The following is a 259349-nucleotide window of genomic DNA, read 5'->3' as shown; positions in this document are numbered from 1 at the left end:
TTGCAAAATAATCCCGCGATTTTTTCGGGATTATGATATCCCGAATCCGGGGATTTTTCAATGAATCCCGGGATTTGTTACTAATTATTTTTTTTTATTCTTTTTTGAGCCATAATTTCATTCAATTCGCTTGAAAATTACAATTAGTTTATTTTTGATTTATGCAGAACAACATTCAGCACAGCTAATTTTGTACATTTTGAACCTTTCATTTTTTAAAGTGGTATGATTACATATATAGTACATACAAATTTATTTTTTCATTTCGTCGTAGACCTAAAAAAGTATTCATTCTATTTAGGCCGCAAATTTGGACCAAAATTAACACAAGAAATTCTAATAGGACCTCCTCTGAAAATCAATTTGATGCCCATATTAATATCAATACAATACAATCAGCTATTTGATGAAATTAATTTTTATATCGAATCGATTTGAATCTAAAAAAATAATACAAAATTGTGTAATATTCAATTTCTGCGGCTTTTCATACAAATTATATTTTTTTAAATTGATTCTCTTAAATGGAAAGTATTTTGTTGTCTGCGTAGTTTTTTGCAAGAAAATAATAAACCATTTCTCGATCGAAATTCATCATACCTTTTCAAATCGATTGATTTCAAATCGTTCGAATTCCATCACATACCGGAATATCTATTTTTATTTCGGCCACAGTCAATATAAAATTTTATTTTTAAATGACATTAGAAGGTTTTGCATTTCAAGCGGTTCTACAAATCTGAGTGGATAAAGGCAAAGGTAAATTAAATTGATCTGAATGTAGATAACACTTTCCAAAGAAATGGTTCATTTATGTTCTACATTGATATTCGAAGGATTGAACGTGATATTTATTTTTATTTCTGAAGTATGTATGTAGTTACCAAATATCTGAAATTATGATATTATAAAAGTTTTTATTTAAGAATTTGAATTAATTGGATTGCTTTAATTTAAATGTATCTTCTTTCGATTAATTTCCGCAAGTTTAAACAATTTTCTTCACAAACATGAAGATTTAAGATTTTCATGTATAAAATAATTAAATTGTATGTAATCTCGAAAAATCCCGGGATTGCAATTTTCAAAATCGCGAATCCCGGGATTTGTAAAGCCAGTCCCGTTTGGCATCCCTACTGAACTCCTTAGGGCAATTTTTGCTAGGACCAATGGCTGAAAATATCTTGGAAACTATTAGTTAGAATTTTAAAATTTAGCACGATGAACTTATCATCCATGTAAACATTTGGGTAATAAATGAGGGGAGCGGTACATCTAGGGTTGCCAGCCTGGCTGGACTTGCTTGATTGTCCAGCTTTTTTTGATGCTTGTCCAGTTTCAAGCTAAGATTTAATTTGTCCAGCTAAATAAAATTTTTTTAGTACATTGCAATAATTTTTTATGTTATCTTTGTCAAATCATGATATTATAAAAGTTTTTATTTAAGAATTGAATTAATTGGATTGCTTTAATTTAAATGTATCTTCTTTCGATTAATTTCCGCAAGTTTAAACAATTTTCTTCACAAACATGAAGATTAAGATTTTCATGTATAAAATAATTAAATTGTATGTAATCCCGAAAAATCCCGGGATTGCACTTTTCAAAATCGCGAATCCCGGGATTTGTAAAAGCCAGTCCCGTTTGGCATCCCTACTGAACTCCTTAGGGCAATTTTTGCTAGGACAATGGCTGAAAATATCTTGGAAACTATTAGTTAGAATTTTAAAATTTAGCACGATGAACTTTATCATCCATGTAAACATTTGGGTAATAAATGAGGGGAGCGGTACATCTAGGGTTGCCAGCCTGGCTGGACTTGGCTTGATTGTCCAGCTTTTTTGATGCTTGTCCAGTTTCAAGCTAAGATTTAATTTGTCCAGCTAAATAAAATTTTTTTAGTACATTGCAATAATTTTATGTTATCTTTGTCAAATCATGTTAGCCAACACTGGTTGTTATACAACTAAGTTATGATTTCCCCTCTTCTATCATCAATGACAACATGTCTCAACACTTGACAGCTGATGTCGTATTAAATATTAGGTCTGTTCGCGTACTCGATAATTTGTAACAATTTGCAAACAATTGTTATTGGATTCCGTTCGCGTACTTTTGAAAACTTGCAAAGTGAGAGCAAGAGAGCGATAAAAATGACAGATCGTTGATAGAGAATTTTTTGATTTACTGGATATTTTTCCCCAGTTAAAAATATCCAACATGTATTCACAACATATGTTTGATTTTTGAATATGTAAACAAACCAAAGAAATCGAAAATTTGGTAAATTTTACATTTTTTGAAAGAAATATATAAATTAATAACACACGAATATTAAAAATTATTGTAATTAGATTTATTTTAATTTTATTTATCATAAATTAGTTTTTTAAAAGAGTTTATTTGTTGTGAAAAATCATAACAAATATTGTCAATCTAGCGTTTTTAAAACAATTTTGTTTGTCTTTCTCTTAGCGATTTTGTGTAAATTTTTATATTAATAATATGTTAGTATCATGAAGTTTTAAAACAATAATATATTTTTAATGATACTACATATTTTGTTAACTTTAAATATCCATTTATTTATAGGAAAAAAATCAAAGTTTCAATTATTTGTTTTTTAGTGTTATGTTAGCGATTGAGATTTCAGCAAAATCTTTGTTTTAAAAACAAAAACTGGCAAATTTTTTTTTTAAAAATTGGCTTTCGCGTACTTTTTTAGATATTTTTTTGATTGAGAATAAATTAAAAATTACTCTCTATCATTAAGTTACTGGATATTTCTTACAGGAAAGGACAGGACCTATTATTGCGAGCGATAGTCAATTTCTTTACGAACATCTTACGTACTTATGATTTTTTAAATTTAAAACTTCAAAAATTGCGCTTTTCACATCTTTTGCTCTTAAAAACTAAGTTAACGAAGTGATCGGGAAAAACTAAAAATATATTCTTACTCTATGGACTATAACAAAACGGAATTGGTATATGAGAACCCCTGAATTTTTTGGTGTATCACTGTGAAATTATTTACACAAACCAAAATTAACATTTTCTCAGTATTTTTTTATGTCCAGCTTTTTTGTTTTGTCCAGCTTTTTTTGTTTTGTCCAGCTTTTTAAAACCCAATGTCCAGCTTTTTGCGAATCGGAATCTGGCAACCCTAGGTACATCCCATATGAAATAATACAAAAATTCGTTTATCTGGGAAACTAATAGAACTAGATTCTTCAAATTTGCACGAAGAACTTAATACTCATCCGAACAGGAGAAAAAAGGGCGGACTTTAACCTGAGGGGCTTGGTGCCGCCATATAAATTAAGTAGAAAAATTCGTATATCTGAGAATTCGTATCTCCCATATGTAAAAAAATGTATATTTGGAAAACTGTTATAGTTAGAATCTTCAAAATTATTAAGTGGGTTCTTTTATTTATATCGCTTTTGGGGTAGCAAAGCACCAAAAAATTAATTAAAAAATTTACATAGAATTGAACTCAAAAATTTTGTTTGTTTAGAAAGAAAAATATTGTAAAAAGCAATACAATTAATAATAAGCATCCAATCCCTTTATCCGATTAACCGAATAATTTTTAATTATCCGATTATTAGCCGGATAATATAAAACCTCAAACAATTATTTGACGAATAAACCGAATAAGATTAAAACCCGAATAATTGAATACCCTAGTAGATATACTGCTTGTATGTAAACTGTCAATTTATCGTTAAGATAAAACATAGTCAGGCATTGAGAAAATGGGGGTTAATGTATTAAAAACACGAAAAGAATTTATTTTTGTGTGTCTGTGTAAAAACACTCCCACGTTGAAACGAACCAATGTCAGAATTTTTGTCAGACACATATATTTTTTTCGAACATAGATCCACTGTGTTCATAATTGGAAAATCAATCCACAATTACATATACAACCATACAAATAGGATGTGAAAAAAAAAATAAAAATTGTCAAACAACAGACATTTAAGAGTAAATTAACGTAATATAAAGTAAGTTTATACGATTTTATATTTTTTGATCATTCGATTTCGTAATACACTTTTATGCAATTTAATATCCAAAATGGCTCCTAAAAAGTTGTTCATGCTATTAAAACAAAAAAATTATGGATGATTTTAATAAATGTAAATCAGAGACACAAATTCCTTAAAAAAGTATATCCATTTATCTACAATTTTGCAAATTATAAGCCGTTTATAATCGTTTTCCTGATGATCTCTCCATTTTAGAGGCAAGACATTTTCATACATAAAACGATCCTTTATTCCATTTATTTACTTATATTGATAAAATTCTCCGATCACATTACGTGGAAACATACCAAGACCATACCGATAATTACACTACTGGCCTAGATTCTAACAAGTGATAGTATTTCCTTACTTAATAGTAAATGTTTTTAACAGTTTCCTTAAATTCTCTAAAACTTAAAATATCAAGGTTGTGTGCTATAGTTTTGTCGCTGCAATTTTTGGGTAATTTATGTAATTTATTCCAACATAATGTATTTAAGTTTTAAAGAAATCTTTTATAGTTTCTAGACTATATTCTTTCTAAACTAATAACTTTAGTTACAAAATAACCATTTATTTAATTTTACTAAGTATTTTTTTTTTTCTAATAAATAAAAGTTCGTACTTTAGTTTTGTCCGACACTGTATGTGTATTTAAATGAAGAAGATATAAAAGTAAATTTTTATAAATTCTTGAAATTTTATAATTTATACCACCAGTTAAAGGAGAGGTTAATTATATGATTTAAGATAAAATATGTTATTAAAATGAAACTGGTCTGTATTGAAATCCTCCTTTAAGAAAATATTTTATACCTGCTTGCTTTCGCCTGGGAAGAAATCGAAAGCAGGCGTATACATGGTATAAAAAATATTAGAATGTAGTTTCAATTTATATTGATGTCAGCCTGATTAACCATCTGACAATTAAGACGATTTGTAGTTTATGTTTAAAGTAATGCTACCATATTAATAATATTTAATTAATTTTTTCATACATTTCAAAAAATATATCAAATAAAAATATTTCTTTAAAACAACCACAATTATAACAACAAAATAATTTTCAAATCAAAAATAATTTTTAAAATGATGAGCGAACCATGTGGAATACATAATTGAGGTTACTGCGGCAATTGAATACATTTTTGGGAGAGCAGTGCTCCATATAATGAGAAATTAATTGGCGTATTTTAATCACACTAAAATGGTAGAAGGGTAGCTGAAATGTGCTGTCTAGATCTCCAGGCATTTAATATTGTAGAAAGAAAGGGATTTTTAAAGTACATGGGTCTTGTAAAACCCGGTTTGGAATTTCCTACAAGACGCACAATTGCTACAACAGCATTGCAAAACGTATATGATGTATATTTTAAAAAGTTCACCTTCAAATATTGCTCTAGTTTTGGACTTTTGGACGGACAATTTTAAAAAATTATCCTATGTGAACATAAAAGTTCATTTCTGCGTTAATTTTAAAAACACATCCACACACAGGAAGTCGAATGGCCGATTTTATAACATCAACAATTAAATCGTTTAACTTAGAAAGTCGCGAAATACATGCATTTAGCGATGGCGGAGCAAATGTCGTGGCTGGTTTAAGATTATCAAAGATCCTGCGGTATGAATGCATGGCACCCTAATTGCACAGGTTTTTAATGCATGATGTTTTGGACAATCTAGAATTCTATGAAATAAAAGTAGTGAAAAAATTGAAGGCTACTTATAGAAAATTATCATATTGTTCTGAAGATTTATTTAGTTAGTTAGTTTGAAAGGAGGAAGAAATACACCTAGGCCTCTATCGGGCCTGTTGTGCGCTCCTTAACCAGTGCCTCAGGTGGGAATCGAACCCACCACCTCCGGTCTACCAGGCTAGAACACTAACCACTAACCTACCGGAGGGCACGTTCTGAAGATTTAATGTTTATAAAAAAGGCCCATCTTCAAGAAGGAATTATAGACATATTACTGCAAAGTAATTCGGAGTTTCAATAATTGAGGAAACAGATTTGATGGAAGCACTTCAACACGAAACTCCAAGTACAATTAAAGCTGCTAATGAAACTAGGTGGAAAAAAATAATAAAAGTATTTTCTGATTTTTTATCTATTTTCGAAAACGCAACGAGATATCTTCAAGGACGGAATTATCCAACTGTATGTTCAGTTATTTTTTTTCTATGAAAACATAACGGATAAACTCAATAAAAATGAAGAACTGTCAGAGTTTGGAATATCAATTGCACTTTAAAATTTTGCAAAAAAAATAATTTAAAACAGCGTTTCAAAATTAAAAAACTTCATTGATAACTGCTTTAATGGATCCATGCCAGAGGAACTGACCACTTTGCATAATTGGCAAAAAAAAAAGTTCCATCAACAAATAATATCGATTTAAATTCTGTTTTAGATGGCGATTATGATGATCACATTAATAAAGAAAACATATTTATTCGGAACTTTTAAAATTAATAAATAGTTCAAAGAAACGTTGCAGAACAGAACAGAAATGAACCGGGACCTTCTAAAAGGAAAGTGGTATGTACTTTAATTTCCTTAAATTTGTAAGCATTTTATAATTTCATTATTTTTTCAATTTCAAGAAACTTTCAAGAAACTCATTATGAAATAAAGGCCTGCGGCCTTGCGCAAGGGCTTTCTACTATATGGTATATCCAACAACGGCTTCGCCTAATAAATATTTCCTAAATAGCCGGCCTAAGGCCGAACACTTTTAATAGAAGGAGAATGTATTCTTAGCGAAGCCGGTGACCAATGTAACCCAGAGGATAAAATCCTTGCGCCCTGCCGAAGGCCGGCTATGAGATATATATTATTTATTTCTTGTGACAAATGTAATATAATGAAAATAACTCCCCAAAAATATTTTTAGGGATTTATTTCATTTTTGAATTTTGAGGAATTATTTCATAATGAAATAACTCCCCATTTTAAATGTGAAATAATGCCCAAAAACGAATTAAATCCCCAAATTTCGTTGTTTTTTGCTTTCTGAACAAATTTTTAGAAAGTTATTTCGTTTTTTGTTTTGGGGAGTTATTTCAAGACGCCATAATGAAGACGTACCAGATTCTGATCTTCGAAAGGAGATAAATCGTACATTGATGTCCCAAACGAAGACATAGAATGTTTGGAATGGTGGCAGAAAAAACGAACAGGTATTTACAACTAAGTGTACGCATGACATATATTGTTAGTGTTAATACCATTTTTTGTTAGATGTTTCCAAATATTACATTATTACCAAATTTTTGCTTTGGGATACCTGCAACTTCCGCCACTTCAGAGGAAGCATTCTCAGTTGCGGTTAGCCGCAGCCGTCGAAAAATTGTATTCGGCTTGCTTCTCTGGTCCAAAGAATATAAAGAAGTTGGACTGCGACATTATTTTACAACAATAAAATTTCCCTCTCTTCACAGACGAGTGTAAATTCAACACACTTGTGAGAACTCAATTATCTCACAATGCTTCAAAACTTTTTCGCGAAAATACCGGGATAATAGGAGTTGAAAGACATTTTTCACAAACACATAATGTTTTTTTATTTTTATACCCTTCATCTTCGTGAGAAGGGTATATATAAGTTTGTCATTCCGTTTGTAATTTCTATAATATAATTTTCCGACCCTATATAGTGTATATATTCTGGATCCTTATAGATAGCGGAGTCGATTTAGTCATGTTCGTTTGTCTGTCTGTCTGTGTGTATGTTGAAAATCAGTTTTCAGAAGAACCCAGATATCTGAGATCCGAATTTTCAATAATTCTATCGGAAATACGATCGAATAGAACGCTATTTAAAATCAGCCCAATCGGCCCATAAATAACGAAAATATGAGTAAAAATCCGAGACCACTTCTGAAAATTTCATGAAAAATTCAAATTTTTCGTGCATGCTTATAAAAAACAATAAACAAACAAAAACAAATACAGTATCAAACGGTAAATTTCTTTGTTATTGTGATTTCTTGTTTATAAACAACACAAAACAAATAATGAACATTACGTTACGTTGTTATTGGCTAGAAACATGAAATTAAGTATGTAGAGCCCGGATTAGGGGAGAACACATAAAGGGGATTTTTTGGTACTTTTTCGTTCTACAAAAGGTCCTTTTTGAATTTTCTATACTATTGAACCTAGAAACATGAAATTAAGCATGTAGAGCCGGATTAGACCAGAACACATAAAAGGGGACTTTTTTGTACTTTTTCGTTCTACAAAATGTACTTTTTGGATTTTCTATAATATTGAACCTAGAAACATGAAATTAAGTATGTAGGGCCCGGATTAGGCCAGAACGCATAAAGGGGACTTTTTGGTACTTTTTCATTCTACAAAAGGTACTTTTTGAATTTTCTATACTATTGAACCTAGAAACATGAAATTAAGCATGTGGAGCCCGGATTAGACCAGAACACATAAAAGGGGACTTTTTGTACTTTTTCGTTCTACAAAATGTACTTTTGGATTTTCTATAATATTGAACCTAGAAACATGAAATTAAGTATGTAGGGCCCGGATTAGGCCAGAACTCATAAAAGGGGACTTTTTGGTACTTTTTCATTCTACAAAAGGTACTTTTTGGATTTTCTATAATATTGGACCTAGAAAGTGAGAAACCATAAAGGGGACTTTTTGGTACATTTTCGTTCTTCAACTCTATGGTATGTCCAACAACGGCTTCGCTTAATAAATATTTCCTAAATAGCCGGCCTACGGCCGGACGCAAGGATTTACCACTCTATAATATGACCAACACCGGCTTCGCTTAGTAAAGATTTCCTAAATAGCCGGCCTAAAGCCGAACACTCTTGATACAGGGAGAGTGTATTCTTAGCGAAGCTGATGTCCAATTAGGCTTGCCAGACGTACTGTTTTCAGCAGTACGCGTTTTTATTTTTAGTAATTGTACTTTTAACTGCATAACCCCTAAAGAAGTACGCAAATGTACTTCTTTTTAGTATTTGTACTTCTTTTTGTACTTCTTTTTTGAATTTAACCATAATTTTATAGATGTAATCATGACCATATACAAATATTCTATAGAATCGCTATTTAAGGACTTCAGATATACATAGTTTGAAAGTGGATTTACTAAGCTCAGAAAGGCAAATTCAACTATAAGAGGTTTCGATGCATTTGTCATGCATAAAATAGTGCGTTTATTCAAAATGCTTTAAAGTTGTTAAATTTTGATTAAGATATCACTGTAATGAAAGTTTTTAATGAATTTTCGGCATAAAAAAAACTGCAAATGTGAAGGACATGTTTGAATGTTAAAATGTAATGCATAATGCTCCGTCGTGTACGTACCTATTCGATAGCTTTATCCAGTCCCGCTGTGGGACGATTTTTAAAAAAACTATACTGCCATTCTTATTTTTCGTAGCAGGGTGGCTAATTTTTCGGAAATTAGGTATCTGAGGATGTTTGAAGAATGACAAATTTGAATAACAGAGTAAAAGTTGTAACGTTTTTGTAACAGTTAGAGATAGAGAATTTTTATATTTTACTGGACATTTTTTCTCCATAAAAAGATATCAAACATATTTTCACAACAAATGGTTAATATTTGAAAATGTAAACAAACCAAACGAAACTAAAATTTAGGGAATTTTACACTTTTTAAAGAAAATATATAAATTAATAGCACACTAATATTAAAAAAATGATTTGTAATTGGATTAATTTTATTGTCATAAAATAGTTTTATATAAGTTTTTTTGTGAAAAATCATAGCAACCAATGTCAATATAGCGTTTTTAGAACAATTTAATTGAATTTTTTTAAATAAACAATTGTACTTCTTTTATTCAATTGTACTGCTTTTTTAACAACGATGTACGCTTTTCGTTGATTTCAAATCTGGCAAGCCTATGTCCAATGTACCCAGCGGATAAAACCCTTGCACCCGGCCGAAGACCGTCTATCAGACATATATTTTTTATTTCGTGTGACAAAAGTAATATAATGAAATAACTCCCCAAAAATATTTTTAGGGATTTATTTCATTTTTGAATTTTGAGGAATTATTTCATAATGAAATAACTCCCCATTTAAAATGTGAAATAATGCCCCAAAAAACGAATTAAATATCCAAATTTCGTGGTTTTTGCTTTCTGAACAAATTTTTAGGGAGTTATTTCATTTTTGTTTTGGGGAGTTATTTCATGACGCCGTAAGATAAGAAGATCCCGGATTATGTGAATACCTATAAATGGGCACTTTTTGGTACTTTTTCCGTTCTTCAAAAGGTACTTTTTGAACTTTCTATAATATTGAACTCAGAAACATAAAATTGCATGTGGATCCTGGATTATGTGAGAACCTATAAGAGGATACTTTTTGGTACTTTGTCGTTCTTCAAAGGATACTTTTTGAATTTTCTATAATATTGAACCTAGAAATATTAAATTATGCATGTAGAGCCCGGATTAAGTGAGAACCCATAAAAGGGGACTTTTTGGTACCTTACCGTTTTACAATTGGTATTTTTTGACTTTTTGTAATAAAATTCGTACTGACTGTTTTTAAACACATCATGGTGAAGGATATTTAAGATTCGGCACAGCCGAATATCCCAGCAGTTCGACGGGACAGTCCCGAACTGACCACTTAACCTACCACTTGTGGTGGCCCCTAGCCACCTGACTACCCAGGTGACCAACCATTTTAACATGGGCTTTTCCTACGAGGAAGTCAATCGTCACTCTACACCCTACAAAGATACAGTAAAGAGACGATTGCCTCCGCTCTCGCTTACAAAGGGGACACTAAAGTGACGACTGTCTTCATTCTCGTTTACAAAGAGTTTATTTGTGACGAAAGACCAAAAACATACGAATTGGAGGTGGTAAGATATTAATGGAACTAAAATTTAAAAATTTCAAGTGTCTACTCTCTAGAATACTATGGGACAATAATGTGACGATTGACCCGAAAGATATAAATTTGAGTCAACCAGATGGTGGCACATTAGTAGAAAGTAACAATCATTTCTCCAAAAGATGGGTAAAATAGCTACTTTCGGAAGTACAACAAAAAAAAAAAACAACTTTTAAGAGTATAATCTCTAGGTTACTTGAGGACAGTAAAGAGACGACTGTCTCCGCTCCCGCTTACAAAGAGGACACTAAAGTGACGACTGTCTTCATTCTCGATTACACTCGATTACAGGGTACATTCGTGACGAATGACCCAAAACATACGAATTACGATCATCCAGGTGGTTAACTATTAGTGGAAATTACTGTCTTTTTCGTATGCATTGACTCTGTCGAACTGCTGGGATAGAACTCTTACTTGTTTTACACAATTTTATTGCATTTAAAAACCCAAAATGTTTTCATTTTTCACAAACTAAAAAATATTTTTTTTTGTTTTTTTTTGATAATTAAATTTTGTGTGTTGAAATTAAAATTGATAAAACAAGGTCGTAAATTTTGGTATTGAAAATGAAAAAATTATTTAAAATAAACTTATTTTTTTCCAAAAAAGAGATAAAAAGTCCGTAAAAAATATTTATTAAATGTTTACTGATCAGATGTGGGCAAAATAAATTGAAAAATCTGCGAATGTAGAAATTTAAATGTTATTTATTTTTCCTAAAAATTTTATGTACGATTTTATGCAAGTATGTATTTTTGGAACGAGTGGTGAAAGTGGTTGGAGCTCCAATAAAATTCTACCAATACATTCTTAGAGTTAGGTACTGAATGACAACTCGTTTAGGTACCAACTGACAAGCCCCAATTTCTTTATATTCTTTGTGTCTGTCCATTAATTAAATCATGATAGAGAGAGTGATAGGTCCATTATATGACCGAAATTCCCAATATACATACCTCCAAACATAGAATATTACCATAGAAGGTCAACTCTCTCCGAAAAAACCTATCTTAGCTGTCAAAAAAAACCTAACTCTAAATATGTATTAGTAAGATTTTCTTTAGAAGTGTTAGTGTATAAAAGCTTTTTACCACACTTAAAATGCTCACATAGTTGCATAAAGTCGGTCGAAATAATAATACAATGTTTTTATTGCATTATTCTTCTTAAATTAATACGTTTTAAATTATAGATTGTATTTATAATAGCATGATAATATTTTTCATGCATTCTATATTTGTTAAAATGTAAAATTCTTTATTTTTTTCGATTTTCATAAATTTGTTTACTACTTAAAAATGCTACTCTGCACCTTGAATTTGAAATTAGAAAAACAAAAAATTAAATGTCAAATAATTAAAAAAATAATTTTTTGGTTTGTGAAAATTAAAAAGAATTTTGTGAAGAAATTATCTATATAAATAAAAATCAATTGTCGTTCGTTGGTAATTGCATCAGTTGAGAACGGCTAGACCGATTTGGACAATTTTTTTAGTGAAATGTTCGTCATAGTCCAACTTAGGTTTTTACGGAAAGAAAAATTGACAACGTCCACTTTTACGCACACTTTTTTCGATTTATCTAAAATCGGAAAACGGCTGCACCGATTTGGCAAAATTTTTTAAAACATGTTCGTAGTAATCAAATTTAAAGTTTTACTGAAAGAATAATTGACCACGCCCACTTTTTTTAAAGCATTACAGTTGCACTTTATTTTGGTGTATAATTTGTGGCATAATGAATTTTTACAAAAATTGGATAGATCGGTATATTTATTGGTACAGGTTCAAAAATGCGGTAATTTAAGGCTCCGATATGGTTGCAAATAACTTTTATAGTTTTCATGTTATAACAGTCGTTTATATATCTTTTTATTGCATTATAGTTGCCATTTGCTTTGGTATATAATTTATTCCATAATATATTTTTAGAAAATGGCCAATTGGATAGATCGATAGAATTATTTTCACAGCTTTAAAAACGCGGTAGTTTGAGGTTCCGATATGGTTGCAAATAACATTGACAGTTTTCATGCTATGACAGTAATTTATGCATCATTTTAAAGCATTATGATTGCACTTTAATATGGTATATAATTTGTTGCATAATGTGTGTTTTTACAAATTGGTCAATTTGATAGATCGGTAGAATTATTGTTCTATGTTTAATAAACGCTGTAATCTGAGGTTCCGATATGGTTGCAGTTAACTTTGGCAGTTTTCGTGCCAGGACAGTCATTTATGCACCATTTTAAAGCATTAAAATTGCTATTTGTTTTGGTACATAATTTATTGCATAATGTATTTTTAGAAAATGGTAGAATTATTTTCCCAGGTTTAAAAAGGCGGTAATTTGAGGTTCCGATATGGTTGCGAATAACTTTGACAGTTTTCATGCTATGACAATCATTTATGCATCATTTTAATGCATTACGATTGTACTTTAACTTGGTATATCATTTGTGGCAAAATGTGTTCTTCTAAAAAATTTTAAATTTCATGGATCGGTAGAATTGTTGTTCTATGTTTAAAAACGCTGTGATTTGAGGTTCCGATATGGTTGCAAATAACTTTGACAGTTTTCATGCCAGGACAATCGTTTATGCATCATTTCAAAGCATTACAGTTGCACTTTGTTTTGGTGTATAATTTGTGGCATAATGAATTTTTACAAAAATTGGATAGATCGGTATATTTATTGGTACAGGTTTAGAAATGCGGTAATTTAAGGCTCCGATATGGTTGCAAATATCTTTTATAGTTTTCATGTCGTTTATATATCTTTTTATTGCATTATAGTTGCCGTTTGTTTTGGTATATAATTTATTCTTCTTATTCTTATCTTCTATATAAATAAAAATCAATTGTCGTTCGTTGGTAATTGCATCAGTTGAGAACGGCTAGACCGATTTGGACAATTTTTTTACTGAAATGTTCGTCATAGTTTAACTTAGGTTTTTACGGAAAGAAAAATTGACAACGCACACTTTTTTCGATTTATCTAAAATCGGAAAACGGCTGCACCGATTTGGCTAAATTTTTTATTTAAATGGTCGTAGTAATCTAATTTAAGTTTTTACTGAAAGAAAAATTTACCACGCCTACTTTTTTCGATTTATCTAAAATCGGAAAACGGCTGCACCGATTTGGCTAAATTTTTTAAAACATGTTCGTAGTAATCAAATTTAAAGTTTTACTGAAAGAATAATTGACCACGCCCACTTTTACGCTCACTTTTTTCGATTTATCTAAAATCACAAATCGAACATAAGCATTTTTTCTAATTTGGACAGGACAACGTCTGTCGGGCCAGCTAGTATTTAAATAATTGTAAAAAAATATAAAATTTTGTGTTTGTGTTATAAAAAATGTGCCCGAACCGTTTTTATGTGCGAATTTTGGACTTCAAATATTCAATATTTGTTGTTGTAGCTTTGTGTTGAACTCACACAGAACATGTAAGTGTGAAGAGAGAAAGTTCTCTTTTTCGTGGTAAAGCTTGAGTTGGCAATCTATGTGTATTATCCAGTGATTAAAATTACTAATATATTAGTAACCAAAATGCATATTTTCTCCTATGCATACGTATGTAATATTAAAATATAAATATATTTTATGAATATAATATATTTAATTGCTCCCATTCGAAATATTTCTAGTATTTTTGCTAAAAATATTTACCCATACAAACTATTGCATATTACAGCTTACAGACAAATATAAAATGTTTTCACTTACAATATATTACGCAGCAACTCGCTAACATATTTATAATACCCACATATATTTCATATGGCTTGCCTATAATATTAAAATATTTTCCTACACAAATTATTCGCAGTCAACAATATTGAAGCCATGCGAGCAGTAATATACGAACATGAAATGTACGCAAGCAGAGCATATATGTGCCGACGAAAACACGAAACAAAACGATAGTCGCGACTATCAGGTTACAATATTTTTACTATCAAACTTAAATATTATTTACTATAGGAAATGACTTATGGTCTAAAATTTAACATTTCATGTTGAACTTGAAAAATTATAAAATGTGAAAAATGTATGCAAGATATAACCAAATTTTATTTAGAAAATAATTGAAAACGTTTATATCTATGTATGTTTTATGTATATTATGGGAAAAATGTATGCATAAAATAACCAAATTTTAATTAGAAAATTTTTGAATTGAATTATTGAATGTATGTATTTATTAAATTTATGTTTAATTTTTATGTGGAGTATTAAAATGTATGTATTTGTATTGATTGTAATATAATTAGAAAAAAATTATATAAATACTTAGAGGATCATATGAATGTAAAAATATATTCAAATATGCAACACCATTTATATCTGGTTTTGTATATACATATGTATGTATGTAAGTATGTGTGAAACAATAACAAAAAACACATTCGTCATAAAAATGACCTGTAACAGCACTTTTCTTTCCTACTTTTCACGCACATTCCATAACGGTGGATTACGATAGGTCATTATACCCTACACCACTTTAGTGGGGAGGGTATATTGGATTTGTGCTGATGTTTGTAACATACAAAAATATTCGTCCTAGACCCACCTTAAAGTATACCAATCGGCTTAGAATCGTTTTCTGAGTCGATTAAGCCATGTCCGTCCGTCCGTCCGTTCGTCCGTCTGGCTGGCTGGCTGGCTGGCTGTCCATGTAAACCTTGTGCGCAAGGTACAGGTCGCAATTTTCAAGATAATTGGATGAAATTTGGCACGCACGTTTTATTTGACCTAAGGACGAAGCCTATTGAAAATGGTTAAGATCAGTCCATTATTTCACCTAGCCCCCATAGAACAGAACTTCCCGAAAAGGGCTTCTGAGCTCATAATTATGTTAAATATACATATATATCGATAAAATACGGCACAACTAAGTTTTATAGAAGTCTTGATGACCCTGCCAAATTTCATAAAGATCGGGCCTCATTTGACCCTAGCTCCCATACAAAGTCCCCTTCAGAAAATTACTTGAATGTCCCAAATTAGCTTATAAACACAAATATCGCGATGAAATTCAGCACAATAAAATATTATGTCAATATAAATATATTCACAAAATTTTATCGGGCTTGGTCCTTATTTGCCCCTAGCCCCCATATAAAGCCTCTTTCAGAAAATTAGTTTTTCATCCATAAATTGCTTAAATGTATCGGAACAAGGGAATATTGAAGATAAATGCTTTATTATGAAAAATAAATCACATTTAATATTCATAACTGGTGTAGGGTATCATATGGTCGGCCACGCCCGACTATAATTTCTTACTTGTTTTTTCCCTGAATTGGTGGAGGGAAGAAGATATGTACGTGTGATGCAAAAATACATTCGTCATAAAAATGACCTGTAGTAGAAATTCTCTTTCCTACTTTATCATTTTACGCACATTCCTTAACGATGGTTTACGCAAGATCCTTTTTTTTGCTTTACTTGAATTTGTGGTGGGGAGAAGAGGAAAGAAATATCATTATTATTTAGTCTCTCTCATGCAAATTCAAAAGGTTGGCAATGGCATATGCAAATTTATTAACACCTATATATTTTTTTCTTCGCGCCTGTTCATTCATTATTGTAAGATAATTGAGTGTATGTAATAATAATTTATAGAAATGTGACACATGCATATGAAAAACATACTTGTATATGTATGTAATACACTCATACATTTTTGTTGTTTTAACCTTTCACAATGTAAAATTACAAAAACAACTTTTTATGTTTTTATGTCCCCTCTTAATTTTTTGCCATCCTGTTACAAATTTCTAAAATACCTATAATTTCCTTCATTATTGATCATTTCATAGACACTACTAATGCATTACTACCTGTTTACAAACTTATTGTCATCCTGTTACAAACAATATGTTTAAATATAGCCTGTAAAAACAATTTTTTACATATATACATATTTGAATATATTTTTACATTCATATGATCCTCTAAGTATTTATATAATTTTTTTCTAATTATATTACAATCAATACAAATACATACATTTTAATACTCCACATAAAAATTAAACATAAATTTAATAAATACATACATTCAATAATTCAATTCAGAAATTTTCTAATTAAAATTTGGTTATTTCATGCATACATTTTTCCCATAATATACATAAAACATACATAGATATAAACGTTTTCAATTATTTTCTAAATAAAATTTGGTTATATCTTGCATACATTTTTCACATTTTATAATTTTTCAAGTTCAACATGAAATGTTAAATTTTAGACCATAAGTCATTTCCTATAGTAAATAATATTTAAGTTTGATAGTAAAAATATTGTAACCTGATAGTCGCGACTATCGTTTTGTTTCGTGTTTTCGTCGGCACATATATGCTCTGCTTGCGTACATTTCATGTTCGTATATTACTGCTCGCATGGCTTCAATATTGTTGACTGCGAATAATTTGTGTAGGAAAATATTTTAATATTATAGGCAAGCCATATGAAATATATGTGGGTATTATAAATATGTTAGCGAGTTGCTGCGTAATATATTGTAAGTGAAAACATTTTATATTTGTCTGTAAGCTGTAATATGCAATAGTTTGTATGGGTAAATATTTTTAGCAAAAATACTAGAAATATTTTGAACAGAACCATTTTTTAAATATGCATATTTTTAAATATGAGGTAAATGCATATTTATTGCAAAGTCAAAAATAAAAATATAAAAGCATCTACTAATATTTAAACTCTGGTATTATCTATGCCTCCAAACTTGTTTTAAGTGTGACACACTTAAAACTTCCGTTCCGTTTGCCGTTCCTCTTATTAGTACAAAAAAGAACGATTTTTAAATTTAGCAACCCAATTCTTGTGAAAAAAAATATAATTTGTATATTTTCTAAATCTCATAAATTACATTAAATTTGTTATTATTAATAAACTACACATTTTTGTTTAAAAACTCCTCAAAATCATTTTCTAGATGTGGCTTCAAAAATCTCCATTCTTGTCAAACAAATAAAATTTAAACAAAGATCTATTTTTTAAATAATATAGCTTTCGATTTCTTCCCATCACGTTACAATTCTTGGAAATTCACTATTTATATTAACTCTTATGGGTCCAAATTTAAATCTCAAAAATTTTTTTAAGTAATAAATTTTTAATAAACTTTTAATCGTACTCAAAGTATAAGAGTGCATATTTTCAAGACCAGAGGTAGCTCCATCTCGTCACCTAAAACGCAAACGGCCCTATCTAATTTTACAGAAAAGGCAAAAAACTATTTAAATTGAAAAAATTTTTTCTATCAACGCGATTCATTTGTAGTAAGTAAACAAATCGTTTAATAGTGAAACCTATCAATTGTTGTTATGATATAAAGATGGATAAATTGTGATAGGGCCTTTTGTTTTTCATCAATAAAATCGCTCCTTTTGGTCGGAGCAGTCCAATTTTTTGTGTAGACATTTGTTTAGATGCAATACATTAGAGTTAACAATAAAATCGATTTTGAATTTTTGGTTAGTTTCAGGTAAGGATCTGTTAGTTATAAGCGTTTAAATTTCAAAAACATGAAAAAATTATGAACATTTCAAACTCAAAAAAATGTCCGTACATCACAATGCTTTGAACTTAAACGTGTCCTAAATTAGATAAGCATAGTTTTAATAGTGAGTTAAAAGAAATACGCCTTGGGGTAACATCTTAAAAGCTATTTTTCACAGATTGTGACCGAAGATGCAAACTAAAATGGTGAGAAGTAATACTTGTTGGTCCAACTGACTTTTGTTGATTTAATTGTCGTGAAACATCAATGAATAGAAAAACAATTAGAAAGTAATAAGTTATAAAAATCCCGACGTCTTTATAGTCAATTTTACATGTTTTAATTGTTAGTAATTTATATTATTCATATGTAAATTTCAGTGTAATAAATAAATAAAATATACTTACCACAACATTAAATTGGAAATATGTTTTAGATTCATAATCTAATTTCTGCAAAAGCTTTATCGTCCCAGTTGTTGAATCAATTTCAAAATATTGACGTGATATTTCATCCAATATAGTGAATTCTAAAATGCTATTTTGACCAGCATCAGCATCCAAAGTTTTTAAGAAAATTAAACTAAAAAATTAAATTTAAAATAAATAAAAATTAGTTTTATGTGCATAACAGAAACAGTATTTTATTTTTTATTATTAATATGTACATTTTTCATTGTTAAGCTAGGTACCTACTCTGTTCAAAATTTCACGTGGAATTTAAAAAAATGCATAAAAAAATTAATAAAAATTGTTTGGAATAATGTTTCTGAATTAGTAATCTGTTTTTCATCACCTAAAACGCAAACGGCCCTATCTATCATTTTTTAAATTTTACAGGAGAAGCAAAAACTATTTAAATTAAAAAGTTTGTATCTATCAACGCGATTTATTTGTAGTAAATAAACAAATTGTTTAAGAGTGAAACATATCATTTGTTATGACGCTTGACAACTGCGTATATAACAAGTTAAGAGTGTTATATTCGGCTGTGCCGAATCTTAAATACCCTCCACCATAAACAGGTTATATAAATCATCAAATTTTAACGATGGATTTCAATTCACCATAATACATCCTTCATTTTCATTACGCTTTAAAATATACCATGTAAAACGGAACTAACACTTAACAGCCTGTTACATAATGGACTAAATTTAACAAATGTTAAACTGTGATAAATGTTGTGTATCTGTGTGAAAATGGAAATAATGTATTACAAAACTGTTTATATAATTTTATTTGTAAAAACATGTGATCCGACTTTTATAACTTTCTCCATTATTTATCCTAGTATCAAAATCTATGATCTGCATTACTTTTTGTAAAATATTAACAAGAAGTAGTGAAAACCGATGATTAACCTCAGCCTTATGTAAATGCACTTACTAAGCAGAAAAGAACTTCCAAAGATGCGAAAAAGAAGTACTTCAATGGAAGTACTAAAAAAGACCTACAGAAGTGATGATTTTAACACAGACTTGTTTGTCATAGGATTCCAATTTCACTACTTTTGTCATTCTCAAAAATTAATTTTTATGTTATTTTTCGGAAGTTAAATGGAATTGAAACGGTAGTATTATAGAATATTACTAATTTGATATAAATAATATTAACATTAATAAGAAAAAGTAATATTTTTTAACTCACAAAAATGTAAGTTCAAAAAATATTATTATTTTCGCTTTTTCGAAAGTTATTTAACATCACTTCGACAGAAAAATGTAATTCATTTGGAACTTCGTTTTATTATTACTGGGTAGTCACTATTTTCCAAATTGAAGGAAGTGCGATTTCTGATTTGGCCCATGCATGGAAAAAATACTTTAAAGAATTAATTTAATTTTCTAAATTTAAACACTATTTATTCAAACGTACATATGTAGCCCACAATATTCATATGTCTATACCTTGTTGGATATGAGATTAATATTTCTCACTGTTACACTCAGAATAACAAACCTGCTCCAGTGATGATGGTGGAGGTTTTAATAATCGAATTTTGAAAAGATATAAAAGATTTCCTTTCAGAAATCTAACTTTTTGAAGAGGAATTACCAAAGTACTTATAAATTTTGCGACAATTAATTTTGTTTCTTAAAAAATTTTAATATTTTTAATAAAATGACCCAGTTGACCTAGATTCGAACCACTTATGCTCCACTTCTCATTCCACTGTTCTACCCACAACACCACTGCTTTACATTTCCCTTCAATAATAATGTTTGTCATATAAAAATACTATATTCTTTTCTGTGTGTACAAAAAACAGTTGCTGAATACCTTTTATCAACACTGATCTTGCTGAATTGCATAAAAAATTAAACAGTTAAGTTGTATACGAAATTTTGTAATTAATTCATTGAAAGTCCGCCCATTTTTCTCTAAATGTTCACATGAATGTCAAAATTCTACATAAAAAATTTGAAGATTCTGTCTCTTATAGTTTCTTAGATATATGAATTTTTCTATGTAATTCATATGGGGATTCCAAACCCCCTGTTGAAAGTCCGTCCTATTTTCCACATAATGTTGAGATGAATATTAAAGCTGCTAGTCCGCCCACTTTTTGTTATAAGTAATCATATTGACACTATAGCTATTCCGCCCATTTTTCCACAAATATTCTTATGGATGTCCGTTAAAAATGTTAGGACTCTAGCTGTTGCAGTTTCTAAGATATGCGACTTTTAATTTGTATGTGGGCGTGGCTTCTCGCCCACGTAAATTTTGACTGGGACAAAATAAACGAAAATGGAAATACTTGGAAGTGACACTATTTTTCTGAAAGGTAAAAGGAGGTGTTTGGCAAATTTCAAAAACAGATTCTTGTTCTACTCGGATCCACCTTTTAGAAAATATGTAGTATCACTTCATAGGCATTTGTTTGTTGCAATCTGCTTAGTTCTTGCAAGGCGGTCAGCAATATTTAATTAAACTTTAAATTGTGTTTGATTTATTCGATTTCCCAATATTTTTTATTGATGGGAATAATGAAACTTCAATTTAAAAAAAAAATAAAGAAAACAACATAAATTTGACAGTGAATTTATTTAAAAATTAGTTCTGAAAGCACGTTAAATACTCTTGAACTTATTTGAAAAAATACTAAAAATCCCGTGATAAATTTTTAAGTTAAATTTGCAAGTGCCCGTCTATTAAAAAAAAAAACATTCTCTTCTCTTGTTTTTATAAACAACAAAATAGAAGTTGTTTAATTTGTACCTCCACCATAAACAGGTTATATAAATCATAAAATTTTAACTATGGATTTAAATTTACCATAACATATCCTACATTTTCATTACTTCTTAAAATATACCATGTAAAACGGAACTAACACTTAACAGACTGTTACATAATATACTAAATTTAACAAATGTTAAACTGTGAAATTGGACATAAAGATGTATTACAAAACTTTTTATATCATTTTGTTTGTAAAAACTTGTGATCCGATTTTTACGATTTTCAACATTGTTTATCCTAGTATCAAAATCTATATGTCTGACAAATTCATTGATCTGCATTACACGTTGTAAAAAATGATCAGGAAATAGTGAGAAACGATGATTAGCCCTAGCCTTATTTAAATGCACTTACGCAGCAAAAAATAACTTCCAAAGGAGCGAAAAAGAAGTAGAATTTACTCTATGGAAGTACTAAAAAAGACCTGCAGAAGTGATGATTTTAGGAGGGAAGTTCAATTGAAAACATTTTGATAAATTAAAGTTAGTTCCTAGGTCAGTAGGTGCATTTACGGTATGCCGTTGTAAAAATGAAACACGAAAGGGGTAATGTTGTTGACGTAATGTGATCAGACAAATTTATAAATATAAAGTTAATAAATGGTATAAAGGATCGTTTTATGTATGAAAATGTCCTTCAAAATATTATACTGTACTATGCAGCTGAGATAATGTCACTAAAGAGGAAATATCAACAGGACAGCGATTATTGACGGCTTCTACTTAATCTACGAAATTATGGAGTGATGGATATTATTTTTTAAAGAATTTTTGTAACTGATACATTTTTATTGAAATCATAAATTTTTTTCTTTTAATGGCACAAAACACTTTAATAGAAATTCTCTATTTTAAATTGCAAAAAAGTGAACTGCCACGCGAAGGATCAAATATTGCCATTAACCACCTTCAATTTTATTTTAATTTACTCTTAAAATGTCTTCAAGAGAAAACAAATCACTTAATTTATTGTCATTTTTGTTAAAAAGTTTCATAAATTTAACAAAAATTTTAAATATCCAAAGTTATGTGCTTCAGCTTTGTCGCTGCAGTTTTATTCATATTTTTTGTTAAAAATATATATTTTATAATTTGTTTAAAAATATATATTTTATTTTTAAAAAACATTAGCTTACCCAGTGTTCTTCGCTACACTAAAAACCATATTCTCTATATAATTTTTTCTAGCTGTTTCATATTCTCAGATTTACGACTTTTAGAATGTATTTAACTTATATAAATACTTTTACAACAGTTGAGGTCTTCTACCTGATGTAATTTACATGGATGTCAAAGTTGCTCTTGAAAAATTTAAGGAATCAAGCTTTAATAGATTCTTAAATATAGGAATTTTTGTACTTAATTTATATGGAGGTGACACACACCCTATTTTTAATCCACCATGACCCTACCGGTCATTAAAAACCACATATCCGATACTCAGTTTAAGACAGCTGGCCACAAGAGTACACTTGCTTAACTGCAAGGTGCTGTAGCCTCGTATGGATAATCATAAAACATAATGCCTAAATAGTAGGTTTCAACTAATTGTAAATTTGGAAACCATGCAAGACGCATGGGTGTTCCCTATAACGACTTTTGTAGAAGTTGTTAAAACTACTTTGAAGAGAAACTAGTAGGTACTCATATCGTCACCTGAAATGCAAAAGTGCGTAACACTTTTAAAAATTTTACAGGAGAGACTAAAAACTAAATAATATGAAAGCTATTTTTGTTATAAAAACGACATTTTCTTACAAGTATTGTATTCCAACATCGATAAGCACGTTTCAATATAACTTTATCGTCAGACATTGTCTATTATGTTGCCTTTTAGGACTTTCTTACTTGTGTAAATGACTTAATTTGTTGTTACGCCCTTTTGAATTTCTCTTCTATAAAGTCGGTATTTTTGACAATAGGATTCTAAAAATTTGCAGCTATATGTATTTTGATGCAGTGGATCATTTAAAATCAAAAAGTCGATTTTAAAATTTTTGGTTGTTACGCCATTTTGCATTTCAGGTGACTATATTATACTTTCCTGAAACTATATTATACTTTCCTGAAACTGTTTGATCTAACTGATCTATCAAATGTTTAATTAAAAGATTAATCCGTTTCTAAATTTGTCGAAATGGATGTTCATATTTTTTTGTGTTTATTTATTTAATTAATAACAAAATTCAACTACAAATAAACAAATAGATCAGTAATATATTTTTTACACACAGGTCCATAATCGAACACTCTAGCATATTTTGTATTATATTTACAATTCTTTTCCGAATTTATTATATTAGTTGTAATAGAAATATACATGTCTAAATTTTAGTTGCAATGAAAAACAAATCCAAAAACATTGCTTATATATTATTGCTTATTATATATAAAATAAAAGAAAGTCAGGCAAGAGTAAAAAGGGAAAATTTTAGTTTGAAATCCACCAATATCTTACATTGTTTTGTTCTGCGCTGTCTACTCCAGCAATACTTGTATCAAATCTTAGATTATTGTTGTTAGTAATATTAGTATTAAATGATTTATCGTTGGCCCTTCTATAGAAGTGAGAATTCCTTGATTATTTTGTATGTACCCATTTTTATCTAAATATATGAACGCTTCCGGTGGTACATGTCCGGATATTAGTGTATTTAATATATATTGATCATCAGTATAATAAGGAGCAAATATTAAATTGTTAGTGGTACACTCTGTACATTTTAAGATGTGATTTCTTATAAGTTTAATAATAAAGTTATCTATTCTACTAATATTTGAACAGTTATATAATTTTTCATTTGAAATAAATTTAGTGTAATTGCTATGAGATGATTTGTAAAGTGAAGTACATGCTCTTAAACATCTTCTTTCGAATTTTCTAATCTTTTCCATATACGATGATGAGATGTTGAACCAAATAGCACATCCGTATGTTAAGATAGGGCGAACCATTGTTTTATATAGTAAGATTTTGACATCTCTTTGAATATATTTTGAATAAAATATATATTTATGGATTAGAAAAGATTTTCTTGCTTTCTCTATTTGTGTATTGACATGAAAGTTGAAATATAAACATTTATCAATATAGATACCTAAGTATTTAACAACGTCTTTTGTTGGAATGTTTTTGTTATTAAGTAATGACTTAATTTCAAATTTTCTCCAATTTGTTCTCACATTATAATTACATTTGCCGACTGGTGGGCGAAAAAGTATGGATTCGCATTTATCAACATTGATTCTCATGTTCCAATCAGAAGCATATTTTTCTATTAAGTTATATGTATTCTGTAGATTTTTATTAATTTCTTCTATATTGTTGAAGGAGTGATATATTATAATATCATCGGCAAAGCCAATTACATATATTTTCGATGAGAAGGTCGTGTATATATAAAATAAATAGAATTGGGGCATTTACGGTTCCTTGTTGAAGACCATTTTCCATTTTAAATATCCTAGAACTAATTTGATTTTTATTATAAATAACAAATTTCTTATCAGTCAACATTTCATATAGCAGAAATACTAAATGGGTGGGAAAGTTGTAATTCGACAACTTATATATTAGGCCGGGCAACCATATATTATCAAATGCCTTTTCGAAATCGATAAGGCAAGCACCAGTGCAATATTTTTTGTTTAAGTTCCAAGTTACGTTTGAGACCAGTAAATTGATAGCATGTACAGTAGAGTGCCTGAATTTGAATCCAAATTGTTTTTCACATAATAGGCCTAACTTTTCACAATTCCTCATTATAATATCGGGTCGGAGTTATCCTTTCCCTTTTTTGGAATTATGACTATCTTAGCATGTTTCCAAGATTCTGGAAAGTATGCATTATTAATCATATTATTAAACAATGTCAAATATTCATAAATTAAAATATTTGGAATGTTCTTTAGAATTATATTCGGTATATTATCAATCCCAGATGATAGTTTTGGCTTTAGTTTTGAAAAGATATATAAAAGATCATCCCTTGCACAGTGACCAATTTGGTACTATTAGAACGACAAAAATAAAAAATTAAACGCTTTCCAATTATCTTGCTTGTTATTATAGTTAACAGTAAACATTCCATATACTATAGAAAAATAACTAAAAATATTGCAGAGTTCCTTTAACCCGAAATATAGGTGCTCAAAGTTGCTACTTTTAAAAATAAAATAATTTTCTTGTAATATTCCTGAAGCGGCATATTAATTTTGAATGCGTATATCTTGGTAAATATTTCAGATATTTATATAATTTCTTCAGTGTATTATAATTTAGTACTTCAAGATTATTCTGCAATGATTTTTTAGACAAAAGCTCAATTTTAAAGGTTTTATTTTTAACTCTAAGAAAAAATAATAATAATAAAAAGATATTTAAAAATTATATTTTTAATGGAATAGATCTAATGACTGCAGCCAATTGCAGTTATCTAATTATAAACCTTGCATAGGAAATTTTCTATAGAAACATATATATGAAAATTGACTGCGATATTTTGCGATCTTCAGAGATATTAAAAAAAAAAATAGAGTGTCCTATAGAATTTAATATGTTTTTTTTTTTTTAAATTAAGTGTAAACTCACGTTAGGGGTATACATAAATTTTGGCCTTGGCACCATATATTAGCCCACAATTAGTGCTTTTAAAAAACAATTACTTAAGCCAATCAGGTGTCATAGCTTTATTTAAAAAGTAAAATTTTTTATTTCCAGTTTTAAATTCATAGATTATAAATTTATTTTGTTTTTTGTAAAAACCGCGAAATTTATATTTTATTTTAAATTTTAATTAGAGTATAAATTGTTTGTTAATGTTGCATTCAATTATTTGCAAATATTTGTACAATTTGATAAAAATTTCTAAGAGTGACTACCCTAATATTCATTAGGGTGGTTATATAAAGCATGTTTTTAAAAATTATAGAAGAGCATGCACTAAAACTGCAATGCAGAGCATTTAAGACAAATCGGATAATACTAACCCGTTTAAAACAGTATCTAAACGTTGAAAATGTGTTTAAATAGGAAAATGGGTTTTATTAACTTTTTGCAGAGACTGTGCTACAAATATTTATATTTTGCATTTTCTTATAAATAAATAGCAATCTGTATAAAATTGTCTTTCTAAAAATATATAAAAATTCAAAACCGATTGCAAAAGTTTTGAGACATATGCGACCAAAAATTTAATTTTTATTCAATATATACTTGTAAAAAATGGGCGTGGCAGCAGTCTTATCATGCTGATTATTATGTGCAGCGTTTGGCCAATTGTTTGCTAACTGTAACTAAAATTAGAACTCAATATCACTAAGATTTGATTAATGTCGTTCTAAAAGTGCCAAATGTCTCACTGTGCCTTGTGGCGAAGTACGCTTTCGCAACGGAATGACTTAATCCATTCGCAGTCTTATCGTGCTGATTATTATGTGCAGCGTTTGGCCAATTGTTTGCTAACTGTAACTAAAATTAGAACTCAATATCACTAAGATTTGATTAATGTCGTTCTAAAAGTGCCAAATGTCTCACTGTGCCTTGTGGCGAAGTACGCTTTCGCAACGGAATGACTTAATCCATTCGCCTTTATGTATTCATTATTAATGTATTAATGTTCTGTGTCTATTTACGTATCTGTTTTTAAGTTCTAAAAACGAGAAGAAATAGTCATTGGCTTGTGCTTGAGAGTTGTTATTTGGGTCGATAACTTTTGATGCATACACAGATTCTAAATATGAGCCAGTAACATTAAGTATATTTTCGTTATTTCGTATTATAAAGTTGTTCTCTTGATCTGTTTGTAATGTTTGAGGATCAATATTTGCATTTAGAAGCAAGTTTACATCACTGGGTGAAATTTTTAGAAGTTCTACAAATGTCTGTTTCCGGAATTGCTTTCTTAATGTAGAAAACATGTGTGAAGGGTCCTTAGTACTAAATTTTTAAAGTTTTTGCCTAAAATTATCATTAATTGAATTGATAGAGTTATCCTGTAACAATTTTCGAATAAGTTTTAGCCTATTTTTTGCATAAGAAAGTTCCTCCGGTAAAAGTAAATACTCCAATCTATTATGTTTTTTAATTGCTGTTAGCATTTTGCTTTTCTCCGACTGTAATTTTTTAATAATTGGGGTAACAATATGATTAAGCCTATCTTTGTTACCATATTTTGGTATAGTCATATTAATTGCATCCATTAATACTTTGTTGATTCTCTCTAAATAAAAATGTATCTCTGTATTTGTTAAATTTCTGTCATTTGGTATTAATGAATCTCCTTGTATTGAATCACTTATAACTTTAGCAAATTTATTCCATTTAGTTTTTTTGTAGTTGAATATTGGATCAAAATCTGCTGTCAGAAAAACAAAAGGATCCATTTGTGAATTTTTATATATTTGAATTTGAGGAGCACAGTGGTCGCTATCATAATCTAGTGTTTTTAGACAATTTGTGGTTTTATTTTCTTTTAAAACGAAGATTCTACTATCCACAATACATAAATCTAAATATGATGAACTTCTAGGATATGATGGAGAAACTGTAGCATATAAAGTACTCCTAAAACGTAATTCATTATCAGTCATCCAGTCGACCAATGCCACACCTTTAGAATTATTTGTTGCATTTCCCCAATTAGTATGTTTACTATTTAAATCTCCTGCCATTAGATAAAAGTTATTCTCATTATCTAGATCAGACGTCGGCGCTAGTATTGTTCTGACAACGAAGATTTTCGGCAAATTACATGTACACAACACGATCGCATACGAACCTCTAAACAAGAGCATCAAAAATACAAATATTTTATTTAGTTGCTTGACAGCATTCAACAAAGCGGGTTGATGTCGCTTTGTTAAAGAAATTGCAAACACAACTTGAAAAAACAAAAACAACTTGCAAAAGCAAGAGCATAATTTACAAAAACAATGTACACTCTAAATAATTTTCTAGAATGCATAACAATGAAAGTAAATAAGTTAATCTTGTTTCATACTTTTTTTGTACATTTTAATTAGAAATGTTGTTTCTATGTGAAGAAATTATCATTCTTAAGTACATTGATTACACTTTGTTTATAAATATTCGCATTTTACAGTAATGCAATTTAATCTTCAAAATTAAAAATAAACAAATATTTTTTTCAGTGCAATTTCAATGAAAAAATGCCAATAGTGTGTGTGTAGTGGTGATTTTTTTATCTGCCTCTCTATCCGCCGGTATATGATCTAGATGTAAGGCCTCGAAAAGTGCTTGTAGTTCGATTTTGAGGTATTCATTATTGTTGCCAGATGGATAATAGGCAGATATAACAAACATACTTTTATTTGAGGATAAAGGAATTTTAATAAGATCTTAAAGGAACTATTTCATTGTTATATTCTTTAAATTTTAATTCTTCTTTAATTAGGATACCAGTCCCATCTCCTCTCAAAGCTCCACACCTATCTTTTCTAATAAATTTATATTTATCAAATTTTATTTTATGTTTTGCATTCAATTTTGTTTCATTTAAAAGAATCAAATCAGGGTTAGTTTTATTAATAAAGTTTTGTAAATCATATCTTCTATTTAATCTTATTATTGAATTTACATTAATATGAATAATATTTAATTTTCTTGAAGTTATATTTACATTGTTAAGACTATTGCACAGTGGGGCAGAATGGAAATTTTTTGGAAATAAATCTGGCATTTCTAAACGGCTGATCCGATCGGGATAAAATTTGGCGTGAGCGTAGCCAAGGAGTATTCGAGTTTAAGTTTTGAAGATGAACCCTGCAGATGCCCCAGGGACGGCGCTGTGGCGGCTCAAAGTAGGGTACCTACGACATGTAAAATTTTTAAACTCGTTCCATTTTTTTGTTTTTCACCCAAATACAAAGATTTTTATATTTTGTGAAAGCGCTCGACGAGATCTTGAAAAAACATGCTTGGACATACTACTTATCTCTTATAATATCCGAGTTATAGGCATTTAAAAATTTAGTGATACAAAATTTACCATACCTTGGTCCGCCTTTTTTTGAATACCGGGCGTAATTTTGGACCAAATGGACTCAATTTTTTCTTGTTAGTTAGACAACAAAATTTCCAATAATATACAAAAAATTTCAGATCAATATCGTTTACAGATCCAAAAATATACGTTTTTTAATTTAAAAATTCAAAAATTTTTAGATTTTTGGCGTTTTTTTGCCAAAAATGTGTCTTAACTCTTTTATTAATAAAATAAAATTTTTATTAAGAACATATAACAATTTTATAGTTTTCTAAAAGGTATCTTTACGCAGAACGCTTTGGCGTAAAAAACTAGTCCTATTTTTTGAAAATGTTGCCACTGCGTCCTTCCGAATATGACCTATTTTTTATCAAAACTTCAACTTTGGGCGACATGTTCTAAATTCCCAAAGCTGGGATCAGAAAACTGAAAGCAGTTTTGGAAACCTCAATATGTTTTCTATTTACTCCAAAAGTATTTTCCCAGCCCTGAAAGAAATGTGGACCCTATGGGCAAAAAAATAAAAAATCCCATTTTTGGGATTTTCATTCCTATTTTTGGGAATTGCGGATGCCCTTTGACCTTTTCAATTTTTTTTTGTATATTCTTATTTGAAATGACAAATTTAACAAGCGTTGAAAATTTCATTGAGTTTTGTTCATAAATAAAGATTTTGTCATGTATTACATATTTGTTTAATTTCTAAAACTATGATTTATATCAAAATTTTAATAGGATCGCAGATAGCTACAACAATTTAGTCCATATTTATCCCTTAATATAATTTTTTAGTTAGATATGGAAATTCTCGACCCTTTACAAAAAATTTCAAGCCAATATCTCAATTACATTCAAAAATATGTTCATTTAAACCTGTGTCCTTTAATTTCATCTTTTTCATATTTTAGTATTAAGTATGACAGAACATACATTTGGTGTTGAATAAAATATTTGGACAATTTTTAAAAATTATTTAGTTAATTATTTTATTATAATATTGTATATTAAATAAAAAAAATTATAATTTTATTATGAGCCACGCACAACAACACCTAAATCACCCCACACAAATTACCTTTCCCGCCCACCGAAATATAAAACACAATTTAATACAATATCATCAGTTAGTATAATAGCTTTTTTTATTTGAACTGTTTATCTTAAACATAATACAATTAATTCTTACAACCTACTTATATAGTTAATTCCTAACACTACTTATTTTCTATAAAATAATCTGTCATATCGGTATACATATCCAGAAGGTAATATAAGTCCTTTAAATCTTCCTTGTTTTGAGATGATAGAGTTTCATAACAAATCGATCTTTTTCGCATAGTTGAAAGAACAGGATCAGAAGATAGAAGTAAACTATTAAAAATATCTTCATTCTGTGATTGCCTGGAGCATTTTCTTGAGCTGAATAGTTGAACATGCTTAAAATCTCGATTCCTCGCTTCCTGGGCTTCTTCTGTTAACTCTCCAAGTGGAAGAATATTCGATTCAATTATTATTTGACCATGACACAATACTTTGTGTACTGTTGGTGTTAGTTCCCTCCATGGATACAGAGATACAAGTAATTTAGAAATTTCAGATGTGTATTCCCCAAATTGATTTTCATTAATTTTATGTTTACTATTCAGTGCCATTAAAATAGTTTTAACTCTTCGAAGCAACTCCTTGTCGATTCCAGTTATTTTTGAAGTAATTTCAAAATCACGAAAAAACCTTCTCGACGTATTACCGTCTTTTGTACTACCGCAACTTGAAAGTGGTTGTCGATGTTTAATCCCATCTGAACTTTAAATTCTTCTTGGATTCTGCTTTTTTCCGCAGCTCTCAGTTCTTTCAATTCTTCATTATTTTTTGTTGATTTAGTAGGATAGTTTGTTTTTTTTTTCCTGGATCGCCTTGTATGATGGTAATATATTGTGTCCTTTTTCATGCAGAGCTTTTCTTAATATTTGGTACTTATTTCGACTGAGACCCAGTTCCAACATAAGCGCTATTGCTTCCTCTTCAGTAAAATTTGATTATGATGTTGGAGTTGGTATACTTTCCACAATTCGCTTAAGTCGTTTTGGTGATGCATTAGGAAGAATAGTTGCAATATGTACGACATCCATATGTTGGTTTTCCTTTTTCAGCATTTCGTTAAATGTATCAGCAATTTCCTCATTTGAGATTGAAAAAAGTTTTTGTGTGACCCTCTTTTTTTTTACCTTGAACATAAGTCTTCGTATGACTTGCAAGGCGCTCCTATTGATGTGTTGTAAGTTGAGATTTCCGTAGTAGTTTCCATCCAACTACAAAATTTTAATCGAAATTTCTTTTGATTTCCATCCACAGACTTACTTTTTACATCAAAAAGTTTTAAAAAGTTTTCAATTTTTGATATGCCTGTTTTGTCTACTTTTCTACTATATGTAGTTTTTATATAATTTGAAATGTCTTCAATTCTTTCTGGCCCTTTTGAAGATATACTCCATAAAACGGAACACAACTCTTCGTACTTTAATTTAATCTTCATTGTAGATTTATTAAATATGGTACTTAAAATCTGAGAAGTTTACTTATATACCAATTCTTGTCATTTCCGATACAGGTATTCCAAAGTAAAAAATTACGAATTGTCTACCTATTAACATTTAGGACTATATTACTATAACCTGTAATTCAGTCATTGATATTTCTTATTAGTGAATGAATCGAAATTATCATTACCTGTACATTTTTACCTACATGATCATAAACGAAACAGAACGAAATGATCTGCCGAAAAAATTTAGGTAAGAAATAGTTATAAATTTTTGAAAATTTAAGCATAATAGGACCTTTCAATTATAAGGATAAGCAAACAAATAGAAAATAGGTAAATATAAGATTTAAATATGTTCTGTCATACTTAATACTAAAATATGAAAAAGATGAAATTAAAGGACACAGGTTTAAATGAACATATTTTTGAATGTAATTGAGATATTGGCTTGAAATTTTTTGTAAAGGGTCGAGAATTTCCATATCTAACTAAAAAATGATATTAAGGGATAAATATGGACTAAATTGTTGTAGCTATCTGCGATCCTATTAAAATGTTGATATAAATCATAGTTTTAGAAATTAAACAAATATGTAATATATGACAAAATCTTTATTTATGAACAAAACTCAATGAAATTTTCAACGCTTGTTAAATTTGTCATTTCAAATAAGAATATGCAAAAAAAAAATTGAAAAGGTCAAAGGGCATCCCGCAATTCCCAAAAATAGGAATGAAAATCCCAAAAATGGAATTTTTTACTTTTTTGCCCATAGGGTCCACATTTCTTTCAGGGCTGGGAAAATACTTTTGGAGTAAATAGAAAACATATTGAGGTTTCCAAAACTGCTTTCAGTTTTCTGAACCCAGCTTTGGGATTTTAGAACATGTCGCCCAAAGTTGAAGTTTTGATAAAAAATAGGTCATATTCGGAAGGACGCAGTGGCAACATTTTCAAAAAATAGGACAAGTTTTTTACGCCAAAGCGTTCTGCGTAAAGATACCTTTTAGAAAACTATAAAATTGTTATATGTTCTTAATAAAAAATTTATTTTATTAATAAAAGAGTTAAGACACATTTTTGGCAAAAAAACGCCAAAAATCTAAAATTTTTTGAATTTTTAAATTAAAAAACGTATATTTTTGGATCTGTAAACGATATTGATCTGAAATTTTTTGTATATTATTGGAAATTTTGTTGTCTAACTAACAAGAAAAAATTGAGTCCATTTGGTCCAAAATTACGCCCGGTATTCAAAAAAAGGCGGACCAAGGTATGGTAAATTTTGTATCACTAAATTTTTAAATGCCTATAACTCGGATATTATAAGAGATAAGTAGTATGTCCAAGCATGTTTTTTCAAGATCTCGTCGAGCGCTTTCACAAAATATAAAAATCTTTGTATTTGGGTGAAAAACAAAAAAATGGCACGAGTTTAAAAATTTAACATGTCGTAGGTACCCTACTTTGAGCCGCCACAGCGCCGTCCCTGGGGCATCTGCAGGGTTCATCTTCAAAACTTAAACTCGAATACTCCTTGGCTACGCTCACGCCAAATTTTATCCCGATCGGATCAGCCGTTTAGAAATGCCAGATTTATTTCCAAAAAATTTCCATTCTGCCCCACTGTGATATTGTTCATTATGCCTGTAGAAGTGAATATAGAACATCAATTCTTGATGCCTGAATTTGCAACTGTTTTTGGAAATTAAGTATTTGGTTGGATAAATTTTGAATTGAGTTTTGTAGATCAGCAAAGAAATTGTTGTTAAGGTTATTGTTAGTATTATTGATACTTATATTATTATTAGTTTTAACAGCATTAGCATAACTTAAATTACTATTTATGTTCATAAAGTTTTGTGGACTTTTCTGCGTAATGTCCAGTCTTTTCGCTTTAATTCTTCTTTGCAGTTCTTTATATTTCTCGCATCCTTTATAAGATGCTGGATGGCCGTACTTGTTGCAGAGAACACAGAATATATTTTCCCGTTCCTTAATGTCGTCCTTAGGGATCTCGCATTTGCCGATTTCATGTTGTTTATCACATTTAACACATTTTGGTTCCATGTAGTCTTCAATTGTATTTAGAATTAAAGTGTTTTTGTTTTTATTTTTGAGCTCTTTTATTTTAAAGTCACTGATTTTTAAACAATTTTTTATAAATTTTATTAGTTCTGATGAATCTATATCGAAAATATGAATTGGTGGAATTTTTAGTTTTTTGTTTTGATTATTTTGATTTGTTTTTTGACTCGTGCCATCCTGAGTTAAGTTTTTACTTGTTGATGGTGCAGTGAGAGCATCATTTGGAGACATATTTTCTCTTGATGGTGCAGGGACAGCATTATTTGGAGACTTATTTTCTCTTACGATATTACCACTTTCTTTTATTTTATTGTTGTACACTTGCACGTGTTGTTTAAATTTTTGTAATTCCACTTCATCAAATTGAAAATCATCTTCAAGGTCAAGAAGTGAGTAGTAATTACTCTTTGATTGTTTATTTACATTTTCCATTGTGTCACTACTTTTTCTTTTTCTATCATTGTTCAATTTAGTTGTTTTTATTTTTAATAAATCTGAGCTTAGAGCAGAGCTCACACTCATTTTATTAAAAGACTAAATTATTTTATAGTTTCTATTCGACTTATTAATTTTATATTTCACTAAGTTATTGTAGAAAATTATAGAATTATTTACAATTTTGTAAATCTGAACTATTGAATATACTTCAAAATTGCTGCCGCCGAATTCGGTACGTCTGTACTTCATGACAGTATAAGCGCAACTCTCGGATGTTCATAATTATTCTCAGTTTCTTATAACTGTTAATAATGCAACTATGTATGTACATATTAATAGTATATCCTAATATTTTCTCTCCTATTATCACTGTTCTTCCCCTTTCCATTATGATCTTGCAGGCAATTCTTGCGTCCTGGAGGTCCCAGGACCCAAGTGTGGCTGTATTCTTCGTAGTATGCAGTTTGTGAAACCTATTCTAATATAAACAAGAGTCGGACTACTTGTTATACTTTGTTTTAATCCATGAGCGTAAGAGTAATTTCTGAAGGAGACCTTATACACAGAAAAAATTATCAGTAGTTTATTTTCAATTAACATGTTTCTCTCTTTTTTTAGTTTTAATTTAAGCAATTTTTTATTTGTCTTAATTATCTCGTTGTTTAAAACCTAAGTTTACAAGTTTGATTAAATTTTTAATTGATTCAATTAGTTTTTTAATTGATTGAAAAAAATTTTCTGGCCAACTTTTCTATTTTAGTTTTTTTTTAATATTTTATTTTGATTTCTTATGCTAGCAATGTTTATAATTCTTAAATAGTCAATACGATTTTAGGCATATAATATTCAAGTTTCCCGATAATTTATAAAACACTTTATATGTTCAAATTTGATAATAAAGTGATATTTTTTGTAAATGCTCAACGCATTGTTAAAGGCCAAGCATTCCTTTAACATTGTGAGTAATCAGTTAATAATTTGATTGTTTTAATCATCAACTTAATTGATTTTTAATACATTTTCTACCAAACAAACTAATTCATTTGATTAATAAATTAATAAAAATTAGATTTTATTTTTATTAAATATTTAATTTATACAATTAATGAATTAATCAATTTTAAATTTTGTCTCAATTACTGATATTAATTGTTCTGATTAATTCGTTATTTGGAAAAAAAAGTATTTTTTTAATTTTTTTACAAATTTGATAATTGATATCATCATTTTGGTGATAGGTGCAAAACTTGCTTGATACAATTATTTTGATAATTGAAACATATTTTTAGTTTTTTCTGTGTATGCGTCAATTTTATACATAGATTTTGTTTTGTATGTTATATTTTATTGTTATGCTTGTATTTTCAAATAAGGAAAGCTCGCATTTTAATAATCAAAACACATTCCTGAAGGAGCTAGGGTCAGTTATAGATCAATCCTAATTGGACCGATATTGCCCATTTTCAATACCAAATAAACCTTATCAATAGAGAATATTTATGTATAGCTCCTCTCGTGTGGTCTCTATCGTGATTTCAATAGGCAGACGGACGGACATGGCTTGATCGTCTTTAAATTTAATAAGGATATACTTTTGAAGATCTATGACCAATATTTCGATGTATTACAAATGGAATTACAAAATCAATATACCCCATATTTTTTGATGGTGGGTATAAAAATGTTGAGCAAGCATATTGCCTTACGAATAATATTATTTTATACTTCTAAGATAGAAGAAGCTTTTGCTTAGAGGCAGGTTTTTATTATACTATTTAGTACCTGGGATGGAAATTTGATTTTAAAATTTTATATGAATTTGCCCTTGTACCGGTGTATCTAGAAAGTACTGTATTTAAATTTCCATTTTATTATTTTTTTACTTTGAATTGATTTGTTTTCCTAAAGTTCACAAAATGCTTATTAGAAAGCTTCTCCATTAGTTAATACTTACTAAGTGTATCCTTATTGTAATATGAAATAGAAAATGTAATTTTTTCGGAAAATTACTAAGATTTTTTGAAAATTTATTTATATTTTAAGGGATTTAAAAACCCGAAAAGTTCGGGATCCTGATATTGGGATCAGCTCAGCTCAATTTTTTCAGAAAAGGGATAACATTTTTTACAAATACTGAAACATAAAAAAGACATAAAGGATTTTTTCCACAGTTAACGACAACAGAATACACTAACTAGCCCAATTCAAGATCATGATAGAGACCGAACGGAAAGAGCTAGAGGGTTGCAATTTTATACAAATATTTCCTAAGTTTGTTTAGTATTGGAAATGGGCAATATTAGTCAACGTTTTGCATAGCCCCCATACAAATGCCCTCCGAAAAACAACTTTAACAGACATACCCCCATTTTCTCAATGTCTGGTTATATTTTATTGAAACGGTAGATTGACAGTTTTCATACAAATACCTGTTTATATATATCATTCTTTAAAAATGTATGTATATCACCCAGAAAAACAGTACAGCAATGAATTCGACAAAAACTCATTTTAATTAACCGAAACTTTTTTGCTTAGTTTTTATGTGAATCGGTCCATAATTGGCCTTTCTCCATGAAGATGTTCCCCTTCAAAATGTAAGTTTAACGCTCTTTAACTTTTATGGAATCCGAAAACTGCATACCAAATTTTATGAGGATTGATATATAATAAACCCATAAAAAATAAACAAATTATGTAGAAACCAAAATCTTTTTACCAAATTTTATGAAGATCTTTTTATAATTGACACTACACACATAGGACCTTCACCTCCTACAGAAAATGACTTTAACAATCAGTACTGTTGTTATACCTATGAAATTCGACATAAATAAATTTTAAAGAAACCAAAATATTCCTACCAATATTTATGTGGATCGGTCTATAAATGTTCTTACCCCAATGAATGCACTATTCCGAAAATAGTATTGATGTACATGTGACTATTGATATACGATAATGAAATTCAGTATTAATGATTAAACAAATGAAATGATTTTACCTATGTTGACACTTTTTACGTTAAAAATCCCCTTTCAGTGCGACTTTTCGAAATTTTCCAACGGTAACGCTGGCCTTTGGTCCATTTTTTCTTCAATTTCTTATTTTTTACTTTTTTCGTTTGTTTTTTAAAATTGTTATACCCTACACCACTTCAGTGGAGAGGGTATATTGGTTTTGTGCTGATGTTTGTAACGCACAATAATATTGGTCCTATACCCAAGTATACCAATCGGCTCAGAATCATTTTCTGAGTCGATTTAGCTATGTCCGTCCGTCTGTCCGTCCGTCCATGTAAACCTTGTAATCAAACTACAGGTCGCAATTTTGTAGATAATTCAATGAAATTTGGTACATGATCTTCTATTGTCCCAGGGACGAAGCCTATTGAAAATGGTTAAGATCGTTCCATTATTTCACCTAGCCCCCATACAACTGAACCCCCCAATAGGGCTTGTAAACTTTGTAATCAAACTACAAGTCGCAATTTTGGAGATAATTGAATGAAATTTGGCACATGATCTTTTATGGTACCGTAGACGAAGCCTATTGAAAATGGTTAACATCGGTCCATTATTTCACCTAGCCCCCATACAACTGAACCCCCGAATAGGACTTTTAAACTTTGTGATCAAACTACAGGTCGCAATTTTGGAGATAATTCAATGAAATTTGGCACATGATCTTTTATGGTACCGTAAACGAAGCCTGTTGACAATGGTTTACATCGGTCCATTATTTCACCTAGCCCCCATACAACTGATGTCCACAATTTTATTCTACAATAAACGGCTTAAGTATGTATATCTGAGGCAAGGTACAATTCAATTTAAATGCTTTATTATGGCAAATAAATCACATTATATTTTTGTCAAAGGTGTAGGGTATTATATGGTCGGCCTCGCCCGACTATAATTTCTTACTTGTTTTTATATACATTTTTTTGAGCTGTCAGTTTGTATTGCAAAATGTAGAGTAAATAAAAACTACGTATTCATGTGTAGTATATTTTATAAACCGTAGCATGAGTATTTCTGTATTTTTTGTAAATATAAATATACTAAACCATTTGCAAATGCAATGATACAAGACCATTTACACTAGATTGTGAATTGGGCTACTGATAAACTAGTACATATTGCATAGTTTAATGCTAAAACTTAAAGCTTTAAGGATATAAAGGGAGGGAGTCCCTTTTAAACTGTGTGTACGATATGGACTGTTTACAGTTAACTATAATAACAAGCAAATCAATTGGAAAGCGTTTATTTTTTGTTTTAGTCGTCAATTGCGCCAATGAATCAATTAACGGAGTTCGGGTACATGAATTGACTGATATTTCTAACAAAAACAGAAACATTTAAAAGATAAATTGAGCGAAAACTACTGTATATACATACATACATTTAACTTTTGAAACACAGTGGACTTTTCGGTGGAAATACATATCTTTAATATTCACGACTTCAATGCTATAAGGGTTTACTTTGAATATGAAACAAGTTTAGCAAAATTTTCTGAACGAATGATAAAAATATAATAGGAACAAGTCAGTGTGCTATATTCGGCTATGTCGAATCTTAAATACCCTCCACCTGTAAGCTACTTTTTATGAAAACCCTTATAAATATTACTAGATACGTATTTAATAAATTGTGAAAGTTTAAATTGTGCTTTCGTGATGAGGGTGCTATCATTTAGAAATCATATACACCTTTTATGGAAATATGGCCAATTATTGGCCAATCCGTATATATTTATAATTGAATGAAATATATTGGAAAAAGTAACTTATGGAAATGGGCCTCATATGAGAACTAAGACCAATTATGCATTGATCCTAATTAAAAAAAAGATTTCTTATATACACAAAATATCCTTATTACGATATTTTTATTTATCAATGAAATGTGCGATTTTCTAAAGTAGATCTTATATGACAGATATGAACAATTATGGACCGATCCGTAAAAAACTTATTTTTATAGCCTATTTATACACTACACCACTTTAAAGTATACCAATCTACTTAGAATCATTTTCTGAGTAGATTAGGGCTTGTAAAGCTTGTTATCAAACTTCAGGTCTCAATTTTGAAGATAATTCAATGAAATTTGGCACATCATCTTCTATGGTACCGGAGACGAAGCCTATTGAAAATGATTAACATTGGTTCTTTATTTCACCTTGCCCCCTTACAACTGAACCCGACGAAAAGGGCTTTTATGTTCATAATTATGTTCAATATACTCGTATCTCGACAAAAAGCTGCAAAACCAAGTTCTATACTATCCTCGATGACTCTCATGAATTTTATAATTATAGGGTCTCATTTGACCATAGCCCCTATACAAAACCCATTTCAAAATTTGACTTAAATGTCCACAATTTTATTCAACAATAAACGGCTTAAGTATATCTGAGGCAAAGTACAATTCAACTAAATGCTCTATTATGAAAACTAAATCACATTTTAATTTTGTAACAGGTGTAGGGTATTATATGGTCGGCCTCGCCCGACTATAATTTCTTACTTGTTTTAAAATATCTTTATTTCTTAATTGGTCCTTATTTGGGAGCTGTGACTAAATATGGACCGAACCTGAAAACATTTCGCAGGGTGTTTCATATCTACTATAAACACATTCATGTCTAATATTATACCGATATCTTCATTCAGTTATGAAATATGTGCGTTTACGTGGTTATCGGAAATGGGCCTTATATGGGATCTATGCCCAATTGTGGACCGATCCAAAATACATTTTGCAGAGTGATATATGTATACACAATACATATTTATGTTGAATATTATTTCAATATCTTTATTTCTAAATTAGTTATGTGCATTTAAGTAATTTTCTGAAGTTGACCTTACATGGGAGCTGTGACCAATTATGGGCCGAGCCGGAAAAAAATTCACAGGGTGTTTTATATCTACTTTAAACACATTCATGATGAATTTTATACCGATAATTTCATTCAGTTATGTAATATGTGCGATTACGTGGTTATCGGATATGGGCCTTATATGGGAGTTATGCCCAATTATGGACCAATCCGAAAAATATTTTGCAAAGTGATATATGTATACACAAAACATATTTATGTTGAATATTATTCCAATATCTTTATTTCTTAATTAGTTATTTGTATTTAAGTATTTTTCGAAAGTGGACCATATATGGGAGCTGTGACCAATAATCGACCTATACAGATCTACGTTGGTAATATGATTTCTGTTCTTATTATATACATATGTGCAAAATTTCGTGGTGATACCGATATTTTTGCCGAAGTTATTAACGATATATCTATTTCCGAGAATATGTACCTTTGTATGGGGGCTATGAGAAATTTTGAATCGATTATTTTGAGTTTGAACATTTTTGATCCCTGGGTAAAGAAAATAAGGTGTGACAAAATTCATTGCATTATCTTTTGTAGTTTCTGAGGAAACTACCCAAGAATTAGGAAAAAACTTAATTTTTTTCGAGGTAGTCTAAAATGTTTACTCATAACTTTTTACGTTGTGGACCGATTTGGTTGATTTTCATTACCAAACTGCTTAGGACAATAGTGAATATTTTCAGTAAATTTGGCTGATTTATTTTGCTTAGTTTTAACGTGAGAGTATTTGAGGTTTTTAATTTAAACGATTTTGCCATTTGTGCAAGTGGGTAACTTTATTCGAGTTGTTTCATGAAACCCCTGTTTAAATTCTGTTCAATTACAATATTTATAAACATTTTAAAACAATGTCAAACGAAATTAAAAAATAAAAACGAAATATATAAACAACAAAATATAAAATAAAATTAAACGCTTTCATATTTTCAAAAACCTAGCTCTTGCAATAATCTTAAATTCACTGCTTCTTTTGATGTATTAGATATCGAAATGCATTCGGCTTCTGTATTGCTCTGGATGTGGATCTGAATTTCATTGAGTGAATAATATCTGGTCTTGTTGTTAATGCTAAATAAGTATAGCAAGCACCAATCATATATTTTTTACTTGTTGTGTCTACTTTTTCACAGTCATTGTCGCAACTTATTTGAAAATCTAGATTTAGTGGTATAGATGAGGGTTTGCAATTCTCCTGTCATATTCTTTTAATTATTCAACTTCTTGACTTAACTTTGCCCAAAAAATGTTCTAACTGCCCTTTGTCTGTTATTCCAAATTCACATAAAATTTTCGATTTAATTTTTAAATTTTTTTTTTTTGCATTCAATAATGATGACATCAACATAAACGGCTATTATAAATAAATTATTGTTGCGTACCATTTTATAAAACACCTTTCAAATCTAATTTTAACAAGTTATAGTGCTATATTCGGCTATGCCGAATCTTTAATACCCTCCACCAGCAAGCTACTTTTTATTAAACCCCATTTAACTATCTAACTTTTAGATAACTTGACAAAATTTTAGTTGTTTCCGTAGTGAGGGTACTAACATTTATGAATATGTGGAACTAATTTTGATTAGGTTCATAAAATTTTATATTAATAGGCCAGTTGCAAACGTTTTAATATAATGATTTATCTATACACAAACATACTCATGTCGAATTTTATCTGGATATAATCATTTAATAATGAATTAAGTGGTATTAAGTGATTTTCAGAAGTAAAATTCCGTATAACCATTTATATATACAAAAACAAATCGAATATTGCTCCAATTAATTTACTAATTAATAAAATATGTACGTTTAAGTGTTTTTCGGAAGTGGACTTTATATAGGAGCTATGACCAATTACGGGCCTCTCCCGGAAAATTTCGTAGAATGATTCATATACATGTACACAAAACATATTTGTGTAGAATTTTATCAAGATAGCTTTATTTGACAATGAAATATGTGAGTTTAAATGATTTTCGGAAGAGTGCCGTATATGGGAGCTATGACCAATAATGAACCGATCCGGGGAAAAATTGGTAGAATGATTTATATGTACACAAAACATATTCAAGTTGAATTTTATATCGATAGCTATATTTATCAATGAAACATATGCGTTTAAGTGATTTTCGGAAGTGGACCTCATATGGGAGCTATGACCAATTTTGGTACTATCCGAAAAAAATTTCGTAGAGTGATTCACATATAGAAACATATTTGTGTCGAATTTTATCAAGATACCTTTATTTGACAATTACATATGTGCGTTTAAGTGATTTTCGGAAGTGGGCCTTATATGGGAGCTATGACTAATAATGAACCCACCCGAAAAGAAATTTGGTAGAATGATTTGTATGTACACAAAACATATTCAGCACAAAAGCATTATTTATCAATGAAATATGTGCGTTTAGGTGATTTTTGGAAGTGGACCTTATATGGGAGCTATGACCAATTGTGTACCGACTGCGATCTACGTTGATAGTATGAATTCTATTCTATCATATTATATATGTATGTACAAAATTTTGTGTTGATACCGATATATTTGAGGGAGTTATTAACGATAAACAAATTTCCGGGAATATACACCTTTGTATGGGGGCTATGGAAATTTTGGATCAATTGTTATGAGTTTGAACATACTTGATCCCTGGCACAAATAAATAATGTGTGACAAAATTCATCAAAATATCTTTGGCAGTTTCTGAAAAAACTACTTAAGAATTGGGAAAAACCATATTTTTTTCGAAGTAGTCTGAAATTTTACTCATAACTTCTTACGTCGTGAACCGATTTTTTCAATACCAAACAGTACCGGATAATAAAGAATGTTTTGGGTGAATTTCGTGAATTTCTATTGCTTCGTTTTAACGTGAGCGTGTTTTACACAGACAGACAGTCGGACGCACAGACGGACATAGCTAAATCGACTAAGAATTTCATAAAGATGAAGAATATATATTGGGTCTCAGATGAATATTTTTTGGTGTTACACACGGAATGGCAATGTTATATACAAATACCCTCTATCACTACTGATGGTGGTGGAGGATACAAGAAAGTATATCATTCAATTTCTTATTCCATTCTCTTCCAGTTTGTTTTAGACCATAGAGAGATTTGTGAAGACGTAGATCTTTTTTCGCATGTGTTTCATCTATAAATTCTTCAGGTCGTTTCATGTAGAATTCATTTTGAAGATCACCATTTAAATATGCTATTACAGTATACGTATCGCATAGCGAATTACTGGAGAAAACGTTTCTCGGTATGTATTAAATGTCATACCTTTGGCTACAACCTTTAGCAACTTGTCGGGTTTGTAACATTCAACTTCCTCCGCTTATTATATTAATTGCTTTTGTTTAAATTTTTACATAGAACTGAAACTGAGTATGACAAAACCTAAGTCTGCTGTCAAAAACCTAAGTCGCGAGAATGTATTAGTTGAAAAATATATAACTCAACAAACACAAACTCTATCGTTTAAAAAGTTTTTATATATTTTTTTGATATTATATTTCGATATTTTATGAAATAATAGTTTGAATTAACCATTTTATTCAATATCGGATGACCAACCCAGCAAAATATTTGCTTACAAATTCACTAGAAAAATCACCAGAACTCATCGAGTAAAGTGCTTGCAATTCTACTAGAAAAAGTACTTATTTTTGTTTGAGATGTTCCAAAAGTAAGTTAATATTATTTGGTTGGAAATAAGTTGTTTTTTAGTTATTTATAGAATATTTATGAAAAAATAAAAATAAAAAGTCGACACAGACTGGGGTTGAACTCAGTACCTTCCGTCTACCAGTTGAATGCTACTCTTACTACACCACTGCTTTGTTGTTTTATTGTGCGTTCTGTTTGTCTAAAAATAGACATTTGATATCGTGTGCACAAAAAAAGGAAAAAACAGAAAAACTAACTGTTTTATGTTTGTTTGTTTCTTTATTTTGATTTATTTTAGACTTTGCCTACAAAGTAAGTCATTAATGAAGTACTTAATGGTAATCATTGTAAGCAAAGATTTTGCTGGGAATGTAAGAAAGATCTTCATTAATTATTATTCTTAATTTTAAATAAACTCTTTGTGTTTGCTGGGTTGAACCAATATTGACACTTGAAAATAATATTTAAAAAACTATATTCGGCTGTGCCGAATCTTATATACCCTGCACAATGATGTGTTAAATAGAATAGCCAGTACAAAAAAAAGTTACCAAAAAACTAAAAATACCAGTTGTTAAACGGAAAAGTATCAGAAAGTCCCCTTTTATAGATTTTCGATTAATCAGAGTGTTTTGTATGTGCTAAAAACCAAAGAATGTATCATTCATAGATGAAAAATGTTGAAAAAATCGTTTCCTCCAGTACCCTTTTATTGGTTTTCATCTAATCTGGGTCGTACATGCAAAATTTCATGTTTCTAGATTCAATATTAAAGAAAATTCAAAAAGTACCTTTTGTAGAACAAAAAAGTACCAAAAAGTCCTCTTTTATAGGTTCTCACCTAATCCAGGCCCTACATACCTAATTTCACGTTTGTATGGCCAATATTATAGTAAAGTCAAAAAATACCTTTCGAAGAACGCAAAAGTACCAAAAAATCCCCTTTTATAGGTCATCACTTACTCCGGGCCCTCATACTTAATTTTATGTCTATAGGATCAATACTATAGAAAATGGAAAAAGTACCTTTTGAAAAAGTGGAAAAAATCCACTTTTATAGGTTTTCATACTCTCGGGCCCTACATGCTTAATTTAATGTTTTTAGGTTCAATATTGTAGAAATTTCAAATAGTACCTTTTGAAGATCGAAAAAGTACCAAAATATCCCCTTTTGTAGGTTCTCACCTAATCCAGGCTCTACACACTTAATTTCACGTTTCTAGGGTCAATATTATAGGAAATTCAAAAACTGCTTTTTGTAAAACGAAAAAGTACCAAAAAGTCCCCTTTTATGCATTCTCACCTAATCCGGGCTCTACATACTTAATTGCATGTTCCTAGGTTCAATATTATAGAAAATTCAAAAAGTACCTTTTGCAGAACGAAAACCTAATCCGGGCTTTACATACTAAATTTCATGTTTCTAGCCAACAACAATAAAAATTTTACCATATGATTATGTGTTTTCTTGTTGTAGATTACAGTTTCTGTCTGAGCATGAATAAAAAATCTAAATTTTTTATGAAATTTTCAGAGGTTGTCTCGGATTTTTGCTCATATCTACGGTATTTAAGGACCGATTTTGATGATTTTAAATAGCGATCTTCTCGAAAGCATGTCTAACAGAATTATTGAAGTTTCGGGTTTCGCCGATATCTGGAGTCCCCTATAAACTGGTTCAACAAACATACAGACGGACATAGCTTAATCAACTCCGCTACCTATAAGGATCCATAATGTATATATTTTATGGAATGTCAAACTTACATATGAAGGGTATAATAAAAACAATTGAAAAATTATTTTTTTTTCTGAAAATGTTTTCAATATTTTATGGCAAAAACATAACTTTTAGCAATGTTTATTGCAACAGCAGGGTCTATTTTGTTATTTTGTGCTAATGCTTAAATTAACGCTTGATATAAACGATTATTGTTAATTTCAAAGCAGTCAAATGCAGTTTAAATACACCCTACACCACACTAATGGGAACGGTATTTTCTTTATGTCTTAAAGTTAGTAACACCTGCGTCGATGTAAAGATGTAATCCGTCCATAAATTATCCTATTGATTTTTTTTTTGTAAGCGGTACATGCTATACAAGAATAGGCTCTTTATAAAATTCGACTCAACAAATTTTATATATACGAAAATATGACTATATATTGTTATATTGAGCAGTACATTCATCAATTAAGCAAACATCAATCTCTTGAATATAACTTCTACATTAAAAACTACTATATAACATTGCAAATTTCTCGCAATGTGGTAGAGTATTATATAGTCGGATACATTTTGTACTTTCATATTTTTGTTATTTTATGTAAACAAAAATAAAAATACTCGTACAATGTATTAAATTCACACAGAACCTGTATATGTGAGAGAGTAATATTTCTTACTCTCAGTAACAGTTCTATTTATTTTTCTATGATTTGAACCACACCAAATACGAATTATGAAGAGCAAAAAAACCAATTGGTATACTTAAGAACAAACATTTTTAAGTGTTACAAATATCATTGTGCCAATTTTTTGATAGATAGTAGTAAATTAGACGTAGTTACGAGATAAAAGTCCCAAATAGGAAGGCCCGGTTTTATGGCTAATCCTTATAAAATTTATTGTCGAGAGTTATGTATATATAAAACTTATTTGTGCCAAATTTCCTCGTCTCTGTAATAATAGAGGTTTATAATTACTTAAGGTCCACAAAAACAATATTTTCATCTAATACATACCATAGAGAAACATAGAGAGGAAACCTGTCAAAATTTTTTTGAAAACATAAAGTAGGCTGTTCACACATATGGGTACTGTGTATTCAACATACCACCTGTTAGATTTCCCCACAGTCATTTGTCAAATTAAATGTAAATAAAATAAATATTTTTAGTTTTATATAAAAAAAATCAAAATTATGTATGTATGTTCCCGTACTCGTCTGGATTTCCATTTTTTGACTTGTCCCGGTTATTGCAGTGGTCCCTTCGGGATGGCTGTGGTTTAAACAAAAAATTACGGGTTAAATCTATATTTCTGGATAAGTTCGGTGCTGTTACCGAAAAGATAACAGATACATAAGTGAATATGCTTTACGTGAACACCTGTCGTGTTGTCCTTATACGACCACTGGGTAAGCTTGTAAGACGACTCACCACCACCACTTTGTGCACCTTAAACTTTGCTTATGTACTCGAGCTACCTAATCTCTGACCATTGCTTAACTACCGAGATGCAAAAACATCACTTAAGTTTTCAACCACGAATGTGTGATTCGGCAATAGCACCTAAAGACGTAATCAGTGCATACACTGTGGTCTGGTATGGACAGAGTAAACCCTAAATATACCCTGACATGGAAGGCAAATTCATTGGTATCACATTTATAAGATACTTTACATACATCACCATTCAACTCTGCACACCGACACACTCATTGAGACCAACATCTGAGTGAGTAAGGTCCGTATAACCCTACATCCATCCCGTATGATATACATTTGACACCAACTCATTTCCAACGCTCTGCGTGGTATCTGTTATCTCAGCTACAGCACCGAACTTATCCCGAATTATAGACTTTACAGTGCACCAGTCTTCTAACCAATATTCTCTTCCCGCGAGTATGGGTTTAAACCGCAGCCACCACGTACATACCGAATGGAACACTCCAATAACCGGGACAAGACAAAGGTGGAAACTCAGCCCCGTGGTATCTAATTATAAGGCTGCCTGGTTCGGCTCCTGTTCAAATAATTACAAGGAATGTTCGATTATACATTTAGCATCACCAGTTTATAATCCCGGCAAACCAGATTGCAATAACATCAAGATAGGGAAGAGTTAGTGTCAAAGAAATAAGTTACTGAATGAATAAAGGGTATATGGACCTCGCCACACCCATATACTCGTAAGAATGTCGATTGTTTTCTCTTGAATTTGGGTCTCCTAAATCTGTTTATTTTGCCGAAGCACAGTGGGGCAGAATGGAAATTTTTTGGAAATAAATCTGGCATTTCTAAACGGCTGATCCGATCGGGATACGGGCGTGAGCGTAGCCAAGGAGTATTCGAGTTTAAGTTTTGAAGATGAACCCTGCAGATGCCCCAGGGACGGCGCTATGGCGGCTCAAAGTGGGGTACCTACGACATGTAAAATTTTTAAACTCGTGCCATTTTTTTGTTTTTCACCCAAATACAAAGATTTTTATATTTTGTGAAAGCGCTCGACGATCTTGAAAAAACATGCTTGGACATACTACTTATCTCTTATAATATCCGAGTTATAGGCATTTAAAAATTTAGTGATACAAAATTTACCATACCTTGGTCCGCCTTTTTTTGAATACCGGGCGTAATTTTGGACCAAATGGACTCAATTTTTTCTTGTTAGTTAGACAACAAAATTTCTAATAATATACAAAAAATTTCAGATCGATATCATTTACAGATCCAAAAATATACGTTTTTTAATTTAAAAATTCAAAAAATTTTAGATTTTTGGCGTTTTTTTGCCAAAAATGTGTCTTAACTCTTTTATTAATAAAATAAAATTTTCTTTAAGAACATATAACAATTTTATAGTTTTATAAAAAACTTGTCCTATTTTTTGAAAATGTTGCCACTGCGTCCTTCCGAATATGACCTATTTTTTATCAAAACTTCAACTTTGGGCGATATGTTCTAAAATCCCAAAGCTGGGATCAGAAAACTGAAAGCAGTTTTGGAAACCTCAATATGTTTTCTATTTACTCCAAAAGTATTTTCCCAGCCCTGAAAGAAATGTGGACCCTATGGGCAAAAAAGTAAAAAATCCCATTTTTGCGATTTTCATTCCTATTTTTGGGAATTGCGGAATGCCCTTTGACCTTTTTAATTTTTTTTTGCATTTTCTTATTTGAAATGACAAATTTAACAAGCGTTGAAAATTTCATTGAGTTTTGTTCATAAATAAAGATTTTGTCATATATTACATATTTGTTTAATTTCTAAAACTATGATTTATATCAAAATTTTAATAGGATCGCAGATAGCTACAACAATTTAGTCCATATTTATCCCTTAATATAATTTTTTAGTTAGATATGGAAATTCTCGACCCTTTACAAAAAATTTCAAGCCAATATCTCAATTACATTCAAAAATATGTTCATTTAAACCTGTGTCCTTTAATTTCATCTTTTTCATATTTTAGTATTAAGTATGACAGAACATACATTTGGTGTTGAATAAAATATTTGGACAATTTTTAAAAAATATTTAGTTAATTATTTTATTATAATATTGTATATACAATAAAAAAAATATAATTTTATTATGAGCCACGCACAACAACACCTAAATCACCCCACACAAGTTACCTTTCCCGCCCACCGAAATATAAAACACAATTTAATACAATATCATCAGTTAGTATAATAGCTTTTTTTATTTGAACTGTTTATCTTAAACATAATACAATTAATTCTTACAACCTACTTATATAGTTAATTCCTAACACTACTTATTTTCTATAAAATAATCTGTCATATCGGTATACATATCCAGAAGGTAATATAAGTCCTTTAAATCTTCCTTGTTTTGAGATGATAGAGTTTCATAACAAATCCATCTTTTTCGCATAGTTGAAAGAACAGGATCAGAAGATAGAAGTAAACTATTAAAAATATCTTCATTCTGTGATTGCGTGGAGCATTTTCTTGAGCTGAATAGTTGAACATGCTTAAAATCTCGATTCCTCGCTTCCTGGGCTTCTTCTGTTAACTCTCCAAGTGGAAGAATATTCGATTCAATTATTATTTGACCATGACACAATACTTTGTGTACTGTTGGTGTTAGTTCCCTCCATGGATACAGAGATACAAGTAATTTAGAAATTTTAGATGTGTATTCCCCAAATCGATTTCCATTAATTTTATGTTTACTATTCAGTGCCATTAAAATAGTGTTAACTCTTCGAAGCAACTCCTTGTCGATTCCAGTTATTTTTGAAGTAATTTCAAAATCACGAAAAAACCTTCTCGCCGTATTACCGTCATTTGTACTACCGCAACTTTAAAGTGGTTTGTCGATGTTTAATCCCATCTGAACTTTAAATTCTTCTTGGATTCTGCTTTTTTCCGCAGCTCTCAGTTCTTTCAATTCTTCATTATTTTTTGTTGATTTAGTAGGATAGTTTGTTTTTTTCCTGGATCGCCTTGTATGATGGTAATATATTGTGTCCTTTTTCATGCAGAGCTTTCCTTAATATTTGGTACTTATTTCGACTGGGACCCAGTTCCAACATAAGCGCTATTGCTTCCTCTTCAGTAAAATTTGATTATGATGTTGGAGTTGGTATACTTTCCACAATTCGCTTAAGTCGTTTTGGTGATGCATTAGGAAGAATATTTGCAATATGTACGACATCCATATGTTGGTTTTCCTTTTTCAGCATTTCGTTAAATGTATCAGCAATTTCCTCATTTGAGATTGAAAAAAGTTTTTGTGTGACCCTCTTTTTTTTTACCTTGAACATAAGTCTTCGTATGACTTGCAAGGCGCTCCTGTTGATGTGTTGTAAGTTGAGATTTCCGTAGTAGTTTCCATCCAACTACAAAATTTTAATCGAAATTTCTTTTGATTTCCATCCACAGACTTACATTTTACATCAAAAAGTTTTCAATTTTTGATATGCCTGTTTTGTCTACTTTTCTACTATATGTAGTTTTTATATAATTTGAAATGTCTTCAATTCTTTCTGGCCCTTTTGAAGATATACTCCATAAAACGGAACACAACTCTTCGTACTTTAATGTAATCTTCGTTGTAGATTTATTAAATATGGTACTTAAAATCTGAGAAGTTTACTTATATACCAATTCTTGTCATTTCCGATACAGGTATTCCAAAGTAAAAAATTACGAATTGTCTACCTATTAACATTTAGGACTATATTACTATAACCTGTAATTCAGTCATTGATATTTCTTATTAGTGAATGAATCGAAATTATCATTACCCGTATATTTTTACCTACATGATCATAAACGAAACAGAACGAAATGATCTGTCGAAAAAATTTAGGTAAAAAATAGTTATAAATTTTTGAAAATTTAAGCATAATAGGACCTTTCAATTATAAGGATAAGCAAACAAATAGAAAATAGGTAAATATAAGATTTAAATATGTTCTGTCATACTTAATACTAAAATATGAAAAAGATGAAATTAAAGGACACAGGTTTAAATGAACATATTTTTGAATGTAATTGAGATATTGGCTTGAAATTTTTTGTAAAGGGTCGAGAATTTCCATATCTAACTAAAAAATGATATTAAAGGATAAATATGGACTAAATTGTTGTAGCTATCTGCGATCCTATTAAAATTTTGATATAAATCATAGTTTTAGAAATTAAACAAATATGTAATATATGACAAAATCTTTATTTATGAACAAAACTCAATGAAATTTTCAACGCTTATTAAATTTGTCATTTCAAATAAGAATATGCAAAAAAAAATTGAAAAGGTCAAAGGGCATCCCGCAATTCCCAAAAATAGGAATGAAAATCCCAAAAATGGGATTTTTTACTTTTTTGCCCATAGGGTCCACATTTCTTTCAGGGCTGGGAAAATACTTTTGGAGTAAATAGAAAACATATTGAGGTTTCCAAAACTGCTTTCAGTTTTCTGATCCCAGCTTTGGGATTTTAGAACATGTCGCCCGAAGTTGAAGTTTTGATAAAAAATAGGTCATATTCGGAAGGACGCAGTGGCAACATTTTCAAAAAATAGGACAAGTTTTTTACGCCAAAGCGTTCTGCGTAAAGATACCTTTTAGAAAACTATAAAATTGTTATATGTTCTTAATAAAAATTTTATTTTATTAATAAAAGAGTTAAGACACATTTTTGGCAAAAAAACGCCAAAAATCTAAAATTTTTTGAATTTTTAAATTAAAAAACGTATATTTTTGGATCTGTAAATGATATCGATCTGAAATTTTTTGTATATTATTGGAAATTTTGTTGTCTAACTAACAAGAAAAAATTGAGTCCATTTGGTCCAAAATTACGCCCGGTATTCAAAAAAAGGCGGACCAAGGTATGGTAAATTTTGTATCACTAAATTTTTAAATGCCTATAACTCGGATATTATAAGAGATAAGTAGTATGTCCAAGCATCTTTGTATTTGGGTGAAAAACAAAAAAATGGCACGAGTTTAAAAATTTTACATGTCGTAGGTACCCCAATTTGAGCCGCCACAGCGCCGTCCCTGGGGCATCTGCAGGGTTCATCTTCAAAACTTAAACTCGAATACTCCTTGGCTACGCTCCCGATCGGATCAGCCGTTTAGAAATGCCAGATTTATTTTCAAAAAATTTCCATTCTGCCCCACTGTGCGAAGTTATGTAAAATTTTAAAAATAAATAAAAAATTATTGTGGTGAAAATCTCAAAATAATAAATTGAAATGTCGTTACCCAGGGTTCATGTAAAGTCGAGAAAGGTTGTAAATCAAACTATTTTTAAATTTTAAAACTCTAAGGGCCAATATCTCAACCTCCGATTATCGTTTAACAGGTGGATATATTGCCGGTTAAAATAATTTTTGTATGTAAAATGTCAATTTCTCGTTATGATAAAACATAATCAGACAATGAGAAAATGGGGGCAAATCGAATTTAAACTTTAAATCAATTTCTCTTTTTAAAGAACCGTAAATGTTTAATATTAAATAAAATTAATAACATTTTTCAAACGTTTGATTTTGTGTTTGTTGGGTTATTTCAAATATGGGGAATATACTAGGGTGATCGACTCGATTTTTCAACCGGTTTTAAAACCGGTTTTTTCTGCTTTACCAGTGACAGTTTTTTCTTAATGTTGATTTTTCGAATATGGAATAACCCGGTTTTTTCACTTTTTAAAAACCGGTTTCGAATACTTTTATTTGCTTTGTATTCAAAGATTATTTAAATGAAATTTTTAAGTAAATAATAATACAGCCCGTCTAAATTTTAAAAATATTCGAGTCGAGGAACTAGCGTATATTCTTCTACAGCTCCTTTGTTAAACTTTTTTGATTTTCCTAATTAATTAAAAAAAATTATTTGTAAAATTGATAACTGTTTGATAAAATTTTATCAATCTTTAGATTATATTCCAATTACAATAATTAATTTACGGCTGAAAATTTAAACATAAACATTAAGTTTTTCAAATTAAAATATATTTTTTTTATTTATAATGAAAAACCGGTTAACCGGTTTTTTCTGTATTTGAAAAATATCAAACGGTTTTTTTAAATGTCAACTATTCGAAAACCGGTTTTGGAAAATGTCGAATAATCGATCACCCTAGAATATACTAATACTACCATAAGTATTTCTACTACTACATTCAATCGACAACAGACTTAGGTCCTTGACAGCAGAGTTTACGCTCTATATACTCTATGATTTGAACCATAAAAAACTTATTTTATTTGAGTAAAATATTTTGAAAATAGTCATTTATATTTTTCATTTCAAAAGTATTTGATTATTTTCTATTTTTATTTCAAATATCCATTTTTCACAACTCTGTTCCTTTATCATTGATTTTTGGCACTTCTCACAATTTTATTAGATAAAAAAAATAACCAACCATTATCAACAATGAACTTATTTAATTAAACAGCAGTTGTACCAAATATTTTCAGATCTTTTACATTAGGTTTGCGACCAGAGATACAAGCCGATGGGATATGATCGGCGGCGGCGGCGAAATTGTCGGCTCAATTTAACTTTTTCTTTAGAAATTGACCTTATAAGGTTTATTATATTGAAAAATCTTTGTATAATAGTCTGTTACATAGAAACCTGTCTCTATATAAGTTTTTTTCTGCAGAAAATGGACATTTATAGTAGTTTTCACTATTTTAATATTAGCACAATATTGTGTGGCAACTCTTTTCAATTTCCCATAAGAATTTAAAATAGTGGCAACTCCGTTCAGTTTGGTGAAATTATGTTCTGAAATACATGTGTGATTCTAATCTTTATCAGCGGCTACGTTTAAGCCGGCTTAGCTTTTGAGCCGAAAGAAGTCGGCGGCGGCGCGGCTTGCAAAATATTACCGGCGGCCAGCCGGCGCCGATTAAGCCGTCTCGGCTTGTATCTCTGTTTGCGACCCGTCCAGACTTCTTCATGAGTTTTGTTGAATAAATATCGCATATAATTTATGGTGAAGTTCGGAATCTTTCAATAGACATTGTGCCATTTCTACCAGTGTTCGGATATATAAATTTCTAAAGATTTATTAATTTTGTTGCTCCACCATTATCACTTCTTATTGCCTTTATTTGACGACTAGTTTGAGTTTCAACCATACTTTTAAAATTTTAAATTTATCAAACACTTCACTTTTTCGCTTGAAAAGTATGGCCTGATTTCTCTTGATTTATTATCTATGAAAGATAAAAATATTTGGATCCGAAAAGAGATTCCACATTCATTGACCATACACGTCTGAATTAAATCAATGACTTCTTCAGATTTCTTTTTAGATTGGTTTGGAAAAACCGATGTATGATTTTTTCCCACCATACACGTTTTACACTGATCTTGAGTTTCTTTATTCAAATCTAGTCCAGTTGCCATTTGTTTACTATATAATTCTTTTAAACTTTGATAATTCAGGTGACCAAGTCTTCTATAATAAATCGTTTTCTATATTAGCATATACTATATATGTAATCGCAGTTCATAAGAAGAGCTCCTTTTATATTGAACATCATTGTTCCGCCATTTTCTACAAACTTGCTTACTGACAAGAAATTTCCTTATAAATCTGTGGAATATTTAAACTTTAATAACATTGTCATTCATTTTTTATTTTTAGTGTAACCCTCTACGAAAAGATACTTATTTTAACCCTTTCCTGTTGCAATTATGGACTTTTTCTCAGCCAACATAATAATATCACATTATCATCAGATCTTGTAAATAACTTACAAATCATGGCTTGTAGCACCGCTATCTATGTATGTACCATGCTGACGTATCCAAACTTTTATTTTGTGCCGATGCAATTAATGAATACAAGTTTTCTTCACTTTTTGTTCTGCATTTGTTAATAATAATTGCCTTTCTTTTCTTTGAATATTATGCATTTTTATACCCACCATCAAAAAATATGGGGGTATATTGTTTTTGTCATTCCGTTTCTAACACATCGAAATATTGGTCATAGACCCACAAAATTATGTATATTCTGGGTCCTTATTAAATTCTAAGACAATCTAGACATGTCCATCCATCTGTCTGTCTGTTGAAAGCACAATAGGGTCCGAACACAAAGAGCTAGATGGTTGTAAATTTACACAAGTATTTTCTATAGGTAAGGTTTGTTTAGTATTGAAAATGGGCAATATCGGTTTACGTTTTCGCATAGCCCCCATACAAGTGTCCCCCCAAAAAGCTTGTTTTATCAAAAAAAATTATTTTTAACATTAATTAATATTAAACCTTTAACCTTATAATTCAAAATTTATCTCGATATGTTCATAATTCTGAGAGTTTACCACATTTATGGTTAGAAATAGTAGCGGTTTTCAATCTTGGTAGTATATTTAAAACCCTATTATATTTACTCCACCTTTTTTATAGAAAGCGTGAGCACCTTTTTGTTGTTTATTGTAAACTAGTTACAACAGCTGATTATTGTTATTACGCAAAAATGAAATTCAAGAAATAGAAGAAGAAATTCAATGTGCAGTTTTAAAGTTAATCACAAAATCAATGAAAGAGTATCTAAATATCTTCACACAACGAGATGTCAGCAGTTATTAAGAGTTTTTACAATATTATTTATGTTACCACTTGCTGGAGACATTCTTGCCATTTCCTAAAATCTAATTGCCGGGAGACATCTTAATTGTTTTCTTTGGTTTTGTTGAGGAAATGGGTGTATTAAGCAAAAAAGATATTTGCGTTCTGTCTCCAAATTTGTAATTTCCATGAACAAAAAACTTCATTAGACCATCCCACGGCAATTGCATCTCCGCTGCGTGACGACTCGAAATATACACGGCCAAAGATTGTCAACTCAACAGCAGTATCAACCAAAAAATATTTCTCCAAAATTTTTTTGATATTTCTTGTTCCTGAGATATTCCAAGAAGATCTATTTTTACCACATCTTATTTTTTTCACTTTTTATATTTTTGTAAAATTATGTTTTTTAATTTTCAATTTATGTTATTGGAGGTAAGCCGAGCAGCTGTTTATTTTGTTGGTAAATCTACCACGCCTTTAGTAAAGTCTAATGAAAAAATAATAAAAGTCGTATGATTTATGTGTATGGTATAAAACAATAACAAAGTAAGATGGAAACAGCTGTTTCACTTTTTTTGTATTTTCTCTCAATGTGTGAAGATTTACATATTGTGCTTAGATGATCCCATCTGTATCCTTCTACACAAAATTTTGACATATGATATTACCTGTATGCTCGTGTGAAGGGGCTTTAGAATAAATAATATTCATTGACTTAGAGAAAAAGTAGTGGCCTCCGGTAGGTTAGTGGTAAGTGTTCTAGTCTGGTAGACCGGAGGTGGTGGGTTCGATTCCCACCTGAGGCACTGGTTAAGGAGCGCACAACAGGCCCATTAGAGGCCTAGGTGTATTTCTTCGGATTTGATGTATATACATCCTTCTTTCAAACTAACTAACTAACTAGAGAAAAAGTATGTACTAATTTTTCACCTTTCTGATTCATGTTTCGAAAAATGCCTATTTAAGCTTCCCAAAAAAGTCTTGAAGTGTGTGGTTGAAATAAAATATAAATATTTATAAATTTAAAATATTAATTTTTAAATATTTATAATTTAAAAATTTTAAATATTTTCGAATGTGTAAAAACACATTCGGAAAACTTCATATCATTTTAAAATTACAAAACAAAATTCGTTCCTTTTAACAACATGCACAAATTAACCAAAAGCTTGATATCTGTAAATTTTAAGTTTATTAAAATATTAATATCTAAAATTTTAACCCCCTTATTCACAAACAAAATTTTTATTTTATAAACAGTTTATAAATTAGATTTTGTATGGAAATTTTGTTTTATAAACCTTTTATAAAATAAAAATGTTGTTTGTGAATAAGGGGTTAGGTATATAAGTAGAAATTACTTTTATTTCTACATTTAAAAAAAATAATAATTTTACCGCGTTTCGTATTTCGTCCCTTTCTGATTTTTTGGAATAAAGATATAACCAATTGAAACTTCTAAGTAAAGATATATGTAAATCTGTTTTATGCCATTATAAAGAAATTTATTCACAAATGTATTTCTTGTTATTTTATAAAGCTACAATTGAGATATCATTGAGTTATGCAACATTTAAAAAATGTATGAAAGAAGTACCAAAAATGCAAAACATTCCCCTCTTTATTAAATACAGACTTCCCAAATTTATGTTGTTTAATAAATGTCGCATCATCGGTATAATAATTATAAAAAAACACAAAACTCTCCTTTTTACCCAATTTGATTTGATTTTTCTAAAATACACCTTTTGACTGATTACAGCAAAATACTTCTAAAGTATTTGCATATTTCCGAAAAAGTACCAACACTACACATAATTACCCGTTTTACCCGTTAAGTTTGAATTACCCACATGACTATTTCCCCCTTCTGTTCCAACTTTCGCATCGAATCTTTCCCAATACACATTTCTGACACTTTAAAAACTAAATCGAAAGTATTAAGCTTTAGAAGAGACAAAAATCACTTTTTAAGGACAAAAACTGTAATTTTCATCATTTTCCTCATTTTTTACCCGTTTTGGTCAAACTTTCACAACGGAACTTTGCTAATAAAAATATCTTACACTTTAGATAGCTAAATCGAAAATAATTTCGGGTTAGAACATACAAACATCAGTTTTCAAACACAAAAGTATCGATTTGCCCAGTTTTTCGCCCTTTTCCCAATTTTGATACCCGTTTTGTTCCAACTTTAGCAAAGCAACTTTGCTAATATATATTTCTGACACTTTAGAATGCTAAATCAAAAATATTTTCGCATTAGAATAGACAAAAATAAGTTTTATGCACAAAAGTACCAATTTTGCCGTTTTTCGCCGTTTTCACCCATTTTTTAACCCCTTCTAGTCCAATTTTCGAAAAGTAATATATATAGCCTATTGACGCTTCCAGACATCTTTCAATGCTTCAAATTTGAAGAAAATCGGTTCATCCGTTTAGGCGAAAGAAATTTATAATATATACCTATTTGGATATTAGGATATTAAAAATAACTAAAACTCGAAATATTAAATTGTTTCTTCCAAATTTAAAATTTTTTTGCATTTTCTTTCTAATAAAAATGTAAAAAATTTGACGTCCTAGATTTATTCCAAAATTTTTTTTTGGACTTAGACGGCCTAAACAAAGAAATCCACATCGGTTTTATATCATGAGCAAAATCATTGTAAACTAGTGTAGTTAAATGCTGACAATTGCAAACTTTTTCATATAATGTTATCTATTTTCAAAAATTTCCCCGATGTGAAAGTTATTTTTTCATTTATACGTACAATGTGTAAATCATATGCAAAAAATTACCTGTTTTGACTATCGTTGCAATAGACGTAAGTTCCTGGTTCGGAGGATTCTGATATTTTGCCATAATAGTCTGTTTGAATAAAAATTGGAATATTGTCGTTAACATCTAAAATGTGAACAATAACATTATGAATCGATGATGCCGACGCCATATTCGTTCCCTTTATTGTTAGATTGAACTGCCTTAAAAAACACATTTATATATTATTTTTATACATATAAATATTTATATTTATAATTTACCTATTATTTTCGTAATCAATTTTTGAATTCACCAATATAACGCCAGTGGAGGGGTTTATGTAAAAAAAGCCTTCATCGTTTCCTTCAACTATATTATAAAAAACGGATGACGATGATCTGGTCTCCAATTTAGTTACGAAATATCCTACCGGAAGATTTTCATATAACTCAATTGATGATGTAGGTGAATTAAATTTTGGAGGATCATTATCTGCCATTGTTACAATTATATGAACTGGTATTTGAGATGATAATGGAGGATTTCCACAATCTACTGCTTTCACTTGTAGCATATATTCTTGCATCTGTAGTATGTCAAGGTTTTGTGAAAGATATATTGTTCCAAGAATGTTATCAATCTCGAAAATATTTCCTACATTACCACTCACAATATGATATCTAATTTCGCCATTCTTACCGCTGTCTCGATCTATTGCATTTAGTTGTGCAACTTTGGATTTAATTGCTGAGCTTTCCGGAATTTTACTTTGGAGTATTTTGCTCGTAAATTCTGGGTAATGATCATTGTGATCATATACATTGATAATTATTTTTGCATAATTTCTTTTAGCTGGTGTTCCTTGATCTTTTGCAATAACAGTTAACACATGACGTTTTATCCTTTCATAGTCTAATCTCTGCGTCACTATGACATTTCCTGTCACCGAGTCAATCCGAAAAAAATGTAAAGATGATGGATCTTTAGAACCATGTAAAGTATAAAATATTTTCTTTTCTTCATCGTCATCAGTTGCGTGTAACTGCATTATTATTGATTCTTCTTTGACACTCTCCGAGATATTAACAATATATAATTCTTTTGTGAACTGTGGTCTGTTGTCATTCGTATCAACCACATGGACATATAATTTAGTTTCAACAACATTTGTTCCATCAGCGACGCTTATAGTTAAATTGTAAAATTTTTGAAACTCCCAGTTTAAGGATTTGGATAATAAAACATTTCCGTTATCATGTCCAATATAAAATTCATTATTTTCATTTCCACCTAAAATACACATAAAAAAGTTATACATATATTAATACTGAGCAGCAGGCATGTTCACTCATGAAGAAATCGATATACATAAGTACATTAGAGGAGCCCAAAAATAATTATATGAAATTATTTGTTGAGCTCGAGTCATTGGGGAGAAAATCTTTTTTCTGTTCGGAATTTTTGATGATGATCGTAACATCGTTAAAACATTAATGTAGTAGTAATTTAACAATATATAATTTATATTTTAACAATTTAACAATTTTTATTTTAAGAAAATCTCCATTTATAAAGAAGGGTATAAAGTAGCAATGAAATTAGGTCGATATCCTTCAAATATTAGTGGTACCTGCGATTTGAATTTTGGGGATTTCGGAGAAAAGAATTTTTTGTAAAATAGGTTATATTATTTACTGTTATGCATTTTATATACAGTGGTTGTCAGCTTATTTGATGCAAGTAAAATCATTGTATTAAAATTCATGTAACTCTATAACTATTTCGGTTTTTTAAAAAAATTAAAAGCCCAGTTTATTAAGAACTATTCCAATTTCGATTAATTAATTCATTTATTTCATATTTTATACTATCTTAAAGAAAAATTAGAAAAAACAAAAAAAACTCCATTTTTAACTTAAGCAGCTTATTTGATGCAAAACGTTGTTAATAAAAAATAACAGTGGTTTTTGTCTATATTGCTTTAATTAATATTTAGTATGGTAGCCTTTTTGGTCTAAAACCGCTTTCAGTCGATTTGGCACTGAGTTAACCAGTTTTTGTGTGGTTTCTGCAGTTATTTTGTTCCACTCTTCTAGTAACGCTTTTTTTAACAATTCCTTGCTTGAAATGTTATGATTTCTTATATTAGTTTCTAATAACGCCCATAAATTTTCGATTACGTTCAAGTCCGGAGACTGTGCAGGTGGTTCCATCAAATGGGGACAGTTCCATATGAGCCAGGTTTGAACCATATTAGATTTATGCTTTGGGTCGTTATCTTGATAGAATCGGAAGTTGTCCCTCAGACCCAATTTTTCTGCACTTTGAATCAAATTTTCTTTAAGAATATTCAAGTACATTGTTTTATCCATATTTCCTTCTATGAAAACTAAATTTCCAACACCCGTTGCGGCCATACAAGCCCACACCATAACGCTTCCTCCGCCATGTTTAACGGTCGCGGAAAGATTTTTTGATTGAAGCTGAGTATTTGGTTTCCGCCAAACATAAGATCTTTGGGCTAATAAATGGCTTCTTCAGTGGTACTCTGCCATGAAAGTCATGTGAACGTAAAACACGCCGAATTGTTGATGCACTACACATCTTCCCAATACCTTTGGCCACTTCATCAGCTATTTTTTGTGCCGATAACTTTGGGTTTTCCTTAATTTTTCTTATTATCCAACGTTCATCACTTGCGGAGAAAATTTTGTTAGGAGCAGATCTGCCCTTATTTTCAATTCTGTTCTCCTTTGTATAGCGCTCTATTATGTGTTGGACTGTAGATGAAGACAAATTCACTATTTCTGCTATTTTACGCTGAGTTTTTCCAGTTTTATAATGATGGATAACCAATTCTCTTTGTTCTATTGTTGTACGCCGACCCATGATCAATAAAATCTGTTTATTACTTTCAAACTCCAAAAAAATACTAAAATTATGCAAACCTTAGTAGATAATGTCAGCATAATGTAAACCAAGTTGTTTTTTTAATATAACTGTATTACTACAGTTAAAGTTTTTTTTGCATCAAATAAGCTGAGCGATGAAAAAAAGCGCATTTTTTGTTTTTGTTTTTTTTTTTTCATATTTTACAACAAAAAAAATTTAAAAAAAAATTGTTTTTTTTAAGGGACCATGTTAGCAATTAAAGTGCGTTTTGTTTCTTTTTAATAGTTCTATTAATTTATGAGTTATACTGATTTAAGTATTTTAGATTAGCTTGCATCAAATAAGCTGACAACCACTGTATACATACATACATACATACATACATACATACATACATACATACATACATACATACATACATACATACATACATACATACATACATACATACACATACATACATACATACATACATACATACATACATACATACATACATACATACATACATACATACATACATACATACATACATACATACATACATACATACATACATACATACATACATACATACATACATACATACATACATACATACATACATACATACATACATACATACATACATACATACATACATACATACATACATACATACATACAGTGATGTTCGATGAAATAGAGCCACCATCACGTTCAAAGTTTCTCTCCACTTAAAATCTCTCCTACAAAGAATAGAGTTGGAAAAAACTAACTGAAATGTTGTATTGATCTGTTATGAATATAATACCATTATTTTTGCAATAATTTACGCGTCGCTATTCGTAATTTTGATGAAATTTTAAATTAAGCTTTATAAAATGGTGTGACAAAAAATAGAGCCAGTTTGCAAAAATATAAAAATTTAACAATTTTTAGACAATTTTCAAATTGAAATCGATCCAAATAGTAAGTTTAATGCTTTTTATTATTATTTTAAAAGAATCTCATAATTTTGAGTACAAAAAGGGGCAGAGGCAAACATTGCAGGCGATACAGCAGAAATACGATAAAAACACTCCATGATCTGGATAAGGGCTATAGACAAAATGTTGAAATAATTAGGTGCTCCAAGAAAGTTATAGAAGATGCTGTAAAATATAAGTTTAAGCCAAAAAATATCGAAAAAAAAAATAAAAAATTACATCTTTTTTAAAGCGAAAAAATCAGATTCATGCAGAGGATGACACTTTCGTGTGCTCCGTGTAACCTTAAAAGGGAATATAACTTAGATGTTGCCAGCTTAATAGTAAGATCTCTAATGTATAAAAATAATTTAAAGGACAAAATTAGTAGAAAAGTATTATATGGTACTTTAAAGATCCTGAAGAAAAAATAAAATTTTTCAAAAACCTTTGAAATCTCCCCTTGAGCAGGAATCGAAATATTTTGTGGTCAGATGTAAAAAAGTATATTTATTTTATTCTGATATGATCCGTATAGCTATACGTAGACGTTCCAACACTGGATTTTGTCCCCAATGTGCTATGAAGATCATTGAACATGGTGGCGGATACGTAATGGTATGGGGTTATTTTTTCTTGTTTGGAACATGGTCCCTATTTCGGTTTGAGGGAAGATAGGACCGTAAATATTCCATAATTATAATTAATGATGCTATGCTGAATGAGAAATAGCACTTTTTAAGAAGATTCCTACTATTGTGTCCTCAAAAGCGCAATTTTTTTACATGACTCCATATTTCTTGCTCCAAAAAGAGGTGTTATTTCTTATTCCTTCTTGATATTTCTGTTTTAAACTTATGTATTTCTACAGTTTATACTATTTTTTGGACCATAGAATTATTTCAACAATTTGCCTATAGCCCTTACCTTGAACATGGCGTATTTTTATAATTTTTCTGCGGTCTCGCCTGCAAAGTTTGCTTCTGCTTCTTTTTGGACTCAAAATTATTGCTTTTAAATGAGATTATATTAGGATTGTAATAATAAGCCTTAAACTTACAATTTGTATCGATTTCAATTTGAAAATTGTCTACAAATTGTTAAATTTTTAATTAATTTAAAATTTCATTATAATAACGAATAGCGACGCGTAATTATTGCAAAAATAATGGTATAATATTCATAACTGATTCAATACAAATTTCAGTTAGTTTTTCCAACTCAATTCTTCATTGGATGAATTTTAAGTAAAAAGTAAACTTCCCGAAAGATGAGGTGGCTCTATTTTCGGAACACACTCAACATACATACACAACACATAAGACATCGCCTACAAGACATACACCACATCAGACAGACATACATACATAACATACATACATACATACATCCACAGAGACATACCACATGACACACACCATACACACAGACATACATACAACATACATACCATACATCACATACAACAACATACCAACATACAGACATACATCAGACATACATACATACATACCAACCATACATACATACATACATACATACATACATACATACATACATACATACATACATACATACATACATACATACATACATACATACATACATACATACATACATACATACATACATACATACATACATACATACATACATACATACATACATACATACATACATACATACATACATACATACATACATACATACATACATACATACATACATACATACATACATACATACATACATACATACATACATACATACATACATACATACATACATACATACATACATACATACATACATACATACATACATACATACATACATACATACATACATACATACATACACACATCTGCAGTTTTAGTAAAATCGAATAATGTTAATCCGTAAACTGTGAAGTTCAAACTTAAGCTGCGCAATATGGAAAACTTTCCTAAAACCAGAGTGAAATATCATTTTGTTTTCAAATGATTTAAATGAAACTTATACCCCATTTACACGTATACGAAATCTAGTAGATTTCATTTAAAATCTTTTTGCAAATCTAGACCGTTTACACGTATGTTTCAACTGAGGCGATTTGAGCAAATCTAGTGGATTTTGACAAAACTAGTTGAAATCATGTCACACAGTTTTGACAAATCCAAATCTACTTAATCTACTACATTTGATTTAAAACATGTCGAAAATATAACTATAGGCTATCCAATCAAGTTGACTGTTTTCATCGATAAAGTGACTTTTCATTTCGAAATAAAAACAAAACAAATTATAATTTTAAAATTAGTGGCCACTGAACACTAAGAAGCAGTGTGACCAGGTCTCAAAAAATGTTGCGGCTAGATCCCATCCAAAATAATGCTAGAAAAAATGCTAAATTGATTTTAAAATGCCAAAAAAATGCTAAAATTTTTTAAGTGTTTTTATGAACAATTCATATTAATTTGTAACTGAAATTCATTGTAATTTATAACAAGTAAGAAAGTATATTCTGCCGTGGTTGACCATATGAGTATAAAATTTGATTTAATTTTCGTAATAAAGCATTTATGTTGAATTGAACCTTGGTTCCGATATATTTAAACTAATTTTCTGAGAAAGGCTTTATACATTTGTATATGTATGGGGGCTAGGTAAAATAAAGGACGAAAAAGCATACGTGCTTATTGTTTTGAAAATTTCAACCTCTACCAGACGGTCAGACTTACATGGCTTAATCGATTCAGAAAATGATTCTTAACCGATTAGTATACTCAAATGTAGTATAGTGGAGTAGGGTAAAAAATTAAGTTCCGTGGTATTAAGATAAACAGAAATGCTAATGTAATGTCTCTAACTTTAAAATATTTCTGAATGCAAAAATTACATAAAAACTCTATTAATTACACTAGTTGCTCATGGTATAAAACCTATATGTGTTTTCGGAAGGAAAAGTATAATATTTCTAGTTTTACTTTTTTTATATAAACAATTTTATTTGTCTTCCTCAAAACACTTTAAAAATGGTTTTCATGACACAAAAATACTGAAAATTCCGTTGAAATAATTTTAAATCTCGGTGAATAGATGTCAGGTTTATAACTCATATTTCCAAGATTTTTTCGGAAAAATATATGAGAATGTATGAAATGAATTGAGAGATATATTCAAATCCGTAAGTTTGTAATTCTGGAATAAATTGTCAATAATATTTTCGAAATTTATGTATTTTTTTAATTAAAAAAAAAAAACGTGACAAAAAAATTACTAAAAATTTGGTAAAAATAAAAGGACAGAAGGTAGGATGAGAAAGTCTTAATTATATATTATTAATTTTTTTCAATAAATTAACAAGAACTCCTGAAGGATGATAAAAATTAAAACCTCTTTATTTCGTATAGGAAAAAATAAAATTTGTTAATTAACCGTCATATATAGCCTTTTCCAAAATTATATGTTTTATTCCATGAGCAAACAAAAAGTATTACGGCTGTATTTATAAAAACTTATTTTAGGTTTATTAAACAATTTTAGGCAAAATTCAGGAAAATCGTATTTATAAACGTGAAATAGCTTAAAACACCTTCAAAAAAACATTGACAATTAGAAGAATTTTATTGTAGGCCCGACCCTTCTTTAAGCCAACAATAAGTTGATTTTTAACAATTTTTTTCTCAGATAAAGATTTTTCCGGTAATTTTAGGTTGATTGCGAAAACTAATTATGGTTTCTTTTAAAATAAAATCTAAAAAATTCTAATTTTAACGTTTACAAATTTGTAAATAAAATCCCAGAAAATTTTTAAACGATTATATTTTGAGGAAAAAACTCAAATCTAGGCATTATTGGATTAATGCATGAATATTTGACAATATTCCAATTGTCCAGCACTATTTTTAGGCAATTTGGAAATGCCCGTCTGTCAACCAAATGATGGACAAAATCATTTGATTTGGCTTTTTCAAAGTTTGTTGGTTAAATATAATGCCATAAAGTAATTAACCATGTAAATTATATTGATTAGTGTTATACTAATGCAAAATATATTCGCCGGCATTAAAATTAGTCAAATATCAAAGAAATTTATCAATATTTGCAAAAATTTATCAAAAATTACAAGGAAAATAAGTAAAAATAAGAAAATGTGTCATAGTGATGTATATTTTGTCGCAAAATATCCGTTATTCGGATACTTTTAATAATAATTAGAAATTATATGTTATATTTATACATCTGAACTAAATAGACATTTATTAAAGCCATATATATATTTATTTTTCTTAAAGGTTTCTTTTTATTGTCAAAAATCTGTTATAAACAAAAATATGAAATTAAGAAAACCGAATCAACGAATATTTTATCCTAATTGTACGCAACACTAACACATAAAATGACAGCCATATTGTACAGTGCTGCCAACTTAAACATAAATCAGCACAATAGTTAATATACGTTTATTATTTGTTTATGAATATCACAATTTTATTAATGGTTTTTAAGGCTAAAGTGTGCTTTAACTATTGAGTGCATTAAAAGCAAAATAAGATTTTTTTATAAATACAAGCGTTAGTTTGTAAAATAGCGTACTGAACGTATTTGTAAAAATATATGAAATCTCTTGAATTATTTCTATCACCTCGAATTTAAAAAAGCATTGGGTTCCAGAAAAATATTTGAGAATACAACATTTTAAAGTATTCACTTGTATTGGCGTAATTTTAAGTTATTTATCTTTATGAATCTTTTTACATTATTTTGAATTACAGTGTAAATTATTACATTTCTCATATTTCTTGTTGCTTGTGTTTGGGTAGGCATTTAATTCTGATTTTTTCCGGTTAAACCAATTTCCAATATAAATCTTTTTTGCAAAAATTTTTCTTTTTTTTCTATCTATATTTTAAAAGATTTCTTTAAATATTTTGCAACATAATTTATCTATAAACATTATATATTAATGTATCTTTGCTTTTTAATCTGCAATATTGAAATAATAAATAGTTTATTTGAAATATTTTTTTCTTATACCATACGAAAATTTACAACATTGTTTTTTTCAGTTTTAATTTCAACAACAAAAATTGAATGTCAAAAAATAAAAAAATATTTTTTTCGTTTGTAAAAAATTAAATCTTTTCGGGCTGTTAAATATACTTAAAGTGTGCAAAAAAATAATAAAATATAACGTTAAGTGATAAAAAATATTTTCAAGTGCTATAAGTCACGAATTTTCGCGACAAAGTTTTGAAGTTTGGAGAGAGAGTAAGATTCTTACATATCCCAGCGGTAAATGAAACAAAGTACTTAGATAATATTCGATGACATCAGTATGACGTTCTAAGCGAGCAATCTAACTACTTACAGTGCAATGTATGCGTAATCCAACATATCATGCACTTTAATTATAACATAGATTACGATTTAAGCAGAGAGTTAGCTGCCTTTTTCATGTTGTTTTTTGTTTTTATATCTTAAAAAAAAAAACAGAACTAAAATACCGTTTTATTTTTCTTGTGTATGTATACTACATGAAAAGAATAATATTTTTGTTTCAGTTTAAAGTTGATCTTTTGTAAGTGAAGTTGTGTTTTGTTAAAAAAGTTATTTTATTGTAAAAATCTAAAATAATAGTGGTGATCCAAATGGCAGAAACGGACTTAAAAATTAGGGTAAATTTACTTCATATATTCTAGTTTTAATACACAATTTCCTCTTGATTATTTACAGGATCTCTAAAGGAAGATGACCGAAAGTTTCAAAAGAAAATTAAGATTCATTTCATTTATCTTCGTTAAAATTGTTTAATTATATTTTTATTGAATTAACTATAATACATGTTTTTTATTTGATGATAATTTTTAAATAAAATAAAATAAAATAAATATAAAAAGTATATATTTTTTCTATAACAAAATCGGAAAACATGGTACTTTAACTTACAGATGCAAATAGGATTGTAATCTACATACATTACATTCTTATTTGCAAGCGTTTATAGGCGTCTCATTAACTTCGCTTAGAACTCCACACATTATGTAAGTGAAATTTTAATTTGTCTTAATGATATTGTGGCTTACATTCTAAGCGAGAGCACATCGATGAGGTAGCCTAGGACACTTTTATGTTAAATCTAAGTGAAAGAATAAGTGAAAGCATCACCACTGACTGCCACGAAATATCACTTAGATAAGCGAGTACATAATGTATATTTTTACCGCTGGGTATGTGTTGGAGTTACACAGAACTCGTCTGTGAGAAGAGCGTAACGTTATTGTTGTAAAAAAATGACAGCGTTTCACTTCTTAGTGTTCAGTGTTAGTGGCATTTAATAAACAAAATGACGGGATTTGTTCGAAAATTCGAATATCAAAAACGAGTAAGCTCAGTGGAAACACCTTGAAGAGGTTTAAGCAAATCTAGTAGATTTCAAGCTAGTGGAAACATAGTATTATTACTCTTCTTGGCATTTAGGAAGATTTTATTTTTTCTAATATTTCTCGAAAAAGTCTGTGATATGAAAAACTAGAAGGAAAAATGGGATATTTATTAAAATTTTATTTATAATAAAAAAATAGATATTTAAATAACTTTTCATTCATGTTTTTCAATTTATAAAAATGTTGTCGACATTTTAATTTTTTTGTTTGTTTTCTTTTTCTCTTTTTTCTTTTGTAGCGTCGTATTTTTTAGTATCATTTATGGAAAAACAGTTGCATCACTAAAAACTATTGGAGTTTGAGTAGATTTTAATGAAATCTAGTTACGAAGTAGATTTCGTTTTGGCGTCATGAAATAACTCCCCACGAAATAACTATCCAAAACAAAAATTAAATAAGTCTTGAAATTAGGGGACTTATTTCATTATGAAATAATTCCCCAATTTAATAATGAAAAAAAGCCCCAACGAAATAACTTCCTAAATTAAAATGAAATAACACCCCATTTTTGAGGATTTATTTCATATGAAACAAATCCCTAATTTTAAAATGAAATAAGTTCCCATTTAAAAATAACAAATTATGGAACAAGTCTGTTTTAGTGAAAAAAAAAATTATGTCGCTCATACTTTCGAGTGGGCTTCAAAGTTTAATACATTTCATTTTAATCGCTTTATAAAGATTCACGTAATAGCCGGCCTACGGCCTGGCGCAAGGACTTTCAAATCTATGGTATGTCCAACAACGGCTTCGCTTAATAAATATTTCCTAAATAGCCGGCCAACGGCCAAACGCAAGGGTTTACTATTCTATAATATGACCAACACCGCCTTCGCTTAGTAAAGATTTCCTAAATAGCCGGCCTAAGGCCGAACACTTTTGATGCAGGGAGAGTGTATTCTTAGCGAAGCTGAAAACATTGGAAAGCATAATCGAATTTTATATAAGGACCTCGATCAATAAATCCTTTCTCTCTTCTTCTCAACATGCATACACAAAGGGTAAATCTGTTGATTTACAATTTTGGCTTTGACAATTCCTTCAATTACAATTACAAGTAATTGGATTTTGAAACACATCAATTACAATTACTAATAACACTGTGCAACAGGAAAATTTTTCCCGAATGAGACCAACGGGATAAAAAAGTAGACCAAAATCCCCAAAGGGTTTAAAAAGTTAAAGAGGCATTTAAAGTTTTGCAATTTTGTGAAAAAGTTTCCAATTTTATATGTATGCAATCTAATAAAATATTTCAATATATAAATTACTCAATTATAATTGACTACTAAATTATCTACGTTTATACTTTGTGGTCTTTTAGTAGATACTAGGGTGATCGAATCGGTTTTTCAACCGGTTTTTTCTACTTTATCAGTGTCGGTTTTTTCTAAATGTTGATTTTTCGAATATTGTATAACCCGGTTTTTTCACTTTTTAAAACCCGGCTTCGAATACTTTTATTTGCTTTGTATTCAAAATTTTAAAAATATTCGAGTCGAGTGACTAGTATATTTTTTTAAAGCACCTTTGGTTAAACTTTTTTTATTTTCCTAATTAATTAAAAAAATTTATTTGTAAAATTGATTGGAATAACTCTTTGATAAAATTTTATCAATCTTAGGATTATATTCCAATTCCAATAATTAATTTGGGGCTGAAATATTATGGAAGTGTTGGAATGCCTATGAAAATTGCCTAAACAGGGACTTTAGAATAAGCTAGGATTACATAGTATGTTATGTTCAACGAATGTGTCCCACTTTTTTCCTAATTTTTTTACATTAAAGAAATAATGTAAATCAGCTCGAGCCATGTTTTATTAATCAAATTTAAACATAAACATTATTTTTTCAAATTAAAATAGATTTTTTTAGTTATAATTAAAAACCGGTTAACCGGTTTTTCTGAATTTGAAAAATATCAACCGGTTTTTTTTTCAAATGTCAACTATTCAAACTATTCGAAAACCGGTTTTTGGAAAATGTCGAATAATCGATCACCCTAGTAGATACTCTACAAGAAATTTTATATGATTTATATAAAAATAAAATTAAAATTTTTAAAATTCGAACGGAAGTAAGATGGACTCAGGAAATTTTTTTATATCATTATTCTTATTTTAGAACCAAAATGTTTCAAATAAAATATTGTCAAACTGTAACATATAGGCGTTAATTACAGTCTAAAATGATTAAAATCGGATAAATATGTTAAAATATGTTTATACAATATAATATTTAATCCTTTTTAGAAATACTCTTAAAAATATGAACTTTGAACCTCGATAAAATCAAAACCTTAACGAATTTTGAAATTTTGGAGAACTTTAAATTTTGTATGTATGAAAAGAATATATGTGCCGAATTTCAGCAAAGTCAGAGAGGGTCCTGCTCAAAATTTTTTGGTATTACATATCGTCACCTGAAATGTAAAAAGGCGTAACAGCACTTTTAAAAACTTTATTGGAGAGATAAAAAACTTAAAAAAATTAAAGCTATTTTTGTTATAAAAACTACATTTTCTTACAAATATTGTATCCTGTTCCTGTTCCTCCAGACATTGTCTATTATTTTGCTTTTTAGGACTTTCTTACTTGTGGAAATGACTAATTTGTTGTTACGCCGTTTTGAATTTAATTTCAATAAAGTCGGTATTTTTGACAATAGTGTTCTAAAAATTTGCAACAACATGTATTTTGATGCAGTGGACCATTTTCAATCAAAAAGACGATTTTAAATTTCAGGTGACGATATGAGAAAATTTTCATGAAAATAGCTAAGTTTAATATTACTATAAATTAACAATACGAGCTAACTTTTTAAAACCCTTTGGGGAATTGGGTCTATTAATTGTCTACTTTCATTTCCCGTTGGTATTGTTCGAGAATGATTCAAAGACCCAAAATTTATTGCACAGTATAATTGTAATTAGCAAAACATAAATTACAATTAAGAGTAATTGGCAAAGCTTCAATTACAATTACTTCAAATGTAATGGTAATCATTACACCCAAGCCTGATGGAAACTATACGTTGCACTATACATTCCGACCAAAACCCATATAACTTCTTTATTTCTTTATATAAATAGCTGAAATTTTCCACAAATATTTCTCTTAGGTAAGGTTTGGTACTGAAAAAAGGCAATATCGGTTGAATATTTCGAATAGCCCCATACAAATGATCGCCAGTAAATTCTTTAAATACAAACGTTAAATATGAAGCAATTTAAATTAAATTTAACACAAGTCAGTTTTATGCACCCTAAAATTTACGGTATAGGTTGGCGGACATCAGGTCATATTTAACCCTTGTCCCCATATAAGGTTCTTAAATGCTGATAATTGGGTTAAAAATACTAGTAAAGCAAATTTTCTGACAATCGGCCCATAATTGGGCCAGATAATTACTTTAATGCTCATGTCTGGCTTAAAAATATCTGTACCCCGTTTTTGTAACTTTTAGTGAGAAGTTCTCACATCGAGAAGTGTGAAACAAAAAATTCCATCGTTTCTCGATTTGTGAGTAAAAAGTGTTTCTGTAACTTAAAGTGAGAAGAGGCTACACGAATTACGTTTTTATTGGAAATTTCCAATAAAACAGCTGTCAAAAATATAAAAATTAAAAGAAGAAAACGAACAAATTTATAAACGAAGAATAAATAAACAAAAAATATAGAATAAAATGAAAATTGTTCGAAAAATTATCCCACTAAATTCGCCCTTGCCAAATTCCAAATTTACGCCCACGTACTTTTTTAGCATTTGCTTCTGTACATACGAAATTCCTCGTATTTTCTAAAAATTAGTGAACAATATTTATTTTAATCTTAATTAATTATAAATATAACATTACTTTTTCATTATTTCATAGAATTCATGTTTAAATTAATTTTTTTTAACTAAAATTTTACTTTCCACACCGTTTTAAAATGTGAGTTTTTTTGACAGTTCATGTGAGAAACTTCTCACAAAATTTTCTTACAGAAACACTTTTACTCACAAATTTCCAATAACTTACTTCAAAAAACATAAATGACAGATAGTTCTCACAAAATTTTCTTACAGAAACACTTGCATGTGAGAAATGATATTTTGTTTCAATTCACATTGTTTTTTCTTCAATTTCACTGTTTCATGCGAGAAACTTCTCGATGCGAGAGTTACAGAAACGAGGCACTGCATAGCAATGAAATTCGAAGCAAACAAGTTGTATAGAAACCTAAATATCACTACAAAATATTATGAGAATTAGCCCATAATTGACCCTACATACCTCCCATATTAGGTTCCCTAAAATAAAATTACTTTTACGCTCAATATTGGCATAAAAATATCTGTGTAATAATGAAGTTTGACACAAACATGTTTTGTAGGAACCTAAATATCAAAGTTTATGATAATTGGTCCATAATATCAATAATAATATGTATGTACAATTAACATAAACAAGTTTTATAGGCGGTAAAATCCTTCTGTCAAATTTTATGTAGTTCGGTCCAGTGTTAGTGTTTATAAAAAACCGACTTTGGAAAAACCGGTTTTCTGTTAACCGAAAATTGACCATTTCCAGAAAACCGGTTTGTCGATTAACCGAGTATAAAAAACCGCTTAACCGAAATGTTTGGAAATCTTAAAAATATTATAATATTTAGTTGAAAAATGTCATTTGAAATGAAATATTATGAATTACTTAATAAGACGTACATAATAAAACATAAGAAAACAAACTTTTTCAGATCTGAAGATATTATTGATTCGTTAGGTATGTGGAAGTTGTCATAGGAGGGATAAATTGAAATTGAAAGCTGCAGCGTGTACACAAGGTTTATATGGCCACAAAGACGGACATAGCTTCATCGAACCAGGATTTATGTTTATACAAAAGTCATTTGTACCGAATTTCATTGTGATACTAGTATTTATCAGTAAATTGTGAACATTAAAGTCATTTTCTGAAGAAGACTTTGTATGGGGGCTAGGGTCACATGAGGCCCGATCATTATGAAAATCGCAGTATCATTTAGACTTATGTAAAACTAAGTTTTGTCAATTTTCGGGTGGTTCGGTTGTATGGGGGCTAGGTGAAATAATGGACCGATTTCAACCATTAATAGACTCAGGAAGTTATTCTGAGCCGATTGGTATACTTTAAGGTGGGTGTAGGATCAATATTTTTGAGTGTTACAAACATCAGCACAAATGCAGAATACCCTCTCCACTATAGTGGTGTAGGGTATAAAAATGGTATGTCCAGGACTATCAAGTATAAATAGTTAATTTTTTATTGGTTTAAATGGCAACTTTTTACTAATTTCCTGATTGTCTGAAATTGTCAATCTCCATTTTATATACATATATATAATATACATTCATATGTTTAACTTTCCTAACTTTTGTTTAAAAACCTTAGGTCTGTTTTCATATACACAAACGGAAAATAATTTTTAGAATTATCTATCCAAAATTTTTTAAAATGCGAATCACAATAAAAAATCAAAGAAAACATACAATTTTGTACTTAAAATTAAATTTTTTTAAACCGGTTAACCGCGACTTAATAACCTGATAACCCGGTTAACCGAAAACCAATACTTTAAAAAAATCGGTTTGCGAAAAGCCAAAATATGCAATAAAAACCGGTTTTTCGGTTTACCGGCAACCAAACTTCAGTTGAGTTGCCAGCTGTCAACGCAACTGACATAAAACTTGGTAGCCAAAAAGTTATCGATATTGTTTCATCTGTGGTTATTTTAATACACTAGCAACTTAAAAATGTAAACAAACAATAAAAAATATGGATACAATTTTAAATAAAAGTTAAATTTGTGAAAAAATTATAAAATAAATTAAAAATTGAAGTTCTAAGGAATTTGTTTTTAAAAAGAGTTTTGAAAATCATGGCCATTGAATTTGAAAAGTTTACGGAAACATAAAAAAAAATTATACATACCCATTAAAAATGACACGGGCCCAATAAAAATGACACGGATCCATTGAATCAACATTATTTAAGAATAAAATATATATATATTTTTTTTTAAATTCCACACAATTGATTTAAAAACGTCTCAGCAACCACAAATTTCTAGTTGCCAATTTGACAACTAAAATTTGCAGCTTACCACAAAAACTACTTTTTTCTTGCAATTTAAAGAAATTGTCATTTCATTATACAATACACTTTAATGTTATTAATTGAGAAAATCATGTTAAGATTAGGATAAATGTAATGAAAATAGAGGACTTTGCAATCCGGGAAGCATGGAAATATTTAGCTAATTAAGAAATTTAAAGGTCTTCAACGCACGTTAGTTTCGTGTTAACAATTCAAGCTAAAATTTTCCATTAAAAAGTAAATACTAAAAATCGTAAGGGGTTTTTAATTTATATTATTTTTAGGGATATACCTACTGGGTATAGTTAATATATAATTAAGTTATGACCAATGTCTTTTAATTGAAACAAAGACAATTTTCGATTCACCGATGTCACGACGACATTTGTACTACTGGCGGAATAAAAATAATACATCGAATAGTTTCTAAAAGATTGACATGTTTTGTGACATTTTAATATTTTTAAATAACTTTCAAACAGATCGTCGGATATTGAAAAATAAAACCTGAATTATAAAGTATGTATTAATATGTTTCTCATCTGAACTTAGACTATATTTTTACTTATCAAATATACGTGAACTCTTGGGTTTTAGTTTTTACGTTTAGAACGAAAAATTTCTCGCTCACCGAAAATAATATAAATTTTTGAAAATAGACAAAACTATATGGAAGACATTATTATGACACATACATAAAAAAAAGAATTTTGAATTATCCCAATCATGTAGTAAATGAACGATATGATTGTGAAATATACATTACCACTTATGTTGTACCACAAATGATCACTGTCTTCATCTGTAGCCTGTATTAGTGTCACAAGAAATCCTGGTTTGTCACTTTCAGTTACTTCAACAACATTATTCTCAGTCTTAATTTTCGGTGGGAAGGATGATTCTTCTAATATCGGTATAACTACGACATTTAATCTTGCTGTTTGACTTTTTCTTGGTAATCCATAATCTTCCGCCTTAATAACCAACTCATATTCACCATCAGGATCCAATGGTTTGATGACATAAATTAAGCCGGTTTCAGGATTTATGCGGAATTTATTTTTTCCTTTGCCCGATTTTATGGAATAAGATATTTTTCCATTATCACCGATATCATTATCTGTTGCTTGAATCTTAAAATAAAAGAAAAATAATACAGTAATTTGAGCAATACGATTTTCTAAAGGTGTCTTAATATTTAAAATTGAACTCTAGGATATAAGTATTTTTTACATTTATTTTAAATTACCATTCATTATGCTCTCATCACAAAATTTTTCGTAATTCTTTATGTTCTTCTTCTACGGGAATGACATTCACACAGAACGTCGTGTAGGATTAAAAAACCGCAGTGACCGCAAAGTTTTTAATGCGGAAATTTGTACAATCCAAAAATTTTTCGTAATTCACTCTCTTATTCGTAATCAACCCCCCAATTACGAAACGAATTACATGATTCGCTTAGTACACGCAAAGAAAAAACATGGTTGCAGATTTTCATTGCGATCAAATTATTTTCGTAAATATCTCATATGACAATAAAGTCATTGCAATTTTAAACAAGTTATAAACAAACCTTAATTCATATTCCTTTCATTTGAGTAGTTAATTAAATGTACTTAAAAATTCATGTTTTCTTATTTGAATAAAAAAATTAAATGTGATTTTGAGTTAAATATACACTTTTACTGTGACGTCATTGTTAAAAAATAACCAATAAGTTCAAATATGTATTGTTATTTTCATATTTATACGAATCATTTAATTTTTGAAGGTACAACATCGTAGTTGAATGTGCCATTTATTCTCCCTAAAACGTCACAGAGCGTCATTTGATAATAAGAATTTGAAGCTTAAAGACGTATAAGAAACAAGCCAATGAAATTAAAATAAACAAGTGCTATATTCGGCTGAGCCGAATCTTAAATACCCTCCACCAGCTACTTTAATATTAATACTTTTCTAATTGATCAAATATTTGTAGAAATAAGTTTTCTCATGTCTTAAATAGAAAAAATCCCTTATTTAATTTTGTAATAAGTTACGAGTATTTATGTGATTTTCTGAAGGGAAACATGTATGGGACCGACCACACCCATGTTATGAGCCGAAATCTGAAAATAGAATCTGGAAATAGAATTTTTGTATACAAAACTAATATTTGTGCCAAATGTTGTATCAATAGCTTTATTTGGTAATGAGTAATGTGCGTTTAAGAGATTTTCTTAAAAGGACCTTGTATGTGAGCTATGACCAATTATGTATATAAAGACAAAATATCAAAATATCAAATATATATCAATATTTTGTTATGAGTTATGTGCGTTTAAGTGATTTTCGGGAGAGGACCTTGTATGGGAGCTATGACCAATTATGGACCGATCGGAAAAAAACTTCCATAATAATATTTCTGTATATGTGAGCAATACTTGTATCAAATTTTATATGGATATCTTAATTTAGTAATGAGTTATGTGCGTTTAAGTGATTTTCGGAAAGGGACCTTGTACGGGAGCTATGACCAATTATGGACCGATCGGAAAAAAAATTCCATAGTAATATTTCTATATGTGAGAGCAATGCTTGTACCAAACTTTATATGGATATTTTAATTTAGTTTAATTTTATTATTTGTGTGTTTAAGTCATTTTCGGGATTGGACCTTGTACGGAGCTATGACCAATTATGGACCGATCGGAAAAAAATTTCATAGTAATATTTATATATGTGAGAGCAAAACATTTGACAAACTTTATATGGATATTTTAATTTAGTAATGAGTTATGTGTGTTTAAGTGATTTTCGGGAGGGGACCTCATATGGGAGCTATGACCACTTATGGACCGATCGGAAAAAAATTTCATAGTAATATTTCTGTATGTGAGAGCAATACTTGTACCAAATTTTATATGGATATCTTGATTTTGTAATCAGTTATGTGCGTTTAAGTGATTTTCGGGAGGGGACCTTATATGGGAGCTATGACCAATTATGGACCGATCGGAAAAACATTTCATAGTAATATTTCTGTGCATATGAGTAATACTTATTCCAAACTTTATATGGATATCTTAATTTAGTAATGAGTTATGCGCGTTTAAGTGATTTTCGGGAAGGGTCCTTGTATGGGAGCTATGACCAATTATGGACCGATCGGAAAAAACTTTCACAGTAATATTTCTGTGCATATGTGCAATACTTATTCCAAATTTTATATGGATATCTTAATTTAGTAATGAGTTATGCGCGTTTAAGTGATTTTCGGGAGGGGACCTTGTATGGGAGCTATGTCCAATTATGGACCGATCCAGAAAATTTTTTCTCTCAATGAATTCTATTAACATAAGATTTTAATTTGTAAAATTTTGTGAAGATATCAACATTCTGACGGAAGTTATTAACAAAAAACTCATTTTCCGGTAATATGCACTTTTGTATGGGAGGTATATGAAATTATGGACCGATATTGGCAATTTTCAGCAGAAATAAATATCTTGTGAAGAAACGAATGTATGATGACTTTCATGAAATTATCTTGCATAGTTTTCGAGAAAATTACATCAGAATGTGTAAAAAATGCTTATTTTTTTCGAGGTTGTTTTAAATTTTGATTCATAACTTTTCCCAATGTGAACCGATTTTGCTCATTTTCAATGCCAAACTGTACCGGATAATAATGAATGTTTTGGGTGAATTTGGTTAATTTCATAAGGACACAGAATATATATACTTTGTTGGGTCTCAGATGAATATTTCTTGGTGTTACACACGGAATGACAAAGTTATATATACCGTCTACCACCACTGATGGTGGTGGAGGGTATAAAAACTCAAATTGAAACAAAAAATACATTTTCGATATTTTTTCAGTTTTACATAAAAACGCATAGAAAACACATAAGAAACACATAAATAATAAAAAATTTTGACACAAATGTAGGTAATACAGTTTTTTTAACTATTAACATTTAGTACACAGAAAAAAGTTTCAGCATAAATATTATGAACTGCTTTCATTGATAAAAATTAATAATATTTAAGAATAAGTTCCCAAATTGTATGCATTTTTTAATTTTTATTTTTTCAAACATAATCTAGAAGCCTTGACTTAAAATATTTCAAATATATTTTTATCTTCTATTTGTTAAAAATGATCAAAATTTTCCTAAGAAAATTTCTTTATGATTTTTAGATTAAAATCAATGAAGTCTGCGCGGGCGGGATTTTATGAAGAGTAGATATTTAACTATGTTTGCTGATGTTTTCTTGTTTAAGATTTTGTTTTTTAGCATTTCAATTTCTATTTTTTATTTACAAAATTAGCTAATAATGGATTACTATCTATTAAATATGGAAACAGATTAGATCATAGACTTTGTTAGCAATTTTTTCATGAATATTTCAGAAAAAAGTAAAAATTAAAAAAAAAAAAAAAAAATCGTCATGTACAAATTAATACATTCTTTAATATTTAGAATGAATGGTTTGGGAAAAAAAGTCATGATCGATTCATACAACTTATTACAAAATTCATTCCAGATATGTATGTATTATTATCTGTGTATTTGCTTTCTTTTGTACTTTATCAATTAATAAATTTTTATTTTTCTAACCCCCATTATCTCAATGTCTGGTTATATTTTATCGTAAGGTTAAATTGACAGTTTTCAGAATATCTGCCGGTTAAACGATAACCGGAGTTGGTGTTAACGGGGGTAACAGAAAAAATTAATACATAAATGGAATGAATTTTGTAATAAATTGTATGAATCGAACATGACATTTTACCAAAACATTTTCATTCAGAATATTAAAAGTTCGTAAAATATATGAACTTGTACATGACGGTAATTTTTTTAATTTATACTTTTTACAACGATATTCATGAAATAATTACATAAAAGTCCATTTTTTACTAATCTGTTTACATAGTAACAGAATAGTAATCCTATATTAGCGAATTTTGTATAATAAAAATAATAAAAAATAAAAAAAATTTCCAAAGAAAATTTCAAAAATTTTTTAACAAATAGAAAAATAAATTTGAAATATTTTAAGTCAAGGCTTCTAGATTATGTTTAAAAAAATAAAAATTAAAAAAATCATACCATTTAGGAACTTATTCTTAAATATTATTAACTTTTATCAATGAAAGCTTTTCTGTGAATAATCTATATATTCACTCATATTTCTTTTTATTTTTCGTTGCCTATTTACGTGTTTTTGTTTATAAAGTGTATGAAAATATTTTGAAAGTATAGTAACGCAGAATGAGTACCTAAAAATGTGAGCATAAAAATAAACGCTCTCAAAATAAAATAAAATCTATTTTTACAAGCGCATTCTACGACTTCAAAAAATGTCAATTTGTATGGAAAAAAAAACTATGCCCCAAATCTGTTTCATTATTAAATTATAAAAAGTGTTTATCTACATATGTATGTATATAAGGCTTCGTCTCAAAAAACAAAATGCTTCTCGATTTTGTGTTAATGCTTAATAATTTGTAACAATTGTTACTGGATTCCGTTCGCGCACTTTTGAAAACTTGCAACTCTATTTATCATAAATTTTTAAAAGTTTGTTGTGAAAAGTCATTACAAATATTGTCAATCTAGCGTTTTTAAAACAATTTAGCTTTTCTTTCTCTTGGCAATTTTATGTAAATTTTTATTTTAATAATATGTATGTTTGTAACATGAAGTTTTAAAACAATAATATATTTTTATACCCACCATCAAAAAAGATGGGGGTATATTGTTTTTGTCATTCCGTTTGTAACACATTGAAATATTCGTCTAAGACCCATAAAAGTATATATGTATTCTGGGTCCTTATTAGATTCTAAGACGATCTAGCCATGTCCGTCCGTCTGTCTGTCTGTTGAAAACACGATAGAGTCCAAACGGAAGTAGCTGGAGAGCTGAAATTTTGCATAGATACTTTTAGTTGATGCAGTTCGTTTGGTATTGAAACTGGGCTATATCGGTCCACGTTTTCGCCTAGCCCCCATATAAGGTCCCCTTTAGAAAATTACTTTAACGCTCATAACTGACTAAAAGAAGCACTTATAGCGATGAAATTCGACATAAACATATTTTATAGGAACCTTAAAATCTTTGTAGAATTTTATAAGGATCGGTCCATAATTGACCCTACCCCCATATAAAGTCCCCTTCAGAAAATGACTTTAACGCTCATAACTGTCTAAAAGAAGCATCTATAGCGATGAAATTCGACATGAACATATTCTATAGAAACCTAAATCGCTTTGTAAAATTTTATAAGGGTCGGTCCATAATTGACCCTAGCCGCCCTATAAGGTCCCCTTCAGAAAATGACTTTAACGCTCATAACTGTCCAAAAGAAGCAACCATAGCGATGAAATTCGACATGAACATATTTTATAGCAACCTTAATATCATTGTAAAATTTTATAAGGATCGGTCCACAATTGACCCTATCCCCATATAAGCTCTCCTTCAGAAAATGACTTTAACGCTTATAACTGACTAAAAGAAGCATCTATAGCGATGAAATTAGACATGAACCTATTTTATAGAAACGTAAATCGCTTTGTAAAATTTTATAAGGATCGGTCCAGAATTGACCCTACCCCCCATATAAGATCCCCTTCAGAAAATGACTTTAACGCTCATAACTGTCCAAAAGAAGCATCTATAGCGATGAAATTCGATATGAACATATTTTATAGGAACCTTAATATCATTGTAAAATTTTATAAGGATCGGTCCATAACTGACCCTATCCCCCATATAAGGTCCCCTTCAGAAAATTACTTAAACGCTCGTAACTGTCCAAAAGAAGCATCTATAGCGATGAAATTCGACATAAATATATTTTCTAGGAACCTAAATCGCTTTGTAAAATTTTATAAGGATCGGTTCATAATTGACCCTACCCCCCATATAAGATCTCCCTCAGAAAATGACTTTAACGCTCATAACTGTCTAAGAGAAGCATCTATAGCGATGAAAATCGACATGAACCTATTTTATAGAAACCTAAATAGCTTTGTAAAATTTTACGAAGATCGGTCCATAATTCACCCTATCCCCCATATAAGGTCCCCTTCAGAAAATTACTTTAACGCTCATAACTGTCCAAAAAAAGCTTCTATAGCGATGAAATTCAACATGAACATATTTTATAGGAACCTAAATCGCTTTGTAAAATTTTATAAGGATCGGTTCATAATTGGCCTTATCCCCATATAAGGTCCCCTTCAGAAAATGACTTTAACGCTCATAAGCATCTATAGCGATGAAAGTCGTCATGAACCTATTTTATAGAAACCTAAATAGGTTCGTAAAATTTTACGAAGATTGGTCCATAATTGACCCTACCCCCCATATAAGATCCCCTGCGGAAAATGACTTTAAAGCTCATAACAGCCTTAAAGAAGCATCCATAGCGATGAAAGTTGACATGAACATATTTTATAGGAACCTTAATATCATTGTAAAATTTTATAAGGATCGGTTCATAATTGACCCTACCCCCCCTACAAGGTCCCCTTCACAAATGGCTTTAAGGCTCATTACTAGCCTAAACTAAAATCGTTCTAGAAAATTTGACGAGGATAGGTCCATAATTAAGATATCAGCAAAAGGACATTACTAATCTTTGTTTATAAACAAACACATGCAATTTTTACAAATTGTCGTTCGAGTACTTTTTTGGATATTTTTGTACTCTACACCACTTTAGTGGGGAGGAAGCCTATTGAAAATGGTTAAAATCGGTCCATTATTTCTCCTAGCCCCCATACAAAAGAACACCCCGAAAAGGACCTTTGAGCTCATAATTATGTTAAATATACCTGTATCTCGATAAAAAGCACACAAATAATTTTTATATAAGCCTTATGACGTTGCCAAATTTCATAAAGATCGGTCCTCATTTGACCCTAGCTCCCATACAAAGTCTCCTTCAGAAGATGACTTGAATGTTCAAAAGTCACGTATAAACACTAATATCGCTATGAAATTCAGCACAAATAAATATTATAAAAATGTCTTCACAATATTTTATCGGGATCGGTCCATATTTGCCCCTAGCCGCCATATAAAGCCTGTTTCAGAAAATTTGTTTTTCGTCCATAAATTGATTAAAATAAGATAATATTGAAAATAAATGCTTTATTACGAAAAATAAATACATGACAGGGCAATTTTCATACAGAATATTTTTTATTTCCCCTAGATCTGCTTTTGAATTTGATTGATTGCAACTCATTTTTAATTTCATTAATTTTAATTGCAATTAATTTTTCTAATTGGAAATCAATTGCAATTAATTTTAATTAGAAGCGAATTGCAATTCATTTTTACCAAATTCATTTGAATTGATTCAAATATCATTCTACCTTTTTTGTGAAAGAAAAAAAATTGAAATTTAGCCAATTCGCAACGAATTAAAATCAAAAATTAATGAGACCAATTCGACAAAAACAAGATCTGCAAAACAAAAATCACTCTACTTAATTTCATGTGAATCGATCCAAAGTTGACCCGAGTTTCCCCATAAAAAGTCCCTTTCTGAAATCACTTTAACGCTAATAACTAAATAATAGCTTAAATAACTCATATAAAGACGAAATAACGACATAAAAACGACTGATAGCAACCAAAATCTATATACTAAGTTTTATTGGGGTCGGTCTATAATTGACCTATCCCCCACATAAAGCCCCCTTCAGAAATGACTTTAACTCTTAATTAGACTAGAAATACCCGTATAGTTATAAAATTCGACAAACACTAGGATCCAACATCTCTCTACTAAATTTTAGGGGGTCGGTCCATAATGAAATGATGGAAAATTGTCTAGGTAGGTAGATAGGTAGGTTGATAGGAGGATGTATACTACATCAAATCCGAAGAAATACACCTAGGCTGCTATCGGGCCTGTTGTGCGCTCCTTATCATGAAAAAAGGGAACCGAATGAATTATTTTTCAGTGTTCATAAACTCAGTTTCCTGAACGTAATTCCTAAGAATCTCCCAATTGGTGTTAGTCAGGAATGTTATTTCCCGAATAACATCACTTCCAAGACACTTGGATCTAACTTCGACGAATGCCTGGCAGTGGCAAAGAAAGTGCTCCAGAGTTTTACTGTCCTCTCCACATGCTCTACATTCATCTGAATCCGCACTTCCAATTTTGCATAGATGTGCTCGCAATCCTGTCCACTCAGAATACGTACCATTATACTAACTTCAGACCTGCTCATTTTGAGGAGATAGGATCTTCGTGGTTCTACCCACTGTTTCATTATTCCAAGAACCCTTATGGGATTCTCACCCATATTAGATTTAGTTCTATCGCCTAATATCGCCCTAACTGCCTTCTGGCTATCGGTAAATATATTAAGCGCTTTAGGCGCCTTATTTATTCTAATCCTATTTACGCATTCCGTTATTGCTCGTACTTCTGCCTGGAAGCTTGTGTGATGATTTGGTAAACGGTGGTATATTTCTGTTTCTGGGTCTTCAATATAGAACCCCAGCCCCACTTTGTCCCCCAATTTAGAGCCATCCGTGTAACAACGGATTCCTACTGGTATTTGCTCTAATGTTTCGCTTGACCAAGACATTCTATCTTAGATCAGCGTTTCAAAGTTTCTGACATATTCTGTGTCTGGTATATGATCAGGCACGACCGATGATTGTGTATAACCTTCTAATGTGTCCAGTATACATTGATGACGTGTCCTATAACCGATTTTGGCCAGTTCGCCTAAAGTAAAGAGCCGTTCGCCTGTAAGCGCCGCCTCATATCTTAAATATGTTTCAATGGGTGGAATATCTAGCAACGTTTCCAGAGCCTTGGTTGAAGTAGTACACATGGCACCACTTATACCCAAGCAGCATGTACGCTGAACTCCCTGTAGTAGTTTGGTATTGCACTTGTCGAAAGCAGTCCACAAGATTATTGAAGCTTAAGCTAGAATTGGTCTAATTAAACTTTTATAAAGCCAATTTGTCATAGTAGGACTAAGACCCCATTTCATGCCTATAGTTCTCCTACATATCGCCCAGCACCGATGTGCCTTGTTGACCCTATCCTCTATGTGGTGTCTCCATTTTAATTTCAGGTCGAGGATTACACCTAAGTTCTTAACTTTGTCTGTCACTGGTATCTTCTTGCCCAGGAAGCAAGGTTCAGTATACGTAGAAATTTTTGTCTTTCTTGTGAAAAGACAGATTTCCGTTTTTGCCGGGTTGACATTGAGGCCTCTCGGTTGAGCCCATCTCAAGGCCGTATTCAGAGCCTCCTGAGCTCTTCTACACAAGTAATTTGGATCCTTTCCCTTTAAAAGTATTACGACATCGTCTGCATAGCAGACAGGTCTAAGTCCTTTCTCGGTTAGGGTCCTTAGGAGGCTATTAATCGTGGTAACCCAGAGTAAAGGTGACAAAATGCCACCCTGTGGTATACCGCGAAATACCTTTTTCCTGATAGTCATATCGTACATCTCGCAGCTTATCCATCTGTTCCTTAGCATGTGGTTGATCCAGTTACGTTGCACCCGGTCAACATAAAACTGGTCTAGGGATTGGATAAGAGTATCAGAGTGCACGTTATTGAAGGCGCCTTCGATGTCAATGCATACCGCCAGTGTATAGGGTTTGCTATCAAAGGATGCAGCTATGTAGTGGACAACTTCGTTTAAAGCGGTTTCCACCGATCGTCCCTTTACATAAGCATGCTGCTTAAATTTTAGGTCTTTGTCGGGTATGCTGCTTTTAACCATACTATCGACTATCCGTTCCAAGGTTTTAAGTAGGAAGGACGTAAGACTTATCGGTCGATAAGACATAGGTGTCGAATAGCTAGGTTTCCCTGGTTTATGTATAAATATTACCCTTGCCATTTAATGGGGGTATACGTGAATTTCAAGCATGTAGTAAATATCTGAGACAGATGTACGAAAACCAGTCCCGCCTCCATCCGTAAGAGTGCCGGGAAAATGCCATCCGGCCCTGCAGCTTTTTAGGGAGCGAAGCACTTGATTGCCCCTTTAACCATATCAGATGTAATTACAATTTCCGTGTTAGCCTCCCCTTCCTCCAATATCGGTTCATCTATGTTATTCGATATATCGGGTGGGAAATGAGTGTCCATTAGGAGTTTCATTGTCTCCTCCATATCCTCCAGCCTCCTGCCCTCCTTTCCGGTTGGACATGAGTTTTGGATAGAAATTTCTTTATCTTCGATACGTCATTTACGCTGTCTACCTGATCACAGAAAGTTTCCAGGAGTCTCGTTTGTCTAAGATTTGGATTAAATGCTGCTAAAATTATTCGACGACGGTCATAAAGTGTTCAAAAGTGTTATTTTATTTAAAATTATTTTTTGTTGGTAATAAAATGATTTCTTTAAATATTGCGTGTTATTAATTGGGATAATATAATGGTAATTTAAAAACCAAATTACGGTTAAATTAGAACTATATTATGAACATCTTATAGTAAATTTGTTAAAAAAAAGTTTCATCATATATATTTTATAAATTCATCTAAAAGCGATTTTAAATAAACCAACCGTTTCGAAATAAGCGACTTATTTCTAAAAAATAATCAGTTTTACTTTTTATTGCGTTTTAAAAATAAAGAATAATTTAATTAAATTTTACCAAAATTTAAAAACTTAAATGTTGTTTTCGTAAAGCCAATCGGTGTAAATATTTTAAATTAAATTAAGTTTGAATAAAAATCATATTTTACCTGTGTAATTGACACATTCGTTATAATAGACGAAGGGACTTGTACTTTATAAAAACGTTGATCAAATTGTGGGACATTATCATTGATATCGTCAACTAATACGACAACTCTAGTTGTAGAATATAAGGCCGGTTGGCCGTTGTCCGAAATGTAAATCTGCAAATAAGAAACGTACATACATGATCGATTATTATTCGGATTATAATCAAATTTTGAAGACAATTTAAAACTATTGTAATTGAAGTTCTAACAATTACAATTACTTGTAATGGTAATTGATGTTTTGCCAATTACAATTACTTGTAATTGTAAATTTTGTTCTTTATAATTACATTTAATTTGTAAATAGCAATACCTTAATTACAATTACAAGTAATTGTAATTGGTTATTGCTCAATTACACATTAAAAGTAATTGTAATTGCCCATGTAATGAATTACTTTGTGTAATCATTACCACCCATGCCTGTCTGTCAGACATGCTTTCGACAAGCTTCCTATTGAAAATGAGCAAAATTGGTACATAAATAACTGAGATAGGAGCAAGAATCTGAGAGTACCTCTTAAAATTACTCCAACAAATTATAAAAACAACAACAACGTGATAAAGCAGTTAAATTTAGGTAATACAGCTTATATTTGTTTGAGGGTGGTAATACAGTTATACAACAAACTGTTAAACAAACATTAGCTGTATTACTAATACAGCTAATGTTTGTGTAAATGTTATGTGTGCAGAGATACAAGAAATTATGTATTTATTTCTTATTGTTGCTTTTTTCTTTGATATAGGTATAAAATGTAAAATTATATGAACTATACCAAAAAAAATCTTAAAAAATTAAAAAAAAAAAAACATACTTGGTGAAGGGTGTGTATATAAGACTCGGCACAGTCGAATAGAGAACTCTGATTTCTTTTAATTCAAATTAAAAATGAAACAAAATCAAATTTCGAAAAAATAGAAAATCAACTTTCAAGAAATTTAAAAATCTACTTTCTTTCACAGTATGCACAACATGTTGTCATTAATTTCACTGTTTCAAATACTAAAAGAAAAAATTAATTCTGAAAATTTAGTCGAATTATATTATATTATATTTAGTTTAATTAATTACAAGGTTAACATGAACAGACACTCGTTAAAATAAAATATAATTTCACTTTTAGAAGTTGATCTGAGCGAAAAAGCAATTTTCGACCCAACCTAATACACATATTATGTCAAATATAACATTTCAGTATGTTGTGTACTACTCGCTTTCCGGATGCCATTATTAGTCAATTGTTGGAATCAAATAAAATATAAATAAATACAACAAAAATTTCATAGCATACTTAATGCATTATTTAAATGTATTGAATATAAAGGAAATGTAAAATTTTAATTAATCTACAATTTTTAATTTGATAATAATAATTAAGGTTAATATTCGGCAACTCTGATGAAGAGTGTATAAGATTCAGCACTGTTTAAGCACTAATATTCCAATAACAAATACTTTAAAGTTTAATATTTAAAGTTTAAAATAACTTACCTCCAATATATGTTCTGCTTGATTTTCTCTGTCCAATTTCCTCTCTGTTGTTAAAAGTTCACCTAAAAAAATAAATTTAATTACATTATGTTGGTTTTTACTTGTACTTTTTTCAATGTAAATTCTCTACCGAATAAGTTATTAATAAATTTTAAAATATTATTTAAAAATATTTTTCAGTTTATCCATAATTTTCAACTAACAAATATTTTTTTAAAATTAATATTACTATAAAATTACACTAGACAACACCTTTTAAATAATTCCTAATGATGATTCCTATGTATTGTTTTATCCTTATAACTATAATTTAAAGTAAACAAGTTTGATTTCTTTTTACAATATGGTACCAACACATAACAATAACAAAATTTTTATATAACAATTGGAAATTCGTTAAAAATTTAGTGAAATTTTTTTAAATAAATTCGTGAATTTTGGTTAATATATATATACAAATATGAAACTTTGGAAGCAATATGATCCTCACAAACATCATGACAAGCACTTACAAAGATCAACAACGACATTTTTTAAAAGAAAGGACATCGCATTTATCCATTTCACTATCGGTATCGAATTGTTGTATCATCATATGTCAAGGATTTTCATGCACTAAAAAAATTAAAAATATGCGCTTATAATATGCAATATAAAATGGGAAAACATGTACTAAAAATGTGAAAACTATGCACCAAAAAATATTTCCTTGTGAAGGTATATATTAATAGATATTCAGATCTTAAGTTTTTGACAACTACTGCTTTATGTACTATAATATCATTTTAATGGATTCACGATCTCGAGAATGACAAATATAAAGACTAACAAACAACTTTAAATAGTATCCCCCTTATTCACAAACAACATTTTTATTTTATAAAAGGTTTATAAAACAAAATTTCCATACAAAGTCTAATTTATAAACTGTTTATAAAATAAAAATTTTGTTTGTGAATAAGGGGGTATACATTAAATTTCTGAAAGTGGAAAGCTTGATAACAATTCTAATAAAATTTGGTGAATGAATATATTTTTGTATTAATTATATTTCTTCCGAATTTTATCGTTTGGTAATGTTTTTAAGTGAATTATGGACGTTAAGCCATTTTCTGAAAGATATTTTGAATGGGGGCTAGGGTGAGAGAGATGTAAAAACAAAATTTCATCAAGTTATCTTTTTATATGGACACACAGATAGACCAATATTTTTGGACGTTACAATTAGCAGCACAAACTCAAAATACCTCCCGCACTATTGTGGTTTTAAAAATTATATAAAACTATGTAAAATTGTATTTCATGGAACCTAGTATTTTGTTGTTAAATCGATTTGTTGATATTTATTAAAAAAAATTCTAAATATGTAAATACCAAGTTTGTTGTAAAAACATAAAATACAGAGAAAACAAAACAATTTGTTTTAGAAAATTTAAAAAATATGCTATAAAAATGTTGGAAATATGCAAAATATATGCAATTTAAAGCAAAATATGCAATTTATGCATTTATAACAAAATATGCAACAACAAATCGATGCCATTTTGTAGCAAATTCATTGATTCGAAAAGAAGACTAGTTAAAAGTTATTTGGGTCACTGACTACAAACATGCATTTGCATCCTTGTCCTGATCTTTAATATTTCGCAGACAACATTCTTTGGCACAAAAAGAAAAGCGAAAACTTACGACATACAACATTACGGCACCAATTGTGAATTCTGTAATATTTTGAATTCATAAGTATGTAAAAATAACAAACAAAAGTTGAATTCAATCCGAAATATTTCACTGCGTTTTTAACGAATTTCCAATTTTAACCCAAAAATGGTATTATTGGTTTGTGTTGGTAGTACATTATGGAAAAACTCAAATCAATTTAGCCCAAATTATTGTTATAAGGATAAAACAAAAAAAGGTTCAATTTTCAACTTCCTTGCAAGGCAATCTAATAATACTCTTTAGAAAGATAATTTTGTGTAGATTTCCATGTTGTTAAAAAAACTTTAGAATTTTGTTCCAGTTCTGCAAAATTATGTAAAAACTTCCAAAAAGTGGCGTAAATAATGTCCGTACAAAAATCGCAATATCTCAAAAACTGGAGCTAACCGAAAATTTCAGCGGGTGGAAATAGGAATTAGCTATTTTGATTTAAAAGGCACGCAAAAAGTTCGATTTTGTTGACTTGTGTTATTTGTGGGAAAAACCCAAATTTAGCGGAATCTAATTCATATCTTCTTTATTTGTGATTTGATCCATTAGAGATGTATAGTGATATTTTAGACAAAGATGTGGTCTATCGAATAAGTGTACTTTAGGATATCCTGTTCTAATACAGGGTGTGCTATATATATAAAAATTAATGTGTGTTTAGTTGTGGGTTTGTTTGTTTGTTTATTTGTTTGAAGTCTGTAGACTGCTAAACTGCTGGACCGATTTTCTTGAAATTTTCAAAGTATCTTTGTGTATTCCTGGAAGGAACTATAGGCTACTTTTAATTTTGATATTTCTAGTAAAAATGGTATATCTGGGAATATATAACAACTAGAAAAAATTGAACATTGGAATATGGTTTTTAGTGTAGCAAAGCACACTGGGTAAGCAAATATAATATAATTAGTGGTAATATGTTTATAATTGTGTATTATTTTCGTATTGATAACTTTTTTGAAAACTACAGTATATTTCGAACCATGTGAGGTATATTTATGTCATTTTGGACATACACCCTACAGTCAGCATAGACCGACTTTTTTTTAAATATTTATATATATTTGTCTGTAATGAGAAGTAAAATAAGATTAAAATAAATACTATAATCATCATAAAATGGTTAATATTTAATCAGTAGAATAAATATTTTTCATTCAATAATTTGTGGTTATAATTTAGTAATATTAATAATTGCTGGAGTATCTATTATTGAAAAACTACATAAATATTACATATAAAACTAATAATTCTTTTCGTTACCCTTTTAATTAATACATATTTTGTTTACATTTTCTTTACAAAAATATTTCTTTGTTAGAATACAAATAGGAACTTTTATATGACATAAAAGTCCAAAAGTTGTTATAATCCTAGGTATAATATTAAATATATCGAGGGACTGTATTCAATAGTCTTTATCTAAAATAACACAAGTTTTGAGGAGAGCAAAAAAACTGTTTTTTTTTTGCAACATCATATTATGACCCAATAAGATCATAACATTATCATTATATTGTTTAAAATAATATGGTTTCAAGTAATCATTTTAAACAAACACAAAACTTCCAAGCACTGGTATTCCCATAAATAAAAACTAATATGTATATCAAAACTTTCATGTCAATATAAAGATAATTTATAATTTTTTTAATTATTAATTTTTTATGTACAATATTTTATGTATTTTATATTTCTTTTTCTTGTTTTTTTTTCTGCGTGTATACAACTGAACACTAGGAATAGAACTTTTGTTAAATATATCTTTTTTAAAAGCACTGATGACAATCGTCGGACCTCACTTGACTCTAGCACTTATACAAATCTCCTTCCCAAAATTACTCCAATATCCACTTACTAGTAAACACAAATATCGCGATGAAATTCAGCATAAATAAATTTAATGTACACTATGTCACTAAAGTCTACAAACGATTTTAATTTTAGATATTTTTCTGTGTATTAAAGGACAATTAAAAAATCTTCTACATTATTGTAAATGGAAAAATTTACATTGAAAAGTAAAGAGTTAAAAAGCTAATAAAACCTATTTTCACTACTTCTTCATTAGCATTTTAAGTCATTATTTTAACACGGTGATGTCATTGGAGGTACTTGGAAGTACTTCTACGCTCGCTTACAAATAGGAAGTTAAAGAATACTTGCAATTTCTCTTACAAAGAAAATGTTTAGTAAGTTGTTTTATTTTTTAATAATATAAAGAGCCAGCAAGAATACGAACCAGGGACTTCGGTTTGTTAGTCAAATGTTCTACTCACTGCACCACTGCTTAGCTACTTTATTGGTTTGTATAATGGTTTTCACATACAAATCTAATTTTGTTTTATTTTTTGTAAAACACAATTCTTAACACGCAATTAAACAAAATGTGCAAACAAAATGACAAAGCCGAAAAGTACTTCTACATATATCAGATTATAAGAAAGTCATAACTACAGTACTTCTATGTAATGCAGACGGTAAGTAGTAGTCAATGAAAAGTAAGTGGTTATGGAAGTATAAATCATTACCGAGTTTTTGCTGGGTATATCTTAAGAAATCATTTTTCAATTCCAACAAATAAAATATTTTTAAAAGAAAAATCAAATTTTTTCATGTTTTGAATTTCACAAAAGTTTACAAACGATGGATTTAATTCAGAGTATGAAAACAAACGAAACATTTCGCAAACGTTTCCATAATGTACTAAACTTTTCAAAATTTTTAAATCGTTCTTTACATGAGCAAAACTAAAACAAATACTTTTTAAGTGAGAAAGAGCGAAAACAAAACAATTGACTTTTCGCTCATCAACTTGCTTTTTTTGCCTTTACCATCTTACATCATTCTTCATTCTTCTCTCTCGCCTTACGGAGTTTCTCGTACTCGCAAACTTGTTTTGTTTTGTTATTCTTCTCATTCGTACAACAATAAATCAATGCAATTAATACGTAGTTTCTGAAACAAAAGTTTCTATGTGTGGACATTAAGGAAACTTCAAAAGAGAATTAAGAAAAAGTTTCTCAACAAAAGTTTCCTAGTGTGGACCAAGTCTAATGAGCAAAACAATCAGGAAAAGCGAAAATATTTTGCTCGAAACTTTTCAGTTTTGCTCCCACTGTTTTCTTTTCTAGCTGCGTACATTTGAGTTAATGTACACGATGTGCTCAAAAGCAAAAACAATACAAAACCAAATGAGAAAATCGTTTTTGTTGTTTATACCCTACACCACTTCAGTGGGGAGGGTATATTGTCCCAGGGACGAAGCCTATTGAAAATGGTTAAGATCGTTCTATTATTTCACCTAGCCCCCATACAACTGAACCCCCCAAGAGGGCTTGTACACCTTGTAATCAAACTACAAGTCGCAATTTTGGAGATAATTCGCTGAAATTTGGCACATGATCTTTTATGGTATCGTAGACGAAGCCTTTTGAAAATGGTTAACATCGGTCCATTATTTCACCTAGTCCCCATACAACTGAACCCCCGAATAGGGCTTTTAAACTTTGTAACCAAACTACAGGTCGCAAATTTGAAGATAATTCAATGAAATTTGGCACATGATCTTTTATGGTACCGTAGACAAAGTCTATTGAAAATGGTTAACATCGGTCCATTATTTCACCTAGCCCCCATACGACTGAACCCCCCGAATAGGGCTTTTAAACTTTGTAATCAAACTATAGGTCGCAATTTTGGAAATAATTCAATGAAATTTGGCACATGATCTTTTATGGTACCGTAAACGAAGCCTGTTGAAAATGGTTTACATCGGTCCATTATTTCACCTAGCCCCCATACAACTGAACCCGCCGAATAGGGCTTTTAAGTTCATAATTATGTTTAATATACTCATATCTCGACAAAAAGCTGCAAAAACCAAGTTCTATACAAGATTTGATGACCCTCACGAATTCCATAATAATAGGTCCTCATATTATATGACCCTAGCCCCTATGAAAAGCCCCCATCAAAATTTCACTTAAATGTCCACAATTTTATTCAACAATAAACGGCTTAAGTATGTATATCTGAGGCAAGGTACAATTCAATTTAAATACTTTGTTACGGCAAATAAATTACATTATATTTTTGTCAAAGGTGTAGGGTATTATATGGTCGGCCTCGTCCGACTATAATTTCTTACTTATTTGGTTTTGTGTCTGTTTTACTTACTGCAAAGATCAAAACAAAACAAAACAATTGCAAACGTTTCGTTTTGGTTCTTTTCAGACTCTGATTTAAATGTTTAATAAAGCAATCAACTACTTTCTGAAAAGGTATTTTTTTTTCGTTATATATTCTGTGTTAGTCTATTCCATATTAAATATGAACTTTTTTATGGATAACTATTTCGATATGTTTGCCCATTAATCTCCTAAAAGTGATAACTGACCGCGGGTGCATACTGTGGACTTGTAGCTTCAAATAGGATGCAGTTTTCAGATGATTTCAACTACATATATTGTTTTTCAAAACATAGAAATTCATGTTCTGATATAGGATTTTCCAAACCACAATTCACACATCCATTCTTAGACCATATGTTTTGGTGGACCAAATCTTAATTTTCCAACATTACTACAGGGTTTGAAATAGCCTGTTTCGGTTTCTAAAATTTAGTATTTCCATAGGCTACTTTTTATTTTGAAATTTCAAGTGGGCGAGTAGCCACGCCCATATTAAGAAAATATTAAATCCGTATATTTGAGATAATATAACAGTTAGAATCCTCAAACTTTGTCGGAGCCACTTTAGTGTCAATATGGGTGTGGCACCTGCCATATAAATAAATTACAAAAAATCGTTTGTAATTTATTTACAGCTAGAATCTTATAATTTTGCACTAATAACTTTAACGTCCATGTAAATGTTTTGGGTAATAAATTGGCGGAATATCCATGAGGGGAGCAGCACCTCCCATATTAATTAAATAAAAAACTGCGTTTATCTGGGAAACTAATAGAACTAGATTCTACAAATTTTGCAGAAATTACTTTAATATTCAACATAATATTGAACATTTTGGAGGAAAAGAGCGGACTTTCATCTTTGGACTTGGAGCCCCCATATGAATAAAATAGAAAAATTCGTATATCTGAGAAACTATTAGAGCTAGAATCTTCAAATTTTACTTGAAGAACTTTGACATTCATCTGAACATTTAAAGAATAATGGGCGGACTTTCAATTTTGTATATCTTGAAAACTGTTAGATTATTCAAATTTTTCATAGATAGAAATTGGCTATAGATAGAAATTGGCGAACTTGCAATAATTTGCTTGGCATCTCTCATATGTAACATATTGTAAATCTGGAAGACTATTGTAGTTAGAATCTTCAAAATCGTTAAGTGGGTTTTTTCTTTATATTGATTTTAGGGTAGCAAAGCACACTGAGCTGGTATTGAATATATTACGTTTTCAGAATGATAAAACAACATTATCACGGGATTTTTCGGGATTAGAAAATCCCGAATACCGGAATTCGCAAAATAAATCCCGGGATTTTTTCGGGATTAGGATATCCCGAATCCCGGGATTTTTCAAAATGAATCCCGCGATTTGTTATTAAAATTTTTTTTAATTCTTTTTTGAGCCATAATTCGCTTGAAAATTACGATCTAAGTTTTTTTTGACTTATGCAGAACAAAATTCAGCACAGCTTATCTTGTACATTTTGAACCTTTTATTTTTGAAAGTGGTATGATATCATATATAGTACATACAAATTTATTTTTTCATTTCGTCGTAGACCCAAAAAGTATACACATTCTTTGTCTATAGTAGACTCATTTTATTTAGGCCGCAAATTTGGACCATAATTAACACAAGAAATCCTAAAAGGACCTCCTCTAAAAATCAATTTGATGCCAATATTAATATCAATACATTACAATCAGCTATTTGATGAAATTCATTTTTAAAAGTAGAATCGATTTGATACGTACAATTTCTGCGGCTTTTCATGTAAATTATAATATTTTTACACCCTTCACCTTCGTGAGAAGGGTATATGTAAGTTTGTCATTCCGTTTGTAATTTCCAAAATATATTTTTTTTAAACTGATTCTCTTAAATGAAAAGTATTTGGTTGTCTGCGTAGTTTTTTGCAAGAAAATAATAAACCATTCCTCGATCGAAATTCATCATACCTTTTCAAATCGATTGATTTCAAATCGTTCGAATTCCATCACATACCGGAATATTTATTTTATTTCGGCACAGTCAAATATAAAATTTATTTTTTAAATGATATCTAGAAGGTTTTGCATTTCAAGCTTTCTACGAATCTGAGTGATAACGGTAAAGGAAAATTAAATTGTTCTGAATTTTCCAAAGAAAAGGTTAATTTATGATCTAAATTGATATTCGAAGGATTGCACGTTATATTTATTATACCCTACACCACTACAGTGGGGAGGGTATTATACATTTGTGCTGACGTTTGTAACGCATAAAAATATTTGTCCTACACCCACCTTAAATTATACCGATCGACTCAGAATCACTTACCGGGTCGGCCGTCGTTTGACCCTAGCCCCCATACGAACCCCCTTTTAAAAAATATCTTAAACGTCCAAAAATTTACTTATAACCATTAGTATCGCGATGAGATTCAGCATAACTAACTTTTATATAAAATTACATCCCTCTTCCAATTCTTAAATACGGATTTTTCACGTTTTTGTGGACTTTCAAAGATACAGATCTCAATTTTTCTTAGAAATGTAAATTTTTTGAAAAATTTGTTATTAACGAATATAAACCATACAAATCGTTTGACAAAAATTCAATATGTTTGTGTAAAAATCTAAATTTTTTAATTTTTGTACAAACAAGCAGCAACCATTTGTATAAACACGAAACACCCTCATACACTACACAACAGGCTTGCACAAACGTAAAATATTGGTATGTTTGTCAAGCCGTTTGTGTAGTCTATTTGGGCCTTTACATTGTTTAATTTAAATTTATCTTCTGTCGATTAATTTCTACAAGATTAAAAAATTTTCTTCACAAACATCAAGATTTAAGATTTTCATGTATAAAATAATTAAATTTATGTAATCCCGAAATCCCGAAAAATCCCGGGATCCCGAAATATCCCGGTATCCCGGGATTACAATTTTCAAAATCCCGAATCCCGGGATTAGTAAAAGCCAGTTCCGTTTGGCATCCCTAGTATAGACATATGAATATTATGGGTCCTTATGAAATTTTGAGTCGATTTAGCTATGTACGTTTGAATAAATAGTGTTTAAAGTTAGAGAATCAAATTGTGTAATTCTTGAAAGTATTTTTTCAAAACATGGGATAAATCAAAATTCGCGCTTCCTTCAATTTGAAAAATAGTTACTACCCAGCAAATATAAACCAAAGTTCTTCCAAAGGAATAACATTTTTCTGTGGAAGTGATGTTAAATGACTTTCGAAGAAGCGAAAATAATTATATTTTTAGATCTTACATTTGTATGAGTTAAAAAATATTATTTTTGGGCTTTTGTGTTAAATATGTCTATTTCTCTCATTAATGTTAATGTTATTTATATCAAATTTGTAATATTCTCTAATACTACAATTTCAATTGCATATAACTTCCGAATAATTACTTATAAATTACTCCTTGAGAATGACTTCCAAAGTAGTGAAATTGTAATCAAAATTGGAATCCTATGACAAGTCTGTGTTAAGGTCATCACTTCTTCAGGTCTTTTTTAGTACTTTCGTAGAGTAAATAATACTTCTTTTTCGCTTCTTTGGAAGTTCTTTTTTGCTGGGTAAGTGTATTTACATAAGGCTGAGGTTAATCATCGTTTTTCAATATTTCTTGTTAATTTTTTACAAGAAGTAACACAGATAAAAGATTTTGTCCTACTTATACATAGATTTTGATACTAAGATAAACAATGGAGAAAGTCGTAAAAATCGGATCACATGTTTTTACATAGTTTAACATTTGTTAAATTTAGTACATTATGTAACAGTCTGTTAGGTGTTAGTTCCGTTTTCAATGGTATAGTTTAGTATGAAAATGAAGATATATTATCGTGAATTGAAATCCATGGTTAGAATTTGATTATTCACATAACCTGCTTATGGTGGAGGGTATTTAAGATTCGGCACAGCCGAATATAGCTTTTAACTTGTTTTTCTTTTAAAAATATGGAATTGAAAAACGATGTCTTATGTTTTATATTTCTCAAAACATAACATTTACGAAAATGTGAAAGAATTTTTTATTTTTCTTTAATACATCGGAATATACCGAACAAAAACATCGTTTTTAGATTATGTAGCATAGTGTACATACATATGTAAGCAAATCCACAAAATTATGAGGATCATTCCATATTAGTCCTTAGACCCCACATAAAGCCTCTTTCTGAAAATTTGTTGTTATCAATGGATGATCATTAGTACGGCGACGCATGAGTACGGTGACCATATTTTTTTCAGCAAAATACAGAACAAGAGATAAAATACACTAAACACCATTTTCTAAATCAGGTTATTTTTAACCGTCAAAATTTCAATTGTCAATAAAGTTTTTTTCTATTAAATATTTGAAATTTTCTTTGGAAAATTATTTATTTCTTTACGATTTTTAGATTAAAATCGATAAAATTTTCCCGTAATTTGCGGACCTTTTTAAAGAAAGTATGTTTGCTGATGATTTTCTGTTTTAGATTTTGTTTTTCAACATTTAAATTCCTATTTTTTATTATATAAAATTCGCTAATATAGGATTACTATTCTGTTAATATGTAAACAGAACAGTAAATAATGACTTTTATGCAATTATTTCATGAATACCGTTGAAAAGAAGTAAAAATTCAAAAATTTAGCATCATATACAAGTTCATACATTTTATGAACTTTTAATATTCTGAATGAAAATGGTTTGGGAAAAAAGTCATGTTCGATTCATACAATTTATTACAAAATTCATTCCAGTTATGTATTAATTTTTTAATTGATGAAGTAATTTATTAAAATGTTTATAGTTGAAAAAAATGTTGTGTCAGAACTTTTTAATATTTTTGTATTTCTTATGCGTTTTTATGTAAAACTGAAAAAATAACGAAATACTGAACAAATACAGAACTCTAAGAGCGTGTTTTTGAGATGGTAATCAAATGCCAATTAATAACCAGATTTTTTTGAGTACAAGATTAAACTTCGCAGTGTTGCCATACAAAACAACAGAAAATGTCACTGTTTATTATCAAAACAATGCATATTTTATAAAAAAGAAGAAGACAATTGTAAATTTAATATGAAAATTAATGAAAACTTAAATTAAAAACAAAAAAATTTATTTTGAAAATTAACTAATTGAGTACTCAAAAACATCTTTCGAGGATTAATTTTAATTTAATCGCTAATCTTTCACCTAAATAAAATACAGAACATTTTCACGTTTTTTAGCAAATAATAATTGATACAGAACAGGGCTCTAAAATACAGTATTGTTCTGTATAATACAGAACGTCTGGTCACCGTACGCATGAGTGTAAATTTTATCTTGTTTTATTAATTTCTGCTAAAAATCAGTATATGTACCGAACTTATTTATTTTTTTTTTTTTCATTTTAGTTATTATTTATTGAATCTTTCTTACATAGAAATTTACAATAAGTATTGAAATCTTAACCTAAACTATAACTAACGTCGTTATTGCCACTGCAATTTCAACAAAAGTTCTCGATAATTTGATTATCTGGCAAAATCCAATGTTTCTGTTCTTCTCAGTCGTCTGTGACCCTCAAATAACAGCAACTCCCTGGCAAGGGGATTTGGGTGATCCATTAGTTTCGACAGGTAGGTTAAACAAGAGAGTTTGATCTCCTCGCGTATTATGGGGACATTGAGATCCCTATGAATATTACTATTGCGAATGTACCACGGGGCACCTGTTATTGACCTTAACAGTGCTGACTGCTTTCTTTGTAATTTTTCAACATTAGATGAGGAGGCTGTTCCCCACAGTTGAATGCCGTATAGCCATATCGGTTTTATAACTGTTTTGTACAAAAGCACTTTGTACTCCAAGTCTAGAGCAGACCGTGGTCCAATTAGCCAGTACAATTGAGCTGACTTTAATTTTATTTGTGTAACCTTGGCTTCAATGTGTTGAGTCCATGTTAAGCGGCGATCAAGGTGGATACCAAGATATCTCACATGGCTTTGTTCAGGAATTTTTATATTGTTTATCTGCACGGGAGGACAATTTTCCCTTCTTAAAGTAAATGTAACGTGAGTACATTTTGTAGCATTGACTTTTATTTTCCATTTGTCCAGCCATTTTTCCAATTCGCCGATGTGAAACTGGAGTTGTTCAGAAGCTATTGAAGGGTTTGCATGCATGCTTACAAAAGCGGTATCATCCGCAAATGTAGATGTGTGAGTCAGTGCGCTCGTTGGCATATCTGCAGTATATAAAATATATAGGAGCGGACCTAGAATACTCCCCTGGGGTACTCCAGCAGATATTTTTCGACGTGAAGAGATCACATCTTTAGATCTGATTTGAAAAGATCTTTCATATATGTAATTTTTAAGCAGTTTGTGAACATTCGCAGGTAGTAATGTGATAATTTTGTGTATTAGTCCATCGTGCCAGACTTTATCAAAAGCTTGAGAAATATCTATGAATAATGCAGAGCAATATTGCTTGCTCTCGAAGGCCTTCCGAATAAGAGTTGTTATTCGATGTACCTGTTCGATAGTGCTGTGCTTTCTTCTGAAACCAAACTGATGGCCAGGAATAATGCAATTATCGTTAAAGTGTACTAAAAGGCTTTCAAGCAATAACTTTTCAAAAAGTTTTGAGAATAAAGACAACAGGCTAATGGGACGGTATGATGTCACTTGAGTGACATCTTTCCCCGGTTTTGGTATCATAACAATCTCGGATACTTTCCATGAGTTAGGGAAGTATCCAATACGTAGCATCGAGTTAAAGATGAACAAAATAATTCTCAGTGCTGAATTGGGCAGGTTACTTATCATCGTGGTAGGAATTTTATCTATACCAGGTGATTTTCCTGCCTTTAGACCTTTGATTGTCATCTTCACGGTAGAGAACCGGAATTTTATTGGGTGTGGAACCACATTATTTATAATGTTAGCACTAATAGAAGAATCTGTATCATTTTGAGTAAACATATTCTCCAAGTGATTGGCGAATGCTTCAATTTTTTCTGACGTATTTCTTGCCCATTGACCATTCTGGAGGCGTATAGGTGACTCATATGCAATAGGGCACTGCATATTTTTAACAGCTTTCCAGAGACTATATTCTGTTTTCTTAGTAGGGTCTAAGTTTTTGAGATAATTTCTCAGATTAGATTCCTTATTATCCTTTAAAGCGATATGAAGTCTTCTTTGGCACTGATTAAGTTTAACCTTTATGTTTGGAGATCGTGATTGTTGCCATTGACGTCTGAGTGTTCTCTTTTCTTTAATAAGAGACTCAATGTTCCTAGGACATTTCGATTTTTTGAAGTCTCCCAAGGTGACTGGGGGTGTAGACACTTTGACAGCATCTTGTAAGATATCCGTAAATATATCGACAGCGAATTGTATTTCATGGTCATTCTTCAATGAAATGTTTTGTGGCAGGTGTGAGCTAACATACATTTTATACTTTAACCAGTTCGTTTTCTTGTTAGGGAAACAAGAACAATAGTTTTCCAATTTATTTGGGGTTTCTAATAACGTTAAAATTGTAGGCGAGTGGTCTGACGAGAGGTCCAATGAAGGGATCACTGAAATAAATTCTCGTTTTATATTTTTGATTACAGCAAAGTCAATTAGATCGGGAATCTTATTGAGGTCTGTAGGCCAATAGGTAGGTTGGCCACTAGATATGGCATCTAGCCTGTTGTACGATATTGCTTCTAGCAATTGTCTGCCTTTGGGAGTAATGAGGCGAGAGCCCCAAAATGTATGTTTTGCATTATAATCACCAGCTGCTATGAATCTTGGGCCAAGAGTTTTAAAGTATTCGAGAAACTGCTCTCGATTAACATTATACCTAGGAGGACAATATATTGAAGATATTGTAACTCGACTATCAGGTATATTTATAGAGGTGGCCTGGATATGGTCCTTTTTGTATTCTGGCATTGGGAAATGTCTAATATTTTTTCTCACTAAAATGGCTGTTCCACCACAGGCTCTGCCACTTGGATGTTTTGTATCGTAAGTGTAGTATCCATTAATTCTGAAACTTATTTATGATATTTTCAAAATTACGTTATATAGTACAATTGCAAAAAACTATAGATGGGTCTTATTTTGTTCATAAGAATCTAAAATAAGACTTTCTAAAATTGTAGCTCAACTGATCAGTTATAGTACACGGAATTCAGTTAAAAGTTGTAAAATTTATTTCTTTCATTTACTATGCTATAATCAAAATATCTTCCTGTTTGCTTTAGACAGTTTTTATTTTTTGGCGAAAAGCAAAACAACTTTTTAACTTCCTATGGTGGTATAAGAAATTGTTGACTGATTACACCGTACAACAAATTGGGAAAAATGGTTGCACACATGAGCAAGACCATATACCTTGGAAACTACATAATTTATATAGTTATATTACATTTTCGGTTTTTATACCCTTCACCTTCGTGAGAAGGGTATATATAAGTTTGTCATTCCGTTTGTAATTTCTATAATATAATTTTCCGACCCCATAAAGTATATATATTCTGGATCCTTATAGGTAGCGAAGTATTTCGTTTCATATGTTTGGATGGCTGTGTGTTTCATTGCCTTGTGTATATTGTTTTTGTTTTTTGGTGTATTCAGTTTCGTATGTTTGGATGTCTTTTGGTTTCATTGCATTGCGTATTTTGTTTTTGTTTTTTTTTTTTTTTTGAGTATTTCGTTTCGTATGTTTGGATGGCTGTGTGTTTCATTGCCTCGTGAGTGTTGTTTTTGATTCTTGGTGTATTCAGTTTCGTATGTTTGGATGGATGTGTGTTTCATTGCCTCGTGTATATTGGTTTTGTTTTTTGGTGTATTCAGTTTCGTATGTTTGGATGTCTGTTGGTTGCATTGCGTATTTTGTTTTTTTTTGTGTAATTCGTTTGGTATGTTTGGATGCTGTTGGTTTTATTGCCTTGTGTATTTTGTTTTTTGTGTGGTTATTTCGTTTAGCGTTGTTGTTGTTCATTTTGTTTTGCTATTGCTATAATAATGATATAGTCGGGAAAATGAAACAAAATTAAATTTTATGAAATTGATATTTATTAAATACACTATGGTGAAGGGTATATAAGATTCGGCACAGTCGAATATTGCACTCTTACTTGTTTATTTTCTGATCGTGTCTTCCTTTAAAAGGACATTAAAGTTTGAAAGCAAGAGTAAGTATTTTTAAATAAAATTGGATTTGGTCTAGTAGGGTATCGACTGAAAATGTCAGAATAAAAAACAGAAAAAAATTTCATCTAAAATTTTAATCCTTTAATATCCTTATTTTGTTATAGTCAATTTTTGTTAAAAAAATATATGTTAAATTTAATAATCTGACTCCAAAATTTCATGTTTATATCTTTATTACTCCTCATTTTATGAAACGAAACTTTCGTTAACGTAAAAAATTTGTATGAAGAATACTGGGAAATTTTTGAAAACTTAAATTTTTTCCATACAAATTTTTTTGAACGTTTGTCGTTTCGTTTTATAAAATGAGACACTTAGTTTCTTGTAAAAAATATTGGGCCTCATTTTATAAGACGAAACGACAAACGTTCAAAAAAATTTGTATGGAAAAAATTCTAATTTTCAAACATTTCTCAGTATTCTTCATACAAATTTGTTACGTTAACGTAAGTTTCGTTTTATAAAATGATGGGGTAAAGCAACTGATGTTGTATTTATGTGGAATCGTTAATAAAATTTCCCATGCTGAAGATATTTAAAAAATTTTTTTTTTGTTTTAAGTGGAATTGGTTGAGTGACTTGCCACAGACGGACGTTGTAGATAGTTAGTTTTAAGTAGTTTTAGTTTTATATAGTAGTTCAGTACGAGTTGCATAAGAACCTTACAAGTTTTAAGTTTAGTCCTAAAGCGTGAAGTTAAACAACGGACAGTTTTAATTTAGTATATAAGTTTTCTTTGAATAAATAAATGTTACATTAAATAAACAAGTGTGTGTATATTTAATTGAAAGTGGGATCGTTGAAGATCCAAGGAAAAGTGGTTAATCAAACCTACATATATGTAGGGTGATATAGTATTCGGACAGTACAAACGGACGGACAATGTAGAAAGATGAGTATGAGAGGAGATTGAGTGAGATCAATTGAGTGGCAAGCAGACAGAGGCTGTTGCAGGCAAACAGAAAGAAGAACAAGAGAGTTGTCATTAAACAATCAGCAAAGACGGACATATACGCGGACTGATTAAACAAAAGTAAACTAATAAACATTTGAATTATATTTTATTGAAGAAATAATAAAGTGTTTGATTTACTGAAAAGCGTATGTGCCTGATTTGCCACAGAAATAGCTAAGTCTATTTCCTACATGGGGGCTCAACCGAAATTTAATTCAACCAGAATTATATGTGAAAGTGTTGTGTGAAGGTGTTAAGAGTGTTAAAGTGTTTTGTGTTGAAGTTTTATGTGTTCAAAAGATTTTTTCTTAAAGAAGTTGAGAGAACAAAAGAAGTTTAAAGATGTTTAAAGAAGTTTAAAGATGTTTAAAGAAGTTTAAAGAAGTTAAGAGAACAAAAGAGGTTTAAAGATGTTTAAAGAAGTTTAAAGATGTTTAAGGAAGTTTAAAGATGTTTAAAGAAGTTTAAAGAAGTTAAGAGAACGAAAGAAGTTAAGAGAAAAGAAGTAAAAGAGGAAGACGAACACATAAAACCAAACGTTGAGACTGATCAAGAACACACAAACAAACATAAGCAGAGAAGAGTCGATAGACCAAAAATAAGAGATTTTGAGTGTTGATGTGTATGTGACTAAAAGGTGGTTGATTAAGCTCCACCCAATTGTTCTTCAAAATAAATGAGTGAAACTTTATCTGATACTCAAGAGAGTAATTAGAAGAGTGGGAGAGAATAACTCCACTAAGATTTTTGTTGATGTTGATATAGACAATATTACGTGTGTGCGTGGGAAAAAACAGAACAAAATACGTTACAGTTTTTGTGAACTTTTTTTTTGTGTGTGGCAAATGAACGGAGCAAAATACGTTACAGTTTTGTGAACGTTTTTTTTTATATGATGTGTTATATGCAGGTGTTCATAGAGTGCAGCTGCTGATGGAAAGGAAAGAAAAGAAATAAAGACTAAAACAACAACAACACAGCATAGTACGAGGGAGCGAAAACTATTCAAAGTGTAACCGACTGATTTTATTCGACGTAGTTGATGTGTGTATACTTTTGGTGTGTGTCTACAACAACAACAGTACAAGGTACATTGGTGTATAGCGGTTGCTGATTAATAGAAGAAACTACAACAACAACGCAAATAGTAAGACAACAACAACACATATTGGTCGCCAAGCTGATGAAATCAATGCTCTGTACTATACAGTGAATGAAGAAGGAAGATTTTTGTTGCTGCAAGTAAGATCTTGATTCAACATAATTATATGGTGCGCTACAGAGGACAAGTGAAGCTGTATGGATGAGTGGACGGTTTGATTTATTTTATATTATTTGATTTAATACTGGATAATTTTAGACTGTTAATAATTGATTTTGCTGATTAAATATTAACGTAATTTAAATTAATTTTGAATTAATACTGGATGGTTTTGATGATTTGTTTTGATAAACTTTAATTTAAAGTAATTTTGATTTGATACTGGATAATTTTGAACTTTTGCTGAACTTTTGATAATTAATTTTGATGATTAAAGATTAACGTAATTTAAATTAATTTTGATTTAATGGTAAATAATATTGAACTTTTTCTAGACTTTTGATGATTATTACATTTTTGATTTAAATTAACTTTATTTTGATTTAATATTATAAATCTTGGATTTTATAATATTTTACTCTATAATATTTTATTTTATAATATTTTATTATATAATATTTTAATATTTTTGTAAAAGACATGGACGTTGTAACTATTATGAGTTTAGGTGTTAGTGACCTAAGGGAAAAATTGCAAGAGTTAGGACTGGACACAAAGGGAAGGAAGAACGACTTAAGGGACAGGTTATTGGAACACTTTGAATTGGACTTTGTAGATGCAGGTGATGATGGAGATGGTAGATTATTGACGGAAGATGAGTCACGTCAGGTAGCACCACGTGAGAATTTTTATACTTTAAGGGATTTAGAGGATAGTTTGGTGAATTTTGAAGGCACAGGTTCACCGGATGTTTTTCAATGGGTTTCGGAATTTGAGGAGACGGCAACCATCGTCAAGTGGACGCCACTTCAAATGTTCGTGTACGCTAAGCAGCTTTTGAAAGGAGCTGCTCGACTATTCATAAGAAGTCAAGTGGGTATTCGTGATTGGGTGACATTAAAGGAAGCATTAGAGGAAGAATTCGGAACTACGATGTCGGCTGCAGAGGTGCATCGTGCTCTTCGTAATCGGAAATTAAAGGGAGGAGAATCGCTGTTAGAGTATCTGTACGCTATTATGGAACTCGGTAAGCAGATTCGTCTGGATGAAGTTAGTGTCATCGAGTATTTTATAAATGGGATAAACGATTCCAATTTAAATAAGGCGGTGCTGTACCAAGCTAAGGATATACGATCACTAAAGGAACAGATGAAGGTGTACGACAGAATACGCACTAAACCAAGATCATTAAATCGCGGTGTTGAAAGACCTGTAGGAGGAGATAAAGCATCAAGCCTGGTGAAGAAGGAGAAACCGAGGAAATGTTTTAAATGTGGCGATGAAAGTCACATGGCCAACAATTGTCCCCACCGGCAATACAAATGCTTTAAATGCAATCAGTTGGGTCATAGATCCTTTGAATGTGGAAACGGTAGGACTAAAGCGTCGTCGGGGAACAATAATGAGCAGGCTAATATGGTGAATGCGGGTTCATCCCTCATTTTTAAGGAGGTCAAATTTGGAGGTAGAACAATTGAGGCGTTAATAGACACCGGATGTGATATCTGTATAATGAGGTGGGATATGGTGATAACACTAGGTGGTTTCGACATGACTGATGAGAAGATTAAATTACGGGGCATAGGCCAGAGCGAAATAGAAACTATGGGAAGTTTTTGTACGGGAATTGAAATAGATGGTATCCCATTTGAAGTTACCTTTTATGTCGTGCCCGAAAGAGATATTATCCATTCCGTCATGATTGGAAATAGCTTACTGAATAAGGCAGAGGTCATTGTGAAGAATGGTGAGGCACATTTTAGAATCCCAGGTGAGTTTAAAGATGAAAAGATGACGGGTACTAAACCCAAAGATGTAAAGATGTTTAAAGATGAAAAGATGACGGGTACTGAACCCAAAGATGTAAAGATGTTTAAAGATGAAAAGATGACGGGTACTAAACCCAAAGATGTAAAGATGTTTAAAGATGAAAAGATGACGGGTACTAAACCCAAAGATGTAAAGATGTTTAAAGATGAAAGGATGACGGGTACTAAACCCAAAGATGTAAAGATGTTTAAAGATGAAAAGATGACGGGTACTAAACCCAAAGATGTAAAGATGTTTAAAGATGATAAGATGACGGGTACTAAACCCAAAGATGTAAAGATGTTTAAGGATGAAAGGATATTGAAAGATGCAAAGATGATGGAAGATGTGAAGGAGATGGAATTTGATTTGTGTACGGAATTCGCTGAAATCTGTATAGCTGCGGAAACATTCCAGGACGATGGTGAAGTGGATTTATCGCATTTGAAACCTGCGATCCAAGGGGAAATAAGAAGATTAATGGGGACTTATAAGCCCGGAAAGGTATGTAAGACTCCTTTGGAAATGAAGATTGTGCTGAAGGACGATATTCCGGTATCGCAACGACCAAGACGCATGGCACACACAGATCAAGTGTTCGTGGAAAAGCAAATCGAGGATTGGTTAAAGGAGGGAATCATCAGACCTAGCTTTTCAGAATACTCGTCGCCGATCGTGTTAGTTTCAAAGAAGGATGGTGGTAAAAGACTGTGTTGCGACTACAGGCGGTTGAATGCAAAAATAGTTCGGGACAATTTTCCAATGCCACTGATGGACGAAGTAATGGATAAACTTCAAGGAGCAAGGGTGTATACGACGTTGGATTTAGTTAATGGATTTTTCCATGTGCCGATAGAAGAAGAATCTAGGAAATATACCTCATTCGTCACCAATAGAGGGCAGTATGAATTTATCTACGTTCCTTTTGGAATAAGTAATTCACCGGCGGTATTTACTAGGTATATTGCGGCAGTTCTACGTGATCTAATATACGACGGGACTATAGTTGTCTATATGGATGACATTATAATTCCAGCCAAAGATGAGGAGGAGGGATTAGAAAAACTGAAGTTGGTGTTGAAGAAGGCAGCGGAAAACGGACTACAGATTAAGTGGCGAAAATGTCAGTTCCTGCGGAGAAAGGTGAAGTTCTTGGGTTATGAAGTTGAGAATGGTTCAATAAAACCTTCTGAGGAGAAAACGGAAGCAGTTAGAAAATATCCTGTACCCAAAGATCGTCAAGGAGTTCAGAAGTATTTAGGACTTACTTCCTATTTCCGAAAGTTTATTAAGGACTATGCGGTGATGGCTAAGCCGTTATCCGACCTTTTAAGGAAGGATGTACCTTTTAAGTTGAATGATGAAGTAGTGTTGGCTTTTCAACAACTAAAGAACGAGCTCATCAAAGCACCCACTTTACGTTTGTTTTCACCGGATGCGACTACAGAGATCCACACAGATGCCAGCAAGTACGGTTATGGTGCCGTGTTAATGCAAAAGGACTCCGAAGACCAGGAAATGCACCCAGTACAATACATGAGCAGAAAGACGAAACCCTACGAGGAAAGATATCATTCATACGAACTTGAGATATTAGCAGTGATTGAGGCACTAAAGAAATGGCGGATTTATTTATTGGGCATACCTATTAAGATCGTTACCGACTGCAATGCCTTCAGAATGACGATGGAAAGGAACGATGTTCCGCCAAGAGTAGCAAGATGGGCTATGTTTTTACAGGAGTTCTCATACGAGATTGAACATCGACCCGCTAATAAGATGAAACATGTAGATGCTCTGAGCAGAGTAAGTTGTTTGTTGACAGAAGGAGATTTATCTCATAGATTGCGAGAAGCCCAGACGGCAGATGAGAGGATAAGAGCTATAAAGTCAGTTCTGAAGAGGGATAGTTACGATGACTATTATTTGAAGGCCGATTTACTCTATAAGGATCCCAATAAGGAGCTTATTGTTGTACCTGAACAGATGGAAGAAGAGATCATAAAGATCGCTCATCGACAAGGTCATTTCAGCGCGAAGAAAACACAGGACTTGATTGAAAGGCAATATTATATTTTGAAGATAGCACCAAAGGTGGAAAAGGTGACGAAGAGTTGTGTAGAGTGTATAATTGCTGACGCCAAGGCCGGAAAGAAGGAAGGTTTATTGAATCCTATCGATAAAGATGGAGGGCCTATGACGACATATCATATAGACCACGTTGGTCCTATGGAGACTACACATAAGGCGTATAACCACATCTTGGTGGTGGTCGACGCATTCACGAAGTTTGTTTGGCTTTATCCAACAAAATCGACTGACGCGAAATCCGTGATTGAGTGTTTGGAGAAACAGGCATCAATTTTCGGAAATCCTTCGAGGATTATAACTGACAGAGGAACCGCATTTACTGCAAAGCTGTTTGAAGATTACTGTAAAGAGGAGAATATCCAACATCTCACCATAGCGACAGGTGTTCCTAGAGGAAACGGGCAAGTGGAGAGGATTCACAGGATCGTAGTGCCCATGTTGACGAAGTTATGTCGGGAGGGGGCAGTAAATTGGTACAAACATGTACGAAAGGTGCAAATGGTGATTAATTCAACCCCAACACGAAGTACTCATTACTCACCGTTTAGACTGATGACAGGAGTGGAAATGAAGTTGGCGGAGTACCCAGACATCCGTCAGATGATAGAAGAGGAAAACTTTGGAGTTTTCGATAGGGAAAGAGAAGCGGCAAGAATAGAGGCTAGGGGTAACATGGCGAAAATACAGGACGAGAACCGCAAGTCTTTTAACAAATTCAGGAAGCCGGAAGAGGAATATACGGTGAACGATATGGTTGCCATTAAGCGTACCCAGTTTGGTACTGGTTTGAAATTGAGGGGTAAATTTCTAGGTCCCTATAAGGTTACAAGTAAGTTACAGCACGGCAGGTATGAGGTGGAGAAGGTTGGAGACCAAGAGGGTCCGAATAAAACCGTGTCTGTGGCCGAGAATATGAAAAGGTGGTGTTACCGATTCGGGGCGAATCGGATGTCAGGATCGCCGATTGTAGGGTGATATAGTATTCGGACAGTACAAACGGACGGACAATGTAGAAAGATGAGTATGAGAGGAGATTGAGTGAGATCAATTGAGTGGCAAGCAGACAGAGGCTGTTGCAGGCAAACAGAAAGAAGAACAATAGAGTTGTCATTAAACAATCAGCAAAGACGGACATATACGCGGACTGATTAAACAAAAGTAAACTAATAAACATTTAAATTATATTTTATTGAAGAAATAATAAAGTGTTTGATTTATTAAAAAGCGTATGTGCCTGATTTGCCACAGAAATAGCTAAGTCTATTTCCTACATATATATATATATAGATATATATATATATATGTATATATATATATATATATATATATATATATATATATATATATATATATATATTATATATATATATATATATATATATATATATATATATCTATATATATATATATATATATCTATATCTATATATCTAGATTAAAATAAAAATATATATATATTATATATATAATTATATATATATATATATATATATATATATATATATATATCTATATATATATATATATATATATATTAGGCTTCACGCAATATTTTTGAAATTGTGATATCATACCTTTTATAGTTTTTGGAACAGATCTAATATTGGCATAATTATTTTGTTAAAATTTCAACTCCTTCATCTGCATATCTGCGGCCAAAATACCGATTTTGGGCGACATTTTTTTATAGTCCGAAAACTGCTGTACATATTTCAAATCTGACTTTAGTATACTATTCTACAGGAAAATTTAAGATATATAAACTTAATTTGACCTGGTTTTATCATTCGTAAATATAATATTCAATGCCCTTAAAAAAATAGTGTTAAAATTTTTAATTTATTGTAATATATGTTATGATGGTTATAATGTTGGCTTGTGGTTTAATAATTTCCCATCAAACAATGGTGTTTTTCATCATCATCTCCGAATTTAATAAAACTCCATCCAATTAATGTTCCATATATAACTTGTATAATGACAAATTTTGGGTCTTATAACTTTCGTGGTTTTCGAAATATAGCGTTGTAAAGTTTAAAATCTGAAAATTTAAAGTCTCATCACATCTAAAGGGTTAATGATAAAATTTTTGTTTCTGCACCATTTGTCTCAGCAAAAAGCATACTTTGGTTATGCACAAAGAACAAAATTTTTTGAAAAAAGTGCATCTTTGGATAATACTAAATGCACTTTTGAAGCATTATAAAAGTGTGAAATTAAGCTCATTCTTATTGATTTTTCCTATAAAATCAATTATTAAAGCATGATTTCCTACAAATTCTACAGTTTCTGCTCTGTAAAAAATGTCGCTCAAAATCAGTGGCTTCCGCCTCAGATATGAAGGAGTAGGAATTTTGAAAAAAATATTACACCATACTAATTACTGATACAAAAACCTTCTAAAAAGTTGTGATATCACAAAAACGGGAAACATTTTATTTTTTGAAACGAAGCCTAATAAATATACTAGCTATACCCAGTGTGCTTTGCTACCCTAAAATCAATGTATATAAAAAACACTTTACGATTTTGAAGATTCTAAATTTAATAGTTTTCCAGATATACATTTTTTACATTTTGGGGATGTCACGCAAATTATTGCAAGTTCGCCAATTTTTCCAAACGTTAATTTAGATTTTATTGTAATCTATGAAAAAACTAAATAATATAATAGTTTCCCACATGTACGAAATTTTGTATTTAATTCATATGGGAGATCCCAATATCCCATTGATAATCCGCCCATTCCGTCGAAGTTTTTCATGTAAAATTTTCTAGTTCTTATATTTTTTCAGATATATGAATTTTCTTTTTAATTCATATGGGAGGATCCAAAAAAAATTTTAAATTTCATCGTGCAAAATTTAAAGATTTTAGATCTATTAGACAAACGACAACGCCCATTTATTTACATGGATGTTAAAGTTGTTCTTGCAAAATTTGAGGATTTTAGCTCTAATAGTTTTTCAAATATACGAACCTTTCTATTTACTTCATATGGGGAGTTCCAAGTCCCCCTGATAAAAGTCCGCCCTTTTTCCCCAAAATGTTTAGATGAATATTAAAGTTCTTCTTGCAAAATTTTAAGAAGCTACCTCTATTAGTATCCCAGATTAACGAATTTTTATATATTTTATTCATATGGGAGGAGGAAATATACTTATTTTGTATGTGCAAAGTAAAGTAAAAAGTAGCCTATAGTTCATTTGAGACATACAGGAAGAGACTGTGAAAATTTCAGAAAAATCGGTTCAGCCGTTTAGCTGAAATGTAATGGCGCTATGGTGGTATATGTTGATGTCCCCATACTTAGAGGGGATAGGATGATACTTAGTGTTAGCTTTATTCAATAAGAACCATTATAGAAATAATATCCACATATTACCCCCAATTAGAAGGGGTTTCATAATGTAATTTTTGTTTAACAATACAAAATGACCCAAAACCCAGGTTATTTTGTTATACTATATATATAGTTTTATACCCCTCTAAAAATTTTTTTCTAGGTCCAAGTCCATTATTTTTCAAGTATATCATGTATCCAAATAAAAATTACTTATTATTTTCGAAATAAAATCCAAAAAACGACGGATTTCCTGTTAAGTCAAATATTGATAAATTCTTATAGGAATGTACATAGGATATTAAGTCGGTTAAGAAATATCCAAATTTAGTCGTACCAATACGAAAATATTATAGATTTTTATTTTAATCTACTGGAGAAATATAATCATTTTCATTTAAACAACTAAGATCCCCATTTGTGCAATTGAGGACGTTTATTCGACTTTTTTATGAAATCCCTGTTCAAATTCTGTTCAATTATAAATTATAATTGAACAAATATTATAATTTATAATATTTGTAAACATTTTAAAACATTGTTAAACGAAATGTTCACAATGCTGGAGTACTCCACTCTGCACTCCAGTAAAAAAATGTTAACTGTTCAAAATACAGTGTGGAAAAATTTCCAAATAATTTGTCAAAAAATGTACATTTGTCAAAACAACAAAAGTAAACAAAATATTGAAAATAATAAATGTTTAAAAATGTATATTTTGGGAGAAAATTTGGTTTTTGGAAGCTTTTTAAACAATATTTCGATCCAACAAGGACCTGCAAGTTTTCGTTTTAATGTACGTTTTTCAACTACCCAACCTGATGGAACAAACCGTGTAATATACCATGAACTTTTTAAAAGTTGCAACCTATTTTTCTTTGTTTTGTTTGAGTTTGATTTTTCCTCCCTTTCCCTCAAGTTATTTTTTTAATGATGCTTTGTTTTTATTTATGCCCTGTGTTTAACAATCTTCCAATTCCTCTGCAATCACCCATGCCCCTTTATGAACAGTTTGCCGTTACCAATGTCGATGCTGTCCAACACTTATCCTTTGTAACCTGCCTCTTGTAAATAGTGATCAACCTGGCCTGTCCTCTGTATGTATGAATATAAGTCCCTTCGGCTTAACCAAACCTCTATCCTGCAAAAAAACATCATTCATTTTCCAAGAAGACATTCAAAATGTGCTTATTTATTTAAAATATTGAAAAAAAAAATATTTTTTTTATTTATTTTTTACAATATTTTTGTTTTTTTAATTAACATTTGTCATGTTAGCATTAACATTTTTATGTTAACTCCAGAGTGAAAATAATCTACACTCTGGAGTAGAAATTGTTTGACTATGGAAATAAAGTCAAATTTGGAATTAGTATGAAAAAGAATGAAATACAATTTGCTGGAGTGTGGAGTACTCCAGCATTATGAACGTAGCTTAAAAAACAAAAATTAAATTATTTAAACAAAAAATTATAAAAAAATGTCAATACTTCGTATATTAAAAAGTGATCAATACAAAGCGTATTTATTTAATGCACAATGAGACTGTTCAAGTTTGCCAGTCTAAATTGTCGCACAAACTTATAAGTGTTGTGCAAATCAATTCCCATACAATTCAATTGCGAGAATGGAAAGCACACGTTGCACAGTTTACGAGGGTTTTGAACGTTTAAATGAGAACCCTTATTAAATTTTATTAAATAATATAGCAACATTAGAAAAATTAACAAAAAAATCTAAAAGAAAAATACTTCTAAGAAAGGATCGAAATTACTTGTGTAGAGGATATGATTAACAAGATGGTGGGCCTTAGTTCTGCTATGACACATTGGCTCTATAAAAGTGTAATTAGACCAATCCTAATTTATGCTTCTATAATCTGTTGGACTTCTTTGTAAAAAAGTGAAATATCATACTACTACAGTGGAGCCATTGGAGCATTGAAACATATATAAGATATGAGGCGGCACTTACAGCCGAACGGCTCATAACTTTAGGCGAACTGGCCAAAAGCGGTTATAGGACACTCATCAATGTATACATTACACATTGGAAGGCACAATCATCGGATGTGCCCGATCGCATGTCAGAGACAAAATATGTCGGAAACTTTGCAACGCTGATCCCAGATAGAATGTCTTGGTTAAGCGGGCCTTTAGAGCAAATACCAGTAGGAATCCGTTGCTACACGGATGGCTCTAAATTGGGAGACAAAGTGGGCCAGGGTTTTTATATTGAAGACCCAGAAACAGAAATATACCACCGTTCACCTAACACAACACTAGCTTTCAGACAGAAGTCCGAGCAATAACGGAATGCGTAAATTGGATTAGAATAAATATGGCTCCTACAGGGCTTAACATATTTACCGACAGCCAGAAGGCAATTTATCAGATGATAAAGTTAAATCTAAAACAGTATTGGATTGTAAAAAAGCTCTAACCGAATACACTCCCAGAGGTAAGGTTCACATCATAAGGCCTCTTGGAATAATGAAACCGTGGGTAGAACCACAAAGATCCTATAAGGTGACCCTAACGAGAGTAGGACGAGAAGCCTCCTCAAAATGAACAAGTCTGAGATTAGTATGATGGTACGTATTCTTAGTGGATACACAGGATTACGGCACACCTATTCAAAATTTGACGTGCGGATTCAGACGAATGTAGAGAGGACAGCGAAACTCTGGAGCACTTTCTTTGCCATTGCCAGGCTTTCGCTGAAATTAGATCCAAATATCTTGGAAGTGATATTATTCCGGATATAATATCCCTCACGAACACTGATTGGAAAATTCTTAGGAATTACGTCCAAGAAATTGAGTTTCTGAACATCGGACGATAATACATACTATATAAGGTTTTTGTTTTTACCAACAAACAATTTCCATGAAAAGGTGCGCATAACAGGCCCGATAGTGGCCTAGGTGTTGATGTAGATACATCCTCCAATCAACCTAACCTAACCCTAACCTTATTAACCTAAATAAAACACATTTTTCTGATTCTGATGAAAGCAAAAATGACTTTTTTTTCTTATTTTTAATTTTACTTACCTGTTGTTTTATTTATCTCAAAAAATCCCTCCGGATTTCCAGATATTATTTTATAAGTTATAAGTGTGGCAGGATCTTCATCATCATCAGTAGCGTTTAATAAAATAACTCTTGTTTTTGGAGGACTTCCTTCTTTTATTATTGGATAGTATACGGGTTTATTCGTCAGTGGCACATTGTCATTTACATTTTCGACTTCTATGTAGACCTAAAAACATTTATATAGTAAACCAAGAAGTAATCCACTATATAGATAAAAATATACATACCTGCACACAGCTAACCAAGGGAACAATTGCACCATCTTGAGCACATAATGTTAGCCAGTAAAATTTTTTCGATTCAACATCAAGATGCGACAACGTTCGAATAGAACCTATTGTAAATATTTTTAATTTAAGTATTTAAAAAATACAAAATAATATAAATGTATGTATATATGTCTATCTACAGGTCTATCTACAAATCTAAAAACTGAAGCTATGTATACACGATTGTTAGATCTTACAACGTTGGCAGTAAAATGTGCAGAAAATGTCAAACAACAGTGTCAACTTACACATTTTATCTTGCAACAACGTTGTTAATTTTTATAAAAAAATGATTATTTTTTTGGATTCAGCTGTTTACACTTAAGTATTTCTAGTTCATGCACATAGGTCTGGCTTATCATGTTTTTTAGCCAAAACTATAAAAATATTTTTTTTAAATCGAAAATATATTAATTTGTGATGGATTTATATAAATTTTCGCGTTTTTAACCCCTAATTAAAATATTGGAAGTATTTTTGAAATTTTTTATTTTTTAAGCAAAAATAAGCTTTAAAAAATTTGTTATGTTAAAATTAGTTATGTTAAATTTATGTTAAAATTAATTAATGGCAAATATTTCCCAACAAATTGGTCTAATTTAGATTTATTATATTTTTCTCAACAGTTTTAACCATGTTGTTTTATTTATAATTAAAGACCCTATAAAAATCTTTCAAGTCTTTACTTCAACACTGCAGCACCAAAAAAGTAATTGCACGATTTGAGTTTTGGCCATAAATTGCGTATTTCTGTATGTGCTATGTTTAAACTACATGCGTTGGGTACTTAAACTATTAAACAAAATTAACTAATTGAGTACTTAAAACACATTAGAAAAAAATAAAATTTTAAATTTATGAAAAATATTTTACTTTCGTTTTATCACGGTCTAATGTGTAGTAGATTTTCCAAAAAGCAAAAGTCCTTTTTAGAATCTTTCAAGTCTTTACTTCAACGCTGCAGCACCAAAAAAGTAATTGCGCGATTTGAGTTTTGGCTATAAATTGCGTATTTCTAGACCTATGTGACATGTTTAAACTACATCCATTGGGTACTTAAACTAATAAACAAAATTAACTAATTGAGTACTTAAAAACTGCTTTCGAAGATCAATTTTAATTAAATCACTAATCGTTCACCTAAAGATTGGCTCTAGGAAGAATAAAAGTCCAATTTTGTTTTATTGTTGTACTTTTTTTATCGAATCAAACATTCATACGAATCAGATTATATTATATAGTAGATTTAAAATTTACATATTCTTACCTTTATCATTAACAGAAAATATCCCAAGTCCATCACCACTGCGTATGAAGTATTCAATTTCAGAATTAGGGCCTTTTTCATCTAGATCCTTGGCCGATATATTCATAACCACAGTTCCCTTAGGACTATTCTCCTTAATTTTACTTACAAATACGTAATCGTCGAATTCAGGAGCATAGCGATTTTCGTTGACGTCTATTACTTCAACCACAACTGGCATATTTGATGTAAGAGCAGGTGTTCCCCGATCTATTGCGCAAACCATAAGATTGTGTACTTGCTGATTTTCATAATCTAAATAACCCTGAGTCCGAATAACACCACTATGTTTATCAATTTTAAATAACGAATTATTAAGAGTCTCTTCTTTTAGAAAAAATAAAATTTCCCCATTTATACCGGAGTCAAAGTCACTTGCTTCAATTTGTGCTATCATTGTTCCTTTGGGGAGATCTTCACGAACTTTAAAAAGTATTTCTTGAACTCCGAAAATGGGAGGATTATCATTTACATCATCCACAATAATAGTAATTACAGCTTCTGCCGAAAGTGAAGGATAACCTTTGTCTTTAGCAACAATTTTGAGTTTATGTTCTTCAGTTTGTTCTCTATCAAGTTTTCCATTTACAAATAAACATCCAGTGGTAAAATTTAATGCAAAGTTGGTTGTTTCTGTTTTCATTTTAAATTCAATTAAAGCATTTACTCCAAAATCAGCATCAGTTGCTTTCAGGCAAAATATTTGTGTTTTATTGTCTACATCTTCCCTTAAATGGAATCTGGCAAGCGATTTCTGAATCACTGGTGGATTATCATTAACATCTAAAATTGTCACGGTTAACATTTTTGAAGCACATTTACAGGGCTGTCCTAAATCACAAACAGTTATATTTAAAACGTATTCATCCTGGCGTTCTCTATCTAGGTATCCTATTAAAAGTAACTCTCCGCTGTCAGGATCAACACGAAATACTGAATCAAAGTCACCTTCTGATATTCCAAAAATTAGTTTGCCGTTATAACCCAAATCTCTGTCCTTTGCTTTAAACCATATAATAGTTTCCCCTAAGGTAAGACTTTCGTTAATTTTTAATTCCATAGGAAAATTAATGAATTCTGGGTTGTGTAAGTTTTGGCCATATCTACTTGGCATTAAAATGTATTCATCGCTATTTATCTCCTTATCACCCATATTATTTCGTTCCGAAGCTGCTAAAGTATCTGCTAACTTTTTAGCAATTCCCGTTTCGTGACATTCAAAACTGGTGTAGCCATTTTCATCAATATTTGTAAGAATTTCATACATTTGATTTCCTAAAAGCCTAATTTCAATAGTCATTTCATCCGAAAAATGTGTTCCATCAGTAGAAGATACATTCAAGAAGCGATGAGATGACCGCACATCCTTTAGATCACAGCCAATTGTTATAATGCCTGTCGTTGGATCTAGGTTAAAACAGCCATCGTCGTTTCCAGATAGTAAACGATATGTTATGTAATCACCAACATCAAAGTCGATGGCGGATAATGTAAAGATGTCGGTTCCAACTGGAGCATTTCGAGATATTTTACCAACACAATTAACTCGTTCAAATTGAGGTCTGTTATCATTTATATTATTTATTTTTATTAAAATTTCCTTTTCGGTTTGCCTTCGAAAAGGTAATCCCCAATCGGACGCTCTGATTCTTAATTTATACGAGCGACGCATAACTTCATAGTCTATTAGGGAACTTGTTCTTATTACTCCACTAAAATGATCTATATCAAATGGAACATCATTAAGATTCGCTATACTATAAGAAATATACGAATTCTCCCCAGAATCATTATCTCTAGCTGATACTTTTGTAACAAATGTTCCGGCAAGTTCATTTTCATTTAAAGAGACTGTTGATACGTTATCATCAAATATAGGATCATTGTCATTTATATCTAAAATATTAATTTTTACTTTAGCAGAGGATTGCTTTCGAACTCCTAAGTTTGCCTGGTCAATGGCGGTTACAGTAAGGGTATAAAATGAAGTTTTCTCTGCGTCTAAAGCTTTTTGTGTATATAACATTCCAGAATCAGGATTAATTCTGAATTCCCCTCCTTCGTTACCTCCTACTATTTCTAATGTTACTAATGCGTTTCTGCCAAAATCGGGGTCAGTTACTTTTAATCGTATCACCGGCATATTTGGTGGAGAAGTTTCTGGTATAGAGACTTCGTAAAACTGTTTTGTAAAAACAGGACCATTATTTTTTTCCACGTTAATAATAATTGGAACAACTTTATAGCTAAATTTCATAGGAATTCCATTATCTTCTACTCTAATAGTTAAGTTAAAAACATTTCTGGAATTATTAAATGTAGATAACTTATTCAAGTTTATATAATATTCCCCTTTTGTTTCAGTTTCGGTTAGACGGAAGTTGCCGTTGGGATCACCGGATGTTATTTTCACTACATTTATCTCTCCATTGCGGCCACTGTCCTTATCAAATACCTGTATAATGCCATATACTTTATTTTCAGCAATTATACTTTCGTTAACAACTGTATTTGAGAGTGTGGTAATATGTATTTCAGGAGCAAATAAATTTGTCTGGAAATAAACAAATATTTCTTTTAATAGAAATTACAATTTTGACCGTAATTATAATTCTAAGCATAAATGTTAAGTAATGATAAGTTTTCATAATCATTACTAGTTAGATTATTATACCGTAAACCTTCGCGAGGTTATATAATATACATATATGTACATTAGAGGCGTCCAAAAAATATGAATTTTGCTCGGATGGGTCCCATTTTGTTCATTGTTCATTAGCGTCTAAAACTTACTGGTGTAAAATTTTAGCCAAATCAGGAAATCAATTAAAAAGTGTAAAATTGGGTAAATAATAGGATTTTTTGATTTCTTCAAAAATTGTACCATTAAAATTATCGTTTTTCAACATTTCGACCAAATCTTATATTCTAGAGAAAAGTATTCATCAAGCGAGGTATAAAACATTAATATCAAAGGACAAACAACAATGTAATTGACAATTTCACAAGCCATATATTAACAAGTTAGAGTGCTATATTCGGCTATGCCGAATCTTAAATACCCTCCACCAGGAAGCTACTCTTTATTAAAACCCTTTTAACAATTATGAAATAACTGTCTCCGTTCTTGGAACTGAAGAAAATCAAGATAAGCAAACACAAGCAAAGGCGGAATTAATTCTGTTGGTGGATAAAACTATTTATCCACACATTCGTAATTGCAATAGCGCGAATGAAATATGGGGTATAATATTCCCAACTTATATGTCAATTTGCTATCAGTTTCGAAAATTGTGGAATCTGGTTATGAAGTCGCATTTAATAAAAAAGGGTGCAAGGTATCGAAAATCTTCGGTAAGGTTATTGCAACAGGTGATCTGGTGAATGGTATGTTTAAATTAAACATTGCTAGCAATAGTGTGCTTATTTCTGAATTGTAAAATGAAGAATACAACTTGTGGCATAAACGTGTTGGCCATGCAAATGATGAAATCTTAAAAAGTATGAAGTCTGGTGTAGTCAATGGTGTCAATTGTGAAATTATCAAGCAAAACTACATAACTTGTATAAAAGGTAAGCTATCCAGATCTTCATTTAGGGATCCTGGAACGTGAGCAACAGAGGTATAAAGTCTAATACACTCAGACGTTTGTGGACCTATGGAAATACTGTCAATTAATGGTTCAAAATATATGCTAATATTCGTTGATGATTTTAGCAGGAAAGTAACGGCCTATTTTATAAAAACCAAAGATGAAGTAACAGATAAATTTGTGGAGTTTGTTGGAGAAAATGAAAACCTTTTGTCGCAAGAAAATTTCCAACAATATTTTTTTTACCGCAACAACATGAAAGTATTTGAAGTTTTTTGACAGCAAAATTATTTGTTGCGAATAGAATGGCTTTTGTAGTTATAGGTTTTTCTCTGAAATAACGGCACATTGAAAATTGCTGTTGTTAAATGATTTGCATTTGCAGAAAATAAAAATGTTTGTTGCCACAAAATATTTATTTTATGAATCAAATAATATTACTGTTGTCGTAAAAAAATTGTGCATTTGTCAATGACATGTTTGGTAGAGTTGTGCCGCTCTCAACTAAAACGCTCTTTTTAATGATTGAGTTAAAAGGTTATACTATGACTACAAAACAATTACAAAAACAACAGGTAATTTCTTATTTTGTGATACACTAAAACAATGTTTTTGTAATTGAATTGTAGACGTAGTATAACATTTTTAATAAATCACAAGCATTTAACATTATTCTATTTTACTATTCATTTTGTGGTGACCGCAGAGCAATTAACATCGTGTGTGCGTACTCACAAAAAAAGGACTGTAATGTAAAGAAAGTTTGAGTTTGGTTCCAATAGAATTTACATTCGGATTGTGCCCAACAACTTTTAATTTTGATTCAAATATAATTTACATTCTGAATGAAAATGGAACATGGGAACTTGTAAAACTACCAAAAGGAAAGAAACCTATTGACAGCAAATGGTGTTTCAAAATCAAAAGAAACTCTAAAGGTGATATAGAGCGATATAAAGCGAGGTTGGTCATAAAAGGTTATTCCCAGTGCTACGGAATTGACTATGAAGAAACATTCTCTCCAGTAGTTCGATATTCCTCAATTCGACTATTCCTAAGTTTGGTTGTTCAGCACGACTTGGATATAGACCAAATGGATGTATGCTTATGGATGGTGGCTTTCCTCCAAAGTGAACTAAATGATGAAAAATATATGACGATTCCTGAAGGTTTCAATGAAAAGATAGACTTAAGAAATCTTTGAGTGGTCTTAAGCAAGCAAGTATATTGTGGAATCAAAAACTGGATAAAACATTGAAGAAAATTGGATTAACTCAATTAAAAACGGAACCTTGCGTATATTACAAGTTAGCCAAGGATGAAATAACTTATGTAGCAATTTACGTTGACGACATTAAAAAAATAAATTGGATATAAAGAAACGTTTTACAGAAAATTTTAAAATGAAAGACATTGGTGAAGCGAACTACATATTGGGGATGAAAATCACAAGAGATAGAAAGAATGGAAAACTGTGGCTTGATCAGGAACAAAATATATTAACAATATTTAAAAGAAATTTAAGATGGATGACTGCAAGCCAATTTCAACTCCATTGGATATTAACCAAAAAATTTCCAAAGATATGTGCCCGCAAACAAAGGAAGAGAGTGATGACATGAAATCCATACCGTACCAAGAAGAAATAGGAAGTATTATGTATGCAGCTCAAGTAAGCCGCCCTGATGTATCGTTTGCAGTGGGGGCTTTGGCTAGATACAACAATAATCCTGGAAAGGCACACTGGCAAGCAGTAAAGCGCATAATGAGATGCCTTAAAGGAACAACAAATTACAAGTTGCAGTTCTCAAAAGATGAAAATGTACATATTGAAGGATTCTCAGATGCGGATTAGGCTGGCAACTTAAATGATAGAAAATCAACTTCTGGTTATGTTTTCAAATTTTAAGGAGCTTGCATTTCATGGAACTCCAAGTAGCAACAAATAACAGCTTTATCAACAACAGAAGCTGAATATATAGCTTTGGCAGCAGCTGGGCAAGAGGCGTTGTGGCTGCGATCTCTGTTTAATGAACTTGTACGATCATCGCCTATTGTGATACAGTGCGCTAATGCAAGCGCTATAAATTTGTTGCATAACCGTACTTATCATGCTCGACATACGACATCATTTTATAAGAGATCTCGTAAATGACAAAAAGGTTGTTATTGAATATCTGAATACCGAGGATATGGCAGCAGATGTTTTAACGAAATCCTTTACAAGTTTAAAGCATTTACATTGTTGTGATATTATGAATCTTGGCGTTCATCCTAGTGGGGGTGTTGGAGAATGCAATGAACTTTCTTTATACTTATATATACTTGTTTTGTTTACTTTGAATTTAATAAATTTAGTCTGTAAATTTTAATTAGAAAATTTATTAGTAAAAAAATAAATCTTTCACTCCTTGTTTTCTCGTAAATCAAATATAACCTATTAACACATATGAACTTATTTTGATTAGGTCGAAAAAATAATTTTAAGTGATTTTCGGATATGGACTTTTTAAACGACCTATAACCTATAACGAATCAATTGGAAAACATTTTAGCTGAATGATTTATCTAACACAGATTTTAGATTATGACGAATTTTATCCGGATATAATCATTTAATAACGAATATGTGGTATTTAGTGATTTTCAGAAGTGAACCTTATATAGGGCTATGACTGTTTATGGACCGATCCGGAAAACATTCCGTATACTGATTTATATCTACACCAAACATATTCAAGTTGAATTTTATCCCGATAACTTTTATTGTCAGTGAAATGGGATTTGTGACCAATTATTTCGGGAGCTATGACCAATTATGGACCGATTCGGAAATATTTCGTCGAGTGATTTATACATACACAAAACATATTCATGTCGAATTTTAACTCGATAGCTTTATTTATCAGTGAAATATGGAGTTCGAGTAATTTTCGAAAGGGGGACTTATATGAGGGCTATGACCAATTGTGGGCCGATACAAATCTGCGTTAGTAGCATGATTTCTGTTCATATTATATATATATGTGCAAAATTTTGAGTTGATACCGATATATTTTAGGAAGTTATTAAAGATAAATCCATTTCCGGAAATATATAATATACCTTTGTATAGGGGCTATGGGAAATTTTGGATCGATTGTTTTGATTTTCAACATAATTGATCCCTGAAAAAAAATAACGTGTGACAAAATTCATCGAATTATTTTTCGTAATTTCTGAGAAAACGCCTTAAGAATTTCGAAAAAAACTTAATTTTTTTCGAGGTAGTCTTAATTATTTACTCATAACTTTTAACGATATGAACAGATTTACTGGACAACAATGAATATTTTTGGTGAATTTGGTTGATATCTTTTGCTTAGTTTTAACGTGAGCATGTTTTAGGCAGACAGACAGACAGACATAGCTAAATCGACTCAGAATTTCATAAGGATCAAGAATATATATGATTTTTCTCAGATAAATATTTCTTGGTGTTACACACGGAATGACAAAGTTATATATACGCTCTATCACCACTGATGATGGTGTAGGGTATAATAACAATCCTGCTCCAGAGATGGTGGTGGAGGTTTTAATAATCGAATTTTGAAAAGATACAGAAGTTTTCCTTTCGGAAATCATTTTTTTTTTTTTTTTTTTTGAAGAGAAATTAAAAAAAATACTTATAAATATAAAAAAATACTTATATATATAACTAAACGTGTTTTACAATTGGCAAAATATTTTTTTTATATTAAATACTGTGAAGACAATTTATTAAAATAAAGAAATTGAAGTAAAAAGTTCTATACTGTGAACAAACAAATATATTTTGAAGTTTTACTAAATTTAACAATAAAACATGATATTTTAAATATTTCTTCAATGTCCTGCATATAACCTCAATACTTATACCGGCTTATTATTTATTCAAGTGGGATTATACATATATACATACATATATTAAATATCAAAATGTCGTTGACCAATTATGTATTTGCACTGGGTGTAATATTAATATATCTAAGAAAAGTGGTGCTATCCAATGTACAATGTGTGATAGTTGGTGCCATCTAAAATGTGCAAATGTCAATAAAGACGAAATGAAACTAATTAAGAACAACAGTAAACTTGGATTCTTTTGTGGAAATTGCCAAGATGATGACGATGTATCTTCTTCCATAAACAATAAAAATGAAATAAAAGCTCTTCGTAAGGAAGTTAAGTCTGGGTTTGAGGAAATAAATAAAAATTTTAAAAACATGCTTGAACAAATGAATGCTACATTTTCACTAAAGATATCTGAACTCAGAAGTGACATAGACTTTTGTCACAAAAACAATAAAGCTACAGAATCTAAAGTCGCATAACTTGAAATTGATAATAATGTACTCCACAAAAGATTAAATAGATGTGACATTATTGCCACAGGTATGTCTCATTCAAATAATATTATGGAGACAATAAAAAGCCTTGGAGAGTTCCTAGACGTAACTATATCTGATTATGATATCCAACAATGTTGCTTTATTAATAAAAAGAAAAAATCTTAATAAAGTTTAATTCAGTAAAAAAAAGGGTTTGCTTATGGAAAAATATTTTAAATATGGAAAACTGAAATTATCTGATTTTGTTAAAGACGATGACAACAATGAATTATGCAACGAGATTGATAAAAGTATGGACATGCAAAAAGAGAATACTGAAAATGATAGCAATGGTCAAAATGAAAATCGAAAACAAAAGCCGAATATTTGTGATATAAATTCTAGGGTCTATCATAATGACAACCTTACACCCATGGAACGAAAATTATCGTACTTTTGTCGTAAATTGAAGAGGACTAATAAAATATCAAAATTCCAACTACTACATAATAACATTCTTAAAGTAAAAATTGCAATGTCTGATGGATCAAATAAATACTTTTCATTTTGGGAGTGCTATGAGGAATTTAGGGAAGATGCTCAACAAAATTAATTATAAATTGCCAATTAGATCTTATCTTTTTTATTTATTATTTTTTTTTTTCACTTAATTTAAATTTGTATCTTTTATTGCCTCTTATATTTTTTACCATTGAATTGGCCATTATATGTCATTAGTTTAATTTCAAATATACATAACCTTATTTTTAAAATTATATTTATAAACACTAACAAAAATTAGTAAACAAATAACTTTCAACAGCTATAGCTAGTTGTATATGTATATTTTTTTTAAACTAATGACATATTATATTATACACTTAAAAAAATAATATTAAAAACATTATGTCAATTGTTATTTTGATGAATATATACTTATTTTTTATAATTTATATATTTTCAAATTATACTCTTGAATAATATATTTGCATGCTAACATTATAACTACGTTTATATACATTTTAATTTATTAAATTTATTATTATACATACATTTTTTCCTTTTAAATGAATTCTGGAAATAACTTAGGTTATATCACAATTTTCTAATCCAAACTGTGTTGAATGTTTATTTTTGGAAGTAATGGGTGAAGACTTGAACATTTTATTAGGTATTGTATATTTGCCAAAGGGTAATATAGCTGGTATCAGACAGTTAGATAATATTTTGGGTGATATTACTTGCCAATATGAACATAATGGGCGATTTTAATTATAATCTTTTTCATCCTGAGAAATCGACGATAATGAGGAAACTATGTAACCGGAATAATTTAAAATATATTCACAATATTTTGCCTACACATTACAATTTGAGGGACAACACTGTTTCATTAATTGATTATTTTATTATGAGTGATAAATTATCCCTAAGTTTTTCTGGTCAATTTCATTCGCCATGTTTATCATTACACGCATTTATTTGCATGAGTTTAGAATTTCCAAAGAAAATTAATGCTAATAACGAGGAATATAAGGACTACAATGGTATTAATTATAACCTACTTGAACATATGATTCTTTACTCTGATTTTAGTCCTATATATAGAACTTCGGATGTTAATATTCAAATTCATCATTTAAATTCTATTTTACTCAATATTTTCGCTTGTGTCCTTGTGCGCACTAAAAAACATAGTGTAGTTAACAGTATTTCCAATATACGCAATAATGAGCAGGTTAGAGATGCCCGTTATTTACGCGATCTTGCTTATAAATCCTACTGCGAAAATAAAAGTGTATCGAATTGGATTATATATTGTAAATTTAGAAATCGTGTTAAAAAAGTTCTTAGGAAGTTAAAATCAAAAAATTGTGATGTATTTTTCAGAGATAACACAACATGGAAGGTACTGAACAATATTGGGTGTAGTATGAATAATGAAATTCCTATCTCTGAAAGTCCTGATACTTTGAACAATATATTTGTGTCTAGTCAGTGTGACGATTTATGTCCATTAGTTCCTATGAATGATTCAGGCATATTTTCCATAATGAGATTTAATGAGACTGATCTCCAAGAAGCGTTTTTTAAGACTAAGTCAAATTCTGTAGGATTCGATGAATTACCCATAAAATTTTTAAAAATAATATATCCTTCTATTGAGAAGAATATCTTACATATTTTCAATACAGTTATAATGACATCAACATTTCCTTTATTATGGAAAAACGCTAGAGTTGTGCCCAAAAACAGGGGGAAATGGTGCTGATGCTTTTCGACCAATTAGTATTCTTTCCTGCCGGCTTGTTGCCAAAGAAATAAATTGTTATCTAACCGAGAATAAATTACTTAGTGTTTGTCACTCTGGCTATCGTAAAATTAGCACCACAACTCTTCTTCTATCTTTAACAGACAGAATAAGATATAATCTCAATAATCAAGCAGTTTGTGTTCTTCTTGCCTTGGATAAATCCATTTGATACTATAAATCATAACAATTTAATTAACAAATTAAACTCAAAATTTCATTTTAGAAGGAATACGTGTAGTTTAATACAATCATATCTTAATGGTAAAAGCCAATTTGTTTCCTGCGACAACATATATTCTAGTATTTTGCCTTGCAAAAGTGGAGTCCCACAAGGATCAATTTTGGGTCCACTATTATTCATGATTTATATGGATGATTTCATTAGCACTATTAATTTACCTGTTTCGGATATTTATCTATATGCTGATGATATTCATATGTTTTTTTTTTGGCGATAGACATTTTATTCATATTTTAAATGCACATATAAATTCTAAAACGCAAGTTGTTGCCTCATGGATGAAAGAAAATTTTTTACGGATCAATACCGATAAAACCAAGGCAATGTGCTTTGGTATTAAGGATACTACGCTTGTTAATATTACAATTGAAAATATTCAAATTGATATTGTAGACGATATGCGTTGTCTAGGTATTATCCTAGATAACAAGTTTTCTTTCAATAAACATATTAATTTTTGTTTAAATTACAATTTCCCCACAAGAATTAAAATTACAATAGCACATGCATTTCTTTTATCGCTATTAAATTATGGTATTGAGATATATTCGGCTGCTAATAGGACAAATTTTGGGAATGTACGCAGAATTGTAAATAGGATAATTAGATATGTATATAGCTTAAGAGTACATGATCACATTTCTTCACACATTAGATTGTTTTTTGGATTCTCTTTTTCAACATATGTTCGTTTTAGATTACTTTATTTATTTTATAAAATAATTTCAACAAAAACACCACCAAATTTATATGACATGTTTACGTTTTCAAGATCTACTCGTTCACCTATAATTATTATACCTAGAATCTGTCGGTATTTGAGCACTCCTTCCTAGTCAGAATTTCTAGGATATGGAATACACTTCCTGCACATCTAAAAACATTTACTTATGCTATAAATAAAGCTAAAAATATTTTTATTGAACACTTGTCATAACATTTTAAATATTGTTCCTTATTAATATTAATAATGTTAATACTAAATTATAATAATATTTATAAAAACATAAGCTGTACATATGTATATAATCTATTAGTTGTAATACTTTTGCACATTGTATTGTACTTTTAACCATATATGGCCCATTAGTGCTCGGTTAAATAAATGAATATATGAATAAAATAAAAATAAAAATTTGCGACAATTAATTTTACTTCTTAAAAAATAAGATGACTTGATCAAGACTTGAACCACTGATGTTCCAATTTTCATTCCACTGTTTTAAACAAAAACCACTGCCTTACTTCGTTCTTTAATAACTAATGTTTTTCATATAAAAATACTATATTCCTTTCTGTGGGTAGAAAAAAAAAGGTTGCTGAATACCTTTTGTCAACACTGATCTTACTGAATTGCATAAAAAATTTAACAGTTACGTTTTTTCAATGTGAGCATTTTTTTTGATTGTGCAAGAGTAATTAATGAGCAGTGCTCAGGACAGTTTCTATTTATGGGCGGATTTTACTGATTTGTATGGACTGATTTTGCTAACTTTAAATAAGATAATTCTCGAAAACATGCCTGACAGAATTATTGAAGATATCTGAGGTCTTCAGAAAATTGATTTTAACAAACATAAGACAGACTGACAGATACCCTTCTCACGAAGAAAAGATTATTTTATCTTTCTACATAAGAATAAAAAGCCTTCAAGGCCAAAACGTATTGTTTTTGTATCTAAAGGGTATTTTACATTAAAGACCTGCACAAGACAACAACAATGCGACAAATTGCTAAAAAATTTCGTGTGCTTATGATGACACAATATTTTTTTAACAATTGTCGCATTTAACGTATAAATTAAAACCAAGAATGAAAAACTATAGATAGAGTACGAAAATAAACTAAACGAAACGTTTGCAATTGTTTTGTTTTTATCTTTGCAGTGGGTAAAACAGAAACAAAACCAAAACAACAAAATCGATTTTATCATTTGGTTTTGTATTGTTTTTGCTTTTGAAATTGACCTTATAAGGTTTATTATATTGAAAAATCTTTGTATAATAGTCTGTTACATAGAAACCTGTCTCTATATAAGTCTTTTTCTGCAGAAAATGGACATTTATAGTAGTTTTCACTATTTTAATATTAGCACAATATTGTGTTGCAACTCTTTTCAATTTGCCATAAGAATTTAAAATAGTGGCAACTCCGTTCAGTTTGGTGAAATTATGTTCTGAAATACATGTGTGATTCTAATCTTTATCAGCGGCTACGTTTAAGCCGACTTAGCTTTTGAGCCGAAAGAAGTCGGCGGCGGCGCGGCTTGCAAAATATTACCGGCGGCCAGCCGCCGCCTATTTGAGCCGTCTCGGCTTGTATCTCTGTGCCTATGTGGAATGCAGTAGTAATAAAAACAAAAACAAAATAAAAACCGTACAAATTAAATGAAGTGTGTGTGTGTGTGGATACACACACTTTATGATTCTTTCATAAAATACGTTTCTGCATTTGTTTTGTTCTCAAATGTACGATTGTAAAGGCAAACAAAAGCAAGTAGATGAGCGAAAATCCAATTGTTTTGTTTTCGCTCTCTCTCACTTGAAAAGTATTTGTTTTAGTTTTGCTCATGTACAAAATTATTTAAAAATTTTGAAAAGTTTTGTACATTATGGAAATGTTTACGAAATGTTTCGTTTGTTTTCATACTCTGCTATAGATTACGTCGTCAGGCGAACACAATTAAAACTTTCTGCGCATATAGGAGCTCTGACGTCACACAATCTTTGTTCCTATTGGTTAATAATTTTCTGCTATAAATATAACAGTGGGACAATTTATTATTTTTATCTAAAAATTAATGGATAGTAACCATTATTTTAAAAAAAATATTTATTTATTGCAATTTCTTTTAAGAAAAATATTTAACAATATTTTAAATACTAAAAATTAAAAACAAAAAATAAAAATAATGTAAATTTTTTTCACAATTTCTCACTCGTTTTTTTGAATATTAATTTTGATTACATTTGTCCACTTTTCATTACATGTTTATGTTTTGCCTCCAAATTTTGGTTTCGTTTTTCTATGTCCTGGATCCTTTTTAGCGCACTTCACTACACTTCCTTATCGTTTTATATTTTTTAATATTATATTTGAGTAAATTTAAGCCGAAATTCGTTATATTTTTTCTAAACTGCCAAAGTAAATTAAATTGCAGGGTTACCAACCATTATAATACGCATTAGATTTTTTCAAGAAATTGTAATTTCTATACATGAAACATATTTGGAAACCTTCTAAAGGGAACAACTACGTCATCTAACGGTAAGTTATTAGCAAGGCGTAATCTTTAGTTTATCATTCTTAAATTATAACAATCTAAGAATTACTTTAATAAAATCAATGAATAAAGTTAAATTTATTCGAAATGAAATGTATTTATAAGATTGGTTGAAGACTATATTGCGAGAAATTATCGAGGAGACGCATTTTTACATAATTTGCACGAAAAATAGAACACTTTTAAATCACTTGGTAAAACATTCCAGTCTCATGATCTCACATTTAATTACCGTCCAAAGACAGAACACGTTATAAGTGGTATAATAACTTGTGGATTTGTTGTAGATCTTGAAAATATTTGATAATTTTGTAGTTTTATACATATTAAATTACGTAGCTATAGTTACTGTTTGAAAGAACAATATAGAAAATTGTTAATAGCAAGATTTATGTGCTCATGATATCTGATACAATAAACAGCGAATTGACACCAGAGTATACCTCTGTGTCGTATTTTACATGAGACAATTACAAAGTGTAGGCTAGTGTAATCCTAATTCTCATAGGTATATATAAACTAGAGAGGTAGAGCCTTTTAAGACCAAAAGTTAACTGAGATAAAACAATATCGAACTGTTCATTAAAGTTTATGAACTGATCCGTTACCACACCAAGAAACTTAATAGAGTGAACATAGGTAATGGGTTTGTTACATAATTAAATTTTTGGACACGTGCAATCTTTACGAGCTGTGCGAAACATAATGGCCTTGGCCATGTCTGCATTTATAAAAAAAATAGTTGTGCATCATGCAATCTAGCAGATTATCAAGTATATATTTTATAACAACCTCCAAAACATCAGGCGGTTTCTTGTAGCCTCCAAAAAATTGGATATTATCCGCAAAAAAAGACCGGCCTTTATAAATCTAAAATCAAATACACCAATCTACATGCCATTCCAGCTAAATTTAATTTGTCTCTTAAGAAGAAGAAAAGTGATGAATACATTATTTAAAACATTAATAAGTTTAATTTTACGCAAAAGAAGTTTTAATTTTGTATCACCCTTTAGATGTATGTTTTTTTATATCTCGGAAATTGGAGTTATAATGTTCAAATTTTGCTTAATAAATTGGCGGATTACAGGGGCATGGTCCCTCCAATATGAATTAAATAAAAAATCGTATATCGGGGATGCTATTGGAGCTAGAATAATTTCGTGTAAACATTTGTCTAATTAGTTGGCGAATTACGGGAGCGTGGTTCCTCACATATGAATTAAATAAAATTTGTGTATCTGCAGAAACAATTTTTTTTTTCATGAAAAGGAGCGCACAACAGGTCCGGTAGTGCCCTAGGTGTATTTCTTCGGTTTTTATGTAGTATACATCCTCCTATCAACCTAACATAATCATATCTAGGAAACCATTAAAGCTAGAAAACTCAAATTTTCCACTGCCAACACTAAAATACATGTGAACAATTTAGGTGAAAATAATCGGACTAGAAATATGGACATGGTACCTCCCATATGAATTAAATACGGAAATTTTTACATCTAGGAAAATATATGAACTAGAACCCCTCAAATGATGTTCAAAAACTCGACATCCATGCAATTCGTTTCCAATTCAAATGAATTTGTCAAATTTCCAATTCATTTGAATTGATTTTGAATTAAGTCAAATGAATTAGAACAATGAATTGCAATTCAAATGAATGAAATCAAAAGTGAGCAATCAATAAAATTCAAATGCAGATCTAGGGGAATTAAAAAATGGAATTTTCTCAAACCAAAATGAAATAATTCTGTACGAAAATTGAAAAGCTCTGTCATGGATCCGCACCTAATCAAAGAAAACATGGTGATCGGAGAATATTCCTTCGAGAAGAACTAATTTTTATTTTGAACACACATGTAATATTCAAGAGGCAATTAATAATTCCTGAAATTTTGTGACCCACCACTACCCAATGACAAACCTTTTGGTAATATTTATTTAAAAAAAAATAAAATAAATAAATAAATGAAATTTGGCAGGGTCATCAAGACTTCTATAAAACTTAGTTGTGCCGTATTTTATCGATATATCTGTATATTTAACATAATTATGAGCTCAGAAGCCCTTTTCGGGGGGTTCTGTTCTATGGGGGCTAGGTGAAATAATGGACCGATTTTAACCATTTTCAATAGGCTTCGTCCTTGGGTCAAATAAAACGTGCGTGCCAAATTTCATCCACCACTAAAGTGGTGTAGGGTATAATCAAGTATATTTAATTAGAATTCATCATTCACCTTCAATAATAACTTTCTGTAGATTTGTAAGTAAATCTACAGTGTAGATTTACTAACAAAACCAATTCATATCTCAATCAATTCAAATGAGTTGAAAATGAATTGCCAATTCCTTTTTCTAATTCATTTGAATTAATTCAAAATCAATTCAATTCATTTGACAAATTCATTTGAATTAGAAACAAATTGCAATTCATTTGACAAATTGATTTGAATTTTAAACGAATTGCAATTCATTTACCAAATTCTTTTGGTTGGAAATGACTTGCAATTTATTTTTAACAATTTCATATGAATTGACTGAAATTTCATTCAATTCATTTTTTATGTAAAAAGAATTAATTCAAAATTTGCTAATTCAATTCACAAATAATTCACGAAATTAATTCATTTACAGCTCTGCTTGATTCTAAGTTCTGATGTACCTAGAAGCATGCCAATGATGAGATTCAAAAGTAGTTATGTAGATGCTGATTTTAGTGAAACTAACATATTTTTTATTTAAATTATTATTCAGAACAGAGATAAACTTATTTCTGAAAATCATGCAGTGTAAATATTAATATTTATAATTATCAGTATATTTACCTTTTGTATACTAATATGAACTTTAGCTTTACTAGACTGATGATTGTAATGGTTAAGAGCTGATCCTCGGTCAACAGCTAGAACAACAATTTCGAGTTGTTGATCTCCTAAATGTTCCAAGAGTCTTACATTTGATATAACACCAGTGGAAGGGTGAATAACAAAGTAAGGGCTATCATCCAAGAAACTATAATAAATTTCTCCATTTAATCCAAGGTCTGCGTCTTCGGCAGTTACAGTTAAAATACTGCTATGTATTGGAAGATCCTCTGATATAGTAGCAGAGTATTCAGTGGGATAAAATAGAGGACTTAAATCATTACGATCAAGTACTTGAAGATACATTGTGCATTCATCCTCATAAGTCAATTTAGGTTTAATTTCTGGACATGATATAAATGCTTTAATATTCAAAACGTATTCTTCATTTTTTTCTCTGTTTAATACCACGTTGCTGGTTCTAGTTCTAATAGCCAAAAATGCAAAATTTCCGATTATTCTCTCCTCAGTTTTAAAGAGTTTATCTTTATCTCCAGAAACAATTCGAAAATTGACTGCACATCTTTTTTGGATTTCTATGCCAATTCTATAGTCGTATACTTTTGGTTTCGCATAGGTTTTACCAATGCTATTTTCTGGAATGGTTACGTTGTATGCATTTCTAGTAAATTTAAATATGTTTTCTTTAACTTTTTCCACACTATTTGAGTTCCAGTCATTATGAGCACTGCAAGAAGTCTGGACGATGGACCATGACAGCACAAGTAACTTCAATACTATTGAAATGCATTGGAATGTATAAGCATAATTTTGAGTCCTCATATTAAGATATTCTTGAGGTTAAACATTATTAACTGAAAATAAACATAAAAAATATATTTGTATAGTATATCGTAAAATTCCTAAAGTTTTTATATCGATAAAAAATGATCTATATATGTATATCAATCAGCAAGTATTTGCTTTTTTGTGGTCATTTTATAGTTTGGAAAAAGTCATCAAAGCAATATTTGTTTAATTTTTATGTTTTTGCAAAGTATTATTAACCATTTTTAAGTTAAACTCCACTAAAATCGCATTAAAGTACCTTCAATAAACAAATGACAAATATAAATATTTTATAGTACTTTAAAACAACAATAATGTGATTTTTTTTATAAAATTTACTTTACGGCGTTTGGCTTTTTAACAAACGGACATTTGACAACATTATTTTTGTATTCTTCACAGACACAACTATCATGAAATTTCAATTTCAATTCAATTCTTGATGATCCCCCATCAATTCCTTTCCATATATTTTGGCAATATTTGGAAAAATAATGAAAAATATTTTACCAGAAACCACTGAAACATCCTTAAGAAATGACTGGCAAATGGAACACTTGTTTAAGGGATCTTATATCGCAATACTTCCATGTCGTTGATTCCGACATACTGTCTTCATTGAAGAGTTTGGGACGAAAATCTCATTTAGACTCAATGACGACTGCAGTATCCTCCAAGCTGAAATAGCAGCGATCAAGGGGGCGTCAAATTGACTGAGGTACAATCGGATATCAGAATTTATACTGATAGTCAAGCTGCTATGAAGTCACTGATTGGAGTTATCTCAACATCACAACTTGTCCATGAATGCTGTACGTCTCCTTATATGTGTCAAAGACGCGGGACTATATATGGCAATAATATTGCTGATACCTTGGCAAAAGCTGGAGCCATGCTAGGAGATATGGACGTGGACCAGTTCTGTGGGGTTCCACTGTCTGTCATAAAAAAGCATATTATTGAATATTGCATTTACCATGGCTCAAATTCTCTGGTCGGGGAAGCATACTTGCTCGATCTCTCGAACGTCGTGGCTCAACATGGATCCACATAGAACCGCCTATCTTCTTAGTCTTCAAAGACCTCAGTTAGGTAATATGGTATCGGTCATAACTGGCCACTGCAAATTTGGCAACCATGCAAGGCGCATTGGTTTACCGTACAACGACTTCTGTAAAAGTTGTCAAAATGAAGATGAAGAGGAGACGGTAGTCCATCTTCTCTGTCACTGTCCACCTTTGGAAACGTTCCGTTTTTGAACATTAGGGTTAACTGTTTTTAATGATCTATCAGATCTATCGAATGTTCAACTTGAACGACTTACTGCATTACTGAACTTGTCAAAATGGTGGTGAACTACAATTTCACACTAAGCTCGGCGTAATGTTTTCTCACCTTATGCCTCCATATCATTATTTCTAGGGATGTTTTAAAATTTTCTTATCCCCTACCCATTCACTGTCTCTCTTCCGTCTATCCCAATTCTTCTTTTCTTCTTACAGGTCAAATTACAAAGAGATCATTATTTGACCCAAGTAAAGCTGTAATTTCGGATGTTCGATGCAGCCACCTGTCAAACCTAACCTATCCTGAAAGAAAAATTAAGATGTATATATTTTTCATTTTATCTATTCTTTATTGAATCTTGCTTCTATAAAAATTTACAATAAGTATTAAGGTATTAAATTACTGCCACTGCAATTTCAACACAAGTTCTCGATAATTTGATTATCTGGCAAAATTCAATGTTTCCATTCTTCTCAGTCGTCTGTGACCCTCAAATAACACCAACTGCCATGCAAGGCGATTTGAGTAATTAGTTTCGACAGGTAGGTTAAACTGAGAGTTTGATCCCCAATGAATTATGGGGACGTTGAGATCCATGTGAATATTACTATTACGAATGTACCACGGGGTACATGTTATTGTTCTTAATAGTACTGACTGCTCCCTTTGCAATAATAGCCGTATAGCCATATCAGTTTTATAACTGTTTTGTTCAAAAGCACTTTGTACTCCAAGTCTAGAGCAGACCGTGGTCCAATTAGCCAGTTCTTTTTGTAACTATGTTTTGGTGGATCTATGTTATGGATCTACCAAAAAATGGTGGATACCAAGATATTTCTCACTTTGTTCTGCAATTTTTATATTATTTTTCTATATGGAGGCGTATGGATGACTCATATGCAATGTCGTATAGCATTTTTGTGGCAGCTTTCCAAAGATTATATTCTGTTTTCTTAGTTGGGTCTAAGCTTTTAAGATATTTTTCAGATTAGACTCCTTATTACTTTTTAAGACTATGTGAGTTCCTGTTTGGCAGTGATTAAGATCAACCTTTATGTTTCGAGATCGCGATTGTTGCCAATAGCTGTTCCGCCACAAGCTTCTTAGATGTTTTATATCATAAGTGTAACAGGAAAAACTTAAATTGAAAAGTAATGATTAAAAAAGCTAATAAAAACTCTTTTCACTACTTCTTCTTTAACATTTTAAGTCATTATTTTAACACGGTGATGTCATGGGAGGCAAGTACTTCTACGCTCGCTTACAAATAGGGAGTTATAGAAGTACTTGCAATTTCTCTTACAAAGAAGTTGTTTAGTAATTTGTTTTATTTTTTAATAATTCGGTTTGTTACCACTGCTTAGCTATTTTATTGCGCGTGAAATAATGGTTTTCACATACAAATCTAATTTTGTTTTCTTTTTTGTAAAACACTATTCTTAACACGCCATTAAATAATATGTGCAAACAAAATGACAAAGCCGAAAGAAAGTCATTACTAGAGTACGTCTAAGTAATGCAGACGGTAAGTAGTAGTCATTGAAAAGTAAGTGGTTATGGAAGTACAACCCATTACCGAGTTTTTGCTGGGGTAGTATCCGTTAATTCTAAAACATTTCTTTACAGTAAAGTGTGTTTCAAAGACGAGTAGTACATCAATTTACTGAAATAGCAGGAATTGTATTATTTATGCTTATGTTAGCGAATTCTTAGAGAATTTATTATACCCTACACCACTAATAAGCTGATCTGTTTAAAAAATCTGTAAAAAATTTGTATGAAGAATATTGGGAAATTTTCAAAAATTTGAATTTTATAAAATGAGACCCTTATTTTTCAATAAAATTCTAATCCATTCAACTTAAAATTAAAAATTTTGGCATCAAATTACAATGAAAGATGCGAAAAAATTAAAAATTCAATTCATTTTAGTACATTCCAAAACTTGTTTTATTGTAGACATAAAAATAAAACTCAAAAAAAACATTTATTGAATCAGTAAAAATGTTTATTGATAATTAAATTTATTTCAATAAAGAGTTCGTGAAAATAATTTCCTTCTGTGTAAAAATCAAACCAATTTGTTATAAACTCAAACAAAAATATTTATAAAAATCGAAATTAAATTAAAACAATAGTTTGTTAAGAAAATATTGTTTTTATAATGTTATAATTCTTAGGATTCTAAAGTAATATTATAAAAATCAAATTTTACAAAAAAAAAACTCGGCAATATATCATTATAAAATCGGTTGTTTTTCTTTCCAAGCGAGTAAAATGGGAACGAATGGGTTTAATACTTACCCCCTTATTCACAAAAAAAAAATATTTTATAAACTGTTTATAAATTAGATATTGTATGGAAATTTTGTTTTATAAACCTTTTATAAAATAAAAATGTTGTTTGTGAATAAGGTGGTTAAACTTTATTTTTCAAAATGGAGCTCCATTATTCGGATTGTTCCACATACGAACATTGCGGTTAAAAAATGTAATGTGTTGTGCGGTCCACTGGCCAATCGGCAATAAATGGGTGTGTTCTTGATTGGAACGAGTTCTCTAATTTGCGAGGTACACAATCCGTTATAGTATCGATAGAACATTTAAATACACCCAACGTGCTCCAGTGAATCAATAAAGTTGGATACCCAACTGTCACCGATATGTACCTTCGCCTTCTTCTGTACGCGGTCGAGTAACTCCAAAATAGACTTAGAAGCTCGGGACCAAATATGGAAGTTGTATTCCATTTTCGGTCGGTTATAGGTGTTGTAAATAGTAAGGAGATCAGATGGAGTAAAGTGTGTCTTACAACGTTTCAAAAACGGAGACCCTAGAATTATTTTTTTTTAGTCCAGCGGACATCGGACTATATTTTCATGCCCGATACAGTAACATTTACACCACCCATCTCTGTTAACACGACCCCATTGAAAGATTATTATCATGTCGTCATTGAGCGATTCATTCATATTGCCCCTCTTCTCTAGAGGTCTTATATATAATTAAATTAATAAGAAATTTCAATTCAGACCGAGGATACGCCTACCTCAAAAATGTCCTCTTTCAAATACATAATCGAAAAAAGCAAAAAAAAAAAAAATAAATTTTTTTATCAAATCACTTATAAAGAGATAGATAAGTTATTATGCACATTAAATTTTTTGTTCGCCACCTCCTATATATCCTTATTGAGGATTCCTTTTCAACCTTCAAGGATATCCTTTTCGTTTGATCTAATCTGATGCTCATAATAAATAAAAAGTATTTATTTGTACTTGTAATGGCTTCCTAATAGAACTTTATATATTTTGTTTAAAAAATTATCATCTAAAAAAATTTCAACATAATTGTTAACTATTACGAAGTTCCATGTATCCACCCAGTATCATCTAAAAGTGTAAATTTTAATTTTTCCTACTATGTATCCACTAGTATTATTCATATCAAATGTATTACTTTTTCTTAAACTGCAGCCGCTTATGAAAAATATCCCAAAAATTTAATGATGTTGATAGAAAAAAAATGTATATAAAACCCGTAAAAGCACTCAGAAGCAGTTAAAGTTTATATATGTATGTTAAAATACATACTTATAGCAATAAAATATCAAAAAATTTCGAAAGTGATATCGGGTGTTTTTTATTTTTTAATTCACTACAGAAGAAGACATTTGTATCGAAAACATCGTTATACTTAAGAAGTATCCTTTAGCTAACGGTAATTTGAGAAGGATCAGTATTTTTAAATCAAAACAGTGTTACAATTATCGTTATATATGTATATACACTTCAATTGTATTACAAATATATCAGCCATTACTAAAACACATTACTCGGGGGAGTTTTATAGTTTTTTCCTACCGAGCGCGTCCCCGGGTGGCGGATAGGGGGTAGTGATGGACCATCTGTTCTCTCCCAGCTTTAATTTCACTTAAGCTGAGGGAGGGCAGATTGTCCACCACCTGGGAATATTATATTCCCCGCGGACCAAAAAACTGGAAAAAACAAATATGGAAAATAGAAATGAACAGATAAAAGTTACGGTGCAGGGCCTAAATAACCCAGTACCGGCGGCAAGTGTTGATCTACTCGCGAGTCACGTGTCGTCGTCATCCTGCAATCGTGAGCAAAATACTACTACGGAGGTGGGTACCTTGGCCTCCGTGGCGGACAATGCGTCAAGTGCACAGCATGCCGCTGGCAAAAATATAGGGGTGAAAGAGAAGGATGTACTCGGAGAGAGCTCTAAGCTACCTCAGCCTTTAAATATAGGTGAGGGTTCCGACTCTGAATCATCAGATGATAATAATACCATTATAGCAAATCCCAAAAAGGATGAAGTCGAGCAAATGGTGAAAGAGGTGAGTGATAGCATAGCTAAACTACCAATTACTAAGAAAATACTTTCTGGAGCACAGAGGAGGAAGTTGAAAAAGATGCTTCAGGAAATCATAGTTAGTCAATCCCACGACACTCCAAAGGAAAAATCGGACTCTCTCACAAGATCTGAGGCAAAAAGGATCAGGTCTCCCGAGGAGTTGACAACTGAGAACAAACCTAAGAAGAAAAAGAGCTCCCCGTCTTCTAATACACAGTCGAAGCAAAGCCATACTTCACTCAAAGGAATCTCAAGTGAGAATCCTGCGAGTAAGGGTGACAACGCCAAGCCAGATATTCCGAAGACGAACACGTCGGCGAAATCAATCTCGAAGGTAAGGGAATCTCAAAAGAAGCTCCGAAGAACGAGGAAGGAGAAGCTAGACGGAGGAAAAGGAAAAGAACCGCCATCTTACGCCAAAGTTGCCAGAAGTAGGCACCGGAACGATCTCTGCTATGCAGTTTACGATGCCGGTAATTCGACAGGCAAAATTCCAAAAGACCAACAGAGTAAAATAGAAGACCTGGTCAACAATAAGATAGTGGACCATGCAATCGCTTCAAAGGGCAAACAACCAATAGAGAGCGAGAGCTGCGAGTTCAGCATGGGCGTGATGTTGATGAGGTTGGCATCTCACCAATGTATTAGCACCCTAAAGAACTTGGTGGAAAGTATCCCTCCTCCCTGGGACGGCGCTAGGCTGGGACTGGCAAAGAAGAGCGAGCTTCCGGTGCTTCTAAAGTCCACTGTCTACATAAAAGGATGGGGCAGTAAACTGGCTAATGAAGGTATAATGGAAATTCTTGGAGGTCAAAATGCTGAGCTGGCCGTGGAAAAATGGGATGTCTTTTACAGGAAAGAAGAACCTGAGGGAACTTTATTTGTAATAGGTATCGACCAGAAATCCATGGCTAGTCTTGATGAGAATAAAGGAAGGGCTTACTTCGCCTCTAAATCTGTCATATTCAAAATTGGGAAGGTGCCGATTGGAAGGGCTGTTACAACAAGCCTCGAAAAGGACACTAAAAAACCTAAGACCACAGCATCAGTATCCACTACTGATAACGTTGAGGAGTCAAAACCTAAAATCGAGGAATTTACGATTAACTCGCCAGAAGAAAGTGTAGTTGCCCTTTCCAAAATTGGGAAGGCGCCGATTGAAAGGGCTGTCAAAACCGGCCCCGACAAGGACACTAAAACACCTAAGACAGTACCCAAAGCATCATTAGCAAGTACTAGCAATGTTGAGGAGTCAAATCCTAAAAGCGAGGAGGAAATCACTCACCCGCCAGAAGACAGAACAGCAGTGCTCTCCAGAATTGGGAATGTGTCTATTAAAAATACTGCTATTCCTATTCCTGATAAGGACACCGCAGTGCCATCAACAGTACCCACTGCATTAATAGCCACTTCAGGCTATCCGGAGGAGTCAAATCCAAAGAGCGAGGAGGTGACCACCAACTCGCTGGAAGACAGTTTAATGGATGACCATGATTGAGGTTATCCAAATAAACCTCCATCGGAGCGAGACAGCTACCAACGCTCTGATGGCTAAAATCAACACAGGTAAAATACATATAGCTTTAATCCAGGAACCTTGGACGATTCGCAACAAGGTTTCTGGATTAAATCACGTAAATTTCCAACTTTTCTACGCTGATACAGGATCTCGCCCGAGAACATGTATCTTATGTCACAAGAACTTATGTTTTCTCCTCTCAACAGGATTATCAACATCGGATGAAGCAAGGTCGTGGCAACATATTCCTTGCATCTATTTACCTGCCTACTCGCACCATGTAGCTTGGGGTAGTACAAACACCAATCGCAGGGGACAAGCCCTCATGGATTTCCTTAATACTAAAGACTTGATAACATTGAACTTAGGTATTAGATATAACTATATGTTCAGAAGAGCTTATAAACGAAATTCAGGATTGGAGAGTTTCGGACGAGCACTCCTTTTCTGATCATCGGTACATAAGATTCAAAATAATAAGGCCACCACCAAAGCCGATAAAGTTTCGGAATAAGTCTAAAACTAATTGGACAATGTTCGGGACCTTACTAAAGAACCGTTTAGGTCAGGACACTTTTCAATGTCGAAATAAAAAGGATATATATGCCAAAGTGGAAACGTTCACAAGTGCCCTGGTTGAATCGTTCGAGGACAGCTGCCCTCTGCGAGAGCGGAGATCTGCCCAGGAAAAACCCTGGGTAACTGGGGAGATCCGGAACCTTGGGAAGACTCTTCGCAAACTATTTAACCGGGCACGGCGTAAAAAGACCGCAGTATACTGGGATGAGTATCGTAATAAACTTGGTGAATATAATAAAATCGTTCGAAAAGCCAAACGAGACTCCTGGAAACTTTTCTGTGAACAGGTAGATAGCGTAAATGACGTATCGAAGATAAAAAAATTCCTATCCAAAACTCATGACCAACCGGAATCTATGATCGATGACACGGGCAGGAGGCTTGAGGATATGGAGGAGACAATGAAACTCCTAATGGATTCTCATTTCCCACCCGGTATATCGAATAACATAGATGAACCGATATTGGAGGAAGGGGAGGGTAACACGGAAATAGTTATTACAACTGACATGGTTAAAGGGGCAATCAAGAGCTTTGCTCCCTATAAAGCTGCAGGGCCGGATGGAATTTTCCCGGCACTTTTGCAGATGGAGGCGGGACTGGTTTCCGTACATCTGTCACAGATATTCACTGCATGCTTAAAATTGGCATATACCCCAGTTAAATGGCAGGATGCAAGGGTAATATTTATACCCAAACCAGGGAAACCTAGCTATGCGACACCTATGTCCTATCGACCGATAAGTCTTACGTCCTTCCTACTTAAAACCTTGGAACGGATAGTCGATAGCATGGTTAAAAGCAGCATACCATACAATCCCTTAAATATAAGCAGCATGCTTATGTAAAGGGACGATCGGTGGAAACCGCTTTAAATGAAGTTGTCCACTACATAGGTGAATCTTTCGATAGCAAACTGTATACACTGGCAGTATGCATTGACATCGAAGGCGCTTTCAATAACGTGCACACTGATACCCTTATCCAATCCCTAGACCAGTTTTATGTTGACCGGGTGCTCCGTAACTGGATCAACTACATGCTAAGGAACAGATGGATAAGCTGCGAGATGATAACTATCAGGAAAAAGGTATTTCGCGGTATACCACAGGGTGGCATTTTGTCACCTTTACTCTGGGTCACCACGATTAATAGCCTCCTAAGGACCCTAACCGAGAAAGGACTTAGACCTGTCTGCTATGCAGACGATGTCGTAATACTTTTAAAGGGAAAGGATCCAAATTACTTGTGTAGAAGAGCTGAGGAGGCTCTGAATACGGCCAAGACGGAAATCTGTCTTTTCACAAGAAAGACAAAAATTTCTACATATACTGAACCTTGCTTCTTGGGCAAGAAGATACCGGTGACAGACAAAGTTAAGTACTTAGGTGTAATACTTGACCGGAAATTAAAATGGAGACACCACATAGAGGATAGGATCAACAAGGCACATCGGTGCTGGGCGATATGTAGGAGAACCATAGGCATGAAATGGGGTCTTAGTCCTACTATGACAAATTGGCTTTATAAAAGTGTAATTAGACCAATTCTAGCTTATGCTTCAATAATCTGGTGGACTGCTTTGGACAAAAAGTGTAATATCAAACTACTACAGGGAGTTCAGCGTACATGCTGCTTGGGTATAAGTGGTGCCATGTGTACTACTTCAACCAAGGCTCTGGAAACGTTGCTAGATATTCCACCCATTGAAACATATATAAGATATGAGGCGGCGCTTACAGCCGAACGGCTCTTTACTTTAGGCGAACTGGCCAAAAACTGTTATAGGACACGTCATCAATGTATACTGGTCACATTGGAAGGTTATACACATTCATCGGACGTGCCTGATCGCATACCAGACACTGAATATGTCGGAAACTTTGAAACGCTAATCCCAGATAGAATGTCTTGGTCAAGCGGAACATTAGAGCAAATACCAGTAGGAATCCGTTGCTACACGGATGGCTCTAAATTAGGGGACAAAGTGGGCCTGGGGTTCTATATTGAAGACCCAGAAACAGAAATATACCACCATTTACCTAATCATAACACAAGCTTCCAGGCAAAAGTACGAGCAATAACGGAATGTGTAAATTGGATTAGAATAAATATGGCGCCCACAGGGCTTAATATATTTACCGACAGCCAGAAGGCAATTTGTGCGATATCAGGTGATAGAGTTAAATCTAAGACCGTATTGGATTGTAAGAAAGCTTTAACTGAATGCTCTCCCAGAGGTAAGGTTCACATCATATGGGTACCAGGCCACTCGGGAGTAGTCGGCAACGAAAGGGCGAATGTAATAGCTTTAAAGGGAAGGGAGCTCGATGTAGTTAACCTGACAAACGCAAAACCATTCGACGCAACAAAAGCTGAATTAAAAATATGGATGAGAGAATCCCATAAGGCCTCTTGGAATAATGAAACGGTGGGTAGAACCACAAAGATTCTATGGGGTGACCCTGATGAGAGCAAGACGAGAAATCTTCTCAAAATGAGCAAGTCTGAGGTTAGTATGATGGTACGTATTCTGAGTGGACACACAGGATTACGAGCACATCTATACAAAATTGGACGTGCGGATTCAGACGAATGTAGAGCATGTGGAGAGGACAGTGAAAGTCTGGAGCACTTTCTTTGCCATTGTCAGGCATTCGTCGAAGTTAGATCCAAGTATCTTGGAAGTGATGTTATTCCGGAAATAACATTCTTAACCAACACCGATTGGAAGATTCTTAGGAATTACGCCCAGGAAACTGAGTTTCTGAACATGGAAAAATAATACATTCAGTGAACAATTTTTTTTTTCTTGAATTGGAGCGCACAACAGGCCCGACAGTGGCCTAGGTGTATTTCTTCGGATTTGATGTAGTATACATTATTATAGTAGTTTTCACCAGGGACCTAAAATAATTGTTATTTTTTCTTTCGAAAGAAATGGTTATGCAAAAAGTCCCTTTATTTTATTTAGGGACTTTTTAACCATTATTATAAGATTTATATTATTTAGGTCTCCGTAACCAATTAACATGAGAAATATATTTTTTGGTTATGAATAACTGTTATTTAGCAACCAATATTTTTTTGGTAATAGATAACCAAAATTTATTTATTTGGTCCATATAAATATTAACGAAATTAAAAGGCTAATTAATTTAAATTATATTTTACTTATAAAATGAATACACATTTGTTGCAAAACTGGCCGGTTCATTTACTTTGCCAAAGATATTTGAAAAAAATATAACCAATGAAAATTTTTTGGTTACGATAATTGTTATTCTGACCAAAAAAGTATATTTCTCTCTGGTATTGTTTACGATGACCAAAATCAAATATATCTTATAATAATGGTTAATTATAACACCTATTTTAAATCCGTTACTATTAATTGTTAAATAAGACCTTTTCGTCATATTTCTTATAACCGTTACGTCCCTGGTTTTCACTGTTTTAATATTAGCACAATATTGTATGGCAACTCTTTTCAATTTGCCATAAGAATTTAAAATAGTGGCTACTCTGTTCAAATTGGTGAAATTATTTTCTGAAATGTGCGATTCCAACCTTTAAAAGCGGCTACGTTTATGCCGGCTTAGCTTTTGAGCCGAAAGAATTCGGCGGCGGCGCAGCTTGCAAAATATTACCGGCGGCCAGCCGCCGCCGATTTCAGCCGTCTCTGCTCATTACTAGTTGGATTGCAAACAATGTCAAACAATTATTAAAATTCAAACATGATTGGGTTTGCACTTATTTTTTATATCGGCTCTCCCTATAAAATTTATTTTGCTCTTTTTTATAAACCGCTACCTGAAAACAGAAGAATGTATTTTTTTCATTCCAAATAAAATTTAGTCATTAGTGGTAAGAATTTATCAAACTTTGATAAATTCTTATGAATAAGTCACTAAAACTGTTATTATAATTTCCTATACTGACTTTCTACAAAGCCTACGACTGAATATTTTCTAATATGACTTTAACGGAAGACCATCTTATATACATTACATTATAGGTCGTCTTATAAGCCTTCAGAGCAAGATATTCTAATAGGCCTTTTTAAGTAAGCTGTCTATCAGCCCTCTAACAGAAGCGAGAATACAAGCACTCGATGAAATTGGTACAATAAAATCTCAGTCGTAATTCAGTTCTGGTGGAGGAAGACCGTCGTGCGTCGCACAGTACGTTGTCCAATAGACAATAGTCCAAAAAATTATTTGTAAAGAATATTAATAAAATATATATCGTTGGAAAGGTAATAAAGCAGCTAAGATATGTGTGCAAAAATATTAATGATATGACACAATTTGTCATCAAAAAAGGACTTTAAAGTCAATAAATTTTTGTAAGATGTAAAATGGTGATTACAGATAGGTTTAGTAAAAAAAATATTAAAAATCAGAATTTTGGAAAAATGTATTTTTGTTTTGTGTTTCTGATCTGTACCAAGTTCTGAACCAAGTATATGTTTTAATATGAAAAAAAATAATTTTGTAAAATACTCTTGCCTAAGATTTTTACATAGCTATAAAAATTCCTTTACAAAATTTTAAAATTTTCTAATTTTGATGGATGATATAACAAAAGTATGTCAAATGTAGTATTTTTTTTGCTTTTGTTTTTAAAGTTAATACAGTTATTTATTGAAATTAAAAAAGAAACTTACCAATTTTTTGCCACAACATTGAAAAAAAATTATTTTTTGGAAATAAAATTTTTTCATAATTTTATTAGAAAAGTAATGTTTTCAGAAGTTAAAAATTTAATTTAAATTGAATAGATAGTAAAATATAAATGAAATATTTTTAATTATATATTTAATTATCTTGTATAGACAGATATTATAAATGGATTGTTTATCCCACATTAGAAAAACATCACGGTCACATACAAATAAATAAAGACTTAATGAATTTTTTATTACTGTCCTCGGATCCGGTAGTCACATGAGAGATACTAAACAAAAAATACCATAACAACGCTTAAAGACATAGAGAAGTATATTGTAACAAATGAATCTATGAACAATTTTTTAGCTTTAAATAATTCATTGAGTGATTTTTAATTTTGTTTTTAATTTTAAAAAGTTTAAATGAATATGTAAATATCTCGAAATAATCCAAATAAAAAATTCATAAAAAAAATTCCTTTTAATAAACAAATAATATTTTAACCCATTAAATGTTCGAATTTTCAAAAGGTAACAAATTTGTATTCTTAAATTTTTAATAGGTAAAAAATATAATTTAAATTTTATGTCTATGTTTAATAGTTTAAAAGATACAGTTAGTACCAAATTGTACTAATATACCATTTTACCCATTTTTCCCCCAAAAAGGGTTAAATTTCAAAAAAGTACCAGACACCTACCTGTCCCCTAACTTTTCAAACATATGACGACACAAATATTCTTTTTTCGATATCTACATTAGAAGATATGATATTACCAAATTTACCCATTTTTACCCCCTTCATATTTCTGAAAAATTGAATTTATATTAACTTGGTAAAGGCGTACTTGTGTACCAAATTTTATTTTTCTACGATTACTCCTTCTATTTTTGTCCATTAATTGTATGGGGACAACGTACTGTGCGTCGTTGCCATTATCGCTTAAGGGGAATCAGGTCGTCCTTTTTGCTTTGCCTTCGAGAGTTGTACGTTTCAAACCGCACTGGCCAAATGTGTGATGTCTAGTAACTGTACTGAGTTACGGTTTTTTGAAGTGCATGTTGACCATATGCAATCGTGTTAATGTAACCTAAGTACTTAATTTTGATTATGGGGAACCAAATAAAACTCAAATTTGTATTCTGGACATTCATACAGGAAAAATTAATATTTTAAACTCTTCAAAATTTGTTTTTCTACTTACTTGCTAGTTTACCTTCGTAAGAAGGGTATATATAAGTTTGTCATTACGTTTGTAGTATATATATTCTCGATTAAGCCATGTCCGTCTGTCTGTCTGTTGAAATAAATTTTCTGAAGACCCCAGATATCATCGGGATCCAAATCTTCAATAATTCTGTCAATCATGCTTTCGAGAAGTTTCCTATTTAAAATCATCAAAATCCGTCCATAAATAACGGAGATATAAGCAAAAATCCGAGACAACCTCTGAAAATTTCATCAAAGATTTTGTTTCGCATGTTTGGATGTCTGTTGGTTTCGTTCTGTTGTGTATTTTGTTTTTTGTGTATTTTGTTTCGTATGTTTGGATGTCTGTTGGTTTCATTGAGTTGTGTATTTTATTTCGTTTAGCGCTTTGTTGTTTCTTTTTTTTTCTATTGCTTAAGTAATGATAAATCGGGGAAATGAAATAAATTGAAAGTTAATAAAAATAATATTTTTTATACACACTATGGTGAAGGGTATATAAGATGCGGCAAAGTCGAATATAGACATCTTACTTGTTTTTAACAACATGGTCCGTTGCCTGCATTAGATAGGACCATATTGCGGATCATGTACTCATATAATTTTAGCAAGAGAGTAGTTTTGGGATTACTCTGATGTAATGCATAGATGGATTACATGGTCCTCACATAGGACATCACAATGTTAAATGGAGTATGCTATTCCATATATTTGGATTAGTTTTGGACCAGTCCTAGTCTTTTGGTGAGTACTCTTTACTCGCGTGTAAACATTTTAGCAGAATGACTTATCTATACACGGAACATACTCATGTCGAATTTTATCCGGATTAATCATTTAACTGGGCAAGTAAAAAGTAAACAACACACCACTGCCCCTTTGTGTATCTTACACGCAGGTCGCAATTTTTGTACATGGATATGCCGGTCCATGTACAAGCACTTTGCTCAAGTACTCGAGCTATCTAATCTCTTGACAAAGTAGTGACGTTGGAGAAAGACAGGTGTCATGAGAAGCTCAATCTACCCCGACTTAATGTCGCCCAACCACACTACTATGGCTCTGTTGATTGGCAACAGCACCTAGGGGATGTAAGTGGTAGTCCGAAACACAGATCATATTAATTGACATGACTTTATTTTAGTGGCCACAAAGACCCACTGTGAAGTTGAGCATGCACTCAACCATGTTGGAAAATCGCTAATAAATTAAAGAAAGGGCAGTGACGACCTTGCACCATATACTCCTCCCCACTTTTTGCTAGACCGTAGTCTAACACATCGTTCATCGTTACACCATCACTCCATTCTCTATATAGAATCAAAGTAGACATCAGAAACAGTTCATCTTCGTTTACACAATCTTTGCATTATCAGCTCAATTCTAACATTTTATTAATACACAGTCATGCTCTGTAATTTGTACCGCTCCTTGCATCTAGGGACGATAACAGAAATGTATCTTGAAAATTTATATTTCACCGTGTATCAGTCTTTTAACCAAGCACCCCCTTCCTGCGATTTAGGTTTCAACCACAGCCACTACGTGCATCCCGAAGGAACCTCAACCAACTGACCAGCCAGGATAAGTCCTGTGGGCAACTGGCCACCCGTAGTACCAGATTATGTGGTGCTCTTGTTAGACCTCTTTCCAATTTATGCAAGGACTAGGCCAGGCAGTAAATTGTCAACACCTACAGAAGAGACTACAGGTATTGGTAGCACCTATCTGAAACACAAAATGTTGCTTTTAATTCCTTCCAGACTATAGGAAGATATGTATGTACTGTGAAAATTTCAGGAAAATCAGTCCATCATTTGCACAAAATAACCGACTTTTGGTCTGAAAAAATGATCTGGTGCTCACGGGCGGATATATAATATTCGCTGTGAAAAAGAGTTGTAATATTTTGTCTCCCGAGGTTTACTAGTGTTTATTTTCAAATAGGTAACACAATTTTTAAATCGATGAACATAAAAAAATTATGGCCGCCTTTTAAAAAAATGGTTCATAGTAAGATGGCCACCGATTTTCTGAAGGAGGTCCATATAAATTTAGGTTTATATTGATCCTCATAAAATTTAGTTTATGACATAAGTTCATTTATTGCTTATTTATGACTATTTTCTGAAATGGGCCTTATATGGGCATTGAATCAAATGTGGTCCGATTAAAAAAATAACTATACAGAATTATTTGTAGATGCTTAAAACATAATTTTATAATGATTGCTGTATAATCGAGGCGCTTACGAGTATTTAAGCGGGGCTATGTTGCTAAAAGCAACCAATCACCATCTTGTATGGACCATAATAATGATATCTGCTAAATTTTCCCCAAATATCTTTAAACTTGTGATCTGTAATATAACAGATTAATCAACCCGGGAAGTTGTTTGAGACTATTGGAGTCCTTTAAGCTTAGTTAAGTACTACTATTTTAGGTGTTTACTAATATTAACTAACTCACAAAATATAAATTGTAATGACATCTATATATATAAAAATGAATGTGTGTTTATTCGTTTGTGGGTTTGTTTGTGGATTTGTTTGTGGGTTTGTTTGTTTGTTTGTTTGAAGTCTATAGACGGCTAAACTGCTGGACCGATTTTCTTGAAATTTTCACAGTGCCTTCCTGTACGTCTGGAAGGAACTATAGGCTACTTTTTATTTAGAAATTTTAAGTGGGCGAGGTGCCACGCCTACATCCAAAATAATAATTAAAAGTTGCATATCTCAGAAACTGCAACAGCTAGAGTCCTCAGATTTTGTATGGACAACTTTGACATCCATATGAACATATGTGGAAAAAATGGGCGGCCTATCTATAGTGGGCGTGACACCTCCCATATAATAAAATCTTAAATTAGTATATCTGAGAAAATATAACAGAGTTCTCAAATTTTTCGGAGCTACTTTATTAACAACATAAATATTTAGGACAAAAATAGGCGGACTAGCAATAGGGGCGAGGCACCTCCCATATGAATTAAATAAAAAAATAGTTTATCTGAGAAACAATTAGAGCTAGAATTTTAAAATTTTGCAGGGGGAAAAACGGGCGGACATTCTTTAGGGGGCTTGGTACCTCCCATATGAATTAAATGCAAAAATTTGTATATCTCAGAAACTATTAGAGCTGAAATACTCAAATTTTGCAGGAATAACTTTGGCATAAATGTTTGTGCTTTATAGACTGCTAAACGGCTGGACCGATTTTCCTGAAATTTTCACAGTTTCTTCCTGTATGTCTGGAAGGAACTATAGGCTACTTTTTATGTTGAAATTTCATGTGGGCGACGTGCCACGCCCATATTAAGAAAATATTAAATTAGTATATCTGAGATAATATAATAGTTAGAGTCTTCAAATTTTGTCGGAGCAACTTTAGTATCAATATAATTATTTAAGACAAAAAGTGGGCGGATTAGCATTAGGGGGCGTGGCACCTCCCATATAAATTAAATACAAAAATTCGTTTATCTTGGAAACTATTATAGTTAGAATATTAAAAATTTGCACGAGTAACTTTAACATCCATGTAAACATTTTGGGAAATAAATTGTCGGACTACCCTTGAGGGGAGCAGCACCTCCCATATTAATAAAATACAAAAATTGGTTTATCTGGGAAACTAATAGAACTAAATTCTTAAAATTTTACACTAAGAACTTAAATATTCATCTGAACATTTTGGAGAAAAAAGAGCGGACGTTCGTCATGGGGTGCTTGGAGCCCCTATATAAATTAAATAGGAAAATTATTATATCTGAGAAACTATTAGAGCTAGAATCTTCAAATTTAATTGAAGAACTTTGACATTCATGTGAACATTCAGAGAATAGCGGGCGGACTTTCAATGGGGGGCTTGGCACCTCACATATGAAGTAAATACAAAATTTCGCTTATCTGCGAAACTAATAGAACAAGATTCTTCAAATTTTGCAAGAAGAACTTTATTATACATATGAACATTTTGAAGAAAAAAAGGGCGGACTTTCATCTGGGGGCTGTGAGTTCCCATATGAATTAAATAGAAAAATTCGTATATCTGAGAAACTATTAGAGCTAGAATCTTCAAATTCTACATGAAGATCTTTGACATTAATGTGAACATTTAGAGAATAACGGGCGGACTTTCAATGGGGTCTTGGCACCCCCTATATGAATTAAATACAAAATTTTGTATATCTGGGAAAATATTATATTTTTTTTTTAACTTGTCATCGATTACATTAAAATCTTAATTAACGTTCGGAAAAAATGTATCTCTGGAAAACATTACAGTTAGAATCTTAAAAATTATTAAGAAGATTTTTTATTTATACAGTGCACTCGCGGTAACGTGAACTAATTAAAACCAAGGGAGTTCATGAAAAAAATATGAAATTTTAATTTATAAATCTGTATTTTACACACTTGAGCGTGATATTCTTTTATTGTTATTTATATTATTATAATATAAAACTTAAACTTTATTAAAATCCATTTTCTTTTAACATTAGACCACTTACAGGCCAATTCCTATCACGCATTCGGAGGAACCAACGGTAAAGAGTTTTTTCATTAACTGGAAGTTCTGATGATTTTAAAGTTTGTCTTTTTCCCGGTCCTTGGTATGTGTTGTTTGCACAACTCAAAATTGCTTCTTTTTATACCCTACACCACTTTAGTGGGGAGGGTATATTGTGTTTGTGCTGATGTTTGTAACGCACAATAATATTGGTCCTATACCCACCTTAAAGTATACCAATCGGCTTAGAATCATTTTCTGAGTCGGTTTAGCTATGTCAGTCTGTCCGTCCGTCCATGTAAACCTTGTAATCAAACTACAGGCCGCAATTTTGAAGATAATTGAATAAAATTTGGTACATGATCTTCTATTGTCCCAGGGACAAACCCTATTGAAAATGGTTAAGATCGGTCCATTATTTCACCTAGCCCCCATACAACTGTACCCCCCAAAAAGGGTTGTAAACATTGTAATCAAACTACAGGTCGAAATTTTGGAGATAATTCAATGAAATTTGGCACATGATCTTTTATGGTACTGTAGACAAAGCCTATTGAAAATGGTTAACATCGATCCATTATTTCACCTAGGCCCCATAGAATTGAACCCGCCAAATAGGGCTTTTAAGTTCATAATTATGCTTAATATACTCGTATCTCGACAAAAAGCTGCAAAACCAAGTTCTATACTAGTCTTGATGACCCTGCTAAAATTTTTAATTATAGGGCCTCATTTGACCCTTAGCCCCTCTAAAAAGCCCCATCAAAATTTTACTTAAATATCCACAGTTTTATTAAACTGTAAATGGCTTTAGTATATCTGAGGCAAGGTACAATTCAACTTAAATGCTTTATTATGAAAACCACATCACATTTTATTCGTATACAGGTGTAGGGTAATATATGGTCGGCGTCGCCCGACTATAACTTCTTACTTGTTTCTTTTTAATACTGCATATTGTTGACTTAGCGACATTATACTTTTTTGATAAACTAGTCACACTTGTTCCTCTTTGCAAACTATCTAAAATGTCTGCCTTTTCTTTTAACTGCAAACATTTAGATTTTTTTACACTCATAACTTCAAATTTCTTTGCCATATAAACAAAATAATTTAGGGGATATACATTCATTTATATAAGGAGATTCCCAAAATTTTAAAATTCGAATTTAATGAATGTATTTCAATGTTGTCTACATGCTTAGAAAACATATATTGTGAAAAAAATTGTTCACGTTATAGAGCTTTCTGTGTTTGTTCACGTTACAGAGTAGTCAATGTAAAAAATATCTTGTTCACGTTAGGCGGTGTTCACGTTAGACGGTGTTCACGTTACCGCGAGTGCACTGTATTGCTTTTAGGGTAGCAAAGCACACTGGGTATAGCTAGTAGGGTATAAAATTCAATATAATTCCTGATGTAAAAGTGAAAAATAATGAATTTTAATACATGTACTTATTTGATAGATTTACTATATTTCAGCTTTCTTTAAAACCGGTAAAACTAACTAATTTATTACATTACTTTTCATTATGCACATTCAAATTATATTTTTTCTAAAAAAATAAAGAATAATACTAAATCAGAGAAAGAAAATTATTTATAATAACTACTATTTTTAGTACTGCAAATACCAAAAACGATAGTACCAAAATATTTTTAAAATAATATTATTTACGGCAGATATATCAAAACCAATATATTTCCGTATTAACAGCCTGTTATTTTGTATATACAAAAAACATATTTATGTCGAATTATATGCCTATAATTTTAATTGTCAGATTTTAATGAAATTTGCACAGCGACTTTCTGTATGTGACTTCTGAGGTGCCATGCCCACATCCAAAATACGAATTAAAAGTTGCATATCTCAGAAACTGCAACGTGGGCTTGGAACCTCCCATACGAAATGAATACAAAAATTCGTATATCTAAAAAAAATATTTCAACTAAAATCCATACATTTTGGACGAACGACTTTTGCATCCATGCGAACATTTGGGTACATTTGGGCACCTCCCATATAAATTATACAGAATAATTCGCTTTCTGGGAAACTATTAGAGCAATAATCTTTAAATTTTGCATAAACGGACATCGCAACATCGTCGATCAATCACTACCCTATATCGAAAGCTAGCAGACTTAATTTGAAATCTTTCTCCAAATTGTGTTTGATATAAAAAATTATAAGAAAATATGAGCTATTTAGAAGTAAGAGGATTATATTCGGCAGGAGCGGGTCCAGCTCAAGCGCTTCTTGCGTTTGGAGGAGACATTTTTTCGATCGGTATATATTTTGGAAGTGTTTATTTTACTTGATTTGGATGATTTCATTTATTAATACAAAAAAGTCTCAATTTTTATATGATAATCTAACCTTTTTGACGACTTCGTGGTGACTTAGTGCTGGTTGTGGTTTTCTGTCCTGCCATTGAATTCTATTGACACGGAGTCTGATGGCAGCGAACTTTAAAGCTTAATGGGCCCAGACAGTGGTCTAGGAGTAAACCAAAGCAAGACAGGACTATATTATTCACATCAAAGACAAAAATTCCAAGCTTCAGCTTGCCGCGGTTAAAGAACTGCAAAATTACCCTATCACACAATGCTAAATATCTAGGAATTATCCTAAACACCAAATTATCATGAAAACTTAACACCAAACACAGTCAAGAAGGCAACGGTCGCCTACTATACCTGTCGTAAGATGTTTGGTATGAAATAGGTACTTAGACTTAATATAGTTAAATAGATGTATACAGCCATAATACATCATATTTTTGTATACGGATCACTTGTATGGTGAACTTCAACTAAAAATTAATTTGTTGTAGATCAACTATACAAAGTTCAGAGATCAGCATTCATTGGGATAACTGGTGCTCTAAGAACTAGTCCTTCAGAAGCTCTGAACACTATATTGCACATCCTACCTATAGATCTGCCTACTTTACCTTTCGTAAAATATTTGGTATGAAATGGGGACTTAAGAACACTATATTGCACATCCTACCTTAGTGTTTTTCAGACTGAAATATTTACGACAATGTCAGCCTGTAAGGTACTATACATGCGGCACACATTTCTCTAAACTCCTATACTACCACTTTCTTATTAGTCTGACATTACCCTTGTTTGAATCCCTGCGCATAGGGAATATTATGAAAATGAACAGGCAGATAAGCATGCCAGAACGGGATCTTCTCTTAATATTCTCCAATGCAGTTTCAATAGCAACTAATTTAGGTTTTATCAAAAGCAGTATCCTAAATATAGATAGAATAACCTAGGCACATGTAAAGGGGCCAAGTTATTGTGGTCTTCTTTCAATGAGAAACGCACATTACACCTTATAACCTGAAATAGGCGGGATCTATGGAGGTAGATATCGGTAATAACAGTACACTGGGTGCTAGGAAGACATGCAAGTCCGCTGGGGCTCCCATTCAATGAGTACTGCCACAGTTGTAAAGACAGGGGGAAGATACGGTCTTCTTAATCTTAAAAACGGTTGTTAACAGGACAGATTTTCCTAATATCTTCCTAATATTTATATACAAGTATATTGACGATATCGCTTGAGAAATTATTATTTGAGATTTTTTAATTACAGCCAATTTTACCATTAATCATTTTTTAGAAAAGCATCTGAGAAATGTGTCATCCGATTTTGAATTTTTGGAAATAAAGTCACCCTATGGGCTATTCATTTAATTTTTAGGTCATGGGGAGACTTCTATAAATATTGAGTTAAACTCCACCAACATTTACCGATGCAAACAAAAAATAATTTCAGGAAAGGTCCTTTTATCCAAATTAATTTTCTTAAAAGAAAAATTTAGAATTTTAGGTCAGATTTGGACTTAACATTTAAAAACCTAAAAGTACGCATCATTTTCCACATATTTCTTTGATAAGAAATTGATCTAATGCTTTCTCGACATCGTAAGCGAAACTATTTCCATAAGATGTCTCAAATGTTTTTTTGAAATTATAATTATAATCCCGCCTTACATTTGAAAATATGTTTGTGTTATTTTCGGAAAATTTATACTACATAAGTTTTACAGAAAAAAAATACAATAAATAAAAAACAGTTAACCGGGTTTTACACTTAAACCCGTATTAGAAACTAGTATTTTAGAAAACGCAATTTTTCGAAAACCTTTTTTTTAATACTCTACACGTTGAGCAACCAACCAACAGTATCTTATATACCCACCATCAAATTATGTGCTGTGAAATTAATGTAAAGGCCTTCTCATTTATTTAATATATACTGAATTTTCTTATTTGAAATGAATTATGGACCGAGCCCAACAGAAATAAAAAACTATTCAACCCACCACACTTCTCATTTAACCGATACACGCATTGAGAACAACATCCGGATGGGTAAGGTCTGTATAACCCTATTTCCATCTCGTATGATATACATTTGACAACAACTCATTTCCAACGCTTAGTCCCACATTCACTCCTCTGCGGGGTATCTGTTGTCTCGGCAGTTCGGTACTTATCCCGAATTATATGATTCAGATTTTTATCCAACATTCTCTTCCCGCGAGTTTGGGTTTAAACGACAACGTGCAGCCCGAAGCGACATATCCATATCTTCTCCACGGGATTGCAAAAAAAAGATAGGGAAGAGTTGGTGACAAATGATTAAGTTACAATATGAATCAGGAGTATAAGAACTTCCAAAGAAGCCAAAAAGAAGTAGAATTTACTCTTTTGAAATACTAACCTCCATTTTCTCAATGTCTGGTTATATTTAATCGAAACGATAGATTGACAGTTTTCATACAAAAATATTTTTAACCGACAGAATATCGACCGGTTAAACGATAACCGGAGGTTGAGATAACGGGCCTAAAAATACTAAATACTGCAGAAGTGATAATTTTAACACAGACTTGTCATAGGAGGGATGTTCTTTTTATTTGATTTGAAGTCATTCTCCAGAAGTAATTTTTATGCTATTTATTGGAAGTTATTTGAAATTGAAATTGTAGTATTACACCGTGCAACAGTCATTTTCACACATGAAAAAATCGGTGTGTACAGGAAACTGTGAACCATTAGTTTTAACTCTGTATACTTAGTTTTTCATAATCTGCTCTTATTCTCCTTACAGTTTAAAGAACATACGATTTCAAAAAATGGAGTTCCAAATTTACAGTGACCCAAACCCAAAATCGGACATGATTTTTATTAATTTTAAATTAAATAAAAATTAATTTTTTGAGATTTAAACTACTTGTGTGATTTAAATGGTATATTAGCTTATTATTCTGATACAAATTTGCAAAAGTTTCCTTTTCTTTATAGAAATATTCTACATTAAAGAAGACACATAAACATTTTAAAATCAAACGCAAAATCGGACAAACAATTTATGTTCAGATTTTTCTACGATTTTGCATCTTTAACATTAGAAATGTATCCAGTTCTATTCTATTGTGTATTTCTTGGTGTCTTTATGAAGATAGATCCAGCGGTGGTCTAGGAACTATAGAGATAAGGCATCTTATTATTCGAATAGTATGAAATATGTAATATGTACCAAATATAAGTAAAATCGTGGGTAAACGATTTCGTGGGCGTTCATGACAATATTAGAAGGTATGACAAAGAAAATAATAATAATAAAAGCGTTAAGGTCAAGGAAAACATGTTATTTGGAAAAAAGTAGAACCCGAACATTCCTCGAGGTGATACAAATCCGCCAAAAATATACGTTTGGACTGTAAAAGAATGTTGAAACCAGTATGTATAAGAAAGTCGGTCTAAGTTAAAGCACGCTTATAAATTTTCCAATGTCAAGTTTTAAAAACGGTAATTTTATAAGCCCTATAAGTGTAACTTTACGTTTAAATGTTTCTATTGAATATTTATATCAGTACAAATTAGTTCTTTTGGAATACGGAAACTAAACTATTGTATATTCTATGCACTCACATATAGTCTAGTGTATACTCCCGACATTATACTGGTATATAATGTCAACAATAATTTTGCTTATATCGTATATAAAAATTTTTAATTTTTACTAATATGAATATTAATCGTAAAGTCTTACTTTTAGGGCTTATAAAACGACCGTTTTCAAAACTTGACCATAAAAAATGTATGAGCGTGGTTAGACTCAAGCCGACTTTCTTATGCATTTAGGTTTCAACATTCTTTTATAGCCCAAAGGTATATTTTTGGCGATTTTTTATCACCTCGAGGAATATACGGATTATACTTTTTTACAATTAACATGTTTTCCTTGACCTTAATGCTTTTATTTTCAAACTATTTTCTCTGTCATACCTTCTAATAATGTCATAGACGCAATAATAAGCTAGTATACCACTTAAATCATACAAACAGTTAAAATCTCAAATAAGTAATTTTTAAAATATTTTGTGTTTAATTTAAAATAATTAAAAATCATGTCCGATTTTGGGTTTGAATCACTGTATATAAAAAATTTTATACTAATATTAATTTCAAATGAAGCTGAGAACCTCTGCTTCAAAATAATATTATTTATTTCAATTCATCAGGATTAAAAAAGAAATGAAAGCTTAAAGAAAATTTGTAACAAAAAAGTAATTAAAAATGTTTGTTTCGAAAATGAGACCTTTTTTAAAATTAATTTCATTTTCGATTTTTTGTCTAAGTGAGTCAAATAAATAATACAGATAGAATGACATATTCCCAGCTTTCATTTGATACCAATATTAGCATGAACACATGTAAATATTGAAAATATTCGTTTGAAATTGTAAGTCCTTCAAAATTTGAAGTCCTTTTATAAGGACATAAGAGTTGATTATAAAAATCGGAGTATGCAGACTTGCTATAAATGAACTCTAGTTTCACGTGTATATCAACTTTATTTTGAAAATAAAGCTCTCATTTTCAAAATTGTTACAGTGTGTTATAGAATATTACAAATTTGACATAAATAATATTAACATTAATAGAGAAATGGACACACAAATAAATAGACACTCACAAAAATGTAAGACGAAAAAACATAACTTCAGCATTGAAGAAATATAATTAGTTTCGCTTCTTCTGATGTCTCCTTTTTATTTTCCAAATTGAAGAAAGTGCGATTTCTGATTTAGTCCATAGCTAAATCGACTCGAAATTTCATACGGATCCCTAATATTCATATGGAATTACAAAAGTACTTATAAATTTGCGACAGTTAATTTTGTTTCTTAAAAAAATTAAATATTTTTAAAAAAAATAATGACTTGACCAAGATTAGAACCACTGATCTGCCACTTCTCATTCCACTGTTCGACCACAACACCACTGCCTTACACTGTTCTTTAATAACTAATGTTTATCATATAAAAATACTATATTCTTTTCTGTGTGTACAAAAAAACAGTTGCTGAATACCGTTTGTCAACACTGATCTTGAATCTGAATTGCATACAAAATTAAACAGTTACGTTTTCTCAATGTGCGCATTTTTTTGATCGCAGTGTAAATCGTATTTTTAAGTAACCACCAGTTAAAAAACATAATCGAGAGTAATTAATGGTTTTACAAAGTGTCTTTTTTTTATTTTTTTTGTAAATAATGTAAATTTTTTTCACAATTTCTTCGTGAGAAGGGTATATATAAGTTTATCATTGTAATTTCCACAATATAATTTTTCGACCCTATAAAGTATATACAGTGAATCAATTAAGTAATTTGCCTATGTAAAATTTTATAAATTTTAAGAAAAAACTTTATCTAAACAATTATTTTTAGCAAAATAAAGCAATTTGCTTGTTGTATTTTTTAAAGAATATCTTATATTTTAATTTTCTACCATAAAAAGTAAAATCGTGATATTAATTAACGAGATTTTTGATAAAATCTGAACGTATTGTTAATTTTTAAGGTCAATAAAGTATTTTGCTTTTTTAGGTTTTTTGTTAATTTTTTTAATATTGCTGCATTATTTTATAAAATTTCATATTTTTATTACTCCTATATATTAGAATAACATTTTTTAGATATTTTAGTAGTGGAACGACTAAGTTTGGACATTTCTTAGCCGATTTATTATCCTATATACCTATAAGAATTTTTCAATATCTGACTTAACATGAAATCTCTCGTTTCTTTGATTAAATTACGAAAATAATAAGTAATTTTAAATTGGATACATGATATATTAGGAAATCAATGGATTTGGACCTAGAAAAAAATATTAGTAGGGTATAAATCTATAGATTATAACAAAAAAAATCTGGGTTTTTGGTCATTTTGTATTGATAAACAAAAACTACACTACGGAAACCCCATCTATTTGGGGAGTACTGTGTGAATTTTATTTAGAATTGTATAATATTGATTCTTATTCAATAAAGCTAACACTAAGTACTATCCTAGCCACTCTAAGTATGGGGATATCACCGTATACCACTATAGAACTATTACATGCTAGAATTTTGATATTCTACCTCATATTTTGAATGCATTATTTTATGAATAAAATACAGTAGGCGTAGCTGGATTTGGATAGTTATTCTTGATTTGGATTCTAACTATATATAAGTGTATGTATTAGCTGAAAAATATTGCTTTTGTGGATCTTAGGTGATGAGAACCGCCTCTATTTGTAAATGCCTAAATTAAGTATTTTTCCCGTACCACACGATAGTTCACTTTATATTGTTTCCAATCAACCTAAGGTCTGTTTAGAGGTCTAAATTTAAACATAGTGTTCTTTTAAGTTCGTATACGGACTTTGGAGAAGATAAATGAGGACTTCAATGGTTTTTGCTTGGATACAAGTCGCTCTCCTTTGGCAGTTAAAGATTTTGAAAGACAACTCAGTGCGTTTTTTTTTAATAATTCTTTGTGTTAATTCATCAATTTCTATATTTTATATTTTTTAATGATTGATTAAACATCTCATAATTGAATTCCATTGATTTATACTTGTTCTAAAAATCTAAACTAATTTTTTAAACATTTTTAACGCGAATAACTACACAGTTTCACACAATAAGGATATGATTTTTGAAAATTACGATTGAAAAATACTTAACACGTGTCATTCTAACAATAAAACAATAAATTTCAAAAAGCAATTAAAAAATAATTTGAAAAACCCAACGAAATTAACTGGAAATTTCAATATGCAAAATACTTTATTGACGTGCAAATTCTGATGAAAAATAATAAAATGCAACAACAAATGCACCAACATTTTTATTTTAATATTTTTTTCTTGGTTTTCCCATTCTACACAATCTCTATTTTCAATTGGAAAACATAAATTTACTTTTTACCTGTTTTTTTGAATTTTATTTATGAACAAAAAACGAAATTCTCTTAAAAAAAGGTAGGCAAAAAACTTAGTTGATTCACTGTATATTCTGAATCCTTATAGAGAGCGGAGTCATGTACGTTTGTCTGTTGAAATCAATTTTCTGATCCCAGATATCTTCGGGGTCAAAATTTTCAATAATTCTGTCAGATATGCTTTCGAGAAGTTTCCTATTTATAATGAGCAAAATCTGTCCATAAATAACGGAGATATGAGCAAAAATCCAAGACAATATGAAAATTTCATGTCCGTCTGTCTGTTGAAATCAGTTTTCTGATCCCAGATATCTTCGGGATCCAAATTTTCAATAATTCTGTCAGGACCCCTCATATGACTATGTAAAATGCTCATAACTTGATTCAAAATTATAGTAAAGCAACGAAATTTGACATAAACAGGTTTTAGAGCATATACCGGCGTATAGAGAGGCAGATAAAAAAATCACCACTACACAATTGGCATTTTTTCAATGAAATTGCACATTACTGTAAAATGCGAATATTTATAAACAATATGTAATTAATGTACATAAGAATGATAATTTCTTCACATAGAATGTTATGCATTCTAGAAAATTAATTAGGGTGTTCATTGTTTTTGTAAATTATGCTCTTGTTTTTGCAAGTTGTTTTTGTTTTCAAGTTGTGCTTGCAATTTCTTTAACAAAGCGACATCAACCTGCTTTGTTGAATGCTGTCAAGCAACTAAATAAAATATTTGTATTTTAAGCTCTTGTTTAGAAGTTCGTCTGCGATCGTTTTGTGTACATGTAATTTGCCGAAAATCTTCGTTGTCAGAACAATACTAGCGCCGACGTCTGTTTTAGAGGAACATAATTTAGATCTATAAAGTTAAATGAAGAGAACCATATATAGCGGATAGGATATTGTCCTCTTCATTAACTTGTTTTATAGGATCTAAAATCTTTCTGTAAAATATGAGGATCGGGCCATATTAGATCAAAGTCTTTTATTGAAACCAAAGTCTTTGTAAACTTTTAGGAGGATTGATCCAAGATTGTCCCCAATTGAAAAACGGTATGCCTTACTTTATAAATCATTAAAAAATGTATTATATAGATTTTTTGATAAGTGGTTTAGAGAAACAGAAGAGAAAAATAAAATAAGTCGCAACAATTGATGAAAAGGTCTGTTTATGATTTTTTTAAAGCAATTCACAACGAAATTCGACATAAACAGGGCTTATAGGAACATAATTCTATCAAATTTTTTGAGGATATAGCGGATATGGTCCTCCTTACTCACATACAAAAACGTATTAAAAGAACTTTTTGAAAAAAAATAATTTCGATTAAGTATTAAAATTCATATACCTATTTGGGAAACTAAAGTTAAAAAATTTTGTACAAAGTTAATTATCAATATAAATGTTTAGAACAGTGGGCGAACCACAAATGGAGGGCACTGTTGCACATAAAAACATTTGATCCAATATTAAAATAATTACATATGTACATAAAAAATCCCAATAAACATCGATTCAAACCTGTGAAAATATACTAAATATTGTTTTTTTTTTATGTACATAAAAAATCCCAATAAACATTGATTCAAACCTGTGAAAATTCTCTTAACAAAATATTGTATTTTTCGAATTGTTATCAAATTAAAAAGTGTAGCCTTTGAAATAAACATGATAATTTCAAAAAACATTTAACAAAATATAATGTGTGATATTTATAAAATTTTCAAAGTTTTGTTTTAGGGTCTAATTTTAATTAACGAAACGACAAACCTTTAAAAAAGAATTGTATTGAAAAAATTAAAATTTTCAAAAATTTCCCAGTATTCTTCATACAAATTTTACCTCAACGAAAGTTTCGTTTTATAAAATGAGGGGTTAATTAAACTTATTTGGTATACACGTATACGAAATCTAGTAGATTTCATTTAAAATCTTTTTACAAATCTAGAACGTTTACACTTACTATTTTTGACATTTACATTGACATTTTTGACATTTCTCGATATGGAAAATAAGAAGGAAAAATGGGATATTTATTTAAATTTTATTTATAATAATAAATATATATGTAAATATAACAATACCTTTTATTTTAAATTAACTTTTCATTCATGTTTTTCAATTTATTTTAATTTTTTTGTTTGTTTTGTTTTTTCTTGTGCAGTGCCGTATTTTTTAGTATTATTTAGGAAAAAACAGATTTGCATCACTAAAAACTATTAGATTTTGAGAAGATTTTAACGAAATCTAGGTACGATGTAGATTTTGTTGTGTATGTAAAATCTAGTTAAAATAAACTAGATTTGGCACGAAATCTCATAACTACTAGATTTCGTTTTAGTGTAAACGGGCTAGTAAAACATATTACTGCAAAAAAAAAATATATTACTGCAAGGGCGCGAAAAAATGCTAAATATAGGAGAAATAATCGGTTATATAAATGAAAAATTTGCTAAAATGAATGTATGAATGTTTTATTTTCAGGTGATTTAAAAAAATATTTGAATTTTGCAATAGCTAGCATTAAAATTAAGGTTTGAAATATTTATGAAAATAATAAAGATTACTTGAAATACGTTTGAAAATTTTTTCAGTATCAAGCTTTATCTAGCCTTTTTTAAATTTAAAAAAATACGTTTGAGTTCTAAATGCTTTTTTGTTGGAAAATGCAATAATTTTCCATTTGAAAACAAAAATGTTCAAATTTGTTCTTAAAGGCTATAATTTAAATATGTTTTCAAATACATATGTATTTACATGTTTTCAAATACATATTTATTGGGATCAGTGTACTCTAAACAGGTATATGCAATCGAACAGCTGATAATTTTTTTGTGTTCTTATTTGCATACCTTTTCTGTCAAAATTTGTGAAGGGCGCATTGAGCCCTTTGTTAGGTACGCTGTCTTTAGTCAAACCTTATCCGTTTAGAACGTTGCCAAGGCCGTTGTCGTTAGCCAAACTTTGGTAGCCACAACACAACTTTATTGGCACAAATCAGGCCAATTTAGATATCAACAATCTTTAGTATTGCGCCCGTTGCTTGGTCCACTTTCGTTAGCCAAACTTTGGTAGCTAAAGATACAAATTTAGTGACACAAATAAGGTTATTCCAGATATCAAAAATCTTGTTTTTTTTTGGGTCCATTGCCTGGTCCTCTGTAACATTTACCAATAGGATCCATATACACAGCTTAATATAAGTATATAAACATGCATATCCCCTAAAATTCAATTTAAAATCACTGCATATTTTTTGAAATAAAATTAAGATTTTTTTAAAAGACAAACATCAAAAAATAATTTTGCATATTTATTTTGACATTGAGCTCATACAAGTACAAAAACAAATTACATGTTGTTTTTGTATTCTTTTAGTGATGCATATACCTGTATAGTGTACCCTTATTGGGATATTAGTTTTCTAAATAAAAATACCAGAGACAGAAAATAATTACACAAGTCTACAAATTAATATTTTTGCTTGCTCATTGAATGAAACATATATTTTTGGAAAGGGCTATCTATGTCCCGTAGTTAAAAACAATTTAAATTTTTTCCCTATACGTCGAAATTTTGAGATAAAGTGGTTTTTGTTAAGCATCCTTCTTCAGTGATGGAAGAATATTTGCACATGAGAACAGATTTGGGTTTGGTTTGGGAAACTAACAATCAACTCAGAACAAAAATCAATAATATATAATTTAGGTCATCATTAACCCACTTTTTACCAGATTTTTTTTTCATTTTTGGCCCGATATTTAGTAATTTTTTTTTTTCGTAAATTTTTTAAAAATTAATAAAAAAAATACAATTTGAAAATATTATTGATATTTAGTGAATTAGAAACTTACGGATCTGAATTAATCCTTCATAATTCATTCCTTACATTCCCATTTATACTTTTTCCGAAAAACTTTTAGAAGTGTGAGTGATAAAAATGGCATCTATTCACCAAGATTTAAGATTATTGAAACGTAATTTTTAATATTTTTGTGACAGGAATCCATTGTTAGAAAGTTTTGAGCAAGACCAATAAAAATTAAGTTCAATAAAAATTATTTATATTTCTGGGGATCCCCATGATTTTAAGAACATTTTAACAACTTCGAACTTAATTTCGGATACATATTTGGACATATGAACATAATATTATATTGTCAAGTGCACCCAAACTTCAAAATTTCGTCAGCTTTAAAATTTTGTCGAACTTAAGTTCGAATTTTCGAAAATTTTATTTTAGATTTTATGATTCAGAGATTATTATAAGAGCATAAAATTTTTTCGAACATAACTTCGAATTGTCGAACTAAATTTCGAATAATTCGACATAATATTACATTGTCATCAAGTGCACACAATACTGAAAATTTTTAGGAAATTCGAGCTATGTTTACTAGCTTTAACAGCTTTAACATTTTTTTCGGACAAAAGTTCGAATTTTCTAAAATTATATTTAATTTTATTTTTATGATTTAGAGAATATTTTAAAAGCATACAAATTTTTTCGAAGATAGCTTCGAATTTTCGAATCTAATTTCTGCATAATTTCAGCAAATTCGATCGATTGTATCAGTGGTAAAGAAATTTTACCAACTTACTATTAATCTCCGTTCAAAAACGATAATTTTTAATGTGTTCTAAACGTAAATATCTCATAATGAGTTTTATAATTAATTTCAAAAAATAAAAATCATTGCCTGATTTTTTTGGGATTAGGATAACCCGCCATTTTTCAAAATGAATCCCGGGATTTGTTACAAAAAAAAATTGTTTTATTTTCTTTCTTGAGCCATAATTTTCATTAGTTTGATAATTACGATCTTATTTTTTTATTTTTGACTTATGCAAAACAAAATTCAGCACAGCTAATTTTATACATATTTGAACATTTTATTTTTTAAAATGGTATGATTCAATTCCACATAGTACATATGAATTGCTTTATTCATTTCGTTTTTAACACATGTTGGTCGTAGATCAAAAAAGTATACACATTCTGTGCCTGTAAGTTGAAAACACGAGCTAGAAGAATCATTCTATTTAAGCTGCAAATTTGGACCAAAATTGACACAAGAAAACCGAATAGGACCTCCTCTGAAAATCACATTGATGCTCATATTAATATCAATACTTTAAAATATTTTGATGGTGGGTATTTAATTTCGGCACAGTCAAATACAGACTATATTTTTCAATACTAGAAGATTTTGCATTTCAAACTTTCTTCAAATCTGAGTGATCCCGGTAAAGGTAAATTACCTTATTCAGAATGTACATACAATTTTAAATAAATACTACAAATATGTTATAAGGTGGTTTCCCGGTTTAACGAAAGATAAAATGTCAGGCCCATTCGTAAAAACGAAAAATTCGTTAAACCGATTCTATGATTTAATGATAAAAATAGGGTAATAAATAAAGGTAGGAAGTCTATTTTTTAAATATTTTTGAATGCACTAATAAAGTGTTTGACAATTTTCTTGCATTTTTATGCAGTATTCAAAAGATAAAAAATTATTTTTTTCGTTAAATTTAGAATCAAAATTATAGATTTTAAGAAAAATTTTATTAAAATTAGGTAATTTTGTTTACAAACAATTCCATTTTTCACTTTATTAGTAAAATAATCATAATATTCTCTTAAATAAAGTTTTTATACCCACCATTTAAAAATATCGAATATATCGATCGAAATATTGATCATAAATCCACAAAAGTATACATATATATTCTGGGTCCTTATTAAATTCTGAGACGATCTAGCCATGTCTGTCCGTCCGTCAGAGCTAGAGAGTTGAAATTTTCAACAAATATTTCTTATAGGTAAGGTAAGGTATTTGGTATTGAAAATGGGCAATATCGGTCCACGTTTTCGCAAGCCCCCATACAAATGCACCCATATAAGAAAATGACTTTAACGCTCACTACTGGCTTAAAAATAAGAGTATAGCGCTGAAATTTGAAATAAATAAGTTTCTTGGGAGCATAAGTCTCTCTACCGAATTGTATGAGAAACGGTCCATAATTGACTCTACCCCCCATAAATGGATTCCATTTACGGCATACAGTTTGATGGTATGTATATAAGATTCGGCATAGTCGAATATAACACTCTTCCTTGTTTATATAAAAATATATGTCTATTTCACAAATCTTGCAAATACAAATCTTAATAGATTTTTTTGTATTTCGTCATATGAAATCCAAAAAGCCCTAAGTTACATTGAACAAATTTTTCAGGAGAAGCAAAAAACCATCTAAAATGACAAATTAACCAAAAATGTTCAACGTTTTCTCAAGTTAAGCTTATTTCTTATTGACAAATAATTATTTGAAGAAATATTTTCGTTTTTGTTTTACTTACGGAGATATGAAACTTACGCCCTTGAGAATATGTTTTTTCTGAAACCCAAAAGGGGATAAGTTACATTAAAAAATAGTAAGTTTTAACATTTTCAACTAAATTCAATTCGTTTTTTGTTGGTCAAATAGGCCGAAACATGGAAGGCATAAGGCTTCTTTGTTTTCAAAACGATTTTTGGAAATTGGAATTTTTCTTTGAAAAAATTCTAAAACTGTTAAAATAATCTCTTAATTACAAAGATTCGCTAAAAGTGAAATTTTTGTTTTATTTGATGCCAACTTATAGATTCGAAGTTAAAAATTCAAAAGAATTTTTTAAAATTTTCATGAACTTTAAGGTAATTTTAGAACATAACCTTTTAGAATTTCTTTGATAGGGACGTGTAAAATTTAACAGGAATATGTACTTTGATACGGTGCATCATAATCGTTTCATATGACGATTTGTAGATTTTGTACCCATTAAATTGGGTATTGAACTTACATAAAATATTAATATGTTATTGCTTTTGGTTAATAATGAAGTTTAGAGTTCTCTCCGTATTATTTTCACCTCTTTTTAAGAATTTTTTTTTAAGATTCGTTATATCGAATACAAAATTTACTCATTCGTAATATAAGGTGATATAAGGTAAGGCGAATTCACTAAACTGAGTATTCGTTAAACCGGGAAACCAGTGTATTTCAAAACTAAAATGTATTTTGTGTAAAATTCCAAATATTTTTCAAAGAAAAGGTTCTAAATTGATGTTCGAATAATTGAATTGGGCTTTGTTATAATTATTAGTTTACATGGAACAGTACATATGCGGTTTTAAAAAAATCTTACTTAGAAAGTATGTAGTAAAAAAGTTTGAGAAATTATGAAATTCTAATAGTTTTTATTTATAAACTGAAATTAATTGGATTGTTAAAAATTAAACAATTTTCTTTACAAACATGAAGACTTAAAGATTTTCATATACAAAATAATTAAATTTAAGTAATACCGAAATCCCGAAAAATCGCTGGATACCGAAATATTCCGGGGTCCCGGGATTGCAATTTTCAAAATCCCGAATCCTGGGATTTGTAAAAGCCAGTCCCGTTTTTCATCCCTAATATGTATGTAAATTATTACACTTATTATAGGTCACTGTTGTAATTCAAGCTTTAAACTCAATAAATATAAAATTAAACATATGTAAGTTGATCTGGTATGTAAAAACTCGTTAAATGTATCCAGCTACATTTCAATGAATGTAAACTTATCCAAGTTACTACACCGGTGTTCACAAATGAATGCTAGTAGTTAGGTAGTGAATGGTTAACCAAACATATTTTCTATAGGTACACAATTTTTTTTAAATATTTTAAAGGTATAGTAATACATACTTTTAAATTTCATTATGTTTATTTTTTTATTTATCTATTTATTTATTTGTTTATTTATGTATTTATTGAATAGTTTTACACTAGATAACACTGTAAAATTTAGTTTTATAAGTAATATTTATTTAGTTATCCTTATTTCATTTTGTCATTTCAAAAATTTTCCTTTCTTAATATGTAAATATGTACCTATAATGAAATAATTTTTTAAACATATCAAGTTATTCACTAGTAGGTAGGTAGGTATGTATATATTAACTATTAGTAGTTAACTAAACATACATACATATTTTATATACTAAAATTTAATAATTTTTTATATGTACAGTAACACTTTTAAATTTCCTTATTTTTAATTAAATATTTAATTCATTTTTATTTATTTATTTCATATTTTTCACTTTTAAATTTTGTTAATTATATATTTATTTATTATTTATTTAGGTATTTCATAGGTATTTTTTTCTTTTAAATATTTTTTATAGGTATAAACTAGTTTATTTACATACATATATACCGACATATGTACTTATCTTGATAATATTTATTTAGTTATAATTTTTGAATATTATAATTTCATTTTGTCATTCGTTTTCATTAATGACATATTTTTTTTAGAACATAAGACACAATATTGCACATCACATGTAAAAACCAATAACTACACAGAATAGGTATTTACTCCAATTTTGTTAACACGTACACATCTACACATAAATAATGGAATGATTGCATGTATATATATACATAGATGCCTACATACATATATACGTATGTATATATTTCTTATCATAGTTGGTATTTGGATGGAAGTATTTACAATTTTTATATTACAAATTATAAATTTAAAAATTGATTTCTTTCGATTTTCTTTTTAATGGGCACTTTATACTCCTATAGAAGTACATGAACGAGTTATACAATATTTTTTGACATATTAACGATTTTATAAATCATACATTTTTTATCCACAAGATGTATTATTTTGAAAATAAACAATTATTTTTAAACAAATATGTAGATACATACATATGTATATTTATATTAATGTACACAGGTATATTTTATGTATTTGAAAACATATGTACATATGGTGGTATGCATTTATACCATCAAGTAGTGGTTATTGTTGCTGATATTTATTTACCGATATTTATTAATACGTTTTTATATGTATAATATGTATGTATATTTTTGTTTATATCCATATTACAAATGATTAATATTTTATTTTATTTGTTTTAATTTATCTATTAAACTCACTATATTTATGTAGGTAGGTATAAAATTTATACAACAATCATCAGACTGTATACATAATTTGAAAACTTCACACACTGTATTCAAGAATTAAAACTGGTTTTATATGTACATATTCATACATAGACAACAATAATTCACCAATAGATATGTATATATTTACACATTTCTATATTTATTATTTTTTGGAATATACGCAACATTAAGATAGAAAACCAACCTTTTTAAGCACGTTATATATATTTATGTTTCGACAATATAATTTGTTGCAGTTTCAATTATTTTTTTATATAACTAGTTGTATGTACAAAAAACGACGCCCTTTATGTCACAATTCATACACGAACCCCATCAACGACTACACACGCTGAAAACAAATGTAAAACTGAAATTCAACCATTCAGATTACTACAATATAGTTAAATTTTAATTCTACATCGTACTGTATATTATGTACAATTGAATTCAGCACTCTCTTCTCTCTCGCTCTTTATAATTTGTACTGTTCCCAGGTACAGTGATGGCTTTGCAGCGCTTTTCTCGATGTCTTTCTTTATTCTTTAAATCATTGTTGATAACTTATAGCCCATTTACACTACAACGAAATGTAGTACTGTAGTATCTGGTTGATTTTAACTAGATTTCCCATGCAAAACAAAATATACTACGTTTTTAGTGATGCATCTATTTTTTCCTTAATAATTCTAAAAAACAGGTTCTGTTTGAATTTAATACACTTGTATGAGTATTTTTGTTAACATAACATAACAAAAATATGAGAGTATAACATTTATCCGAATACATCATACCCTACCGCATTGCGATAATGTTGCAATAAGTTATATACCTCGGGACTTCGATTTCCGTGATGGTCGGGACCGGAAGCATTCTGTATAATCAATTTTCCCCGTTAATTGAGTACCAATTTTGACCCGTAATTAATACATATATTTTGATTAATTAATAAATGAAAATATACATATTTATATAAAATCTAAATAATTCAAGGATTTTAAATACATTCATGTTTCAAAAATATAAAATTTTTTTTTTTTCAGAAAACCAAGAACAGTAGATAAGGATTTCATGTTATTTAACGGATAATAGAGGTAATTACGGATAATAGAGGTAATTACGGATAATAGAGGTAATTACGGACAATAGAGGTAATTACGATTAAACGATGCAGAAAAATTTAAGTCGGTCCAAAAAAAATTAAGTCGATGCAAAAAATTTACTTTTTCTATCCCGGATAATTGATGTTGCCGAATAATCAAATTATGGATAATCGTGGTTCTACTGTAGTAGTTTTTATACCCACCATCAAAAAAGATGGGGGTATATTGATATTGATGGGGATATATATATTCTGGGTCCTTGTAAAATTCTAAGACGAAATTTTCCCAAGCTATTCTACATTGAAATCAGAAATGTTTGGTATTGAAAATGGGCAATATCGGTCCACGCCTTCACATAGCCCCCATATAAGTGACCCCCCGGAATATTGTTTAAATCGTTGTAAAAGTGTTAATTTGCCAGTAAATGTAATGAAATTTCACACAAGTATGGCTGACATTCCCCTATAACTGACCCTACCCCCCATAGAAGCCCTTCAGAAAATGACTTTAACGATCACAATTGGCCTAAAACTACCAGTATAACAATAAAATTCGACGGAAGCAGGTTTAATAGGAACATAAACCTTTCTACTGAATTTAATGAGGATCGGACCATATTTGATCCTATCCCCCATATAAGGTCCCCTTAAGAAATTGACTTTAACTTTCATTATGGCTTAAAAAAAACGAGTACTGCGATAAAATTCGACATCAACAAGTTTGTATGAACCAAAGTCTCTCTACAACATTTTATGAGGATCGGCCCATAATTGACCCTACCCTACATATAAGGCCCCCTTCAAAAAGTTACTTTATCGGTTATAACTGGCTTAAGAATACCAATATAGACTCTGAAACTCGATATGAACAAGTTTTATGGGAACTAAAATCTACCTACTAAATTTTTAGAGATCGGTCCATAATTGATCATGCCCCCCATATACGATCCCCTTCCAAAAATGACTTTAGAGCTCATAACTAGCATAAATGTAACAGTATTACAACGAAATTCTACAAGAACTACCATGCGGAACAATTGATCCAAAAGTACCTGTCTCGTGATATGTGAAAATAATACTATTAGGTGAAAACAAAACTTATCTCCTGATTAGAACTGACTCAAATCTAGTCTATGGTGATTTCTTAAAATTATAACACCACATTAATATGGCGTTAGCCTAGGAAGTGACAAATATTGAATAAATTTAGGTTTAGCAAATTGATTTAAATCTATTGATAAATGCAGGAGACTTTCAGACATGTTAAGTGACATGTTTTCTTTATACCAGTTAATTTTCCGAAATAACACAGGTTCGCTGAGGTAAGTTCCGTGACATGTCACAGAGTATGAAAAAGGTGTCAATTAACCCCCTCGTAAGACATCGCTATGTTAAAGTGACAGGTTCCCTCCATATAAAGTGTCAGAACTAGAACCGGTCCCTATCACTTTAGCACTAGCGCTTGACATGTTTTGTGTCAGTTCCTACCAGTATAGTAGCAAAAATCGTCCGGATTAAGTTTCATATCTCTCTGGCAAATTTCATATGAATCGGTTCATATTGAATCCACGAAACCATATAAGGTCCACTTCAAAAATTACAAAGGCTCTCATAACTGAAATGAAACATAATCAAATTTTATAGGTTTCAAAAATTCTATTCAATATTGCATATGTATCGGTTCATAACTAATATCCCATATGTAACACCTCTCAATAAATCTTTGAAGCATTTTAGTGCTTCAAAGATTTATTGTTATCGATACACGATAACAAAATTTATCATCAAAATATCTAATAAAAATGTAAAGTACAAGCTTTGATGGTGGGTATATAAGATTCGGCACAGCCGAATATAACACTCTTACTTGTTAATGTAGAAGTTATATTCAGAGATTGATGTTTGCTTAATTGAGGAATGTACTGCTCAATATAACAATATATAGTCAAATTTTCGTATATATAAAATTCGTTGAATCGAATTTTATAAAGAGCCTATTTTGTATAGCATGTACCGCTTACAAAATATTCAATAGGATAATTCATGGACGTAGCGACGCAGGTGTTACTAACTTTAATACATAAACATTCCCATTAATGTTGTGTAGGGTGTATTTAGACTGCATTTGAGCTACTTTAAAATTAATAATAACCGTTTAAATCAAACGTTTATTTAAGCATTAGCACTATTCCTTTGGCAAAATAGCCCTTGCTGCTGCAATAAACATTGCTAAAAGTGATGTTTTTGCCATAAAATTATTGAAAACATTTTCAGGAAAAAACTAATTTTTCAATTGATTTTATTTGTTATACCCTACACCACCATAGTGGGGAGGGTATTTTAAGTTTGTGCTGATGTTTGTAACGCACAAAAATATTGGTCCTACACCTACCTTAACGTATACCGATAAACTCAGAATCACTTTCTGAGTCGATTAAGCCATGTTTGTTCGTCTGTCCGGCTGGCTGTCCATGTAAACCTTGTGCGCAAGGTACAGGTCGCAATTTTCAAGATATTTTGCTGAAATTTAGACCAACGAGGAAGCCTATTGAAAATGTTTGAAATTGGTCCATTATTTCACCTAGCCCCAATACAACTTAAGAATAATGTTAATATTGTAGTATCTCTACAAAAATCGGTTAAACTTTGTTCTATATACGTCTTAATAATACTACCGATTTTCGTAATTATCGGACTATATTTTACCCTAGCCCCCATACAAATTCCCCTTCAGAAAATGACTTGAAGGTCAATAATTCGCTTATAAACACTAGTATCACGATGAAATTTGGCACACATAACTCTAATGTAAACGTAAAGCCATGTACCAAAATTTTATAAGGATAGGCCCATATTTACCCTTGCCCCCATATAACCCCTCTTTTAGAAAATCACTTTTTTCCACAAATTGTTAAAATATTTCGGAATTAAGGTAAACAACTTAAATGCTTTATTATTAAAAGTAATCCACATTTTTAACATACTCAATGGTGTAGGGTATCATATGGTAGGCAATGCCCAACTATACTTTCCTACTTGTTTTAATATTATTTTCAAGTGTCAATATTGGCCCAACCCAGCAACCACAAAGAGTTTATTTAAAATTAAGAATAATTTTTAATGAAGATCTTCTTACATTGACCAACTGATATTGAATAAAAATGGCTAATTCAAACGATTATTCCTAAAATATCGAACCAAAATATTAAAACTTTTTAAACGATAGAGTTTGCGTTTGTTGGGTTATATATTTTTCAACTAATTCATTCTCACGACTTAGGTTTTTGACAGCAGACTTAGGTTTTGTGATATTCAGTTTCAGTTCTATGTATACCTTTTCTATGCTAAAAATAGATTTTCAAATTTTTTTAGCCTACATCAGATCAGAAAATATTTAATAAACATATTTTCGGACTTTAAATCTCTTTTTAGAAAAAATTTAAGTTTATTTTAAATATTTTTTTCATTGTCAATACAACTTTGTTTTTTTTTTCATTTTAATTTCAACACACAAAAATTAATTGTCAAAAAAATTTAAAAAAAAAAAATATATTTTTTTTTTTGTTTGTTAAAAATAAAAATATTTCGGGTTGTTAAAAGTGGAAAAGTTTTGAAATATTGTGAGAGAAATAAGTTCTCTCAAGTGTGTTGAATTTACTCAGAACTCGTCTGTGAAGTATTTCCTTCACTCCATTGTTGTAAAACAATGTCATAGTTCAACTTCTTTACATTCATTGTTGCGAAACATGAATGAAAAGTTAAATAAAATATGTAGAAGGTAATGTAATATTTAAATATCAATAAAAATATAATTTTACGACCCTATAAAGTATATACATATACATACAGTTAATCACTTATATACAGAAATACTGACGATTGGTTTTATTTAAAAAAACATATTATTTTTTCAAAAAACAAGAACGTAACACATTTATTTATTAAAAACAATTATGATAATTATTATTCACTACTTTTTATACCCTACACCACTTTAGTGGGGAGGGTATATTGGGTTTGTGCTGATGTTTGTAACGCACAATAATATTGGTCCTATACCCACCTTAAAGTATACCAATCGGCTCAGAATCATTTTCTGAGTCGATTTAGCTATGTCCGTCCGTCTGTCCGTCCGTCTGTCCGTCCGTCTGTCCGTCCGTCCGTCCGTCCGTCCATGTAAACCTTGTAATCAAACTACAGGTCGCAATTTTGAAGATAATTCAATGAAATTTGGTACATGATCTTCTATTGTCCCAGGGACGAAGCCTATTGAAAATGGTTAAGATCGGTCCATTATTTCACCTAGCCCCCATACAACTGAACCCCCCGAATAGGGCTTGTAATCCTTGTAATCAAACTACAGGTCGCAATTTTGAAGATAATTCAATGAAATTTGGTAAATGATCTTCTATTGTCCTAGGGACGAAGCCTATTGAAAATGGTTAACATCGGTCCATTATTTCACCTAGCCCCCATACAACTGAACCCCTAGAATAGGGCTTTTAAAACTTGTAATCAAACTACAGGTCGCAATTTTGGAGATAATTCAATGAAATTTGGCACATGATCTTTTATGGTACCGTAGATGAAGCCTGTTGAAAATGGTTTACATCGGTCCATTATTTCACCTAGCCCCCATACAACTGAACCCCTCGAATAGGGCTTTTAAATTTGTAATCAAACTACAGGTCGCAATTTTGGAGATAATTCAATGAAATTTGGCACATGATCTTTTATGGTATCGTAGACGAAGCTTGTTGAAAATGGTTTACATCGGTCCATTTTTTCACCTAGCCCCCATACAACTGAACCCCTGAATAGGGCTTTTAAAACTTGTAATCAAACTACAGGTCGCAATTTTGGAGATAATTCAATGAAATTTGGCACATGATCTTTTATGGTACCGTAGATGAAGTCTGTTGAAAATGGTTTACATCGGTCCATTATTTCACCTAGCCCCCATACAACTGAACACGCCGAATAGGGCTTTTAAGTTCATAATTATGTTTAATATACTCATATCTCGACAAAAAGCTGCAATAACCAAGTTGTATACAAGACTTGATGACCCCCACGAATTCCATAATAATAGGTTCTCATATGACCCTAGCCCCTATGAAAAGTCCCCATCAAAATTTCACTTAAATGTCCACAATTTTATTCATAAACGGCTTAAGTATGTATATCTAAGGCAAGGTACAATTCAACTTAAATGCTTTATTATGTCAACTAAATCACATTATATTTTTGTCAAAGGTGTAGGGTATTATATGGTCGGCCTCGCCCGACTATAATTTCTTACTTGTTTTCTTCATATTTTGGTTCTTTGAGTTCTCAAGCTGAAGTTAAAAAGGTGCAAAATTTTCGTCACAAAAGTAAGTATACAGATCATTTCAGTATATATTTGGTTTAATGATATTAACAAAATTTATGAAAATTTTACTTGTATTAATATAATTACTTTTTAATAAAATATTTATAACACAATAACTTGGAAAAAATCTACTTTTAGTTCCGAAATCTTGAAATTTGGGCCGATTGGCTCCGGAATTAATTAGTAGAACAGTTTTTTCTCATTTCTACGATTTTTTCCACTTTAAACCCCCGATTTTGGATCTGGTGGTCATTGAACCCTCCAAATGATGCATTGGAAATAAAATTTTTAACTTTTGAAAAGAGTTGTTATTTCGAAATTAATGTTATATGCATGGAAATTTAACTCCGATTTCTTAAGACTTACAACATAAACTTTAAAATTTGGATAATTCTATATATTTTCTTTAATTTAAACAGGTTTTCCAAATACTCCGATTTCCAAAGCATACAATAATGCTACCAATCATATCTTGATATACTCGATACAATAACCATGTTTTATGGATCGGACATTTTATTTGTTCTAGCAACAAATTAAGATGTATCCGTGTTCAAAATTGTTCAATTCGTATTCATACCACCAATTGAGCCTGATTTAATATAAAAATCTTACTATTTTGGACAATAATCAATTTCAGAACCGATATGTAGTGTAAGTTATTGACATGGTCACCATTTGACGATTATTGGTAGTATTTAGGAGTGTGTAATGGATGATTGGAAAAACTTGTTTTAATTAATGGATACTAATGAAAATATTATTAATATCGCATTTTAAGATATAAATTTTAGGAAATCGCCGAATTCGAAATATCGAATATGAACGCTACACTATGTTAAAAACGGCAATGTTCCGCAATGGATTGTAATTATTGTAAAGAAACAATTAATTTAAAAGTTAAAATATCGTCTTCCAATGCATCATAATGAACAAACGAGGGATATTATTGAATACCCGATCCAAAACTCCGGGGGTTTAAAATAATAGGAAAAAATGCTCTTATAAATAATATTCAGATCAATTACCAAAAATTTCAATTTTTCGGAACAAAAAGTGAATTCTTTGCATGTTATAGTGTACAGAATATTTTATTATAAAATAATTACATTCAAACAGGCAAAATTTTCATGAATTTTGTTAATATCATTAAGCCAAATACATATTAAAATAATCTGTATACTTACTTTTGTGACGTAAATTTTGCACCTATTTATTGAGAACTCAAGTAACCAAAAGAACCCGGAAAAAAGTAGTGAATAATAATTATCATAATTGTTTTTAATAAATAAATGTGTTACTTTTTTGATTTTTGAAAAAATAATATCTTTTTTTAAATAAAACCAATTGTCAGTATTTCTGTATACTTATTTTTAAGATTTATGTATGTACATATTATTAATCTTTATAGATAGCGGAGTCGATTAAGCCATGTCCGTCTATCTGTCCGTCGGGATCCAAATCTTCAATAATTCTATCAGATATGCATTCGAGAAGCTTAATATTTAAAATCAGCAAAGTCTTTCCATAAGTAACGGAGATATAAGCAAAAAACCGAGACAACTTCTGAATATTTCATCAAAAATAGAAAATATTTTGCATGCTTTGATAAATAAGCAACAACACTGCTTATTGGAAAAAAAATGTACGTTTGGGTGTCTGTTGGTTTCATTGCGTTGTTTCGTATGTTTGGATGTTTGTTAGTTTCATTGGATTGTGTATTTTGTTTTTGTTTTTTTTGAATTTGATTTCGTTTAGCGTTGTTGTTGTTTCTTCTGTTTATACCCTTCACCACTTTTGTGGGGAGGGTATATACCTTAAAGTATACCAATCGGCTTAGAATCGTTTTCTGAGTCGATTAAGCTATGTCCTTCCGTCTGGCTGGCTGTCTGGCTGTCTGGCTGTCCATGTAAACCTTGTGCGCAAGGTACATTTCGCAATTTTCATGATAATTGGATTAAATTTGGCACATACGCTTTTTTGACCCAAGGACGAAGCCTATTGAAAATGGTTACAATCGGTCCATTATTTCACCTAGCCCCCATACAACAGAACCCCCCGAAAAGGGCTTCTGAGCACAAAATTATGTTAAATATCCCTGTATGAAGCGGCAAAGCTAAGTTTTATACAAGCCTTGATGACCTTGCCAAATTTCATAAAGATCGGGACTCATTTGACTGTAGCTCCCCTTCAGATAATTACTTGAATGTCAAAATTTAACTTATAAACACAAATATCGCTATGAAATTCAGAACAAATAAATATTATATAAATATATTCACAAAATTTTATCGGGCTTGGTCGCTATTTGCCCCTAGCCCCATATAAAGCCTCTTTCAAAAATTAGTTTTTCGTCCATAAATTTCTTAAATGTATTGAAACAAGGTAATATTGAAGATAAATGCTTTATTATGAAAAATAAATCACATTTAATATTCATAACTGGTGCAGGGTATCATATGGTCGGCCACGCCCGACTATACTTTCTTACTTGTTTGCTATTGCTTAAGTAATGATAGAGTAGGGAAAATGTAATGGTTAAAACTTTATAAAATTAAATTTTTAAACATACTTTGGTGAAGGGTATATAAGATTCGGCAAAGGTATATACATAGACTTCTTACTTGTTTTTATTATAAATGAAAATCTAATAAATATCCCATTTTTTCTTCCAATTTTGCGCATCAATCACAATTTGGAGAAACACTAGAAAAATTTAAATCTTCCTATATGTCAAAAATATTAAGTGTAAACGGTTTAGATTTATAAAAATCATTTAAAGCCAGTTTACACTATACCACAAGTAATATGATCTGTCAAAATTTTTTGTAGAGAACGGATGGGATCGTCTAAACGTAATAAGCAGGGAAACCAAAATATGCAAATGCATGTTTTTTGTGGTGCGTCGTATGGACTCATGGATAAGATATTTACACGTTTCAGACCAATTTAAGAATTTTGGCATCGATTTGTTAGAGCATATTTTTGCATATTTTACCCATAAGAGCATCATTTTGCATGATTTGACTTTTTTAGCATATTTAAGGCATATTTTCGAGTTTTTAGAGCATATTTTACTCTTTTAGTGCATATTTTGATGTTTTCGCTTTTTTCTTTTTTGTACATTTTCAAAACTTTATTTAAAAAAAATAAAATTTTATTTTTTTTTTATTTTAATTTTTTAGCCTATTTTACAATTTTGAAAAAAAATTTCGTTTGTAGAACTTAAAAACTGCAAAAAATACATTACTCTCATGAAAACCAATGTTATATTTTTTTGTTCAATAAACCATTACATTTTAAATCAGACATAAAACCGATTACTTTTGATTTCATGAGACCAATCCATTTTTATAGTTTAAAAAACTAATTATTGGAATTTATGACAACACCGATTAAAATGTCAGTTTAGAAGCTATGAATACAATTGGAAGAAATGTGTCAAACTTTGTCGTTTGAAATATGTTTTTTGGGGTCCAAATGGTTTCATGTTATTTATTGGTTATCTGAACGTAAAACGGAACTATTAAACTAGTTCTTCAAACTATGAGATGAATCAATTATAAAAAATCTTGTAGGATGAAATATGACACTAAACATTTATTATTTCAGTACAATTTCTGTCTTTTTGAGCTTTTCAATGTTAAAAAATAATGAAAAATTTTATTTTTAGAGCATATTTTTTAAATTTTAAGAGTATATTTTGAGTTTTTTACGGCATATTTAAAGCGCTTAAAACTCTTTTTTTAGAGTATGTTTTCGGTTTCCCTGGTAATAAGTAATGAAACCATCACGCATTGAGAGAAAATACGTTTGAAAGTTTTACAGTCGTATGGTTCTCTTAATTTTATGAAATGATTAAAAAACACGCATGGGATGTATTTTTACAAGCAATTTATTTGCATTAAATCAAAAGAAGTAAAAAACTTAAATTTACTTATTAATATAAACATTATAATCATATAGGGACATATAGACGAAACTTGTTGTCAAAGGCATCCCCTGACAAAGACCTAACTGGTGAAAAAGTAAAGTTCCGTCAAAAAACTACCAAAACATTCCAAAAACTGCTAAATTTTTTCATTATTATTTTTTTTGTTTGTACAATTGCTTCTGTTTAGAGTTCCATTATCTTTAAAACTAACAACACCATATAATGATTTGTTACAAATAATAAATGGTTCACCTATGTACATATGTATGATTAGACAAAATTCCCAAACACTTTGCCGCAATATCGTTATGAAATACAAATTTGCTGTTATTGAGAAAATTTGTCCCAAAATCATACCAAGAAAAAAAAGTTCAGAAGGTTAGATTTTTTTAAAATATCAGCTATATTTGTGATAAAAATCTGAATAAATTAAAGGAAAGTTCCTAACAGTTATATTGTCTCTGTAAAAAGTTTTTTTCCAAAAAAGTCCCTTAATTGTTTATTTTATAATTTTTTTCGGGACTATATATAATTTGTATATGATCCAGAAAGAAAAACAAGTAAGAAAGTATAGTCGGACGTGACTGACCATATGATACCCTACACCAGTTATGAATATTAAAAGTGATTTTAACCATTTTCAATAGGCTTCGTCGAGGGACGGACATAGCTTAATCCACTCAGAAACCGATTCTAAGCCGATTGGTATACTTTAAGGTGGGTATAGGACGAATATTTTTGTATGTTACAAACATCAGCACAAACCCAATATACCCTCCCCACTAAAGTGGTGTAGGGTATAATTAACGCAGAAGCGTGAAAAACAAAATTTGTCTTATTCTAGAACACATAGCCTCCCCCAGCCCATTCCAGATATGGCAAATTATGGAAATATAAATTATGTATTAGTAAAAAATTCTAAAAACGAAAATCACAGATTCCCAAATGGTCTCCATATTTGTATAGATCTATGTGTTTTAGGAATTTCGGTATTTTTGAATTAAAATTGTCCATAGCATTTATATTAAGTTACAATTATATTAAAAAACTCAAAAAATAACACAGTCCAACGAAATGAAGGTTTGTGAAATCGTTTAAAACCAATTGGACTATTTTTAATATATTTTTAGCTGCTAAAACCGAATCTGATATCAGTTTTTTTCTATCATCCACCATTTTCTCGCAAAATGGCATTGAATATTTTGTTCTTTATTACGGACATTTTTTATAATTATAAAAAAATATTTACATTTAAGGGTTAATTTGAATTTTTTCGGTGTCATCATAAATATGGGTCTTCATTATATGCTTATCCTTTAATGGCGCCCAACGTGGGGCCTCAGCTAATTAGTTCTACATGCTTTTGGTAAACACTTAGGACATATAATTTGAACAATTTTTTTACATCTTTGCTGAAGTTCCAAACAAAACAATTAAACGTGGTATTAACTAATTTTCTCTTTATTTTGTTTTCTTCTATCCTGTTTTTAAAAATATTTTGGATTTTCAGATTTTTTTTAAAGGAATTCTGAACCAAATATTTAATAAAACTTCTATCTTTTGTATAAATTTTTACAGTTTGTGGGTTAACATTATTCGAATTATCTGAAACTTCAGATGAGTATTTCCTATTATTTTTATTATCTTATCTTATTTTTTTTTAATTCTTTAAAAGTTGTATATGAAATGCATAACAGTAAAGAAAAAAAGGTTCACAAAAAATAATTTTCTCCGAAATCCTCAAAATTTAAATCTCCCTTACCGCTAATATGTGAGAGATATCGATCTAATTTCTTTACTATTTTATTCCCTTCTATTGTCCATAAATCACATGGGGATTTTCTTAAAATTTTAAAATTTATTTAATAAAAATTGCTAAAAGTGTGAAACTGGATTTTTGAAACTGCCGCCTGAACGGTTTACGCTAACCAATATGGTTTACGCTAACCAATGAGGATAAAAACACACATTTAAGTAATAGGAATATATTTAACGTAATGACATAGTTTTATTAAAATAATTGTCAAAATTTGGTAATGATTTTTAAATATTTCTCATTAAAGCGTTTTTGATCAGGGGAATTTGTAATAACTTTTACAATGTTTGACCGATTTTTGCATTTTATATATCATTAGAACGATAATTGAATATATATTCCAATTATTTACTATTAAAATCTAAAAAGATAAATTTAGTGCAAAAATGCATTTCTATAACCTTAAGTATAAGTCTAGCAGCAAAGACGGCCACTATTTGCAACTATAATAAAATAACCGAGAAAAATTATGAGAATACGTTTTTAAACGATAAATTTACTCGGATTCGGTCATCGGTTTGATATCTTTAATCATTAAACTTTTACATTAATTAAAATTTTATATTTTTCTACTAAATAGATATTGAAGGATAAACATTTTTAAAGATATTTTTGACATCTGACAGTATAAAATAATACAAAATAATTCCCAACTCTTCTAGTTCTAATGACATCAAATTTGGCATTGTTTGATTAGTAGAAGTATTTAATTTACCTCTTTTAAAAAGCGGTATTTTCAAAAGTTTTACGGTTGCTCTAGAAGTTTTTATGGATATAAGTCAGATTCATTGAGTTAAAAATTTTTTGGATTTAACCATATATTCGTGGCCCTTATGAAATTCAGAGTTGTCATGATTATGAGGTGGTTGAGTGAAACAATGGAATTTAATTCTAACCCAAAAAGTAATAGAGGCAAACTATGTATAAAAGTATGTATATAAGACAATATAAAAACGACAGTTATAATTTTAGTACAAAGAACATAGAAGTTGCTTATTTGGGGTTGCCAACATCTTTCTTTCTTTTAAGATGATAATCTGGAGTCCATCTACAGTCCAACTACAGGATCTGTTGTTGAATTACTAGTCGATGCACCTTCTTCTAATGTTGACGTTAAATTTTCTAAAGTTGTCGGTTGACTATTCATGTTTGTTGAACCAAATGGTGAATTAACTAGAAGTGGATCTTGAACAAAGTTGCAATTCATCTGTAGATGTAGTCTGTCCATCAGTGAGTTGAAATAATCAAATAGAACATCATTAGCTGCTATGTTCTCAGATTCAGAATAACGAGGTCTTAGTTGGTTTGTATGAGACCTAACTGCACGAAATTCAGGAATGTTTTCGATTTCGACTTCGTAATTAACATTTCTGAGTTTTCGTTTGATAATAAGTGGGAACCATTCAGATTTATTTAATTTGTATAACTTTGCGTAAACTTTCTGAACAATGTTGTATATCCGCTCTTTAGCACCATTACGTTTGTTAAATTGTTCTTCCATTTTATCGTTTCGTTGTAATTGGGATTTTGTAGGTTTTTTAAGTAGATCAAGATTAATCCTTATTTTTCTCCCCACGAACAATTCAGAAGGCGATTTTCAAAGCGCGCTTTAAAGTGTCAACGAACCTTTCTGCCTGACCATTTGATTGAGGGTGGTATGGAGCTGTGAATTTGTGTAAAATATCATTTTCTTGACGAAACTTGGAAAACATGCTGCTGGAGAACTGAGTTCCATTATCATTCAATATTAATTCAGGGTTTCCAAACAATGAAGTGAAATCGTGCATACAATTTATAATTGAATTTGAAGAAATCGATTTAGTTTGATAAATTTGTGGCCACTTCGAAAATGAAGGACCGGCTATATCTATGTGAATTCTTTTCATAGGTTGTTTTGTTAATGGCCATGAATAAAGTGAAGTTTTTGGTAACGATTTTGCTACTGAAGAGCATTTGGTACAATTTTGTACATACCTTTTAATTTCATCATCCATATGGGGCCAATAAACATAGCTGCGATACCATGATGACCTTTGTGTAATTTTTTTTTTAGAATACGTTTTCTAAAACAGCTGGGTATTATAATACGCTCCCCGTACATAACACAATCATCAACAATACTTAAATCTTGTTTTCTCGAAAAATAACACTGAATATCAGAAGATTTTTCATTTGGCCACTTACCAGTTTGTAAGAATTATATAAGATCTTGGAGATTTGAGTCCTTTTTAGTTGCAGCACAAATCATGTTGAATGTTACCGGCAAAGCATTTGTGATATCGTTAATTACCTTTTTGATGTCATCTTCCAATTGAATACAAGCGATGATAGTGTCTCGTTTGGTTTTGGTGCATTGGAAATTAGACGAGATAGAAAACCAGCGCCAATCCTTCCTTTTCAATTTGAGAGTAATTTTTCTCAGCTGGAGTGAGAGACCTTGACGCATGATAAATTGCTTTTTCGCTGCCATCAGGAAAAACATGACAGATGTATGCACCCAGTCCAACGTTTGAGGCGTCAGCTGCTACTTTGATAGGAAGCTTTGGATCAAAGTGAGTAAGCAACAAACCAGATGACAGAAGCTGTTTAAACCGCTCAAAACTGCGTTGACATGATGATGACCAATTCCATGCTGTGTTTTTCTTGAGTAAATTATCCAAAGGATCTCGAAGCTTTCTCATTTCATGTAGAAATTTACCGTAGTAGTTAATTGCTCCTAGGAAAGACCGCAATTCACTAATATTCTTGGGAGTCGAAAATTGTAAAATTTTTTTAATTTTATTTTTATCTGGATAAACGCCTTTTCTGTCGAAATGGTAACCAAGGTATGTACACGAAGTTTTAAAAAAAATGCATTTTTCAAAATTGACTGTAATATTGTATTTTTTTAAACGTTCAAATGCCTGTTTTACAGCTGCTACATTTTCTTCGCGTGTTGGTGTGGCTACAATAACATCGTCCAGATAAGGAAAAACGCCTTTAATACTGGAAATAATTGATCCCATACACTGTTGAAAAGCACCAGGAGCAAGCCGATTAAAAGTATACAAGCCACGATGAATGTTAATAACTAGTAGTTTTTTCGTTTGCATGTAGGCATTATTTAAATCAATTATTGAAAATATTGAACAGTTGTTAAAATTTATAAAAATTTCATCTGGAAGTGGCAGTGGAAATGTGTGAGGTTCTAGCTGATCATTTAGTTCAGTGGAGTAATCCCCACAAATACGTAGATTACCAGAAGCTTTTTTCACCACCACAATGGGTGCAGCCCATTCAGAAAAATTTATTGGTGAAATGATACCTTCACGTTCAAGTTTTTGAATTTCACTGTCTAGTTGATCTTTTGCTGCATACGCTATGTAACGATTCTGTCATAAGGTGGTTTGTATGTATTTTTTTAATAAAAAAAATCAAAGGTGGTCACCTTAATTTAGGCAAATAGAAATTTCATATTGAAATTCTATTCAAAAAAAAATATTTAAGAAATATTATGAAATAAGGTGACTTTATATTCAAAATGATATAGTATTAAATTATCAAATTTAGGGATTTTGTAATAAAAATAATATGAACATTTTATATGTATATTAAATTTAAAATTAATGTACAATGGCAACTCTGGTTGCAAAAAAATTAAAAAATTAATATAAGTTTGCTCATATTACTTTATAAGTACCCAGCGGTAAAAATACACATTATGTACTCGCTTATCTAAGGCGCAATTTACATGAAGACTTTTCAGACGTCTGTTTTTTCCAATTCTCTTTTGAGAATCTTCCAAAAAATCATGAACATTTATACGGTGATTTTTTACATGCAACTATGCATGTCTTTTTTTGATGTTTAATTGTATAATCCTTTTTAATTACTTATTCGTAATAAAAATAAAATGAAATTTTTAACATAAAAACCATTTAATTTGATTTAAAAAAATTTAATTACACGCTATAGTATTTTTTTAATGCAAATTTTAATGTTTTCATGTAAAAAAAGACATAATTATTTTTTTACATGAGCATAATATCAACAGTACGAATGAGTTTAAAGAGGAATGTCAAAAACAATCATGAAAATCCCAAATCATGTTTGTTTTCTTACCCCCCATTCTTCTCTACCCCGCTCACCACCAATCATCGACAAACATGAAAACAGACGTCTGGGCAAACATGAAAAAAATCATCGTGTAAATTGGGTGTAAGTGATATTTCGTGGCAGTCAGTGGTGATGCTTTAACTTATTCTTAAACTTAGATTTAACATAAAAGTGTCCTAGGCTGCCTCATCGATGTGCTCTCGCTTATAATGTAAGCCACAATATCATTAAGACAAATTAATATTTCACTTACATTATGTGTGGAGTTCTAAGCGAAGTTAATGAGACGCCTATAAACGCTTGCAAATAAGAATGTAATGTATGTAGATTACAATCCTATTTGCATTTGTAAGTTAAAGTACCATGTCTTCCGATTATATTATAGAAAAAATATATATTTTTTATATTTATTTAAAATTATGCAAGTTTATTTAAAAATGATCATCAAATAATAAACATGTATTATAGTTAATTCAATAAAAATATAATTAAACAATAAAAGATAAGATAAATGAAATGAATCTTAATTTTCTTTCGAAACTTTCGGTAATCTTCCTTTAGAGATCCTGTAAATAATCAAGAGGAAATTGTCAGTATTAAAACTAGAATATATGAAGTACATTTACCCCAATTTTTAAGTCCGTTTCTGCCATTTAGATCACCACAATTATTTTAAATTTTTACAATAAAATAACTTTTTTAACAAAACACGTCACTTACAAAAGATCAACTTTAAACTGAAACAAAAATATTCTTCTTTTCATGTATGTAGTATACAAAAGAAAAATAAAACGGTAGTTTAGTTAAGTTTTTTTTTTTAAAGAAATAAAAACAAAAAACAACATGATAAAGGCAGCTAACTCTCTGCTTAAATCGTAATCTATGTTATAATTAAAGTGCATGATATGTTGGATTACGCATATATTGCACTCTAAGTACTTAGATTGCTCGCTTAGAACTGATGTCATCGAATATTATCTAAGTACTTTGTTTCATTTACCGCTGGGTATGTATGTGTGCATTTAAAATTGAGAGTGGATTTAATATGGCTGATAATGAAACAATAAAATAGAATCCAACTTACGTTTGTTTATTATCCATCGATGTCAGCAGGCGCAGGATGACAGGTGACGGTTTATTATAACACTCACAATCGGGGCTGCCAGATAAATTTTTGAAAAAATCGTCAATTTCCCGATAAATTTTTAAATAATCGTCATTTTGGTTTTAAGAAAACGTAAAAAAAATCGGAGAATATGAAAGGCTTAAAATTTTTATAAAAAATTAAAAATATTGTAATATTTTAAGATGAAATATATTAAAAAATGTATAATATTAATACATATTTATGTAAAATTCGAAAAATACGGAATATTATTGCTCAAGATTCAATAAACTTTGAGTTTTGAAGAATATTCGACAGTAATGTTAATTCTTTTCTAATGTTTTCAATGTTCTGGCATTTTTAAAACTATCAAACATAAATACTGCTAAAATTTACATAGTGTACACATATGGTTTTTAGGTATAGAAACTTGTTCATCTTTTTCCTTAAAATTCTCAAAGTTTGTTGCATCACAATATTGCTTGTTTTGGTGCACAAGGAAAAACTGTAAAATGTTTTTCTGTAAGCAAGTACTTACCCAGCAAAAAATATTCTTGATTTGGAAGCAATAAATATAACTACTGCATCTTTAACTCCTCCCTCTATTGAATCTTAAAATTATTGCCTTACGAAAAAGATTTTGGAAGGCATATATTCAGCAATTATTGTTTGTGGTGTAGAAATTTGTTTCTCAACAGCTCTAAAGTCACTTAATTTTTGCATCTTTCTAAATTTAAATCAATGTTCAGTGTTGAAAAATAATATTAATTCACTGAAATCAGCGCAATTTCAACAGTATGAAATATGCACATTTTGGATTCCTTAGGCAGAGCCTCTACGAGAGGAATCCCAAGCAGTAACAACTGCTCTCTGCCTTACAAATCTGCTTCCGAGGAAGCACTATTTTTTGCTGGGTAGATATAAAAAGATTAAACTTGGTGAGATTTCTTCGTATAATTTAGTTCTTTTACAAAACTTGTTTGTATTGGATTTAACTTATACAGTGTGAAAATTTCAGATCGACAGATCTGATCTCTTCAAAAGTTATAAGAAATAATGTGCATAGCATACACATTTAGATGTAAAATATGTTTAAGCTTTGAGAGCTTAAAACTCAAAACGCACTTTATCGACTTGGAATGTTTCATAATAGATCTTCTAGAATTTAATTTCTAGTTTTCATTATAATATAAATTCTATTTTTACTGAATTCCAAGTTTAATATTAATTTCCTTTTTTCACTGTAAAATAAAAAAAAATATATAAAATCTTTAATATTTTTAATTTTTCAAAAATCGTCAGTTTCAAGGAAAAAATCATCAAATCGTCACTTTGCTATTTTTGAAACGAAGAATCGTCAAAATGACGATAAATCGTCAAATCTGGCAGCTATGCTCACAATTATTATAGTTTATATGAGTATGTAGATAATTATGTATGGATTGTATCAAAATTGTAGTGTTTAACTATTTAAGATACAATCCACATTAGAGGTGATGAATTGTGATTAGGTGAATAGGGATTACACTTTAAGTGTTTAAAGTGTAATTTTAATGTAGCATATTTTTAGGGTTTATATTAATTTGTATAAACATTAATTAAGGTGACCGTAGGATAAATGACATAAATTAGCAAAAAGTTACATTTACGTTATAAAAAGTTAAAATTTAATTAAAGAAGAAAATACAAATTAAATATTGAATATTAAAGATTAAATAGATAGTTTAACTATTTAGAATTAAGTAAATTCACCAAATTAAAAAAAGGAGGAATTACCGATTATAATAAAATCCGGTCACCCAATTTCTAATTCTGAATAATATTTAACGAAAATTGAGTTTGATGAAGACTTATAAATAAATATTCAATCGTAATTAGTCTGTAATAATGTTGTAGTTGAGTAAAAATTGGAACTATCCATAATAATCAGTTTACTAATAGGTATATATGACCAACTGCCTTGAAATATTGAAAATGAAATCCTCATCAGGTCAGTTTGGTAAAGATTTCAAGATGAACACTTTATTATTAATCGGCTAGATGATCCAAAACAAAAGAATATGTTGCGCTCTTTGTATGCAAAGCTGGTATAATCGAACCACATAAGTTCGAAAGACAATTTTCTTTTTTCCAAAGACTTTTCCTCGAATATATAATTCAAAAGGAAACAACGAACCGAACTTAAGTTCAATAAATTCTTTGGAGTTTAATCAATACCTTTCACAAATTAGAATAGGGATTTTTTTATAAGTTGGTACAAAACCGAATTATGGCCAAATTCAAACAAAAAAAATTCACCGTATCACAACCAAACAATTGAAATATTTTTATTTGTTTGATGAAAATTTAACAAAATTTAGACAATTCAATTTCTATGAAATCAAAGCCTACTAAATAAAAATAAAATAAAAATTAAAAAAATTACTATACACTCAAACTAAAAATTTGTAAAACTAACAATTTTGTACCAAATAAATGAAAGAAAATCACTAAAAATTTTAACGAAAATTGTCACCCTCACAGCTACTTGCCGTTTAGGACGAAAAACAGGAACAGCTTGTGGTTTAAGTTGTAGGTGAACTTTAAAACTTTAAATGCAGTGTCCAATTTCATTCCTAAAAACTTCTGGGTATGTTTTACGCAATTCAGATTCTGTGAGTGTGCTGTTAACTTGAAGTTGTTTACACGATGTATACGAATTAATAAGTCAGAACCGAAAAGATTTAAATGGGGAAGTGATGATACCAAAATGTTGCAAGATTGGTTTTGATTATTGATAACCACTGTACACTGAAACTGACCTATTATGTTAATTTAATTTGTAGAAGCATCTCTTTCTAAAGTTGATTTACCAATTTTAACCCAGTTCTTCTTTGAGATGATCGTGACATCCGAACCAGTATCATGTTGGAGAGATTTACATTGTTAATTTGTAGTGAAATGTATCGTCTATTTTTACATGCTGCTGTGGTTGCATATACGCTTTTTATTGTTTTACGCGTTTTCTTAAAATTACTTTTATTTTGATGTTGCGGATAATTTTTGCTTATATTTGGCTTTTTATCTGGAAAGCATGAACAAAATCCTTCCTTATGTCCAACATTACCACACTGTGAGCATTTGTGTGTTGTATAACCTCAGTCCCGGACAAAATGCATATTCCCACATTGCCAGCACGGTCGCCTTTGCTTTTGGTTTTTATTAGCATTCTGTGGTGTACGTTGCTTGGAACTACGAACTGAGTTGACATTTGGATTTTCATCGCGTTTAAGACTGTTGACACGTTCCACTTCAGCGACTAAATTATCCAAATTCAATTGATTTTGTTCAGTTTCAGACTCTAGTAGAGTCAAAAGTCTCGCTTTATATTCTTGATCCTTATGCGATGACAAGCCATTTACAAATATATAAAGTAAATAGTCTTTGTATTTGTTAAAAACGCCATTACTGACCTTTCTCAACAATAACCTCACTTTTGCAGCATGATCAAGTTGATCTGCTTCAACCTGGAAAACATCTTCATAGCGCTCGTACCAAGTGCCGAAAATCTGGTTTTCTTCAGGTTCGTAGGTGAACTCACGTATATTTTTCGATGAAATGTCCATCAAGGCTTCTGGGGAAGTTACACTTGCAGAAGGTGTTGTTGACCCACTTACATTACTTTTCCGTTGATCCTTATGTAGCAATAATCAGTCTTTCCATTAGTTGGTGTTGTTTTTCCATAGCCTCTTGTTGTAATTTTAGTACAAAGAACATAGAAGTTGCTTATTTGGGGTTGCCAACAAGAGTCGAATTAGCTATGTCGTCTATCTGTCTGGTTAAAACATAATTCCATCATTTTTTTAATTTTTTATAATTACAATTTTTCTTAGTGTATTTCTGGTCCACAAAACAACTTTTAGTGCATTATTAGGGGCATATAAATTCCAAATTTTTTAAACATTTTTCTGTAAAATTACGACAATTTTGACATCTATGTCAAAATTTTTATTATTATGGACCAAAGATACTCTACAAAAATTTTAAGATTATTTTTCCCGTAATCAACTCACAATTTCGGAATTTTTGAGACCCATTTCGAAGATAGTTTATTTTTCAAAAATTATATTGAGGTCAGGATCAGGGTGTACTGAATACAAGGTGACATCACTAGCCCAGCTGATCATTGTTTACAATTTTTATACATAGACTTGTATACAGACTTAAACCGCACGTTTGTCAAACTGCAAGTTCTGGTTCCTTGTTAAGTATACCGTGGTCAGAATTTGCAATCGGTGATAGTACCCTCATTAAGGGTGTGAAGTTAAATTCGTCAGCCAAATACGTCCCACACCACATTTGTCAAATATGTTCCACATACTGTAAAATTCATTTTCAAATTAATTCAAATTATTTATTTAATATAACAAACAGCAAATAAAATGTTTTTTAAGAAAAAAAAAAATAAAGTTATATTAGAATATATTGAAAAAACAAGTCTTAAACACCCTCCACCTGTAACCTTTTTGAAACTCATCTATCTACATAGTTTCAGACTCTAGTAGAGTCAAAAGTCTCGCTTTATATTCTTGATCCTTATGCGATGACAAGCCATTTACAAATATATAAAGTAAATAGTCTTTGTATTTGTTAAAAACGCCATTACTGACCTTTCTCAACAATAACCTCACTTTTGCAGCATGATCAAGTTGATCTGCTTCAACCTGGAAAACATCTTCATAGCGCTCGTACCAAGTGCCGAAAATCTGGTTTTCTTCAGGTTCGTAGGTGAACTCACGTATATTTTTCGATGAAATGTCCATCAAGGCTTCTGGGGCAGTTACACTTGCAGAAGGTGTTGTTGACCCACTTACATTACTTGCCGTTGATCCTTATGTAGCAATAATCAGTCTTTCCATTAGTTGGTGTTGTTTTTCCATAGCCTCTTGTTGACGCGCCTGGAGTTGTCTAACCACTTGTTCCAAAGAAGTCATTGTGTTTAATAATTTCACTCACAACAAAAAAATAAAACGATCGTGTTTTTTATATTGCAATGTTAAAATAGTTACCGCGTATATGCCTGTGTGATGTTTACTAGACGACTTAACAATGTACAATAAACATAACAAAAAGTAATAGCGGCAAACTATGTATGTATGACAATATAAAAGTATGTAAGGGTGTGAAGTTAAATTCGTCAGCCAAATACGTCCCACACCACATTTGTCAAATATGTTCCACATACTGTAAAATTCGTTTTCAAATTAATTCAAATTATTTATTTAATATAACAAACAGCAAATAAAATGTTAAAAAAAAAAAATAAAATTATATTAGAATATATTCAAAAAACAAGTCTTAAACACCCTACACCTGTAAGCTTTTTGAAACTCATCTATCTACATAGTTTTAGATTTTTAATAAATTATGAAAATGTAAATTTTGCTTCCGAGATGGGGGTGCTATCATTTCGAAATTATTTATTAGTTGCTTTATACACCTATAGAGCGAACTTTGATCAAGTCTATAAGTAGTTTATCGACCTGCGAACAAAATTTCGCATTTATCGATACACAAAATATACTTTATCGGATTTTGTCCTATATACTTGTATGTTAATGAAATATATGGGATAAAGGGACTTAAGGAAATAGAGCTTATATGAAAGCTTTGACCAATTATGGACTGATCCAAAAATTTTTCAGAATGGTTTATATATACAAAAAAATACTCAAGTCAATTTATATAGCGATATCTCTTTTTCTCAATGAAATATGTGGGGAGAAAAAATTTTAGTCCGGTATCTATATTTATCAATGACTAATTATGGACTGATCCGGAAAATATTTCTCGGGGTGGTTTATAACTACTTTAAACACATTCATTACGAAATTGATATCGATATCTTCATTCAGTAATGAAATATATCCGTTTACGTAGTTATCGAAATTGAGACATTATATGGTAGCTATGACCAATTAATGACCGATCCGGAAAAAATTTGGTAGAGTCATATGCATATGTATACACAAAACATATTTATGTCGAATATTCTAATATCCTTATTTCTTAATTAGTTATGTGCTTTTAAGTAGTTTTCGGAAGTAGACCTTATATGTGAGCTTGTGACCAAATATGGACCGATCAGGAAAAAAATTTCGCAGGGTATTTTATATGTATGTACTTTAAAAACATTCATGATAAATTTTATACTTCATTCAGTATTGAAATATGTGCGTTTACATGGTTATCGGCAATAGGCCTTATATGGAAGCTATGCCTAATTATGAACCGATCCGAAAAATATTTTTCTGAGTGATATATGTATAAACAAAACATATTAATGTCGAATATTATTCCAATATCTTTATTTTTTAATTAGTTATATGCATTTAAGTGATTTTCAGAAGTGGACCTTATATGAGAACTACGCACAGTGGTATAGGAAAAAAAAAAGAGGGAAATAATTCGGTAACTTCTAAACGGTTAATCCGATTTTAATGAAATTTGGTATGCACAAAGAGGAGGTGTTGTCGAGTTTAGGTTTTGAATTTGGACCTTATAGGCCAACCAGGGGCCCGGCGGGGGGTCCTCAAATTAGGACACCTCGGCTATGTTAAATTTTTAAAACGATCCTATTTCTTCATTTGAGTTCCGATTTAAAAAAAATTTCGTATATAGAATCTCCTCATCGAGCACTATAAAAAATGTCGTCGTAGCAGTAAATTATCTCTTATAGTTTAGGAGATATTCGCATTTGAATATTAAAATTTTAAAATTTTTACCGTCCTTACTTTAGTTTTTTTGATAATAGCAGGTCCAAATATTTCCGATTTTCGCCATTTTTTTTATTTGCTTAACAACAAGTTTATATACCAAGCAGTGAAAGAATTATGTAAAAATCATGACTGAGTCCAAAGTTATAGGCATTTAAATTTAAAAAATTAAAAAAAGGCGATTTTTTGTCATTTTTTTGGGAAAAAAGTATCTTTTTCTTTTTAAGTTATCTAAAAAGTTTCTAAGAAGATGTATATAGAATTTATACTTTTTGGAAAGCTGACTTTACATAAAATACGATAAATGAAACAAAACCTAAAAATTTTTGATACCGAGGGGACCAGGTCCATCCAAAAAAACCCTATTTTTTATGGAAAATTAAATTTTGAGCAAAAATTCTCAAATCGCATAGTCGATATCAAATTATAGTGACCTGTTTTATATGACCCAATAAGTTCTTAATCATTTTGTAACGGGTTTCGATAACCCCGCCCCTGGTATGGATATAATAGGCAAAAAACCAAAAAATCCCATTTTTGGGATTTTTTAAAACTTTTTTGGGAATTCCGGGATTTCTAATAAGAAAATTCGAAATTTTTATTTAATTTTGGATTTTGAGTAAAAAAATCTACCTAACTGTAAAATTTCATCAAAAAATATTCATAAATAAAATTTTTATTGCAATTTGAAAAATTTTTATCTTCGCAAAAACTGAATAAAAAACATTTTTTAATTTTTTTTAAAAAAAGTATTCCGCGAATTTTTTAATTTTCAAAAATTATATACAGTTTTGAAAAATAGACAAAATTACCTTTCCATTGATATATAACATGCCTACCTAATGTTTTTTAAGTGACAAATTAATTAGGGAAAACTCAACATCTTTTAGAAAATTTGCCTAGCACTATTATTTTCATCCATAAGGTTAACTCTTAAATTTGTTACATATATGGATGAAAATAATAGTGCTAGGTAAATTTTCTAAAAGATACAAATTTTATTTATGAATATTTTTTGATGAAATTTTACAGTTAGGTAGATTTTTTTACTTAAAATCCAAAATTAAATCAAAATTTCGAATTTTCTTATTAGAAATCCCGGAATTCCCAAAAAAGTTTTAAAAATCCCAAAAATGGGATTTTTTGGTTTTTTGCCTATTATATCCATACCAGGGGCGGGGTTATCGAAACCCGTTACAAAATGATTAAGAACTTATTGGGTCATATAAAACAGGTCACTATAATTTGATATCGACTATGCGATTTGAGAATTTTTGCTCAAAATTTAATTTTCCATAAAAAATAGGGTTTTTTTGGATGGACCTGGTCCCCTCGGTATCAAAAATTTTTAGGTTTTGTTTCATTTATCGTATTTTATGTAAAGTCAGCTTTCCAAAAAGTATAAATTCTATATACATCTTCTTAGAAACTTTTTAGATAACTTAAAAAGAAAAAGATACTTTTTTCCCAAAAAAATGACAAAAAATCGTCTTTTTTTAATTTTTTAAATTTAAATGCCTATAACTTTGGACTCAGTCATGATTTTTACATAATTCTTTCACTGCTTGGTATATAAACTTGTTGTTAAGCAAATAAAAAAAAATGGCGAAAATCGGAAATATTTGGACCTGCTATTATCAAAAAAACTAAAGTAAGGACGGTAAAAATTTTAAAATTTTAATATTCAAATGCGAATATCTCCTAAACTATAAGAGATAATTTACTGCTACGACGACATTTTTTATAGTGCTCGATGAGGAGATTCTATATACGAAATTTTTTTTAAATCGGAACTCAAATGAAGAAATAGGATCGTTTTAAAAATTTAACATAGCCGAGGTGTCCTAATTTGAGGACCCCCCGCCGGGCCCCTGGTTGGCCTATAAGGTCCAAATTCAAAACCTAAACTCGACAACACCTCCTCTTTGTGCACACCAAATTTCATTAAAATCGGATTAACCGTTTAGAAGTTACCGAATTATTTCCCTCTTTTTTTTTTCCTATACCACTGTGCTACGATCATTTATTGACCGATACAGATTTACGTTGGGGCTATGCAAAAAAGTTACTCATAACTTTTTACGTTGTGATGCGATTTTGCTGATTTTTAATTGGTTAATTTCCTTTGCTTAGTTTTAACGTGAGCGTGTTTTACACAGACAGACGGACGGGCTGACAGACATATGTAGCTAAACTGATACAGAATTTGATAAGGATCCGGAATATATATACCTTATTGGGTCTCAGATGAATTTTTCTTGGTGTTACACACGGAATGACAAAGCTATATATACCCTCCATCACCACTGATGGTGGTTGAGTCGAATATTAAAAAGAGCCTATTCTTGTATAGCCATGTATCGCTTACAAAAAAGTTCAATAAGCTAATTTACGGATTACATCATTACACAGACGCAGATGTTACAAACTTTAAGACATAAATAAAATTTCGTTCCCATTAGTGTGGTGTAGGGTGTATTTAGACTGCATTTGGGCAAGCGTTAATTTTGGCATTAGCAAAATTCCTTTGGCAAAATAGCTGCTGAAATAAACATTGCCAAAAGTTATGTTTTTCTCATAAAATTATTGACAACATTTTCAGAAAAAAACTAGTTAGAAACTATAGTCAGGCCTACCCTACACCAATTGTGAATATTAAATGTGATCAATTTTCAATAATAAAGGCATTTGTGTTGAATCTTACATAGGTTTCAAATAATGTATGTTCATGTACGGTAGTATACTGACTAGAAGAAATAGGTAAAAGACCGATTTCTATAATTTTCAACAACCTTAGTCATTGGATCCGGAGAATAGTATGTGACACATTTTAAAAAATTATATTTAAAATTGAGAGCTGTAGAGTGCACACAAGGTTTACACGGTCACAAAAACGGGCATAGCTTAATCACACCTGAAAAATATTTGGTCCAAATATTTGTAATAATATATTTTTGAAGTTGCGTCAAACAAACGCAATATTAATTTCATGTTCAGACATGAACAAATATTTGATGGTATTGTTTTATCAAACAGTGCAAAAATAATTTGATTCAAACATACACATGTTTTACAGCCATAGCATATCGTATAATTTAATGCAAGAAAATAAACAATTTACCAATTTGTTTTAATTTTAACTATTTTGTTAGGTTTAAAATTAAATTTATATAATAAAAGTGTATAATATTAATACATAACACGATTGAAAAAACTTTGTCGAATCTGAACACAAAATATTTCATGTTAACAAACGGCAATGCGGATGATTTTCCTAAAACAAATTGATTTGCTTGCAAATAAATATTTTTTCAACAATGTGAACACCAACATCATTTTGGCAAAATAATTATTTGATCTTGCAAATCAAATGTAAGATCAAACAGCGTCAAATAACAGCTGTTCTTTGTTTATTTTCTGAAAAAGAGTGTTATCACCTCATACAAAAATGTAAATAGTCGTTAAATTGACTGGTTTTATTTTATTTTTTATAAAATAGATATCTGAGACAAAGTAGTTGTGACATTTAATAGAAATTTAAGCAATTGCCTAAATTAAAGATAATTATTATTTTTGTTGTTTATTTTGTTATTAATTGGTTGACAACAACATACTATATATAGGGTAATTTCAAAAATTTTCGAACAAAAAAGTAGGATTTGAATTTTTTTCAACAAGTATTAAATTTCACGAATATTTTCTTAATTATTTATCTGATTTTAATTGTTCAGTCCCCAATATTTTATTTAAAATATTACATTTTTAACGTGAGGATGATGACATCAAACAACGTCCTTTAGTCAAGGATATCTCAAAAAATTTATCTTCCATTTTCTTTATTCCTTCACATAATATTGCTTATTGTGTGCTCAACAATATATAAGATATAGAAATTTTGGAGATTTTCAAATTCCGTATTTACATGAAGAATGTGTGTACCGAATTTCATCGAAATCGGAGAGGGTAAAGTACAAAACCTGCTCGAATATTTTTGAAATGCCCTCTAGTCTATAGTCTTGTCTATAGTCTAGTCACTAGACTATAGAATAGACTATAGACAAGACTATAAACTAGACTTTAGACTAGACTCTAGTCTATAGTCTAGTCTAGTCTAGTCTAAAGTCTAGTCTATAGTCTAGTCTAAAGTCTAGTCTATAGTCTTGTCTATAGTCTTGTCTATACTCTACTTTATAGTCTAGTAAAGAGTCTACACCATTTTTAAGTGAAATTGAGAACATTACGTATTAAATCGAGAAAAATCCACATGAAATTGAGAATTTCCATTTCATATTAAGAAAATTCCAATTAAAATTGTGATTTTCAATTTGAAATAGAGAAAATTCTAAATCAAATTTAGAATTTTAATTTAAAATTGTGAAAAATCCAAATAAAATTGAGAATTTTACGTTGATGTTGAGAAAATTCTAAATTAAATTGAGAATTTAAATTGAGAGAAATCTAAATAAAATTAAGAATTTCCATTTTATATTGAGAAAATTTCAATTGAATTTGAGGTTTACAGTTTCAAATTGAGAATATTCTAAATGAAAATGCGAATTTCCATTTGAAATTTAGAAAAGTACAATTGAATTAGAAAATTTTGAATTGAAATTTAGAAAATTCCAATTGAATTTGGGGAAATTTCAAATGAAATTGAGAAAATTACAAATGATTTTCAGAAAATTTTAATTTTTAATTTGCATATAAATATATATGTACATATATGTATATGTATGTAGTGTAATACATGAATGTTCCGTGAAAGCTTAAAATTTGAACATTTTGATAATCATTTCGAAAAATTCTGCGAAACTTTTTATACTTTATACTGGGATCTGAACTTTTAACCTAATCAGCGGGAAATTCAGACCACATTTTAATATTTTTTTCTTATTTTGACGTATTCAGAATACCAACACATATCGCTTGAGTGGTATTCCTACATAGTATTCATGATAAACCAGTCATTGTTCCTCGAAAATCGGTGGATTAACATTGGAATTTCTTTATTATAATAAATATAAATATAAATAAAAAGGTTCTCAATTTCATTTGAAATTTTCTTAATTTCATTTAAAATTTTCTCAATTTCATATGAAACTTTCCCAATTTTAATTGGAGTTTTCTCAATTTAAATTCCAAAATTCTCAATGTGGGGACCTAGAAGCCCCCACACGAATTAAATAGAAAAATCCGTATATCTTAGAAACTATTAGAGCTAGAATCTTCAAATTTTACATGAAGAACTTTGAAATTCATGCGAACATTTAGAGCATAAGGGGCGGACTTTCAATGTGTGGCTTGGCATAACATATAAAAATTAAATACAAAATTTCGTGCATCTTGGAAGTTCTTCTATTATTCAAATTTTTTATAGATAGATAGAAATTGGCGATAGATAGAAACTGGCGAACTAGCAATAGTTTGCTTGACATCTCTCATACATATGTAACATATTATAAATCTGGAAAACTATTGTGGTTAGAATCTTCAAAATCATTAAGTGGGATTTTTATTTATACATATTCCTTCTAGGGTAGCAAAGCACACTGGGTATAGCTAGTATATTAATAATAAACAATTCTCAATAATTTTAAATTTTATAGATAATTTAATGAAAATAATTTATAATTTGGTTATTTCCCGGATTATAGCGATTTTTTTTGGATTTTAGAATAAATTGATGTTATTATTCAATGACAAGGTATATTAATTTTATAAGGTAGTGTCATCGGCGAATTCAGAATACCAAGCGAATTGGTTATATTTTTTTTATATGTAGTTTGACATTGTGCCTGCACTTGAAGGCGAATTGGCTGTAAGGGAAAAATTTCAAAAACAGCTGACAAATAAATCAAAGCGAATTTAAATTAAACAAAAAATGTTTATAAATTTGAATCTGTATATAATTTATTTTGATGTTTTAACTTTTAAAGATTAAAAACACAAAAATATACCCTAATCACACAATTTCACTTTAATCACAAAATTTAATATACAAAATGAAACCAGCTTGACATTAACAAAATGAAAACAAAGTTTGACATTTACAAAATGTAAACAAAGTTTGACATTAATTATACACCACGGCGAAAAATGAACATAATAGCAAAAAACGATCAGCTGTTCTGATAACACTACCTTATAATTAATATATCTTGGTACAAATAGTGAAAATTTGTTTGCCCGATGTTCACACTACAACAAATAATTTCTTAAAACAATTGACGGATAAAACAGTGAAAAAACAAGATTTGCAGGCAAAGAGGAACATAACAAGAAGAACAGTTAATGCGCAACCAAACCAAAAACCAAAAATATATCTGTTTATATTTACTACAAAGATATATCATTGAACAAGATATATTAATTATAAGGTAATGTTATCAGAACAGCTGATCGTTTTTTGCTATTATGTTCATTTTTCGCCGTGGTGTATAATTAATGTCAAACTTTGTTTATATTTTGTAAATGTCAAACTTTGTTTTCATTTTGTTAATGTCAAGCTGGTTTCATTTTGTATATTAAATTTTGTGATTAAAGTGAAATTGTGTGATTAGGGTATATTTTTGTGTTTTTAATCTTTAAAAGTTAAAACATCAAAATAAATTATATACAGATTCAAATTTATAAACATTTTTTGTTTAATTTAAATTCGCTTTGATTTATTTGTCAGCTGTTTTTGAAATTTTTCCCTTACAGCCAATTCGCCTTCAAGTGCAGGCACAATGTCAAACTACTTATAAAATTAATATACCTTGATTTGTACTGAATTGTGTTTGGCATTGCTTCTTCAAACAAAACGTCAAAACAGAAATACTCATTTTAAGCACATTATGAAATAAAAACGTATTTAATTTTTTGTTTTTAGGCAGTAATTTCTATTAAATTGTAAAAAACTATTGTAATTTAATTAAATAATTTTTTTTAACGCTAAACAAAAATGTTTCGTATTTGGTGTTCACATTGTGTTGATATTGGGAAAATATTTGTAGGTTGACAAATAAAAATGTTTCACAAAAAACAGCTGATATTTTGTTTGCTCTTCAAAAATATTTTGTGTTCACATTACAGCCAACAAATATTTGATAAAAAACGTCAAATATTTCATAGGTGTGAACGTAGCTTTACAAACATCAGCACATTATTAGTAGTAGATAGTAGTATATTAGACGTAGTTAAGAGATAAAAGGCCCAAATCGGAAGATCTGGTTGTATGGGGGCTCTGGCAGATCTGACGATCCTTATCAAATTTATTGTTGGGAATTATGTTTATATAAAACTTATTTGTGCCAAATTTCATCGTGATACAAGTTTTTATAAGTAAATTGTGGACATTCAAGTCATTTTCTGAAGGGGACTTTGTGTAGGGGTAGGGTCACATGCACAATCAGTGCGAATGACGAAATTCGTCGTACGTAACGAACTGTGCGATAGGTTTATTTCTATTTCATACGGAGACGAACGACGAATAATGTATTTCATTTTACATTTTTTGTTTTTTTCTAAATAAAGTTACATTTCGTTTAAAAAAAAGTTTTTTCTTATGTTTATGGTAAATAAATTAAATTAACACAATTTTTATTAACATTGTTTTCCTTCAATATTCAAAATAAAATATTTTTAATGAATTTTTGAAATTAAATAATATTTGATTTAGAAATATGGTCACCCCATTCAGAATGTTATTTGATTGTTATTTGATTGAAAATTAATAAATAAATACAATTTCGTGCAATTTGTTTGTATTTTAAATAAAAAATATTATTTAATAGTGAAATTATGTCGAGAAAGTGCCGCGAGATTAAAAGAAATATCGGAGATTTGAAAATAATTTGTAATGCGTAAAAGTTTATTGTGTTTTAAGTGACGAATTTACGCAACCAATTTTCGTCAAGCAGTTCGTAGTAATGAACGAAATTCGTTATTCGTCCCAATTGTGCGTATACCATTAATTATACTGATATTATATTGATATATCATACTTAATTACACTGAATTTTGGAAAGATGGTAGTATATTTGACGTAGTTATGAGCTAAAAAGCCCAAATCGGTAGGTCCGGTTGTATGGGGCCTAGGGCAAAAATTGTTCCGATCCTTGTAAAAATCAATGCCGGGAAAACTTATTTATTCCAAATTTCATCATGATGTTAGCATCAACTCGTTTTCTGAAGGTGATTTTGTATGGGAACTTTTTTATGGGCCAAATGAGGCCCGATCATGACTATAATTGTCAGTGTTATTTATGATTGTATAAAACTTAGTTGTGCCGACTTTTCGAAAGATAGTAGTATATTTGACGCAGTTATGAGCTAAAGGGTCCAAATCGGTAGGTCCGGTTGTATGGGGCTACGGCAAAAATTGGTCCGATCCTTAAAAAAATATTGTCGGGATTTGTGTTTATATAAAACTTATTTGTGCCAAATTTCATTTTGATACTAGTGCTTTTAAAAGAATTGTGGACGTTAAAATTATTTTCTGAAAGTGACTTTGTATGGGGGTTAGGGTCAAATGAGGCCCGATCACTACTAAAATTGACAGCGTTATTTAGGATTATATCAAACATAGTTGTACTAATTTTTGGGAAAACAGTAGTATATGACGTAGTTATGAGCTAAAAGCCCCAAATCGGAAGGTCCGTATATATGGGTACTAGGGCAAAACTTGTGCCGACCCTTATAAAAGTTATTGTGAAAACTTATGTTTATATAAAACTTATTTGTGCCAAATTTCATTGTGGTACTAGTGTTTATAAGTGAATTGTAGACATTTAAGTAATTTTATGAAGGGGACTTTGTATGGGGGCTAGGGTCAAATAATGTCCGATCTTCATGAAAATCACTAAGAATATTAAAACTTACATAAAACTAATTTTTGTAGTGATAGTAGATCATTTAACCCATTAATGCCCACGGCGATCTACGTAATTTAGAAATGTGAAATTTGGATATGATAGTTTACTTGTGTATATAAACCGATTTAAGTTAAAAAATTTTATCTATCTTGCCTGGTTTGGAATTTAGAAGACGTTACATATACGTAACAGTGGGCATTACCCACGAATTTTTGTCCCTTAAGTATTTTAAGTATAAGTTATATTTTTTTATAAAAAAAATCTTAAAAAATTTGTTAATTATTATGTTTTATGCATAAACTAACTTATATGGTATATCATACAAAAGTTTTTCATATAAATTAAGAAATAATTTAAAAGTGTAAAATTTTAATTCGTGGAATTTCGAAATTCGTGTAATTTTTGTAATTTTAATTCATGAATTTAAGGAAATTTGTATAATTTCTAGCAGCAACAGATATATTGACTAACATTACACATTTTTCATACTATTTCTGAAAGTACTTGGCTCTAGAATCCTTGCAATTCCCTTAATAAACCATGAAAATGGTCAAAATTTTTAACACATGCTTCATTTTTGCATGATAATCGCAATTATATTCCGATTTTCTCGTAAAAATATGTATTTAATATTCACCAACTGTGACTAGAGCAAGTTTTAATCCGATCAAATGACATATCCTTCACCGAAATCCTTAAAACATTTAAAATATCCACGAGAGGACGATTTAGTAGAAACATTTACATTAAAAATATATTGCTTGTCATCAAATATCAATATTTCAAGAAAATATATTGTTTTTTCTTACGTTAAAAACCCATTTCCCTGATAAAAACTGTTTTTGGAGCAGATTTCATAAAAAAGTAAGCAAGTTGTTCATTATTTATATCATAAGTAGAGTGGGACAAAAAGTACTGAGAACTGTCCACTGTTACATATACGTAACACCTTAATTGTCTTCTTTATAAGTCTCCGCAAGGACATGTTTTATGTTTATAAACAATTATGTAATAAACTTTGGTTACTTCTTTATAAGTTTACGCAAGAAACTTTTTTTAAAAACTAAATCCATAGAAGTTATTAACATCCTAATAAAGTTATTAACATCCTAATAAAATTAATATACCTTGATTTGTACTGAATTGTGTTTGGCATTGCTTCTTCAAACAAAACGTCAAAACAGAAATACTCATTTTAAGCACATTATGAAATAAAAACGTATTTAATTTTTTGTTTTTAGGCAGAAATTTCTATGAAATTGTAAAAAACTATTGTAATTTAATTAAATAATTTTTTTTAACGCTAAACAAAAATGTTTCGTATTTGGTGTTCACATTGTGTTGATATTGGGAAAATATTTGTAGGTTGACAAATAAAAATGTTTCACAAAAAACAGCTGATATTTTGTTTGCTCTTCAAAAATATTTTGTGTTCACATTACAGCCAACAAATATTTGATAAAAAAACGTCAAATATTTCATAGGTGTGAACGTAGCTTTACAAACATCAGCACATTATTAGTAGTAGATAGTAGTATATTAGACGTAGTTAAGAGATAAAAGGCCCAAATCGGAAGATCTGGTTGTATGGGGGCTCTGGCAGATCTGACGATCCTTATCAAATTTATTGTTGGGAATTATGTTTATATAAAACTTATTTGTGCCAAATTTCATCGTGATACAAGTTTTTATAAGTAAATTGTGGACATTCAAGTCATTTTCTGAAGGGGACTTTGTGTAGGGGTAGGGTCACACGCACAATCAGTGCGAATGACGAAATTCGTCGTACGTAACGAACTGTGCGATAGGTTTATTTCTATTTCATACGGAGACGAACGACGAATAATGTATTTCATTTTACATTTTTTGTTTTTTTCTAAATAAAGTTACATTTCGTTTAAAAAAAAGTTTTTTCTTATGTTTATGGTAAATAAATTAAATTAACACAATTTTTATTAACATTGTTTTCCTTCAATATTCAAAATAAAATATTTTTAATGAATTTTTGAAATTAAATAATATTTGATTTAGAAATATGGTCACCCCATTCAGAATGTTATTTGATTGTTATTTGATTGAAAATTAATAAATAAATACAATTTCGTGCAATTTGTTTGTATTTTAAATAAAAAATATTATTTAATAGTGAAATTATGTCGAGAAAGTGCCGCGAGATTAAAAGAAATATCGGAGATTTGAAAATAATTTGTAATGCGTAAAAGTTTATTGTGTTTTAAGTGACGAATTTACGCAACCAATTTTCGTCAAGCAGTTCGTAGTAATGAACGAAATTCGTTATTCGTCCCAATTGTGCGTATACCATTAATTATACTGATATTATATTGATATATCATACTTAATTACACTGAATTTTGGAAAGATGGTAGTATATTTGACGTAGTTATGAGCTAAAAAGCCCAAATCGGTAGGTCCGGTTGTATGGGGCCTAGGGCAAAAATTGTTCCGATCCTTGTAAAAATCAATGCCGGGAAAACTTATTTATTCCAAATTTCATCATGATGTTAGCATCAACTCGTTTTCTGAAGGTGATTTTGTATGGGAACTTTTTTATGGGCCAAATGAGGCCCGATCATGACTATAATTGTCAGTGTTATTTATGATTGTATAAAACTTAGTTGTGCCGACTTTTCGAAAGATAGTAGTATATTTGACGCAGTTATGAGCTAAAGGGTCCAAATCGGTAGGTCCGGTTGTATGGGGCTACGGCAAAAATTGGTCCGATCCTTAAAAAAATATTGTCGGGATTTGTGTTTATATAAAACTTATTTGTGCCAAATTTCATTTTGATACTAGTGCTTTTAAAAGAATTGTGGACGTTAAAATTATTTTCTGAAAGTGACTTTGTATGGGGGTTAGGGTCAAATGAGGCCCGATCACTACTAAAATTGACAGCGTTATTTAGGATTATATCAAACATAGTTGTACTAATTTTTGGGAAAACAGTAGTATATGACGTAGTTATGAGCTAAAAGCCCCAAATCGGAAGGTCCGTATATATGGGTACTAGGGCAAAACTTGTGCCGACCCTTATAAAAGTTATTGTGAAAACTTATGTTTATATAAAACTTATTTGTGCCAAATTTCATTGTGGTACTAGTGTTTATAAGTGAATTGTAGACATTTAAGTAATTTTATGAAGGGGACTTTGTATGGGGGCTAGGGTCAAATAATGTCCGATCTTCATGAAAATCACTAAGAATATTAAAACTTACATAAAACTAATTTTTGTAGTGATAGTAGATCATTTAACCCATTAATGCCCACGGCGATCTACGTAATTTAGAAATGTGAAATTTGGATATGATAGTTTACTTGTGTATATAAACCGATTTAAGTTAAAAAATTTTATCTATCTTGCCTGGTTTGGATTTTAGAAGACGTTACATATACGTAACAGTGGGCATTACCCACGAATTTTTGTCCCTTAAGTATTTTAAGTATAAGTTATATTTTTTTATAAAAAAAATCTTAAAAAATTAGTTAATTATTATGTTTTATGCATAAACTAACTTATATGGTATATCATACAAAAGTTTTTCATATAAATTAAGAAATAATTTAAAAGTGTAAAATTTTAATTCGTGGAATTTCGAAATTCGTGTAATTTTTGTAATTTTAATTCATGAATTTAAGGAAATTTGTATAATTTCTAGCAGCAACAGATATATTGACTAACATTACACATTTTTCATACTATTTCTGAAAGTACTTGGCTCTAGAATCCTTGCAATTCCCTTAATAAACCATGAAAATGGTCAAAATTTTTAACACATGCTTCATTTTTGCATGATAATCGCAATTATATTCCGATTTTCTCGTAAAAATATGTATTTAATATTCACCAACTGTGACTAGAGCAAGTTTTAATCCGGTCAAATGACATATCCTTCACCGAAATCCTTAAATCATTTAAAATATCCACGAGAGGACGATTTAGTAGAAACATTTACATTAAAAATATATTGCTTGTCATCAAATATCAATATTTCAAGAAAATATATTGTTTTTTCTTACGTTAAAAACCCATTTCCCTGATAAAAACTGTTTTTGGAGCAGATTTCATAAAAAAGTAAGCAAGTTGTTCATTATTTATATCATAAGTAGAGTGGGACAAAAAGTACTGAGAACTGTCCACTGTTACATATACGTAACACCTTAATTGTCTTCTTTATAAGTCTCCGCAAGGACATGTTTTATGTTTATAAACAATTATGTAATAAACTTTGGTTACTTCTTTATAAGTTTACGCAAGAAACTTTTTTTAAAAACTAAATCCATAGAAGTTATTAACATCCTAAGAAATCATTCCTCAAGAAATATGAGTTTTTGCAGGTTTACGAAATAGGCACTTTACAAAATAACCAAAAATTACAATCCTATAGGCAAAAATTACTCAAATTCGATTTCTTATCGTTAAGAACATGTTAAGTCAACTTATCCATCAGAAAAAAGTATCTTTGCATTTTCCACTTCTGTGCATTTCGAGTCCAAATTCGAATTAATTTGCGTTACGTATATGTAACTGTGGGCATTAATGGGTTAACATAATTATGAGGTCAAAAGCTCGATTCGGGGGGTCCGGTTGTATGGGGGCTAGTTGAAATAATGTACCGATTTCAACCATTTTCAATAGGGTTCGTCCTTGGACTAAAGGAAGCGCACGTTACAAATTTCATCAAATTATTTCATTGCGACTTGTAGAGTGCGCACAAGGTTTAAAGGGACACACAGACAGACAGACGGGCATAGCTTAATCGACTCAGGAAGTGATTCTGAGCCTATTGGTATACTTTAAGGTGGGTGTAGGACCAATATTTTTGGGTGTTACAAACATCAGCACAAACGCATAATACCCTCCCCACTATAGTAATGTAGGGTATAACTAATTTTTCAATCGTTTTTATTTTTTTAATATTATTTTCAAGTGTCAATATTGGTCCAACCCAGCAAACACAAAGAGTTTATTTAAAATTAAGAATAATTTTTAATGAATATAAAAACTTTTTAAACCATAGAGTTTGTGTCAATTATGGTCAATTATGTACCGACCTTCGTCAAATTTTCTAGAACGATTTTAGTTTAGGCTAGTAATGACCGAGAAAGCCATTTTCTGAAGGGGACCTTATATGGGGGGTAGGGTCAATTGTAAACCGATCCTTATAAAATTTTACAAATCGATTTAGGTTCCTATAAAATATGTTCATGTCGAATTTCATCGCTATAGATGCTTCTTTTAGACAGTTATGAGCGTTAAAGTCTTTTTCTGAAGGGGACCTTATAGGGGGGGTGGGGTCAATTATCGACCGATCATTACAAAATTTTCCAAAGCGATCTAGGTTCCTATAAAATATGTTCATGTCGAATTTCATCGCTATAGCTACTTCTTGTAGACAGTTATGAGCGTTAAAGTCATTTTCTGAAGGGGACCTTATATGGGGGATAGGGTCAATTATGGACCGATCGTTATAAAATTTTACAAAAATATTATGGTTCCTATTAAATATGATTATGTAGAATTTCATCGCTATAGCTGCTTCTTTTATTATTAATTTTAATTAATTTGAAAACGAATTTTACAGTATGTGGAACGTATTTGACACAGTATCACGGTGCTTTTGAACACAAATAGTATCAACAAGTAAAAGTGTTATATTCGGTTATGCCGAATCTTATATACCCACCATCAAATCGTTTATAAAATTTAAGTGCATTTCAGAAGTTGGGACTAACTAGGGACACAGATCTTTAAGAAAAATTTATTTTATTATTGTTTACAACCATTTACACATACATATTTTAGACTTACGCTGAATTTTATAATATATATCGATACTAATATAAACATTAGGAATATACAATAGGAGAGTTAAGCTTAATTAATTATATTACTAAACTATTAAAAATATTTATAAACAAAAACACATTTATGTAGGTCAATTATGAACTAATCCTTATAAGACTTGTTTATGTCGAATTTCATCGCTGTATGGTTATTCGTAGTCTTTATAGGAGCATGAAGGTAATTTTCTGGGAGGGATCTTATATGTGGAATAATGACCGATTATCATACAATTTGGTATAGAGATTTATGTCCTAACAGGTCTTATTCTTTAGAATTTCATACCAGTATAGTTATTTTGGCTTTAAAAGAAGAGCTAAAGTCATTTTACTGAGGGGACCTTATATGGGGGGTAGGTCAATTATGGCCGGATCATCATAAAATTTAGCTTAGAGATTTCGGTTCTCATAAAACTTGTTTGTGCCGATCTTCATTGCCATACAGTTATTTTTAAGCCAGTAATGAGCGTTAAAGTCATTTTCCTGAGGGGACCTTGTATGGGGGATAGGGTCAATTATGGACCGATCATCATAAAATTTGACTCAGAGATTTCGGTTCACATAGAACTTGTTTATGCAGAATTTCATCTCCATACAGTTATTTTTAAGCCAATTATGAGCGTTAAAGCCGTTTTCCTGAGGGGACCTTATATGGGGGGTAGGGTCAATTATGGACGGATCATCATAAAATTTTCTTAGAGATTTGGGTTCCCATAAAACTTGTTTGTGCCGAATTTCATCGCTATACAGTTACTTTTAAGCCAGTTATGGGCGTTAAAGCCATTTTCCTGAGGGGACCTTATATGGGGGGTAGGGTCAATTATGGTCCCATGTCCGCCATAATTCAGAATTTGATTTCTGGAGGCAAAAAACTGACTTGTGCAAAATTTTGTCGAAATTGCGACATAATCAACGAATTTGTGACTGTTTTAACCTTTATACACAGTATTCCGGGGGGACACTTGTATGGGGGCTATGTGAAATAGTGGACCGATTTAGCCCATTTTCAATACCAAAATTTTCTATTCAATAAAGAATATTTTGGGTAAGTTTCATCTTCCTATCTCTTTTTTTGTGGACGCTATCGTGCCAACAACAGACAAACGGACAGACGGACGGACATAGCTAGATCGTCTTAGAATCTTACGAGGACCCAGAATATATATACTTTATGGGGTCTATGAGCAATATTTCGATGTGTTACACACGGATGGACAAAATCAATATACCCCCCATCTTTTTTGATGGTGGGTATAAAAAAGTACCATCGTACCAATTTTGCATCCCTGATTCTAGTTTGAGCTTGATGTTTCTTGATTTGTACCAAAGTAAATATTAATATATGTACTTTGATTTGTACATGAAGATCTGCTAAAGCAGGGATAAATATCTCAGTATTTACTTTTACTAATATTAGCATTTGCCGCAAAATACACGTTTTCATACTAAAAATATTTAAATTTCAAAGTATATATGTATATTCCGGGTCCTTATCAAATTTTGTGTCGATTTAGCTATGTCCATCTAGTTAAAACTAAGCAAGATATTTGTTTGGCATCAATACAATTTGTCCAAGAAAAAAAAAAACAAAATAAAGTTTTATGTGAAGTAGATCTCTTTTTATTTTAAAAACCAACAGATTACCTCGCAAAAGGTTAAAAGATTTTAATTTTAAAGATAAAGTGCACGTAGTGCTTGTCGTAGACAACATCATTATCTTAAGACCGTATAAAACGAACAAGCATAAATATGCATTTCAGGTGACGATATGTAAGAATATATGGATAGAATCCGAGTTTTGAGTATCGATAAATCATTCTGCGAAATTTTGTTCGGATTGGCCAATAGTTGATCATATCTCCATAAAAGGTTCATAAATTAGTTATGGACTTGATCAAAATTAACTCCATCTTCCATATTTATAAAAGAGTAGCGTTACTGACTGACTGATTTTCATCATCATGTGTTTTTGGTTATGTAGATCCACTAAGGAGGGATTTTCGGAAATTTGTAAATTTAGTGGTAAAAAAGGGAAAAATAAACGGGTAAAACAGGTTTTCTTAATTATCTTACACAATATTAGCGATACAAGGAAAATTTAAAATGCACCTGTATCTACACTTAAATGAGCAGACGGGTGTCTGGCAGAGATACAAACCGATACAAAATGATCGGCGACGTCGGCTTATAGAAAATATTGGCGATGGCTAAATTGTCGGCTCAATTTAACCTTTTCTTCAGAAATTAACCTTTTAAGCGTTTATTTTATTGAAAAATCTCTGTATAATAGTCTGTTATATAGAAACCTATCTCTATATAAGTTTTTTCTACAAAAAATTTACATTATTATAGTAGTTATCACTATTTTAATATTAGCACAATATTGTGTGGCAACTCTTTTCAATTAGCCATAAGAATTTTAAAGTGGTAACTCCGTTCAAATTGGTGAAATTATTTTCTGAAATACATGTGCGATTCCAATCTTTATCATCGGCTACGTTTAAGCAGACTTAACTTTTGAGTCGAAAGAAGTCGGCGGCGGCGCGGCTTGCAAAATATTACCGGCGGCCAGCCTCCGCCGATATGAGCCTACTTTGAAATTCGTACTTTTAAGGAGTGAAAATGTGTTACAAAGGCGATTTTGGCCTTTTTTGGCCCTTTATAACATCTTAACTAATAAACATAATAAAATTGTTGTAAATATTTTGGATATATCTTCCAAAATTATAAGACTCCTGTTTCGTACTTTTTATACCCTACACCACTTTAGTGGGGAGGGTATATTGGATTTGTGCTGATGTTTGTAACATACAAAAATATTCGTCCTAGACCCACCTTAAAGTATACCAATTGGCTTAGAATCGTTTTCTGAGTCGATTAAGCTATGTCCGTCCGTCCGTCTGGCTGGCTGTCCATGTAAACTTTGTGCGCAAGCTACAGGTCGCAATTTTCAAGATAATTGGATGAAATTTGGCACGCACGTTTTATTTGACCCAAGGACGAAGCCTATTGAAAATGGTTAAAATCGGTCCATTATTTCACCTAGCCCCCATAGAACAGAACCCCCCGAAAAGGGCTTCTGAGCTCGTAATTATGTTAAATATACGGATATATCGATGAAATACGCCACAACTAAGTTTTATAGAAGTCTTGATGACCCTGCCAAATTTCATAAAGATCGGGCCCCATTTGACCCTAGCTACCATACAAAGTCCCCTTCAGAAAATTACGTGAATGTCCCAAATTAACTTATAAACACAAATATCGCGATGAAATTCAGCACAATAAAATATTATGTAAATATAAATATATTCATATATCGGGCTTGGTCCATATTTGCCCCTAGCCCCCATATAAAGCCTCTTTCAGAAAATTAGTTTTTCATCCATAAATTGCTTAAATGTATCGGAACAAGGGAATATTGAAGATAAATGCTTTATTATGAAAAATAAATCACATTTAATATTCATAACTGGTGTAGGGTATCATATGGTCGGCCACGCCCGACTATACTTTCTTACTTGTTTAAAATTCAGTCCATTTTGGGTGTAAAAGGAACAAAACTTTATTTTTGGTACTTTTTTAGCACATTAAGATAACTTTTTCGACTTATTGACGTATACCTATTAAATTACGTACTAACTCTGTAATATCTTTTGAAAATAAATATGTGCTATTTCACTGGGGAAAAAAGTACCAAAATGGGGAAAACGGGAAATTTAATTTTTTCAAACAATTTGAGCCAATTTTTATAAAATTTAAAAAAAAAAATAGTTATTTACTAACACAAAATAAGCTATTGGTATATTATTATCGAATTCGGGTACTAAGGGATTTCGGGTAAATTGTTGACTATTTTTCTGGAACAAATGAATGCAGATTTGAATCGTTTGAGTTTTATCTGTGATATATAGATTTAAACACGGAATTCCTGAACGAAAATGGGAAAATGGTACTCTTTTTATTAGTATTTTCCACAAAGTTAGAATTTATTCCACTTTTGGTACTTTTTCGTTCTTCAAATAATACTCTTTATATGTTCTATGGTATAAGTCCAAAGAACAGAAAGAGAGAACCTTTTAGGACTTTTTATCTGTGATATATAGATTTAATCACGGAATTCCTGGACGAAAAGGGGAAAATGGTACTCTTTTTATTAGTACTTTCCACAAAGTTAGAATTTATTCCACTTTTGGCACTTTTTCGTTCTTTAAATATAATATTCTTTATATTTTCTATGGTATAAGTTCAAATAACAGAAAGAGAGAACTTTTTAGGACTTTTCCAATGAAACTTTTGAATTTTCTAAAATATACTACGTAGAAACATAAATTTGAACATACATGGTCCTGACTGAATAATAATCTGTAAGTGGGCACTCTTTTTTGGTACTTTTCCATTCTTCAAATGGTACCTTTTGGATACTCTATAATGGAATGAATGAAAATAAAACAAGTGAGAGTGTTATATTCGGCTGTGCCGAATCTCATATAACCACCATCAAACCGTATGCCCTAAAAGGAATGCATCCCCATAAATATCACGGTGATATTACTACTCATCAAATTAACTGAAGAGGACTTTATATGAGAGATAGGGTTAATTACTGACCTTTTTTATAAAATTTTTCATAATTTTTTTAGACCGATTTTGGTTCATATAAAACATCTTTACATCGAATATCACTTTTTGACACTTTCTGAATTTTGTCGAATTTCATCGTTTGTCTCGTATTTCTAAGCCAGTGATGAGCTTTAAAGATATTTTCTGAATGGGAGCTTAGGCGCAGTGTTATAAAGCCATAGGTAATAAAGCCATATGACCTTATTTCTCAATGGAATGAGAAATGTAACCATATGGCTTTATTGCTTACACCCAAGTGCAATATCACCATAAACTAAAAGTAACCAAAGTGGAAATAACGCCATAACAGTGCAATAGTTACGGTTGCAAATTGCCAAAAGAATCAGTTGCCAATAATTCCTCAAAATTCAAAAATGAAATAAATCCCTAAAAATATTTTTGGGAAGTTATTTCATTATATTACTTTTATATCACGAAATAAAAAAAATATATGTTTGATAGACGGCCTTCGGCCGGGCGCCAGGGTTTTCTCCTCTGAGATATATTGGACACCGGCTTCGCTAAAAATACACTTTCCGTGTAACAAGAGCGTTCGACCTTAGGCCGGCTATTTAGGAAATCTTTACTAAGCGAAGCCGGTGTTGGACATATCATAGAGAAGAAAGTCCTTGCGCCCGGCCGTAGGCCGGCTATTTAGGAAATCTTTACTAAGCGAAGCCGGTGTTGGACATATTATAGAGTTGTAAATCCCTGCGTCCGGCCGAAGGCCTGCTATTTAGGAAATCTTTACTAAGCGAAGCCGGTGTTGGACATACCATAGAGAAGAAAGTCCTTATTAAGCGATTAAACTGAAATGTATTAAACTTTGGAGCCCCACTCGATGCGCGACCTAGTTTTTTTTAAAAATGTCACTATATAAAGTATTCCGTATTCGTTATATAAAGTATTCCGGAACAGAATTTTTTTAGTTAATCATGTTTGAATAAATTTGAATTATGAAAAAAATTAAATGAGCAATAACACCATAATGGTTTTATTTCATTCCTTACATGGAAATAAAGTCATATGGCCTTATTTCTCAATGAAATGAGAAATATAACCATATGGCTTTATTACCTATGGCTTTATAACACGGCGCCGGGAGCTTATATGGGTGTCAATCATATGCAGAATCTCATAAAAGTCAGTAGTGAAATTTTTGCTCATAAGAAACTTACTTGTGTCGAATTTCATCTCTATACTCGCACTTTTAAGCCAGTAATGTGCGTTAAATTAATTATATGAAGTTGTCTTAGGGGGTTTAGGTCAATTATGAACCGATCTACATAAAATTTGGTTAAGTGATTTTGGTTCGCAATGAACTTTCTTGGGTCGAATTTCATCGCTTTACTTGTATTTTTAAACCACTAATGGCGGTTAAATTAATTTTTTGAAGGGGACCTTATATGGAGGGTAGGGTCAATTATGGACCGATCCACATAAAACTTGGTAGAGAGGTTTTGGATCATAAGGGACATACTTATGCCAAATTCCATTGCTATACGACAGTAATGAGCGTTAAAGTAATTTTTTGAAAGGGGACCTTATATGGGGGATAGGGACCGATCCACATAAAACTTTGATAGAGAGATTTCGGCTCCATTGAAACTTATGTGTGTCGAATTTCTTTTATTCTTAAGCCAGTAATGGACAGAAAAAAGTTTCAGCATAAATATTATGAACTGCTTTCATTGATAAAAGTTAATAATATTTAAGAATGAGTTCCTAAATTGTATGAATTTTTTAATTTTTATTTTTTCAAACATAATCTAGAAGCCTTGACTTAAAATATTTGAAATATATTTTTATTTTCTATTTGTTAAAAAAAATTTTGAAATTTTCTTAGGAAAATTTTGTATTTCTTTATGATTTTTCAATTAAAATCGATGAAATCTGCGCGTAATTGGCGGGATTTTATGAAGAATAGATATTTAACTATGGTTGCTGATGTTTTCTTGTTTAAGATTTTGTTTTTAAGCATTTCAATTTCAATTTTTTTTATTATACAAAATTCGCTCATAAAGGATTACTCTAAACTAAATATGGAAACAGATTAGTAGATAATAGACTTTGTTAGCAATTTTTTCATGAATATTGCAGAAAAAAAGTAAAAATTAAAAATAGTTCATCATGTACAAATTAATACATTCTATGAACTTTTAATATTTTGAATGAAAATGGTTTGGAAAAAATTCATGTTCGATTCATACAATTTATTACAAAATTCATTCCAGTTATGTATTATTTTTTTCTGTGTGAGCGTTAAAGTTATTTTCTGAAGGTGTAAAAATACATAAAACAAATATATATTTTTATATTGTTGAATGTCACGAGACGGCGTGTGGTTGTAAAGCACTCGTCCGAATCTCGATGAACACTCGAAAGTTAAAAGATCGCGAGTGGTTGTAAGGCACTCGTTGGATTATTTTTAAACACTAAATTTATTTATAAAACTAAAAACTTAAGAACTATTAAACAAAATCTTAAAACTAACTTAGAACTAAGATAAGACCTCATGCACTCTTTTTATGCATTCAATCTTATCAATTTAATATACCCATCTAAGGGTGGGTTTTCAAGTGCGCTAGTGATAAGAATATGCTCTATTTCTAATTATATCTCATAATGTCTATGCGTTACATAAACAAGAGAATTAATGTGCATCTTAGTACTAGCATTCTTATCATTACTAAAAGTTGTCATAAAAAACTAAGCGCTAAATATTTATTTGTAACTCAAGTGAACTAATCGAATAGTTTTTATGACCAAACCCATGCACCGAAATAAGATTTTAAACTATGTTCAAATATGTTTGAACATTCTGCCAGGGTAATACTAAATATATGTATTATTATTTTTTCTAAATATATAATAGTAATTTATGAATACTTCTGTATAATAAACCGGTACAGAATCATTGGCATGACTTCCTCTTCCTATATTTGTAGCAATAGTACCCAGGAACCCACGACTACAGCTTAGCTCTCTTCTCCCGGCTCGCTTTCTTCAATTCGAAATCTCTCTCTTCATCGGCTGGATTATTATCTTTGTTGGCGTAAGAGAATGTTTCGTCACCAGTATCGGTATTGGTGACAGATTCAATTTCAGTCCCTTTATCAGCATTAATATTCGCATCTTCAGCGGCATATTTATCTTCAGTGTTTAGTTGTTTCTTGAAATCAGCTTTTACATCAACAATAGCATCATAATAAGCGTTCGAAAAATTAGAATCGTAGTCGTCTGATTCTTTTTTCACAATAGCACTAATAACTTCTGGAACTTCATGTTTAGTAACTAATTTGCTTTTGATGCGCTTAACAGGCACATGATCTAAATCTGAAGAATCATATCTGTCTTCAATTACTTGTATATCAATATATTCTTTAGTGATGATTAAAGCATGTTCTTTCGAAGCATCCCTTACAGCAACTGTAGTTTCCAAAACATCACCAGTACTCCCTCTTTCATCTTCTTCATCATTACCAATTGATTCTTCTACAGTATATTCAGCAGAAGCACCCAAGAATGTGTTGTCACCATCATAAAATCCTCCAAAATGAGGACTTGCCGGGGAAATTTTAGCAGGAACATTAGACAAACCACTAACTGAATCGGTTTCTTCAGAGTGTTGAATTGTTGAAATAAATCTGTATTTGTAATAAGATTCATTATTCTCGCCTTCTGCTTCTTTGCTAATTTCAGCTCTCCTCTGCAATAGTAATTGGATTACTTTCTCGTATTTGACATTTGATCTGTGCCACTGAATTAATATGTCCATTTCGAACATACCGCATATAGTTGCTCAACAGTAAAATTCTTTCGTTAATATCGCTTACAGAATTATATAAATTTATAACTCCGGTAATCCCTTCTCTTGATCTTTTCATTTTCTTTTCAATCTCCCAAAATTTGCTCTCATGTGAAAGAGACCCAAATTTTGGACATTCTTCCAATTCATGTTCACCACGATAGCAACACGAGCATAGGTTAAAGGTTACCTTCTTAAACTCTTCTGTGTTGTTTCTATTCTCTTCTACATCCTTCTTTTCATCGCAACGGTCTTCATTTTGCTCTCTTGGAGCTCTTTCAGGCTCTCTTGGAACTCTTTTTAACTCTGGTGGAGTTTCTTCATGGCTTTTTGAAACCTCTTTTGGCATTGATGCCATTTCCAGCTCTCGTGGAGCTTTTATTATCTCTTTTTTTATAGAGATTTTTTGCTCTCTTGGAGCATTTTCTGACTCTCGTGGAGTCATCTTTAACTCTCGTGGAGTTTTTACTGGTTCTCTTGGAACCTCCTTTGGCTCTTTGGCCTTTCTTAGCTCTCTTGGAGCTTTTTTTGTTTCTCTTGAAACCTTCTCTTTATATTTTGGCGACTTGTCCTTCTTTGGAGCATCCGCTAGCTCTCTTGAAGCTTCTCTCGGTTCTCGTGGAACCTCTTTTGGCATTGAAGCCAGTTTTAACACTCTTGGAACTTTTTGCTCTTTTTGAGCATTTTCATGAAGTGGTGCTTTAATTTGCTGCTCTGCAGTTTGCAGCATTATCAGCATCTCATCTCTCATCGTTTCTTCAATGGAGATTATCATGGATTCCATGTACTTCCGTAGCCTTGTTTCTAGGTCTTCTTCTATTGTTGCCGACATACGGTATACTTCTTTTTTGTATACTTTTTATTAATTTTTTAATTTTATAATTAGCTGTTGCTAATTCAATCTCTGTCGAAGCCGAGATTGACGCTTTTTTTTCACGAACAGTGAACCTGGCCACGGCACTGATCGGGGTCGAAGGACCAAATGTAAAAATACATAAAACAAAATATATATTTTTATTGTTGAATGTCACGAGACGACGTGTGGTTGTAAAGCACTCGTCAGAATCTCGATGAACTCTCTGAATGTTAAAAGAACGCGAGTGGTTGTAAGTCACTTGTTGGATTCTTTTTGAACACTAAATTTATTTATAAAACTAAAAACTTAAGAACTATTAAACAAAATCTTAAAACTAACTTAGAACTAAGATAAGACCTCATGCACTCTTTTTATGCATTCAATCTTATCAATTTAATATTCCCATCTAAGGGATGGTTTTCAAGTGCGCTAGTGATAAGAATATGCTCTATTTCTAATTATATCTCATAATGTCTATGCGTTACATAAACAAGAGAATTAATGTGCATCTTAGTACTAGCATTCTTATCATTACTAAAAGTTGTCATAAAAAACTAAGCGATAAATATTTATTTGTAACTCAAGTGAACTAATCGAATAGTTTTTATGACCAAACCCATGCACCGAAATAAGATTTTAAACTATGTTCAAATATGTTTGAACAGAAGGGGACCTTATATGGGGGTAGGGTCAATTATTGACCGATCAACATAAAATTTGGTAGAGAGGTTATGAATCATAAGAGACTTACTTATGTCAAATTTCATTACTATACTAGTATTTTAAGCCAGTAATGAGCATCAAAGACATTTTTTGAAGGGGACCTTATATGGGGGGTAGGGTCAACTATGGACCGATCCACATAAAACTTGATAAAGAGATTTTGGCTCGCATGAAACTTATGTGTGTCGAATTGCATCGCTATACTCGTATTTTTAAGCCAGTAATGAACGTTATAACAATTGAATGAAGGGGACTTTATATGGGGGTAGTGTCAATTATGGACCGATCCACATAAAATTTGGTAGAGAGGTTTTGGATCATAAGAGACTTATTTATGTCAGATTTTATTGCTATATTAGTATTTTTAAGCCAGTAATGAGCGTTAAAGTCATTTTTGGGAGAGGACTTTATGTGGGGGGTAGGGTCAACTATGGACCGATCCACATAAAACTTGAAAGAGAGATTTTGGCTCCATTGAAACTAATGTGTGTCGAATTTCATCACTAAGCCAGTAATGAGCGTTAGTGTCATTTTTTGAAGTGGACATTATATGGGGGGTAGGGTCAATCATGGACCGATTTTGGATCATATGAAACTTATTTGTACTTATAAAACAGATATGCAGAAGGCTATTTTTCGGGTGTCCAAATAAACCTTACATATAGAGAATATTTGTCGAAAATTTCAATCCTCTAGCTCATTCCGTTCGGAATCTATCGTGCTTTCAACAGACGGACAGACATAGCTAGGTCGTCTTAGAATTTAATAAGAACCCAGAATATATGTATGTATATACTTTTGTGGGTCTATAACAAATATTTCGATGTGTTACAAACGGAATGATAAAATCAATATACGCCCCATCTTTTTTGATGGTGGATATAAATACCCTGCCAGCAATTTTGTAGTCGACTACGAGAAAAATTCACTTCTAGTTTACTTTTACGGACTGACTATAAGCTAACTACAATGTAATGCAGAGCTGTGCCGAAATTTTGTATTTGGCAACGTAAAGAACCGACTTTTAAATACTAACTACAAGCTAACTATAATGTAATGCAGAAGTGCCTCAAAATTATCTGGAGAGAATTAATTGTATTTCAACATGTTTTCTCTTGTTTCTCTATTATTATGATTTTATTTGTTAACTTTAGTAGACTGACTATAAACGAACAACAATGTAATGCAGAAATGTTGCAAAATTTGGTATTTATTAAACAACCGACTTTTAAAGACTAGCTACAAGCTAACTATCATATAATGCGGGAGTACCCCAAAATTATCTGGAGAGCATTTTGTTTCGACTTGTTTTCTCATGTTTCTTTATTATTTGGAATTTTGTTTTACATTTTTGTCATTTTCTTGTATACGTTGTGAAATTAGAGTCAGTAAATTGGAAAAATTAATTATAAAAGGTTAAATATTTCAAAACTCGGTCCCTAAATTCTAAATTCTGCTGATTAATACTGTAAATATAATACATTAACAGTTAACATTACACATAACATTTTAAAATTTATTTTAGATTTGGATCAATGGGAATCATGGGAATCATGGGAATAATGAACAAATCATTCATAATTTTATGGATACCGGTGTTATTATTAGTTCCCCTGCAGAAAACTGATGTCTATTAATTTTAACGAACTAATATCATAACTTGTATTAAAGCGAAATATATATATATTTAATTAAAATGTAATTAATTAATACAGTAGGGAATACAAAAGAAAACTATTACTTGACTTTTCTGCAACTAACTTTAAGTTAGTAAATAAAGAGTTACCTTTAAGCTAATTTTTTAGTAACTAACTTTAAGCTAGTTGAAAAGTCACGCAGAGTCGGACAATTGACTACTGCGTAGGACATCGCCATGTTAAAATAGTCAGTTGGCTCCATTAAAAATAATCCAATAATCAATCATAGCTAGTTGATGAAAAAGTCGGCTTTTAATGCATTTAAATTTAGTCGAGTTGCTGGCAGGGTATTTACTGAATACGTGATAAATTGCGATAATATTGAATGTAAAAATAGAAACATTAAAAAACGTTAAGTCAATTAAAATTTTCTATAAAAGTAATAAAAATGTTGTATGTCACCCAGGCTATTCTATTATAGATGTACAAAGCACGGAAGCAAAATTTAAACATTCACAATATATTAAATATCTAAAAACATATACAAGGATTTTGATAAAAAGTAGCTTACAGGTCATAGGGTATTCAGATTCGGCATAGCCGAATATAACACTCTAACTTGTTTGTTCTCCAAAAAGTACATTTTGAGTTTTCTATAATATTAAACCTAGAAACATGAAATTAAGAATGTACCGGAGTAAGTAAGAATCTTTTTGTAGTTCAAAAGGCACTTTTTGAATTTTCTATAATATTGAACCTAGAAACATAAAATTAAGAATTTTCCAGCTCTGATTGGTTTAAGTTTGCTATTTTTGTGCTTGTCTAATTTCGTGAAAGTTTTTTAAATTTTCGTGTAATATAAACCTACGAAAAAGTCGTAAGACCAACAAACTTGTAAAGTTTTGTACACTTTTTATAATAGTAGTGTTAGTTTATTCATAAAAAGTGAAATATCGTTTATTAAATTGTTGAATAGCTTCTAAACTACCGAGAAAACATATTTCCCGAAATTGCTCCTTATAGTGTACTGCTTAAATTTATTTTATAATATATCTCCGGAAGTGATCGTATGGTTTCTTGTTGGCTTTGCCTTGGAAACTTATACCTGAAATGTAGTGCCTAAGAGCGCCAATACATTTATTCCCTTTATCAAGCATTTCTTATCAAATATATACAAATTATAGAAAATTCAAACAAATTATTTAATTTACTTACTGTACCAGCAATTCTATTTTAATTTAGGTGAATCCTCACCAATTGCTTCTCCAACGTTATACTCAGTGGAACTTAATGTTAACGTATCGAGTCCACTACGCCCTCCGGAAAATAATTTTACAAATCAGGCTTTAGATAATCCAATAAATGAAGTACCTAAACCTAATGATAATCCACCCACTGAACCTAGAGAACTTCGAACCATTCCACCCAGGAAGACGATTTTTGATACTCCGTTCTATTATGACATATCAGTAGATGATATAAAGATTTATCTAAAATCTAAACTTAATAAAGCAATTACTGAAGTTCTTGTTTATAAAATAAACTTAGCGAAGTTAGCATAATTTAAAGTTATTGTTCCAGTTGAATTATCTGATGAAACTGTAAATCCAGATTTCTGGCCAAAAACGCAATGATTCGAGAATTCATTTATCGCGACGAAAACGCTGCTCGCTTGCCTATTGCCGGCGACACAGTCCAAAACACTAAATTATTCGCCAGAGCTTTATGTTGTTTATCAAAATGTTAATGGAATTAAACTAAACTCCATGGCCTCTTCCAAAATAGTTATACCTTCGAATTCCAGATATTGGTATTTACTTGGTTAAATAATAATATTTTCAAATTCGAATTATTATGTGACAAATATCAAATTCTTCGACGAGACACATGCCGTAAATTAGGTGGTGGTGTCCTAATAGCTGTATCAAATAACTATCCTGCAGAAGAACTTGTTATTGACAATACGCTAAAAATTTAATTTGTAGCCGTTGTCATAAAAAATGATAAAAGTTCTATATATGTATGTTACATGCTCGTATATACCAACGAACTCTAACATCCAACTTTATGAAAATCATGCATCTTTAATAAAATCCATCGCAAATAGTATGAGACAAACCGACAATATTGTCATACATACTAGAAGACTTTAATATTCCAACTGCATCCTGGTTATCCCTAAATGACACTGCATTCTTAGTGCCAATTACCTCAAGTGATTGGACTGATGATTTTCTGAAGTCTATTTTTTATTTTAATGTTTCCCAAATAAATTATGTTCAGAATCAGAATAAAATGCTCGATCTTGTATTCGTAAATAATCCTACCCAATTCGATATTGCAGGGATAAGCCCATTATGTTTACTGAAGATCGTTATCATCCAACACTCCAAATATCCACTCAGACACCAATATTCTGTAATCCCTCTAGTGTTGTCCAGACACTTTATTTCTAAAATACAAATTTACATTTTCCAATGTTAAATCAATTCTTATCCAATATCGACTGGTCTGTAGTCATATCAGTAAATGCTGATGCACAGTGGGGCAGAATCGAATTTTTTTGGAAATAAATCTGGCATTTCTAAACGGCTGATCCGATCGGTATAAAATTTGGCGTGAGCGTTGCCAAGGAGTATCCGAGTTTAAGTTTTGAAGATGAACCCCGCAGATGCCCCAGGGACGGCGCTGTGGCGGCTCAAAGTAGGGTACCTACAACATGTAAAATTTTTAAACTCGTGCCATTTTTTTGTTTTTCATCCAAAGATTTTTATATTTTCTGAAAGCGCTCGACTTGAAAAAACATGCTTGGAAATACTACTTATCTCTTAAAATATCCGAGTTATAGGCATTTAAAAATTTAGTGATACAAAATTTACCATACCTTGGTCCGCCTTTTTTTGAATACCGGGCGTAATTTTGGACCAAATGGACTCAATTTTTTCTTGTTAGTTAGACAACGAACATTTCCAATAATATACAAAAAATTTCAGATCAATATCATTTACAGATCCAAAAATATACGTTTTTTAATTTAAAAATTCAAAAAAATTTAGATTTTTGCCGTTTTTTTGCCAAAAATGTGTCTTAACTCTTTTATTAATAAAATAAAATTTTCTTTAAGAACATATAACAATTTTATAGTTTTCTAAAAGGTATCTTTACGCAGAACGTTGTGGCGTAAAAAACTTGTCCTATTTTTTGAAAATGTTGCCACTGCGTCCTTCCGAATATGACCTATTTTTTTATCAAAACTTCACCTTTGGGCGACATGTTCTAAAATCCCAAAGCGGGGATCAGAAAACTGAAAGCAGTTTTGGAAACCTCAATATGTTTTCTATTTACTCCAAAAGTATTTTCCCAGCCCTGAAAGAAATGTGGACCCTATGGGCAAAAAAGTAAAAAATCCCATTTTTGGGATTTTCATTCCTATTTTTGGGAATTGCGGGATGCCCTTTGACCTTTTCAATTTTTTTTTGCATTTTCTTATTTGAAATGACAAATTTAACAAGCGTTGAAAATTTCATTGAGTTTTGTTCATAAATAAAGATTTTGTCATATATTACATATTTGTTTAATTTCTAAAACTATGATTTATATCAATATTTTAATAGGGTCGCAGATAGCTACAACAATTTAGTCCATATTTATCCCTTAATATCATTTTTTAGTTAGATATGGAAATTCTCGACCCTTTACAAAAGCCAATATCTCAATTACATTCAAAAATATGTTCATTTAAACATGTGTCCTTTAATTTCATCTTTTTCATATTTTAGTATTAAGTATGACAGAACATACATTTGGTGTTGAATAAAATATTTGGACAATTTTTAAAAATTATTTAGTTAATTATTTTATTAAAGACTATAACATTGTATATACAATAAAAAAATTATAATTTCATTATGAGCCACGCACAACAACACCTAAATCACCCCACACAAACCACCTTTCCCGCCCACCGAAATATAAAACACAATTTAATACAATATCATCAGTTAGTATAATAGCTTTTTTTATTTGAACTGTTTATCTTAAACATAATACAATTAATTCTTACAACCTACTTATATAGTTAATTCCTAACACTACTTATTTTCTATAAAATAATCTGTCATATCGGTATACATATCCAGAAGGTAATATAAGTTCTTTAAATCTTCCTTGTTTTGAGATGATAGAGTTTCATAACAAATCCATCTTTTTCTCATAGTTGAAAAAACAGGATCAGAAGATAGAAGTAAACTATTAAAAATATCTTCATTCTGTGATTGCCTGGAGCATTTTCTTGAGCTGACTAGTTGAACATGCTTAAAAACTCGATTAGTTAGTTCCCTCCATGGATACAGAGATACAAGTAATTTAGAAATTTCAGATGTATATTCCCCAAATCGATTTCCATTAATTTTATGTTTACTATTCAGTGCCATTAAAATAGTGTTAACTCTTCGAAGCAACTCCTTGTCAGTTATTTTTGAAGTAATTTCAAAATCACGAAAAAACCTTCTCGCCGTATTACCGTCATTTGTACTACCGCAACTTGGAAGTGGTTTGTCGATGTTTAATCCCATCTGAACTTTAAATTCTTCTTGGATTCTGCTTTTTTTCGCAGCTCTCAGTTCTTTCAATTCTTCATTATTTTTTGTTGATTTAGTAAGATTCTCTGACACACTTCTATATTTGAGGTCGTATGCTATGTGTAAAAATAATCCAAAAATCGTATTCTGGCATGAAGTGGTGAAATTCCGAAAAACAGGACTTCTTCATTAATACTTCTGCTTTTGTTTATATTTGAGAATTGCGACTTTTTCTCATTACATATTGAGCATCTCCAGAAGGAAGAAGTTTCTGTTATGGCATTGCTGACCTTTCCATCAATCATTGTTAAGCTTAGCTGATATGATACGTTAATAGAGAATTCCTTTATTTTTATGCATTTATTTCATCTTTTAAATATTCCACTAAATCTTTTGTTGTTTTCTTTGACTCCTTTATATATTCAAATCCAATGGGTCTACAACAATTTTTTGAACCCGGAGTTCTATTGATCCATATATCTTCAAATGAATTTCCGATGCTTGACGATGATGGATTAAGGGAATATGAACGAATTCGTAATGGCACTAATGATGACATAAATACACTTTTGTAGTCTGCTAATGTCCGACTTCCACAAGCTTGTTTGTATTAATACATTAAGGCAACATCACAGTTATGAATTTTCCTTAGTTGGTCTTCTGAAAAGTCTGACACAATTCTTGATGCTGTGTTTTCGAGCAAAGATGATATATCAATACAAGCTTCCACATCATTAACAGCAATAGGTGATGGTAGGATAGTTTGTTTTTTTTCCTGGATCGCCTTGTATGATGGTAATATATTGTGTGCTTTTTCATGCAGAGCTTTCCTTAATATTTGGTACTTATTTCGACTGAGACCCAGTTCCAACATAAGCGCTATTGCTTCCTCTTCAGTAAAATTTGATTGTGATGTTGGAGTTGGTATACTTTCCACAATTCGCTTAAGTCGTTTTGGTGATGCATTAGGAAGAATAGTTGCAATATGTACGGCATCCATAGGTTGGTTTTCCTTTTTCAGCATTTCGTTAAATGTATCAGCAATTTCCTCATTTGAGATTGAAAAAAGTTTTTGTGTGACCCTCTTTTTTTTGACCTTGAACATAAGTCTTCGTATGACTTGCAAGGCGCTCCTGTTGATGTGTTGTAAGTTGAGATTTCCGTAGTAGTTTCCATCCAACTACAAAATTTTAATCGAAATTTCTTTTGATTTCCATCCACAGACTTACTTTTTACAACAAAAAAAAAAAAAAATTGAGTCCATTTGGTCCAAAATTACGCCCGGTATTCAAAAAAAGGCGGATCAAGGTATGGTAAATTTTGTATCACTAAATTTTTAAATGCCTATAACTCGTATATTATAAGAGATAAGTAGTATGTCCAAGCATGTTTTTTCAAGATCTCGTCGAGCGCTTTCAGAAAATATAAAAATCTTTGGATGAAAAACAAAAAAATGGCACGAGTTTAAAATTTTACATGTCGTAGGTACCCTACTTTGAGCCGCCACAGCGCCGTCCCTGGGGCATCTGCGGGGTTCATCTTCAAAACTTAAACCGATCGGATCAGCCGTTTAGAAATGCCAGATTTATTTCCAAAAAATTTCGATTCTTCCCCACTGTGTGATGGTAGAAACTTTGATCAAATTGTCCCAAAATTGTATTCCATTCTACAAACAAATATTCATAAAAGTTTGAAATTTAAACATTGAAACATTGAAAGTTAAGGCCCAAATGGACTACACAAGCGGTTTTACAAACATACTTTTTTCATTCCCACACACACTATACAAACATTGCTCGTGCAAACACCGATTTTTCACGTTTTTGTTGACTTGCAAAGATACAGATGTCAATTTTTCGTAGAAATGGAAATTTTCTGAAAAATTTTGTATTAATGAATATATGTAAACAATACAAACGGTTTGACAAAAATTCAATATGTTTGTGTAAAAATCAAAAAAATTTTTATTTTTTGTACAAACAAACCGCTTGTGTAGTCTATTTGGCTCTTTAATGGAACCGTTATTTCCGATGATGTTGAAATATTTAACAATTTGTCGGAATTCTCAACTAAACGTTCTCAACTAAAACGCTTAACTATACGGAATATACCCAGCAAAAATAAAACGAAGCACTTCCAAAAGAATAACATTTATCACCACTTCAAAAGTAGCACTAATTCATTTTTTTTACCTTCTAAGGAAGTGATTTTTAAAGACTTCCGAAGAAGCGAAAATAATTAAATTTTTTTTAATGTTGAAGATATATTTTTTGTTCTTTCATTTTTATAAGATAAAAAATGTTATATTTGGGCTTTTGTATTTAATGTTTCTATTACCCTTATTAATGTTAATATTATTTAAGTCAAATTAGTTGTATTCAATAATACAACAATTTCACTCCCGAATAACTTCCAAAAAAAGAGCATTAAAATTACTTCTTGAGAATGACATCTGAAGTCAGTGAATTTGGGATTAAATAAAAAGGGATACTCACAAAATTCCATGCCATTCAGTGATAAATATATCCTCTATAGACACCACATGTATACTAAAAGGCCTTAAAAATATAAAGTGCTCATTTATCCTGGACCTGATGGAATTCCCAACTGTATTTTGAAGATGTGTTCCGAAACACTAGTAAAACCGCTTACCATCCTTTTTAATTATTCACTTCAATTATTTTCCAGATATTTGGAAGGAATCTTTTATAATACCTCTCCACAAATGCGGAAAATGTAATGATATATCCAACTACAGAGCTATAGTGAAACTAAGTGTTTGAGAAAATTGTAACTGAAGTACCTTATGGAACCAATATCTCATATAAATTCTGGATTCTTTAAAAGCCAACAAACTGATGTGACATACACAGTCTTTAGTAAAGCTTTTGATAAAGTTATTCAAAAATTGCTAAAAAAAATTGCTGCGGATGCTAAGGCTAAGGAAGCTTGGGATGAAAACGATGAACGTGCATTGGCGTCAATAACGTTATGTGTCAAACCCAATCAGTTAAATGGAATAAAAAATTGTTCAACATCCAACCAAGCTTATGGTTACGTCTGGAAGAGACATATAAACCTAGAGGACCCATCCAAAAAGTGTCGCGAGTAAACACATAAATGAGTTTACTGAATTGGCTGAAAAACTCGCGGAAACTGGCATTATCATCCAAGATGAATTATTGGTAATTATGTTGCTGTCCAGCTTATCTGAGGAATTCGAGCATTTTGTTGTTGCTATCGAGACACGAGATAACTTGCCAGTTTTATCTACCGTTAGGCAGAAAATCTTGGAAGAAGGCAACAGACACAAAGAGAAAGAGAGATTCAGTGTATTTGTTGATACAAACACACAACATGCATTTAGTATGAAGACTTCTCAGAGAGAAAATACTAAATTGCGAAAAGATGTCAAAAGCAAATTTAAGGGCAAATGCTTCAACTGCGGTCAAACGGGACATTTTGCAAATAAATGTCATAAAGATAAAAAAACAACCCCAATTGTTACACGCAAGACAAGTGTCAAGCTCAAATGCAATGAAACAGACTGAGTGGTGCGTCGACAGCGGTGCGATTGCGCACATGTGTTGTAGCAGAGATATGTTTACAGACTTCGTAGAACGTGACGAAATTATTTCTTTGGCTGGCGACAAACAAATTGTCGCAAAAGGAAAAATGTTCTTTTTTCGCCAGAACTAAACATGAATTTTATATCGGTAAGCCGTGTTGTTGAAAAAGGTTTAACGGTAACATTTGATTCAACGTCTGCAACTATACGAAGATCAAATGGCACAGTGGTACTGGAGGCTGCAAAACATGATAATTTATTCTTGACTAGAGGCAAGACTGAAACATTGTTTGCTGCTGTTAATATGGGTCAAATATGGCACAATCGATTTGGCCACGTTAATTTTAAATCATTATCTGACATGTCGAACAAATCAATGGTATTGGGAATGGAATTGAAGGAATCGTCCAATACGGTACAATGTAGAACGTGCATGTTATCGAAAATTCACGTTGCCCCTTTTCTACATGAGTCTGAGACAAGATCGAAAAACGTATTGGAACTTATTCACCGTGACGTGTGCGGCCCATTCAATGTTAACTCGCTTGGTGGTTCCAGATATTTCGTCACGTTTATAGACGACCATTCAAGGCAAATATTTGTTTATTTCATTAAGGCCAAAAGCGAGGTTTTGAAAAAGTTCAAAATATTTAAACAACATGTGGAAAAACAAACCGGGCGAAAAATTAAGGCTTTTAGAAGTGACAACGGGCGTGAATTTGTCAACAATGAATTTGATTCATTTCTGAAGAAGGAGGGTATAACTAGGCAACTTACGGTTCCCTACACCCAGTGATGCCAGGAGATTTTTTTCAGAAATCCCTACGCTTATGAGAAAAAATCCCTTTTTTCCCTACACCCACTTTTTATTTTCCCTACATTTTTCCCTACACTACTTTTTTCCAAGTTTATCTTAAAAAAATACAAAAATAACATAAAAAACTAAAATATTAGCTCCGTTTTATAATATACATATATACATATATATGTATTTTTTTAATTTTAGGAATAAAATTTCTAGAATTTAAATTTTAAATTTTTTTTCTTTCAATTTTACATCATACAAATCTTCCAACCCTGACTTAATTTTAAAGTTTAATACATGAAAGGGTATATTTTTAGTTGTTAAAAACTATGAAATTGAAAAATCCCTACAATTTGACAATAGTAAGAAATCTTTCCCTTTTTCCCTACACGTGAAAATTGTGAAAAAAATCCCTACAAAAAGGGAAAAATCCCTACACTTGGCATCACTGCCTACACCCCACAGCAAAATGGCATAGCCGAAAGGGCAAATCGAACATTGGTGGAAATGGCCCGATCAATGATGATTTATGGTGGTGTCCATCAATATTTGTGGGCTGAGGCGGTGAATACCTCAGCGTATTTGCAAAACAGATGTCCAACTAGAATATTAGGTGATAGGACGCCTTATGAAGTCTGGTTTGGAAGAAAACCAAACGTACAACATCTGAGAACATTTGGTTCTTATGCTGTATCATTAAATAAGGCTGGTACTAACAAATTCGAAGCCAAGGGTCAAAGCTTTATCATGGTTGGTTATTCTCAAGTGGCCAAAGCTTATCGCCTGTTTGATGAAGGTAACCGTAAAATAGTTGAACGACGAGATGTTTTATTTGAAGAAGATGACAATGGCAAAACCGATGAACAAATTTCGGAAATTGCTGAAGATTGTATGAATATTAATATTGAAGATTGTAGACCACGTCATTTAATCAACAATGTTGAAGGTACATCTGTGAGCATTAATTCCGACAGTGTTACGGATGAAGACTCAGATGACGGTGATGACTTTACTGGTTTTGAGACTGCTGAAGAAGTTGAAGCAGGCAACAGTAAGGAGTATAAGGCTGCAAAAAGAGGTAGACCAAGGAAACGGAATACATTGAATAGCATGGCAGAGGAAGGTGTACCGACCACTGTCGAAGAAGCTATAAATGGCCCCAACAGCAATAAATGGTATGAGGCAATGCGAATGGAAATGCAGTCACTAAACAAAAATTCAACCTGGTCATTAGTTGATTTACCCCATTAAAAGAAATGAACATGGTCAGATTGAGCGTCATAAGGCCAGGCTTGTGGCTAAAGGCTGCAGTCAGAGGTTTGGTGTAGATTACACTTTCTCGCCAGTGGTAAGATATTCAACATTACGGTTGGTGTTGGCGTTGGCAGTGCAGTGGAAAATGTATTTACATCAAATAGATGTCAGCTCAGCATATCTGAACAGCGAAATACATCACGAAATCTACATGCGACAGCCTGAAAAATTTATCGACCACAGATATCCGGATAAGGCGATCTACGGTCTCAAACAATCCGGTAAGGAGTGGAATGATAAGTTAGATTCGGTGCTAAAACAGATAGGCTTTGAACAAAGCAAAAATGAACCTTGTTTATATATGGCTTCATTTGATAATCAACTAGTTATAGTTGCTGTTTATGTTGCTGATCTGGTGATTGGTTGTAGGGAAGAAGCCCAAGTATTGAAAGTGAAGAAGCTTCTTGCCAAGAATTTTCCTGTTACTGACAAGGGTTCCTTGCACCATTACCTTGGAATCGAAATTGAACGCGAAGGTGACACGGGCACAATTACTATGTGTCAATCACAGTATATAAAGGATTTGCTTAAAGAATATGGCATGGAGAATTGTAAGCCAATAGCAACCCCACTTGAGGCAAATCATCAAGTGAGTTGTTCTAAAGATGAGTGCGAGTTAATAGACCAACATGATTATCAACCGATTATTGGGGCGCTTATGTATCTGGCAATTACAACGAGACCAGACATACTTCATTCCGTATCGAAACTGTCGCAACGGAATTCAGAACCTCATACTGAACATATGCAAGCGGCTAAACGAATTCTGCGTTATCTCCGTGGGACAACTGATATGAAAATTTCGTACCAAGCTGATGAGAATTCAATGAACGGATACGTAGATGCTGATTGGGGTGGTAATGCCTTAGATCGCAAATCGTTTACTGGCTTCATATTTTATGTTGGTGGTTGTCCTGTATCCTGGGAATCCAGGAAGCAATTTTGTGTGGCTCTGAGTAGCACAGAGGCCGAATATATGGCCATGTCCGATGCTGCGAAAGAGGCTATTTTCTTGAGAAGACTTCTAATGGAAATTGGTTATTCTTCTGGTGAATCGTTCATACTGAATATCGATAATCAAAGTGCAGAGAAACTTGCAACAAATCCAGTGTACCACAAGAGGACAAAGCATATCGATATAAGGTTCCACCACGTACGAGAGGTCATCAGGAATAACGAGATGGTATTGAGATACTGCCCAACCGAGAATATGATTGCGGACATTCTTACAAAGAATCTGTCGAAGACGAAACATTTACATTTTATGAAATTAATGAAATTTATATTACAAATGATGCAACATTTATTAAACATAAATTTGGGAAGTCTGTATTTAATAGGGATTTTTTGCATTTTTGGCACTTTTTTCATACATTTTTTAAATGTTGCCATAACTCAATAAAATCTCAATTGCTTTATATAATAACAAGAAATACATTTGTGAAGAAATTTCTTCATAAGGTCCACACATAAATGGCAGGGCCGACTTTAAGAAATTTTAAACAGAGATATATCGTTACTTAGAAGTTTCAATTGGTTATATCTTTATTCCAAAAAATCAGAAAGGGACGAAATACGGAACGCGGTAAAATTATTATTTTTTTAAATAAATAAACAAAAGAAATTTCTACTTACATATATACTTAAAATTTTAAATATTAAAGGTTTTCATTTACGTCTGAACGTTTCTTCACGCAAACAATCACCTGTTACAATGAAGTTTTTTACAAAATACAAATTTAAAAATTTCTAAACGACCAGATTTTGGAAATGAAAATAGATGACATAAAGAAAAGAGTAAAACAATCTTTTAAGTTAAATTTTTTTACATATTTTACAGAAAAAGATTAAGATGTTTATGCATTTGTTTTGTTAAAATACAAACAAACCAAATTTAAAGATTTTAAGAAAGTTATTTATTAAAGTTTATTATATCTTATTAAAATGAGAAAGTTACGTATTTAAGTCCCATGTGAAAACTTCTGAACATTTTCGAGTATTTTGTTGACAACCAATTCCAGTATGTATTTTGAAAATAATCACAATATTCCTTTAATAAAAGATTTTTACGTTAAGAGAAATATCTTTTTTAAAAATCTTATACTTTAATCCAATATTACCTAGATTAGAGTCGTTTTCCCAAAATATAATCTCTTAAAATTTTTCTGAGATTTTATTTACAAATTTGTAAACGAAAATATTATAAATTTTTGTCATAATTAGTTTCGCTATCAACCGAAAATAATCGAAAAAAGCTGAGATCTGAGAAAAAATGTTAAAAATTAACTTATTATTGGCTTAAAGTTGGGTTAGCCTACAATAAAAATCTTATAATTGTCAATGGTTTAATGAAGGTATTTTAATCTATTTGACTTTTATGAATTAATAAAATTTGTTTTAATTTACAAAAATAAATATTGATCAAGGTTTTAAAAATTAGGATGACAAAATATGACATATTATGGAAATATATGACAGAAAGAGGACATAAATTTTAAAGCTGGCAGCCAGTTAAAATAGATGATTGTCCTCTAAAAAAAGAGGACGTATGGTCAGTTGACATTTACGAAATTTTGAGTGTAATCTTCAAAATTGAACCTTTTTTACATTTTTAAAAATTACCCATATATCGATATTAATATGAGGGAGGAGGGAACAAGTCAATTATGGATTAAGGTTAGCACAATTTTAAAGTGTAATTAATACCCAAATCATTGTTGTAAATTAATACCATAATTTTTGTACGATTTATTACGTTAACCGATTTGCTGCATATGGTGTAATAGGCACTACAACAATACAAAAACAACATGTATTTTGCTTTTGTACTAGAATCAGACTATTGTCAAAAATGAAATGTAAACAGATAACATTAATGGCATGTAAACAATAATAACTTTTGACATTAAAATAAAAAATAATCAGCTGATTTATCGCAGTCACCTTACTTTATTATGCTTTACTTTATTATACTTTATCATTATATTTATAATTGATGCCCGAATAATAGCTATAAATGTAGTTACCAAAATTCCATTATGGTTATGTTAACCGCGACGAAATCAAAATATGCTATAAATGTTAAACATTATTTGCTGTATTTTTTTCGAAGTTTGTATCTATAACCATAAAAAAACTTCAATTAAAACGGTATCAATAGCTGTGCTGTTTTTTCGAAGTTTAGGGTCTCATTTTATAAAACGAAACGACAAACGTTCGAAAAAATTAAAATTGTTAAAAATTTCCCAGTTTTCTTCATACAAAATTTTAATATGCCATTCACACCAAATCCAAAACTAGTTGGTTTTTGAAAAATTAAATTTAAAAAACCAATTCGTTTACACCTTGAGTTTTTGAAATTTACTTACCACTACATACGCACATTCAAATAATTCTCACCGCAATATCCACTTTTTTATTTTAAAAATTATTTTAGTAACATTTTTTAATTAATTTAACATAAAATTAGTAAATTTTTCAACACAATTTATTGTTAATTTTAAAATATTAATTTTTCTTTTTGACATTTTCTTTTAAAAAAGCTTTTTAAAAGCTCAGCCAGAGCTGGAAGTTTGGATTTTTGTTATTTTTATTGGGTTTTGTTTGGGTTTTTATCAAGAACTAGTTGAAAGTAGTTTTTAATTTGTATGGAGAAACCAAAGAAATTTTAGTAGTTTTTTAAACAAAAACCAAATAAAGCCAAAAACTACTAGTTTTTGGTTGGTGTAAATGGCATATAACGAAAGTTTCGTTTTATAAAAGGAGGGGTTTATACACATTTTAAATACAAATTTATTTGATTTTCTTTGATGTGGAAACATTTTTTTAATTAGTTTGTGTCCAAACTAAGCAAAAATATTCGAAGTTTTTATAGTTATAGATATAAATTTCGAAAAAAACACTGCAAAAATTATAAGTACTTAAAAATTTAGCATGGATAATAATGCTCCCAAGTTTTGAAAATATATACACCCTGTGTTGGTTTGTGAATTCGGTAAACAAAATCAAATTGACAGATACAAAATTTTAAAGCAAATTGGAAGAAAAAAAATTCAATTTTTTTGAAATGGAAAAATTGTATACCCTACACCACTATACTGAGGAGGGTATTATGCGTTGTGCTGATGTTTGTAACGCACAAACATATTGGTCCTACACCCACCTTAAGACATGTCTGTCCGACTAGCTGTCCATGTAAACCTTGTGAACAAGCTACAGGCCGCAATTTTTAAGATATTTTTATAAAATTTGAACCATGCACAAGGCCGATTTTTATAATAATGGGCCGTCGTTTGACCCCATACAAACCCCCCTTTAAAAAATCTTTAATGTCCAAAAATGTACCTCTAACATTAGTATCACGATGAAATTCAGCATAACTAACCTTTATATAAAAATACATCCCTCCTAGCAATTTGTTGGGGATCGGTCCATATTTGATCCTAACTCCCATATAAAGCCTCTTTTTTTTTAAATATGTATTTGTTTTTCATCAATAAATTGCTTAGATAATGTACATACATCGGAACTAAGGTAAAATTCAACATAAAAAATAAATAATTTTAAAATATAATCATCATATATCATATAATCGGCCATGCCCGATAATACTTTCCTACAAAAACAATTTGAATTTATAAATCCGGATAAGACTCTGTTGTAGAGATGAGCGATATTTTCACCACTGTGATTTAACCGTCTTATCTATACCCGTGCAACATATACGGGTAGGACATACAATTTATATGGCTATTTCATCTAATTATCTGAATTATACATTTCTAGTGTATAATTCAGATAATTATTAAAGCTAATTTAATAAAACTTCTGTATATATAAATTAAATAGTTTTTGATCATAAACCATAAAATTTTAGCAATTTTTTTAAAGTTTTCTTATTGCTTTAATATTAACAAAAATTAAAAAAGTTAAATTTTTTTCATAAGAAACAAGAATATATATAATTCTAATAATAAAATATAACATTTATAATGAAACTTAATTTTTGTCCGATAAGTGACGTATAATTTTTATACATACACAGAAAAAAATGAAATTCGAAATCAAACAAAAAATTCATAATGCCAAGTATTTTTTTATTAAAATAGGACTTATCACGAAATTCGTAAAATCAACTACTCAAATTCGTAAATTCTTTATTAAAAAAATTTCAGGATTTTTCTTATTAAAATAATATACTATTTACGAAAAATATTAATAAATATTCGCAGCATTTCCAAACAATTATTTTTTACTAAAACAATAACGCAAATTTTTTGTATTTGTACTGAAATCAGTGTTACCATATGTCAAGTTTTCCTTTTTTTTTGCAAGTTTTTTGAGATTCAAAAAAGTTTTCAAGTTTTATTCCAATAAAAAAAGTTTTTTTTGAAAATTTATACAGTTTTTCAGTTTTTATTTTATTTAATCAATAAATAAGTTTAAAATAAAAAAACAATGTTTACCATTAACAAAATAATATTTTATACCATTAATATTCGAGATATTCCTAAAAACTGAAAAAAATTGGTCAAGCAAAACGCGCGCAAAAAATATTAAAAAGGGGTAAAAAAGCGTAATTTTCTAACTGAAAATGGGTAAAAAAGCACTAACGTTTTTTTTAGTCAAATATTGTTTATTTTAATAAAAATTGCACATTATTTCGCTCATTTCCTACAAGACTCCAAAATTCGTTTTTTAGAACATTGGGCAAAACAAAACAAAACATGTGTCATACTAAAGTCTTTCATCTGTGTGAGTTAGATTTTTAGTAACGTAAGAACTAAAACTAATGTTTGACGAATATTAGATAAATAAGATGAGAATTTTAAAAGTTATTTTAAAAATAGTAAAATGTCATTAAACATTCAAACTGACAGGCACACTACCAACTGGCCAACCGATGTACCCACACCCAAATTGTAAAATTGTACAAAACTTATGAAATATATATTTTTTGCAAAATCTATATATATTATTTTTAAGTTTTTTGAGTTCTGGAAAAATTGTTAATTTCACTGATAGTGAATAACATAACTTATTGTAAAGTATTTTGAATATTTTGTTTTTTGTTTTTGAAGAATATTTGCTTTTAAAACTTAACACAAATAAAAAAAAACTTTGGAGCACCCGTGTAAAAAAATTTAAAACAGTTTTTAAGAAAAATTTAGTCCTTAGTGTAAACTGATCGTATTCTAATAAACAACAAAAAGTGGTACAAATAGAAAGATCAAAGAATGATCCCTCAGTTTTCTTAACATTATAGAGAAAATGTTTAATATTAATTAAATAAATTACCTCCTGAAATTCACAAATATTTTAAAATATTTTAACAAGAGTGTTATATTCGGCTGTGCCGAATCTTATATACCCACCATCAAATCTTATGCCGTAAAAGGAATGCTCCTCTGTAAACATCAGGGAGATAAGGCTTAATTCAATTATGTACGTGATCTTCAAATTAACAAAATATTAATTTTTAAAAACAAAATATTTTTGTCCAATTTTTTAACCATGAACATATATCAGAGGTAGTGTCAATTATGAACTGTTTGTCGTAAAATTTGGTAGAAAGATTTCGTATAACACTTATTCGTTTCGAATTTCATTGCTGTTCTCGAATTTTTAATTCAGTCATAAGCGTAAAAGTTATTATCTAAAGGGGAACTTATATGGGGTTGGGACAATTATATATCGATACCCATAAAATTTTGTACATAGAATTTGTTTTGTTGGTCAGTTATAGACCAATCGTCATAAAATTCGGCATAAAGAATTATAATAAAAATCTTTTTATTGCGAGTACAACGATGAAGTAATCATGGAGGCTTTATATATGAGGGATAGGTTCAATTGTGTAAAAAAATTATATAAAAATTATTTTTTGTCAATTTTCATCGCTCTACTCATATTTTTAAGGGGACCTTAATAGGGGGTAGGGTACGCTACCGACAAATCCGAATTAAATTCGAATTTCTCCGCTATACTCGTATTTTTAAGTCGGTAATGAGCGTTAAAATCAATTTTTGAAGGTGACCATATGTGGGGGTAGGGTCAATTATGGACCGATTGCCGTAAAATTTGCTAGAGAGATTTTGGCTTATATAAAACATATTTATGTCGAATATTTTTAAGTCGATAATGAGTATTAATGTCATTTGGTAGAGAAATTTTGATGCATATAAAAGTTACTTATGTTGAATTTCAACGCTGCACTCATAGGGGGACCTTATTTGGGGGTAGGGTCAGTTATGGACCGATTCCCATAAAATTTGGTAGAGACATTTTGACTTATATAAAACTTATTTATGCCGAATTTCATCGCTATAACGTATTTTTAAGTCAGTAATGACCGTTTAAATCATTTTCTGAAGGAGACCTTATTGAGGGGTAGAGATTTTGGCGCATATAAAACTTATTTATGCCAAATTTTATCGCTATACTCGTATGTTTAAAACAGTTGTGACTGTTAAAGCTGTTTTTCGGGGGGGCCACTTGTATGGGGGATATGCGAAATTGTGGACCCATATTGTCCATTTGCAATACCAAACAAACCTTACCTATAAGAAATATTTGTGGAAAAATTTAACTCCCTAGCTCTTTCCGTTCTAACCCTATCGTGCTTTCAACAGACGGACGGACAGATGAACAGACGGATGGACATGGTTAGATCGCCTTAGAATTTAATACTTTTGTGGGTCTACGACCAATGTGTTACAAACGGAGTGACAAAATCAATATACCCCACTCATCTTTTTTGATGGTGGATATAAAAAGCACTAAATGCACTGTCATAAAATTAGAAAGCACCACTGTAGTGCCTTTTTGAAAAAAGGCACCATGAGCAAAATTTTCCGCGTTTGGCACACCAAAAAGCACCGCAAATAGTGCTAAAAGCACTAAGTTGGCAACACTGAATTTTAGTACAAAAAAAGTTTTTTTTGTTGAAAAAAAGTTTTTTTCATAAAAATAAAAAGTTTTCTTCAAAAAATATATGGCAACACTGACTGAAATTCAAGCAATTATTTTATCTGAAACAGATAAATTATTTATTGTGTTTTGGCAATAATAATACACAAAATTCCTTATTAAATCTATAAAAATATTGTTAAAAAATATATATTGAATTTTAACAAAAATTTTACTACTTCTATAAAATTAAAATTTGTAGAAAAAAGTACTTACATATATACTTACAACAATTTTATTTCACGTTCTAGAAACTATTATTTTGTACTGTAAAAACTGAAACACTTATACATTAAATGTTATAAACCAAGTAAGAATTATATCAATTCATTTTAGTACATTCCAAAACTTGTTTTATTGTTGTATTCCATATGATGACATATAAATAAAACTCATACAAAATCATTTATTGAACCAGTAAAAATGTTTACTGAAAATTAAATTTATTTCAATAAAGTGTTTGTTAGAAAATATTTTACTTCTGTGTGAAAATCAAACAAATTCGTTATAAAACCAAATAAAAATATTTATAAAAATCGAAATTAACTTTAAGCAAACGATTGTTAAGAAAAAAATTTTGCATATTTTTTTCTGTGTCCCGGGGTATGTTGGGTATTGATTAGGGTGATCGATTATTCGACATTATCCAAAAACCGGTTTTCGAATAGTTCGAATAGTTGACATTTAAAAAAAACCGGTTGATATTTTTCAAATTCAGAAAAAACCGGTTTTTCATTACAATTAAAAAAATATGTAATCCTAGCTTATTTTAAAAGCCCTGTTTAGGAAATTTGCATAGGCATTCCAACACTTCCATAAAATTTCAGCCGTAAATTAATTATTGTAATTGGAATATAATCTTAAGATTGCTAAATTTTATCAAACAGTTATCCATTTTACAAATAATTTTAATTAATTAGGAAAATCAAAAAAGTTTAACGAAAAGAGCTGTAGAAAAATATACTCTAGTTCCTCGACTCGAATATTTTTAAAATTTAGACGGGCTGTATTATTATTTACTTAAAAATTTCATTTAAATAATTTTTGAATACAAAGCAAATAAAAGTATTCGAAACCGGGTTTTAAAAAGTGAAAAAACCGGATTATTCGATATTCGAAAAATCAACATTAAGAAAAAACCGACACTGGTAAAGCAGAAAAAACTGGTTTTAAAACCGGTTGAAAAATTGAGTCGATCACCCTAGTATTGATACACGAGGTAAAAATAAAAAATCGGTCATAAATCGGTTTAAAATATATATATACATATCTAACTAATTTTTGGAAAATGCATAGTCCAAATTTCAAGCCGATACGATATATAGATCTCGAGATATATCACTTCAAAAATGAAAAACATACCCGGGTATGTGGGTATTGACATAACGGTTAATTGATTGATAATTCACTGGTAGCTACTGTGACTGAAATGATCAAATAACAGTTACTTGCAGTGTCGTTCTTTTGAATTTTTACCTTCTAAAATTCATTTAATTTTTATTGAACCAAATACGTATTACAACATAGTATGCATACAATTCGAAATTTTTTCATATAGTAAACACCTCTCGCTCTGATGTCACCAATATTTTGTTCAGTAATATTTATGTATATACTTAATATAAGACCCAATAAAATACGTTGTTATTGTAAAAAATTTGGTTTTAACCAAAGTATAACAAGTAGTCCGACTCTCACGTACACGAAATTCCACCTCCACATTTACGGGTGCTGTGTGAATTCAACACCTTGGTGAGAAATATTATTGTGTCAAAATACTTCAAATCTCTACTTACATTTTCGAATTAATAGCGGGTTCTACGCGAAATTTCACCTATCCACATAAAAAGTAAAATTTTTAAAATACTTTTACGAAATTTTTTCTTTAAAATTCCGTTTATTTTGATCAAACTGAAACTTTTATTTTTTATTTATTATTGACATTTATTTTTTGTTGTGGTAGAATTTTAATTTAGAAGCAGAGTTACATTTTTTTGTATTGAAAATTCAAACAAATAAAATTTTATGCATTTTTATAAAACTCTGTATGTCTGGCGAAAATTTTAAATGCTCAAATACATGTACATTTTTGTTACTAATACAAATTTAGAGTTAGGTACTTTTTCACTAACACATGCTTAGAGTTAGGTACTGCTGTCAAAGAGTCGGACTACTTGTTATACTTTGGTTTTAACCAAAATAATCGAAAAAAAATATTAATATTGTTTTGATTTATAAGTGAAAACCGTGATCACAGTCACTGTTTTAAAGAACAGTGATTTACAAATCACGTTCACTTAGAACGACGTTCTTTAGAAATCACTGGATCGCTCATCTCTAGTCTGTTGTTTCCAAGATTCTATGTCATTTCAAAAGATAAATTTTTACTTACAGCGTAATTGAACTCAGACGAGAAGATTTAGGAATACATACCACTGAATCAACCAGTACCTTTTAGCAATTCAAAAGAAGTCCTTTAAAAACCAAGTAAAGAGATTACCATTAAGTCGAAGAAGTTCCAGCTAATTTATGGTTAATCACCTTCATTGGTTCTTTGTTAACATGCTAGTTTAATCTATCTATATAAATATATAAAATTCTAACGTTACTGACTGACGGATTCATCATCGCACAGCCTAAACGGTTGAAGCTAAAGAGCTTCACCAGATAGATCCAATAAGACGGGATTTTTGGAAATTCGAATTTTTAGGGAGTAAAAAAGGGTAAAACGGGTAAATCCGGTAACCTCATATATCCTAAACTATAAAAGATACAAAAACAGTTTAAAGCTTATCGTCGTTCATTTAAAAAATAAATAATAAGGGGATAAACGGGTAAAAACTGTATTTTGGTACTTTTTTTACACGCCATGTATTTTTTAAACCAGAAAGCATTCAAAAAATATTTTTGACTTTTTGGATATTCGGACGTTTAAGGGGTGAAAATTGTACCTATTTTTGGTACTTTTTTCATAAAACATTGTTTTTGGATTATTAACTTATACATATGAATACATAATAACGGAATAACAAAATTTTTATTTTGTTAATGGGGAGGAAAAAAGTACCAAAAGGGGTAAAAACGGGAAATTTGATTTTATTCAAACACTATGATCCAATATATATAAATTTTTTTTTAGATCTAGAAACACTAAATATGCTAATGGGGTGTTTTTGGGAACACCGGTACCAAGTGATATATTTTGGTAGTTTTTCATTCTCAAACTGGTACTTTTTGAGTTTTCTATGACATTGAAATTGAAACATGAAATTAATAATAAAGGGACTTTTCGGTACTTTTTCGTTATACAAAGGTACTTTTTTGAGTTTTCTTTAAAATTAAACCTAGAAACATGAAATTAAGCATGTAGATCCCGTAGAAAATGAGAATATATAATATTAAACCTAGAAACATGAAGTTAAGCATGTAGAGCCCGGATTAAGTGAGAACCTATAAAAGGGGACTTTTTGGTTCTTCAAAAGGTACATTTTGAGTTTTTGTATAATATTGAACCTAAAAAAGTAGAGCCCGGATTAAGTAGGAAACTATAAAAGGGGACTTTTTGGTACTTTTTCGTTCATCAAAAGGTACTTTTTGAGTTTTCTATTAAATTGAACCTAGAAACATGAAATTATGCACATAGAGCCCGGAGAATCCATCCATGAGAATCCATAAGAGGGCACTTTTCGGTACTTTTTCGTTCTTTGACTGGTTCTTTTTGAACCTAGAAACATGAAATTAAGCACTTAGAGCCAGGACTAAATGAGAATCTATAAAAGGGGACTTTTTGGAACTTAATCGTACTTCGACTGGTATTTTTTGAGTTTTCTATAAAATTAAACATAAAAATTAACATGTAGAGCCCAGAGTAAATTATAATCTATAAAAGGGGACTCTTTAGTACTTTTTCGTTATTCGACTGGTACTTTTCGAATTTTTTATAATATTGAACCTAGAAATATGAAATTAAGCATGTACAGCCCGGGAACTTTTTGGTACTTTTTCGTTCTTCAAAAGGTACTTTTTGAATTTTCTATAATATTGAACCTAGAAAAAAAAAAATTAAGCATGTAGGGCTCTAAGTAAGTGATAAAATATAAAAGGAGAATTTTTGGTACTTCCTATAATATTGAATCTATAGACATGAAATTAAACATGTTTGGCCCGAAGTAAGTGAGAACTTATAAAACGGGACTTTTTGGTACTTTTTCGTTCTTCAACTGGTACTATTTGAATTTTCTATTATAATGAACCTAAAAACACAAAACTAAGCAATCAGGGACTTGAGTGAATGAAAATTCGATTTGGAGTATTTTCTGGTAATTTTTTTTTCGTTCTTTAATTGGTACTTTTTGAATTTTCTATAATATTGAACTTAGAAACATGAAATTAAATAAAAGAGGTCTTTTGGTACTTTTTCGTACTTCATCTGGTACTTTTTTTGAGTTTTCTAAAATATTGAATATATAAACATAAAATTAAACACGCAGTATCCTGATTGATTGAAAATTTAAAAAGGTTACTTTCAGGTACTTTTTTGTTCTTTTACTAATACTTATCGAATTTTCTATAATATTGAACCTAAAAACATAAAATTGGACACGCAGATTCCTGATTGTATAAAAATCTGTATGCGAGGTATTTCTGGTTGAAAATCAAACATGCATCATCCTGATTTAATTAAAATCTATAAAAAGACACTGTCTGGTACTTTTTTTAATTGTCTGTAATATTGAGACTAGAATCATAAAATCAAACTTATATAAATTGCAGATATGCAGATATGTATATATACATTTACAATAATAATATTTATTTTATTCCATTAGAATGAGGATAGCGAAGCACACTGGGTATAACTAGTAATAATATAAACCGATAATAAAACATTTATTAAAACGTATTTATAACGGTTCCACTTTTATAGTAAACAAAATTACACATTTTTTAATTTTAATTTCCTGAATATGATTTCCCTTTCTAGATGTATGGCAACGTTTTTATTTATTTGTTTACAAAAAATAAATATCAAAAATTCTTATTTATTTATGTCAAAAAATTTTTCATTGAGAGAGAACGAAGTTACCTTGTTTTCTTTATACCATGCTAATATCAATACAATACAATTTTACCCATGATAAAAATAAAGAAGGTAGTGCCAATCAAATTTTTATTTAAATAAGGTTATTTGAAGTTTCCTTTTTTCTAAGACCTGATCCACACTAGGAACCTATTGTTGAGAAACCTTTTCTTAATTCTCTTTTGAAGTTTCCCTAATGTCCACACATAGAAACTTTTGTTTCAGAAACTACGTATTAATTGCATTGATTTGTTGTTGTACGAATGAGAAGAATAACACAACAAAACAAGTTTCCTAGTACGAGAAACTCCTTACCGCGAGAGAGATGAATGATATTCTTTCTCTCTCACGCAAAATCAAAAGTTTCCCAAAAAAAGTTTCCTAGTGTGGACCGGCAGTTAATTATTATATATAGCATTGCCACAATAATAAAAGAATATTTAGATTTTCATGAAATTATTTATGACAAATGTGTAATTTAAAATTTTTCATAAACTATAATATACATATGTAGTAATGCATTGAAATCTGCAGATATATAAATTGCCAGAAATATATATAAAAAAATAGTTAAACGATCGATTGCTAACTTTTGCTCCAAAATTGACACAATTGGTGTGTTCGCGTACTTTCCAGTAAAAAATATCCAGTAACTTTATGATAGAGAGTAATTTTTAATTTACCCTCAATCAAAAAAAATATCCAAAAAAGTACGCGAACGCAAATTTGTAAAAAAAATTTTCAAGTTTTTGTTTAAAAACAAATATTAGTAATGCCCTTTTGCAGAAATATTAATCGCTTACAAAACACCAAAAAACAAGCAATTGAAAATATGATTTTTCTTATAAATAAGTGGATATTTAAAGTTAACAAAACATGTAATATCATTAAAAATATATTATTGTTTTAAAACTTCGTGTTACAAACATATTATTAAAATAAAAATTTACACAAAATCGCTAAGAAAAAGATACTCTATATTGTTTTAAAAACGCTAAATTGACAATATTTATTATGATTTTTCTCTTTTATCTCTTTTAAAAACAATTTATGATTGTTTTCAAAAGTACGCGAACGGAATCCAGTAACAATTGTTACAAATTATTACAAATTGTTACAAATTATCGAGTACGCGAACAGATTTAATGATTAGTTATAAATGTTCTGCTTTTGTAAAAGTTTTTATTTATATATCGTTTACAGATATACATTTATCTATAGTACACACTTGTCCGGAATATACACTATCATCCTGCTAATAATGGACTAGAGTCTAGTCTCTAATCTGGACTATAGTATAGGTTATAGTCTGAACAAGAGTCTTGTCGATAGTTTAAACTACAGTTTAGTCGATAGTCTGGACTATAGTCTAGTCCATACTCTAGACTATAGTCTAGACTATAGTATGGACTATAGTTTAGTCTGTAGTCAGGACTATGATATATTCTATAGTCTGGACTAAAGTCTTGTCTATAGTTTGGACTATAGTCTGGAGTATTGACTATTCTATAGTCTGTGCTACACTATAGCCTAATCTTGGTTCTGACTATAGATCAAATTGCTTTGACCAGTCCCTTGCTTATATGGTATAGATGGACAGCCAGCCGACGAATATATACGAAACACCACTAAACGTTTCGTTTTAGCAATTAAATTTGATTTGTTAGATTGAATTTGCAAAATTCCTGTTTCTTTCCGCATGTCTGTCTGCACACCAAATTTTACATTTTTATTTCCTGTAAATGTTTAAAGTAATTGGCTTCTATTAGTTTTATAAAAACTCTTCTACGCGCTTTCTGAAAAGACAAATTTATTGCCGATTTTTAAGAATGCTAGAAAAACATTTGTCTAAGAACCTGAGACTGAAAATAACTGGGCCACATAACCAAAGTGATTGAATTGTGATTTATTTTTGTTTTTTTAAATAAATCACTCAGAATTGTCGAAAATTTATTAAAAATTTTCATTACGTTAATTTCTAAATCAAATTTTAATAACATTAAAGTTTTTTAAAAAAACGCATTATTTTATACAAGACAAAGGCAATCAAACATCATGCCTTTTTAAGCTTAATAAATCCACTTTCAAATAGATGAGAATTATCAATAGCGATTCTATAGACTATTTGTCTATGGTCATATTTGAACCTATAAAATTATGGTTAAGTACAAAAAGAAGTACAATTACTAAAAAGAAGAACATTTGCGTACTTCTATAGGGGTTATGCAGTTAAAAGTAGAATTACTAAAAAAAAGTACGCTTACTGCTGAAAACAGTACGTCTGGCAAGCCTAATCCGATCTCCTAGCCGGTCCACATAGACCTGGTCCACATTAAGAAACTTTTGTTGAGAAACTTTTTCTTAATTCTCTTTTGAAGTTTCCTTAACATGAAAACACATGAAAACTTTTGTTTCAGAAACTACGTATTAATTGCATTGATTTGTTGTTGTACGAATGAGAAGAATAACAAAACAAAACAAGTTTCCGAGTACGGGAAACTCCGTACCGCGAGAGAGATGAATGATATTCTTTCTCTTTCTCTCTCACGCAAAATTAAAAGATTCCCAAAAAAAGTTTCCTAGTGTGGACCGGCAGATAGGAAACAATTTTTGGGAAACTTTTGATTTTGCGTGAGAGAGAAAGAAATATCATTCATCTTTCTCGCGGTACGGAGTTTTCGTACTCAACCAGTGTCGCCAGATGTGGGGATTTGTCCCCAAATTGGGGATTTCAATTTTTATTTGGATACAGATTTTCGTGGGGAGGCATTTGGGGATTTTCGTAAAATTTGGGGATTTTTTATAATTTTTGAGCTATTTTTGGGGATTTTTAAATTTTTTATATTTAAATATTAACTATTATTTTCATTCTAGTTTAGTTTTTTATATAATGGTCCTTTTAAAATATTTCAAACAGGGTTCGAACCTTACCCTCTCCGATTTGGAGAAATTTGGTACACATACTATACGAATAAATACAAAATTCAAATTTTTAAAGAATTTTCAAAATCGTTAATTTTTAGATTATAACGAAATTTTTCCTCAAAGGCAGACAAATTTTTTCTCAAATTCATGAAGTTTAATATCGATTATTTTCTAAATAAATTGTTTGATTTTATTAATCTCGGTCTCAAATTAATGGTTATGTGTTCTAGCTTGACAATTTTTGTTTTTAAATAAGGATAATAAATTCAAAAACATATTCGAGTCAAGTATGTACATGTGCCTCAAAAAAGGTATCTTTGATTTTTCTTTTTTTTTGTTCGAAATTTTTAATTATTTTTGTTCATTAAAGATAAAAATTTTAAACTGGAGATCCCCATGGTCCTATTCAGATTTTTGTATATGTTGTCGTTAACATTATAGCCTAATTTTCGTAAAGGAATTATAAAAATTACAAAATACATTTTTACGATATCTTTGGTCAAGAATTGTTTTTGAATTTGTTATCCTACAATACCGCGCAACAGGACTTATTGGACTTAAACGATACCATATACACATGCTACTAGTGGTCTTATAAAGTAAAACTGCGTTTTTAGTTTTTCATTTTCTGATCTTTTCTCCTTTTTAAAGTACTTTAATTAATTTTAATTATATAAAAATATATTGAAATATATTGAAATATTTCTATCAAATAGTTTTCGTCAATATTGGTATCAAATGAAAGAGGATAATCTATGGAAAACAAAACTACATTTTGTTTTTTCTTTTCAGGACGAAAAGTGTAAATAATATCTTTATATCCTTCAGAATTTTCAATATATTTTTCTCCAAAATATATATATAGCATTATTACTTAAGTCGCTAAAAATATTACTCTACTATAAAAAAAATAATTTCTTGATATATAAGGAAATCTCTGTTAGTAAAATACTGGACATTACTTTTTGGACTTAAACAAAACCAAATACATACTCGTGAAAACAGAGATTACATACAGAAGAACTGGGTACTCAGCTTTCCACTTTCTGATCTTTTTTTCTTTTTAAAGGATATCAAAATGTTAAGTATATAAACATTTAATTAAATGTTTTTATCCTTATATCAATATGGGCATCAAATTAAAGTGAAGGATCTCTGAAAATTAAAAAATATATTGTTTTCATTTGAAAGTTGAAAGATTGTAAACGATGTCTTTTAAATATATTATCCTTCAAATTTCTAAGAATTTTCTAATACATATTTTATATGGTTTTTATTTCTGATGATATTGCCATTTTCAGAGACTTCTTACTTAATGTAGGAACACAAAGATATACATATTTGAATATATTAATAAATATTATATCCTTGAAAATTAAAAGTCCTTCAAAAAGGAAAAGGGATCAAAAAATTGAAAATTGATTATATAGTTTTTCCAATCTCTACTTTCATTCGTATTTGGTTTTGTGACAGTCCAAAAAGTAATGTCCAATATTTTACTCACATTTGTTTCCTTATTTATCAAGAAATAAATTTTTTCATATTAGAGTAAGTACATAATAATATTATATTTTTACGGCTTCAATAATAAAGCTATAGAAACAAATTTTAAACTAAACTATATTTAAAAAAATATAATGGAAATTCCCAAGGATATGAAGGAAGAAATTTTCAAAGGATATTATTTAAAATTTTTCGTCCTGAAAAATAAAAACAAAAAATATATTTGACTTCCGGAGATTGTCCACTTTCATTTGATACCCACACTGAATAAAACTATTCAGTAAATATATTTTAATAAATTTGTATATCCTAAAACGTTGAAGTATGTACTTTAAAAAGGAGAAAATATCAGAAAATTAAAAACTGAAAACACAGTTTCAGATTAAATGACCTCTAGTATCATATGTATATGGTCTCGCTCAATTCCAATAAATAATGTAAAATTGTATCAATGTGTAACAATGCAATTTTTTTTTAATAGTTTCCAAACTAGAAACGTAACTATTAAAAAACCAAGAATAATAAAATCGGATATGTAGTTTAGAAAATATGCGATATTAAACTTCATTCTTCAAAAATTTGAGAATTTTGGAGAACTTAAGTCTTTTAATTAATTTCCTAGAACAAATCTTTTTTGTTAAATGTTATCTTTGCCATGTTCGTCTGTGCGTCTGTTGAAATTGTCTGAAGACCACAGAATCTTCGGGATCCAAATATTTCAATAATTCTGTCAGACATGCTTTCGAGAAGTTTCTTATTTAAAATCAACAAAATCCATCCATAAATAACGGAAATATGATGATATGATTACAGGTACAACTTGTCCAAACTTAACGATAGCTGCTTAATATATGTATGCATCAGACCTGGGATAAATGCATTAAATGTGTTAATGCATTAACAATTTTTTCTACATTAAAAAAAATTATTGTTAATGCAAGTTTATTGCATTAACATTAACATGGGTACATTTAATGCATTAAATTTGCATTAACATTAAATATTTTTAAATTTAATGCATTAATTTTACATTAACATTAAATATTTGTGAAATTAATGCATTAATTTTGCATTAACATTAAATATTTTTGAATTTAATGCATTAATTTTCCATTAACATTAAATAATAAATAATAAAATTAATGCATTAATTTTCCATTAACATTAATGTATAAAATAATTTATAAAAATAAGAATACAGCGCTAAAGACCTCGGTCTAACAAAATTCAAGTAAAATTGAATGTGTTAAAGTCCTTTCTAATAAGTCCTATACTCGATAATACATATTAGAAGAATAGTATCACTTCCCAGATATTCCATTTTTAGTTTATTTTGTTAAAGTTCTTTCTAATAAGTCCTATACTCGATAATATATATTAGAAGAATAATATCACTTCCCAGATATTCCTTTTTTAGTTTATTTTGTCTGTGGAATCTTATATAAATATCATATTTAAAACATACAAGTTTGAATGGAATATAGGAGTTATTAGAAAGGACTTTAACCTATTTAATTTTAGTTGTTTAGTTAGATCGAGGTCTTTTGAGCTGTATTTTTATTTATGTTTATCAATTTTTATATATATTAATGTTAATGGAATATTAATGCATTAATTTTATTGCTTATTTAATTTTAATGTAAAATTAATGCACTAAATTCAGATATATTTAATGTTAATGCAAAATTAATGCATTAATTTGAAAAATATTTAATGTTAATGTAAAATTAATGCATTAAATTCAAAAATATTTAATGTTAATGGAAATTTAATGCATTAAATTTTAAAAATTTAATGTTAATGCAATATTTTTTACATTAAATTAATTTTTTTTTAATTTAATGTTAATGCAAAATTAATGGAAATCGCCCAGGTCTGGTATATACCAACGAACTCTAACATCCAACTTTATGAAAATCATGCATCTTTAATAAAATCCATCGCAAATAGTATGAGACAAACCGACAATATTGTCATACATACTAGAAGACTTTAATATTCCAACTGCATCCTGGTTATCCCTAAATGACACTGCATTCTTAGTGCCAATTACCTCAAGTGATTGGACTGATGATTTTCTGAAGTCTATTTTTTATTTTAATGTTTCCCAAATAAATTATGTTCAGAATCAGAATAAAATGCTCGATCTTGTATTCGTAAATAATCCTACCCAATTCGATATTGCAGGGATAAGCCCATTATGTTTACTGAAGATCGTTATCATCCAACACTCCAAATATCCACTCAGACACCAATATTCTGTAATCCCTCTAGTGTTGTCCAGACACTTTATTTCTAAAATACAAATTTACATTTTCCAATGTTAAATCAATTCTTATCCAATATCGACTGGTCTGTAGTCATATCAGTAAATGCTGATGCACAGTGGGGCAGAATCGAATTTTTTTGGAAATAAATCTGGCATTTCTAAACGGCTGATCCGATCGGTATAAAATTTGGCGTGAGCGTAGCCAAGGAGTATCCGAGTTTAAGTTTTGAAGATGAACCCCGCAGATGCCCCAGGGACGGCGCTGTGGCGGCTCAAAGTAGGGTACCTACAACATGTAAAATTTTTAAACTCGTGCCATTTTTTTGTTTTTCATCCAAAGATTTTTATATTTTCTGAAAGCGCTCGACTTGAAAAAACATGCTTGGAAATACTACTTATCTCTTAAAATATCCGAGTTATAGGCATTTAAAAATTTAGTGATACAAAATTTACCATACCTTGGTCCGCCTTTTTTTGAATACCGGGCGTAATTTTGGACCAAATGGACTCAATTTTTTCTTGTTAGTTAGACAACGAACATTTCCAATAATATACAAAAAATTTCAGATCAATATCATTTACAGATCCAAAAATATACGTTTTTTAATTTAAAAATTCAAAAAAATTTAGATTTTTGCCGTTTTTTTTGCCAAAAATGTGTCTTAACTCTTTTATTAATAAAATAAAATTTTCTTTAAGAACATATAACAATTTTATAGTTTTCTAAAAGGTATCTTTACGCAGAACGTTGTGGCGTAAAAAACTTGTCCTATTTTTTGAAAATGTTGCCACTGCGTCCTTCCGAATATGACCTATTTTTTTATCAAAACTTCAACTTTGGGCGACATGTTCTAAAATCCCAAAGCGGGGATCAGAAACTGAAAGCAGTTTTGGAAACCTCAATATGTTTTCTATTTACTCCAAAAGTATTTTCCCAGCCCTGAAAGAAATGTGGACCCTATGGGCAAAAAAGTAAAAATCCCATTTTTGGGATTTTCATTCCTATTTTTGGGAATTGCGGGATGCCCTTTGACCTTTTCAATTTTTTTTGCATTTTCTTATTTGAAATGACAAATTTAACAAGCGTTGAAAATTTCATTGAGTTTTGTTCATAAATAAAGATTTTGTCATATATTACATATTTGTTTAATTTCTAAAACTATGATTTATATCAATATTTTAATAGGGTCGCAGATAGCTACAACAATTTAGTCCATATTTATCCCTTAATATCATTTTTTAGTTAGATATGGAAATTCTCGACCCTTTACAAAAGCCAATATCTCAATTACATTCAAAAATATGTTCATTTAAACCTGTGTCCTTTAATTTCATCTTTTTCATATTTTAGTATTAAGTATGACAGAACATACATTTGGTGTTGAATAAAATATTTGGACAATTTTTAAAAATTATTTAGTTAATTATTTTATTAAAGACTATAACATTGTATATACAATAAAAAAATTATAATTTCATTATGAGCCACGCACAACAATACCTAAATCACCCCACACAAACCACCTTTCCCGCCCACCGAAATATAAAACACAATTTAATACAATATCATCAGTTAGTATAATAGCTTTTTTTATTTGAACTGTTTATCTTAAACATAATACAATTAATTCTTACAACCTACTTATATAGTTAATTCCTAACACTACTTATTTTCTATAAAATAATCTGTCATATCGGTATACATATCCAGAAGGTAATATAAGTTCTTTAAATCTTCCTTGTTTTGAGATGATAGAGTTTCATAACAAATCCATCTTTTTCTCATAGTTGAAAAAACAGGATCAGAAGATAGAAGTAAACTATTAAAAATATCTTCATTCTGTGATTGCCTGGAGCATTTTCTTGAGCTGACTAGTTGAACATGCTTAAAAACTCGATTAGTTAGTTCCCTCCATGGATACAGAGATACAAGTAATTTAGAAATTTCAGATGTATATTCCCCAAATCGATTTCCATTAATTTTATGTTTACTATTCAGTGCCATTAAAATAGTGTTAACTCTTCGAAGCAACTCCTTGTCAGTTATTTTTGAAGTAATTTCAAAATCACGAAAAAACCTTCTCGCCGTATTACCGTCATTTGTACTACCGCAACTTGGAAGTGGTTTGTCGATGTTTAATCCCATCTGAACTTTAAATTCTTCTTGGATTCTGCTTTTTTTCGCAGCTCTCAGTTCTTTCAATTCTTCATTATTTTTTGTTGATTTAGTAAGATTCTCTGACACACTTCTATATTTGAGGTCGTATGCTATGTGTAAAAATAATCCAAAAATCGTATTCTGGCATGAAGTGGTGAAATTCCGAAAAACAGGACTTCTTCATTAATACTTCTGCTTTTGTTTATATTTGAGAATTGCGACTTTTTCTCATTACATATTGAGCATCTCCAGAAGGAAGAAGTTTCTGTTATGGCATTGCTGACCTTTCCATCAATCATTGTTAAGCTTAGCTGATATGATACGTTAATAGAGAATTCCTTTATTTTTATGCATTTATTTCATCTTTTAAATATTCCACTAAATCTTTTGTTGTTTTCTTTGACTCCTTTATATATTCAAATCCAATGGGTCTACAACAATTTTTTGAACCCGGAGTTGTATTGATCCATATATCTTCAAATGAATTTCCGATGCTTGACGACTTCCACAAGCTTGTTTGTATTCTGGAAGTGCTGATAAACCGTCACATCCCCACTTACACATTAAGGCAACATCACAGTTATGAATTTTCCTTAGTTGGTCTTCTGAAAAGTCTGACACAATTCTTGATGCTGTGTTTTCGAGCAAAGATGATATATCAATACAAGCTTCCACATCATTAACAGCAATAGGTGATGGTAGGATAGTTTGTTTTTTTTCCTGGATCGCCTTGTATGATGGTAATATATTGTGTGCTTTTTCATGCAGAGCTTTCCTTAATATTTGGTACTTATTTCGACTGAGACCCAGTTCCAACATAAGCGCTATTGCTTCCTCTTCAGTAAAATTTGATTGTGATGTTGGAGTTGGTATACTTTCCACAATTCGCTTAAGTCGTTTTGGTGATGCATTAGGAAGAATAGTTGCAATATGTACGGCATCCATAGGTTGGTTTTCCTTTTTCAGCATTTCGTTAAATGTATCAGCAATTTCCTCATTTGAGATTGAAAAAAGTTTTTGTGTGACCCTCTTTTTTTTGACCTTGAACATAAGTCTTCGTATGACTTGCAAGGCGCTCCTGTTGATGTGTTGTAAGTTGAGATTTCCGTAGTAGTTTCCATCCAACTACAAAATTTTAATCGAAATTTCTTTTGATTTCCATCCACAGACTTACTTTTTACAACAAAAAAAAAAATTGAGTCCATTTGGTCCAAAATTACGCCCGGTATTCAAAAAAAGGCGGATCAAGGTATGGTAAATTTTGTATCACTAAATTTTTAAATGCCTATAACTCGGATATTATAAGAGATAAGTAGTATGTCCAAGCTCAAAGTAGGGTACCTACAACATGTAAAATTTTTAAAGTCGTGCCATTTTTTTGTTTTTCATCCAAAGATTTTTATATTTTCTGAAAGCGCTCGACTTGAAAAAACATGCTTGGAAATACTACTTATCTCTTAAAATATCCGAGTTATAGGCATTTAAAAATTTAGTGATACAAAATTTACCATACCTTGGTCCGCCTTTTTTTGAATACCGGGCGTAATTTTGGACCAAATGGACTCAATTTTTTCTTGTTAGTTAGACAACGAACATTTCCAATAATATACAAAAAATTTCAGATCAATATCATTTACAGATCCAAAAATATACGTTTTTTAATTTAAAAATTCAAAAAATTTTAGATTTTTGCCGTTTTTTTGCCAAAAATGTGTCTTAACTCTTTTATTAATAAAATAAAATTTTCTTTAAGAACATATAACAATTTTATAGTTTTCTAAAAGGTATCTTTACGCAGAACGTTGTGGCGTAAAAAACTTGTCCTATTTTTTGAAAATGTTGCCACTGCGTCCTTCCGAATATGACCTATTTTTTTATCAAAACTTCAACTTTGGGCGACATGTTCTAAAATCCCAAAGCGGGGATCAGAAAACTGAAAGCAGTTTTGGAAACCTCAATATGTTTTCTATTTACTCCAAAAGTATTTTCCCAGCCCTGAAAGAAATGTGGACCCTATGGGCAAAAAAGTAAAAAATCCCATTTTTGGGATTTTCATTCCTATTTTTGGGAATTGCGGGATGCCCTTTGACCTTTTCAATTTTTTTTGCATTTTCTTATTTGAAATGACAAATTTAACAAGCGTTGAAAATTTCATTGAGTTTTGTTCATAAATAAAGATTTTGTCATATATTACATATTTGTTTAATTTCTAAAACTATGATTTATATCAATATTTTAATAGGGTCGCAGATAGCTACAACAATTTAGTCCATATTTATCCCTTAATATCATTTTTTAGTTAGATATGGAAATTCTCGACCCTTTACAAAAGCCAATATCTCAATTACATTCAAAAATATGTTCATTTAAACCTGTGTCCTTTAATTTCATCTTTTTCATATTTTAGTATTAAGTATGACAGAACATACATTTGGTGTTGAATAAAATATTTGGACAATTTTTAAAAATTATTTAGTTAATTATTTTATTAAAGACTATAACATTGTATATACAATAAAAAAATTATAATTTCATTATGAGCCACGCACAACAACACCTAAATCACCCCACACAAACCACCTTTCCCGCCCACCGAAATATAAAACACAATTTAATACAATATCATCAGTTAGTATAATAGCTTTTTTTATTTGAACTGTTTATCTTAAACATAATACAATTAATTCTTACAACCTACTTATATAGTTAATTCCTAACACTACTTATTTTCTATAAAATAATCTGTCATATCGGTATACATATCCAGAAGGTAATATAAGTTCTTTAAATCTTCCTTGTTTTGAGATGATAGAGTTTCATAACAAATCCATCTTTTTCTCATAGTTGAAAAAACAGGATCAGAAGATAGAAGTAAACTATTAAAAATATCTTCATTCTGTGATTGCCTGGAGCATTTTCTTGAGCTGACTAGTTGAACATGCTTAAAAACTCGATTAGTTAGTTCCCTCCATGGATACAGAGATACAAGTAATTTAGAAATTTCAGATGTATATTCCCCAAATCGATTTCCATTAATTTTATGTTTACTATTCAGTGCCATTAAAATAGTGTTAACTCTTCGAAGCAACTCCTTGTCAGTTATTTTTGAAGTAATTTCAAAATCACGAAAAAACCTTCTCGCCGTATTACCGTCATTTGTACTACCGCAACTTGGAAGTGGTTTGTCGATGTTTAATCCCATCTGAACTTTAAATTCTTCTTGGATTCTGCTTTTTTTCGCAGCTCTCAGTTCTTTCAATTCTTCATTATTTTTTGTTGATTTAGTAAGATTCTCTGACACACTTCTATATTTGAGGTCGTATGCTATGTGTAAAAAGTAATCCAAAAATCGTATTCTGGCATGAAGTGGTGAAATTCCGAAAAACAGGACTTCTTCATTAATACTTCTGCTTTTGTTTATATTTGAGAATTGCGACTTTTTCTCATTACATATTGAGCATCTCCAGAAGGAAGAAGTTTCTGTTATGGCATTGCTGACCTTTCCATCAATCATTGTTAAGCTTAGCTGATATGATACGTTAATAGAGAATTCCTTTATTTTTATGCATTTATTTCATCTTTTAAATATTCCACTAAATCTTTTGTTGTTTTCTTTGACTCCTTTATATATTCAAATCCAATGGGTCTACAACAATTTTTTGAACCCGGAGTTGTATTGATCCATATATCTTCAAATGAATTTCCGATGCTTGACGATGATGGATTAAGGGAATATGAACGAATTCGTAATGGCACTAATGATGACATAAATACACTTTTGTAGTCTGCTAATGTCCGACTTCCACAAGCTTGTTTGTATTCTGGAAGTGCTGATAAACCGTCACATCCCCACTTACACATTAAGGCAACATCACAGTTATGAATTTTCCTTAGTTGGTCTTCTGAAAAGTCTGACACAATTCTTGATGCTGTGTTTTCGAGCAAAGATGATATATCAATACAAGCTTCCACATCATTAACAGCAATAGGTGATGGTAGGATAGTTTGTTTTTTTTCCTGGATCGCCTTGTATGATGGTAATATATTGTGTGCTTTTTCATGCAGAGCTTTCCTTAATATTTGGTACTTATTTCGACTGAGACCCAGTTCCAACATAAGCGCTATTGCTTCCTCTTCAGTAAAATTTGATTGTGATGTTGGAGTTGGTATACTTTCCACAATTCGCTTAAGTCGTTTTGGTGATGCATTAGGAAGAATAGTTGCAATATGTACGGCATCCATAGGTTGGTTTTCCTTTTTCAGCATTTCGTTAAATGTATCAGCAATTTCCTCATTTGAGATTGAAAAAAGTTTTTGTGTGACCCTCTTTTTTTTGACCTTGAACATAAGTCTTCGTATGACTTGCAAGGCGCTCCTGTTGATGTGTTGTAAGTTGAGATTTCCGTAGTAGTTTCCATCCAACTACAAAATTTTAATCGAAATTTCTTTTGATTTCCATCCACAGACTTACTTTTTACAACAAAAAAAAAATAAAAAATTGAGTCCATTTGGTCCAAAATTACGCCCGGTATTCAAAAAAAGGCGGATCAAGGTATGGTAAATTTTGTATCACTAAATTTTTAAATGCCTATAACTCGGATATTATAAGAGATAAGTAGTATGTCCAAGCTCAAAGTAGGGTACCTACAACATGTAAAATTTTTAAAGTCGTGCCATTTTTTTGTTTTTCATCCAAAGATTTTTATATTTTCTGAAAGCGCTCGACTTGAAAAAACATGCTTGGAAATACTACTTATCTCTTAAAATATCCGAGTTATAGGCATTTAAAA

General features: G+C 30.5%; 1 protein-coding gene across 1 annotated transcript; it reads right to left on the bottom strand.

The window, feature by feature from the left end:
* Positions 1-18905: 18905 nt before the first annotated feature.
* On the bottom strand, positions 18906-172223 carry LOC119603187 (fat-like cadherin-related tumor suppressor homolog; the record flags this gene model as incomplete). Its single annotated transcript, XM_037955141.1, has 11 exons — positions 172053-172223; positions 134520-135373; positions 117869-120461; positions 116560-116666; positions 116291-116498; positions 88664-88725; positions 87127-87282; positions 76140-76506; positions 59269-60277; positions 59026-59208; positions 18906-19080 (listed from the first exon to the last, which is right to left on the bottom strand). Coding segments are annotated over exons 2-11 (5682 nt in total), but the record flags the coding sequence as incomplete, so codon positions are not given.
* Between the last annotated feature and the right edge of the window lie 87126 nt (positions 172224-259349).

This window comes from Lucilia sericata, unplaced genomic scaffold (genome assembly GCF_015586225.1).
Source record: "Lucilia sericata isolate MDLA Ls3-8-SP2 unplaced genomic scaffold, ASM1558622v1 Contig000280F_arrow, whole genome shotgun sequence".
In the NCBI taxonomy this organism is placed as follows: domain Eukaryota; kingdom Metazoa; phylum Arthropoda; class Insecta; order Diptera; family Calliphoridae; genus Lucilia; species Lucilia sericata.
Note: the sequence above shows the minus strand (reverse complement) of the source record. Positions and strands in the feature narration are given on the sequence as shown.